At 41.0% G+C, this 274,113-nt stretch overlaps 2 protein-coding genes across 2 annotated transcripts; one reads left to right on the forward strand and one right to left on the reverse strand.

The window, feature by feature from the left end:
* Window positions 1-96,374: 96,374 nt before the first annotated feature.
* ctnna1 (catenin (cadherin-associated protein), alpha 1) lies at window positions 96,375-243,437 on the forward strand. Its single transcript, XM_036576923.1, has 18 exons — window positions 96,375-96,683; window positions 101,030-101,147; window positions 101,412-101,607; window positions 109,230-109,396; window positions 115,513-115,632; window positions 116,970-117,239; window positions 129,575-129,778; window positions 171,227-171,307; window positions 171,667-171,819; window positions 184,983-185,075; window positions 185,413-185,569; window positions 188,394-188,594; window positions 192,452-192,603; window positions 201,316-201,426; window positions 206,485-206,666; window positions 215,980-216,085; window positions 238,322-238,456; window positions 240,799-243,437. Exons 2-18 carry the CDS (start codon window positions 101,043-101,045, stop codon window positions 241,087-241,089), a joined length of 2,724 nt encoding a protein of 907 aa, XP_036432816.1. The 5' UTR covers window positions 96,375-96,683; window positions 101,030-101,042; the 3' UTR covers window positions 241,090-243,437.
* lrrtm2 (leucine rich repeat transmembrane neuronal 2) lies at window positions 163,344-167,378 on the reverse strand. Its single transcript, XM_036576925.1, has 2 exons — window positions 166,637-167,378; window positions 163,344-166,005 (listed from the first exon to the last, which is right to left on the reverse strand). The coding sequence occupies exons 1-2, from the start codon at window positions 166,638-166,640 to the stop codon at window positions 164,378-164,380; spliced, it is 1,632 nt and encodes a 543-aa protein (XP_036432818.1). The 5' UTR covers window positions 166,641-167,378; the 3' UTR covers window positions 163,344-164,377.
* Window positions 243,438-274,113: the final 30,676 nt, after the last annotated feature.

Consider the following 274,113-nt stretch of genomic DNA (forward strand, 5'->3'; position numbering starts at 1 on the left):
GTTTCATTTGCCGAAGTTTAATTTGATGTGGCTGTAAAGCCAAATTACGTTTCACCCGCTGGCCTGCAAACACATTTACTGTGACGAATTGAAGCAACACTTATAAAAATACTTATGAAGATATATTTTATCATTCATAAAATTGGAAACAAAGGAGATATTGTGGAGTCTGTGAACATAAAGTGTCAAGTGTCAGCATTGAATTCAGTACATGATCTGGTTCTTGCACTGAGCCTGCAAAAACTCACAATAACTTTCTAACACACAGGGCAAGAACTTATTATTAACATGATGATAATCCGTTTCAATATATTTATGTATCGCTGTTGTCGGAAGAAAACCTTGTATCTCCACAATGGTAACTTTACAGGAGAGGGAAAAAACACACTTTACTTTTAATGTGAGTCAATGGAACCAGAATTTTTTCCAAGTCATTTTGGGACATTTATTTTGGTCCATTCTTCATGAAATTCACATATAATGTAAAGGGAAACAGGCATTTTGAAATTATGTCAAAATTTGAAGATACGACAAAAATGGAGATACGAGGTTTTCTTCCGACAGCAGCGATATGTATATATAGATATAGATATAGATAGATGCAGTGTATATGGCTGTTCTTGGAACAAAACCTCATATCTCCATTTTTGTTGTTTTTCAGGTTCTGACATAATTTCAAAAGGCATGTTGCCCTTCATAATGTGTGTGAATTTCATGAAGAATGGACTAAAAGAAACGACCCAAAATGACTTGAAAAAAACGTCTGCTTCCTTTGACTTACATTAAAAGTAAAGTAGGTTTTTTCCTTCTCCTGTAAAGTTACTATTTTGGAGATACGAGGTTTTGTTTGTGATATGCATAGATACAGTTATATTCAGGAACATGCCTGTTCAAATGACATGTTTTGTTCATTTTGAAGTGAAAATGATTACAGGAAACATACATAAATATGGTATTTTTCTGCTAATTTTAGTGTACGATTTATATTTATTTACATTTATTTGCTTTTTTTATTTGTTTACCATATTGGTAAAAAAAAATAAACATAACAGATTAAATGTGCTTCCACATTTTATATTTTGTTTTATTTTTTGATTATGTTAATTCAGCAAATAACCAGTAATTATTCATCTCTGTCTTATTTTCACTTAGAACTGCAACAAAAACTGTAATGTGCCCAAACTTTCTCTTATGACTGCATATAGATAGACGATTAAGAAGAACAGACACCTCCAAAGTTGACTCTTAGAAGTTTGTTGCATTTTCTGCTTCTCACCATCCAAGTAATCAAACCCATTTAGTGATGTTGAGGTCTGGACTCTGGGGTGGTCAGTCCATTGTTCATCTTCTTTGTTTGATGTGTCCGTCTCTTTTCTCAGTGAGGTTCTTCTTGACAGCTACACATCCTTTCAGACCCACAGCGCTGAGTCGTCTTCTCACAGTGGAAGGATGGACAGAACCACCTGTGGATGTTTTCAGATCTGAAGCAGCTTGATTTTCTCCTCTCTCTCAGAGATGAAAGCTTTAAGTGCTGTTTATCTGATGGGGACAGTGTTGGTGTCTACCAGGTCTTCCAGGTGGTTGTCAGTGGTCACATTTTCTCTGCAGCTTTTAATCATTTTTTGAACTCCAGTTTTTGGAACCCCCTGTTTTTTCACTCATTTTCTTTGACGTTCTCCTTCTTTATGCAAGTAGATTAAATTATATCTAATCTCCTCAGAAATATCTCCTAAAAAATGATTAACTTGTACTTAATGGATGTTTTGCTCGGTAATTTAATAAGTGAAGGGTGGTCTCTGAGTCTTGCAGAGTTCTATACATGATTAAGAACAATAGAAATATGGACAGATAGATGGAGCATCAGATGTGTACAGCAAAACAGTTCCGGTCAAGCTGAGATGTTTTATCCTGTATACAATCACTGTCATATAAGAACTGCTGTTACATGTTTTAACCCTTAAAACCCCAGAATGTTGGGGATTTTTTTTGGTATTCTGGGTTAATTACAATTACAATTGCAATTATGAAGTATTTACATATGACAGTCACACATGCCATATGTTGTTCTTTTCAGGAGACACTGGGCTACTCAGAAGTGCCGTTGTTTGACATGTAAATGCTAACAGAAATTTGATATCTTTGTGAATTTGGGTCATTTTTGATCGAAAACTTACCTAGCGCCTGCAAAATATTGTGATTTTTGCTTATAGAGATCTTGAAAACAAGTTGCACCTCAGATACCTTTTCAGAAATTGTTCATCTGGAGTGTCTGTGAGCTGAAAGTGCAGTAATTCTGATGGTGATTCATTCTGTTGGTTATTATGAGCAAAAATAGACAGGATTTACAGGATTTACAGTCCTCTTGGATTCAGGCTGACGGCTAAAACTGTGATACACAGCAAGACTGGCTTTATTTATAACTACAAATTAAGTTGCACATTCAATATCAGATAGTTTTAATATTCAAAATCAATGTAAACTGAAAGACAGAGGTAGATTTTATTAACTTTATAAAAATATTTGTCACATTTACTGTTATTTATCTGCTAAAATGTGTCTCAGGGCCTGGTTGTGTGATTTTGAGGGAAAGAGGGAAAGTGCACTCAGTGTGTTGAATTGGGACACTGCATTTGTCACCTTTTTCGCCTTTTTTCACCCCTCCCCCACTCTCAGCTCAGCAGCATGGCTACATGGCTAGCCTTTAGCCTCATTTTTATAAGTGTGACTGCATTTTGAGTCATATTTAGCTGTAAATTTCTGATTATTAACACTAAACTCAGAGTCTGAGTCACTCAGAGGAGTTTTTGAGACATGAGGGAAAGTTTTAGACCAAACACATTTCTGTGGGGATTTAAATGGAGATTTAAATGGAGAGGTAAACGCAAGATCTGAACGGTGGTTTTCTGAACTGGATTACTCGCTGAAATCTCCACAGAGTCACCCTGTAAAGTCCGGACGGTCAACGTGATGTGTGAATTGCGTCGCTGTTTTAGCCTCATGTTCAGACATCAGCTATCCTTTATATCGTGTGAACACTTAGTGATGGACAGACTAATAGAAATGCTCCATAACGGCTTGTTACATTAACATCCACCAGTTTTTCTGTCTCCTGTAAAAGGACCCTTTTGGAGATATGAGGTTTTGTTCCTCGAATGGAACAGTTAGCGTGATTAATGTGCAGCTCACGACTGATTTCACTCTTATTGCTCGTCGACTCGAAGTGAACTGAAGCCCTACATTTTGCAGTGTTAAGTTGGGAAACGTTTTCTGAGACATTAGAAGAAATCTAGATGTAAATCCTTGCTCATGTTAAAGCGGCCAATTCTTACACGCAGCTTAAAAAAGAGAGAATTTCATCATCAATTTGTTCCTCCACCAGCGCTTCACAAACATATCTGAGATCTGTAATTTTATGGGTAATTGGAGCCCCAGCTACTGAGAGAAATTCATAACATGCTGTTCATTTCAGACACAGCGGCTGAGGCTGAGCCTCGCTCTACCTCTCTCTCTACTTCTTCTTCTCTCTTTCGCTCTCTGTATCTCTGTAAGTATACACCGATCAGCATAACATTATGACCACCTCCTTGTTTCTACGCTCATTGTCCATTTTATCAGCTCCACTTACTATATAGGTGCACTTTGTAGTTCTACAGTTACAGACTGTAGTCCATCTGTTTCTCTGCATACTTTGTTAGCCCCCTTTTACCCTGTTCTTCAGTGGTCAGGACCCCCATGGACGCTCACAGAGCAGGTACTATTTGGGTGGTGGATCATTCTCAGCACTGTAGTAACACTGACATGGTGGTGGTGTGTTAGTGTGTGCTGTGCTGGTCTGAGTGGATCAGACACCGCAGTGCTGCTGGAGTTTTTAAACACTGTGTCCACTCACTGTCCACTCTATTAGACCTTGTCAGTCCACCTTGTAGATGTAAAGTCAGAGACGATAGCTCATCTGCTGCTGCACAGTTTGTGTTGGTCATCCTCTAGTCCTTCATCAGTGGTCACAGGACGCTGCCCACAGGACGCTGTCGGCTGGATATTTTTGGTTGGTGGACTATTCTCAGTCCAGCAGTGACACTGAGGTGTTTAAAAACTCCAGCAGCACTGCTGTGTCTGATCCACTCAGACCAGTAATGTTATCCCTGATCAGTGTATATGTATATAGTAAATGTTCAGGAGTTTCATCCACACCCAGTACTAACAGGTGTATAAAATCAAGCACATAGCCATGCAGTCTCCATACACACTGGCAGTCGAATGGGTCGCACTGAAGAGCTCAGTGACTTTAAACATGGCTCTGTCATAGGATGCCACCTTTGTCAGCCCTGCTAGATCTGCTGTGGTCAACAGTAAGTGCTATATAGTGAAATGGAAGCGTCTACGAGTAACAACAGCTCAGCTGCGAAGTGGTTGGCCACGCAAACTTGAGTGCTGAAGTGAATAGCACCTATCTTTTGTTGTATCACTCACTACAGAGTTCCAAACTGCCTCAGTAAGCAACATCAGCACAAGAACTGCATCAGGAGCTTCATGAAATGGGCTTTGATGGCCGAGCAGCTGCACACAAGCTTAAGATTACTATGCACAATGCCAAGCATCAGGGGGAGTGGTGAAAAGCACAATATTGCTGGACTCTGGAGCAGTGGAAACATATTCTCTGGAGTGATGAATCACACTTCACTATCTGGCTGATGGATGACTCCAGATTTGCCAGATGTCAGGAGAACACTACTAGTGCTAACAGTAAAGTTTGGTGGAGGGGGGGTAATGGGCTGGAGCTGTGTTTCAGGGTCTGGGCCCCTTAGACAATTATCTGCTTCTGACTTTGTTCAAGAAGACCCTTTCCTCTTCCAACATGACTGAGCCCCTGTGCACAAAGCGAGCTCCATAAAGACATGGCTTGATGAGTTTAGTGTGGGGGATCTCCAGTGGTCTGCACAGAGTCCTGACCTCAACCCCACTGAACACCTCTGGGATGAGTAGAAACACTATTTGTGAGCCAGGCCCTCTCAGGTGTTCATGTGTCCACACACTTTTGGCTCTACAGCGTATAAATGATTAACAAAAGCAGAAATTGCTACCAACTTCTAAGACTGAACTTTTGAGGTGTGGAAAAATTTCCCTGCAGATTCTTTGAGAAACTGAAAGTGAGTCTCCTGAAAAGAATGGAAGCTGTAACGAAGGTGAAGAGTGGACACAATTACAACTGAAAACTGTGGCATTATACATAGTTGTTGAGGCTTTTCTGTAATTTTCTGTTCAATATGTTGTTTCTGCAACATAAAAAACTCCTTTTTTGTGTTTTAACATAATTTGAAAAATGCTGATGCAAATTGCATTGTGTTAAAATTTTATGATGAACAGACCAACAGAAATGGTCTAGAATCATTTTGAAGTAAGGGCGCTTCCTCACCTCAAAGTTTGGACCAAGATTCATGTTTTTGTTACACTATTTACATTTGATCAGGTTAATTTTAGTTTCACATTGCAATTGTGTGAGCATGTTGAGGATGATATATCTACGTCTTCTCATCATCACCTGTATGGGCTGCGTCTCCCTATACTTGGCATTAAATTGATTTGTAGAGGAGTGTCAGACATTGACGTCAATTCAGCAGGTAGCCTTTTCAAGGGTACAAGGGTTTGTTCCAACAGCAACAGTGTGTTTTTTTGGTTTTATTCCTGTGATTAACTTGTACTTAACTCTTTCGACTGGAAATTAAATTAATGAAAGGGTGATCTCTGCGCATATATATCACTGCTGTCTGAATATAACCTTGTATCTCCATTTTTGTCATTTTTCAGTTTTTGAATCATTTGAAAATGCCTGTTGTCCTTTACATTGTGAGTAAATTTCACAATGAATGGGCCAAAAGAAAATGACCCAAAATTACTTTTGGTGGAATATAAACATGCTGATTTTATTGCAGCATGTTTAAAGTCAAATGCATGTTAAGAACCAAAGAATAATTCTCTGCATATCTGGAACAGAGCCATAAGATACTAAATGTCTCTCTTTTTGGCTACAGATCGAGACTGAAGGCTGGTCCAGTGCTTTTGTTTCACATGTTCTTTCCATCAGGATCCTCGAACAGCGAGTCCATATTTGGACTTCTTGGACATGCAGTGTATCAATGGTCAAAAGTGCTGAGGATCTGAGGATAAACTGCATTACCTTCTTTTAAAAACCTGTGGACACTGTTAGAGCTCTGTTCTTTGGTAGATCTGTAGGCAGCTCCAGTGAGACTAGCTGGAAATATAGGAGAAACGAGGATGTTCCAGAGGAAGAGACCTCAGTGGAGTCCGAGCAGACACTGTTTATCTCAGAGACAGAGGAGGATGAGCAAACAGATGTGCACACCTGAAGATTTGTTACTCAGGAGACTCATGAGATCTACTGAAATCTATAGTATTATCATTTCTTTTTGATAATACCAATAGTTAATATGCATTTTCTTTGCATAATGGCTTGCTTTACAGCAAAGATCAGAATTGTGCAGAGCAGAATGTGACAAAATAAGAGACACAACACAGCAAAACAGAAGCATGCGATGTTACACATAAGCAGATGAAACATAAGTAATGTATAGTTTATGCACAAGCTTTAAAACAGGCAGCCTGTCGGCAGAGAAGGAGGCTTTCTGCTCGTTGTAATGCCGTTAACATGGCCGTGTCCACTTGGCCTCATCATTTCCCCTCGGGTGATCCCATGGTGCCATCTTAACAGCCGCTCCATTACCTTTTTAGCTGAAATGAAGGGTGTTAGATGAGCCCTTGGAGGGGTTAGGGGTCGAGTGAACACAAGTGTCGGCTTCAGCAGTAGAACTTGCCTGGAAGCCATTGTGACCTGGTGCGATTCCCTCTTCAGACCTAAAAAAATAATGGCGGACAAATTCAGAAACGCAGATTTCTATGAAGAACTGAAAGCAAGTCTACTGAAAATAATGAAAGCTGTAATAAAGGTGAAGGGTGGACGCAGTGAATACTGAAAAATGTGGTTATAGTTAGCTGTTGAGGCCTCTGTGTAATTTCCTCTTACAACGTCACTGCTGAATAAGTTCCAACTACTCTTGAGCTGAGACACTGCCAGAAGCAAAAGCCAGTACTGATGCCTAGAAATATATGAAATAGAAGTTCTTATGCTGTGTTTTTCATCCGATGCTGGCAGCTTCAGGAAGCCAGTGAAGGGAATACAGCAGTACTATGTGTGCATTAAAGCCTGAGATGCACTACACAACTTTTAAAGGCCTAGCAGATTATAAAAAAACTGCTAGCTAACCGGTTTCAGCAGATTAGTTAACCGACTGAAATATTGGGGATTACAAACTAAATGACTTGGGATCACACATTACATAACTTTTAAGTTGTTACTGAACCAAACCATACTCAACAAATGTGCACGAACACACACTTTCTCCTGTTACTAGCGGACTCAAACAAATAAATGTGAAGCAGCTCGCTACCACTGCTGCTGCTTTTAGCTACTGTTTATTCTGACACAGTAAAGAAGCAACAGGTAAACATACTTAAGTGAGGGGTCGTGGATGTAAAGATGATCAGTGTGGTAGTTTTTAGAGTTTTAGATGTAGATGAACAAAACTGTGAAAGCTCGGTTAATTCACAAGCTTTGCAGCACACACGAGTGTCTTTTTGCCATTTGTCCTGTTTTACTTGCTTTGTTTTCTTGTTTTGCATTCTCAGTTCTCACTGGCTGTTGGAGGAGACCATTCAGATTGACTCAAGTCGACACTGCCAGATTATGCCCTGAGTCGGGTCAAAAAATCCATCACTGACTTGTCTGAAACGCAACCAGGAGGCCAAAAATACGATTCTGTGCCACACTACAAGATTTTCTCTCCAATTGTTGACCCCAAAATCTGCGGACTAGAGCCAACCAGCGTAGACTCAGCCAGACTGAGAATCGGGGCTAATATTGGGGTAAAAGTCATGTAGTGTAATCCTGGCTTTAAGAAGGCTGCATGCTGAATCAGCTGCAAGGGCTTGGCTGGCCCGCATAGGAAGCCCCATTTGGAGCGAGGTGCAGTAGTCAAGCCTTGAGATCATCTGGATGTTCCAGAGGAGAAACCTGCATGACTGAGTCAGGTTCGCCAGATGAGCTGGGTACGAGAACTGGTCATCCAGAATCACACAAGGCTTCTTGCATCTTAAGAGGTACCGACCAAGGAGTTCTCGAATGAGACGGCAAGATCATGATGAGGAGCTATCGGTCAGTCTGTTCCTCCCAGCATGAAATACTTATCATTTCCAAACCATAACATTTGATTTGCTGTGCTTTGGGTTACAAACTACACTTATTTCTTATGCATGACTGCTGGTTCAACTTCATCACTTTACCCAGCTAACTGGCTAATTAGCATGCTAAAGGCTACACAGCTAACAGCAGGAAAAAGAAAGCAGGACTTAAGCAATAGGATTAAGGCGAAGGCGGGGACCGTTTGTTCTATTGCTTTTATACAACAGTTAAATAAATAAAGTAAGAAATCAATTAAAGTGGGTTGTGAACGCGGCATTTAATGTGTTTTAATGTCAGCAGTTCCTTCCGCCAAATTATAGTTCCTTATCAAGTAGCTCGTTGCTATTTCAGAGTAACGAGCTCCGCCCACTTGCTGGACAGCCGGCAGTTCGTTCTCCAGCTCCTTGTTTTGTTCCAGCCAGGCTGTAAAACATCTTACAGACCATTTTGTTTGGCGAATGGTATTCAGTTCATTTCTGGCTGATTCCAGGTTGTTCAGGTTTTCTTTCAGCTGCTCAGTGGTGATGACAGTTTGGGAATTTAGTGTAGCCTCATCTTCAGAGTCTGACCAAATCGGCTATCGGTCACATGTGATCTTAAAAGTGTCCATTTTCTGTTTGTTGCAAAGTAAGAAGTGAAAACATTCAAATGGCTTGAGCGTCTCCTACCGCTGTCAAAGTCGTTACTTAGCAACGGCGTCTCAGCAGACTGATACAGTGTTTGTGAAAAAAATGTGCTGTTATTGTGAAATAACAGTGCGGCTATAACGCTTCTCAACCAATCAGCTTGCGTGGCCGGAACTAACTGTTGTATAAATCAGTTTTGATTATTAAAAAGCTATTACTTATGAATGTTATGTATGTTATGTTGAAACTTTTCAAAAAAGTCTTTTGCATTGAATATTTTGCACAGCTATCTGATTAGCTCCCTGAGGCTAACCAGCCAAGGCCAAGTGTATTCTGTTTGAACAGTTCTGAGTAGTGAGTCGAAGTGAGTGAGTACAAGTAACAAAAAGACTTGAAACGTCATTGTCATTGTCATTTCTGCAGCGGTCAGCGCCACTACTGCAGGACTTTCGGACACAAGCGAGAGGTTAGGTAATTGTATCCGGGTATAGAAAGCACACTGCATGCAGTCAAGTGAAATCTTCAACTGCTCCGTTTATCTTTTACAACAAATTATTTTTTCTCATAATACATCCAACAATAAGAGCTTCAGTTCGGTTGCCTGGGCTTCGAGTGAGAGAAGTCGATTGATTTAATCAAGGATCCATTTCTTTGTTTTCTTTGCCATCCAACTTTAAAGTCTTCACCAACACCAGCGTTCAAAGCCATCAATACCTTTCCTGATTCGCTTGTTTATTGTCCAGTTTTCACATCCATAAAGAACCACGGAAAAAAAGGGCCACAGCCTGGACAGTTCTTCAGATCTTTCGAGTCTTTGTTTGTAGAGATACATCATTACATTTGAAGGATTCTTCAAGCTCCTTCATCTTTGTTCTGCCGAGCGCCAATGTGTGTTGTACTTCTTCACTGCTGGATTGTTGTTATAATTTATCTATTATTAAGAGAAGATCTCTACAGATGTCCACATCTTCTCTATCAGTGGTAAAGTTAGCAGTGTTTCTCGTTGTCATAACCTTAGTCTTCTTCATATTGAGCTGAAGTTCCGTCTTTTTACCTAAAAAAGTAAAACTTCTTTCTTCTTTAACTTTCCTTATAAGAGCCTTCAGGTGTTCTTGTTTTTCTTCTATGTGTGTCGTTTCATCTGCATATCAAAGATTATTGATGTTTCCTCCATCAATCTTGAGTCCTTGATCATCTTCCTCCAGTCCTGCTTCTCTTATTATTTGTGTAGCAAACAGATTAAAGCTATACTATGTACGTTTTGGGGATTTGGAGACCCCTCTGGTGGAAAAGTGTAATTACACGCAACATGCTGAAGAACATTTTGAATATCGTGTCATGTGAGGATGTGAGTGAATTATCTATTATGCTTATTTCTTATACATACTTTACTCAGCTAATACTCATACAGCTTCATCTCTCTACTACTAACTGGCTAATTAGCATGGTTAAGGCTACATGGCTAACCACAATAAATAGAAAAGGCATTACATTATGGTTATGATTAAGAGAAGATCTCCACTATGTCCATCTTCTCCATCGGGGTAAAGTTAGCAGCTTTTCTCATTATCATAACCTTAGTCTTCTTCATATCGAGCTAAAGTTCTGTCTTTTACTCTAAAGAGTGAAACTTTTTTTTCAAGAAATCTTCTGCTATAAGTGTCGTTTCATCTGCATATGAAAGATTCTTGATGTTTCTTCCATCAATCGTGAATCCTTGGTCAACTTTACATTTATGTTTTTGAAGTATTTTGGTTACAAAATGTTCATTGGCTTCAGCAAAGCTTTCCTCAACAAAATGAGTAATAATTAGTATCCTCTACAACGATCAACAGGCCACAGCTATGACCGAAAACGGACAAACAGACTTGTTCCACAGCGGCAAGGCTGCCCACTATCACCACACTTATTTAAATCTGCACCATGTGTATTAGATGAGCATTACTGGGTCAGAAGGGGACAAAAACACACTAAAATATGGTCAGAGGTGCCGGCTCAGATTTGGTTGGAGCTTTTCAGACCACATCAGACATCTTTATATCTAACATTCAGCTTGATGTTTAAGTAGCAAACACAAAATCAACATCATACGGTTGTGGATATGATTACTATAGTAGATAATTCACTTACATCCTTAGAATGTTCTTCTGCTTGTCGCGTGCAATTACACTTTTCCACCAGAGGGGTCTCCAAATCCCTAAAACTTACATAGTATGGCTTTAAACTGCTAAACATATAATAAGAGAAGCATCTACTATTGTAATCATATCCACGACCGTATTAGGTTGATTATACATTGAGCCCAACGTTAGACATAAAGATGTCTGACGTGGTCTGAAAAGCTCCTACCAAATCTGAGCTGGCACTTCTGACCATATTTTAGTGTGTTTTTGTCCCCTTCTGACCCAGTAATGCTCATCTAATACACATGGTGCAGATTTAAATAAGTGTGGTGATAGTGGGCAGCCTTGCCGCTGTGGAACAAGTCTGTTTGTCCGTTTTCGGTCATAGCTGTGGCCTGTTGATCGTTGTAGAGGATACTAATTAATAATCATTTTGTTGAGGAAAGCTTTGCTGAAGGCAATGAACGTTTTGTAACCAAAATACTTCAAAAACATAAATGTAGAAGGAAAATAAGATTCATCCACTTCATGCCATATTTAACATCAGACCTTTGTGTTTGCATGCATGTTAGGCTCAGCAGTAATCTCACACGTAATGCCGCCACTCTGCTGTGTGTTTTAGTTCACAGTCGCTGATCTCACAGCACTGTAAGAAAAGCTTCAGAGCCTCTTTGTGTTCGAAGGCTAATCTAGCATAAAACTCATTTTATCCTTCAGGGGAAATGAAATCTAATGGAATGTATTGCCTGAAACTGCTGGTTTTGAAGACATTTGTGTTTTTACAGTTGACCGTGCCTTCACTTCTTTGGTGCTGCTCCACAGTATCCTTGGCAAAGGATGAAACACAGAAAGAAGCCTTGATTACAGCATTGCCTTTTCAAGTCAGACTGCGTTTATCTAAGTGTGTGGTTTTATCCCTTTTAAAGTGATAGAAAGGTTTATTTTGCAACTCAATGCCATGTGAGAGTACTGTCATAATTCACAAGTGCTGCTGACGGCTCGGAGCTGTGCTGATCTCCACTCATATCTGGGTTTTTAATGGCAAGTCTGTTTGTATTTTTCCTTGTGTTTATGTGTTTTCTTGCTAAAGTGGTGTAAATATTTGCTGGGCTGTTGCATCATGTGGTAATCTTTACCACAGATAAAGACCACTCTGTTTCTAGAGCACTATATTATGTGCCGTGAAAAAAATTTCATTAGCCGTAAAGAAAACTCACAAGCATGGGACCTATTAGATGGGTGGAGCTCTATATGGTAGGTGGACTTAAGGTAAGTGGCAAGTAAATGCAAGTAGAAGGTAAGTATTTTTTAAAGAAAGTGGCCAGTCAGTGGAAGCACAAGCTAGGCGTTTCTAATAAAGTGGCCAGTCAGTGGAAGCACAAGCTAGGCGTTTCTAATAAAGTGGCCAGTGAGTGGAAGTACAAGCTAGGTGTTTCTAATAAAGTGGCCAGTCAGTGGAAGTACAAGCTAGGTGTTTCTAATAAAGTGGCCAGTGAGTGGAAGTACAAGCTAGGTGTTTCTAATAAAGTGGCCAGTGAGTGGAAGTACAAGCTAGGTGTTTCTAATAAAGTGGCCAGTGAGTGGAAGCATAAGCTAGATGTAGTTAATAAAGTGGCCAGTGAGTGGAAGCAGAAGGTAGGTGTTTCTAATAAAGTGGCCAGTGAGTGGAAGCAGAAGGTAGGTGTTTCTAATAAAGTGGCCAGTGAGTGGAAGCACAAGGGAGGTGTTTCTAATAAAGTGGCCAGTGAGTGGAAGCACAAGGTAGGTGTTTCTAATAAAGTGGCCAGTCAGTGAAAGCACAAGCTAGGTGTTTCTAATAAAGTGGCCAGTCAGTGGAAGCACATGGTAGGTGTTTCTAATAAAGTGGCCAGTCAGTGAAAGCACAAGCTAGGTGTTTCTAATAAAGTGGCCAGTGAGTGGAAGTACAAGGTAGGTGTTTCTAATAAAGTGGCCAGTGAGTGGAAGTACAAGGTAGGTGTTTCTAATAAAGTGGCCAGTGAGTGGAAGCACAAGGTAGGTGTTTCTAATAAAGTGGCCAGTGAATGAAAGAGCAAGGTAGGTGTTTCCAATAAAGTGGTCAGTCAGTGGACACAAGATAGGTGTTTAATAATAATAATAATAATAATCACACTAATAAAACCTCAGCAATGTGGGACCCATGAGATGAGGTTTAGCTCTATAGGGTTGGTGGACTTAAAGTAAGTGGCCAGTGAGTGGAAGTAGGTGTTTCTAATAAAGTGGTCAGTGGGTTGTTGTATAAGGTAATGCCTAAGCGTTTTTGTGTAAAACGGTTCCTAAGGAAAGCACAACCCTTAGCTATTAGGTTTGACACAGATTCTAAGAAGCTATTTGTAGTTTTATGTTTCATCTTGTTAGCGGCTGTTGAAGTGTCACCATCTAGAGGTGGAATAGTGCAACTACAACAACATGCCACCACTCAAGTCCAGGCCATGAGACAAAATTAAGAAGATATTTCTTGAAACTTTTTACATTCACATGAGACATGCATGTTTTCTGGACTTTACCTTTAATGCTGTTTTATAGCTTTATCAGAAATATATCTATATTTGACATTCATTTAACCCTTTCATGAGGTTATCAGCTCTTTCTGAAGGCCTTTTCTCTTGCAGCTGGTAGGTAAATGAATCTTTAATGGACGTATATATTTTTATATGTGATTCTGTCATGCTGGGCAGCTTTATCTGTAATCGTTTATCTTGTGGTATTCAGTTAACCCTTTCATGAAGCACTTCATTCTTTTTTCTCTACCAATATGGCAGAAGGCTTAATAACTAAATATATCATTTTTTCAGTGGGTCCACTCCTTACCTTTATTGCAGCTTCCATTCTTTTCCATTGCATTTTCTGCTTCTCTGCTTTTTGACCTCTAGTTTTGGAAGCTCCTGTTTCTGTGTACATTCATATATGATTCAGTGAATCTGGGCTTAACTTCAGCTCTGTTTTATAGCTTTATCTGTGATATTTTACTAAATAGTATTCAGTTAACCCGTTCATAATATAGTTCATTCTTTCTGAAGTCTATTTTCTCTAGCAATACAACAATAAAGGGATCTTTATTGAAACTATAGACATTCACTTATTATTAAATATGGCTGGCCTTTATTGTTGCTTTATCTCTAATTTTTATTTCGTGGCACTCGGTTAACCCTTTCCTGCTGCAGTTCATTCTATCTACGGCCTTTTTTCTCTGCCAATCTATAGAGCCTCCATCTCTTTATTGAATCTATGATGACATTTCTATCCCCCTCTCCATTCGGCACAGCTTGTGTGCATTTACATATGCAGACAGACGGGTCAAGGGGTCAGGTGCTCATATTCGCTCTTCAAACAGCATGGCACTCTCAGCAGGACTCAGACAGAGCAGAGGACTCTGGGAAATATGACACTACACTGTGCCACTATCAGAAAAGCCTCTGATAGAGAACATCAAGATACAGCTTGATGTTCATTTGAAAACATTTGAAAAATATTCCACTATATTCTCCTTATAAATTGAAATGGGTGTCCAAAAGTATCCAGACAGACCCTCTAATTAATAAAGCTACTTCACTGTGGTGTGCAATTGCAACCACACTGCTTGTATAATCTCCATGAAAAGGGCTGACCAATAAAATGGGACTCTCTGGAGGAGCCACACACGAGCCTAAGGTCACCATACTCAATGCTAGAGGGATATAAAGCCGTCAGCATTGGGCTGTGGAGCACTGGAGCAGTGGAACTGTGTCCTCTGGAGAGATGGAGCTCAATCCGTCACCTTTGGGATAAACTCGAATGATCCAGAACTGACCATCCAACACCAGTACCTGTCCTGCTTGTGGCTGAATGCCATCAAATCCTCACAACAACGTTCCAAAGTTGGGTCTGGTTTTGGTTGTGTGGCCCCAGTTTTTGGCAAAAGAAGGCGGCACAAACTCATGTCATCATCTTCTTGCACTGGAAATATGTCGTCACAAACTCTCCATTGCATAATTTGACCTGCGGCATAACTGAAGTCGTACAATCTGTCATGGAATTTGGCCAAGATTTTATTTGCAGTGTCTTTTTGCAGTATGACATGTAATAAGCATATAAGGCCGCTATTGTACAGTCTACAGCGGGCTTTACTGTCTTTACAGCACAAAAACAACCAGTTACTTTCTAAATCGTGCCACCAGATCACCCTCATAACCATACAGAACAACAGAGCTGGCAAACAGTCAATAACAAAACACACCTCAGTACACACAGCGTGAAAGATGGCCATCTCACAGGATATTTAAAGCCACAGAGAACATAAATCTGTGTATTCTTTAGAAGTATAAGATAAGCATTTATTGGGCATTGGGAAGCTACCCACACAGCATGTTTTGTACATGTATATTGTGTGCCAAGATTCATGTATGATACATGTATACATATATATACAATATACGTGTATAAATGTACAAATCTTGGCACACAATATATATGTAAAAAGCCTGCCCTGTGAATAACTTTCCATTGCCCACATATTCACATATTCCACCAAAATTCTACTCCTTTAATGTAAACTGGGCAGTGCTAATCTTGGCTAGTGCTCATGTTAGCAGCATCCTCACCAATCACAAGGCCAATGTGGGTTGTCCCGCCCACCCACACAGCTTTAACCAAACTGTGTTCCCCTACAATCGCTCTGTGTTCAAGTCAGAGAAAGTTACAGAGAGAAAGCTAACCACCAAGCGAAAGCTAACCTAGCATGCATAACTCTGCTATCAGGCTAGCTCATCTGTTTGCTTCTCATCTGTCCGTCTGTTTGTTCATTCATCTGTTCATCCTCTGTGCACATCCAGCCACAAAGTGAATAAGAACATTCTTTAAGATGTAGCCAAACAAAAGCTGAGGAATGTCTTTAGTGAGTGGCAGTGTCTATTCATGGTATTAGATCATTAAAAAGACCACGTCGCCATGTTGGTAGGTGAGCTGTAACTCTGACTGTGCTCTGATAGGTCGTCTCATCACCTTAACTGCATTTACAACCCTGCAGGTGGATAAAAAACAAAGAAAATGGACCAAAATGACCATGAAAAAGATTTAAGATGCGTAGATGCTTCAGATGCGTCTCCAGGAAACGCTACGAGAAGAAGATTAGCTAGATTGGTGGACTGGATCTGTATAACCTGCACATCTCCAGAGTTCAGAACATTCCAGTGTGTGGTATTTTATAAAACCTAATAAAAGTGGCTACCAAAGCTGTCCGAGTTATTAAGTAATAAACTCATACACACACATAAAGCTGAAGTCAGCTTCTTATTCGCCAGCTTCTCATTTCAACATTCCGTTCCACCTTGAATGCTGCTGCAGTTACACTGAGGTGCCTTTAACGTAGAACGAATTACGGAAGTTGCTGAATACAAAGCTAACATAGGCTCACCTGAATAAGGGCATCAATATACCTCAATAAATGATCCTTCATTAACAAATACCTCAAACTTTCATAGCTAACGAGCAGCGCAGCAGAGCAGCTGTTGAACGCGTCTCATTGGCTGATCTGACGCAGCGTTCAACAGCTGCTCTGCTGCGCTGCTCGTTAGCTGTGAAAGTTTGAGGTATTTGTTTGTTTTGAGGTATAGTGAGCATCTACCTCACTAATGAGTGCACTTCTAGTGGGATATGCGCCATTTTACACACTATTCAATGTGCTAGTAAGCAATTCGAGGTGGAACACTAGTAACACTGCGGGAAATCTCAGTCGTTTAGATTTTAGTTTTCTTTTGTAATCATTACAGTAACAAATCAAATAAGATCAAGACAGTACACTGAAATATATCAGTTAACACGCTTAAAAAATGAGGTTTTAAAAAGTTATCCAAAAAAATGATGTGTCTTACTGCCTTTTCTGGATCAGTTATGGATTTGTTACCTCATTACAAACAGCCACAGCACTGCTGAATGCAGTTGAGGTTGCCTACCAAAATGGAGGCAGCACCTATTAATCTGCACTTTGCTCAAGAGTGATGTAGCAGGCTGGGAGTGTTGGGCTGAGGGCTGTCAGTTATGGGTGCTCAGGATATCAGGCCACACTCAGACAGTTCTCAGGCAGGTCTTTATTAGTGACACGTCATTTTACTGTCATTCGAACTTATTTTACATATATTTTACAGTGCGCTACCTGAATTCAAAATAGGTTTTCCTTGTTAGTTCATGTCTCTAAACATATTGAGCATAATTCATCATATCATATTGTGGCATCAGCAGAGAGTCAGGGGTAGCTATGCTTCTCCTGCAAAAAGTGTTTTTTATTAAACACACCAGCAGAAAGGGAACATGCCCACATTTCCATCTTTGTCGGATCACATCCTGTACATGTCAAGGGGGCAGTTGTGGGCTGGAGGTTAGGGAATCAGCCTTGTTCCCCTTGATTCCCTGAGCCGACAGTATATGACTGAAGTGCCCTTGAGCAAGGCACCTAACCCCCAACTGCTCCCTGGGCCCTGAGGATAGGGCTGCCCACCGCTCCGGGCAAGTGTGCTCACTGCCCCCTAGTGTGTGTGCATTCAATAGTGTGTATGTGGGTGTTTCACTGCATGGATGGGTTAAAATGCAGAGGTGAAATTTCACAGGGACTAATAAGAGTAACTTAGTCTTAATCTTAAAAGTAAATTAATCTGTTACTCTTAATCTGTTGTCGGAGCAAAACCTCGTATCTCCAAAATGATAACTTTATAGCAGAAGGAAAAAACCTACCTTACCTTTAATGTAAGTCAGTGGACCCAGACTTTTTCCCAAGTCATTCTGGGTCATTTCTTTCGGTCCATTCATCGTAAAATCCACCCATAATGTGAATGGCAACATGCATTCTCAAATTATGTCAAAAACTGAAAAACTGAGTTTTTACAAGTTTTGTTCCAACAGCAACGAAATGCAATAACAGCACTGAGAAATCTGATTTTTAAAGGAAAAGTAGATTAACCCTTTAAAACGCCAGGCCCAAAGTTTTATTATACACTTCTATAACCTAAGAATAGCTCAACCAGTTTGCAAGTCCCTGTAGTTACTGAGTAATAAGCCTGAGATTTTAGAGGGTTAAACAGTAGAAATAGCCACAATTGTAAAACTGTACTAAACTGCTCTAAAACATCTTCTCATTTTTTTTATGATGTCATTGTGCACCAGCAGGAGAAGAAGAAGTAAACAAATAATAGCATGTCTCCCCTCCCCCTCCCTCCACCCCCCCACCTATCATCAAGAGAAAACACTCCGGTAGCTCAGAGACCCTCCATGATTCTACATATCACTTACAAATATGCACAGGATGAAATGAAAATGCATTAGAATTTCCAATTCACACTGACATGAACTGTTTCCCTTTACGTTTGCAGGCTGTGTCTGAAGTTCAGTGAGTACTGGATGAAATAAAAGACTTTACTAAGTGCTTTTGTATTTAGCAAAACAACACCAAATACGTGCTCATAGTAAATCGGTCTCATTAGTGATGAACTGTCATAAAGACCTTAGGTTTAATTACGTTTCTCACTTGGCTGTGGAGTTTTATTTCGAGCCGAACGCGTGTCTTTGTTCGCCGACTCTCTCGGTCTGCTGCGTCTCCGTGGAGCGAGCGTGTGAAAAATGCTTCGCTCTTTTGTCTTTGGTGCTTCTACTTTTTGAGAGCATGAAATTGAGTTTTAGAGAAAAAAAAACAAACGTGTTAACAAGTTTGGCAACTGTAAGCCCAGCAGGGGGTCCTTCTGGTGGTCCGTTTAAACACTGTGCACTGATTCAGCATGTAGGTTCAGCAGGAAGTAGCTGGAACCTGCAGCACTGATTATCTCAGTTCAGTCTAGATAAACCTGGACCAGCTTCAGAGAGAGAGAGAGAGAGAGAGAGAGAGAGAGAGAGAGACTGAAACAGAGAGAATACAAGTGCTTTTATTTGTCATGCCAATAAAGCAACATTGAATAGAATAGAATTGAACTGAATTGAACTGAATTAAATTGAGAGAGAGATTGAAAGAGAGAGAGAGACTGAGAGAGAGAGAGAGACTGAGAAAGAGAGAGAGAAAGAGACGTTTGACTTTTAACCCCCTTTTATTGAAGCATTATTAATCAAAGGATTTTACATCCTACAGTAAAGAGCTAATAGTTATATTAATAATAATGAGGATCCCCAAAGAAAAATCACCCATTCACAAAGATTCACCAATGAAATGATCAGCCCTCTGAGCCCTCTGTCCAGGAGCTCCAACAGAGGAACCAGCCCTCTGAACGCCCTGTCCAGGAGCTCAAACAGAGGACCCAGCCCTCTGAACACCCTGTCCAGGAGCTCAAACAGAGGAACCAGCCCTCTGAGCGCTCTGTCCAGGAGCTCAAACAGAGGAACCAGCCCTCTGAGGGCTCTGTCCAGGAGCTCGAACAGAGGACCCAGCCCTCTGAGCCCTCTGTCCAGGAGCTCGAACAGAGGAACCAGCCCTCTGAGCGCTCTGTCCAGGAGCTCAAACAGAGGACCCAGCCCTCTGAGCCCTCTGTCCAGGAGCTCCAACAGAGGACCCAGCCCTCTGAGCGCTCTGTCCAGGAGCTCAAACAGAGGACCCAGCCCTCTGAACGCTGTGTCCAGGAGCTCAAACAGAGGACCCAGCCCTCTGAGCGCCCTGTCCAGGAGCTCGAACAGAGAAACCAGTCTTTGACAGTCGGAAAAAGCATGAAAAACACTATCAGGATTATTACAGAAAATGCGAAGTGGTTGAACAGCAGGGTTACATTTTGACACAAACCAATTTGTGGGTACAGCACAGTGAAGGATCCTCCACTGGAGGTCTCCTAAACATTTGGGCAAGGGGTTTTTGTACAGGAGCCTCCATGAAGGCCACAGACCCTCAGGGACAAAGAGACGGGCTCTCCGTTTGGAGTCACATCTCTCCTTCAGCTCATGAAATGCAAGTATTTAACACAGCTCTGGTACAAAGCCTTCTTTCCAGCTGTTGAGAAAGGCAACTTCTGTAACCCACTCAGAGAGAGAAGCTGCCCCTCAGTAATCCCAGGTTCGGAAACAGAGGGGCTGACAAATAACTCTGGAAATGACATTTCGGCCAATCCACCAGCCGAAGCACCAGCCACAAAAGCCTTCAGAGGTGGAGGCAAGGAAGCTTTAAAAGTATTGATTAGACCCCCAAACTGCTCCCCGGGTGCCATGGATAGGGCTGCCCACCGCTCCGGGCAAGTGTGCTCACTGCCCCCTAGTGTGTGTGTGTTCACTAGTGTGTATGTGGTGTTTCACTGCATGGATGGGTTAAATGCGGAGGTCTATTTCTGATGTGTTCAGACACAGTTGGCTAAAAAAGGTTCATTTCATTTCAATCACTCTGATTTAAAACCAATGTGCTGTGTTAGAACCACAGCTGATCGCCACTTTCCCAGAGAAAGAGAGAGATAGAGAAAGACTGAGAAAGAGAGAGACTGAAAGAGAAAGAGACTGAGAAGGAGAGAAACTGAAAGTGAGAGAGAGAGACTGAGAAAGAGAGAGAAAAAGACTGAGACAGAGAGACTGAAAGTGAGAGAGATTGAAAAAGAGATACTAAAAGAGAGACTGAAAAAGAAAGACTGAAGGAAAGAGAGAGACAGAGAGAAAGAGAAAGAGAAAGAGAGATTTAGAGAGAGAGAGAGAGAGAGAGAGAGATTTAGAGAGAGAGAGAGAGAGAGGAACACTTTAAGGTATGCGGTGTGTATCAGAGGTGGCTGAGCTGAGTGGTGCAGTGTTATATACAGTGTTATATATGTTACTCTGTGTGTCACTATCTGCTCACATGGCTCTCACATGTGACTCTACAGTAACAGCGGAGTGTCGGATCTCAGGGGAGACAGAAATTAGCCTGTGAGCGAGAGGCTGTGTGAACTGTGAGACTCCTGTTTAAATGCCAAACGGGAAGAACATCTGAACATCTGCCACCATCTCCAGTCAAGCTGTCATGACTCTCAGCTGGAGGAGCGTTTGAAGAGTTTTTAATGATTATTTTTAGGATGTGCTTATGTAGTTTAGGTTTTATGTTAAGCCTCAGTTCCTGTCTGCTCTGTACGCGCTGCTCATCTATCTGCCAGAGGCCGGAATTCTAAAAGAGTTCAAAATATATATATATAAATAAAGATGACATATATAGAAAATTTGGACTTTACTTGAGTATTAATGAAACTTTGGAAATTTACCACCATTCATTTGGAATAATTATTTATTTAACTTGTGTAGTGTACGTTAAAATGTTATAACCTGGTTTATTCACAATAGGAATGACATGAAAAAAAAATTGATTACCAAATATCATTACATAATAAACTACACATATTGTTTTTGTGTTTTTTGAAATCAACAATCTAAAACTTTTGAAAATGAGTGGATACTTTAAAACAATAAACACATCAATCTGTTGGTGCTATTCATCTCTTTTTGGGCCAATTTTCTTCTAAAATAAAACTATACGAACGACTCACACTGCAGATTCATACTGGATTAAAGTCGCTTCACAATTATTACTGTCAGACTGTAAAACTACACACTGCAGATTCATACTGGATTAAAATCGCTCCACAATTATTACTGTCAGACTGTAAAACTACACACTGCAGATTCATACTGGATTAAAATCGCTCCACAATTATTACTGTCAGACTGTAAAACTACACACTGCAGATTCATACTGGATTAAAATCGCTCCACAATTATTACTGTCAGACTGTAAAACTACACACACTGCAGATTCATACTGGATTAAAATCACTCCACAATTATTACTGTCAGACTGTAAAACTACACACACTGCAGATTCATACTGGATTAAAATCACTCCACAATTATTACTGTCAGACTGTAAAACTACACACACTGCAGATTCATACTGGATTAAAATCACTCCACAATTATTACTGTCAGACTGTAAAACTACACACACTGCAGATTCATACTGGATTAAAATCACTCCACAATTATTACAGTCAGACTGTAAAACTACACACACTGCAGATTCATACTGGATTAAAATCACTCCACAATTATTACTGTCAGACTGTAAAACTACACACACTGCAGATTCATACTGGATCAAAATTCTCTATCTCATCTGCAATCACTTCAATTTTATTATCTCCCCAGGTGAAACTAAAGCAGCTCCAATAGAGGTCAGTTCTTTCTCTTATTCACGAATCTGCGAGGAAGATTGCTGAAAGCTTTTCCCCAGCGAGCCATCAAACCCTGCCGCTATCGCTGAACAGATCTGATATGATAACTGAATCTGGCAGAATGTACTTTCAGCTCGTGAGGAGTTTTACGGCTGATTTCCCATTTGTGAAGCTGATGACTGCATTAGGTAGAGCTGGCAGAGGCACCTGATCAGTGAGTGGGCCGTACTTTCAGCTCACTCACTATCACTGTTATAAGAACGTTCTTTAAAGACCACCTGCCATTTACATTATATGAACATTTCTTGATGAATGGATCAACAGAAATTTTGAACAGTATAACATTTCTAGCTTTTTAAACTGGTCTTAAAAGATATATACAGTTAAGAATGGGTTTTTTTCTCCAATAAAGTTCCTGAGAAAAAGTTACTGATTGTCCTGTGACAGTGAGGAGGATATGCATAAAATCAAGAGTGAGGGCTGAACTAGGATTAATTATGCTTCACATTGGAATCCTGTGGATTTTAGATCAACTCTTCTTGTGCTATTGTGAGCAGAAGATTACATGAGGATATGCAAGGCAAAAACCTGATTCTGGATCAGAGCTCTTACAAGGAGATGTCTATTAAAGAGGCTCGGTACTGTGGATTATCCAGCTTTGGGTACTCCACCGTTCTCTCAACAAAGAAACAGATTGCTGTTCATGGAAGAAAACCTCGTATCTCCAAAATGGTAACTTTACAGGAGAAGGAAAAAACCTCCTTTACTTTTAATGTAAGTCAGTGGAACCAGACGTTTTTCCAAGTCATTTTGGGTTGTTTCTTTTGGTCCATTCATTATGGAATTTACATACAATGTAAAGGACAACAGGCATTTTCAAATTATGTCAAAAACTGAAAAATGACAAAAATTGAGATATGAGGTTTTAGCAGTGAAATGTAGATAAATCTCTTTTTCCTCTTTGCATATTTGTGTATGTCATATCTATTGGAGTCTATTGGAGAATAGGGATCATCTAATGATAAAAATGATTTATGTATTTCAGGCCATTTCCTCTGCTGGATAGATCCACTGCTCACCCAGTGTTTCTTCTCCGATTAAGAATATTAATAGGGAGTTTGTCTTTTCCCACAAGAGCATTAGTGAGGTCAGGTACTGATGTTGGATGATCAGTTCTGGATCAGTCCAACTCATCACAAAGGTACTGGATGGAGCTCCATCACTCCAGAGAACACAGCTCCACTGCTCCACAGCCTAATGCTGGGGGGCTTTAAACCCCTCTAGCCAATACTTGGCAATAGGCATGGTGGATTTGGATCATTTACAGCTGCTCCAGAGTGTCCATTTATATTGATCAATGCTTTTCTATGGATATTATTCAAGTTGTATGTGCGCAATTGAACACCAGTGCCAGCAATGACTGACCTTAAAGTAGCTGAATTCACTCATTAGTGCACAATACTGAGTAAAATCAGAGACGCTTCATTTATTTTATTCAGTCAGAAAGTACTTTTTAGGGGATATTTCTTTTTAGCTAGAAGATGATTCACTTTAATTTCTGAGCAAAACATCCATTAAGTACGAGTTAATCATTTTTAGGAGATATTTCCCAGGAGATTAGATATAATTTAATTTTGCATAAAGGAGAAAGTCAAATAAAATAAAATACAGGAGTTTTCAAAACAAGTGTTCAAGAAAAGATTAAAAGATGAAAGAAATGTGACTCCTAACAACCACCTGGAGCACCTGGTGGACCACCAGAACTGCCCCCATCAGATAAACAGCACTTAAAGCTTTCATCTCTGAGAGAGAGGAGAAAATCAAGCTGCTTCAGATCTGAAATCATCCACAGGTGGTTCTGTCCATCCTTCCACTGTGAGAAGACGACTCAGCGCTGTGGGTCTGAAAGGATGTGTAGCTGTGAAGAAGAACCTCACTGAGAAAAGGAGATGTTAAACCAACTTCTAAGACTGAACTTTGGAGGTATGTCTGCAGATTCTTTGAGAAACTAAAAGTGAGTCTCCTGAAAAGAGTGGAAGCTGTAAAAAAGGTAAAGACTGGACACAATAAATACTGGCAAAATATTTAATATTTATATATTCTATTTTTAGATATTTTAGATTGTATATGTATATTTTCAGGTGAATAACCTGTACTTAATAGCCATGTGACTGGAAATAAAATAAATGGTTGCTGGCTGTTACACTGTACTGTATATAGTACCATAACAGGATTCTATGACTTGTAACAATAACAGAATCTGTTTTGGTGCCATATAGAATCATACATACATACATACATCATCTAAACCGCTTATCCTTCTGGGTCGCGGTGGGGTGCTGGAGCCTATCCCAGCTGTCATTGGGCAGAAGGCAGGATACACCCTGGACAGGTCGCCAGTCCATCGCAGGGCAGACAGACATACACATTCACACCTAGGGGCAATTTAGCACATCCAATTAGCTTAATTGCATGTTTTTTTGGACTGTGGGAGGAAACCCACGCAGACAACATGCAAACTCGACACAGAAATTAACCTGGTCAGCCAGCCGGGAATCGAATCCAGGCCATTCTTGCTGTGAGGCAACAGCGCTACCCACTGCGCCACCGCGCCGCCCGATATAGAATCATTTTTAATAAAAAGTTTACATGTATAACTATTGCTTTCACTAAAAAAAAACTTTTAAGAATCCAACCCTTATATAGACAAATGGATTAGTATAGGTTTTCATCACTTCTATTGGGCTTTTCATTGGGTCAAAAGATTTTGAAGTTGTTATTATTTAACTCATGGAGCTTTAGGATCTCTGGGACACCAAACAATGGATGTTGGCATTGTGGTCTGAAAGGATGTGTAGCTGTCAAGAAGGCCTCACTGAGAAAAGGAGACGAACACATCAAACAAAGAAGCTGAACAATGGACTGACCACCCCAGAGTCCAGACCTCAAAACCACTGAATGGGTTTGATTACCTGGATGGTGTGAAGCAGAAAGTGATAAACCAACTTCTAAGACTGAACTTTGGTGTGAAAAACATCCCTGCAGATTCTTTGAGAAACTGAAAGTGAGTCTCCTGAAAAGAATGGAAGCTATAATTAAGGTAGAGAGTGGACATTTGTTGTTGAGTAATTTTCTGTATCTTTATTGTTTTTTGATGCTGAGAAATGATGGATGATGACTGGAAATGAAATAAATGAAGGGTGGAGTTTCACCCAGTATTTTATTTTATTGTATTTTAACACTGCAAAACATGGTATCTTGTCAAGTGAAAAGATCTTAAATCTAGTCAATATATCTAACATTTCCCATTTTGAGATGGTTGTGCACTTATTATAAGACTATCCTGCTCATTTCTAGACTTCATGTACTTCTTTCAGTTCATTTTATCAAGTAAAATCTTCTCACTATATTGGCAGATTATTTTGCTGGTTTCAAGCACATTTTATCTGCCATTATAGTGAGAAGATTTTACTTAATAAAATTGACTAAAACAAGTACAAATCCACAGAAATAAGGTAAACAATCTTAAATTAGGCTCACAACAATCTCAAGAGGAGAAATAATAGATTTACTGACTGTATTTAACATAATTTTATTTGACAAAATACCATATTTTGCAGTGAAGGCAGTCTCAGAGCATACATGGGGAGTGGGTGCCCTGCCAGTCAGACTTTGGAGGCAATGAAGAAGTGCTTTACGTTCTTCAGCTGAATTGCCGCCGTTTGCGAAGCTGGCCTGTGGAGTATGTTTTGTGATGTGAGTGAAGGTAAAAAGCACAAGGTAGGAACACGTGTTCGATGTGCGGTGATCAAACAGATTCATGCACAGGCAGACCTGTGAGTCGCAAAGCTTTAGGATCCTGTGTTCTTGAAGAAGATCCTGTTACCATCTAACGCCGTGTGATCTCCTAACCGCGGCGTAGCGGAATGGGGGAACTCTTTACCACAAACAGCCTCCCACGTCTTGTAGAGACAGAAAAAGAGAGAGTACCGGCGTAGCGCAGTTCTCAGCTCTGAGTTCTATTTTTATTGATTTATTTTTTTTATTTCGCCTCCATTCGCATCATCAGTGTCTTCCTCCCTCTGGTTTCCATATCGAAGGCGGGCATATTGACTGTCAGCCACATGATGGCGGTAAAAATAGCCGCCGAGCCGCACGCAGGCTTGATTTAATTTAGCAGCCGCGCGCGTGTCCCCGAAGAGCGGAGTGATGAGGGCGAGGCGAGGCGGCGTTCTCCTGCTCAGTCTGGGACCATCTCCGCATTTTGACTGATTGGATGGAGATGAAACACCATCCGCCTCTTTCAGGGAAATGCAATTAAAGACACACAACCGGATTAAAGTCTGCGACTGCGCCGGCCCTGAGAGGGGAACCTGGCGCCGAGCGGTGGAACGTGTCGAGCGTTAAGTTGCTAATTGTGTCTGTTGTTGTCATGTGTGCTGCGGAGTTTTCGCTGCCATTTATCACTCTCACTGCCACACAGCTGCTCAACACCCTTTCATATCAGCGCGCCAACCCTGCGAGCAACTTTCCATCTCTTTTGAGTCACCATCGCTTTGGTGGTGGACTAAATACACCCGTGGAGGACACTCAGGGCCTGCCAGGCCTTCTCTGATGATTTCTGTGGACTAAACTTGTCTGCGGTCATCATACTTGTTGTATTTACACTCTGCAAGTATTGAAGTAATATTCTTAATTCAGTGTTAACATCAGGTTGGAAATAAAAGAGAAACACCCGGCAGTAAATTGTCCAATCAGGATAGTTTCCCTCTGGTAAGTTGGTAGATACAACCATGCAAACTCTCCCATTGGTTAGGCCTTCAGGATCTATAAAGAAGGCTGTAAACTTTAGATTAACGCTTCTTATAATCGGTTTTATGGGAAAAACTAATTTCCCACCAGGATCCACCACATTAACTCTCTTGGAAGAAAAATTATGAAGTTGAGTACATTGAAATGTTGTGATGTCAATGCTACTTTCCTCACAGCTGAGGCAAGAGGCAAATAGTCCATCAACGGAAAGAAATAGATAATACTATACAATTATAGCACAGATGTATAGAAAGGTTTGAATACCTCTGATTTATTTTCACCTTGGAATTTAACAAAACATGCAGTTTGACCAGGGGAACCCAAACCTTTGACTTTAAGTTGTAATGCTAAAGCAAACTTGTACAATTAACCCCCCTTTTTTTGCTTTGTTTGAGTTCATAAACACCCATAAAACAGGCCAAAGCTGTTATACACTAGTTAGTTTATTACCTACAACAACTACAACAGTTTCCAATCCATGGCTTGTTTACCTCCCAAACAGACGACATGAACTTGCATGTCTGGTGAACGAGTTGCTCCTCAGAGAAAACTACAGCTTGACTTCTTTTATCCAATCAAACGGATTATATCCAAAGAATGGGTTCGATTGATTAGATTACCTTCAATATAGAGGGAACTGTTACAGAAAGGTGCACTGTTGATGGCATGTTAAGGCAGTAAGCAGCATTACAACATGATAACTGAGAATATTAGATTCTGTAGCTAAACTGAGATCTATTTCTCCAATTTGGTCATAGCCAATTGAATTTGCAGTACCAAAGTCTGTACATGCCAACATTGCGAAGTGGAATTGCGAAGTATTACCATCATTACAGTGATTTTTAAATTTCTTATTGTAAAATAGACCATAGAGAGGCCACCTGGTTTTAGTTTCACTGCACAGTGTGGCACAAGTTAGTAAAGCTGCTGTAGAACAATTTCTCGATGGAAGAATCTGAAATGGTCCCCTCCTTCCTATACAATGCAATACATAAGTTATGAAATTCTGGCTACAGTACTATTTCTCCAGTATGAAGCTGTACACCTGGCTGAATCCCAAATGGCTATTTTTTAGACATATTATGTGCAGGAACCAGTATTTTAATTCCTACTTAGTGCACTATGTAGACAGCAGAGAGCCATTTGAATTTCAGCCAGAGATTTTGCACAGGACTTGGACACACTGCATGTTGTTTTGAATGAAACAGTTTCATTGGAAATTGTCCATAGACAGGACTGTCTGTAGGGGACTGCGTTTCACATGCAGTTTGAGCACCCACATCATAGTATGTCAATCAGATTGAGGATTTTCGTTCAGTGTGCTTTGTTGCACCATGAGCACAGCTGAACATCCACTGAATTTATGTTATGTACTTTATTGGTCCTACAATGGAAATGTGTCATTTTGTAGCCTAACTATGCTCAATCTGGGAACAGCACAGCATCTCCAGCAGAGCAGCGCTGCCTTGGCAGTGGAGTGCTTTGCCCAAGGGCACAACTAGGTGTGCCTAGTCATGGAATTTGAACCCGCAACCTTTCGGTTGATAGCTCAATTCTCCTTGCACTAGGCTATCCCAGTGCAGGAGAAAATTAAGCCACTGATCGAGTGTCCAGGAATTTTACAGGGCTGAGGAGGCCACCTTCTGCCAGAGCTGGGTTAAAACCTTAGTAAGAGATTAGTTTCTGTGAGCTGCGGTGATTTTAGCAGGCAGTTTACATCAGACAGTCTGTGTCCATCTGTATGCAGAGTAGCTGAGACTGAACAAACTAAAATATGATCTGTTCCTTCCACACGTGGATCCACCTTTCAGCACCTGTGTACCAGAAATCTCAGTCATAGTTAGTGCAGAGTGCTGGGCAGCCCAGGTGACAGACGCCCACCCACTTACAAGCTGTCTGTTTCCAACTGGGCAGTGATTAGTAACACTTTAACCTTGTCAAATGAAGTGGGCTGTAACTAGACTACACTAAATGCACGAAAACATACCGTGCACCAGGGGCTGCAGGACTGTCCACTTTAACTAGTTGACTATTCATTCAAACGAGTGGTCAACTAGTGGTCATTATCACATTGACAAAATGAGTTCCGGACATCTGTGAATAGCAGCATGCCAATAGGGGCTGGCTTCAGCAGCAGAGTCTGTGCTCTGATCTGTCAGATGTCCATTGCAGAAGACTTTTTTCAATGTGGTAATGATGGCTAGTTGATTGTTTTGAATGACTAGTTGACCAGTAAAAATTGATGGTACTGCAGCCCATAGCACACTATGTTATGGAGCAGTGTAGCTACAACTCACCCCCTTCAACAAGGCTCATCCGTCAGCCCAGTTAGTATCTGACAGTCTGTAAGTGAGTGAGGGTCTGTCACTTGAGCTGCCCAGCTTTTGACCAACTCTGAGCCAACTATGACTAGCCGTGAGATTTCTGGGACACAGGCGCCGAGAGGTGCTGTGAGAGGCATCTGCGTGTGGAAGGAACAGGCCAGATCATCCGAGAGCTGTTTAATAAATGAACAGAGCACAGTGAAGGCCAAACCAACTGCCTCAGTGAGTGTCACGCCACATGGAGCAGCAGAGACACGGGACAGCAGACATGGGACAGCCTGTCAGCCTGTGATGTTATGGGGATGATGATGGTAATGGAGATGATGATGATGTCTGAAAACACCATGACAGCACTGTCAGCGTCACACTGGCAGTGCTGGAGCATGTGTCTGTCTGCGCATGTGTGTCAGTTTTGAGGGAGAGGGATCCAGATGCAGGGCCAATACGGATCACTGGTGCAAAGGAGGGTCAGAAATGAGGGTCAGAGGAACATGATAACAGATTAGGATGCAGAATCTCCATTATAAAGCACCCAGAGATACCCAGACTCCCCCATATGCTCACAAACTGGGCAGATGTTGAAGAAATTAAGGACTGATTACTCCCAAAGCGCAGGGAACTGCTCCATGGCTGTCAACGTGGGCTGGTGGTTGAAGGGAAATTCCATTGATCATCATGTATCATCATGTATCACGATGCCTGAGAGATTGTGTAATGATAGTTTTGAGATTAGGCTTGGAATTAAAATTCCATTTATGATGGAAGGGTACATGCAGGGTGTTATCTGGGCAAATAGTCCCCAACGAAAACGTATTTTTCCAGATTTACCACTACTTTACCATCATCAACACTACATATAAAACTCAGAAGGTCCACTGGTGGTTTTGGATAGTAAATAAAATGGCTACATTTGAGTTGTAGGCATTGCGACCCCTGGTCCCTGTTCCTATCACAGCACTGTAAAGGAATTCAAGCTGGTAGTGACTCTGAAGATGGAATGACTTGGTTTACATCTCAGTCATGGTGCAGAAGTTTTGAAGATATGAATAAATAAAGCGTTTTCTGGAGCACTTTTACAACCCCATTTCCAAAAAGTTGGAATGCTGTGCAAAATGTAAATAAAAACAGAACGCAATGATGTGCAAATCATTTGAACCATATATTTATTTTAAATAGTACAAAGACAACATATTAAATGCTAAAACTGAGAATTTTTAAAAAAATTTATGCCCGTTGTGAATTTGATGGCAGCAACACATTCCAAAAAAGTTGGGACAGGGTCATCACCTCTTTTTTTACCAACACTCTGTAAGCATTTAGGAACTGAGGACACCAGTTGCTGTAGTTTTTAAAATGAAATAGTTTCCCATTCTTGCTTGATATAGGATTTCAGCTGCTCAACAGTCTGGGGGGCTCTTTTGTCATATTTCTCGTTTCATAAAGTGCTGTATGTTTTCAGTGGGTGACAGGTCTGGACTGCAGGCAGGCCAGTTTAGCACCTGGACTCTTTTAAAACAGAGCAATGCTGTTGTAATACATGCAAAATGTGGTTTGACCTTGTCTTGCTGAAATAATCAAGGCCTTCCCTGAAAAAGACGTCATCTGGATGGCAGCATATGTCACCAAAACCTGTACATACCTTTCAGTGTTAATGGCGCCCTCACAGATGTGTCAGTCACCCATGCCATGCACACGAATGTGCTCCTATGCCATCATGGATGCTGGCTTTTGAACTCACGCTGATGACAAGCAGATGGTCTTTAGCCCGGAGGACATAGTGTCCGTGATTTCCAAAAAGAGTTTTAGATGTTGATTCGTCAGACCACAGGACACTTTTCTTCTTTGCCTCAGTCCGTCTTAAATGAGCTCGGGCCCAGAGAAGGTGGCAGCGTTTCTGGATCATGTTTACATATGATTTCTTCTTTGCATAGTAGAGTTTCAACTTGCATTTGTGGATGCAGTGATGAACTGTGTTCACAGACAGTGGTTTTCAGAAGTGTTTCTGAGCCCATGCAGTGATTTCCACTACAGAATCATATCTGTTTTTAATGCAGTGCTGCCTGAGGGCCCAAAGATCACAACCAGCAAATACTGGTTTTTGGCCTTGACCCTTACATACAGAGATTTCTCCAGATTCTCAGATCTCTTTTAATGATATTCTGTACTGTAGATGATGAAAAGCAAAAGTTCTTTGCTAGTTTATGTTGAGAAACGTTATTCTTGAATTGTTGCACTATTTGACTGTGCAGTCTTTCACAGAGTGGTGAACCCTCCTCATCTTTACTTCTGAAAGACTCCGCCTCTCTGGGATGATCTTTTGTCTACCCAGTGATGTTACTGACCTGTTGCCAATTAACCTTAAGGTGTTTTTTTAGCATTACACAACTTTACCAGCCTATTGTTGCCCCCACCCCAACTTTTTTGGAATGTGTTGCTGCCATCAAATTCAAAATGGGCAAATATTTTTCAAAGAACAATAACATTTTTCAGTGTTAGCATTTGATATGTTGGCTTTGTACTGTTTTCAAATAAATATAGGGTTTAAAGGTTTGCACATCACTGCATTCTGTTTTTATTTAAATTTTGCACAGCATCCCAACTTTTTTGGAAATGGAGTTATATTTGGATATTGTACATCATAATCTTGTGCACAATCAATAGCTGATCGGTTGATATGGAGGACAGTTGGGAATGTGCTTATTTTCTTTTGCTTCTTATCAGTACCAGAGTAAATAGCTCAGTAAATCATCACACGCTTATCAGTACTTGCATAAATCACCAGTTAGAACTAAAAAGACATTTTGAACCCTCTTCTAAAGTAAAGATTTCTAGTTAGCATTTATGGTGCATGACACTTATTTGAGCATGCATCAGCTACGCTTGTTAACATAACTTCTACTCGATTCCTCGCTTGTTAGACTAAGTCTCATCAGCTCTTAGATCTTTGCATAGCACTAATTGAATGTTTTATTTAAAAACAGGATGTGCAAAAGATTATGATGTATAATGAATAAGTAAAAGGATATGGGGTACACTGTCTGTTACAGAAGCTCTCTTCAAAGTCAAGGAGAATAGTACGTCTTCAGCCCTCATCATCCTTGCCGCCCTGTTGGCCACCTTTGACACTGCTAACCACCAGATGGTCATTTCAGCACTTTAAGACATCAGCAGCACTGCTCTTGCTTGGTTCTCATCCTCTCTTCAGTATCGATCCTACTAAGCAGCCTAGACTGGCTCTCTCTCTCTGGGGAGTTCCCCAGGGGTCAGTTCTTGGGCCACTTCTGTTCTACTTGTACACTAAATCACTAGGTTCGGTGATGCATTCACATTGCTCCTCTTATCGCTGTTACGCTGATGACACCCAGCTGTACTTCTCGTTCCTTCCATTCACCTTGTTCACCTCCCACATCTCACAAAAGATATCCAGCCATCTTTCTGATAACTCTACATGGATGGAGACCCACTAGCTGAAATTGACTCTGGACCTGCAAAGCATTCAAGTTGTTGTCCAAATTTTAGTTATCTTCACACTTGATTACTGCAATTCCTTCCTTAAAATCCGTCCCTCAAACACCTCTTTTACAGAGAGTTCAGAACGCTGCAACACTCGTCCATAATCTCCTGAAGTTCTTCCATGTGACTCCTCTGCTAAGATCACTCCCTTGGCCTCTTGTGCAAGCCAGAATCAGACACAAGGCTCTTGTTCTCACATTCCAAGGGGTCCTGACCACTGAAGAACAGGGTAAAAGGGGGCTAACAAAGTATGCAGAGAAACAGATGGACTACAGTCTGTAACTGTAGAACTACAAAGTGCACCTATGTAGTAAGTGGAGCTGATAAAATGGACAATGAGCGTAGAAACAAGGAGGTGGTCATAATGTTATGCCTGATCGGTGTATCTTCTCATGACATACAGCTCATTCCTAAAATGCAGGTAACCCAAAGTAATTCCTGCAATCGTAGTAGGTTCAGTGGGGCATGTAGATTGGTTGGTGGGGCACTGCCCCATTAAATGATCCCCTGAAGCCTCTTCAGGCAATAGCAAGGTTACCACCTTTCTGCTCTAATTCACACTACATTTCTGAATCACTCTGTCATTTCTCTTTGTTTTCTAATCCAACATACAATAAAGCTAGCTGTACATTTATTCTCACCAATGTATACACATTTATTCAATCATAGATGTAGAACTAGATCAATCTGCGGCACGGCTCTTATAAAGAGGTTGTAGCTTCTCTAGGTACTTCGACTAACCGGTTAATGTGGTGGAATATTTCATGCATTCAAACAGGAAACTAGATGACAATTTCTGAGTATTCTGAGGAAAAAGAATCCACATGTCCCTCTGAAGCATTTTAATCAGATTATTTCAAATGGAAGCAGTCTTTCAACCACGGAAAATGAGAGCCAGAGGGAAAAGAGAGAATAAAAGCAGTAACCTTGTAAAAATGGACCCCTTTTTGCAGTAAGCCAATCAATTGCTATTTGCTGTGTTGTAAATGGAGAAATAGAGGGATAGAGAGCAGGGGGAGTAGGAGGAGAGGGAGTAGACATACAGCGCCAGCTTTTTTTTAAAAATGGCAACTCTAGCAGCAGCCACGATGTTTTGGTGCATTGCATGTTTGTCGGTTTGGTTTATGACACAACATTATACAACTTATTAACCCCTTCAAACCTAACAGACATTCAGTGATACAGTCAGTCTTTGTCCCTTGAAACTCAATAAAAATTGCCCTTATAGGTGTTGGTGAGCGGGCATGTCCTCTTTGCTCACAGCAAATGGACCAGCATGTGGAATTGCAGCTTCCTGCATGCTACACACTTTGAAAAGATGGTTCTTTAAGGGTTCTTTGCTACAGAAAATGATTCTACACAGAATTATGAACACTCAAAGAACACTTTGCATAATTAAAGCGTTCTTTACATCATGAAAGGGTTCTTCAGATTGATGGAAAATGTGCTATAGATGTAATCATGCAAAGGGTTCTTTGAGTGTTCACAGTTCTATGTAGAACCATTTTCTGTACTAAAGAGCCCTTGAAGAACCTCTTATATTAGGAGTGTACAGTGTTTCCTATCACTGTTTAAGCTCCATGCTACCTTTATTGTTGGATACAGTGAGAATGGTAAGCACTTATTATTGATTAGTAATTAGAGTAAGAAGAAAAGACGACTGTGAGAGTGTGAAGTATATTCCTTCCTCCCTCCTAAAAAGTATTGTTAGAACATGTTCCTTGCACAGCAAATAAAGCAGTGAGCCACGAGAGGCCCTGTATTATGCCTACAGAGATTTGTCAGAGGTACGGATGCTATTAGGCATGATGCGAAGTGGAATAAAACCCCCCCTTACCCATGATAAAATCACTGTAATGTACAGGGTCAAGTGGCTTATAGCATTATAAAACAGCGGGCAACATAAAAATATGACTTTTTCAATAAGTTACGTTATTGTCATTAATAATAATGGAGGTGAACAATTATTCTGCCAAGAAATGTAGTTCCTTTAAAGTATGTTTTTTGTCGCCAAGCAACCATGGACTGCTGAAAGAGAACAAGAACATTCAGTCACCCACCATTTCATGACCTTTTTAACTCTTTTATTCTTAAAATAATTGTGAGGACAAGGTCTACAGTGTTACGGTGATAATAAAAGAATGGTATTGTGGGAAATGTATGCTTTCTGAATGTGTGCAGTGTGTAACAATGAGGCAAAAATTTCTTTCCAGTAAACTGAATGTTTATTAAACAAATTACAAGTGAAGACGCTAGTTTGGCTTCAGGTTCAGGTCAAGCCAATACAAACAAAAACCACACTAACTCCAAAAGACACACTAACTCAACTCTCAACTCAACCTTAACTAATAAACAAAAGAAAAGCAGTTTACCTAACTCCCTAACACAGAACCCCAAACCCATGCAAACTTACTGCCTCAAAAAATGAAGGAATGTAAAATTAAGTAATTTGTAAGTATAATTGGAGTTATAGTTACTTTTTTCAGCAAGTAAGTTTGACTCAAACAGGCCAATAATGTTAATAGTTTAAGTTGAGCTGGCAGAACTCTACTTCTTCAAGTTCTGTTTACTCTTGAATGAGCAAGTTAAATTACATTAATTTGGATTAATTTTAAGTTTTTTTTCCCCTAAAAAAGTTTCCCTTAGCAGTTTTGTTGGTTTCCGATAATTACCTCTTTTTTTCCATTTTCTTCATTCATCCTCTTTGTTTAATGATGTTACATTTATGCCTTATCATATTCTCATGATATGTTAAGGTTGAATGCGTTTTGTTTGTATGTTATTCTCACCATGGTGTTTTTTCTTCAGGTTAAGGCAACAAGTCTGCATTTTTACTGAGTGAAGCAATAAAATAGTTTTAAAACGTATTTGGGGTAATTAAATGAGAGGTTAACCTAACTAGGCTGATTAAAGCTAACCTAACATTACTTAAGTAACTAAGACATTACAAAAGAAATAGCAAGGGTTGCTAAATTTCCATTAGTGAGTTTAAAAGATTAGTAAAATAAACCTAAAAAATCAGGTTTTTGCTATTGTTCCATTTTACAGTGTGAAGCTATTTACGAAAAAACACAAAAAGAGACTAAATGACAAAAATACCCAGGCAAACTGGGATAAAGGGTCTAGGCTAAATCACAAAGGCTCAGAGTATGAAAGCAAGGTCACAGGGCTAAACAGTCGAAAAGTAATCAGAAAAGTCTAGGAAACAAACAAGCCGAAGCAAGCGAACAAAAAGCTGGAAGGGCAGTGGTTCCCAACCCTGGTCCTGGAGGACCCCCTGCCCTGCACATTTGTGTGTTTTCCTGCTAAAACACAACAACTTCTACTCAGGAAGGGCTTGTTAATTAGCGGATTAGTTGAATTGGGTGTGTTGGGAGCAGGACAAACACTAAAATGTGCAGGGCAGGGGGTCCTGCAGGAACTACTGTGGTAGGGGATCCAAGCAGGCCTCTTTTGTTCATTCCCCCATATGACAACGTAATGAGCAGTGCAACTTGAAGATATGGACAAGAGCATGGACTAGAATGAGTAGGTGAAAGCAGAAGACCTGGACTGGACCATGGCATGATGAAGACAGAACACAGGCACAGACAAACAGAGCAGCACAGAACATAATGAATATATCATAATACAGCAGTGTTTAATGCAAAAATGTTCCATTTCTAAGTGGCTTTTGCTCACCAAATTTCCACCACAATGACAGTGCTAATTTCCATTATTGCCTCTGTGTGATTTTCAGTCTTATTTGGCACTAAGCTATTGGTGTTGTATGCTGAATCTTAATTGGGCACCAGCTCCCCTACATAGAAATGCACCAAAACAGTGCAGAAATAGCTAACAAACAATCATTTGGGATTCAGCCACTTCCTTACTGGACAACCAGTTCAGTGCTTGGATGTGGAAACAATTTAAAAACTTACATAGAACAATGTTTAGGGAGTTGGGAGCCGTTTAAGGTTCAGACTGGGTTTGTTGCTACTTAAGTCAGATTTGATTGAAACAAATGAATGAAAATAGGCTGTTTCTCTCAAATGCTTGAATCCATTCGCTTTACAACTTAAGTCAAAAACTCTGATAATGAACCCTGTAAAACTTCATGGGGTCTGTAAGTGGGTCCACACTTCAGTTCCACTCTCTCATAACTGAGTGGCCCTACAACAAAGACTTTTTGGATATATGTTCACATTTTATCAACCATAACGACCAGCTGACCTAAAATAGCTTTTTTCAATGCCAAACAAATGTACTTTCAATGGAAACATAAGTGAGTACAGGGACAAAAGTGTGAGCAATCTAAATTTATAGTCAGTGGATTTACAGAAAAGCGAAGTAAATATTATTTCTCCTCATATTGAATTTATTTGCATGTCCTTAACACACTGCACAGCTTAATTTATGTACACTACACTGGCTGTAGAATGAGTCATACTGAACAGCTCAGTGGCTTTAAACATAGCACTGTCATAGGATGCTTTTGCCATAAGTCAGTTTATGAAATTTCTGTCCAGCTAGATCTGCCCCAGACAACTGTAAGTGCTATTATAGTGAAATGGAACCATCTAAAAGTAACAGCAACTCAGCCACAAAGCAGTAAAACAGCCTATCTTTTGATGCTTGGCTCCCTATGGACTCCCAAACTGCATATGAAAAGTAACATCAGCATAAGAACTGTGCATTGAGAGCTTCATGAAATATGTATCCATGGCTGAGCAGCTCAATATGTGCAATGTGTGTAAAGCATGTAAAGCCTGCTGCTTATATATTGCAGCAGTTAGCTGACCGAATGTAACTGCAGCACCATTTAAAGTGGAATGAAAATTTTAATATAATCTGGCAAACAAAAATCAGCTTCAGACTTGGTGGTAAATGCTGCACTTGTTTTAATGACAGATTAAAAGTTTCTTTCAAATAGACTGAGTTCTGTTTCGTTACTGGTGTTTAAGTCAAAATCCCAGTCACTGGTGTTCAAGTCAAAGTCTGAGTCACTGATGTTCAAGTCGAAGTCTGAGTCACTGGTGCTCAAGTCAAAGTCCGAGTCACTGATGTTCAAGTCAAAGTCTGAGCTACTGGTGCTCAAGTGAAAGTCTGAGTCACCAGTGTTCATGTCAACATCTGATTCATGGGTGCTCAAGTCAAAGTCTGAGGCATGAGTGCTAAAGTCAAAGTCTAAATCATTGGTGTTCCAGTCAAAGTCTGATTCATGAGTGCTCAAGTCAAAGTCCGAGTTACTGGTGCTCAAGTGAAAGTCAGAGTCACCGGTGTTCATTTCAAAGTCAGAGTCATCAGTGCCAAAGTCAATGTGCAAGTCACTGGTGTTCAAGTCAAAGTTCGAGTCACTGGTGTTCAAGTGAAAGTCAGAGTCACTGGTGTTCATTTCAAAGTCAGAGTCATCAGTGCTAAAGTCAAAGTGCGAGTCACTGGTGTTCAAGTCAAAGTTCGAGTCACTGGTGTTCAAGTCAGAGTCAAATCAAGTCATCAAATTTGTGACTTGAGTCTGACACAAGTCTAAGTCATATGGCTCAAGTCCACAGTTCTGATCAAAATTCAGAAGACATTTTGGAGGCAAGGCAAAAAAAAAAACGTTCATAGAAGATTATGGAAAAAAAATGTAATTTTGAAATTATTATGTTTATATGTAGAATATAATTTTCTTCATTTATTTCATTGGATTTATTCTTATGTTGACACCTGCTTAAAAACTAGTACCTTGTGAATAAAGATTCTGATCCTGATATGATGAGTTGTGCTTTATAAGAGTAGAAACATAAACTAAGAAGGTTAAATAAGGTCCATTTTCATTCAGACAGACTTTGAGGAGGTAACTTTTAAAGACTCTTCTCTCACATCCCTCTTTTCTTCATAAAAACTTGGCCACACTAATCTATCCGCTGCAGTTACAGACTTGCTAGGTCAGCTGTTCAGACTGAATTCCATAGCTCAGCAATAAAGGCAGAGGTAGCAGCGTGAGTTTTTATGTCCATCAAAAATGGTGCAACAGCGTTTCTGCTTTGTGTAAATGGTGCATCTCGGAATAGAAGAGTGTTACCATCCGCGATGTTTTCTATTCACCGGTGGAACACGCCTCTCTGATGCTGTGATATACTTCTCCTCAGGCTGATTCATCCACAGCACAGGAGCTGCTTGCTGACTGGATTACAGAGGTGGAGAAAAATACCCCGATTCTCCTGGGCCACTTCAATGGAGCTAACCTGAGCACTGAACTCCCTCGGTTTAAGCGGCTGATAAAGTGTCCCACCGGAGAGGGGAAAGGCCTGGATCTCTGCTGCAGTACCATCAAACACATCCATCATGTGACCTCACATTTGCCCCTGAGCAGTTCAGGCTGCTCACTGATTCAGCTCCATCTACCACACAGTCAAAAACTAACACCTGCCAAACGTCTCACAAAGTCAGCTAAGAAACTGAGAATCAGGGCCAGTGAGGGACTCAAATACTGGCTAGATTTCACAAACTGGAGCAACTTTAAAGGCATAGTTTGGCACATTTGGTGTCTGAATATTCGTCTGTGTTTATAGACTACAGTGTGTCATACAGTGTCAGAAACCACATAAGTAAGTCTATTAGGCTACGTTCACATTACCAGGTTAAAGTGGCCCAAATCCGATTTTTTGCCCTAATGTGCCTCAGATCTGATGTTTTCAGAGCAGTGTGGACACGCAAATCTGATCTTTTCAAATCCGACCTGAGCCACTTTCATATGTGGCCCTAGATCCAATTCGTGGCCATGCGACCTTAATGTGACGCTCGGATCGGAAATCATGTGCTTTTTTTCGACTGTGTGTGCGCCATCATTCAGCGTTACCATGGCAGCAGCGCCGAACAGAAGTTAAAGCCTGTAAACTGTGGAAAAGAAACACATCTCACCTTTTTCACCTTCGTCTCGCTCTAATAATGAAGCTGAGAGCTGATCAGAGTTAATTATCTTCACAGTGAAGCTCGTTCTGCTCGTTAGACTGTTTGATGATGATGAACGTGATTCATTCACGAGACGATACTGAGTAGGATGTGATCATGAGGGTCATTTCAGGACGCCGGTTCGTTCACATTAATGACAGATTTGAATCAGCTACCTAAATGAGTGTGAACCATCGAGTCAGAGAGATCAGATTTGAGCAATGAGGCTTGTAATGTGAACATAGCCTTAGAGCTGGATTGTTGTGCTGGTACGAGTGGATCAGACACAGCAGTCCTGCTGGAGTTTTTAAACACTGTGTCCACTCACTGTCCACTCTATTAGACACTCCTACCTTGTCAGTCCACCTTGTAGATGTAAAGTCAGAGACGATAGCTCATCTGCTGCTGCACAGTTTGTGTTGGTCATCCTCTAGTCCTTCATCAGTGGTCACAGGACGCTGCCCACAGGACGCTGTTGGCTGGATATTTTTGGTTGGTGGACTATTCTCAGTCCAGCAGTGACACTGAGGTGTTCATGGGGGTCCTGACCCCTGAAGAACAGGGTAAAAGGGGGCTAACAAAGTATGCAGAGAAACAGATGGACTACAGTCTGTAATTGTAGCACTACAAAGTGCACCTATATAGTAAGTGGAGCTGATAAAATGGATAATGAGCATAGAAACAAGGAGGCGGTCATAATGTTATGCCTGATTGATGTGTGTGTCAAGTCTAAAAATCAGTAACATTAAAAATTGTCACGACCGAAACAGTAGTGCAGTCATGTACAGTTGTGCGAGGCTGAAACTGACAGGCAAGAGGTGAGAATAGATGGATTATAGGCCCAGAGTAGGGCAGGCAGTGCTTAGAAGTCTTTTTTTATTAACTGCCCTCTTTTCACTTTTATTATTCAGTGTTCACCTACACGGAGATCTCAACACCTTTTTAATAAATGTAATAAATATAATATATTTATTTGTGTAGTTCTGAGTAGTAAAGCATCTAATAATAACATCAGACAATAATGATATTATTAACTCGCATTAATATGCAGTAAAATACATGAATATTTACACCTTGTCACTATCAAACCCAGTAGAAATGGCCACAGCTGGACATCTAGTGTTAATATACCCTGCTATATCACCTGGGAAGTGTTCCCACTCTCTATTGCACCAACCACTAAAACTATTGCATTTTCAGGTTGGAGGTTTGTGGTGAGATTAGATCATTATATTTCTGTGTCTCCAAAAGCTGTTTATAAGCTATTGCGATTTCTTTCCCATGGTTGCATGGGTCTGCGGAGGACCCATTCTCAACCCCGCCCTGATTCAATGGGCAATTCAGCCCATTCAGCTTTTCCTCACCTCTCAGACCTCCCAGGTGTCACCACCCCCTCATTAGCACACAGGCTACTGAAGATACAGATAAGCTCCTGATCCACATCTGTCATCTCCTGCCCCGCGATCTACAAACATGTTTACTCAGTTCAACCAAAAAGATGTACTTCCTCTGCTGACAGGCAGCTGAACTGATTTGATTCAGCTCAGAACAAACCTTTGATTAAACAGTTCATCTCAATCAGTCCAAATCTTTTTCAATTCCCTAAAGACATCCTCAGCCAGTCACTGTGAGCAATGTCCACCTGTTTTCCAAACGTCCACCGTCGTCCCTCGCCCTAAAAAACAAACGCTGTCCTCTTTAAAAGATAAACCTGTCATCTCTGTCATAATAAAAGCCTTTGTTTCTGGCCAGGGTCAGAAATTAATGAATTATGAACGAATTATTAATGAACAAATGCCTCTGGAATTCAAAATGCCCCCACAGTGAATCCTTTTTTCTAACATTTAATACTTCTTATTATATTTTGTCTAATTATACGGATGGCCTGTAAAATACCGTTTTAGCGCCTCTGGGGCCGGTAGATTAGTCTACCTAATATTTTTAAAACTCTCTGCTTCCCTCGCTGATGGTGAGGTGAATTCTCCTAGGGTGAACATGGGAGCAGTTTTTGATTAAAAACCCACTCTGAATCAATTCTGCTCCATTCTAGCATAGCAACCTACGACGTTTAGGGGAATTCCATCGATTTTACAATTTCTAAAAATAATTTAGTGATTGAAATGTAAACAAAGCATTCAGAGTGGTTTGATTATGAAATCTTCCACTCAAGAGAGGCTCGCTGAGTCAGTGGTGGTGGTAGGAATCGGTCTCTGCACATATTAAGCACAATTCGTCGTATCACATCTCGTAAAAAAACAGAATGTTTTCAGTTTTCCAGTAATCTTCCAATCCAGCTTCTCACTTTGTGATTACATCTCTGTGTACCAGCAAAAGGAGGGAAATGATAGTAATCAATAACATCATGTTTCACCCACCCCCTCACCATCCCAAACTGTCATCAACAGGAAACATTCAGCTAGCTCAGAGACCCTCCTGTTTCACTCAGAAATACATCACGGTACAGAAGGAAAATGCCTTATAATTTCCAATTCACTTTGATCAAAAATGTATTTCAGCAGAGCAATCAACTGTTGTTGTGTGAGAACATCTTGTAAATTGCTTATTACATTTCTATTTCATGCTGACTTTGTATAGGATGGTGATGAAACAGTAATTATAAGAAAAAAGTTTCAATGAATTTAAGTGTTTGTAGTGATTATGCTTTAGCAAAAATGTCTTCATGAAGGCTAAACCGGCCCTTGAAAATCAAACCCAGCAGGGTAAACTGCCACTTGATAAGTAGATCATTTCTTAGACTGAACCTGGTAAACTGAAGGACACTAACAGCCTCTGGTGAATCTGTTCAAGTTTGCTTTCACTGCAGAATGCTCTATAGGTTATGCAGTGGACTTAGCCATACATATGCAGTATCTGGACAACACTCACACATACACCACCTGGACTCCAGCTCAGAGGTGAGTCTCTGAGATGCAAAGTCAGAGGTGAGTCTTTACAGAGCAAGTCTGAGTGGAGCTTCTAGGATGCAAGACTGAGGTAAGTCTTTACAGAGTGAATCTGATTGGAGTCTCTGGGATGGGAGTCCAAAGTGAGTTTCTGGGAGGCAAGTCTGAGGTGAGTCTCTGGGGAGAGAGTCTGAATGGAGTCTATGGGGAAAGAGTCTGAGGTGAGTGTCTGGGGAGCGAGTCTGAGGTGAGTCTCTGGGGAGGGAGTCTGAGTGGAGTCTATGGGGAAAGAGTCTGAGGTGAGTCTCTGGGGAGGGAGTCTTAGTGGTCTTTGGGATGTAAGTTTGAGGCGAGTCTCTGGGGAGTGAGTCTGAGTGGTCTTTGGGATGTAAGTTTGAGGCGAGTCTCTGGGGAGTGAGTCTTAGTGGTCTTTGGGATGTAAGTCCGAGGTGAGTCTCTAGGGAGCAAGTTTGAGGCGAGTCTCTGGGGAGTGAGTCTGAGTGGTCTTTGGGATGTAAGTTTGAGGCGAGTCTCTGGGGAGTGAGTCTTAGTGGTCTTTGGGATGTAAGTCCGAGGTGAGTCTCTAGGGAGCAAGTTAGAGGCGAGTCTCTGGGGAGTGAGTCTCAGTGGTCTTTGTGATGTAAGTCCGAGGTGAGTCTCTAGGGAGCAAGTTTGAGGTGAGTCTCTGGGGAGTGAGTCTTAGTGGTCTTTGGGATGTAAGTTTGAGGCAAGTCTCTGGGGAGTGAGTCTTAGTGGTCTCTGGGATGCAAGTCTGAGGTGAGTCTCTGGGGAGTGAGTCTTAGTGGTCTCTGGGATGCAAGTCTGAGGTGAGTCTCTGGGGAGTGAGTCTTAGTGGTCTTTGGGATGTAATTCCGAGGTGAGTCTCTAGGGAGCAAGTTTGAGGCGAGTCTCTGGGGAGTGAGTCTTAGTGGTCTTTGGGATGTAAGTTTGAGGCGAGTCTCTGGGGAGTGAGTCTTAGTGGTCTTTGGGATGTAAGTCCGAGGTGAGTCTCTAGGGAGCAAGTTTGAGGCGAGTCTCTGGGGAGTGAGTCTTAGTGGTCTTTAGGATGTAAGTTTGAGGTGAGTCTCTGGGCAGTGAGTCTTAGTGGTCTTTGGGATGTAAGTCCGAGGTGAGTCTCCGGGGAGTGAGTCTTAGTGGTCTTTGGGATGTAAGTCCAAGGTGAGTCTCTAGGGAGCAAGTTTGAGGCGAGTCTCTGGGGAGTGAGTCTTAGTGGTCTTTGGGATGTAAGTCCGAGGTGAGTCTCTGGGGAGTGAGTCTTAGTGGTCTTTGGGATGTAAGTCCGAGGTGAGTCTCTGGGGAGTGAGTCTTAGTGGTCTCTGGGATGCAAGTTAGAGGCGAGTCTCTGGGGAGTGAGTCTTAGTGGTCTTTGGGATGTAAGTCCGAGGTGAGTCTCTGGGGAGTGAGTCTGAGTGGTCTTTGGGATGCAAGTTTGAGGTGAGTCTCTAGGGAGCAAGTTAGAGGCGAGTCTCTGGGGAGTGAGTCTGAGTGGTCTTTGGGATGCAAGTTTGAGGTGAGTCTCTAGGGAGCAAGTTTGAGGCGAGTCTCTGGGGAGTGAGTCTGAGTGGTCTTTGGGATGCAAGTTTGAGGTGAGTCTCTAGGGAGCAAGTTTGAGGCGAGTCTCTGGGGAGTGAGTCTTAGTGGTCTTTGGGATGCAAGTTTGAGGTGAGTCTCTAGGGAGTGAGTCTTAGTGATCTTTGTGATGTAAGTTTGAGGCGAGTCTCTGGGGAGTGAGTCTTAGTGGTCTTTGTGATGTAAGTTTGAGGCGAGTCTCTGGGGAGTGAGTCTTAGTGGTCTTTGGGATGCAAGTTTGAGGTGAGTCTCTAGGGAGTGAGTCTTAGTGGAGTCTTTGGGATGTAAGTTTGAGGTGAGTCTCTAGGGAGTGAGTCTTAGTGATCTTTGTGATGTAAGTTTGAGGCGAGTCTCTGGGGAGTGAGTCTTAGTGATCTTTGTGATGTAAGTTTGAGGTGAGTCTCTAGGGAGTGAGTCTTAGTGATCTTTGTGATGTAAGTTTGAGGCGAGTCTCTGGGGAGGGAGTCTTAGTGGTCTTTGTGATGTAAGTTTGAGGCGAGTCTCTGGGGAGTGAGTCTTAGTGGTCTTTGGGATGTAAGTTTGAGGTGAGTCTCTGGGGAGTGAGTCTTAGTGGTCTCTGGGATGCAAGTTTGAGGTGAGTCTCTAGGGAGCAAGTTAGAGGCGAGTCTCTGGGGAGTGAGTCTGAGTGGTCTCTGGGATGCAAGTTTGAGGTGAGTCTCTAGGGAGCAAGTTAGAGGCGAGTCTCTGGGGAGTGAGTCTGAGTGGTCTTTGGGATGCAAGTTTGAGGTGAGTCTCTAGGGAGCAAGTTTGAGGCGAGTCTCTGGGGAGTGAGTCTGAGTGGTCTTTGGGATGCAAGTTTGAGGTGAGTCTCTAGGGAGCAAGTTTGAGGCGAGTCTCTGGGGAGTGAGTCTTAGTGGTCTTTGGGATGCAAGTTTGAGGTGAGTCTCTAGGGAGTGAGTCTTAGTGATCTTTGTGATGTAAGTTTGAGGCGAGTCTCTGGGGAGTGAGTCTTAGTGGTCTTTGGGATGTAAGTTTGAGGCGAGTCTCTGGGGAGTGAGTCTTAGTGGTCTTTGGGATGCAAGTTTGAGGTGAGTCTCTAGGGAGTGAGTCTTAGTGATCTTTGTGATGTAAGTTTGAGGCGAGTCTCTGGGGAGTGAGTCTTAGTGATCTTTGTGATGTAAGTTTGAGGCGAGTCTCTGGGGAGTGAGTCTTAGTGGTCTTTGTGATGTAAGTTTGAGGCGAGTCTCTGGGGAGTGAGTCTTAGTGGTCTTTGGGATGTAAGTTTGAGGCGAGTCTCTGGGGAGTGAGTCTTAGTGGAGTCTTTGGGATGCAAGTTTTAGTTGAGTCCCAAGTCTCTGCGATGTGAGTATGATCTGCATCTCGAGTCTTTAAGGTGAGTTCAGAACACAGTCCTTGAGCTTTTTTGGCCACTTTCCTTCACCTCCACATATTCAACTGCCTGACTATGCTCAGAGTTAACAGTGTACTCAAATACTGATGGCTAAATACTTAATCAGTTACTCAGAAGTGAGTAGCAGTTAATGTAACTGATGTATAAATGATGATTAATCAATGACTTATTAACAGCATTAATAATTCATATGTGACATTCAATGTAAAGTGTTACGATGAGTGTGTAATAAATCACTAAATCACAGTCAAAAATACAAAGATAATTTGTACCACTTTTAGACGTGCTTTTTTAAAGGCTGACTTTACAGGCAAAGCTGAAAGATTCTTCCTTTTCCCTCTGCTGGAACAATAATGGTTCCATTGTTCATACACGCAGTCTCAGAAATAACGATGTCTCTTGGCAAAAGACACTTTAGGTGGTAAATAGATGATAATGAGTGTTAATTTGTGGAAAATATTATTCATAACATAAATGTCATCATTTATTCATTGACTTTCATTCTGTGCATTATCTGTAGACAACTGATGTTCCATTTAATGCTAGAAATAGTTCACAAAGACATGTTTGTGACGTTAGATAAAAAGTAGATGCTGAATTGGAGAAAAGCGGAAGAGAAAACAAAGTGAGACACCATCTGAGATTAAAAGCTGTGGTACTTTTTACGTCATCAAAACCATCAGCGTCTAATCCTCCATTGTTCCAGCCTTTGTTCACACTCCAGTCTGCTCAGAACATTGCTGGGAACTGCACTCGGTCAGGTGTCGGTAAAATGCTGGATCAACTTTCCCCACATTTTATCTCCGGCTCATGTTCCCACACAACCTAATCCCCGCAGACCGCAGGAACACTTACAGGTACACTTACAACACTTACTTGAACTTCTTGAAAGTTCCCAAAAGTTCTCCACTCTCCATAGGTGGCAAAGATTTTTAAAAAATCTCTTTTATAAAGCTTGTTTTTTTGTTTCGCTGACTGTAGCCTACAGACTCCTTGTGCATTTTGCTTGTTCCCAGATTCCAATGACCCCTTATCACTGTTTTTACAGGCAGCAGCCTGGCTGGTTAAATGTACCAGTGTAGAACTAAACTAAAGAAAAAAAAACAGGTTAGCAGCCTAAGGTGTATTTGTAATTGTGCTGATTGTGATACTGTTAATCTCAGTAGATGGACTAGTGTTTCAGTGCAGCCTCAGTAACCTAGAACCCAGCTCCCCTTATAACTGTAGAGATTCTCTCTCTGGACATTAATGAGTCAGCTGTCAGCTGAGCCGAATCACTGAAATTTCTGGAAGCCATTATTTCACACAGCCCTCATCACAAAGAAGGCCTGAAAAACGTCAGCCTCCCACAAGCTCTGATGGGTCAGTTTACCCTGCCATAACTTAACCCGCCTTCACTCTTACCATCATTACGGTTCCGTTTGGGTCTGTGTGTGTTGTAGGCTTGTGGGATTTTTGGGGACTACTGACGTAATTAGGAACTCACAGTGGAGTCAATCAATTATGTTGTGATTTACAATGGGTGGGGCCAATATTTACATTTACAGCATTCAGCAGACGTAACCGGTGTTAGCTTAGTGCATGACATAGTTCATCACTTGCAAAACCACTTTGAAGCATGTAAACAGCTCACAGTGAGAGCTGGCCAGACTAAACTACCGTCTCCACACAGTGGGGTTAGTTTTAACGCACTGTGAAGACCACCAAAGCTAACAATGAGAGAAAGTCTCTGTCCCCTCACATAAATTCCAAACATTAAAAGATGATCAGTCTTAAATTTGTCGTTCTACTTTGTGGCTGCTCTGTGAGTAAACGTACAGCTCTTAGTGTGTTTACATACGTCTAATCATCTGATCACTGTTGGATTTCTGCAGTAATCTAACTACTCTAGTGGTCATGTAAACAGCACACTCTGATTTCCTATCGGATTAAGGAGTAGAAATCCGATTATGAAATCAGATAAAGAGAGCTGGACTTCAGCTCGGTAATCGGCTTGTTCAGCACATGTATACACTTACCCTGCACCCGCGAGATGGCAACATAACACTTTTGGAGTGAAGCTGAAGCCAAATACAAGCTAAACGGAATCAAGAATCTGAATATTCTTCATCTTCTAGATGAAGGCGCAGTGTGTGATGAAGGCGCAGTGTGGCGTCTGAGTTTCACGCTACGTTTATGTCACGTCATTTACTCATTTGATACAACATAGTTGCACCTCCCCCACACACAAAAACTACAGCCATACGGTTTGATGAAGTATTAAAGTGAGTAGAGGTTAGTCATACATGCTGCATCACTCTCACTCTTACTGACTCTGAGTGGCATTTAGACCTGGATCACTGACATTCTCCTTCCTCTCACTCACTTTATCCTCCTTCTCTCTCTCGGTCTCTCTCACTCTCGCTCTCTCTCTCTCTGACTTGGTTTGGCTACAGGACCGTTAAAGCAGTAGACAACTGGTAAATGTCCTGCTCTGGGTCAGTCACCGCTGAAGGACTGCTGCCTGTGGTCCTTCAGTTTCCTCTGCTTACAGGACGGGTCACTGGCCAGCCGTAACATCCTAATGGAGACAGCAAAACATGGAGCGTTTGTGTAGCTTCACTCAAGTGACCGGTCCAGGCAGCCTTACAGCTGCAATGTAGCATCTCTCGACTGGCCAGCCCAAAAGGTCTCTGAGCCACAGGAAAAGCCACTCTCAGCCACTGTCTTAGTGGATGTGATGGCAAACTCCTCGATAAGCATCACTGCATCAAAACATACACATAATTACCTACAAAACAAAAGAGAAACTGGTATAAAGCAGCGGCCATGTTGCTCCAGTGTACTTACACTGGAGCGCACGCACACACACACACGTACACACACACACACACACACACGCACACATACACACACTCACACACACACACACCTACGCACACACCCATACACACACACACACACCCACACACAATCACACACACACACACACACACACACACTCACACACACAAAACATTCAAGGACAACAAAACCATATTAAGAACAACTAAGAACAATCAAACCATTCCAGTAACAACCAAGAACCGAACTAAGAACTACCAAACCATACCAAGAACAGTTCGCTTCTGAAAAAGTAATAAAGTTCCTAACCAGAACGCATGTTTATTTTCCCTGGTTCAAACAGGCACAGCAGTTAGTGTGTTACACTATAACCTGCTGAGGTGAAACAGGTTACTGGAGAAAGGTACCGTAGGAGGATCCTCAGCCTGTCAGCATAAGGAGCGCCGTTACAGTCCGTGTTCACAGCTCTTTTTTCTGCGTGCACTGAAAACGGTGTGATCCCCCACCACAGTATCGCCAGTCAGTGAAGGCCAGGGGGCGCATTGGATGATGCTACATTGCACATGATATCACAAGCCTAACTGCTACAGTTTCTCAGTAGGATGAAAGCTGCTGTTGCAGTCTGGTAATAATGTATTGGTGGGTGAACCATTGATGGATCAATTCAATACATTATGACACAGAATTTCAGTAATACTGAATAATTAGTCTTCAAGGAGAATTTTAGTTTTTTTTCTTTTCTTTTTTTTTTCATGATGGTTAATATATAAAGCCTCTAAAAGCTCCCTCACAGAAACTTCAACACTGTTTTATGAAGATTTTGGCCGAAATGCACTTTTAAAAAATATTTTCATTTCATAGTGGAGAGATAATTGAATTGAGAACCATCAGCCAACTGTGTTTTGCACACTGGAATTAGACGTCTGCGTTTAACCCATCTGTGCAGTGAAACACCCACATACATGCACACTAGTGAATACACACTGGGGGGCAGTGAGCACCCTTGCCCGGAGTGGGGGGCAGCCCTATCCACAGCGCCCAGGGAGCAATTGGGGTTAGGTGCCTTGCTCAGGGGCACTTCAATCATGGACTGTCAGCTGAGGGGGATCGAACCGGCAACCTTCCGGGCACAGGGCTGGTTCCCTAACCTCCAGCCCACGTCTGCCACCAAATATAAATAAAATGTCGATATTTGTGTTGTGGACATTGTGACGTCTGGTTCCTATCACCACCACTATAATGACATCTGAGTCTGTACGTTTCACTACAGTGAACCACTTCACACCAAACCACTCTGAACGACTCTGTTTACACCTCAACACCTGAATTATGCAGACGATTTGAAAATGATATGGAATTCTCCTTCACAGTTCAACAAGTTAAATGACTGTGTAGAGTCAAGTATCATCAGGAGTTCATTCATGATACATCGCCATGTTTTGAACACAGCCCTAATCACCGTCCCAAAGAGACTCCACACAGCTCACTTATAGCTGCAGTCTTTTAGCCACAACAGCTGTTGTGCGTCATGAAACCGCTCCAATTACCCACAGCGAGATAACGGTGACAGACCAGTGAAGGGGATCCGTCCCGGTCGCTCAAGACAAATGTGCCATCATGCAAAAAGGCCCCTTACTTTCAGGCCGTTTAAGTCCTTTGAAATGCCACGTCGTCTTGAAGGGAGCGAATGCACCGCTGACGGACGCAAACCTAAACATCTGTTGGCATGAATTTTTCATCCCCAATGCTCCCCTCCTGAGCGCGTATATGCCTTCAACAGGCTATGAAACATTTACTGAGCGACGGAAGGAAAGGCAATGGCAGTCACTGTGGAGGATGAGTTATGAATCCAGACGTGAATAAAGCTCCGGAGCCGCCGCTCTCTCCGTACAACAGCCCACCGGAGACCCTTATACCATTCAGGGCTTTCAAACTGCTATCATGATGTGTCCTTATTGCACACTCGGATACATCCCAACACTCTCTCTCTCTCTCTGCTGCCGTCTCTCTCTCTATCCCTCTCTCTCTCTGCTGCCATCTCTCTCTCTCTCTCTCTCTCTCTCTCTGCTGCCATCTTTCTCTCCCATTCTGTCTCTCTCATTCATTTTCTGTATCTATATCTTTCTATTTCCCCCTAACTCTCTCTCTCTTCCATTCTGTCTCTCTCATTCACTTTCTGTATCTGTATCTCTCTATTTTCCCCTAACTTTCTCTGTCTTCCATTCTGTCTCTCATTCACTTTCTGTATTTTTATCTCTCTCTATTTCTATCTTTCTCTCTCTCTCTCTCTCTCTCTTCCATTCTGTCTCTCATTCACTTTCTGTATCTGTATCTCTCTCTATTTCTCTCTCTCTCCCATTCTGTCTCTCTCATTCACTTTCTGTATCTGTATCTCTCTCTATTTCTCTCTTTCTCTCTCTCTCTCTCTCTCTCTCTCTTCTCTCTCTCTCTCTCTCTCTCCCATTCTGTCTCTCTCATTCACTTTCTGTATCTGTATCTCTATTTCCCTCTTACTCTCTCACACTCTCTTTCTGTAACTCTCTCTCTCCATAATGTTTGTTCTCTTTCTTTAGTTCCTTCTCTCCTTGTTATCCACAACATATGTTAATCTGACCCAGCATCACTGGGTTAAATGAATAGCTCAACAGACTGGGTCAGTAGAGTTACCACAAAATATGGTTACACTGACAGCACTGGGTCCTTATTAACCCTGTAACTGGGTCACTGCACTGTAAAACGTAACAACTGCACTTATTTTCTGATTACTTACCTGTTAAACTTAATAATGCAGATCTAGTTACGTACTATTTACTGTATAACGCTTTGTTTCCTATGTAAATCTATCAGGTAATTAGAATAAGTCAGATTGACTTCTTTGGATTGATGGTTTCTGTTAGTTAACTCTTAATTTTTCACTAGTTTTCTTCACATACTGTTATATTTTGTTATGTTTGCTTGTATTTTACATGTTTTTGTTATGTTGTTTTGTGCTCAGGTTTATCAGTTCAGTCTGTATCTATGAACACTTTCAGTTGGTAAATATCAGCCCCCAAGCAGCTTCTGAGCAGAACAGCATAGATGCGTGAAGCCAGTTGAGTCACTGAGCTAATCAATATGACTCAGTGTTTGTCTATGGAGACTGCAAGGCTATGTGCTTGATTTTATACACCTGTCAGCAATGGTTGTGACGAAAACTCTTGAGCCCAATAATTTAAGGGGTGTCCACATACTTTTGACCATGTAGTGAATATAAAATTCTGTCTTTCTTCATGTATGTGTCTCTCTCTCTCTCTTTCTCCCCCTGCTTCACTCTCTCTCCATATAACTATCTCTCATATTCAGTTATGTTTGCGCCAGTGAGGGAATAAACCAATTCAGATGGACATTTTTACATTATTTGCTGGTGTGGTTTCCCTGCATTGCCTCACTGTTTTAAACTATATGGCAAAAACACACATCAGATATATTGCCTGTTATTCAGCGGCCAAATCGAAGGGAAAAGCCTCATCAGGGAAAATAGGCTTGGCTCTACTAGACTGCACATTGCCCACAAGAGCCTGTCGTTCACGCAGTCCCACGTCTGATGCGTTTTTGTTTTTTCTTCCCTCCTCTCTCTCTGACTGCCTGTGTTCTCCCCCCGTGTTTCCTGTGAATCAGATAAAAACCCCATTTGTGCGAATGAGAGCCGACAGGTTCGAATCGCTGTTCCTCGACACAGCTCCCGTGTTCATTTTCAATAATTGTATTTTCAATAATCGTACATATTCGGCTGAGATTAAACGTCCGCGCGACCCGGCGGAATTTAATGAAAGCCTCTCATTTGAATGTCATTTCATTATTTCGCAGATTGATCCCCGTATCCCGCCAGCAAATGTGTTTTCGCATATTTCAATATCTGAATGAACGCTGAGGGAAAAATGAGATGACGTGTCATGTAAGGTGACAATGTGTTTTTTTTTCCCTCCCTCAACCCATTAAAACGTACTTAGTAACAATTATAAGGCCTGCATAGCCGAATGAACCCCCTTTGCAAAAAGGTTTCTCCATCTGTTACAGTAATTGAGTGGCGACCGTTAGTCCGTGTTGTTTCAGTCCGATAAGTTTAGCAGATAAACTGCCTGGATAATGAAGGAATATTCGTTAAAAGTGATACTCTGTCACCGGGTGCAGCAGTTGCAGTAAACGCAGATGTGAATTAGTAATAAAGACTTCATTAGCATTACTCATTTAGCAGTTTATTAGCACCACAGCGGCAGTGCATTACTCACGCTAGTACTAAATTTCAATTAGCCATGCTATGCTAATGCTGTTTGCTCATGTTTCTGCCGTTTCGTTGGCAGAAGTGCATTTTCACCAACAGCAGCTGGAAGTTCACACCCTGCTGGCCTTTCCTCATTGCTGACAGTGCCGCTGGCCAGACGAGCCTGCGAAATTACAATAATAGCCATCAGTTTCCTCCTTGTTTGCTAACATTGACAAGTTAAAATAGAGCAGAGTGAAGCGTGTGTGACAGGCACTTTAAGCTGGTCCCATCAGCGCGACTGAGGATATACACAGCTGTCAGCCAGCCGCGGTTTGTTTACAGTGTGGAGTACAGACCGTGACTGGAGGCTTTATTGCTATCTGCTCAGGCTGTATTTCAGCATCATACTTCAGACTGCACACCTGTCCCTTGGCAAGCCCCCGCTCTAGCCACAGGTTACCCACAAGCCATTGCTCCAACGCTGCCTAGCAGCCGGTCCTCACTCTGGCCAGGGACTAAAACTTTCCACAGTAACTCACCATTTCATCAGCGCGATCAGTCTCGGTCAAGCTGAAATGCTGAATAATCAAATCATTTAGCTAAAATGTGCTAACATGGCCAGCAATGATAGAAAGAGGATAGCAGGCCACTCTTGACCCACTGATGGCAAAACTGGTGGCCCACTGGCTCTTTTCTCAGCCTTTTCCAGGCGGCCCACCAATGGTTAACCCCTTAAAATCCCAGGCTTATTGCATACTAAGGCTTATTATTTAATAACAACAGGGGCTTCAATGCAAACCAGTTGAGCTACTCCTGGGTTATAGAAGTGTGTAATAACACTTTGGGCGTCTCGACAGGCCCTGGCCATTTAGGGGTTAAGCAGAATATTGCTTAAACCTAGCACAGTGACAACGGTGTTATTTTTCAAAATAAAAGGCTCATTTCATTTCAAAATCTGTTTGAGGATTAGGATTGAGATTAAAAGGATTGAGATTGAGGACTGAGATTAAAAACTAGTTAGTCCTTGTTTGCAGGACAGTAATCTGGGTGGTCTAAGGGTGGACCAGCAGTGGCATATCGTCACTGAGGTGCTGACCTTATCATGCCAGCAGACTGACACATGCCTGCTATCTGCTTTGTAAGATGTTAACTGCCTTCTTCTAGGTTTCCATTGTTATTAGCATCATTAGCAGCTTTGGGAGTAATTTTGAGTTCAACTGAAGCTCTGAACTCTGTATTTCTCACTTTAAACCAGGAAAAAATGAAGAAAACGCCGCCTCGACTAGGAATTCCTACTCGGAAAATCGGGATGGTGTTCTCAAATCTGACCTCAGCATACAAGGTCAAATCAACATGGCTGCTCACAGCATCAACAGTGAGTCAACAACATACAGACACAGTGGTTGGTTAAACTATTAGTTGGAGTGTAAAAATCTCTGTTTTGAGTAAATCATGAACACTAAAGTCATGTCGTATCTCTAACTCTAGCTTGTTGCTAATAGCACTTGTTTTATCTCATGATTTTCCCACTCTAAAGCTCAAACGTGCTGAGCTAAACAAATGACGCAATTCTGAGCTCCGACTTCCCTCTTGCAAGCCAAGTGGGATGCAGAGGAACTTTTCGGTTACATCACTCTCATGCTGTCTCTCCTACTGTCCCTGCTGAAAAAACGCCTTATACCAGCATACATTCCATGCAGGTCTAATCTGGTCTATGCTAGTTTATGCTGGTCTAGTGTGTCAGGACTGGACAGAAATCAGACACTCGCAGATTAAGAAGAGAGGTTTTAATAAAGGGCTTAGGCACATGGGGGTAGTCAAAACAGTCCAAGTCAGCAACAGCAAAAAATATAAGTAGTAAAGGGGCATAGCAAAAGACGAAGTAGGAAAACAAGCACAGATCCAAAACCAGCAAAACAGCATCCAAAAAGGAGAGGCAAAACACGGAGTCAAACAAGCAAAGGTCAAACACAAGAAATAGCAAAGAACAGTACAACTGGGTGGTATATATAGGCTGGGACATGGGTGAAAACCATCAATAAGCAGGAGATTGAGAAGGGGGGGTTAAGTCATGTGACTCCGGTTAGCAGTCATGTGAGAGTCAGTGGCATCATGGGAAATGGAGTCTTGTTCGGCTTGTGAGCCGAAGGGAAGCGTGACATAGTGCTGGTTTAGCTGGCCACCCTACATGGTCACGCTTGTTGACCAACAAACCAACATCAAAAACACAACATATGCTGGTTTTGCTGGTAATCAGACATGCTGGTCACTCCCATGTTGTCCTGCCCACTGTGGGCAGGAACTAAGCCTCCAAAATAACTATTTCATCACCAGAAAACAATATTGGCCAAGCTGAAGTGTTCAATAATCAAACACATAGGGGAGCGCGGGGAGCAACCTAACGCAGGACACAAATTAACACTGACTTTTTACTTTGTTAGAAAGGTCAAGCAGAGTGTGCTTCTGGCCTCATTACCACATTCCCTAGCCATGTTCTCCCACCACAATTCAGAGCGATTCATCAGCAGTTTAAAGAGATCTGTGCCAACAGGTGTTTTCAGGGCATGTAAGTCATTTTTTTCAACACAAGTTTTTTTCAGTTACTGAGCTGTCTGCGTAAATCTCAAAATCTAACCTTATATAAGTTTAATCTTGTTGCCAACAATGTAGCATCATTTTGAAGCAGCTGACAAGCTCACAGCAGGTGCTAGCTGGGCTTAATTCAGCCTCTGTACTGCAAGGTTAGTTGGAACACAGTGTTGCAGCTAAGACACCTTTAGTAAACAAAGACAAATACAGTAAATGTTGTCTTTTTGTTCTATGTTTGCACAGATTTTAAGATGAAAAAGAGAAAACATCTGCAAACAGGGATTTTCTCCTGCTTTATCAGTATCTCTCAGATGTTAGTATCTTGATTTTATATAAGGATATTCATGAAGTTGACAGTAACAGTTGGTAAAGCTGCAGTTATTCAGAAACAATGTTCCATATTTTACTGATGTGTGATGTGTTTTATTTTCCTTCACTGGACAAAAAAAAATTAATCAGTCATTGTTTGACACACAGTCTTATATCTATCTTATATCAGTGTTTATATATAATTTCATGTGTGTGTATCTATCAGCTGGTCTGTCCGTCTGGCTTATAGATAATATATATTGCAGTTTGGTTGGAAAATATCTTTGTTTCCTACAACACAGAATCATATTGAATTAACTTTGTTTGCACTAAATCATCAGACTTTTCTAGCAGGTGTTAAACTGACCCTCTGTCTGTGACAGTTGATCCACTCATGGGCTAAACTGTAACACTGAACTCTCCGTCATTTTGGTGGAATTCTACATGAACGGTAGGTGCTAGAAGTTCAAGTGTTGGTTTGTAGCAGAGCTGTATATGTTGCTTGAATAAAAACATGATTATTCCAACTTATCATTCAACAAAAAGCAAAATGTGTTAGGTTGTGTCCTGCTCTCCCCTGCTTTAGCCAAAATATGCTAACATGGCTAGCACTGAGTGAAATTTGGTGAAGACATGTTATCAGTTGTAAAATGCAAACTGTCTTTTTCTGTCTTTTAGTCATTTATAGCAACGTCAGCAATTTTGAGTAACCTTCCTGCTAGAAAAACTAGCATAGACCAGCATGACTGGTCACCAGCAAAACCAGCATATCGCTGTTGTCGGAAGAAAACCTTGTATATTCTTCATTAAATTTACACAGGTATTTTCATATTATGCCAAAAACTGAAAAACGATTTCTTTTCTTCTGACAGCAGTGATCTGTTGTGTTTTGGATGCTGGTATGCTGGTCAACCAGCATGGTCATGCTAGGCGACCAGCTAACCCAGCACCAGACCAGCACTAGACCAGCATACACCAGTTTAAACCAGCAGTGAATTCATATTGGTCTGTACTGTTATTTCAGATGTCTATTATGTCACTCATGCTGTCTCACCTGCTGTGGGAATGAAAGATTCCTGAAACAACTCACCATTTCATCATCACAGTCAGTCTCAAATGTTGAAAAATCAAATGAATACTCTAATCAAATGAAGCTGAGGTGACTAGCAATAAATGGTGTATGTTGGGGAATGTGTTTATGAGGAACTAGTAATTGACATTTTAATCTCTCTGCTATCTGCTGTCTTACCCCAGATGTGGTCAATCAGCCAGTGTTCAAATTCCGCTTCTTAATTTTAGTGCTGGAGCTACAAGGCTAACGCAACACAATGTCAATCCTAGGGGTTCAGTCACGTGATTTTTCTGTTGTGGCCTCCATATTTGGGAATTTCTGGCTTTGCTGCTCCACATGAACATAACTAGAGGTGAAAGACGGCTAAAATTACTCTCCTTACTTTGGAAGAGAAAAATGTTACCTTGACAAAGTTGATAAAACAGGTGGTGATCCTTATACTGTTTCCCCCTGAACTCCTGGTTCCCACTTAAACTGGCGGAAAATCTACCAAATCTGTGTTTTCCTGACATTTATATTTATCTCATACTCAGCCCCTCCCCCTATTCTGGAGAGTCTCTCAAAGTTTTTAAAAGCACAGAAGCCCACCAGCTCTTCACGTCAGGGTGGGTAAACGGATCCCATGGTGCTGCATGAAGAGGAGAAAAACTCTGTCATCATAGGAGGAACGACATCAGCTAATTGGCTTCTGTCGTGTCTTGCAGGTGAGTCATTCACAAAGCACAGCTTATTGAAGGCAGTCACCCCCTGATTCGGTCCTCAAATTGGCGGTGACTATACAGTGTGATGTCACGCGAAACATGAGAATAGTCACCCAAATCTCATAAATAACTGTACGCCTTGATGTTTTTACATAAACTAAAGATACAATCATGAAAAGAAAGAACTAATCTAGTGTCCGTTCGCTAAAACACTTTGACAAGTCTGCGTGACCTTAAATATGACCTTGGTTTAGAGCTGGAAGCCTATTGGCCCTTTTCGGATTTCGGATTTTCGGCGCTGAAGCAGGTAATTATGTTTCCTCAAACAAAGACCACAGTCGGCGAGTAAGGCGAGTACAGCAGACTTGTTTGCATTTGTGATTAAAAAATAATTTTGAAGATAAACAATAATGACTTCCACTGGAACTTCAGCAAGCCAACATACTGGCACATAATTAACTGAGGAGGAAAAATCTTATGTAGAGGGAAACAAGCCCCCCTTTACCATGCAACGTTCCAACTGCTTTATGCTGGGAGGACACTGCCTACTGGAATGCTTAGTGCCAAGCTTGTATAGGTGTAATGTTTAGGTGTCCAAATGTTTTTGGCCACATATTGTATGTCCTGCCTGGTCGACTACCTCTGGGCTAAGTGGAAGATTGTGTAAATGAGATGTCTGAGCCACTGTATAGTATCTATAGCCATATATTGCAAGAACAGAGAGCTGAGCACATGTTTGTTCCAGCACACGATCTGTTTGTTTGCTGCATCTGTGTTTCTTGGAAAGTGTGAAAGTTCACCTCCTACACTTCAGCACGCCTATCTGCACCTCCTCACAGCCGCTACATGTCTTTCCACAGCTTCTCACACCTCAGTGAGAGTGACTTCGCTTCTCTGACCTGCCGGACTCCCCCACTGCCTGGGCACGGGAACGCAGGCTGGCAGATATTTCCGGAAATGGCAACACAGCAGAACGCTTCCTTATCGGAGAGGATGAGTGTCAGTTAGATGAAGCAGAAAGCCTGAGACGCACCTCCTCGTTGCCAAGTTGGAGTGAAGTGTGAGATTTTGATTGTCAATGACCCGTGAGGCTCCTCATATTACAGAAACCAACATGGCTGGCTGGGCACGGAAGAAAAGAAAGTGCCGTTCTCTTGTTGTTGTCTCTTCATTCAACTGTTGTTCCAGCTTCTGCTCATCTCTGAAGATAATAATGAGATTTCTCCCACTCGGAGATGAAGCTGATTACTTACCACGTTAGCTCACGAATCAGAACGTCCGCATGGGATGAAACGGACGCCTCGGTTCAGCTTGAACTGCAGTAATAACCCTGTAACCAGAGAACAGAGGTTGGGAGCCTATGCAGTATGTGCGTGCACATGTGTTTGTGAGCATGTGTGGGAGTTGATGGGGTCAGTGATGGGTCACTATCAGCAATTGCGAGACACTGGGATCGTGGCCTGTTCTGGAAAGCCTTAAGGCGTCTCGACCGTGACGTGTCTGTGTCTGGCACCAGAAATTTCAAGCCAGTCAATATCAAACACTGCTGCAAACACAAGAAAACTGAAGAATACCGAGTGAGACAGTTTAATTCAAATGAACTAGTCCTACTATTACTAGTATTAATACTAGACTGACTAATACTAATACTGCTACTGTTGCTACTACTAATACTATTAATAATACTGCTGTTAATGCTATTAATGCCACTAATACTAATATGACTATTGCTGCTATTAATACAATTGCTATTAATGCTACTTATACTACTAATACTACCACTATTGCTATGACTACTGCTATTAATACTACTTATATTACTGCTATTAATGCTACTAATACTAATGCTATTAATGTACTAATACAGTAATGCTACTACTATTTCTACTACTACTATGATTGCTATTAATGCTACTAATACTACTACTATACTACTACTAATACTACTGCTAGTAATGCTACTAATACTACTGCTATTAATGCTACCAATACTACTACTATTGGCACTACTAATACTACTGCTGTTAATACTATTATTACTACTGCTATTAATGTTACTAATATACTAATGCGATTACTATTGTTACTACTAATATTACTGCTATTAATGCTACTAATACTACTAATACTATCACTATTACTACTATTAATACTACTGATATTAATACTACTAATATTACTAGTGCTACCACTATTGCTACTATTAATATTACTGCTATTAATACTTCTAATACCGATATTAATGCTAATAATACTACTACTTTTGGCACTACTAATACTACTGCTATTAATAATATACACTAATACAGTAATGCTACTACAATTGCTACTACTAATACTACTGCTATTAATGCTACTAATACTACTGCTATTAATGCTATTAATACAGTAATGCTACTACTATTGCTACTACTACTACTACTACAATTGCTACTACTAATACTACTGCTATTAATGCTACTAGTACTACTGCTATTAATGCTGCTAATACAGTAATGCTACTACTATTTCTACTACTAATAATAATACTACTGCTATTAATGCTACTAATACAGTAATGCTACTACTATTTCTACTACTACAATTGCTACTACTAATACTACTGCTATTAATACTACTAATACTACTACTATTGCTACTAGTACTACTGCTATTAATTCTACTAATACAGTAATGCTACTACTATTTCTCCTACTACTACTACAATTGCTACTACTAATACTGCTATTAATGCTACTAATACTAGTGTTATTAATGTTACTAATACACTAACGCTGCTACTTTTGCTACTACTACTATTACTGCTATTAATGCCACTAATACTACTATTACTAATAAAACTATGGCTACTACTAATGCTAGAGTGACTACTGCTATCACTGCTACTAATACTACTATTACTAATAATACCATCACTACTATTAATATTACCATTATTGCCACAATGTCTGCTACTACTGCTGCTATTATTACTAATACTTAATCATGCTGGTACTACTGTTTTTGATACTAATACGAGTACTGCTACTAATGCTACGGTCTTACAACTACTAGTATTAGTACTACTAAAGCTACAAACACCAAGAAGTGTGTTTTGCTTGTTTCTATCATTATTTCACTATATAACAGTAGAGTAGATGCAAATAAACATAAATCCAGTGAAAGCTAGCAGGAATGTCTGCACAAATATTGTTAAGAAGTCGTGAGCTAGTTAGAAGAACAAAGTTTGGTTCCAGGTTTCTCCCCAACGCCTCCGGTCATCACTCGTATTTATTAAATTCCATTAGCAACACTTGATTGAGCAGAATGAAGTATTGATTTGCCAAACCAGGTATTGGATGATAACTACTTTGTGTTTATTTTCCAGAGTAAATAAATGTTTACTGAATAAACTTCTAAAATCTAATTTTCTCAGGTGCTCAGAACTTTTATGCAGTACTGTTTATATCATCTTTTACAGTCATTAAACTGCCCATTTGTTCACATAGAACAAAGTTGCTCTGGATATAACTTGTTTGTTTGCCATGAAGATCTCATGATACATTAAATGTAATTTGATACAAATCTCAATTACTGTTTGAACTAAAGCATTAAAACAGTGACGTCACATAACATTATTAACCCAAAGGGGTTGGAAAGAGGGGATGGAGTTTTAAAGAGGGATTTTGTCTTCCTAGAAGGACGGCATTCCCTTTTAACCCTACTTTTAACACTATCACTACTCCTGGTGCTATAACTGTTACCATAATGCTGAAAAGACACTTACACAATATTGCTTGAGCCACTTCCATTAATGAAATTCCACAATAGCCATAAAATGTTTTGGAGGTTCAAAAACATCGATGGGATATATAAATAGAAATGTGTATGATTTCCAAATTTGGAATCGAGCTGGATTTTTGACTTTGTAGGGGAGCGGGAACCATTAACAAACGTTTTTTTTTATTATGTTAAAACTCTTATATGTCTGGGAATTCTTTCTACAAGATTTTGGAGTGTGTCTGTGGGAATCTGAGGTCAGGCGCTGATGTTGGACGGGAAGGCCTGGCTCCCAATCACCATTCCAGTACATCCCAAAGGTGCTCAGTGGGGTTGAGGTCAGGGCTCTGTGCAGACCCCTGGAGTTCCTCCACACCAAACTTGTCAAACCATGTCTTTGTGGAGCTCGCTTTGTGCACAGGGGCTCGGTTATGCTGGACCAGGAAAGGGGCTTCCCAAAACTGCAGCAACTGCAGCAAAGTTTGAGGCATATAATTGTCTAAAATGTCTTTGTATGCTGTAGCATTAAGATCAACCCTTCACTGGAAGTTCATTATCCCTCCTCCACCAAACTTTACTGTTGGCACTATGTATTCCGGTAGCGTTCTCCTGGCATCCACCAAACCCAGATCCGTCAATCAGACATCAGCCAGATAGCGAAGCAAGATCTTAGGCTTGTGTGCAGCTGCTTGACCATGATAGCCTATTTCATGAAACTCCCAGTGCAAACGTATTGTGCTGATGTTGCTCCCAGAGGTTTCACGTCAGCACCCGGGGGCCCCTTTGCATTCGGTCGAATGCTTTGTGGCTGAGCTGTTGATCCTCCTGGATGCTTCCTTTTCACCATAATAGCATTTACAGATGACCAGGACAGATCTAGCAGGGCGGAGCTGACTTGTGGCAGAGGCGGCCTCCTATCACAGTGCCATGTTTAAAGTCACTGAGCTGTTTGGTGTGACCCATTCCACTTGTCTATGGAGATTGCATGGCTACGTGCTTGATTTCATACACCTGTTAGGAATGGGTGTGGCTGAACACAACAATTAAGAGGGGTGTTTACATACTATTGGCCATATAGTGTATTTTATTTGATCATATAATTTAATTTATACCTGAGTCCATTTCCATTCTGCTGGTGGAAGGACCACAAGGGGGGCCGCATAAAGATGTTAAACTCATAGTAGTACTAGTAACACTAGTACTATTACTACTATGTATAGTGATACAACATTAACCCAAATGGAATGGAAGGGGGGCTATATGGGGGAGCCCTGACCTCTGCTACTAATACTTTATTTTATTGCAATACTGTTCTATAGATGAAAACACACTGCCTGGTCCAGTTCAGGTAACCTCATACTAGTTCCACTGGCTTTGTACTCTTTAGACTATGGATTATGTTTGATGTAATGAAACATGTTTGCTATATTTGTACCCAGTTTGAATGTAAAAGTAAACACAAATATAAAACTAATAATTACCTTTAGCTTAAAACTACAAAGAAAAAATATTAAATTGTTCGTATGAACCTAAATCTTTATATAACGTGCTACATATTCAATTACAGATAATTGTTGTCATTTTACATAAATTTGCATGTAATTGAAGAAAAGCAGAAAAATACAGTATAAATAATACAGTTTTTGTATTATAAATAATATAGTATATTTTCTGTAAAAAAAAGAAATAAATGTAATTTTTTATTATTGGCATAATCCTTAAAATAACAGTTAGGCTGTTACACATACATTTACAGATATTGTCTGTAATTTTACAGAGTTTTGTTAAAAAAAAATGGAAAACTACTGTAAAAAAGTAGGGTTATTTTCACATTTCACATTGTCACAAAAGAATTTTTTTACAGTGTACTCATACTATTATGACTACTGCTCTACTACGACTGTCAAAACAAACCATTAAAACACACTGTCATAATACCAGCTGAGCCATTATACTATACTATACTACATCTGCCATCACAGCAGTCTGTGAGAGCCGCACAGATAAGCCATGCTGCCTATTCAGTCTATCAGCGCTACAGAGCCAGCTCTTTTTGGGGCTGCATATTACACAGAAGTTTGCAAAGAGCCGGTTTACACAAATAACGATCATGTGAAGTCATCGGCACTCCATCAAGCGAGGATTCGCGTCAATACTCATTATTATGAGGAATGCTCATGAGACCGTGCTATTTGCAATTACAGTTTTCTGCGTAACTGTTCGATAAGCTCCTCAGCGCTAGTCAATAAAAAGGTGAATGGAGCAGGAGCTCACTGGGTTGCCTTTGATAGATCTCTATCAGACCCGGGCCACTGAGACCATGAATGAACTCCTACTCCAATATATTCACTAACCCCATATTAAGCTAGCCTGAGTCACGGAGAAACAACCCACACTCGCACACGCAGCCCACGCTGAATGCACCCAACAGGAAACGGATGTCTTATTTGGACTCCTACCTCTGATTCGTGCTCTTGCACTGACTTACTGACAGTACTGTGAGTAAGTCAGAGACCAAGCTTATATCTTTATCAGACATAACAGCCATTAAGTACAGGTTTTTTCAGATGTTTCTGAGGAGATTAGATGCATAACTTGCATAAGGAAGGAGAAAGTCAAAGGAAAATAAGTGATAAAACAGGAGTTTCCAAAACTGGAGTTCAAAAATCTAAAGGTACAGTGAAAACGGGACTCCTAACAATCGTGTAAGACCTGGGGCCTGTCTAATGAAGCAAGTTCAACATAGACAGGGTTCTGGACTAAGTTCCAGCAAAACCTAACAAATGGAACCGCAGTTATCTCGTTTCATGAAGACAGTTAACAACTTTCTCTGTTAATCCAAGGAAAGATACTCAGACTGTGATTTATCCTCATGCACTAGCACAGAAAAGTTTGTGATGAACAACCAGTCGCATGGAACATGAAGAGGAGCCGAGCAGAGTTTTTTGAGAAAAAAGGATAAAGAAATCTCTGTAAATATTATAGCAAGCCACTACTGGCTGGCACTGGCTCCAGGAGCTTGGGAGGCATGGCTATGTGAGCGGACATGCAAAGGCTCATGGTAGGCATGCGGCGTCCTGAAAAGGGGCTGTTTTTGTTTTTTTAATGTTGTCGTTTGTTAGTTTAAGTTGTGTATATGTGTTTATTGTGTGGGGCTGTTGTGTGGGAATTTGTGTTGGGGGATTGGTCACTGTCAGGGTGAAGCATGCAGCTAGTGGTGACCTCCCCTGTTGTTTCTGCACTCTTTATGTGCCTTTTTTTACTGGTTCTCACAGTACATAATGGCCACCCCTGGGTCTTACTCCCTGTCAATGTCACGTCAGTGTCAGGAGCAGGATAGCGCCCACCAACAATCAGGGAAAAATCAGAGCTTCAAGAACCTTCCAGGTGAGCGGCAAGAGAGGCAGAGCCCAGCGAAAGACTGCGACAACAGGAACAATGCTGAGAGTCCGCAGGGAAGATGGCCTGGCGAGGCCTGGGGATGAGGCCACTGTGCCGAGGCTGGAGGCCAGGGTCGGCGTGAGGAGGCTCAACGGTGAGACTGATGTGGCAAGACTGGAGGCTGGAGCCGGTGTGGAAAGGCCCAACACTGGGCCCAGAGTGAGGAGTCTCAACAGCAAGGTCGAGTGCAGTGTGGACAGCCAACAGCTTATCATGCTTGCCTTCATTCACAACCAGCATGCTTGTGCACTGAGAGGGGCACATCACACAGCTGAAAAGCAGCCATTGCCCAACTCAGGCCAGTCACAAGCGGTGGAGGCGGAGCCTGGGGTCCACGAGTGGCATTTGGAACAGCATCACTGATGCGATGGGCAGTAGTGAGAGTGGAAGGGCCAGATCGATCACCACTGTTGCTGCTGTCACCCCAAGCTGCATGGGACTTGATGTGGTGTGCTGTGGCAGCCCTTCCATATGCCAGAGGAGCAGTGGCAGTAGGGGCTTGGCCCTGGGGGAGGACTGGGGGTGCTCACTTGGTGCCCTGCAATGTTTGTGCTGGCCGGGACTGAGCATGTGCCCAAGAACTTCAAGCTATGTCGCTGTGGACCGGCTGACCTTTGAAGGGGGGGCTATGTACTGACACACTACTGGCTGGCACTGGCTCTGGGAGCTCGGGCCACCCCTGAGTCTTAGTCTCTGTCGACGTTACAATATGTAGAAAGTTAAACATTAGTCCACACGACTCAGCGCTATGGGTCTGAAAGGATGTGTAGCTGTTAAGAAGCCTCACTGAGAAAAGGAGACGGACACATCAAACAAAGAAGCTGAACAATGGACTGACCACCCCAGAGTCCAGACCTGAATGGATGGTGAGAAGCAGAAACTGCTAAACCAACTTCTAAGACTGAACTTTTTCCTTAAAAAACTGAAAGTGAGCCTCCTGAAAAGAATAGAAGCTGCAATAAGAGTGGACACACTAAATACTGGACAAATATATGGAAATGAAATAAACTGTCTCAGACTTTTGAACAGTATTGTAAACAACAAGCCCAGTGCAGCAAGTTAAAGCAGCGCGGGCACAAAAGAAAAACAGAGAGATGCTTGTCTTTGAGTGCTTCTCTCTGACCTTGCAAACACAGAGCTCAAGCGGCCCTTTAACCTCTCCGGTTACAGCAGCATCGATGGGATGATGAATCATCTCAGGCATTAGCATTAGAAAAGAAGACTGCATGATCTCGCAACTGTGCATGATCTCACTCTGTTTGCCCTTCTCTACGCCTCTGTGTGTGTGTGTGTGTGTGTGTGTGTGCTCACGTTGCATGATACAGGCTGTCTTTCACCTGTTATAGACACACATGCCTATCTCTCCCAGCCTCCAGTGCACCGCGTGCCTGTCAAGATAAGATGGTGGAAAATATGACCTGAGCGCTAATGCTAAAGTCATGAGACTGGCTCCAACTGACTCATTGACTCCTTCCAGCTCCATCTCGCTGCAAATTAGCTCATATCCTTATTGTCTAGTGCAGTATTCTTCACTTCCAGTCCTGGAGGCAACAGCAGTGTTCAGTTTACTGCACTCCCAGCACTGATTCATCAGTTACTGTACTCTTATTACACACATCACTGTTATCTGTCAACACACACAGCTGATTCAACTCACATAATATCATATCTTATGGTAATTAGTAGAAGCAGACGTAGAAGGTCGGTCTTAGAAGTTGGTTGCACTTTCTACTTCACTTGATCCAAGTAATCCAAACACATTCAGGGATGTTGAGGTCTGGGGTCAGTTCATTGTTCAGTTCCTTTACTCAGTGAGGTTCTTCTTGACAGCTACACATTCTTTCAGACCCACAGCGCTGAGTCGTCTTCTCACAGTGGAAGGATGGACAGAAACACTTGTGGATGTTTTCAGATCTGAAGCGGCATGATTTTCTCCTCTCTCTCAAAGATGAAAGCTTTTAGTGTTGTTTATCTGACTGGGGCAGCTGGGCAAGGTGGTGCAGTGGGTAGGGCTGTGGCCTGGGTTCAATTCCCCAGCCGGGTAACCAGAGTTCTTTCTGTGTAGAGTTTGCATGTTCTCCCAGTGTTTGTGTGGGTTTCCTCCCCCAGTCCAAAGACATGTAGTCAGGTAAATTAGAGATGCTAAATTGCACCTGTGTTTGAATGTGTGTGTCCAAGCTTTCATGAACTGGCGGCTTGTCCAGGGTGTTTCCTGCCTTCTGCTCAGGAGGATAAGCGACTCAGATATTGTGTGTGTTAGGAATCTGTAGCTTTTAATCATTTTTTAAACTCTAGTTTCAGAATCTCCTGGTTTTCTCTTATTTTTCTTTGACTGGATGCAAGTGGTTTAAATTATATCTAATAATACATCGGTAGCACTATAGATTTGTAATAAGTGAGTAATGATGTGGTTATAAGTGTTGTTAACCTAAAAATTACATTATTTTTTTTTGTTGTTGCCAAATTATAAGTTAGTAATTGTAGTGATAAGACATTGGTAATAAAATGATAAAATAATAGCAACAAGTTGCATCAACCTAAAAATATCCTGATAATTTTCTGGTTGTTAATAAATAATAAGTGATTAATTGGTACTAAAATAGGAAAATATGACAACAAAGATAGATAAAATGTTCATTTTTCAGTTGATTAAAAAAACGTAAGTAATACTAAAGAATTATTAAGTCATTGTACCACCCCTTCACACATACCTTTATTTCCAATTTTTGACATTTAATATTATATTATTCAGCATCTATCTCTTAATATAGCATAATATCTGATTAGTCAGCATATCACCCCAATTCATTTGACTCATTTTAAGCTTTTATGATATTCGGATTGTCACCCCAAAAAACAATGTAGCAGTTCTGCTAAAATGTTGTGGTATTAGTGCTATAAAATACTAATTCACTTGTTTCAGCTTTGATTTTTGCCAGATTTGTCTTTTTATGACACAGTGTGAAATACAGACACAGATACATGCTGTAATTACAGTGAAACTAAATAATGGGGCTTTAAAATACAAATACAAACTTCTCTCCATCTTGTTTCTCAGTTAATGCATCTCATATGAGGTAAAACATCAGCTCTTCAGAATAATGTAGCTCACTGCACTAAAATGCATGAGGTAATTCACTCATTTAGAGTGTTGCAGTCTGAAGGTTCTCCAGCAGGGGCTGCTATAAGCACACATGTCACCATGAACCCACACCAGAGAAAGCTCATGAATAGACATGTTTGCATTAAAATCTATTAAAATGACAGGTGAAGTTTTTTAAAAGACATTGGGCTGCTCAGTATTTATTTATTTAATGTATCATTTTTATTAAAGATTTTCATTACCACAGTTAATATTAAAAAAAATGTGCATTGGTTGGGTGGGTGGGGGGCTGGATGATATCATTAATAATCATGATTTTTAACTAGGAAATATTGTGCTAATTAAGTTTAGCTATCGCCCAGGCCAAGCTCACAGATAAATAAAGTAAAAAAAAACAATAAAACTATACAATAATCAGTTCCCAAACATATTCATCAAGCAAAGCTTTCAAAAAACATCCCAAACATTTTTTAGTCTGAATAAGCTTTCCATAATGCATTGTTATGCTATTGCTAATGACATATTTATGAGTGGGTCCAATATGCCAGATTAAAAACTGTTTTAAGGTAATGGAAGACAGGAGGAAGAATGAGATAAGAAGGAAAACTAAAGCAAGAGGAAATGCAGGTAAAACTGGAAGCACATTCGCTTTCGCTACTTTGACCATATTAGTATTATTCATATGTAGAGTTATCAATAGGCTTCTTAGAGCCCATAATTATATAGCAGTGACCATGTCCTTATATTAAAGGCACAGCATGGGTTAAAGAAGAAGGGGTAGGTTGAACTGTCCTACATGACCCCCCAGCCTCCCACCCTTGGCTATGGCCCTGTTGGCCAATAATAGTACTAGCGGTAGTGGAATCAGTTGGATAAAACATTCACCTTTAGGTCTGGGAGTGAGTAACACTAGTACAGGGCAGTTTCTGCCTGTGAACGTATTCAGAATGTAATCAAACACAGAGGCTGTACGCGCTGATGGATTTTAATCTAAAGCGGTGCGGAGAGTCGAGGCAGGGGAGACATCAGAGCGCAGCAGGGGGAGTGTAAAAATGGCAGCGGGAGAAGTGAAAGACAGTTTAAAAAAATTCCTCCACAATAATGACTCACGTACGGGTGGGTTTGCTTTGGGTTTCATCACTGCGCTGAAAGCCCCTACAGTCTCCCTCACCTACTTCTCAGTCCATCTCCCCTGTGGACGTGGAATAAAATAGAACAGCTCCCCAGCGACTCTCTTCACAGAATGGGGTTGTGCAGCAGATGAACTTAATAGGGGCGGATGCCTGAGGCGAGCTAGTGGAGAGCGGGCCGCAGCTGATAAGTCATTGACTGAGAGTCTTATCTGTGCATGAGAAATTATGTCAAATATTACATTCATCCTACAGACACCAGCGAAGGCAAGGCGGCTTACATTAAATGTCACGGCTGAAATTGCTCATAACAACGCCAAAGAATGCCGTTTAAAGAGCGCTTAACATCAGTTTCACACTAACAGCTTTTCCTCCATCACTTGGTAACCAAGGCCCTAATGCAGCTCCAGGGCAGAGAGTTGAAAAGTTGACATTTCTATGTCCATAATTTTTTCCAATAAATGTACTGCCTTTATTTTTATTTTGTCCTCAGAGAAGAAGAAAAATTACACTTGATGATTCCACTATACTATTCTGTATGTTTGCTATGTTAAGGCTTGCGGCCTGCTGGGTAAAAACAAGCTAGATCTGTGCCGATCGGCATCCCTTACGGCATGAAATCAATGCAGTGTGCAGACTTTCTTCTGGGGCAAAGTTTGATTTGTAAAAATGTCACCTAAAGAACTTTCATGGTATGCTTTAGAGTTGGAATTCTTTGACACCGGCTCTAAAAGAAAGTTTTTACATATTATTCCCATTGGTCTTGTAGTCAAGACCGCTTTTTTTCAACCTCTCTTCATCCAGTAGAATTAAACAGGCTGTTTTTGCTACTGAGATTTTAAGACTGATTTATATATGGAAATTGGTACCATATTTGTTGATAATTTGATCAAGTGGCATCATGTGTAAAGAAAACAGAAGGGGTCCAAGAATGTAGCCCTGTGGAACCCCATAAGGCATGTCATTTTGTTTGGAAAAATCTATAGTGACAAAGCACTTTCTACCAGTTAAATATGAATGAAACCACTTAAGAACAAACAAAAACAGTCTGTTTGAGGACGATTTAAAAATGGTCATGCACAAATAATTATGAATAAATAATGAATGACTAAAATAGCACTAAAAATCAAATAAAGAATAGGGGATACTTTCGTTTCAACCAGATGAAATTGTATATATGAATTGTAAAGGTGAAACACTGTGACTGAGATATGGAGATGCCTAGTCGTCATGTTTGACAGTCATTCACTCTGAAGGACTGGAGGATGACCAGCACAAGCTGTGCAGCAGTAGATGAGCTACTGTCTCTGACTTCTGGACCAACCTTGTGTCTGATCCACTCATACCAGCAAAAAAGCGCAATTTTTTGCCATTTTTCTGTGCCATACCAATTAAAAGGGGCGGCAGTTCTGGACTGCAGGCCGACCAGACTCAAGTACTGCAACAATAATGCCCACTCTTCAATGAATTTGAGCCATAGTAATAGAAAAACAGAATAAAAGAATAACACAGCAACTCCCAGAGCCACTTCTGACCATTTGAAGGCCATAAGCAGCTTTATTTTCAAATAAAACAGCTTTAGGTAGTACATAAACACTGTTAGAGATTCAAAATGTACCATTCAGTACATAAATTAAAACCTAGCTGCAAAAAAACAGCCTGTTCAGAAAAACCAACACGCATTTAACTGCATATGCTGCCTATAGTAGTTTAGCCCCACCCACTCATGCTGAAGTTATAAGGAGTATTTCAGCCTGGACTGATTTTGGGTTGAACCAATCAGAACAAAGCTTCACAGTGGGTTAGAGATAAAAACAAAAGGGATACATTTAAATAAGATCACAATAAAATAAGAACAATTAAACAAGCAACAATGTAATAAAGCAGGTTTATTGGTAATATGAAGTAACAAACAATTGTAATGATGATAATAAAAGCAATAATAATACAAATTAAAAATACATAAAGAATCAGAATCACTAATTACAACGTAAACACAATTATCCCAGTAATAAAAGTGAGTAAAACAACCAAATCATGAAAAACTAAGTGTGTAAAATTACTTATTATGCTGATATTACATGTCTAATCTCTCTCCCATGTTTCCTATTTGGTAGATGAAAACAAAAGGCTGCCTCATCACTTCTTTTCCTGTTAATCTTTGGTACATTAAGCAAAGCTACGTTATTTGACCTTTTAAAATGGTTTGGAACATACAGAGACAGGCAGTGCATTATGTATGATGGTGCTAATCTGTGTAATGCTGTAAAACCAGTAGGAGTATTTTAAAATCAGTCCTAAAAGAGACTGGAAATATGTTCGCTTGCGTGTTGCTGTTAGAGCTCTGGCCGCAGCGTTCTAGATGACCTTATCAATCACCTTTTTTTAGCAAACCAGTTAACAGCAAGTTACAGCAGTCAAGTCGTGAGGAAACAGAAGCATGAGTCAACTTCTAAGTATCACGCAGACTAATATACAGTCTAATATGAGCAGTGTTCCTCACGTGAACGAAGACGTGTGCTTTAAAACTGAAATCAAACAGTGCACCCAGACTTCCTAATTTCTCTATTAGTATTGGTCCCAAGAGGAAAAAAATCTGTTCTATTTTTGTTCATTTTAAGGAAATTTTCTGTTTGGATCAACAGGTATGTAAAAGCAGGGTGTCATCTGCATAGGTATAGAAATTGATGCCATATTTATTGAAAATTTAATCAAGTAGCAACATATATAAAGAAAACAAACAGGGTCCAAGAATGTAGCCCTGTGGAACCCCTCAAGGCATGCATTTTTTTGGAAAAATCTATAGTGACAAAGCACTTTCTAGCAGTTAAATATGATTAAAACCACTTAAGAACAAACAAAAAGAGTCTGTTTAAGGGCTAAAGAGCTTAAAAATGTAAAAATAATTATGAATCAATTATGAATGACTAAAATAGAACTAAAAAACTGAATAATGAATTGTTGATACTTTTGTTTCAACCAGATGAAATTGTATATAGAAATTGTAAAGGTGAAACAATGTGACTGAGATATGGAGATGGTCTTCTCATGCATAGTCGTCGACTTTAACAGTCATCCAGTTTGACGTTTGCTGCACGATTAAAAAAGAATAAACCAGCATCTATTTTATCCACAGTTACAAACAGAAAAGAATGACCAACACAGTAAGTAAACCACATACTTCCACACCTCGTAACCCTACCCATAACCCCTCCCACACTGCTTCCATTTCACTACAATAGCACTTACAGTTGGCTGTGGCAGATCTAGCAAACTGTCTTGTGGCACAGGTGGCGTCCTATAATGGTGCCATGTTTAAAGTCACTGAGCTCTTCAGTGTGAGCCATTCTACTGCCAGTGTTTATCAGTGGCGATTGCATGGCTATGTGCTTGATTTAATACACCTGTTAGCAATAAGTGTGGCTGAAACACTTGAACCCAATATTTAGGAGAGGTGTCCACATATTTTTGGCCATATAAAGAAGTCTAGGCACAAGGCTCTGAACATACATTACATAATAAATTACATTCACATTTTATTTACATTCTGATGGGACTTTTTTATGAATTTCATCCGATTCAAACAATAATACAGCATCTCCTCTTTTACCTACGAACACAAAGGTGGCATATATTGAAAGTTTGGAATCTGCACTTTCCACAAAATATCTCTGAGCTACGAGTGAGAAATAGTTCCTAGAAAATTACAACTTGTTTTTGGTATCACTGGCGATACAGACTGATTTCTTAAATAATCTGTGATGAAAGCTCACAACCACGTTTTAGTTCTGTTCCAGCTCTCACACACCTGGGCTCAGGTGATCTGTTATTTATTACCTGGATTAGGCATGTAGTATTACATTCACGTGTGCTATTGGCTGGAAAACACCAAAGTGTGGACTGGCTGAGGGTCTCTGTGGACTGGAAACCTCTGAAATAGATCGACTGCACTCCTCTTGGTTGGACTGCTGGAGCCACAAACGACGAGACGCTTGCAGTCTGAAAGTAAGGCTCTCTCCTGAGGGTTACACAACATCCCACTTGTTCAGTTGGGTACCCTGCACTTGACATTCCATTTGCATGTAGTAAATTCAGGGGGGAAAAAGAGTCTTACTTTAAAGCCCCTCTGCTTGAGAAAGAATATCCACAATATTACACTTCCTAATCCTCCAAAATCCTTTCAGGGCCTTGTTGTATGCTGAGCACTGAGGAGTTTACATCTGTTTTTACTAATACAGCCCTTCCCCTCTTCTATCTGTTAACACTATTAACCCTTAAAGGTTCCAAAGGTTCAGTTCATTTTCCTTACTTTCCAAAAATAAAATAAGAAAACTTTATTGTCTATTAAATTTGCATAAGATGGAAATTTGTTTTTGGCAACCTGGCACACAAATACATAGACAAATATTTAAAACACCTACAGCAACAATACATATGAACTATGTAGACTGCTTATTTTCTATGTCCTTGTTTCAGAATGGTCACCCATTCTTCCCAGCTAGTGGGACCTTATATCTCCTGCCCAATGTCAGCAGCTGGAATGATGAATCAAGGGGGTGGGTGGGGTTGCCTTTTTGGTTATTGAGTGACAGTGGTTTGTCTCCAATGACCCTACTGGCCTGGTTGACCACCTGGGCCAGCTAAATAAAACGTTTTAATGTAGTTTCAAAACATACCATTACTGGGCAGTCAATATAATTCACATATGGAAACTAAGCTGTGTAGAAACCTGTTTTGAATTCATTGTTTCTGTGATGTCACACATTTGCATCCCTCCACCTATTCAGCATACAACAGTTTAGCCCCGCCCATTCACGCTGAAGTTATAAGGAGTGTTATAGCCTGCTGCTTTGTGAATGAGATGCAATATAGACTAGCCAATCAGAACAGAGCTCATTTACATATATCAGTCAAAAGGCACAGTAACGTAGTTCTAAGGGTAATTCTAAGGGATAAAGAGAGAGTGGAGGATCATGTATAAATGAATTATGACTGTTTTTGGTATATAAAACCACACAAAGCTTATAAGTGGAGCTTAGGGAAAAATATAAATTAAAGGAAAACTGTAGGATATGGGCCCTCTAAAATACACAGTTATGCCCAGCAACAACAAAAGGATGTTATAATTCTCGCTGGCAGATTGAGACTATTAGAGCTAGGCCCTTCGTTCAAGCCATAAACATCAAAATTTGGTCAAAAAACACGTCCATAATAATACTAATCTCTGCTAGCGCCCCTATGGGATTCCTAATAGTATGTTAGCACTAAACTTAGTTCATATGAACATTTAGTAGCCATTCCAGATTACATATGGGCATTTGAAGCTTGTAAAAGATGTTCCATATGATTATTAGAAGATTCTAACGACATTGACATGTTTTACCTTTTAAAGTTTTATAGTGACACCTTCAGTATAGAGTCCTGTAAAAGAGCTGCTGCTAAAACCTGGTTACACAATGGCTTGTATTCACAGTGACATATCTAGAACTTCCAGAAGGACTAGAGTGACGTTTTGTCTTCACAGAATTTTCCACAGAACTGTAAATCAAATCATGATTGGTAGGTAGGTAGGTTGGTAGTTAATCTGACATATAAAGCCTTGAGTTCAGCTCCTGAAGTCCTAACCAATAGGAGAGCTTGCTTGGCTGTACGTACATAGATACCACAGAGAAAAAGTCCTAATTGGACAATTTTGTTTTGGGCAGTTCATGAATTTAACAATAAAATAGAAGTATTACTACGATACTTTTAGAGTTTAAATACAACATGCATGATAATTCTATTAAAATACAAATGAACTGAAAATTACACATGTATTTTTTTCATAGAAATTATGAGGCCTTCTTTGAAGGCCTAGAAGGCCTAGAAGGCCCTGTTTATAACTGCAGCTCAGAGACGCCAGGCAGGACAAGCATTGGCCCACCTAATGAGGGGTGACATCTTGGTGCCACCCTGACAACGTCCACCTTGCATCTGGGAATGCAAACACACCAGACAAGTCTTGGAGCACATTTTTAAAATGAGATTAGGCATTTCAGAAAGTCAGAAAGCAAACTTCAAAAAGTTTCAAAAACCGTCTGTAGGGCCAATAATTTCTCACTCATGATTTAATACGTTGTTGTTTATTTAAAACCTTTTTCAATCACCCTTTTTCACAATTCAAATCTAGCAATATTCTAACTTTTCCACCTTATCCTAGCATAAAAACTCTTTGAGTGATATTTGGGTGTTTGAATTCTGGCCTGCTCCATTTTTTAATACATTTTCAAAACGCGCAAAACATTTGGTAGATGGAAAACTCGCTATTGAAACAAGCCAAGAAATTCTTTTAAAAGTGCATCTATGCAGAATGCAAATCAAATTTAAATGTAATTCATCGTCCAACTATGTAATTAAATAAAAAAATTCAGTTAAACAAAAGTAATAACTCAGCTCACTGGTGTGTTAGAGGAGGCTGAACTCTAAAATGCACAGGCTTTTATGAGGGGCACTCTGGGACCAGCATTTGGAACCCCTGGCTTATACATAAAAGAAAGCTGAACCCTGGTTTCATTATACAGTCATTACATTTCCGTTTGGCTGGTAACACTTCAGAACTGGCATTAATTCCACATTTCTCCATTTAACTTCAGAGCTCAGTGTTGTTTTCGTTTGTGTGTTTGTTTGGGACGGAGCCCAGATTTTGTTAAGGCCCTTATTAGTGTGCAGCGCGAGTGCCGCTCTAATCCGAGGCTCGTGGCCCTCAGCGAGTGCCGCAGTCCGTGCTGAAGCCCAGCGGCCGCCGCTCAGGCCATGCAAATACAGACTTTCAGCAACTACAGCTGCAGGGGCGGCTACGGAAACCAAAAATAAAAACTGAAAACATTTAAAACATGTATGAAATAGATTTCGAGTCTGAACGAAGATCATTTACTGTCACCAGTCTCAAAAGTTTTAGCACTTTAACCAAAAGGAAACTTAGTAGACACTGCATTAGGGACTGTCATCAGAACGGTCACATGTTATATCTCTTACTGTGCTGTACGAGTTATACGTACTTACTAGTGGTCACTTGTTAGCTTACGTATTGTGTACTCATTTAAAGGTGCCATAGAAAGCATTCATTCTAGCTATGTGACTTTGGTTGGGGTGAAAATTGCCCAGATGTGGTTTTACACACCCATTTTATGACCCTAGAATGAAACAAGGGCCGCTTTTCCACTGTCGGGTCTAATGGTTCTCAGGGCTGTACTGGGCTGTTCCATGCTTGTCCGGACTCATGAGACCAGTTGCGGTTTCTGTTTCCATCTGTTGTTCCACTAAATTGGAACCACGAAATACCCAAGAAGAATAAACAAATGAGTGGCTAACTGCTAACCGGCTAATAGTCATGCACACACCACCCACCACAAAACACAACAGATTCTGTTTGTCACTCCAACTCCAGTCTCTCTTGCCGTGCTCTCATCTTCTTTCTCCTCTAAACAGGTGGTATTTGAGCATCTGTTACTGAAACAGCCTGTACTGTGGTGGGTTTCACCTGTAGCCGGATAGCTAACTAGCTACATTAGCATTAGCGCAACACAACAGAACAAGTCTATTTTTATCTTTGTCACTTCAACACCAGTCATTTGTGCTCTGTATCCTCTAAACGGGTGTTTTTTAACCATTGGTCCGCTAGAACTGAGCCTGTACTGAGGTGGGAGGTTAGATTTCAGCTTTCTGTCACTTCACCATCAACCAGTCAACTTTGCTCTCGCTATTGTACGTTTTTATCATCTATACTTGTGTTAGCAGAGCAGCGGTTAGTCCAATCGAATCTGCACTGGGGTGTTTGGATCTCTTCAGCTAGGCTGTTAGGTTAACTAGGAGAGAGGAGCTGGCTAGCATTAGCTTAGCTAGCTAGGAGGCTCCAGACACCAGAGAACAGGTTTAATTGTGGCTTCCTGTCCGTTTAACATCAGCCATTTGACTTCTCTTCCTCAGAGCTGAGCCATTATCATCTAAACTTGTGTAGGTAAAGCTTTTGTTAGTCAAATTCAAAGCTGTTCTGTAGTGAGCAGAGCTGGCAGCATGATAGTTAAGATAATGTTAACCAGCTACTCTCTCCTGGTTATCAACATCATTTAATATTAAGAAATTGGTGTTAGAATGAAGTTTTGACATTTATTGAATGGTAGGTTTAAATTGTGCACTGCCTGTGAGCGAACTGAGCTTTTTTGACAGCAGGATGTGGTTGCACAATAGTGACTTAAACATAACCAATCAGCGAATAGCTGCGTCATTACTTCATCCCACAAAATGGTTCTGTGGCCCCAAGTACGGTTAGCTAACTGTGTCGAAAAAACTGAGCCTGGTTTTTAAGCGTTTGGTGTCAAACCATGTCCGTGTAGAAACACCACTGGGTAACCGTTACCCTTCATGCTCAGAACCATTTGGCCCTGGAGTGGAAAAGAGGCCACAAAAGAGGTTGTGGGGGTGCTCATGAATAATTGGATGAGCTCGGATTGGCTGGTTTACAGTGAGGCACCGCGATGGCTCACACAGAAGCAACATGCCGAAATAAACACAGACAGGAAAATAAAATGAACCTCTTGTAAATAAGCTCGGTCATCATGCTGTTCAGTTAGCTATGCTAGTTAATAGGAGCTTGCTAGTAACTAACGTTACCTATATTAGCTACTTGCTTTTGATCTCAACAACAACACAAAGTAAATTAAAGCTGTTTCTCACTATGAGGCTTTCAGTTCAAGATGATCTTCAACTGTCAGAAAGTGGGTAGAATCACACAGCATGGCTACTGACAGGCTGCTGTTGGGGTTGTGATGTTAATAAAAATGGAACTGTCCCTCCGTCTCTTCAGTGTCAAACGCTGAGCACAGCTGCTCAAAATTGTCCAAAGTTTGAGAAACTGTCCAGAGTGGCACGTCAACAGCGCGGCCATTTTGGGGCGGTCAACATCGCTGCTGGACTTTCTTTCAGTTCCATTACAGAGCAGCAGTTTAAGAAAGATACTGTCCAAAATTATACTATTTCAAGAATATTGAACCCAGAAAGTGGGATAGGATTATATAACGGAGGGAACGCAGTGATCCACACTCATGTTAGTGTGATGTGTATTGTTTGTGTGATGTTTATGTGTAGATGTGGTCGTGTGGTTGGTGAAGCACAGAGAACCTGTTGATGTGATTGTTTTTCCTCTGGTTTTATATTAAGCTTATTTCATTTAATAGTCTATTCAGGGGGATCTTAACTTTATGTAGTAGTTATTTATTTACAGTGATGGTTAAAGCTTTGTAGCTCGTAGGTTATAGCATTCCTTAATCCGTGATTTAATCCTGAGACTCATCGTCTCTCGATACAAGTGAATTTGTTCACAAGCGGATCTCGACCGCTCCAACATGGCGGACGTGCAGACGTATCGTCTCAGATAGAGAACAACAGACAACGTGGCATCTAGGTATGTATATCTAGATCAGGGGTGCACAACTCCGGTCCTGGAGGGCCGGTGTCCAGCAAGTTTGGATGTTTCCCCTGGAGCAGGTAAATCACCAAACTCTGCTGGACACCGGCCCTCCACGACCGGAGCTGTGCACCCCTAATCTATATCTATGGTCAGTACAAGCTGTAGCATCAGGCGAATAGAAAGCCAACTTCAGCTTCATTTGAAGAGGAACATGGACCACGACCGCTGACAATTCAGTTTCTTGGAAAGAGTCTGAAAAGTGCCGACATCACCTTCACAGCCTGGAAAGGTAATGTTACATTTCTGTGCATAAGCCCACCATTTTCCTTCTTCAACTACACCAGTGTAAACACAGTTTTCCACTCTGTGGCACCTTTAAGTAGCCAGACCTGCCATTATATACTTCACTTGGTAGCCTAATATTACAGATAAACATGACTGATAGTTTGTGAATGAATTCAGTTCACTCACTGTCCTTCTGTACCTCTAGGAACATGTTTTATTTCCAATGCACAAAGGATAAAACAGCCTGTTTACTTCGAGAAGTTGAAAAATATTCAGGTAAAAATCAATTATGACTGTTATTATGACTATTATTTATGAGTGAACTTGGGGAAAAATAAAAGTAACATGAATTTCATCACAATTGTAGGATATGAGCATTTTAAATGGGAAATCCAATTTAATGGTTCATTGTAGAGAAACTTACAGACTCCGATTTCTTTACAGTGGCGGTGATAGGAACCAGACATCACAACGTCACAACACTAATATAGACATTTTATTTACTATCCAAAGCCACCAGTGAACCTACAGGAGTCTTCTGAGGTTATATATTGTAGCAACCCGCTACTGGCTGGCGCTGGCTCAGAGAGGCCACAAGGCTCATGGCGGGTGTCTGAGGGCTCCAATGTGTTTAAATGTCATTTGTTAGTGTAAATAAGTGTTATATTTCTGTTTTTTTGAGTCACAATGTGGGTTTAGATGGTGTGTTTGGTGTTGGGGGCTGGTCTAATGAAATGCATAAACATTTCATGTAATAACTATCTGTGAAGAACCTTTGAATAGCATTAAACCTATCAGACGTCTGGTTCCTATCACCACCACTGTGAACAGTTCTGACTCTGTGCGTTACTCTAGAACAGAGAATTTCACACCAAACCACTCTGAGTAACTTAACCGTTTAATCTTAACCATTTGATTCTGCAGAAAATTTGAAACATTGGTGGAGTTCCCCTTTAAGGTCAGTAATCACTGTGCTGTGCTGAGGGGTTCTGGGTGCTGATGTCAGCACTGTCTCTGGAATGTGACAGGAATGACTCGATGGAGTGCGGTGATGTCATCGGCCATTTCTCCTGCTGCTACTCTTTCCGTAGCCCCCAGCAACACAGTGAGCGCGCAAACACACACACACACACACACACACACACACACACACACACACACACACACAGATTATTTATTCAGTGCGACACACATGTTCATCTGCTCATTATGAGAAAGAACTATTCAGAACATGTTCAAGACATCTCTCTCTCTCCTCCTTCTCTCTGTCCCTCGCTTCCTATCTCTTTCTCTCCTTTTCTCTATCCCTCTTTCTTTGTCTTTTTTCTTTCTTTCTCTTCACTGAGTCTCTGTCTCTTGCAGTTTCTTCTTTTTTCTGTCTTTTTCAGTCTCTCTCACTCTCTCTTCTTCTTTCTTTCACTCCTTTTCTCACTCTCCTTCAGCCTCTGTCCCTTGTTCAATTTATCTCTCCTTTTCTCTGTCCCTCTATCTTTTTTTTTCTTTCTCTCTCTTCAGTGAGTCTCTCTCTCTCTCTCACCGAATCGCTGTTCTCTCTTTTTCAGGCTCTCTCCTTCTCTTGCTGGCCTTCGATCATTTTTTCTCTCCCTCTCTCTTTTGGTCTTTCTCATTCTCTCTGTCCTTCTCACTTTCTCTCCTCTGTTCTCTCGCCAGGTCTTCTTCTCTCTTTCAGTCTCTCTCTCTTTTTCTCTCTATTATCTGTCCTCTCTGTCTCTTTCCCTCTCTCACTCTCCTCCCGTCTTTCAGTGTTTCTCCTTCTCTCTGTCCCTCATTCACTTTCTCTTATTCAGTCTCCATCTTTTCTTCTCTCTCTAATACGCACATTTCAGACACTGTATTCTGCATACAGCCTCTTCATGAACCTTTCATTTGCCAAATGATTTGTCATTAAGAAAAGCTTTTGAAGCTTCTTGACACAGCAGCATCACACAGCAACAGAGGGCAGCGCTACGGAGCTGACAAAGCCAATTTGCTTCTCACAGTACGGAGCAGTCAAAGGGTATGAGAGAGAAAACAGTATGACCATTTCAGGGTATGTTAAAGGCACAAAATAACAGGCCAAAACAAAACCCCCAGCTGCTGGCGGTGGGGTTAAAGGTGATTTGTAGTTTGCACAACACAAAGTTTCAAAGCAAACATCTCTATAATCACATTTCACTGACTTCAGCAGTGGCTTTGCCACACCTCCAAAAAAGGTGGACCAAAATTTATTGGTAAAAAAAATCCTCGGCATGAGTTGGCTAAAGTGTGTTAGTGGAACAGCAGCAAGAGAACGACTGATCTCTTTACCTGATTATTAGAAGACTTTTCCTATCTGCTTTTCTCGGTTTTGTCTAATCTGGTAGCCATGTGGATCCTCCTGATAGCCAACCTTTCCTATATACCTATAGGCCATGGGATACACATCAGATAAAATCAGATCTAAAATAAGATCCAAGTTTGAAAAAGAAGTTTCATTCAACTACTTGAATGCAGTCTATATTACAGACTTGCAAACTTGTAAGGTGTGGAAAAAAGTGACAAATTCAGATCAGCAATGCTAATGCCAATCAACAAGCCCAGAAAATCAGCCAACGCCAATCAAGTCCAGAAAATCAACCAACGCCAATCAACAAGCCCAGAAAATCAGCCAACGCCAATCAAGTCCAGAAAATCAACCAACGCCAATCAACAAGTCCAGAAAATCAGCCAACGCCAACCAACAAGTCCAGAAAATCAGCCAACTCCAATCAACAAGTCCAGAAAATCAGCCAACTCCAACCAACAAGTCCAGAAAATCAGCCAACGCCAATCAACAAGTCCAGAAAATCAGCCAACGGCAACCAACAAGTCCAGAAAATCAGCCAACACTAACCAACAAGTCCAGAAATCAACAACCACCAACCAGAATCAGAATCTTTATTAACCAAGTACCATGAATACAAGAATTTTGTCTTGGTGCAGGTGTCAACATAAAATGAAACTACACATAAACATAAAATGGACAGTACACAAACAAACTGCAAGGAAAAGGATGTGCAATGTGAGACACAATGAAGTACTGGAGTACTGAGGTGCATGTATACAGTACAGCAAAGCTAAAAGAATTGAGCAGCAAATATAAATATGAACGCAAATGTCAATATACTTATAAAAAACGTATATTGCAGCATGTTAAAGTGCATATGTGCACTGATGTAATGTCTGATGAACTAACCAGACGCTCACAGATAGAAAATATCAGAGGATATTTATAAGACAGAGCAGCTCAACAGAAACTATAGGTGTTATTCACCAACAAAAACGTCTTTAAACCCACTTACGTAATTTTTTACAAAGATTCTGACTCTCACCAATGTTTTCTTCGTTGGGATTTGTTCTTAGGTAAAAACAGAATCTACACACACTCAAGAGCACAAAGGTCAACAATTCTGAGGTTTAGGAACACGTCATGAATCTGATGTAGACTTTTTCTCAGGACCTTTCTCAAGAACACATTTGAGAAAAAACCTAGGAAGATATTGGTGAATGAGGCCCAATGTTGAGTCCAGGCCAGATCAAAACCATGAGTAGCTAAAAGACAAACGTGAAATAGACTAAAGAGCGAATCCAAAAAATTGCAAAAGTCAAAGCCAAAGTAGAAAACAAGCTGAAACAACAGTAAAAAGGGACGTCTGAAAGAGAGAAACAATAACGAGGAAAATGGTCATTAACTCGTAAACTGCATTCAGGTAAAGACCACTCAGCATTCAAAGTACAGGGTTGGCAATACACAAGGAGTGTTACAAACAGACAGGTTTATATAGCAGGTGGGAAATGAACATCAGGTGCAAACTGTTTAGTAATCTGGTGATTTGGAGCTGGGTAACGGTCCATGATTGCCTGAGTCTAAGACATGAGTGTCCAGAGGACTATAGGAGTTGTAGTGAGGAAAGAAGCTGTGGACATGGCGGTTGAAGTCTTTAGGGCTCTCACTCTTGGGCCTAATCCCATTTTACTCCTTGCCCCTACCCCTCTGTTTTGCACGTTCGCCTAGGGGTAGGGTGTCTGATTTTTGTTGAGATAGAGGGGTAGGGCGAAGTGTTAGGACTACGTGGCCCTCCAAACGATGGTTTTTCACACTCCAAACCGAGTGCTATGAGAAAAAAAGAAAAAGCGGCAAGATGGCTGCACAGGCGACCAAAGAAACCCACAGATGTGAGCATTTTCCTCGTTAAAAAATTATGATAACCAGTGTATCATCTTAGTTTAATGTTGTTTCAATATATTGTGGTCCTTTTCTTCATAACAGGCATAAAAATTGGCTAGTAGTGTGCTAATGTCTCAGTAGCTAGGTAGCTAAATTTCCCGTTCCACCTTACAAAGTAGTACTGAAGCCGGAAGTGCTGCTCCATTTAAAGTGGAACGAGAAAATACATACAAGAATCTGGCAACTTCAGCTTCATATCCCCAAAGAATTAGGGGTGGGCGATAATAAATATTTGTCGCATCCCCCTCTTTGAAGGCTAAATGTAACTAAAGCCCAGCAGTGAGAAGCTGAACTTCACCCTCCTCTGCTGTCACTGCAGACTGGCAGGGTCGCCTACAGAGCAGCGCTAGTAGCTGTTAATGAAGTAATGTTCTTTTTATTTGAGGGTCCCATTTCACAGGTAAGATTTCAACCACAACCCCCTTTAACTCAGTTCCAAGGGGCAAGCTGACACTTTAAATCATGCGGTAGGGGTAAAAATAAGAAATGGGATTGGGTCTTGGGCTCCACTGAGATGGAAACCACCGGATGACAGAGTGACTGGGGTGTGAGGGGTCAGCCATGATTTTCCCCGTCCTCTTCTTCATCACAGATGAGTAAAGATCTTAGAGGATGGAGAGCTGACAGCCGATGGTTTTCTCTGCACATCGCGCCGTTACACCTGGTGTGCGAAGATGCAGAGCCCAACCAGATGAGGTGAAGGATGTGATGATGGCAGTGCAGAACTGGACCAGCAGTGCTTGAGGCAGCCCAGGTTCCATATATGGACTATATGCACTGAGGAGTGCATGGGTTAGTTGTGACACATCAGGTTTCCATACTAAGGGCCCTTTAATACTCCTAACTACCGCACCAAGGTGGTGGAGGCTGTTAACGTCTACTCCAGCCATCTAAATGGGAGTTTTGATTCTTTTCCTGCAGAAGGAGCAGTGGTTGTTGTTAATGTACTGTGTATTCCACAGCTGCTGATTAGAGATGACTGTCTGTGTTCTCCCTGTAAAGCAATTTCCTCCCCGTATGTAATTGGTATTACGACCCCTCGGCTCCCTACAATTTTTTTTCCTTGGTGGGAGTTATTTGTTTATTTCCAGGCTTGGCTGAGGCTGAAGAGCCGCAGTGATTTCTTTTCTTTTTTTTTTTTTCTCCCAGTGGGTGGGTTTATGGAACGGCATGCTTGTGGAAACCTGCGGGAAAAAGATAAATTTCTGACACTGTCCCAGCTGTCACTTACCACCCTGGCTTTTAACACTGCGGTACAGAGGAACTAGGACGATGCAGTAAAAGACAGGGGTGCTGCAGAAAAAAAAAAACATATTGAGGAGGATGAGAGATGTTGGCTTGCATGCGGCATCATATTTTTTATTTATATTTATTTTTTTTTTGTGTGGCCATTATGGGCGCGATGTGCGGCTGTGTTTATTTTTTAATACAGCTGGCCCTCCCAATAACCTGTTTATTGCTTCTCCACTTCATTAAGCTCGAGCAGAAACACTCAGCTCCTGCAGACTTGTTCATTAAACTTCACATTGGTATTCAGCTGTGTGGCGATGGAGTGCTTGTCATGCGCGCCCCCACCATCACAACAACGATTAGGCCTATAGAATAAAATATACTGCACTTTATTTACCATAAACTTCAATAATAAAGACACAAGCAGATGAGCAGATGTAATAAAGTCAGTGTGATGAAATCAGATACATAGAGAGCAATACTTCTGTATTCATGGCCCTGTCACCCACTGTGAAAACTCATTCTTACTTCAGAGACAATCTATGCAGCTAGAAGTGTTACTCTGAGAATTACTCATACCTGAGTAGAAAAGCCATTTTAAAGTCAACTCGTAATCAACAAGTACCCTTTTCAGCTTGTTCTCCACTATATTGAAGGAAAATTCCACTAATATTTTACATTTTTGGCATAATACAACCACTGAGATGTAAACAAAGTCATTCTGAGTGGTTTGGTGTGAAGAGGTTCACTGTAGAGAAACCATCAGACTCAGATTTCTTTACAGTGGTGGTGATAGGAACCAGACGTCACAATGTCTACAACACAAATATAGATATTTTATTTACTATCCAAAAAAAAGTACGTTTTCTTTGGGGACTATTTTGCTTTATAACACTCATGCATGCACCATTCCGCCATGAATGTATCTTAAAAAATATGTTTTAGGCCAAAAAACTCCAAAATATTGTAAATTAATGTCTCAGGCTTCAGGCAGTGCATTCATAAACATTTAATGTAGTAACTTTCTGTGATGTAGCTTTTCAAGACATTAAACTCTTCGGCCGTCTGGTTCCTATCACCAACAATTATGACTCTAAACCTCTCTAGAGTGAAGCATTTCACATCAAACCACTCTGAATGACTTTGTTTACATATTAACCAGTTAATGACCAGAGGTGGGAACAAGTCACTAATTTGCAAGTAACAAATAAGTCTCAAGTCTTGACACTCAAGTCCCGAGTCAAGACAGTCGAGTCTCGATTCAGGTCCTGAGTCAGCGCAGGTGAATCTCAAGTCCAGTCCCAAGTCCTAATCCTCAAGTCCTAAACGAGTCAATATACAGTCTTCAGCCTTTTTAAGGCCATTTCAACACTGAACACCAAAAAGATTGTAACAGTAATACAGCCTTTTAATGGCAGCCTGTTGGCAGTGTGTGGCTGTTTATTATTTTTTCTTTCACTTTTTTCCACTCTTCTAAATAAAATACTAATACTAATACTAAAAAGTACTAATAAATGTGATAAATAATATATATACTTGAAGATGATCATTTTTGAGAACACTGGGAGGACAAGATTAAAATGAAAACTAGCTCAGCACTAAAATTAACTCAGCAAACTAAAAACAACTGCTAATCTGAATTAAGACGAAAACAGAAACCAAATCGACTGAGCTGAAAAAAGTTCAGCAAAATGATGGTGAATGTATGAAGCTAAAATTGACTTTTTTGGCCAGTTTCTTATTCAAATCTTCCGTTCCACCTTAAATGGGGCATCATTTATGTTCCGATGCCAGACTGCTGCGCCATTTAAGGTGGAACGACAAAGCTGGCGGATAAAACTTCAGCCTCGTGGTGAATGTTGCACTTATTTTCCCTGCAGAACCTGTTAAAATCATTCGAATAGAGAGAGCTGTGTTTCTTTTGTTTTGCTATCATGAGGAAAACAGTCAGTTCACCTGGTGAGTTTCTCCAGTACGAGTTTCAGTGCTGAGTGAGAACTTATTGATGCTTTGCTTCTTTCTAGCTTATGGAGGCGACCTTGAACTCCAACACTTGTCCTCTGAAATAAAACAAATATATAGAACCAAAAGGATTCTTCTGTGTTTACAAGCTTGACACTCGTAACAGTAGCAGAACACTTTTTGGTGCTATATAGAACCAATTTTCAAAAGATTCTATATAAAGCCATGTACACGTTCTCCATCAATCTGAAGAACCATGTTACAATTAATCATGCAAAGGGTTCTTCGAGTGCTCATTTTTCTATGCAGGTCCATTTTCTTTACTAAAGAACCCTTGAAGAACCATCTTTTTTAACAGTGTAGCTTTTAGAGGCCTTGGACACTTTCAACGTCTGGTTCCCATCACCGCCACTGTGAACTGGAAAATCTGACAGACTTGTTGAAATCTGTGAGATTAATTTGCTTGGCTCACTTTGTGGAGAGCTCATTATTCAGCTTTACAGTAAATGAAGTGTCATAATACCATGAACTTCACCTTTGATGCGAAACGCAGTGCTCTCTGTGTCTCTGAGCTGTTAGGATGGGCATCTGCTAGCCTAATGTCATGTTGTGCATCAGTGTGCAGATACATGTTATTATAGTGATTTTACAGTCGAGTATAACTTGTAATTTTGGGTCAAGCTATGGGTCACAGTTAACCAGTGGTTTCCAGTCTCAGTCCTGAGAATCCAGTCTGCCGCACATTTCATAGCTGTTTCTGCTCGGCCTCATTTGACTTTACTCATCAGGTAATTATCAAGCTCTTCATATATGAAATATACAGTTGTTTTCAAAGGTTTGGACACAAATTACATGTTCTGTTGGTTTTCTGAGTGAAAATAAACTAACACATGTTGTATAGGGCACTCAAATGTGGCATTTGCTGTTATTTTTAGAGCCCAGTTTCTATTCATTTGCTGAGTTTGGAGCTGCACTATGTAAGATTTGGGGATTTGGAGACCCCTCTGGTGGAAATTTGTAATTGCAGAAGAACACTGTAATTTTTTAAAAAAGTTGTTCTTCAAACTCCTTCACTGAGCGGATGAATCAGTTAAAACTTGGTGAAGGACATGTCTTCTGAGGATGTGAGTGAATGATCTACTATTGTCATCATATCTTCATTAGTATGATGTTGATTTTGCAATTAAGACATAAACACAAAGCTGGAACTTCTTTTTGATCCTCTCTACTCACAAATCTTACAAAATCTGAAATAGTGCTGCTTAGACGTATTGGAAAAATGAACGATTAAATACAAGATGTGACTAAACCTTTAAACAGGCCACATTTAATGTTTTTTTTTTTTTTTAATATGTTACATTCAGCAAATAAACTGCAATTGTATATTAAATGTTGTGTATTAAAATGTGTAGACGTGTCTTCTCTGTAGATGATGTATACTCACTCACTTACTCACACAATATCTAAGCTACTTATTCTTCTGGGTCGCAGGTGGTGCTGGAGCCTGTCCCAGTGGTTGTTAGCCAGAAGGCAGGAAACAGCCTGGACAGTCTGCCAGTCCATCGCATGGCAGACAGACAGACATACAGATTCACACCCAAGGGCAATTTAGCATCACCACTTGGTCTGACTGCATGTCTTTGGACTGTGGGAGGAAACCCACGCAGACACAGGGGAAACATGCAAACACCACACAGAAAGGACCCTGGTTGCCCGGCGGGGAATCAAACCCAGGCCTTTCTTGCTGCGAGGCAACAGTTCTTCCACCGCGGGACAGCATATAAAAACACAAAAACTTTGAAGTATTGAATAAAGTAGTATAAAAGATTTACATCTACACTGTAGTTGTTATTATATACAACATAATACAAATGACTAATATTAGAGTGTTTTCTGTTAAACAGAAGTGTTAAATGGTAGGTTCCCTCAAACTCAGACTCTGAACAACAGCAGTGTTCTGTTAAAGAACAATCTAACTTGCACAGATCTCCTCCCTCAATACAAACTCTGTCGATCACTCAAGATGGGTCTGATGTCTGAAGTTTGCTTCTTCAGCAGCATTGATAAAATCCAATATAACAATATGTTCCCAATTTATCTCTGTATCCCCACTTAAATATGAAGTTAATGACCTCATGCTTCCTTCTCCTCTGTGCTAAATCTTACTAACCTGACAGTGTTTTGATTGGACTGTCTGATTCTGTTCTTCTTCTCAGAGAAGTCTAGCATTTTACCATGTTGTTGAAAGGAAACCTATTATTTATTTCATTTTTATGCATTTTGAACTGTTCTTTCAAAACCTGAAGCAGCCAGTGAATGACATCTGCTGCATGTAACGTTAGTTTTTGTTATCTATCAATCTTGCTAAGACTAAAAACCTACAGTACAGTCAGAAACCCCCTTCATTTATTTCATTTCTGGTCAAAATGTTCAAGTTATTCATTTTTATAGAGATTAGATATGATAATCCACTTACATGAGTAAAGAGAAAGTCAAAGAAAAGTAAACAGAAAAAAACAAAAAACAAAAACTGTCTCAGGCCAGTTGTAGTATATTATGTGTGGGTAACAAAATACAGCTTTAATTTCTCATCTAATCACTAATATAGCCTACTTTGGAGCCTGTCGCCTAAACTGAGCAGCTACTGGAGCTAAACTAAATCTCGCTGATTTAGCCAGCAACGTAACGAGCAGCGCAAACAAAAAATGAAATACAGGTTTTGCATTTTACAATCGTAATGTGTTAATTCCGCTTATAAACTCTTAGCTAGCTATATTTTTACCATAGCGATGTTATATGCTCACCTATAGCAAGTTACTCTGGTACTCAGCGCTGTGTAGCGTCTTGTACAGAGATAAACAGAGTGGGCAGTTCAGTCTAGGGCCGAACCACAGCTGTTTTGAGGTCAGCTCAGAACCAGTCACTGCTCATTGGGTACTTATGTCGCCTTTTTCCACACCGAATCTCATAAAAACCTTTCCGAAACCTTCTGAAATGACGAGGTCTGTCCTCATAGCCAGTTACAGCCATGTCTAGGACCAGAATTGGTACATCTGTATAGATGATCCATACTAGCTACGAGGCTAATTTAAGTAACAAGAAATGGAAGCTTGTAGCCCACCAATCAGCACGGTGCTAACTACTAACTAATGACTAACTAATCACACACTTTCCTCAAACTGTGTTGAACTGTTAAGTAATCTCTAATAGACTTGCATCACTGAGCTAACAGTATCATCAGCCATCCTGAAGCCTGAATTTTGTTTGTACTTTTCTTCATAGCTGGCTGACCAACCACATTTGGGGTAACGGTGTAGATCTGACGTTCTGTCGAGTGTTTTCGTGAGAGTGGAGCAGGTAGAGAGTGGTAGAAAGTAGAGGGTGCAGTTACATTTGAACTGAACTTCTAAAGTAGGTTATATTTAATACATTACCACTCTGTGTGTGTGTGTGAGAGAGTACGTGTAAATGTAGCAGGAAAAGGCCCAGAGTTTGAGCTGTCCACATTTTCTAGTCTGGGGCTGATGGAATGTGGGATTAATTTGAGATGAATGTGATAGATAGCTTAGGTTTGCATGAAATTTAACTTTAAGCTAAAAATAACTAAATAAAAAAGGAGGGGCATTCCAGGCCAAGCGCAGTGCTGCACTGCAACTGTCTGAATCTCTGCCCAGCAGCGGGGGAGCGCGTCTCTTGAGTGGTATGTAAATGAACATGACACTTAAGGCGTATTTAAATAACAGAGAAAGTAATGCTTCGGCCGAAAGCAACCTCGGTAGGTATGCTTACTGTAGAAACAGCTTAAGCTTTAACCTAACAGAAAGTAAACAGTTTGAAATGAAAGAACAGAAAGTTTCTATATACTTTTCCATGTTATTTGCTTAAATGTGCTAAATGAACAACCCAGTTATTTCTTTTCTGTCATTGTTTGTCGAAAAACACAGAGAACAACACCCTTACACCCTTAACAGAAAGGGCTCTTTGGAGTGATGCCATAGAAGAATCACTTTTGGCTCCCTAAAAAACTTTCAATGGATGAATTCAGCCACTTTTCCACATTTCTGCATAATTTAATCAAATTGATTCACGTAAACAAAGTCATTCACATGTAAACAAGGTCATTCAGAGTGGTTTGGTGTGAAATGGTTCATTGTAGAGAAACCAACAGACTCAGGTTTCTTTACAGTGGTGTTGATAGGAACCAGACCTCACAATGTCTACAACACTAATATAGCCACTTTATTTACCATCCAAAACCACAAGTGAACCTACACAAGTCTTCAGAGATTTTATATGTAATTTTGATGATGGCAAAATAGTGATAAATCTGAAATAACGACTTTCCTTTGGGGACTATTTTGCCTTACGATGCTCTGCATGTGCCTTTCCACATTAATGGATCTGAAAAACATATTTAAGGCCAAAACTTTACGTCAGGCTGTGTCTCAGGTTGCTCACTAGTTCGTATGTAGTGAATCAGACATAGTGAATATGAATTCGGACACTGCCAGGTTCCTGGAAGTTAGCTAATTAGTTAGCTAATTAGGTTCCTGGCTGTTAGCTATTAGCCTGTTAGCCTACTGTCAGTCTACTTTAATGTCACGTTTTGTTCATGAAATGAATAAATAGCATGTTTTGTAGGTAGCAGGTAGTCATAGTGGAAAACATTAACATCAAAGCATGTTAGTAGGTTCACTGGTGGTTTTGGACGTTAAATAAAGTGTCTATATTTGTGTTGTAGACATCGTGACCCCTGGTTCCTATCACCACCATTGTAAAGATATCAGGTCCAGTGAGCTTCTCCGCAGTGAACCATTTCACACCAATACAATCAAATTGCACAGAAAAATCAGTGGAATTCCCCTTTAAGATCATTTCACATGCCCCCGACTCCACGTCTTTTACCATTCAAGTGACTCTGTTTTTTAACAAGGCAAATTTTACACCGATCAGGCATAACATTATGACCACCTCCTTGTTTCTACGCTCACTGTCCATTTTATCAGCTCCACTTACTATATAGGTGCACTTTGTAGTTCTACAGTTACAGACTGTAGTCCATCTGTTTCTCTGCACACTTTGTTAGCCCCCTTTTACCCTGTTCTTCAGTGGTCAGGACCCCCATGGACCCTCACAGAGCAGGTACTATTTGGGTGGCATTGCAGTAACACTGACGCGGTGGTGGTGTGTTAGTGTGTGTTGTGCTGGTCTGAGTGGATCAGACACAGCAGTGCTGCTGGAGTTTTTAAACACTGTGTCCACTCACTGTCCACTCTAATAGACTCTCCTACCTTGTCAGTCCACCTTGTAGATGTAAAGTCAGAGACGATAGCTCATCTGCTGCTGCACAGTTTGTGTCGGTCATCCTCTAGTCCTTCATCAGTGGTCACAGGACGCTACCCACAGGACGCTGTTGGCTGGATATTTTTGGTTGGTGGACTATTCTCAGTCCAGCAGTGACACTGAGGTGTTTAAAAACTCCAGCAGCACTGCTGTGTCTGATCCACTCATACCAGCACAACACACACTAACACACCACCACCACGTCAGTGTTACTGCAGTGCTGAGAATGATGCACCACCCAAATAGTACCTGCTCTGTGAGGGTCCTGACCACTGAAGGACAGGGTAAAAGAGGGCTAATAAAGTATGCAGAGAAACAGATGGACTACAGTCTGTAACTGTAGAACTACAAAGTGCACCTATATAGTAAGTGGAGCTGATAAAATGGACAATGAGTGTAGAAACAAGGAGGTGGTTATAATGTTATACCTGATCAGTGTATATGCGTTCGCAAGCTTTCACAATGCCCTGTTGAGATAAATCTGGCCTTTCAGAGCAGTGAAGTGTTCTGACTGTGCTGGACTTGGGCCCCCCAAGTACCAGAGCAGGATACCCCTGCAGTAAATGGAGGTATACAGATAAATAATGACTGGGTTTAACAGGCATGTTTGCCCCAGGGGAGTCATAACACTGTACCGGACTCACTGGGAGTTCATCCCCCGGAGCCAGATTCCCAAAGCTTCACTGATGTTATTGACGACAGCCATCTTAACGGCCTTATGATCCTCTTAACATGGGACCACTCTGTGACCAGGTAGTGACGTTCCTCATGTCTTATTCTCAGAAGAAGAACGGGAGATACTGAGGTAGTGGATGGCATAACTCCTCAGCTAAACCTTAAAGATAAGGTGGCACCTCAGCTGTCTTATTGTCTACCAATCACAGGCATTGCTTCAGTATGCACACAGCCAAAAGGAAGAGAGTGAGGTATGTCACTGCCCAAGGCCTAGTGTAAACAATGGCAAGAGCTTTATTATTTTTGTTTCGCATGTATCTATACATATATATGTATATGTATACATTTATGTATACATTCATGCATATACACACACACACCCACACACATATATCCATCCATCCATCATTAAACCGCTTATCCTTCTGGGTCGCGGTGGGGTGCTGGAGCCTATCCCAGCTGTCATTGGGCGGAAGGCAGGATACACCCTGGACAGGTCGCCAGTCCATCGCAGGGCAGACAGACAGACATACACATTCACACACTCACACACACCTAGGGGCAATTTAGTGCGTCCAATCAGAGCCTGACTGCATGTTTTTGGACTGTGGGAGGAAACCGGAGTACCCGGAGGAAACCCACGCAGACACGGGGAGAACAGGCAAACTCCACACAGAAAGGACCCTGGTCGCCTGGCCAGGAATCGAACCCAGGCCCTTCTTGCTGTGAGGCGACAGCGCTACCCACTGCGCCACCGTGCCGCCCCACACACATATACATATATATATAAATTTGAAATTTGAAATTTGTATATACATGGTGTTTAGGTCTGTGGGACCCATTTTCAATATTTACCAAAAGAAAAAATGATGTGATTTATTATTATTTCTCAGATTCTTGGCCTGCTTATTTTGTGTGAAGAACATATAAAATAACCCATTTTCAGTGTCTTCACTCTGTTCACCCCCCACACATCTATATTACACATGTGGTGTTGGGTGAACCTGCGGGGAATAAAAGTGTGGAGGTGCTGTGTCCTTCACTCTGTTCTCCTCCTACATGGCCTGCTGTTAGTGTGTGTGTGTGTGTCTGTATGAGTGTGGCCAACATGGACAGGCTGCTGACTGGCTACAGCTGCTAAAGGAGAACCCTACCCTGGCCACTTGTGATATTTGAAACATCTGGTATTTTTACATAAATTGTTATGGCTGTATTGATTTAAATAAACAATAATGTGGTGGATCCACCAGACTGCTGAGTAACAAACACATCAACACCACACAAGGGTTAAATTATATTTTTTGAGTTGAATAAAACTAGTTCAATTGCTTGTTACCACATGAGGTCATTTTTTTAGGTTGAACTGAAGCAATTCTTTAGACTGCAATTGAAATTAAATTGTTTTTTTTTACTTCACAAAAACCAACACATTTACATATATTCTTCTAGTAAGCCTACAGCAGTTCAACACTGCCCATTCACATTGAAGTTATAAGGAGTATTTCAGCCTGGACTGCTTTTTGTATGAGGCACAATACAGGACAGCAAATCAGAACAGAGCTCGTTTACATAACTCAGTCTTAAAGACACACTAACAAAAACAGCCTGTTTAATTCTATGGGACAAAGTAGAAAAAAGGCCTGAAAATGTTCATCTAAAAAGAATTATGAATGTAAAAAATAAAATGCAAGACAGATGTAGATTTGGGCCCTTTAAATCACAATGATCAGACAAGTGTAATGGACAAGTTGTCTTTATTTTATATTATAGTTTATTTTAAATTGAGATATGATCATTTGTTATACATTATTTCTGCCTTCTAAGAGCTTCTTTAACTGTGCTTATTAAAAAAAAGTGATATAATTATAAAACATCATCACCCTGTTCTTTTTACTGCTATTGGGAAAAGTCAGTGTGATTGTGGGTTTAATTTACGTATCATCTTTGACAAGTTTTCAGTTGAGTTCAGTGTGGTTTACAATAGGAGGGAGTGATTTATTCCTGATGCTGTTTAACGATTGGAAAAGTCTCCTGATTTTATCTGCTGGGATTCTGAGGTGGTTTAACACTGGTGATGTGACAAAACGACACCTGAAATGTTTTGAAAACTGCTGGAGCAGCTGGTTCTGGCTGAGGGTCTGGAGATACGAGGGTCTCAGTGGGTTATGACAGTCATGAGTGCTTTGAGAATCCAGCCTCTGGATTGCAGCGAGGTTAAAAGTTCTAAGAGTTTGTTGGGCTTCCCTGCTATAAAGAGATGCATACATACAAACAAACAAACAAACAAACAAATAAATAAAAGCTTGGTTAGTACTGGGCAATATATCATCTATGCCAGAATACTGCGATACTGACACACTGAAATTTCTCTTCAGTTTCAGCAGTATTTGACAGATAATGAGCACTTTATCTATGATATAATATCTAATGGTGATATTCCTGATGCCAGTTTTTTTCCAGTTTTATAATTCTATGTCGTGCAAATTACTCAGGATGGAATCTGACAGTCGGTCATTCACTGGTTGCTTCAGATCCTTTTTTTGGAAACCAATCAACCAACCAACCAATCAACCAACCAACCAATCAACCAACCAAACAAACAAAAAAGTCCATTTAAAAACATTATGTTTTCTTCTTTGTAAATGAGCCTTCTGGCCTTATGGATCTGTGGACTGTTTGCTTTGGGGAACTAAAAACAAGTGATGTCAGGTCTGTAGGACATTCCTTTAGCATGAGCTTATTAACAGACGGCATGAGCTTCTTAACATTATCAATGCTTACTTTTTAAAATCCATTCAAATCAACAAAGAGTCATTCACTTCACTTAACCACATTGAAATGTCGTCTGATACTGTGATATATTTGGAAATCATTCCAAATAAATAATTGCAAAATTCCAATTAAAGTGTCGTCCAGCACTAGTTGGCATGTCTGACCACTGAAACACTAAACTGTGCTGGAGGAGTTGAGCTCCTGTGGATTAAAGAAATAAATCAATTTCTTTAGTTTTTTACTACTTTTAAAGCCTTCTTGAAACCAATAAAGAGCCAATATTCTACATTTCTTGTGTTTTACATTTTACAACCTTTCTTTATCTCTTAGAATTAAACTTGTTGTTTTTGTTACTGCACCTTTAAGACTGATGTATGTAAGTGATCTCTGTTCTGATTGGCTGTCCTATATCAAAAAAGCAGTCTGTTGTGAAACACTCCTTATAACTTCAGCGTACGTGGAATGCATGGAGCTAAACTACTGTCGGCTGAATAGGTGGATATATGTAAAGGCGTTGGTTTTTGTGATGTCACAAAGTTAATGAATTTTAAAAGGGTCTGTGGTTTTTGCAGCTCATGAGTTGTTAGGACTGGGAGGGTGAACTGTATGTTTTGAAACGTTCACAATGTTTACATATTACATCAAATTCTTTTTTATTTAATAATAAAATCAGGCAAATTCAGTTTTCCATGATATGGGCCCTTTAAAGGCTTTGTAATGACCAGACGAGTGAAATCACGAATTAAGCTACCTTTCTGAAATGTCCTACTGTTGTGCTGTACATAAAAGCGTAAGTAGGATATTTTTGATAGCCTAAATCACCTCATCAGAACACATTACCAGCATTGAAAGGTGTAAATAAGATAATTTGATACCTCAAATCAACCTATAAGAAAATGTTACTAGCACTGAAATGTATAGACAGAACAGTTTGATGACCAAAAAATCTCCTCATCAGAAATTACCACCAGCATTACAATATTTTGATAGCCTAAATCACCTTATTAGAAAATATCACCAGCATTACTGATTAATAATTAGGATATTTTGATAAACGTTACCAGCATTACAGCTACAGGATGGATGTTTTGATAGCCTAAATCACTTAAAGCATTAAAATGTATAAGTAAGGCAGTTTGATGGCCTAAATCTCCATATGATAAATTGTTACCAGCATTGAAATGAATAGGTAGGATTATCTGATGGCCTAAATCTTCTTATCAGAAAATGCGAGCGTTAAAAGAACAATTAGGATATTTTAACACCCTAAATCACTCTATCAGAAAACGTTGCTAGTATTAAAAGAATAATTATGATATTTTGTCAGCCTAAATCACCTTATCAAGGGTAAGTAGTGATATTAAGCTTAGTCTGACACTAAAAACACAGGTTTACACTATACGAATGGTTTGCGCATGCGCAGTAGGTTTTGGTACTTTCGATCAGTTGGACAGACTGTTAGATCACCTGAACTACTAAACTGCACTGAACCTGAATCAATGATCCTCACAGCCCACGGTCCACAACCTTACATGGAGTCATAAAAGGCTGTAAAACCGAAACTCGGTGTTGTGAAAGGCGAGTCAGGCCCTGCTCGCCGCTGTCCGCCACACCCAAACACTCACCTGAGCGCCTCTCTCAGTCAGTGGGGGCTGAACCGGTCTGCTGCTGCGTCACAGCCGCCATTCCAGGAATAGCTCCTCCCTCCCTCCGCTTCCCACACAGAACAGCCAAGAAACGGCGAAAACCAAGCGAGGAGAAACTCTTCGATCCCGCAGTTTTACTTCACAAACTCTCCGAGGTCACGTTTAGCCTCTTACTCAGTCGCCTGCGTGCTTTCGTGGCGTTATAGCCCTCTCCGAAGGGAGCCATTTTACGGAGAAATCTGGGGAGTGTGAGAAGAGCGAAAAAGTTTCAACGGAATTTTCAGCCTCCGTTCCTCCATTTTGAAGGGCTTCGCTCAAGTTTCATTTTTGCCCACTTCGGTAAGTTTGTTTTCCAGCTTTTACAACTTGGCTTCGTTTTTGACGACCCGTGTTTGATGTTGAACGACACGCCGTGTCACCTTTGTGTGATGGAGATGGAGAAAAACGACAGAAAACTTGGCAGTAATGCTAATTCGCTGGCCCGTTTTTCCAAGTTGTGGGATGTTCGGGAGAGTTCACGGACTCCTCCCTGGCTGAGCCCGCTGTCCAGCGTTAGTTCACGGTTTACGTGTTTTAAAGTTTTTATATCTGCAGACGGCCTCCAAATGCATATTAATTTATCACTGAATTTGAGAACAGCTGCTCTTAAAAACCTAAAACATCAAATCTGGGAGTTTTGCCAGAATTATGGAGAAAGCGGTAACGTTAGCATTGCGTATAGTTAGCTAACTAGCTGGCTTAGCTAGGTTAGCGTTCCCAGGGTCATTAACTTGGTTTTACATGGATAAATTCCGTTTTTTGCTGAGGGAAGTTGTTAAAGGGGCCTGAAAACGTCTGTTGTCTGTATTAAATGAGGTAACGAGAAAAGGTAAATGAAAACAAGACTTAATATGGTCTTATTGACTGTGGAGGAGGGGCACAGCCAGGCCCTTCCTGTGTCTCTAAACTCTTGACCCTCCTGTTATCTTTGGGGTCAGTTTGACTCCATTGAATGTTAAACGTCTTTAAATGAGTGGCTTTTTTGCAAAGAAACTAAGCACCTGATACATAAAGGTGGGTGAGAGTTTTAAATCACAATACCTAAGTTCCTGGGGTTTAAATTGCTGGGTTCAAATCGACCCCAACGGTGAAAGAAATTGGTACATTTAAAGACAACAGTACTGTTCAAAAAGATGGTTCTTTAGTGAAGGGAATGATAGGATTTAGAACCACTTCATGTGTAAATGGTTCCTTGCGTGGTGTAACGGTTCTTCAGGTTGATTGAGACCGTGTTGTGTATGATTCTGTTATAGAATCTTTAAAAAATGGTTCTATATAGCACCAAAAACGGCTCTTCTACTGATTTAAAGTCAAGCTTGTAACAATAGAGAACCAGGTTATACAACACAGTCTGAGGAATAGTTTTGCCAAGGAACAAGTTAGGTGTGCACGTTTCTCTGAGTATTCATGGGTCTAAATAGAACTATTGTCTTGACTAGGGAACCCTTGAGGAACCATCCTTTTTTAATGATGGCGTTCCCCGAGTTATTATATGACATGGATCGATGGCTGTTTTTTAGTTCAGGGAATTCAATGACATGGCTAAAAACGAGAAATCGCAAGAAGAGGCAAACGAAAAATAACATTTCATGTGGAGTTTTAAATCTCTAAGCGAAGGAGGGGCTGTTCCTGTGTCTCTACTACTCCAACCATGTGAGCAATGCTGATTAAAGTCAGTGTGACTAGGCCAAATCTGTGTTGAATTGAAATGTCATTGTAATGAACTGTCTGTGAATTATGAAGTCATCTGAAGGTTGTGAAGCTGCCGTTTGTAGTGTCCCCACTGCCCCCACCCTTTCCTTCCGATAAGTAGTGTATTAGGCAACTTTCTCACTAGTTCAGGTGTGTTAGTCACCTCTTATTTGGGAACAGTTCTCCCAGCAGCTCTCCAGACTAACGTTTTTCAGAACTATCTCAGAACTGTTTTGAAACCTTTGTCACCTGTCCTGAAGTGGGAGTTGTCTGTTCCAAATACTAAATTCCTGCTGTTTATATTATTGTCACGTTTTATATCTGTTGTTTTTTGTACTTCCACACTGCAGAATCATAAAAAACAGATGTCAATACATAGAATGCAATACAAGCCCATTTATGGTAATGTGTGAGTATGTGTCTCAATACAAACACACCTATGTTATGTGTGAGCCAATGTCTGTTGTATTAGACATTAGAAATAACTGTTAACTGTTTATTTTTAATTATAAAGTTAAATTAGCTTATCTTTTATGGTGGTATGCACAAAGGAATGGGGCATATTTGTGTGCCTAAATGTGATGCAGCGTTTAAATCTGAAAGATTTTTGAAGAAAAGGCTGTAAAACAATGCACAAAGTAAAGGCAAAGCAAGTTTATTTGTATAGCGATTTAATGTGCTTTACGCACTGACACTAAAAGATAAGCATGAAATAACATAAATAATAAAGCAGTAAGCCACGAGAGGCCGTGCGCTAAACGGGAAGGGTGTTCTTAGGCATGACAGGCACCTTTTAGAAAACGGCAGCGAACATAAACTATGATAAAATACACACTTTTCCAGAAAGTTATTTAAATTATTATTAGTAATAGTCGACATAACACAATGTCAGATGTAGAAGTGTAGATCCTTTAGAGTATGGTGTCATTGCCAAGCAACCATGGACCACTGAATGAGGAGAAGAACATATGATAACACAGCACTATTTAAAGCAGAAATTTTGGCTATATAAGTACTTTTTGTTTGCTAAATTACCACGAGTCGTATTTAGCACCAATCCAGTGGTGCCCTCTTCTCACGCTTGGGCTGAATCTCAAATGGCTCACTGGCTCATAGTGCACTATGTAGGAATTTAAATACTGGATCCTGCACCCATACAGTTAAAACTATAGCTAAGAAATAGTCATTTGGGATTTGGCAACATCCATTGTCGATAAATGATCCACTGTTTGGCTGTAGAGGCTAAAATTTCAAAACTTTAATATCTAGCACACTTATTTAGGGAGTACGGAGCCGTTCGAGACCCAGCCTGGGTTTAATGCGACTTCTGACAGAAACACGGACATTTGAAGCGTGTAAAACATTCAAGTGACATTTTTAGTCTTTTATACTGCCCTTTTACAGAGAATCAAATAGTAAGTACTTTAATTCAAGCCTGTGATATTAACTATGGAGCTGTTTAGGCTGTTGGCTGTCTAGCTGACCAGCCTAGCTCTACTTAAGAAAATAAGGTGCGAGCTGCTCAGTTTAAACAAAAACGGGCTCTTACTTTGTCAGTACAGTTGGTGGTTCCTGCGAGCAGCATTCAGAGTCAAAGCTTATTCCATTAACAGCACAAGGATGTTCCATGCTGTGGAACAGTAATACAGGGTTCAGCTCTTGTGAAGCGGTCATAGCAGTGCCTGTATATTGTTACTTACAGCGGCTTCGAATGCGCCTCAGCCAATCAGATTTAATTATCTGTTTTATTAAACAGCTCATGACATCCCCAGGTCTAGCACATCATAAGGCTTTTACAAAGATAGTGGCAAAAAGGTGATTAAAGGGAAATATAGGCAATGAGAATAGGATAAAAACATTAAAATAAACACATTCAAGTAATTTTAATCAGCTTTATTAGTCATTCTACAAAATGTAAGGGTATGTATGGTCGATAGTTTAATTCTGACATAACATTTGGAAATGTTATTGATCTGTAGTCGCACAGGCCAAATTGATCGTTATGAAATTACACATATGAAGCCAACCTGTTAAACTATTGGTACTGGGTTGTGGTGAAAATTTCACACACAAACCAAGCTAACTAGAGAATCACTTTCATTAGCTAACGGAATTGTTTTTTCCACTGAAAGATGTAGTGTTTATTTTTACTGCATGTAATGTGCTTAATTTGAGTTTTTTGAGGGGCCGCTAACTTACATTACATTACAAGTCTGTTGCCACTCACATTTAGCTCTGAATTCCTCATGATTGACTTCAGATGTTCTCTTTGCACATCTTGCCCCGCCTTACTAATTGATGTGCTAACAGAAATTAGCTTTATGCTGGTGGTGAAAATGTGATGGGCAAAGGCTACTTATGTTATGCTACTTGTGTGTCTGCATTGAGCATTAAACAAAGAATAAAAACACATAGAAACATGTTCTAACACAGTGTATTGACTCCTCTCATTCGTGCTGGTGGATTAGACACTTGGCCAGCACAATTTTTTAGTTCAGTCATTTTTGTTATCTCACACTGTTGGACAAATCATCCCTTGGCTTGCCTTAATTGTCTGGCCTGTGTGGCAAACAATGTCTATTTTGTGGAGCAGACAAGTCCAGACCCCTCCTAACAGCTAACCCCCTCAGGGTTGCCTGATTATCCCTGTCCTTCAGTGCGTGATGGCTGATCAATAGAGTGGCAGTCTGTGCGTGAATGGGAAATCGAAAAATGGGCCAGCGTTACTTGGCTGCACTAAAGTCTGTCACTGTAGTTTTGGCCTGTGGTGGAGCAAGTTAACATCATTAGACAGGGCGCCCAGCGTACAGTGGAAAGTAGGTATGGTCTGTTAATTTGATGACACTTCTAAGGTTTTAATAGATCATCATATATGTGAGAAACGGGGCTCCTGGCGTTCTCTTTTGTCTCCGTCCAACCAGAAAAACGTTTTTGAACGCACTTTCTCTTCACAGGACCTCTGAGAACATGACGAGTATTAATACTGCCAACATCAACTTCAAATGGGATCCCAAGAGCCTGGAGATCCGCACGCTGGCTGTGGAAAGGCTGCTTGAACCTCTGGTCACCCAGGTAAGAGCACTAAAAGGAGGGAAAATCGCACAGCATCCTTTTTATCTTTTCACTCCTCAGCCTTTTACCGTACCGTAATGCAAATTAGTGGATTGCAGAAAAGATCAGTGGATCTTTGATTCCATCGCAGCCCAAGGTGATGTGCTACATATTTATTTAATTAATTTGCTGTGTTTTTATCAGCCTTTTAACAGTGATGTAGATGGCTCTTCTGCATTTTAAAATGTATTACGATCTTTACAAATGCTTTTTGTTACTTTTTAGGTTACCACCCTGGTGAACTCCAGCAACAAAGGCCCGTCCAACAAAAAGAAGGGGCGCTCCAAAAAGGCTCACGTCCTGGCTGCCTCGGTCGAGACAGCCACGGAGAACTTCCTGGAGAAGGGCGAGAAGATCGCCAAAGAGAGCCAGTTTCTCAAGGAGGAACTGACTGCTGCCGTCGAAGATGTCCGCAAGCAAGGTATTCAGTGGTGTCTTGTTTTTATTATTATTTGTTCCCTCTGTGTCTGAGCAGAAATAGCTCTCTGTTGAAACAGTATTACTAGTCCTGGTGTTCAGTTATTCATCTCAAATAACTTTAATCCCTGACTTGATAGTTCTCCATACTCATAATCTGCAGCCTGTTTGCTCATCTGCTCATGCGGATGGAGGCTATTATGATTTAAACAGGTGGCACCAATTTTGCACGGGCTGTTTATTGTGTTGCAGTTTGCAGCATGCTTCCCTCAGGCTGCCTGTCTTGTGTCCTGTCTCAGTCTCTCGTTGAGCCTCATTACGCAACGCAGACACCTCTCTCTTTCGGTTTCTCTTTTTTTCGTCTCTCCTTTGGAGGAGGCAGGTTAATGGAGAAAGTTACCCTTGTCAACTTTGCCTGCTCCCTGTTTTCTTCTTGGCTTGTTTGCTGTGAATTTTTTAAAAGTGGTGCTAGATTTTAGTAGCATTTTCGTGCATGAAAGATACTCATGTGCAGCCTAAAACTAAAAGGCCTCCACAGCCTGAAGGTTAGTAGGCCTCTAGGTGAATGTGCAGGGTTAGGCATGTCAGTAGGGATGTCTCGATCCAGTTTTTTTGACCCTGAGTACTTTAATGTTGAGTATTGGCTGATATGGATCTAAACTTTGTGTTTTTGTTGATAAAACTGCCATGGATGGAAGCATATGTGTGCGCTTTCATATAACAGGCCCATGTTTTGAGGAAGGCCTTACATGCAGGCGAAACACTGCAGATATTATGCTTTCACTTTTAAAGGGCCCATAGTCATGAAAAAAACAATTTCTCCTTACTGTTTTTTAACAGCTAAGGAGTTTAAAATGTTGGATGTAGTGATTTAACATTGTTAAAGTTTGTAAACGTAATGTTGAGCTTCCAGTCCATATGAGGAGAGGTAAGCACTGGTAATCACGATGTCACATCTACTTATTCAGTCTACATCAGTTCAGTTCAGGCAGTTCATGCCGAAGTTGTTTTAGGTGATTCAGCGCTCAACGGAGGAAGTTTATATACCAGCCTAAAAGGCACAGTAGTGAAAATAGCCTGTTTTATGCTTAAGGATGAAGAGAGGTAGGAAATGGTCATGTAAAAGAAATTGTAAATGTTTTTGCTGCAAAAATCCACACAAACATCACAAGTGTGCCTCAAAGAAATACCTTAAAAGGCAAACTAATGTGAGAGAGGCCCAGGTTTTTCATTTTCTATTTTAAAACAGGTAACACGCTGCAGATATTTACACAGCTTCTGTTATCTCCTGAAATTGTGCCTCACTTCCGCATGTTTTTGCTATGTCCTCTCTAAGAAGGTGGTCTAAATAGAGAACAAAGCAGCAACAGATAGTAAATGGATTTTGCAAGATACTACTTGCTGTATCCGTGGAGCGTTATCAGTGCATTTTTGTGTCACCCGGTTTGTCGGTGCTGTGTGAAATGGGCATAAGTGTAAAACTCCCAGTTTAGACTTGCTTGCTTGTTGCGAATAGTGTCAGATATCTGAAAGCCTTGAAAACCTTAAAGTGTCAGAGAAAGGTTTTGCTGTTGCCATGCTTCTGCATCAGACTCGAGTCTGTTATTTCCACCATTTATGTGACGGAAATTATCCATAACCGTCAAGCTGTCACGGTCAGGCTGCGTCTGGAGTCAGGAGGTGACGTGAGTTCTCTCAGCACGACTCTTGAGTGCTCGCTTCTCTTCTTTGGATCTTTCTTGGCATCTCGTGGAGCAGACGGGGCCAAGTCAACCTGCTTAGCGCTCTTTGGAGTAACGTCTCTGTCAGCTCCGTGCCGTTGTTGGCTCAGCTTCGCCTGTGTGAACGTGTGGGGGGGGAGCTGGCCAGCAGTCTGCTTTGACACTGTGGAATGTCACATTGGGTTTGGGATGCCGTCATCAGCATGGAATCCAGAGCCCGGGCGCTGGTGCTTGGGACCAGCATGGCTCAATTGCGTGTGAATAAGCAGATAATGCCGCTGTTGAGATGGGTTAAATCTTTTCAGGTTGAAAGCTGTGGGGTTACCAGCAGTTATGGAGCAGAATAAAACTGCTGTGTAATGCGTGGTTAAGGACTGCTGAACGGTCTCCTTATCCCAGACAGTGGAATTTGACCACAGAGACTTCACTCCTGGGACAAAAATGCCATTTTATTATTATGTTGAGCCATATTTCTGTTGCTATTATGAATCGAGACTAACCATGCATGTCAACACTACCTCATAGCATGAGTTTCCAAAAGCCTGTAATTTGTCAGGCTGCGTGAGCCCCTGTTTTGTCTGGAGCCTCACCAAACGCTTAAGGGAAATGTGCGAGGTTGATTGGCTCCCTCCCAGCACATACAATAAAGGTACCTATGCAGAAAATGTGCCATTCTGCATCCTGCACATGCTAAACGTAATATGGAGGTGAAAATTTTGATCAGTAGTGAATCTCTTTTGTTGCCTGTTGAACGTCTACTTCGCTCGCCACATTACTGAAGCCTTGCTGTTGTTTTGTAGTACCTCTACGTACCGTTCTCAGCAGAGGCGGGATAATGCTGGATGAATGATAATGCTATCTGTGTGCTGATTCTCTGCGGGGAGGATATGACTGCATGCATTGCTTTAGTGTAACGTTGACGTGCATTTGAAACTTTCATCAGCAGGTTTGCGGTGGTCTAGAGAGAGCGCTGCTTCAGAGGAGATGGATGGGAGTTTTTTTTTAAAGACACACTGATCCCTATCAGGCTTGGGAGAAAATGGCTGTATTGATTGTGCCCTCAGGAGGGAAGCCAGGCTTCGGGCGTTCTGCCCTCTAAGACTGTGTTGGTGGAATCCTTTTCTGTGTTAGGGATGGTGAAACCTGTCTGGATCTTCAGACTTACACCAAGCTGTTTGGATCATAAGATCTTCTGTGTCAACCTCCTTTTCCACTATAACAAAAGAGAATTGTGTGTTTAGATTGCTGTCCAACTCTGGGCCCTGTGACCTCTTGATAGCAGGGAGTGCTGTGTTCATTTTCAACACAGAAAAAAGGGGAGTAAAAACCCTCACTCTGTTTTCTTAAATTGATTCAATGGCTACAGTGAATCAATTTCAATTCAAGTTGGTTTTCAGCTGAGCCGTTATTGCTTTCTCCTTCACTTGCAACGGGAGTTTTTAAATGTAAGCTTTGAGTAGAACAGTTGCAAGCAGCTTTTTTTCCACTGTGCGATTGATTTAATGGATTAATTCATTAAAACAATAGTCCCAGAAAGTCTTTGTGATGTGACTTGTGTGCTTTGTTCCCTGTTATTACTCTAATTTGTATAATTTGGTTCTGATTGAAATTATACTGAATAAATGTTTGTATAATTCCAGTTATTTTAAATTAGGGCTGGTCTAATTATTTTTAAGAGTAACCACACTCTCTAATGATTTATTATGCCTCGCCAAAAAACAGTGTTATTCTCTGGAATGGTAAAAAACTCCAACAGATGAAGCTGTTCAGCTGTGTAGGACTTAAGACAACACCCTCTGGCAGGTGCATCAGATAAGCAGCCATTGTTGCGGTGGTGACTCGACCTCATTTCCAATGGTCTGCTTTTGTGTGATAGCGAGTGTCCAGCAGGCACAGGCAGTACGGGCTTGAAGTGAGCTTGGTTAGGAGCCCTTTGGCCTCGCTTTTGAACAGCTTGTGTCTCGCTCTCTCTCACCTGGGTTTCTGCTCCCTCTCTTTTAAAACGGTGATCCTAATGCAATTAACTTGTCACAGTTTTCTGGCTACCGCCTCCATCTTCTCTGAGGTACTGACCAGCTGATTAGCTTTTCCTCCTCTTGCTGTCACTGTAACTCACGAGGCTGGATTAAAAGGAGATGAAGGGCAGACTTTAAGAGGGAACAGTAAAGGCCAATTCTCATGGAAAGCGTTTTTAGCTCTGATGGAAGAGATACGTCTTGGTTTATTCCCGTGTTTCAATTAACGCCGCTCCTGTATGTTACAGGTTACATGATGTAATTTTTACTCATTCGACATAACAGTTGAGTTATTATTCCAAAAATGTATATAAAAAAGCTTGCGTGTTCCTAATGTCAGTCAATATTACTAATTAACTATGATTTAATTTTATTATTTAATTACTTGCTAAAAGAGGTTAGCAACAAATGCTGCATTTTGAGGTTGATATGCACATACAGAAGAATTCTTGTGTTTGTTAGGCAAGGCTCAGATGCTCTGGCCACAGAGATACAAGACCATGTGATGTATGCTGAGTGCTAAAATCACCATTCATTTCAGATTCTTTCCATCAGTTATGTATGGACTGAAAAAGGTGCCATGCCATCCTGTTTTTGCGGTCATTGAATTTTGTTTCCCGACTGGTTGACCACTTCGTTTCCCGCAACTTCTCGTTGCCCACAAGTTACGCGGAAGTGACGCTTTGTGACTGGGCATTTGCGTATCACATCAAGAGCTTCTCTTATCAAACGCGCTCTAACTTGTTAGACTGTCTCACAAGTTGCAGCGTGCATGCTCATTGCAGGTTTTTCCAGTGCTGCGTTTTGTTTCTGAAGTCAGGCACCGTCCACAGCTCAACAGCTGCCTACAGGGTCGATTAGTGGGTGTGTTATTTGGCTAGTCTATGCAGCTCTTACTGTAAGTGTGTTCTGCATCTGTCAATGTTTTCATTTTGTTCAGTTGTGTGTGAAAGTGAAGTTTGAAGTTCATTAAAATCACACATTCCCATTTTCTGTGATATAACTTATTTAAAATTGTCTTCTTGATGTTTTCATCGTGATGACCAGGAAGTTGCAGAACAGCTCCTGCACTGCACTAACAGTGTCTTGAGGCTGCAGTTTTGATGAGCATTTTTGTCACCAACAAGGGTAAAAATATAATTGTGCGCTTGTCAATGTGAAAATACACCCATCAGGCATTACATTATGACCACCTCCTTTTTTATGCTCATTGTCCATTTTATCAGCTCCACTTACTATATAGGTGCACTTTGTAGTTCTACAGTTACAGACTGTAGTCCATCTGTTTCTCTGCATACTTTGTTAGCCCCCTTTTACCCTGTTCTTCAGTGGTCAGGACCCCCATGGACCCTCACAGAGCAGGTACTATTTGGGTGGTGGATCATTCTCAGCACTGCAGTGACACTGACGTGGTGGTGGTGTGTTAGTGTGTGTTGTTATTGGACACTCCTACCTTGTCACCTTGTAGATGTAAAGTCAGAGACGATAGCTCATCTGCTGCTGCTCAGTTTGTGTTGGTCATCCTCTAGTCCTTCATCAGTGGTCACAGGACGCTGCCCACAGGACGCTGTTGGCTTGATGTTTTTGGTTGGTGGACTATTCTCAGTCCAGCAGTGACACTGAGGTGTTTAAAAACTCCAGCAGCACTGCTGTGTCTGATCCACTCATACCAGCACAACACACACTAACACACCACCGCCACGTCAGTGTCACTGCAGTGCTGAGAATGATCCACCACCCAAATAGTACCTGCTCTGTGAGGGTCCATGGGGGTCCTGACCACTGAAGAACAGGGTAAAAGGGGGCTAACAAAGTATGCAGAGAAACAGATGGACTACAGTCTGTAACTGTAGAACTACAAAGTGCACCTATTTAGTAAGTAGAGCTGATAAAATGGACAATGAGCATAGAAACAAGGAGGTGGTCATAATGTTATGCCTGATCGGTGTAGGTGGTTGTGCTGTCATAAGTAGAAAACACGAGCTGATACGAGTCAGAGGCAGTTTGGGTTGGATACGTGGTTGCTTGCGTTTCACCTGTGCTGTGGTCACAGGTCACATCTGGTATAAATTCGGGGTAATTCGGGATAATGCTCTTTTTTTTAAATGCTGGATCTCAAGCTAAACGGGTTGGGCCTTAGTGCTGAATGTGAGCTTTGCGTGCCACTGCTCGCCGTCTTGCTCTGTCTTGGGGTATTATTCATGAAGCTTGTCCTCAGTCACCTACATTGTTGCATTACACCAGGGCATCCGCTTTCCACAGGGGGAGAGCTGGCTCTGCTACAAGTGTGGAAAAAAGAAAAGGTTTGCAGTCCACCTAGCCTCATCTACTGCATAAATTGATGGCTGGCTGGCGCTCCATTCGTTTTTCCCGCCTTTTTGTCAGGGACAGCCTTTTCTTTCGATAAAATAGAGGAGTGGAGTATATTAGGATATTATGTGTATTTGAAAGTGAACAAACTTAATATGGCATATGTAATAATACAGTTAGATGAAAATGCCAGTACAGTCCCTTTTTATAATGTGGTCACAGAAATTTACTTAGTAGAGAGTCTGGTGGGTACTGCAGTGATATTATATGTTCTTTCAGTGATCTAGTGTCATTACTACATCTGTATCAGCAGAGAACTGCCCAAAAAGCCATATCGGTAATGGTTTGACATTTGTTCTAACTAATTTAGTCCAGATGTCACAATGCATTAATTAGCCCATGTTTCAGCTGAGTAGAAGCACTTGGGGCGGTGCACAGGATTGCTTTTTATTTTTTGCCCCACTTACTTTGCGTAGGGGATTGTTGTATTTTCAAACAGAGTTTGGTGAAGCTTTTTAAACCCAAATTTATGCTGAAACATAATGCATAAAAAAAACAAACAAAAACCCTTCCAACTGGAGTGTCAACAAGGCTGCCAGTCCAGTACATGAAATGCTAGTTACTATCTTTTGTCCGGTTTCTTCATATCAGTGCAACCCTGCTTTGTTATTTTTGCATTATATTTTCAATCTGAGTCCCTCAGAGTTTTATGCAGCCTTCATTAGTAATAATATTCCAGCCGGTATTCATTACCTCTACACTCCCTGCCTGAATTTGATGGAGAACCAAGTGAAGACACGCTCTCACCTCTCCTGTATTGTAGCCTCAGGAAGCCCCACGTGAGGGGAAAATATAACTTGTTTGATCTTAAATGTGAATGTTTGCTGTTTCTTGTAACTGTGGTAAACCTTTAAAATAGCACTGATTAAATGTAAAGTGGTGCAGCAATTAAAACAACCTTACTGGGAAACTACACCCCATGAAGGTGACCGGCAGTAAATTAACCAAGAAACAAAGCAGTAAAGCCACACTAGGATTTTGAGTGGCTGGTTTTGTGGAAGTTCATGAACAGCACTTGAGACTGTCTGTCTTTGTCTAAATGCCTGACAGGCCTGAACAGTCCTGCATGTTGTGAGATCATATTCATAACCATTTCATGTATTAACTTTCTCTAAGGTACCTTTTAAGACATTAACTCTTCAGATGGCTGGTTCCTGTCCTCCGTGAACAGCTTTGTCTCTGGAATGGACCATTTCTGAATGACTTGATTGAAATTTTGAAAAGATTGGTGAAATTCACCTTTAATATATGCCATGCCTGCCAGTGCTAGAGGTCCAATATTTAGCATTTCTTAGACCTTTTATGCGGCGATTATGTAAGGCTACTTCTACAGCATTAGCTGAAATGTAAACTTTTGGCTGTTGGCAGTGATTTTTCTTTTTTTCCTGAGATCCATCCAGTGGCAGCACAAAGCGCTGATATGACAGAGCTGGAAAAAAGAGGCAGAATTAGAGCTTTCACATCAGATTTGGTGAGTACACTGTTGGTGTAACCCTGTGTGTGTCTGTGTGTTCCCCTAGGAGAGTCCATGCGGATGGCCTCGGGGGAGTTTGCTGAAGACCCCTGCTCCTCTGTGAAGAGAGGCAACATGGTCCGGGCGGCTCGTGCGCTTCTCTCAGCTGTCACTCACCTGCTGGTGTTGGCAGACATGGCTGACGTTTACCAGCTCCTGCTGCAGCTCAAACTGGTGACTTGAATGCACATCCACACACTCTTCCTTTTATGAACTTCTGTCAGATTCCACTCCTTAGAGGAAAGATTCACTAGCGTGTTTGTAATTTTCTTCATTGTTACTTCCTTAACAAAACCTTTTGTCTCAGAAATGCTAACTTTATCATATGTAAATGTATCACCTGTAACAATGATCCCATTTCAGCTGACGAGTAATTGGCATCTACATAATTGGGATTAACAGTCTTTTTTGAACGATGAAATTGTTTTGAGGTACACGCCTAAAATCTCCACATTGGCTGACAACAAATAAGAAGCAAGATAGCTTATGTAGTTGTTTTCAGATGAAAAAAGACACAACTTAAGCTAAAATAAACAAACGTTACTCACTCCTGCCTTTTAACAGACATCAACTAAACAAATATTACACACTGCTGCCTTTTTGTTGATGTGAGAACCACGACAGGTCTCAGTAAATGTCTTCTGCTTTACTTCATTTGGTTTAATTTGCCACAACCCAACAGCAAAAAAAAGATCAGTTTGTTGCAACAAAACATATGTTTGGGAAAGCTAACAACTGTGGGAAAATAATTGCAGCCAGCTTAAGCAATTGTGATTATGTATGAACTGTGACAGGCCTGATAAATGTAGGACCAGTATCATTCTAAGTTTTTCTTAAATATGTTTTGTCTTGAGAAAGGTCCTAAGAAAAAGATCTGCCAGATTCTAGATGTGTTTTTAAACCACAGAACTGTTAACACCTTTGTGCTCTTGAGTGTTTGTAGATCCCTCTTTTTACCTAAGAACAAACCCCAAATAAGAAAACATTGGTGAATGTCAGAATCTTTGTCAAAACTGCATAAAGTGGGGTTTAAGAAGAAATTTCCTCTTAAGAATGGTTGGTGAATGGTTGGCCCATTGATTTTATTTATACATTTTCGGGCATTTATCTTGGTCCATTCATCACGAAGAGCTAGCACAATACAAACGACAGCTGCCATCAAATGGTGTAAAACATGAATAACTTAAAATATTGGAAAAAGGAATTTTAATGTAACCATTATGTTTGCTTGCTATGACACTGAACATTAAATTGATATTTTGGGATTTCTGGAAGCATTCAAGGATCTTAACGTGTTAGAAGTACATTAAGCCATTACATTACATTATTGTGTGGTCTTTTTTGACCTATAAAATTGTTGGTCTGGAAATAACCCGAATTTTTTTAAGGTCAGATTGCATACCTTTGGGTTAAAAATGTTAAAAATTGGTGAACCCTTCTGAGACTTCTTGATTGTTCGCAGGAAAAGTAACTGAAAAAGGTTTTATGAAAATGTAGCAGGAAACTCCAGTAGTTTTTTAGAGGTGGCCATCCATCTCTTTACTGGAGAGGTTCATGGGGCAGCTTCACACTCACAGCATACAAAATAGTTTGTGACCAAATGTCAGCCAGCACTATTACTTTTTCTTTAAAGCTATAAAACAGTGCTTTGATTTTTTTCCCATTTCTTTTTTTCTTCTATAAGCTCCAGTGCAGTCCAAGAAAGAGTGTGGATGAATAGCTCAACAGGTGTTATTTTCCACTATTTAGCATGTTTTAAGTGGTTATATTGGTTATATTTAGCTTCCTACACAACCTCTGCTTATCCAGGGTGGTAGAGAGGGCTCTTTTTATAGCCGCCCTTTTCATTATCGCTGTTTCTCTTCGGCCCCTGGCTGAGAGTGAAGCTAAAAACTGAAGGGCGTGCCGCAGGGAACAGGGCCACTTAGCCCAAAATGTTTTCACTACCGGCAAAGTACACGAGGTGAGAGCACTGATCGAAGTTGGTTTGTCGAGCTTTGAGCACCACTGGTTCTCTCTTTCGCTCAAGCTGACTTCGAAATTGAGCTCATTTTTGAGTCATTCCATTACGAGTGCTATTTGAGTCTACAGCATTCAGTGCTTTCTAGAAGAGACAAGAGATCCGAGAGTGATTTTTACCCTTGAAAATAATCATTTAAAGCTCATTGTTAACATATGTAACATTTTTTATTTTAAGAGGAACTATGTTTTAAGATATATAATTAGGAATAAGTGCATTTTACATGTACGTATAGACCATTATTGAAGCATCTCAAATACCATTAGATGAGTCATTTTAACATCAATTCTTCGCCATTTCCAAATTTGTTTCCACATCAGAGATACATGTCAATTTAAATGTTTAAGAAAAATAATTTGTGTGCTTGAGTTTTGCTCTCCACCCCATCACATTAAATCAGTTACAGTTATACATAATGTTTTGCCACATTAAATGGTGTAAAGTGACATTTAAGTCTGCAGAGGAGCTTGTAGTCAAAAGCTGTCAAATGTTTTATTTAACAGTAGCTCAATCGTAATAGAATATGTTCATGTAAACACTTCATTCAGAATAGACTAGTCAGATTGAGGCCATTCGGGAACGAGGTGGGAAATCCTGTAAATAATCCGTTAAACAGAAGAATAATAACCGTGTAAACACCTGTATCTGATTACATTCCCAGTCTGAAAGTTTAGGTACGTTCTGCGCATGTGTGTCACGTCATAGTGACAGGCGGAGCGGAAACTGGATACAGAGGAGACGAAGTTTATGCTCTGATCTTTAAAAGACGGTGGTGGGACGGACGTCCAGCTTATGTGTCTCAGAACACGACGTCTTCCTCTCGGCCTTCTTTAATAAGGACACGTGAAGGACGTTTTCCTGAGTCTGACATCATTTTAAAGTGATTAAAAACACAAGCGTAATAACTGAAAACTCGTCTTGCTCTCACTGGGCCTCGTGATGTTCGTGGTCATGGTAACGTCTACACTGAGTGGTTCTCTATGCATGCGCATCATTTAGGATCTGATTACTTGTAGTGAGCATGTAAACAGACATTATCCATCAGATTGTTGAGTAGAGTGAGCAGATAAACACCTCAGTCTTCTTCTGTAATTGGAATGTATTTAATTGGAGTGGTAATAATCCTTGCATGTAAACACAGACAGTGATGATTTGTTCTTTTCTTTGCCTTGATGGGATTTTTCAAGCATAGCATGTCTACACTGGCACACACAATATATAGACAGCTATGTAAAAAGTGTTTTTAGTACAATGTTTGGAATACTCAGTCATGAAATTTAATGTTGAAAAACTGATATTAGAAGTTCTAACCCTGATAAAAGGGAGCATGGCAGCCAGTTTAGCTTCTCAGTGTTATTTGGTACAAAACATTAATATGAAAAGGTTGATTTTGTAATCACTAGTATGTAGGTGGTGAATCAGTTACATCAGCATTTCAGTTAACAAGTGATTTACAAAATACAGGCCTAGAAAATTGATTGGAGGCTTCTAGAGCAACATTATGTAGACATGGATAAAAGCACCACCCCAAATATCTCAGATTTAATTCTCTACATTAAGAAATAAATGGTTGTATTTGGCTTGAACTGATTATCAGGGTAGTGGGGCTGCAACAAATGTTGAGTAGTATTGAAAAAAATTCCCTAATTAAAATATTGCAAAGCGGAAAATCCATCTGAATAACTGAAACGTTTACTGCTTTTATGAACCCATGTACTTTTGCCTGAAAACCAACGTTTCTCAAGCCACCACTAACACGCAGTTACCACCTCTGCACACCAGCCTCACTGAAGATTCGGTTCAAGATTCTTGCAATTTGAGGTCAAAGTGTCGATAAGCCGATAAGTGCAGTCCAAATACATTTCATGCTGCTCCAGCTGTCTGAAAATTATTCAGACTGCGCCGGGCAATAAGGCCAACATGGCTGAGTTTAGTGCATGCCCCATTATAAAGTGGCTCATAATGCTGTGGTGTTCAGCTCATGCATCAGCATATGTGGCCAGTATTGTGTAGGCTACCACATGTGCTGTGTGAATTTGATTCAATTTATTTGCATTAGTTTGATGGGTTGTTGGTGCAAACTGAATTACTGTTACCTAGCTTCTCTGAAATCGGACCGCTATTGAATCACCATGTGTGTTGGGCTCCTAATACAGCATAGAGAGGGCCAGTCACGATCGTGCACAGTGAATTTCACATTGTTGGCAGGTCTGTGGAAGAGCTGCATCCCTTTTGAGAGATTTCATTTGAAATGTATGATACCAAACTGAGTGGCTTATTTTTCCTCTGTGTTAATATTAGGTTTCGTGCTAGTGCTGTTCTGTTCAAATAAGTCGTGATGGGCATTTGTGCAAGTTGGAACTGAAGCTTTTTTGTAGAAGACTACACTTTTTTTTTTCTTTCCCCCCATCCGAGTTGCACTGGGACCTGACAGCTATTCTTAACATAAAGCAATGTGACACCAAAAGACTGGAAAAAAAATAAAAGTAAATAGTGATGGCGTCGTCTGTGTGGGTGCTTCCAATATACAGAGCAACAAATTCGTTTACTGTTTCTGCTTCAGTGATATTTCGCTAGTGCACCCCTTCGTTCAGGGTTCTGTCGTGGATCGTGTTATTCTTCAGTGCCTGTCCTTAATATGTTTATCTCATATGGAAAACACAGTACACGTTAAGAAGATTGTCCCCAACAATGGCAGCAAATAATGAACAGCTTTCTTGACTGAATGTGGTATTTTTCCAGGTCTAGAGAAAGAGTGGTTAAGAAAGTCATTGTGTATTGAGGCACATGAAATGAGGTACAAACCATGTGCTTGCTGTCGTTTGCTGTGTGTTAAATGATGAATGGACCAATAGAAATGCCTCAAAATTACTTCCATTCAAAGGTAGGAAGGTGGCCCCCCTCAGTTTTTTTCTGTATGTAAATAAACGTGTAGTAATAATAATAAGCAGTCTCATTAATAAATAGTTGTCATATTAATAATTGATTTTAATTTATTCAATAATACGCATGCATTGTAGATTGCAATACTGTAAGCTAAGCACCAGAAAGTATTTTAAGATGTTTTATTTAACATTACTAGTTTTTTATAGAGAAAGGTTATTAAACAATAATAATATGCTGTATCTGTCTTAAGGTTTCATCACAACTTTTTTAACATGAGACATTCTGTTGTATTTTTATACCTATATAACCGAGGAGATCAGCCGCAACATTCAAACCACCACTCCTAATAATTTACACTGTATATGTGTGTAAGTCTATTATTGAGCAAAGTTACAGGAATTATTAATGACAGGTGATTCCAAAGATTTGAATAGAAGTGTAGTTGTGCATTGGGAACCTCATTGTGTCCTGGTGTCCACAGTACTGGCTAATGAATAGAATTGTTCTCATGCAGATACAACAAAGAAAAGATGCACAAAAGGTGCAAAATGTTGAAGTCAGCCGTTGTTTTACATTTTAGACTTCACATGAAAAAAGAAGTGGAACCGGTTAGTGTGGTTCATGGCGCAATGTCATAAGCAATTTACTCTCTCGTTGCATGTCTGGATCTGCTTCCTTTCATTGTGACAATGAAATCCTTGTCTTTTCTAAAATATCTGTGTTAAAGTAATCAATACATAAACATCAAACAAATGATCTGTTGTCCTCTTCTTACACTTGGCAGCCGAATTAGTAGTGCATGCGAAAGCATTGATATTGATGAATTTTTAAGTCAGAGAAACACCCTGATTGGAGCATGAAGTTATTTTGATTGCTTAATACAGTTCTCTCAAATGGAGAAGGTTTGTCTGGTCATCTAGCTGGCTGAATGTTTACCCCACTGAATCTGGTTTTAATGAAAATTTCAGTCTTAACTGTTTTGCACTTTTCATGGTCATTATATTGAGTGCTAGTGCAGTAGCTAGTAACTAAAAACATAGTTGTTCTTTTAGCCAGGATGTTTCTAATGATGCTTTTGATGAAAACATTTTAACTAGGCTTTTCTACATCACACTCTGCGGGTCCAAATGACTATTAAATGCTGAAATTGGGCTGTACGCCAATTTTAGTCAGACCAGCACACAGCCAGGTGCCTTTGGGGGAATTAAAAAACAGCCACGATTTGTGTTCTTTGTCTATTCTCTTTGTTATATATAGGCCATACCAATTATCTGTTCAAATCCTTTGTTTATGTAGTCTGTTTTGAATTTGAACAGATTTATAAAGCAGCGCAATGGCAAAACTGCCTTACTCACACTGTTCATGTGCTCTGCTGCTGTTTCAGGTGGAGGAGAACTTGATGAAAGTGCGTAACGCAGGGACAGAGCAGGACCTGGGCATCCAGTACAAAGCTCTGAAACCGGAAGTGGACAAACTTAACATGATGGCAGCCAAGAGACAGCAGGTAAATGCCGCATTAAACTGAATGAGAATAATTTGAGGTCAGAGGTGAAGCTTTAAGATAGTTTAACATGCACTACATGTCAAAGAGCAGCTTCTACTCTTCTGGAAAGACTTAACAATAGATGTTAATGTTGTGTGAGCGCAATCAAACACCACCTTAAAGTAGCTTAATTCATTGATTAGAAAGGGTTTCTGGATGCCTTGGCACATATAATGTGTTATGATTTGTACAATAATCAGAGTTGGTGATATCTAATTTCATCTCCTTTATGGCTTGATGGGCTGTATGTAGTTGTTTTCTAAGGATGACTGACGGAGTGAAGAGAGAGACACAGGCAGGCATTGGCTTGCCTTTCAACCTCAACAGATCTAATCATTCTCTGAGCCTCAGTCACTAAACAACATTAAATCTTCCTCCCACGTACATTGGAAACAGTCCTTTGCCTCTGCTTGGAAATGAGAATATCTCCTTATTACCGATTGAGAAAGAAGGAGGGGAAAAAAAAAACACGCATAAAGTAACCAGGGTGACAGAATCCATTAGGTTCATACAAGACTTGGGTCTCTGATTTTTTTTTTAATGAATTCATGATTTCTTTCTTTCTTTCTTTCTTTCTTTTTCTTTCTTATTTATTTATTTATTTATTTATTTAACTTAGCTGTAGTCAACACTAGTGTTACTTGGAATTAATTTTCCAGGAAAGACTAATGGAAAGAGCACTTTGTGTTACTGAACTGAAGAATCTTAACAATACTAATTATTTTGCTGATATAATGTTGAGTAGAGCAGGTATTTAATATTGTATTAAGAACTGATGGGTTTATCAACATAGACTAAAGCTGATTGTTAGATATAATAATGATTTCAGATTTTTTTCTCTATTACATTTTCCCCTTGCCAGAGTGATCAGTCTGTCATACCAAGAGAGACTTTGTTGGTTCACAATGGTTATTTTGGTTTGTCTGCTCTAAAAACAAATTTTCGACACGTTTGGTTGGATTAGTTGAGGAATATTGAGTCTCATGATCATTCATAGTCATTTAAAGCAAAGGAGCAAAGGTTTACAAAGGTAAAAATGGACAAAGCTTATTATATATAGATATAACTCCAGTCTTTTAGCTAAGCAGCATACTTAGGTTCATTTTTATAAACAGTATTTTGTCATACAACATCAGAAAGGTAACAAAGCAAAGACACGACTGATCGACTACGTTTGGAACAAGGGCAAAATGTTATTTTTGGCCAAACCATTGCTTTGAGATCAGTGCATTTCATGCATTATTGATTGGCATGCATGTGAAGTGACCTGCTGACCCTTTCTGGTCCCCATCTGCCAGGAGCTGAAGGACGTCCACCACAAGGACCAAATGGCAGCAGCCCGAGGCGTGCTGCAGAGAAACATCCCCATGCTGTACACAGCATCTCGTGCCTGTCTGCAGCACCCGGATGTGGCTGCCTACAAGGCTAACCGTGACCTGATCTACAAGCAGCTGCAGCAAGCTGTGTCTGGGATCTCCAATGCTGCCCAGGCCACCAGCAGCGAGGACTCCACCTTCACCCACCCTGCCGGAGGAGGAGAGCTTGCTGGGGCACTCAACAACTTTGATGTAAGTTTTTATTTTTCAGATCTAAAGGAGGTTTTGGCCCGTGTTCATAAATCTTCTAAGGGTAGGAAAGCTGATCTAGAATCAGAGTTCTGTCCTGTTTACTCTGACGTTACTAACTGGAGCAGATCCTAAATTAGCACTTCTTACCATAGAAACTTCATGAAAATGACACGGATGTTGCAGCAAATACCAACAGACGTGTCTTTGTGATTGTTAGGAGTCAGTTTAGAATGTCTTCTCTGTTCACACTGTTATCCCTCATCCACACTAAAATATGTTCCCTATCCTTGCTGTTCTAGAATGTTCCCCCATCCACGTTGTTCTAAAATTCTTCAATATACACTGTTCTAGAATGTCCTCCCTATTCACACTGTTCTGAAACGTTCCTCTGCCCCGTTCACGCTGTTCTGGGTTGTTCTTCACCTATTGCCACTGATCTAGAATGGATCTACCATTTAGGAAATTCTTTCCTGTTCATGCGGCTCTAGATTGTCCTCCCCTGTTCATACTGTTGGAGTGTTCTATCATACCCACATTGTTCTAGATCAGGGGTGTCAAACCACTAAAATGGCCATATTAAAAAAATCTCAGCAAATCTGTGGGTCGGCTGTGTTTTTATTTAATTTTTACTCAATATTTTGCCACGACCCCAGCTGGCCATTGTTTGTTCAAATTATGCCAGAACAAAATAGGCATTAAATACTTTATTTAAAAAATTATTCTAAATAACAGTAAATTGTTTTAGGTAGTTTTATTTTTTATTTGCTTGAACAAGACAGCAGGCATCTTTTCTTTTTGTCTAACCCGCTGGCCCAGAGATTGTTGTTGGGGGAGGGGGGTCAGAATGCACACTATGTTGCAGTGCATTCTGGGGACTGTAGTGCATTTCAGGGTGAAACGGGCTAATAAGAACCGAATGGGACTGTGTCGCGGGCTGGACTTGTTTGACACATGGGTTCTAGAATGATCGTTTCAAGCCGTTCTAAATCTTCTCTTCCCTCACTTACACTGTTCTGAAATGTTCTTCACCCATTCACGCACTTCTAGAACGTTCAGTGTTCTAGAATGTTCTCTTCCTTTCACAGTGTTGTAAAAATTTCGTCCTTCACACTCTGGAACAGTGTGAATGGGGGAAATGTTCTTTCCCATTCACACTCTTCTAAAATGTTCAGTGTTCTCCATTTAGTGTTCTAAAATGTTCTGTCTTCCGTAGTGTTGTAGAATGTCTTCCTTCCTTCATACTCTAGAACAGTGTGAATGGGGGAAATGTTCTTTCCCATTCGTACTGATGTGGAATGTTCTCTGCCCATTCACATATTTTCATTTGGTATTTCTTTTCAGAACATTTTAAAACAGCTGGTAACTTTTAAAATGTAAGTGTTTTGGTAGGTGTGAGTGGTCCAGCCTGTAAGTCCACTATATGGCCTCAGCTAATAGCTTTAGCACATTGCGCAGTGGATTCTGTCAGTTTGCAAGACATTTTCGGATTCAAACCTGGACTGTTGGGCTTTCTTTCCAAGAGAAGCACATTTCTAGGTGGTTTATGGTGCGAAGTGTTTTAAATGGACAAAGTCCGTGAAGACATCTTTCAGCAGAGGCCCAGGTGCAGCTAAGATGATGAAATTAGTTACAAAAATCTGCGGTCTGTAGTAACGCCACAGGGCTCTGTAAATATCTTGACTTTTCATCAGCAAGCCTTGTAGTGACACACGATTGAACAGCAGCTCAGCATTTAAAGACATTTGCAAAATTGCTCAGTGACATTTTAATGTGAAGGCAAAACCACATTCCCCAAAAAACACCCACTTCACTGCTAAGCAGTAGAAGTATTTCATCATTTTAAAAGATGAAATCATAAAGTGACAGCAGGGAAAGGATTACAGAGAGTTTTTAAGTGTGTGGTTGTGTTGGGTGGTGCTCTTGTGTTGAGGATGTCGTGATTTCAGCAGGCCTAAGCTGTTCGCCAAGCAGCAGGAGATGAACCTGTTGAGACGCCCCCACCAACTCACAAGCACGCGCTCCCGACGGCAGCCGCAAGAGCTGGGCAAATGCTTTGTTCTGTTTACACACCCCAAATCTGATTGAGCCTTGGCGGGATGCGATAATCCCGGATTGAATCAGATTAAATTCATATGTCCAAACAAAAGCTGGGCCGCTGACCTCCCGCAGTCGGTCAGGTTTGATTTGTTAATCCCTGATTGTTTATCTAGTGACGGGGGTGAGGAGGGCCTCCGCAGTTTGACCCAAAAGTTGAGCACTCGGCATCGACCTGAAAAAGTAAGGTCTTAAGATGATGGGGATTTTGTAGGGAATGACGCTCTCGCTTCTCAGATTTGCTCCGTCTCTGGAGGATGCAGTGATGTAACCAGTGAGGATGCGGAAAGGCCGGATTTGTTTCACCTGTCACCTGTACTTTGTGGTGCAAATCCGGTTCATTGTTGCTGCTAACAATGGCCCAATCCCATTTCACCCCTTGCCCCTACCACTTAGCCCTTAGCCCTCTGTTTTGTGCGTTCACGTCTAGGGTTAGGGTGTCCCAATTTTTGTTAAGATAGAGGGGTAGGGCGAAGTGTTAGGGTTACATGGCCCTCTAAATGGAGGTGTTTCAGAGGCACTCTCCAAACGGAGTGATACAAGAAAAAAAGAAAAACCGGCAAGATGGCTGTACGAGCGACCAAAGAAACCCACTAATGTGAGAATGTTCTCAGTTAAAAATTATGATAACCATTGTATTATATTAGTTTTAATGTCGTTTCAATGTATTATGGTCGTTTTCTTCGTAACAAGCATAACAATCACTAATAGCATGCTAATGTTTTGGTAGCTAGCTAGCCAACTTTCTCGTTCCACCTTAAATAGTCCAGCAGTTCTAACACCTGAAGCGCCAGATCATAACTGCTGCACCATTTAAGGTGGAACGGGAAAATTCGAATAAGAACCTGGTGAATATCTGACTTCAGCTTCGTATCACCGAACAATTAGCGGTGGGCGATAATAAATAATTGTCTTATACCCCCTCTTTGAAAGCATATGATGCCCTAAATGTGACTAAAACCCACCAGCGAGGTCGCTGAACTTTTCCTTTCTCTGCCATCACTTAAGACAGGCTGGGTCACCTACAAAGCGCCGCTAGTAGCTGTTAATGAAGCAATAATGAAATTTTGTAATTTGAAGGTTGTCCCATTTCGTAGGGCAAGATCTCAACCACTACCCCTTGTAACTGAGGTCCAAGTGGTTAGGGTGACACTCCAAAACAAGGGGTAGGGGTAAAAAGAAGAAATGGGATTGGGCCAGTGACTCACCTGTTAGCCTAATCATTCTGGCTTGCTCTATTTGCACTAGTTTGGAGGAGACAGACACAGTGTGTCCATTATATATGCTAATCAGACAGTTGAGGGAGTCAGAATAAAATGTATTGAGATGATATGCTAGAGCACAAGATGTGGGCTTGCTTGTGTGCATGGATGTGTACTAACCACAATCATGGCTACTTTTAGACCCCAGTTAGGCAGCTCATTAATGTCCGGTATCTATAATATGTGCCACATGCGGGGCATCTTGAAAATCTGATTTTGTAACTGCTTTGTCTTGTGTGGCATCACTACAGGCTAGCCTGTTTATTACCTGCTTATATGGCCTCCTATGCCCTTGCACAGCTCAGCACCACGTGCAGAAATATTCTTATTTTGCCATTGATTTACAAAAAAATAAAAAATTTAAACAGTCATTATTTAATGATTAGCTCAGGCCTTAAGAGATTAGCCCAGCTCTCTCGCTTAATCTGCAACATCCCTAATTAGCGCTTGCCCGTTCGTGAGCAGCATCTCTATATCTCGATGGATGGAGCCGTTACATGTAGACGAATGGAGCTCCTAATTGAAAGAGTGAGGCTATGAGTCAATCCGAGCAGCGCGCTTGGCACTAGCCCGCACGATCCGCGATGAATCGCTCTTCGCAGGTGCTCCCGTCTCCCCTCTGCGGAGAGATTTGCAAATCAAATTCTCCCTCCCGCTCCTCGGCATGCGTAAAAAGAGGCAACAGCAAACTAGAGTGAGCTCCCCTCTCCTCCGAAAAGAGCACGGTTCGCTATCCTTCTCCTTCTCTGTTCTCCAGCGAGCCTGTATTCTCTTGAAGCTGAGCGGGGTGTGGGTGCTGGAGAAGCGTGCTCTTGCCCCCCTGCACACTGCGCCAATTAATATGTGAAGTTCTGGGTTATTGTGCTGCCGCTGAGCGAGCTAGCGCTTCCCAGAGTGTCTCCAAACTGCCAGGGTTTTGTTGCGCTCTGAAGTGCCGAGCTCTGGGACTGCTTAAGTCTCGCTCTGATCCTAAAGCCTGCTCAGTCTCAGGGGCGCTCACGCACACACTCTTTGCGACATGACATCGCAGAGGGGGCTGCTATCTTTTTTTTTTCCCCCTTTCCTTATTCTTTTTGTTTGCTCCCCACCCACTGTTTTTAATCTTAATAAAAATGTGTGAGTAGATCAGGAAGTTTATGGATTAATGCAGGTTATTAGTCATCAGGGCTGCTGAAGGTGTAACTGCACGAGTCACTTTGTTGTTTATTTTTTTTTTTCCCCACACTCATTTCATATCTCGCTCTGCCTGCTACGAGTTTACTCGCATACTTTCTCTGCTTCCAGTTTGCTTGTTCACTCTCCTTCAAGCTTTATATCTTGCTCCCTCATTCAAGCCTTCTCTTTCTTTCCTTCTGTTTCTCCCTCACTCTGTTTCTAGCAATTATGCCTATCACTCCACAACAAAAGAAAGCGGTCTCCTCTGTTTTTTGCCAGTTTGTCAGTGCTTCAGAAGGTTCTGTCTGTATCACACATGGATGGATTAATCAGCTGTTGCTCTGCTGTCTGTTTTAAACGCTCGTTCTTGCTGTCAGGCTGCTCATGCTGCGCCCAGCAGGGTTTGCAATGGGATCAGAGCTGCGTCCTACACCCCCCTATAGCTCCAGCCCTGGCTTGCTCCAGCTCAAATCCTGCAGCACCACAGCATGGCGGTACACGTGTGATTGACCTTGATGATTAGCTGATGAGTTGAATCAGGTGTGCTGGATCAGCTGTGCAGTACTGTGGCCCTCAAGGAGTTGGAGGACTCTGCTCAAACCATTTGCGTACTGATAATTTAATTATCATTTACTGCAGCACAGGTCCTACCCTCTTCATTTTAGTGTCTTTGTTGCTCTGATGCTTAGAAGTAACTCAGGTTTTCACTCCATACAAGCTGAAGCACACCTAATTCTTCTTGTTTAATCAGGTGGTATTAAGGCCTCAGCGTACTTCTTGTGAAACGAAATCGAGGGTTGGGTGAAGCTGAAAGCGTCTTTGTGAGCTCACAAGCTCACATACTTTCTGCGGTTTCGTGTTGCCTGTTGCAGATGCTCCATGTGATGCTGTGACATTTATAAGTTTCATGACTGCTGGAAAATGATTCTTTCACAGTTCTAACTATGGTGATGTTTGAGTTCAGAATACCGCCACCATTTAAGGTGGAACGGGGAAATTCAAACAAGAAGCTGGTGAATAGAAAGACAACTTCAGTCTCGTCCTCTTGTGAACATAAATATAAGATAACCTGCTCAGTACTAGTTCATACTACTAAATAACAGACTTAATGTCTAACATTTAGGAGATATTTTCATGTGAATGTTTCATAGTGAAATATTAGTGTGTCTGCCACAGCTGAAGCTCCTCAAAGTTGTCCATCTTTGTTTCATGGCACGCCTTGGTCGCGTAGTGTTTACGTCCGCGGGGTTCACGCACATGGCAGCTGGGCGACACGACGAATGAAGCCTCCGCGAGACGCCTGCGGTTGTTTGTTTTCTCTGTAATTACGTCATATTGTTTGCTGAAGTATACTGAGGCCTTCAATCTTCAAACATTTCATCAGGTGACCTCCTGCTTTGTTGGAGTGAAAACTTGCAGCCACACAGTCCCCTAAAGTAGTGTTTTTAATTATTTTACTGCAGATTTTACTGAAGCCGTGTAAGTTGAAACTGATGTTAACAGTGACAGTCTGACAAAACTAAGAGAAAGTATCAGACTGTAGCCTGCATATTAGAGAAATATGAAATCACAGCATTTTGATGATTTCAGGAGTCAAAAAACAAAAAAAAAGCAAACAAAAGACATCACTGCAGTGTTTATAAAATGGATATTACTGTAGCATTTGAAACTAAGTAGTAATTGATATTAGTACCAAAACAAATTATCAGTCCAGAATGTCACTTTATGCACATAGCATTAATTGGCAGCCTAGTATATCTTACCAAATTATGTGGCTTTATTGTCTGTGAATCTGTAAAACACAAGGATTGGACTGAATTGGTATCAGCCACAACATTAAAGGACTCTGATCCAGCACAAAAACACTGGGGAAAAATGGCTGAATTGAGCTGTCCCTTATAATTAGATGAATTGTTGTGTCGAGTGCAGGAAGAACACCAAAGGAACTTCAGCACCAGGTTTAGGATCCACTGATTTTATTATGTAAAGTAGTGGTGAGTGAAAGCCTCTGTTATGCTGATAAGTTACTGGGCCTCTGGGCTTAATTTTGATTTTTGTTAAGTTGCCAATTTCATTATTTTAAATTGGGCGTCTTTGCTGGGTGATACATTTTCACTGATTCAGACGAATTGGGTCGGTTTCAAAATGATGCATTTGCAACTAGCCAAGCCTAACGATTCAACATAATGGTTAATTGTACGCAAGGCGAACATCCTGATTTTCACTTTCCCGATCGATGGGCTGCGGGAAGCAGGCAGAAAGATTTTTTTTCTTTCCTTCAGTGAGTGTGTGACTCAAGCGCCGTCCTCACCTGGGCCTGCAGGAGTCCTCCCAGGTCCTTTCACTCTCCCTCGTATCGATTGCGTTGTATTCTGTGATTGGCCCTACTTCTCTTTGACCTTGTTTTGCTTCATACTGTTCTTGTGGAGTTATAAAGGCATAGAGAAGCAGGATCGATCTGAGCACAGCAGAAATATTACCTTATTACTCTGCCTCCGCTAATGATACCCAGCCGTGATGAAATAAAACCCCCTGCACTCTTACGGCTGCCAATGCGCTCAGGTTCATCAGGGTGAGAGAAACCGTTTAGTAGTACATGTCTAATATGAGTAGATGACATTTGGCGACGCTGTCGAACACTTTTGGAGCTGCAGTGCTGCTGGAGCGCTTAATCTGTGGCGAGGGCTGTTTAACTAAATTGAATTTGGTGTGTCATATCGACAGTTCTGGCAGGTGACTGAAGGGGTAGCTCTTCAAGCAGCTTTTTAGAGACTTGCTGAAGGAACAGCCGAGCACAACGCATCTCTGCTCTGCTTTCCACTTCACTGGCCTTGCCCTGCTTTAGTGGTGGATTTCTTTATTCCAAAAGCATAGAGGCCACCATAGATGTGCTGGAATCATTACAGGAAAGCAGCTGATCGATATCGGCCTCTTTAGCTCTTGTTCTGCTGCTTGTTCTCTTTGGCGGACTGTGGTGAAATTCGCCAAAATACTATCAATGACGAATATCATTGCAATAGCACCAGTTAGGAAGGTGGCCCACAACACCATTGGTTCTCGATCCTGGTCTTGGGTTTGGGAACTTTGCCGAACACCAAGTGAATGGTATCTGATAGGAGCTTAGTAGCTTAGAAGCCCATTCTTTTCAAGTTCCCTTCAGCCTTGGCATCACCGTTGTGATTTTCATGACTAATCATGCAATCAGAGTTTAAATTATGTACTTAAACGTTGCCTAAAATGATTCTTTGGAATAATTTCATACAAGAACCACCTCTTGTTTCTTAAAGCAATAGTTCGCAGCCCTGGGCCCTTCAGTTCCCTTGCCTGCACATTTTAGTGCTGTCTCGACTTTAGCACTGCCAGTTAATGAACTGCTAAACCTGATGTTTCACTAAAATATGGATGGTAGGCATCCTCCAGGACCAAGACTCAAAACCACTGCCTTACCTTGTATTTTCTACAAGTAGTATATAATAGGAGCACCTGAATAACATCTGGAGGGTATGGAGGGATGGACTTCTTCAGTTCCCTTCATCGACTGTTGCTTTGATGCATTGGGAGTAGTCCACCAATCAATATTAGTAATTGAGTAATCTAAGAACAATAAAAAAGGGTCTTACCATCAGCAAACCATGCATAGACTTTCAGAGGGTCCAAAATGAGATTCTGACGTGAACATAATTGAACTTTAAACATCCAGGGTGTTGATATCCTGCATTAATACATTTATTGTACCGAGAAGAGAGAGAGCTGTGGTAGAAACGCGGTTGTTTAGCTCCACTATTTGAACGCATGAAGAAAACGCATGAAGAAATCGTGCCTATTAAATTCTGCCTATATTACGGTGTACATTTTAGAAAAATTTGTTTGACATTCGTGGTATTATGTTGTTTAAAAAAATTAATTACATTTTTTTTTTAATTGCTATATCAGTTACACTTTCACGGCCAAATTGAACATCACCATATATTTCAACTACATTTTTACAAGAACTGTGTGTTTTCTTCTATTTGACAAAGATTAAACATCAATCACTGGGCAGTATCACTGAGCTCGCACATCTGCTTGAGTTAGGAACTGTTTAAAATTTTATCATTATTATTAGTATGAATCATATCTCTGTACGCACATCTGCTAATGCTTGTGGACACATCTATGATGTTCCGGAAGGCATCGGACATATCAAAGTGCATCAGATGTACTTACAGATGATGATAATGATTATGATAATAATAGTAGCATGTATTTTCAGGTGATGTTTAGATGATTCCTGACTCTGAAGTGTGCTTGTGAGCAAACACAGTGATAATGTGTGGGTTGGAGTGTTGTTGTTAATAAAAGGTAAAGTAAAGGGAAAAAATAGCACCACCTCCCCACCCCAAACCTGATTTAACCGTTTACTGTGGTTAATTTCCACATGGTTATCCGATTTTAGAGGATTTACTTATTGTTTGTCAGGTTGTTTTTGTACTCTTAAGAGACCAGTATGAGAATTCATCAAGAACATGGCTTATAATGCAAAAAATTCTAACAGTTAAAACTAGAAATGTACAGCCCTAAATATTGATCAGATAATTGTTTAACTGTACGTACTATCAGCGTCAGTAAATCTCTCCATCTGTTTACGGGCTGAAATTAACAGTGACTGCCAGTAGCCAAGTGCTGGTAGGTATTAGCATGTGTATGGGAGATTATTCCTCTGGCTGCAGTGACGGGTGTTCAGACTGGCACAGAATCTCCCCCAAACATCTCTGTCCGAGGAGTCATTTGCTGTCTAGAGCTGTGGCTCGCATGCATAGACTACTCTCGCCCTCACTCATCTGTCTCTCTGCTGCCATCCCCGCTTTCGCGTTTTGGTAAAGAGCTGTCAGAGCTATCCAGCCCATTGTCTGGGTTGGCTACTTGCTCACGGAACTAACTCTGGTTGTGTTTGCCTGTGAGCCCTCATAGCTGTCATCCAAGAGTGGATCAGCCTGAGCCACACGTTCTTCAGTAGCTGTAGAAGGGGTGCCGATAGCCAACTCATCCCAGAGCACAAAGGCAATTAAGGACAGTTGTTTGGCTCAGATTAAGTTCAGTTGCAAACAGTTATGTGGGAAACTGACAACTCGGTTAATCTTTGACTGCGCTGTCAAGGTTTCTTATCATATTTCAAACTTATATTTGTATAGCATAGCATAAGGTGGGCTCTGTCATCAAAAAGCGCTAGCAATGCTTGAGTCGTTTGCATATTGTGACATAGACTTGTACCCCAGTACAGATCTACCTCCTGCACCCGTATAGCAGTTATGCAGAGGGAAGGCTGCTGATGCTGAACTGACCGCAACAATGTTATTTTAACAGTTTTAAAAGAAGTATTACAATTTCAACAAGACTAAATGATGCTGTTGTAATAATAAATAACATAATTATCATTTAGTATCATTTGAGTAACCTCGTTTTTGCTTAACCCTTTGCACCCTCAGCTGAATTCTAGAAAGCTGTTGTAAATTTCTGACTGTTTTCAGAGGTGGAGGCTTATTTAATCATTTAATCAGTTTTAAATAAAACTTTTTTCTTTGTTATTAAAACCCAGGAAAAAATGCGCTTTACTTAACAATTGATGTGATGTGAAATCATGTCATACCCATGTAATTTTAACTAAAGGCTAAACACGGGCACAGTTCCCCCAGCAATTTCTCAGGATCACTCTGATTCTTTGAAAAAGTGAAGCAAGAGAAGTTTGTGAAGGATATTAAAATGACAAACAACATTTAGACAAAGCCGAACACACGTTAATTTGTTTGGTTCTAGATTTGACTGTTGAACAGAATTTAGGTGTCGGAGCAGAGCGTCCTCAGTCACTCCTTTACCCACTGAAGAGCTAAGAGATGGAGACAGACAGAGATGGCTGGCTAGCTAAATGGTTTTGTTGATTCCTGAAAGATATGAACAGCCAACCTGAACGAGATTTGTTTCACTTATGATGTGATTAAGCTTAGTATGTCATCTCCATTCGGTAAACCAGCTCAACTGATTACGTCCCCGCTGCTGTCTAGGTAATCAAAAATCCAGTCAGACTCATGTTTCCTTATCTGACACAGTACATCTGCCTCTCGCCATATTTTTTATAATTATGGAATGTGATGATATTATTTTTAAAAGTAACATCGACTCGTTTGGAGACCCCCAGTATTCGGGGCCTGTAAAATAGTGTTTGCGGCAGCTCTGGAAATCACTCTTCAGCATGGGCAGCGCAGCAGAAAAGGCCAGTGTCCACTTTTATTGATACCCATAGGTCCTTGAAGAGTCATTGAGTGCAAAGTTGGAACGCACACACAGGAAAAAAGCAGAAGCCTGATTTTATTGTAGCTATCGAGCCAGATGGCATCTGCCTTAATGGCGGCAGAAATTGTTTGTGTGTCCTGTGTGTGTACAAGATTGGGAGTACATGAGGCAGCACATGAGTCGAGGGGTGTGGATCTGTAATTTCCTGGTGACCATGCAGAAACTTCAGCTCACGCACACATTTTTCCACCTCGCTTCTTCTCGCTGCCTAATTTCCAGCCGATGCAACTTCGCAGTGAGTCAGAGAGAGAGAGAGAGAGGCTTGTTGTCATGGCAACGTGACACGCAAGCAAAGGAGGTCAGACGAGAGCAGGCTAATAAACTCACTTTTTTTTTGTAAAGCCTTTTAAGATTGCTGCTAGCATGGACCAATTATTTAATTATTTATGTTTATATATTTATTTATTTGCTGCTAATGCTTGGCTGGCATGTTAGAGATTCAGATTCTGCACTCTTCAACCCCCGTGGAACCAGACCCAAACATGTATCCTCCTCTGGACTGCAGTAGCAGTACTGCCTCTGAACGCAACAGGGGACAAACAAAATGTCATCCAGAGACACGAATAAGAAAAGGAGAAGGTGGAGTCGGGAGGGGGGGGTAAACCAGGAGTGTTTTTGGTATGCAGAGCTACATTCTGTGGCCCAGGGCTGGGCTCAAATGACTGACTGAAAACTGGTGCTTACCTTGGCTCCCAAATGAGGAGAAAGTGAAACCTGACAAATATACACAGTGACACTGCACATCTTACACATGTCCAGTGCCTTGACTGTGCTCTGATTAAAGAGACAGTTTGGGCAAAAATGCTAACATGAAGAAGAATAATGAATAGAAGTTAGCAGGGTGCCAGACTGAGGTGTTAGCCTAGCTGTGCTAACTGCTGGGTTTCACAGCGACAGCTGTCGTATTTCCACATTAGCATTTCTGGCCCTAGCTCTCTCTTTAAGTTGGGTATTTTTGGCTGACTATTTTTTTTTTTCTTTTGCTGTGTAATGGAGACTAAGAGGCTGTGTGCTGCAGAGTGCAGATTCAGAGGGGCTTCGTAAGGGCACAGACTGGTTAATGCTGATTGAAAAGAGCCATTGGCCTTAAATGGCATCATCATTTCAGAGCGTCTGAATTATTGATTCTTCTGGTTAATGAAGACCACGGGCTCTGGCTCCTTTTCTGCAGCGTTGAAGCCGATCGGCGGCGCTTCGTGAAGCGTGATTTTCAGCCACCCACGCTCAACCAGCACCCCCCCACCCCCACCCCCAACCCTCTTTTCAGCCCCCCTGGCTACAGGTGTCGACCACAGCTTCCCACGGCAATAACAAAGACCACTTAACTGTCAAACCCTTACCTTTGGTCCAGCGCCTGGCATGTCTGAACGTGTCACGTTCTCCTGGGGCCGCTGACTGATGAAACTCTGTGAGTCACTGTTTCTGTCTGCAAAGTCGATACATTTGTACTTTTTGCTCACTCTTTTCCTTTGTTCTCTCTCTTTCTCTCCCCTGCAGAAGCAGATCATCGTGGACCCGCTGAATTTCAGCGAGGAGCGTTTCCGCCCGTCCCTGGAGGAGAGGCTGGAGAGCATAATCAGTGGCGCCGCCCTCATGGCCGACTCGTCCTGCACCCGGGACGACCGCCGTGAGCGCATTGTGGCCGAGTGTAACTCAGTCCGCCAGGCGTTACAGGACCTCCTCACTGAGTACATGGGCAACGTAGGTGCTCTCTTGTATATTTCTGTGTAGGGCTGCTCAGTATGGACAAAATTACTAATACGGTTATTGCCACATATTGGAAGATGCCTTTGAATATGTTGATAACCGTTAATGTAATATTGTTAAAGACAGCCTTCAGATTTAAATATTTATTTATTTATTTTTTGATGTCATTAAAACACCAACAGAAACTCATCTAGATCATCATGATGCTCTAAGCAGACATTTAGCGATTTGTTTGAGGGCTTATAAGGCCCATATTTGGACACTGATTATCAAATAATACATTGCGCAGCCCTACTTCTGTGTCTTCTATGAATTCCTTCACTTCCCATCTCTGTCTCTCTCTCTGTCCCTGCCTGTGGCTGCCTGTGTTTGGTCCTAGCAGCAGCCCTTAGGAAGCTTTGGTGCTGCTGCAGTGTACACAGCCACCGCTCTCTCTGGAGATATGTATAAAAAAGGCCTGTCTCTCCTCACCATGACACAAACTTTGCTTTTGGAGGGAGAAGGAAACAGTACACAAAGGCTCATTATGAGGGTACTGAGGGATCTGCTGAATGGCAAGCCTTACAATACTGTGCTCAAATAACACCATTTTGTTTATGATAACTCAATTTATGAAGGATGTAACAGTCAGATAAGTAGGACTGCTGTTGCTATATTGGCTTTTGTGTGCTGACATCACAAAGGCCTACAACATGCAAAAGAGACGTTTGATAAATCGCGTGAAATTGTGTGCGGTAGGGCTGCGGCTGGTGACTGTTAAGTGTTACCATGGTAACAGCTTCCAGGGATAGTAAAACAATATTTTTCACACGTAATTCATTTACTGACTGACTTAATGCAAACCACAGTAAGCACTAGTGTTTTCACACATAAACATACCTGAACATGTATTAATGCATATTGCATCACTCAACAACATTTATGGTTCCTAGCCTGTATGTGATGGTTCTAGAAATGTGACTGTTGAGTTGCGCTTGTTGAATGAGCCCAGTGTTGCAGGCAGACATCATGCCTGTGCAGAAAGTTTGAAGAAAGTTAGGGTCCTTTTAAAAATGATAGGAAGAAAAAGTGCTACTGTTGTTGTTATGATGATGATTATTATTATTATTATTATTATTATTATTACTACTACCACAATTATTATTGTAATTAGTATTAGTTGTAGTACTAGTAGTAGTAATATTTCTAAGTATATTTGTCATTCATGGAAACATAATCGGTGATATTCTTGGAAACAGAGATCATTTCACACGGTTACGTAAGCATCCTGAGCAACATCAGATGTTCCAAATGGTTTTCTCTGGTTGTTTTGGTAAAATCTAGGGTAAATACTTTTGGTCAGAATAATTCGGACCGATCTTTACTTGAAGAATGAGTAAAGATCATGATGTTTTGAATGTATTGCAAGGCACATCATAAGTGCATCAGAGTCAGCTTTATTGCTTTTTTCCTCACAGATATAATGAGAAAGGAACAAAATGAGGTTTCTCCACTACGCAATTCTACCTTTACTATAGACCAGCGCTACACAACAGTGCAGCGAGACAATAAATACGGACAAACTGTGCAAACACTATACAGTAAACTCGTCTGTATGATTTACAGTAACTGTACAGCCATTAGCACAGGGCAGTAGAGACTGGTGGAAAAACGTTAACCCTTTACTCTTATATTTTAAAAAATTAATCATTTCCACATGCACTTTGAACTAGCAAGGTGTATTTTTTGTATTATTATTTTGGTTAAACTGTTCATATTCTGGGGCGCTGCTCCTCAGTCCAGTCCTGCAACACGTATCTGCTGCTCCAACATGCCTCATTCATCTCATGAAGGCCTTGATAATTAGCCCAGCTGTTTCAGGTGTGTTGCAGACTCTCAGCCCTTCAGGACTGTGAGTGAGGAACACTGCTGTAGGGCCTGTGTGCTTCTGTGTGTATATGGATGTGTAGTGCAGAGTTTGTGAAGTTTTTAAAAAACAGTGCTGCCTCCCCAGAGGGTGCAGCTCACTGGACAGGAGGATGTGTCTGCTGTTGAGTGAGCAAATGAACAGCATGGGGTTTGATTCACATGTCTCCATTGCATTCTCCCTCCCTGGACGGGCCTCCAGTAGCAGTCTTACTCCTATGAGTTCATTTTCTGTTGTTGTTGCCTATATCATGGACAAACAAATAATTCTTGCTTTTTGGAAGTGAAAGTTTGTAGAATGTAAGCGCTGCCAAAATTTCGATAGATAAAGTTTACTCTGCAGTCCTATGCTCCATATGCTGCTTAAACAGCCCATTTTAAATTCTCTGTAATGTCACAGAACACAAACAGTGCATTGACGTATATAGTACTGTGCAAAAGTCTTAGGCACTTTTTAAAATTGTCAGCAGTAAGTGTGCATTTCATCTAATGTTAGTGTTTTTACACGCAAAAGCAGAATATCTTGTTTATAAAAAAAAGTCGCTTAGATGTTGTGAGCTAGTACGATGCATCGCTTTGTTTCCGAACTTCTCCTCGATGCTTACAGCTGTCAGTGAGCCATGTCTCAAAGCCAAGGATGCAGCAAGCTGTTATGTCACTGAAGGCTGACTTGTAGGGTCCTTGTAAAGCGGCTGAAAAATGCACCCTTAGTTTTTGAGAAACTGAAGGACTCAACTGGTATATCATTCGAGACCTTCGGTCACCCACAGTGCTTCACATGCTGTGCAAAAATGCTTGAGAAATGGTTGTAAGTACTACAAATGGTGAGATGCTGAGGCACCAGATGTTGTGATAAACACTAAATTAAATTTTACATACATCGCATTGCTTACATTAGAAAGCCATGGTGTGACTGTAGAGCAAGCTGAGCAAGCGTAGAGCTTTCGTATACCAGGGCTTTCAGGGTCTGTCCTACTTCGTCTGCAGCGTTCACTTTTAAACCTGCCAACAGACTCCAAATCCTCCACCAGCACACCTAATAATACAATGAAGCATTGATGCCAAACCAGGTATTGGACGATAACTGCAAATGGTACTGGGCTGCGTCGAGAAGAGTCTTATAATTGGGTAAATGAATACACTGGCAAACTTAAAATCACTGCTTATTATATTAATGTTACTTATATTTGTTCTAATGATGTTTTTCTCAGCAAAGAAACGTACTGCTCAGATCTAATTGTGCATAAAACATTTGCACAACACTGTCTATTCAACCTACAGCAGTTTAGCTCCACCTATTCATGCTGAGTGTTTACATGTGTCATTTTGCGTGTATCTGTCCTAAAGGGACAGTAAGAATATGAGCCTGTTTGATTGTAGGGGCTAAAGAGAAGCTGAAGAAATGGTCATGTAAAGATGAATTATGAGTTAGTACACCAGCCCTTCTGAGTTACATGAACTCCGTGTTGTTCTCTGGGAGCTGCTTGCCGCCTCCTCTGCTGTAATGATTGCGGCCGTGTTTTATTTGTTCTCATGTGGAGAGAAAATTGCTCATGCCGTTGGCCTTCACTGGTACCGAGGCTTCTCTAATTGATATAAAATAAACTAATTGAATAATTAAAGCAGGCAGGGGTTATGAGGGAGGAGGAGTGCGTACTGTGCGCACAATGTGTGTCTGGAGCGCTGCTAGTGCGGAGGTCATAGGAAGGGCAGCTACGAACAGCACTTCACCTCTCGAATGCGCACTCGGCCTTTGTTCACTCATTGTTTCTCTCCCTGTTTTCATCCTCCTGTCATTTACCGGCAGAATTGCATCTCTGCTTGATGCCTAACAATGAGAGGCAGCCAGCCAGGGATTTTACTGCATTGTCGCAGTAATGCTTTCTTTGCTTTTCCCAGTTCATTTTAGTTCAGTGTATCTATAAGACGTTTATTTTTTTTTTTCAAGAATCATCGTAGGTGAATGAAGCGGTGTGCTGTCTCACTCTGCTGGTGCTGCAAGGGGCTGACAAAACACGTGCTAGTGTCAGTCAGTGTCGCTCGCTCTCTCTCTCCTTCCCTATTTCTATCTCTCTCGCTCTCTGTATCTGTGTGTGTCTGACAGAAAACTGAACATGAGACAGCTGCAGTCCTCAGCTTTGCCTGCCAGTGCAGCAGCAGCGTCATTTTCTCTCTCTCTCTCTCTCTCTCTCTCTCTCTCTCTCACACACTCACACTCACACTCACTCTCTCTCTCATACTCTCTCTCTCTCTCTCTCTCTCTCTCTCTCTCTCTCACACACTCACACTCACTCTCTCTCTCATTCTCTCTCTCTCTCTCTCTCTCTCTCATACTCTCTCTCTCTCTCACTCTCACTCTCACTCTCACCGCGCACACTGAGCTGACACATCCCGAATGGCTTATTGCAGGTTGTGCATGACTCCAGACCTGCATCCTGGGCTACTGCTGCTCCTGCTTCCACTGTCATTACTGTCCACATTTAGCTCCCCAGCGTGGAAGCCAAGAAAACATCTGTTTCATATTGTCTGGAGGAAAATCTCCACTTGGGTAAAAACTAGGTTTAGTCAGCATTCAGGGGGAAGGCATAGATGATCTTAAATGTCACTTAATCTGTTTGGTTGCTTGTGCTGCGTTTTTAACCCTTAGAAGTTGCAGCTATTACTGGTGGTAAATATATTTTTTTATTTTATTTGAATATTATCTTGCTCATAGCTCATTGAAACAAGGAGGGAAATTCTGTGGAAAGTTTAGCAACAATGCAGTAAACTGTAAATGGTTTAAATAAGCTTAAAGTTTATGTAATTTTACAAGAGCTCAATATAAACCTCCTCCAGACTGAAGGGAGCCATCGTCCGGTGACGGTGACCCCCCTCTTTCAGTTGGTATGTGATTGGTTCCTAGGTGCCTCACGATTGTAAAAAATATGGTGCTTTGAAATCAGATGAATCTCTTTAAATCTCCCTGTATTGGAAGTAATATGTTCAGTAATATAAAACCAGTTTGCTTGTAGATAAATGTATAAAATTTTATTAATGTTATTGCTTGTTCAGGTTTGCAGCTTTCTTATAGTTAGTAGGACAATTGAAAGCTGTAAACAAAAATGAAATGTTAGTTATGTCCAGAATGATGACGATTCAAAAATGATAAACACTTACATAGCATGGAGAAAATGAACATTTAACAGTTCATTTTATTTCAGAAGTGGAAATAAATTCTGACAATAACGTAAATAGATAATTACAGTATATTTGAAGAGGTTCATTTCAAAATGCTGTATGTCTGCTTGTAACAATTTAGGATAGAACCTTTAAGTGAATAACGTCTGATGTATAATGACAAACATTTATTTCTCTAAAAAAGGTGGAATTAATCATAATATTGCATTAATATTTCTTGCATTTGTAAATCCCACTCCCAACAACATAAGCTTTTTGGAATTAAACTGTTCACTTCTTTTAATAACTTGTTCATAGAGTTCACAGAAGTATTTATTAAAAAAAAAAATATTTTGACAAACAAAAATAACAAAAACTGTTAATATGGCAGGTGGTTCCAAACTTTTGAATGGTAGTTTAAGTCTAATGTAAATTTCAATCGCAGCATAATTTACTGAATTCAATATGTGTTTACATATAAACAGTGTAGCAAAACGAAGGTATTATCTCCACTTCCAAGGGTTAATAATACACTCGCGAAATTCACCTGGGCTGTAAAGGAGAAAACGCCAGATTGATTCTTGAAGCCAGAGCATTAGTCATGAATGCATGACTTATCGAGTGGTGTCCAGAGTCTGTGGATTCCATCTAATAGGCTGGTCACGTGCTCTTCCATTTGGCATATGACCATGACTGCATGAAAAATGCTGATATAATTGGACAGGAGCCTGTAGAAATATCCCATCCTCCCAACCCCCCCCAGCCCACTGTGTGGCGTTTGTATGCCCGAACTCAGATGACTGTCACAAAGCCATATGTCCCTAAAGAGACGTCCTTTCTGCTGAATACAGATGAGCAGCGTCTGCGCGACTCGAGCCCTTTTCGGCCCGGGTTATTGCTCATGCTCAACGCTGCCAGTTTGTTTTAGCCGGGCTGTTTCAGAGAGCAGGTTTTCTCCTTGAGTAGCGCCGTGTACTCCCTGTCCCAGAGCCCAGCCACAGGCCTCTATTCACCCCTTAAGCGGAGTGGACATGACAGGACTTTAGCTGCTCACCCTCTTCAACAGCACAAACAGATGAGGGTCGGGATTCGTCCTCTGCCATGGCCCTGGCTACAAGAAGGGCCTCTCAGAGACCTTGTACTGTTCAGCCCAATGGGTCGTTGCTTTCTTTGCCAAGACTTTTTTTTTTCTTTTTCTTTTCACCCACTTTCTACATCACTTTTCCTCTCTTCCTTTCTCTCTGACCCAATAGACATATCCATGCTCTGCCTACAAATGTGTTCCTTCAGAATTGTTGTGAGATCAGACAAGATTTACAGGAAACCCACTGAAATTCAGCCAAATGAAAGATAGCAACATGCTTATTATGAACTTGTTTTTTTTTATAATGAGTGTTTATAGTGAGTGTTACTGATCTTGAATAATATAACGTTTTTGATTGATGCAACACAGTCCAGCTCAGTTGCATAGCATCTGTTGCCAGTGTCCAGGGTTGGGGGAAAAAGTAGTGATGGCTGAATACTGGACACATTGTTGTAAATGCAATGAGTAACATATTCAGTTACAATATATAAAAAAGTAACTTTGAGAATACATTTAGAATACATCTTAGTGAGGCATGTGGGAAAATCTTTTAATTTCTCATCTTAATTCACACTTTACTGTTACTGGTTGGAAGTTTTTGTCATGTTATTCTGTTAATACAATAATGTGCTTATCATTTAAATCAAGTTCCAAAAATTCTCTTTTTTTTTCCCCTCTCTTACTGCCTGCTTCAGTCTACTGCTGTCCACTGCGCAGTACAGTACAACACTGCTGTTAAACTTATCAGTCACAAACATGTCCACTACAGAGAAAGATTATTAGTTTGATCACCTGATAAGAGGTTAGTATCACTGAGATCAACAGCTGGCTCATCACCAGATTTGTCAGTCTACTCAGGCTTTAGCAGGAACTTCAGTGATGTTAAAGAAGCTGTTAGCTGAGGTCCATCTAATGAGCAGGTTTGCTACATGCCATAGTTAGTAGTTAATCAAGCATTGACCTCTGTTTTTTTTGAATATTGGAATTGGTGTTTAGTGGGTAAATATTCTGGAGGAATTCACCTAAAAATATAAAAAGTAACTGTTTTCTGATTACTGCTTTTTCAAAATATAACTTGGACTGAATACAGATACTTCATTTCTGTATTCTGAAAACATTCCTGCTGCTTGTAAAACATTACATCCCAACCCTGCCAATGTCCTGTGAAGCCTTTAGAGTTGCCGTTAAAGAACAGATTTGTGGGAGGAACATGGTTAGGTTCATTTAATTTCAGAACCTTTTCTCACTTTAGTTACCGTACAGTGCAAAAGTTTGGGAGCCCGTGGTCAAATGAAATGTTTTCTTGTTTCAAGTTAAATACTTAATGCCTCTACAGAGAATTCCCTTCTCAAACTATTGCTTACTCTATTAATTTAACATATAGGGGAAACATTTGTTTTTATTTTTTTTTCAATACTTTTCCCCCGTTTGTTAAACTCAAATAGAAATTGTGCTCTGTAGACTTATTTATTAACTTATTTTTATTTAGAAACTTAACAAAAGCTATTTGACCAGGGTGTTATAATTTCTGCATATGGCTGTATATTCTACCTCTTGACAGTTCATAGTTTTGAAGATGTGTCTTTGTTAAATTCCGTATGATGCCTTCTAATTTAAAACGAATCATCAGCCGCAGTTCATCAGTGATAATTCCAGTGCTAAACAACGAGCACATTAAACACGAAATAACAATCTGGAGCAAGAACTAACTTAGCCTTGCTTTGTGGAACTGTAGAAGAGGATAGCTATACTCACATTCAGAAATGTATGACTGCTGTGGCTGTACTGAGAGTGAATGGACTGGATGAATTGATGCACACTTTTTGCACTCTCAAAGCACTTTACATGGTGACCTTTATTCCCAGCCATGGTTAGCAGACACCTGGATAATAGGGGTGTAAAGACACTTGTTCAGGTTCAATATGATTTTTCAAGCCTGAAGTTAAGATTGATTACATTTTTAATATTGTATGTGTTAATAAAATAATACTTTTATACTAGAGCTGGGTGATATATCCAAAAATTTCATATCGGTCAATATCGATACGTATCGTGATAAATATCAAATCATAGTTTCTTTCAAGTTTGAAGGCTGATGTTTGCTCCTGAGTGGTTAATCGCTGTTTTAAACTATCCTTTATGGTCCGAACACGACAAACACTCACCAAACAGTAGAACATTTCACAAAATCTGTCATGGGACTGTGGCAGAAAGTTTCTGGTGAGTTTTTACCAGCAGGAAAACCACGGCCGCAGTTTTTGTAATATTTATATTTCAGGAAAGAAAACAGATTATTTTTAGCTCTCTGGTGACGAGTGCTAGACTATCTGGTTACATGTGCTAAACTGTTTAGTTTCTCAACAACGTCAGCTTAATACGAACAGCAAACGCTTTCTGGCTTGGTACGTCAGTGATGGATCACACTACCTTTGCTGCCATCACTCCTACCACATCCATGTCAGTGAATATCACAGTATTCAGACACCAGCTAGCAGACGTCTGGATTCCTCTATTCTATCGTAGTGGTTTGAAGGGTGGAAGAACTGCAATATATCTGATGCTCGCTGTGTAAAAGCTTTAACTGCAGTGTGAATCTCTCACACTAGACAAACAGAGTCCTCCTTTTAGGTATGTTTAAACTGAAATCGGTGCTTTTTTGTCTTGTTTGATCTACAGTAACATCAATTCGCAGAGCTGTGCGAGTGACGGAGCGCTGCTTCACGTTAGCCAGCTGCTAAAAACAGCTAGCCTGGGAAGCTAGCGTTCTCCCACTCTCCAGTGCCACACATACAGCATCCTCAGTTGACTTTCGTTTAAATCAGTGCAGTGCTCTCTTTCACCTTTGTTGCTTGAGAATGCACTAATACTTAAATAGGACTGAGTGCTGTAGTTGTGTTCAGCAGACGTGATTTAACACTGCTAAAGCTTGTTAGGATGTTAGGAAAGAGGTCAGTTCACTGTAGGACAGCATAGTTACGCCACTTAACTTGTCACTCGCACTTGGTCACAGGAGAACAGATTGCCGGTCGCTCCACTCAAAGGGGGAGTATATAACTGAACGTTTCAGACGTTGCTAAAGTATATTTGGCGACTCATTTAACTTCTTGACCCCCGCCTCTCCCCCAACACACACAATCCTGTTGAAAAACTCGTAAGTGCGTACTCTCATGGCGACTGGCTGTCGCTAGAACACAGAAGTGTGGGAGTTCTGTATTATATTGAACTTTTATCGAACATTTCTCATAGTTCTGTTTAGGAAAGTTATATCGCAATAATTATCGTTAGCGTTTTCTCGCCCAGCCCTACTTTATACTACCAAGCTCTAAAGATATACTGCACAGATGGGTTGGCTTTGATAAATCAAAGGCCTCAAATGAAAAAAACTTTTTTTGATGCTTGCTTAAAGGAGATTTTCCACCATGGTTAAGAAATAAACAATCATTGCGCGGTTTGTTCTGAGTTGCTCTGGTCAGGAGAAACTTACAGAGTCAGAATTGTTCATAATGGTGGTGCCAGTACAGAACAGAAGTATTCGGCCTGTAGGATGACAAGGAGGCTGTGCTTAATGAGGGCTACACTGAAGGTCTGAAATGTGCTAATTTTTAAGGATCATGGAGTTTTAAAGACCTGGGATTTGCAGCTTGTCCAAAAGCGAAGTCTCCAGTAGTAGAGTGGCTCCTAAACTGTTGTCCTAAATGTCGTTTTTTGGTGCTCTGATGTTGTTTAGATATGGAGGGTCGCGTTGCTCAGACTGCATAATACAGACCTTCAGTCACAGCTGAGGCTTTGCCATTGGATAGACTTTCATCTCTTTTAGGCTCTTTGTGTCTGTCTTTCTTTTGCTTGCTCTCTCTCCGTCTCTCACCCCCCTCCCTCTCTCTCTCTCTCACTCTATAGCTAGTGAGTGGTCGGTCCAGTTAGTTGTAATGAAGCTGTCTCTTTCAGAAAGGACACAGTGCAGCTCTGTTTTTATGCTCTTTCTGGTTCATTTACTATCCTGAAGCCTCGGACAAAGCAGCAGAAAGTCTTCACACAGAACCACCCCGGCTTTTCCGTCTGATAGAAATGTTGTTTGTTTTTCGTTGCAGCATAGAAAACTATTCCCGTGTTTGATGTAATGACTTCGGAGGCAGGGCTGCTTCTCTCTTCTTAATAATTAATAGCTGAAGTGAATTCAGTGCTGACCTATAAACTATATCAGATAGTGAGTGATGACAAAAACGTCACTTCCTCTGTTGTCAAGATGCATGTATCCCCCCCTTCCTTTGAACTAGATTAGGGCATGCTCAGGGGAAGAAGCATGTCAGAGCAGGGTCTCATTTCTGTCTTTCTCAGAGGCTTGAGGTACTTTCAGCCGTGCTCTTCAAATAACCGTGTTCAAGCAACTGACACTTGTACACTTGTGCAAACAGTAACTCATGCAGACAGTTTCACAAAGGACGTCCTAACTACTAACTATAACGATAATAATCACAATCATTCATTATAATGCAGCCTCAGAATGCTTTACAAAGAAAGAGACAAATAAAACCAGCATAAAGAATAAAAGAAAATAGAGGAAAGTGGCAGCATTGAACAGGTAGGGAAAAATAGTATGGTAGATGGCACAATACCGCTTTTTCTTTTCCGATACCAGTTTTAAAACCTTGAGTTTTGGCCAATACTGATCTGATATTTCTTCTTAAAAATTACTATGCTTTAAAATAGGGCTGTAACGATTAGTCAACATGATCGACAACCTCGATTATAAAAATTTGTTGACTTAGAATTTCAGTGTCAACACGTCATTAATTGTAACTGCAGCGCACAACAGGAAGTGCTGGGGGGCGGTATCACATCGAATTGCGTGACTGCATTCTGTACTGATGAAGAATATATTGAATGATGGCATGGCGGAGAGACTGTGAAGAAGGAGAGGTAAAAAAAAGGCGAGACCAAAACCTTCAAAAGTTTGGGAGCATTTCAGCAAAACTATACCAGTGAACAAGTTGAACGCAGACACTGTAAAGCAGAGATGTCATTTCATGGCAGCTCTACGGTGATGCAAGAGTTTCTGAAATGCACAAATACATTTAATTAAGCTATCAAGCAGGTGAGGTGAAATGGGAAAAGGAGCCACGCCCACAGGAAGCAGAGAAGGAGGGCATGACAGAAATAATCGCTGACTAATCGACTAATCGGAAAAAATAATCGACAGATTAGTCGACTACCAAAATAATCATTAGCTGCAGCCCTACTTTAAAATAATATATTTTTAATAGTTGCACTTAAGATGATGGTCTAAAAGTAGGCTATTGTGCTAAAACCACCCCTCCTTTCAAGAGCTACATAGCTTACATCATCACACAGTGTGAGTGAACGATAGTTCTGCTGATATTGGCCCGATACAGGTGCCTTCTCTAAATTGGTAATGATGACAGGTCTTCAAAGGTAAAGCTGTAGTCAGCTTTATTTAATATTTGGGCATTGATGATGCACTTAAGTGAAATCATATAATTGGTCTTGACTTTAAAACGGAAGTTTGATATTTGTCATCACATTGTTCAAGTTACTGTGGAACGGTTCCTGTTTTGTTTTGCAAGTTGGCGTAGTGAATCCAGCAAGACGTTTAACTCGGACGCCTTTACTGATTTGTGCTTTGGCTTGAAAGAAAAATATACTCCTTAAATGATTTGTTCAGTGGCCTGTTAAAAAAAGACATTCTGCTTAGTAGGTCAAAACTCTGTCCAAATGCTATTAAATTCAGTGATTTAGTGACATGATATTTTTGTTCTCTTTTGTGATATTAGCATTAATTTGGCTGGCTCAGACAGTTGTGCTTAGTGGCAGGCATAACGGAGCGTGTAGAAGCAGAGAGAGGATGTGTGTTTATGCTTGCTGAATCCTAATGGCCTCCTTTTTCCCTGCATCCCATCTTGGCTCAATGCATTTCTCAAAAGGAGTGTAATTAATGGCTGCTTAACAGACAGATTGATCTGTCCTGTGGCTCTTTGTTGCTTGGTGGTGTCACACCAGAGGTGTCCGTCCCTGCGTTTTCTGATCTTGGCGCCCTGCATTGTTTAGTTCCACCCCTGTTGTAGCACAACTGATGCGGCTAATCAAAGGTAAGGACCATCTGATGTCGGAGGTGTTGGATTAGTGTCGGTACCTGACTATACACTATTAGAAATAAAGGTTCTGTGCAGGTACATTTTTTGTTTATCAAGGTGCAAACAATGTAAATGTACCCTCAAAAGTACAACAGTGGTGTACCTTAAATATTTTTCCCCAGTGAAAAGCACATATTTATACCTTTTTATAACCTGTTTTAAACAGAATAATAAAATAAAAAGCCTGGAGACGAGACGGGGTGTGTGGAGTCAGTACAACTTAGAGAATATAGTTTAAATGGATTATGGCACAATTATGTTCCCTGACTAAAGGTACTGAGATGTACTCTTGAGGTTACCACCCAAGTGATAAGAGGGGTACTGCCCCAGTGACAGTTTACTGCCTTTATTTCTAAAAATGGACAAAGTATGTCCAGGAACATGTTTGAAGACTTTTGCTACCACACTAGCTTGTGTCCCAAAGTAGGATTGAAGGATTTAGTCAACAATGTTGCCAGTGGCTGAAATGAAAGATATGTTGGTCTGGGTTTTTTTGTTTTTTCTTTTTAATTAATTGTTGAAGCAATTCTAATGCTGTTTAATGTGATGTGATGCATGCAGTCATTCTGACAGATTACAGTACGTCTGCAGGAAGTGTTGAGGCGATGTGACTTTTTTGTTGCTTGTCTTACAGGTGGAACTTCAAGTTATAGGTTAGGAACTGTAGACAAGAACGTTAACTTAGAGAGTTAATTGAATATCAGTGAAGCTTACTAAATGCAGCACAAGTTCTCTGTTCCAAATGGTGCTGGTAACACCTTTAGGGGGCAGCAGTGAGTATTGTTTGTTTATTTGAGCTTGTGCCTTATCTTTCTCCAGTTAGGAGCTACTAAGTATCGACAGCCAGGAAGTTTGTCTTACGTTTTAAGTGATGGCATACAAAGTTTGAAAGTTTGAAAAGACGCAGTTATTTATATTACAAATAATTGTGCTCTCTAATTTTGATTGTGATGGGCCTTGTGATATTTTCACAATGCGTGACGTGTATCACAGTTGTTTTTCTGAGCTTTAATAGGTTATAACGGATGCAGTGCACCATTTTTTAAAAATGTATTAAAAATGCTTTTATTCAACATTCACATACTGCACTGTGTAAATCAGTTAAACAGTACTGCTAATGCTGTCTTTGTAATGAAGCATGCAGTTATTTACTGACGATGGTGGGTAATTCAAAGTAATAAGTGTTTTTGTACAAACTACCTTTTTTCCCCAGCCTAAAAAAACACCCCTTCCTCTCGTTTGCTGCCCTGACTTATTTCCAGTGATGTTCAGTTATTCCATACTCCCATGAACATATCACTACATTGTCTTGTTTTGAACATTTATGCCAGTTTTTTATTAATAATGCAGTCTCTGTCACAGACACACGTACACAGGAAGGTCTGACGGTAATACGGCTTGATATGTGAAAGCTACTGACATTCTTCTTGAAGGCAAACATCTGCGCCTGCTGTTTTCCCGTCGTGGCTGAACGTACACTTCAGGATTTCGTCTCCGATGTTGACGTCCATGATGCCTTCTATTTTTTTCTGTCCGCGAGCGAAAACATGCCACACGTTAGACACCACTTGTGTAGCAGGAGATAGGTGAGGATGCACCCTGTGAAGGACATCCATCTACAGCCTCCTCTCTCTGTCAGTGCAGAGTATATCAGTCCTGATGAGGAGAACCAGCCTACAGTGAGAAGCCTGAATCAGAGGAAGTGGAAGCTGTAGTGTAGCTACTTTAGAAAGATGGTCATTTATATTCTTGTCTTTTATGAACAAATTTACAAAACAGAGTTAAAACAGATTAAAATACAGAGAGAAAATTAACTATACAGTGAGGAAGGAAGAAAAGGAAATGGCAATGAAATTAAAATGCAAAGAGAATTAACAGCGAGATGGACTGATAAGTAACAAAATGAAAAAGCAGTATTAAACCGTATTAAAGTGATGCTGCATTTCTCTGAGAGGAAATAAAAAGCTTGTAATCGTCCTTGATCAACTAATCATACAGAAAAAACACGATGGAAATTCTGTCGACCTCAGATGGCCACTGCGGATAAACTTCTTTTGACTTTGAACCAGCATAGCACTCGAGTTTTATATGTAATAATAAAGTTTTCTTCAGGGACTATTTTGCCTCACACTGTCCTTCATGTATCTCACAGCTGTCAAAGACTTTGTAAAAAAAAAATATGTTTTAGGCCAAAATCTTATATCAATACTGTTGTACTATAAAAGTCTCAAGCAGCAGGCAGTGTATTAACCATTTTATATAATCTCCTCCAGAATGGAGCATTTAATCTCACACCACTTCAAATGACTTTGTTTGCAATTCCACTGCAAGATTTTGGTGTAATTAAATGTCTGCATAGGTAAGAAATAACAGGGAAGATAATCTCTTTAAAAGACAAGCTGGTGTTGGAGTTTTTAAGTTTTATAAGCTCTTTTTTAACTTCTGTCATGAATGTGTCATTGAACGCGTCTTGCGTCATGCGTTGTCTGTTGCGGTTGAATATCCGCTGAGCCTTGGTCACATCCGGCTAGTCTTGAAATCTAGAGAATCTCGCATGTGTGCTTCTTGCTCCGTCTGTTTCTTTGCTTTCCATGTTTTTCTCCTCTTTGCCTCAGGCAATCAGAGTGATTGACATTCAATCCCATTTCATCAACTTCCTTCTGCTCACTGAATCCTCTTCAGGTCCGCTCAGGATCCTTTTCACCTGCTGTGTGTGTGTTGTGGCCTTGCGGTTGCGTTTAAGCCCATGTGTCTGAACAGTATGCAGAGCGTTGCCATTTGATGTTTAGTGACCTCATGCAGCCTCAGTTTTCTGCCTGGAGAGTCCCAGCGTTGAATCACCTGCTCGTTAAAGCCCTTCTGTAGTGACCACATTGCCAACCTGTTTGCTTCTGAATTTTCCACAAAATTTAGCTCTTTAATTTGATCGTGTGTGGTCAGGAATCACGGCATCGCTGTGGAAATAGTCAAATCACCTCTAAACGGAACAGTCCAAGTTATTAACCTCATTTGCATCAGGTGCCTAGAAAGGCTTGAAGTGGGCCAACGGAAACCAGTTGAATTGATCTGGGCGTAATCTCATCCCAACGTGTAATTAAAACAAATTACGGCATGCACCACGTATCAAGGGAGCGATTTAACGTCCCTGAGGCTTTGGCTATATTTATAGCCTCCCATAAAACACCGACCTGCCACTAAAGGCCGTCTGCCTTTGAGGCTTTCCTCAGACCCGGTCCTTGATCTTTCGCTGTTAAATTCTTGGCTGTGATTGGCTGTGCTTGGCAGGTAGAGAGGTGAGAGACAGCTCCCCTCTCAGCTTTAATTGCATTTCACCAAGATGAAGAACGAGCTAGCGCTTTCTTTCCTCCTTTCTCTCACTTTCTTCTTCTCTCTCTCTCGCCATCTCAGCTTCTCAGTCATTCTCACTCAGGCTAGGAGCATCCCACAGCCTCATTAGTGCTATTAGCTCCTGTGCTTGTGTGAAAACAGCAGAAAGCGTTCTTAATGTTAATGCACACATCACTCTGTTAACATGGCGTGTGAAATACTCAGCAGGATGATGCCACTTGGGCCTCACTTCTAAACTGTGATTTCTCAAGTATGTTAGTAGTGTTTTTGTTGTGAGGATGAAAGCCTCCCATGTCTTGTGAATATCTTGACACAAAGTTAGCTCTTCATAGGAGCCATAAGTGTGATATTCACCTGTTTTGGAGGAGGTTCCTCAGTTGAACTCCTCCTTTTTCTTTCTTCAGTATCATCGATGGAATATGTAAATATGTAAATGGAAATGTGTTTGTTTTGCAGAAGCGGAAGTGAACTTTTTTTACATGCATGTATGTGAGCAAGTAAGAGATTCAAGCGTTTTTGTTGTGTTTATTTTTTATCGTGGCAGTTGTGGCAGATTTTTTTTGGTATTAAAGCTGCAGTTGTGCATTTCCCACACAGAAAGCCTGCTGTGTCCTAGTTAATCTGTTAAGAATTACAGAAGGAAAAAAAAAAACATTTTATTGAATATATTAATTAAAAATCTGTCGGTTTCCATTTGGCAAAATTTAAAAACAAATTTATTTGAGAAACACAGATATCGCAGTGAGAGATGGAGAAATATTTCACTGCAAATAAGCAGCTTACTTGACATTATATAGAATATTTCTAAAGCCTTGACATTGGGGTCCATGCGTAATAAACGTTATTTGTTCAGCAAGCAGCTATCTCCGCAGTCTGCTTCTCACACGGTGTGCATACATGTCGCTTTGCTTTTTTTCCTCTGGGTTAGTTTTGTTGTTTGTTACCAGAGTAAATCATTCTATCGCTGACAATCTCGCGTTACAGGACTCAGATCCGAAGGCTAGAGATTAACTCGTTTCCCTTCTCACGCTACCAGATCATATGCACCGTCACACGTATCCAACTGAGCTGCAAACTCAAACATTGACTTCTGATTGTTAAAATTTTGTTGAAATGGACAAATCAGGGTTAAAATCATTCTAAAAATCATGTCCTGTAGGCCCAGCTCATGTTAACACTGCCTGATGTTAAATGCAGTTTCTGTTCCAACTCCTCAAGCCTTCGAGATGAATGAGCCCCTTTGGTCTCGACTGCATTACTCTTCGCTCCCACCTACAATGTGTCAAAAGGTGATAATTGTCATAAACTGCTGCTTTCATTTTTTCATTTTCTGCTGTCTTACTTTCATTACTTCCTTAATAGCGATTATTTTTCCCCCTTTTCCTTTTGTTTGTTAATCAGTGACCTGTTTGTGGCTTGTTTATAAAGTGCTTTTACGACGTGCCTAACGAATTCGTTAGCCATCCATCGCATACGCTCTGAAGTCCTGCATTCAGGCTGATTGTGATTCCCCTGACCCACCAACTTTGCATACCATCATTTGATGCTGTCCGTCTATTGAGGCACTGGAGATTTACGTTGCGTTTCTCTGCAGTCTCATCTCAGCATGCAAACAGAGACAGAGAGGCAGAAACAGTCCAAAGAGTCTTAGCTGGGTGATTTCTTTACAGTTCAGTCCTCCTCTCCGGTTTTGTGTGGCTGCGGCCTGCCACTGCACAGCTGTGCAATCACTCTTGGTGACGGACAGTTTCTATTAAGACCCATTGAAGCCTTTGATGCGTCGTGGAATGCTGAAAATATGACTCTAAACCCAGCTGAAGGTTATGTTCAGTGCACTTCTATTTCCCAGCAGAATGCTAAGTGAGCTCCGTGCTACCTGGCCTGCCTTTTGATCGCCTTGTCACTTTTGCATATTTATAATGACCTTCACAAAGTATTTTGTGCAGTCTATGCAAAGGACTTCTGATTTCCAGCGTTGGTTAGCATCCACAGGAAAACTTCCACAGCAGCTGAAGAAATAATATATATATAATGTTATTTCTATGTATATATATATATATATATATATATATATATATATATATATATATATATATATTATTAAAATATTACAAAAAACAGCGATAGCAGGTATCTTAATATTTTTTATCTTAAAGCCTGCATTTTGTCCACACTTTGTCCATTGTTACAGAAAAAGTATAGCATACAGTATCAGAAACCACATAAATGAATCTGTTTCAAAATAACTCAAAGACTTGACGCAGTTTGAGGCAAGTGCATCATTCAACCATGTAGTTTGCATGATTTACATGAGTTACAATGCTGATTGGTGGCTATAACCTATTGCTTGTAAGCTATATATACACTGATCAGGCATAGCATTATAACCACCTCCTTGTTTCTACGCTCATTGCCAAAACATTCTGGTCGAAATTGGAAGATAAGTGCTCAAAATTACTCTTTGTATGTCATGTCTGTCCTTTTGTCCTTTTGCCGTTTTGATACTGGATGTTCTTGTTTGCACTATGAAATCTCAAACTGTTGTGATTGCTGGTCTTTATGGTAGAAAATCCTGTGATACTCTGCCCATCGTTGTATTTTTCTCTACAAAAGCTTTTCAGGCATTATGCCTTGCAGCCTGAGGGTTCAGTGACTTGTATGCTTATCTCTTTTCTTCCCCTGAATTAACTTTACACTCCACCTGCTGGGAACTCTCTCTCTGACAAGTAGGGGTGTACAGAGATAGTGTCTTTGATTGGAGGAGTGTTGCTGTCCCACAGCTTTTCAGTTGTATTCAGCACCTGATTACACTTGCGTTGAATACCGACTCCACTCTGATTTTGCTTTGAGCCATGCATCTTTGCCACTGACTCGTCCAGCTGTCAGACAGCCTGTGCTTTCGCCTCACTGGATAAGGAGTGGTTATGCACCAGTTCGGGATTGAATCCTGTGTGAGATGTAAAGTGTTCTTATGACACGTTATTTAAAGAGAGATGCCTACGTTTAATATCGATCTGTGAGGTGAATGCAACTTTATATTCATTTGGCAGGTAATTCTCCTATTCCACTGTGCTGTGGATCCCGTATCACAGCCTGGTGGTGCAGTGTCACCTCAGATCTCCCTGCGTGAGGTGAATAGATTGGAGCTTTGTTTTCGGCTTGGCTCGTTGGCTTGCCAATTGATGCTTTGCACCGGTTGCTCAGAGCCTTTGCTCATGGAGAATCATCTCCATGCCAAACAGTATGACTCTATTTCTCTTCTCTAAGACTTGAGCCATATGGCTGGACTGATGTCATCCCATTAGCCCTCCATTGCTCTTATTGTTCTGAAAGTCATTAATGGATGTCATTGTAGCCTGTGAGTCTCGAAAATGGATGCTAGCCTGAAATGATTTTTACATGTGCTCTCCGTAAATCAAACAGATTTGAATCTGCTTTCGAAGTCTTCATCAAATTTTCATCTGAAGCAGCCGAACTGGCTATCCTTCAGACACAGTCACACTGATGCTTATGTGGGTCGTGTCTTGGCAGTTGTTTAACAAGAAGCCTACTTTTCAAATAAACCCCATTTTGTTCGTTACCTAAGAAGACTTGAAATCTGCATGAGAAAGCCCAAGTTTACCTTTTCATTACGGTTTCCTCTCTTGTTATGAAAGTAGCTTATAAGGTGAGCAGTGTGGGCTGAATGCAGTGGGAGCCGAGCCACGTCCCTTCATGCTTCATGGCAGATCCACTGGAAGCCACAGCCGCCTTTTGTGTACGGCAGATGTGCGATTTGTCCATGTCCCTGACCTTGCCAACAGGAAATTACTCTGCACTCAGGAGAGAGGAATTAAATGACGGACAATAAATGAGTTATTTGCTTCCACTGTCCTTCATGTGATTAAAGGAGTATCTTCCCCAAAAACGCTAATACATTTGATGCAGAATGAGGTGTAATGGGAACAAGTTAGCATAATGTAATTTGTCAATGCTGAGTGGTCTATACATTATACATTATCAGCGATGTTAGCATGTGAGTGACATTAGTTGCTGTGTATAAAGGAAGTACCATCAAAGGAGAGACAATTTGTCAAATTAAGTTTTTGTTCCGTCCACAATGCTGATATGAAGCCGAGTGATGCTCTGAGCCTCAGTACTGTTCTCATTTTCAGTATCTTTATTATTACCACAGCACTGAGACGTTTGAGTTCATCTGTGATTGTGATTGAAATATGGGAGTTTTTTTTTTCTACGCAGATCAGGGTAGACAGCACTGCTGTAGGGTAGAAGATGGAGACTTCTGGATGCTTGTCTGTCAGTACCGCTGATTTCTACGGCTACACAAAGTGAATCGTTGAGTGCTGCTTAAGCACCTAGCAGCTGTTCTGGAGATATCCCGAATAGCATAATGACCCACCAGGGAATCAGGTTGTGAAGCACTGTTTCTACTGGACGTTCTGTTCTGACTTATAATCGAGGAAAGTTGCTTGTGAGAATTTACAATTTGTTCCTCTTGAATCCTCTTATAATTCTCTTTAATAAACATCCTGGGGGAAAGGGATAAAGCATTTTTTCTACCAGATAAGTGAGGATAATTGTCTCTGAACCCTCAGAACAGATTTCAGTAAGTTTGACTTAAACAAGTTTGTGCTTTTAAAAGATGCCCAGGCCTGAGAGGATAAATTGGAGTAGGCCTAGTTTGGCAATCCCTACATATCATCGTTGTTTTTCATTGTCATCTAGTCCTTTTTTGCATGCTAATGTACTCACTGCTAAAACACTCAGGGAGAACAAGTGCAAAAAGATGACTTGAAGTACTTTCAGATGTCTTTTTCTGTACGTCTGGCCATTTTTGTGCTATGTTGCCTCATCTGTGTTTGAGGTTTTAAGAGAGGATGTCAGTTTTCTCCTACAGACTGTTTCATCGTACATATTTAATCACAGTACTTCTTACACCAGTACAGCTTCTGAAAGAAATGGGGTCTTGCGATGCAAGACAAAGCCGCATGAAGTACACAATGGATGACCTTAAGGAGAGCCTTTTGAATGGTTTGTAAACAGGAATCAATAGCTTGCTCGAGCTTCAGATGTTTCAGAGGCTTCATTAATCTTGCTTTGATCTGGCTAAGCATTTACAGTTAGAGCCTAGATAACATTGATTGGTTTCTTGAAGAAATGTCTCTGTAAAGGGACACGTCCTCTGCTGCTTCGGATATACGCCTTCAGCATGTGCTCGTGCTAAAAAGGGGGAAGCATCTTTGAAGGTCGTAGTGATCTCAGTCTAAGACCTGTTAAATCTAGCTGTCATGGATAATGGTATTTGCTCAAATTTTACCACAAGTAGCGTTCCCGGCTCGCTCTGGGAAGGCATCCCTGACTTTGCACGCCGCGAGTCTTGAGGGCACCTCGCCCTTTAGAGGGAACACAGAAAAACTTATTTCCTCACCTCCTGTCAGAGTCCCCAGCAAAAGGGGTTATTTAACGGTCTCTCTAGCTCCGTTTTTGTCACAGTGACTGCCTTAACTACGGTGTCTGTTGCCAGCTGTGGTCACGGTCAGCGCCATCACATGGCTATTAACCCTGGACAGGGCTGTGTTGTGTTAGGACACAGAGTAGAGCTCATCTTTACTCTCGCCGTTCAAAATAACTTATACGCTGTTTGTTTTATTAGACATTTAATGCTGTTGACTTAGTAAGATTTGTTTTAGCAAATAGCTTATTAAAATTTAACAGCATGTGCTGTTCTGCCGACATGAAGGTGCATCTTAAGCGCAATGCACTCATACTGTGGTGGTGTGGCTCTTTTCACGCTCTCCTGTTATATGGTTCAGCCCAAGGCTGGAGGTTTTGGCAGTGCCTTACAATATCACTGAAGGGCACCATTTGGAAAATGAGGCTTGCTTGTAAATTAGCCTTTTAGCTGAACCCTTGTCAGCTGCTGGCTTCTCTCTGTCCGACAGATTTTTTGCGTAGATTACTCCTTTTTTCATTTTATTTTCCTCTTTTATACAGAGTGGACACGCCAAATTGACCAGCAGGACACGCTTTACAGAAATGTCAAAATAAATAGAGTAATTTTCCGCTTCCTTGTCCTCATTGCTCCCTGGTTGGAGCAGTCGGTTGCTGAAGCTTTTGCTACGTACAGCGCAAGAAATTGCACCGTTGCTCATGAGTAGCTCTAGGTGTCCTGTTTGGCCGCTCTGAAGGTCCAGTAGTCTCTGCAACAGTTACAATCTGCGTTTTGAGTTCAACATATCGTTCTCCAAATGGCAAGTAATGGCATGAATATTAATGAGCAAAGGAATTTAGAAGGCCGAAAGATCAGGGGTGCATGGATTAGAATTCACATCACACAATACGACTCCAACTGAGTACGATGTTCCATGCTGATTGAAGCATTTGGAGTTAGATCATGCTTGTGGTGGTATTTCAGATTGCTGTGTGAAGTTTAGTTAGGGGTCGCATGCGAAGGTGATTGAGGTCATGGACGTGCCATCATGGTTACCCTGTGTCCAAAGCAGCTAACCGAACTGTTCCCAGGCAACTAATGCGCTTGGAAAATGTAAATTGCGGTTTTAATATTCTTAGTCAGTTTGTGCCTTTTGTGTCATTTTGTCTTTGTCAACCTCTCTGTGTAGGGTGTAAATGTGTGTGTGTGTGTGTGTGTGTGTGTGTGTGTGTGTGTGTGTGTGTACCAATATACATACGTGTATATATATATATGTGTGTGTTTGTAAAGGACAGTAATTTTGAGTCTAAGCCTTGATATTCAGTCGCCTAAGCTTTTAGTGACTCTCTTTGGGTTTGGCTTCACAGTTTAGTCCGACCTTAAGTTGACAAAATAAAGACAGATGCGGAGCAGTGTTTATTAACTGCTCGGCGGGAGCTGCCGGCGGTGAGCTGACACGGCGACGGATCGCTCTGCGAGGACAGGCGAATTCTGCCAGACTTGGCACCCGCTCTGTCTCGCTCTTTCTCAAGCTGCGCCTGGGTAACCAGATGACTGAGAAGTACTTAGCTGTTCTTGCCAGTATTGTGTTTCGCTACATTGGAAGCCACTGGAGGTGTTCTGGTCAGAGCCGTGATATTTCCCTGCTCACGTGACTCCTCAGGGCTCACACGTCGGCATCCTGTACCTTGTCTGAGGCAAGGAGGTGTGTAAAATGAAAAGGTCATCTTCGTATGCATAATGTACTGAACTGCAAGTTTTCCAGTGACACGTCTCTTCTGGGGGAAGAAGTCATGCGCATGAGGGTGGTGCATTAAAATAGGCTAGTGTCAGTATATACACTCACCCTGATAGAATGGTCCCAGTTGATGGACAGTAATAGTTTTAATGACAGAGTGCAAAATCTAGAGGAAGTAATTGTTCAGTGGCTGAGATTTAACTCATAACTCCAGCAATCCCTGTCATTGTACTGTGACTCCTACTGTCTCTTTGAGAGCTCAGCAGAGAACATCTCACTTGCCCTTATGTTATCGTAACCCCCTCAACTGCAGACTTATTCGCTTAGTCATCTTGAGGCTTGATGTTCAGTAAGTGCTATAAATGATTTGGTAGCTACAAGGGGGTAACCATGTGCTCAGCTCACAGTTCAGTTGATACTGGGTATACAAACTGATATTCACATGTACAGATGCAAATTTTTTGAGCCGGCAGTGAATTATTTAAATATTCATTGGTTTCTGGTTTAGTACACTGAATAATTTAATTTGGCTATTCGATTCAGTGATTCAGGATTCTTTAAGAAATATTATAATGGATTAAACGTGTCCCTAAAAGGCTCCCTAATATTTCTCAGACGAAAACTGAATTAGTCAAATTACTCCAGTAATATTTATTTCAACACACGTAATTCTGAAGGAATAAGCTGTGCATTTTCGCATCTATGGTTTGCTTGTGAATACTAGCTGATCCACACACATGCTGTAAGGCACAGAAGTTGGAAGAAAGTCATACATATTTTTTTATACAAGGGGTACACAATGATATCGAAGTCATATCGGTATCAGCAAACACTTGGCGATAATTAAAGGGCCCATTTTATAGGAACATGTCGAATGACTGAATTCTAATCTATGTGCTGAAAAAACAAATTATTATACCACTTTTCTTATGATGCAGCTGGAGCTGGGAATGTGTTGTGTGAAAGTGCTGGTGGAGGTAAGTTGGGAATGTGCCTTATTGACATTGATCCTGCTGGTGTGGTTTCACGGTGACCTTTGGAGCTCAGACAATGGGTTTGCATTAGATTTATAATAATACAGCGCAGCTGGTGTCCCCTACTTCTCAAATGCACATTGCTGCATTATTGTACCAACTACTATGAAAGTAATTTGGAAAATAATGAGAGGGAAGAAATTAAGTGTGTGCCTACATACAGACCCTTACAGCTCAAGGTGTTGACTAATGCAAGGTGGAGTTGTGGGACCTCTTGGCTTCACCCATGCTTGTTTTGTCCTGAGTCACTGCAGGGTGGCACAGGGGCAGCTGATCGATCCAGTCTGGTCCAGCCCAAGGTGTGCGTTTTGGCTCGGTCGCCGAACTGCTGTGGAACAGCTTTTAAATGCGTGAAGCCGTAAATACATTAGGGAGGTATTTGCTGATGAGAGTCCAGATCAATACGTCCGTCCTAGTAAGCATTTTCTAGATTTATTGGAAGCTCATAATGAAAACCTGAGTCCTTGAACTGGGCAGATTCCAGTGGCCTCGTCATTTCAGTGCTTCCTCCTGTTCGCTTCTGAACAGCTGCTTTATCACCCCATCCGCTTGCATCACATTGGCCTGCTCAGTAAGGCGCAGTTTCAGTGCAGAAGGCCTGGTGGCAGGTAGGGCACAGCCTGGATGCGCCAGATTTATAGGTTGCTCGGCGGTGGACCTTATTGCCTCAGAGATCTCGTAGTAAATTGCTGAGAGATAAATCTGATTGCTTTCGAGAGAGGCTGTCTGGAAGGTTGGGGCGGTGGGGGTGGTTTTAATTGCATTTCCTTAACATGAAGTTCATGCACCCACTTGCGCTTTGCAAGTAAATGATTATTGGGACGTTTCACCTGTGTCACAGAGGAAGGCCTGGAGAATATGATGCAATCAGAGCTGGGGTATTCAAGAGCATGTTTGCGTCACACTTGATTAGCAGTGACGCGCGGACGGTGTTGGGGGGGGGTTGTGCTCCGCGAGCTGCCATATCGTTGTGGCGTTTAGCATCCCATAATTTTTCATTTTAACTTGATCTCAAATACCCCACACATTATGTTATCAGTGCTAGAGAGGGCAGGATGTCAAGGATCAGTAAAAAAAAAGGAAAGCTCAGTAAATGCTGTTATTTCTATAAGGGAAAATGAACTTGCTGTTTGTTGCACATTGTCAATCATTTATTTAAGTGACTGTGTGCAAATGGCACAAACAGCTTCATCTCCACCAAATGAAAATTACTCTCAATGTCCTCAGATCTCAGTGGGCTCTATAAAAGAATGGATGAATCTTGAATACATGGTACCCCTTTGTGAATTATAGTAAAGCTCACAGTAGATGCGGAGGGTGGTCTGTGATCATTGTTGCTTTTGTGAATTAAGGAAAATTTGCTTAACAATAGAGCAGTGTTAGAGCCTTTCACTGAAGTCTTTTCTTGTTATCCTATATAGATTGCTTGCAAAGTTGGAAGACATGATGAGAACTAGTCAGTTTACGTATCCGATGGTAAGTAATTGGTAGCCGAGCCACACTGCCGCTAGTCAATGTCATTACAAAGCCCAGACAGCACTTAAATGCACACGTTTGGCATCATTAATTTTATATTTCTTAGCATCAAGATGATGTGAACAGCATGAAATGGACTACAGGAGTAACTACAAAGCATTCTGTCTGAATCTTTTGGAAATGTGCTGTGTTTATAGAGCTGACCTGCTGATTAATCTGTGCAGCTCCTTAACTGGTGGATAAAATTTCTAAAAAAGTGATTGCATTGGAACTCTTTTTTCCATCAAAACCAGCACATATTCTGTATATGCATTCAAAAATGCATAGCATTCATTTAAAGGCGCTTCTGGCCATATCCAGGGAATTTAACCGCTTTGTTAGAGAGACCCATCATGCTTAATGAGCACCGATCTGGCTTCACTGAACACTGTTTCCTTGGTGACCATGTGCGAAATAAATGGAATGTTTTGTCACGGCGTTTTCATTTTAGTCCTGTCATTACTGACTCACACGTCCATGTCTAGAGACGATCACGTTTTGTTTTAAATCTGCAGTTTCCTGATGGCCGATAACGCTCCGAAAAATACAGTGTTCATTTCAGTGTCACGGGGGAAGGAGTGGTTAACCTCTGCCTGCCACATTTGTTGCCGTTTATTGCATCACATGCACATACACAATGATCATGATCAGAAATTGGTTCTGTCTTTCTCTCTCACTTTGTGATGGGGGAGTCAGTGTGGAGGCCAGAGTCCTCATTCAAGCTCCTACTTAAGAGAGCTCATATACATTCATATATATTCATAGCTCCTTCTCCTTTCCTGAGCCATAAAAGCTTGATTAATAATGCCATGTTGTACTGCAGAGGCTAATATTAAATTTTGATAACATGGCATAAATACGCATTGCTGTTCAATATTGCATTATGCTTGGATGTAAACAGGGACCGTAAAAAGTGCAAAACAATAATAATAAATAAAAACAGCAGTGTGCAGTGGCTAAAAAACATTGATTCTGCGTGTGACTGGACCCCTGTTTACACATGGCTCTTCTGCCTCAGGAGGGTGTGGGTGGTGTGCTTGAATTTCCTCATGCGCTGTGAGTAATTAGTTCTACATAACGTTTTTCAGGCAGCCTGGCCTCTGTGGGGAAGTTCGGTTCGCTTCAGCTGAGCTGGAAAACACGAAATGGGGTGGTTTATATGTGTGTATGTATGTGTGTATACCTATTAACTATCTATCTATCTATCTATCTATCTATATATAGACACACACATATATATAATATAATATATATAATGTGTGTGTAGCAAAGCTGACCATGAGGCATTGCTTCCCTGGCCATCATCTTTTTTTTGGGCCGTGTGCTTTGATCAGAGAGAATGAGGGATGACTACCCTTGAGGACTCATGAAAGCTTGGGTCCTGCTTTAATATAGACCGTTCTGAGCGTCTTGTGAGGAGAGGGGTCCAGTTCATTCCTGACAAATCTCCACACAACTCCAGGCTCCAGCTGTCTCCAAGGAAAGGATACTTAAAGGAAAGCGAGACTAATTTTCATCCTGTAAACAAAGAGGCAATTAATACTCAAGAAAGATGATGCATGGGATAATATACCCTCTCCCATAGTGTAATATGGGCCTAATTTAATTTATCATTTCATTTTCATCAGTATCTATTTCAGAACAGATTTATAGTAAGTCGAGGATGCATGCCAGTTTCTTTTCCTGCCTGAAATGGCAGGCTGGACCAAAGCTTGAAGTGCGTGCCTTATGGTTTGAATGCACCACTTCCCTGCTAATTATTTTTTCAAACCACAAGGGGGGATGCTTACTGCATGCCATGCAGCCACTCTAGCACTCATGGCTTGTCCTCTACCAGCCTCACTTAAGCAGCCTTAAGTATTAATCATTAATTAGTTACAATTTTGGCGTCAGTAAAGGTATCTGCTGGCTGTCAAAATATTTTGCTCGTGTGCAGCACCTTATCTCCTGAACACTTTTATTTCAAAGTGTAAAAAAGAAAAAAACAAGTAATCATTTGCCTTTGCCTGCTGTCAGTGAGCATGACATCAAGTCCAGATCTTAACAGGTTTATGTAGTTGGATTTATAGAACGTTAAAATATGCAGAACGACACTCAGGAACACCAGCGATCATCAAATGCTTATACTCCAGTCTAGATCCCAGGAGAATGATTGAGTGGTGCTGTGTGCGTGTGAGTGTATTATATAGACAGCCTCAATCAAAGCTGCTCCAGGGAGACATTCCTTCATTTAGCAGACCAGGGGCGGCTACACAAAGCTTTGACTTTGATAGTATACTTGAGCCTACCTTGATTTGATTAGCTTGCCTAATGAGTTTCTATCACTGTTTCCAGATACACCAACTTACACAGCTTTACTTGAGCTTGATATTGATGTAAGAAATGCTGCCCCTGTTCATTAGTGTTATTACTGTGCCACTTCAGACAAAAAACATTTGGAAAGTGACATTGATTACATGCTTAAATGTGGCATAGCTGAACCTTCCTTTTTCAAGCTGGGCTTCCTGTACTTGTTGAATCATTTCAGATGTCTAAGAGATTTCGTTGGAATTTTTATTTTTTTGAAAGTTAGCCATAAATGAATGAACGCTGTGCTAAGAACGCTATGAATGAGGAACTTGACTGATTCGAATTCTAGGCATTAGCTCTCGTGTGATGACTAAGCACTGGATGTGTTAGACTCGTCGTCTCTTCCGCGGCCGACTTCACCCTCCTACTGTAAGTGTCTTTGCTGTGACTTCTGGAAGGGTTTGAATGAACTTCCATAATTGAGTGCACACATTACAGTCGTCGTGCGAAAGTCGAAATAGAAAAATATCTCCTCTCGCGCGCTCTCTCGCTCTCCCCAGAGCACTTTAATCCAGAGATGAATCTCCTCTGTTTTCATTTCCCCGGAAAGGGACGAACCTCTGACACGGAAGGCCGTGACCAATTAAAAAGTGACCTTTGGAGTTAATAGCTTCCTTTTTGCAGTGAGTGAAAAGCCGTGGAAAGCCACTGCATCCTGAAGGCTCAGCAATCACAAAGCCTCTTCTCACTCATTCGCACGCTCTCTCTCTCTCTTTCATATAGAGTCCTCCAGAAAACTTGGTTCAGCTTCAGCTCCTCACTCCATGCTCGTTCTGGTTTTCTCCATCTCTCTATTTAGCTCTCTCCTTCATGCTTCCTCTCTCTAGTGCTGGGCGGCATTGATAAAATTCAATATCATTTCCAGATATATCACTGTTGTGTAACTTATGTTCTTCAGGTTAATAAAGCCTTGCTTCCTAAGAGCTGCTAGTCTGTGCTAAAGGAATGCATTACAGTCCCAACTAGCTTGATTTGGTATATTTTGTTTTTTTTGTTTTTTTTTCCCTGTTCTCTTTTCTTAAAAAGACCTCAGATGGACTCTTACATAATCTGTTTCTACTGGGATGTCAGCAAAGACAGTCCTGCTTTATGCGTTAGAATATATTGCTAGAATATATTGACGCTAAAACTAAAATTAACACTGCTGTATGACTTCTACAGTGGTATAAAGCATGTATCACTCGGTATTAGCTCAGTGTATCCTTTCTTGCACATCTCCTCTCTCTCGCTCTCTCTCGCTCTCTTTCTCTTTGAAATGGTCCCCATAGGCGATGCATCTGTTAGCAAGTGGTCAGCAGACCCCCAGGGGCATTGCTGTGTTTTGTGATCATTCCACTTGAGTCATTCAGTTGTGCTGCCAAAACCATCCAGGTTTTCACTGAGAGCCCACAGGCTGTCATGTCTTAGCTGTGATGGACTAGGTGCATACTGGGCAAAATACATTTATATAAATGTACAGTAGAGAGCATTATTTATACGAAATTTCTAAACGTTAGAAAGACCATTATTTAAAAAAGAGAAACACAAAAAAAAACAGTTTGACGGATATCCCGTTCAGGATATCGGATCGGTGGATCACTAGTTTTTTACTGCGAGAGCCCATCATGTCTTGGCAGCGATAGGCCGAGCACTGCATTAGAAATGGTGCATGACACACAAGGCTAAAGCTGATTTGTAGTTTTATTAGCCCCGCTGGTGGACGTGATCCATAATAAAGAGGGCGAACCACACCCGAGATTGTTTTTATAGTCTGGTTGGTCACCATTGCTGATGCATTACCCTTGCCAGTGCATACCGTATCAATGTGGATATTATTTTTCTTATTTTATAGGTGATGCTAGAAGGAGAGAGGGAGAGATGCTGGAAATTGCTTTTCTTCCTCCTCCTCCTCCTCCTCCTCCTCCAATGCTGAATATTTGCAATTCGCAATGTGTACCACAGGCTGGTAACAACTGTGTGGTGGAATAGTGTTTACTTCCTTGCTTGCACCATTGAAATAACTGTAGCAGCAGCACATTTATTCCAGCAGGCTACACAACGGCACACTGCGTACTTTCCTTTGTCATAACACCAATTACACCAAATGTTCGCTGAAAGCATATTAGTCTCCCAAACCTCTTCTTATTTAAAAAGCCCTAAACACTTTGCCTGGAGTGCTTTTGTGCTCCAATGTTGACATCATGAGTATGTACATTTTTTATTTATTTTTATTTAATGCTGAATCCCTGTTGAATAGACAGAATATCACACTTTTTTCGGTTAAAAATGACTTTTTAAACTATCAGCATGAACCTGTAGAATATTAGTACTTTCAATAGTAAACTCTTAAATTGCTACCCCCAAAAAAAAGCATTAACCAAGCAGGCAGTCCTTTCAGACCAGTCATCTATATTTGGACAGATGTGTAGGACTCGGCAGAGGATCGACTGAATAGGTTGCTGTAGGAGTTTTTATGCCCCAGAAATGTGTTCTGCTCAGCAAAGAATGCGAAGAATATACAGAGAAGAAATCCACCCAGAAATGTTCCCACAAAAGTCTATTCAGCACCATAACCTATATAGAAAGAAGGAGAGAGATAGAGCCCAGTCACATGTAAGCCTCTGGCCAAACACTGTGGTGGTTCTTCCCCTTTAGTTTGTGTTTAAATCATGAACCAGTGGTCTACATAATCATTTTCAGCCCATGTCAATCATGTAATGTTTATCAAAGTTCTTGTTTCATGACTTGAGCACCGCTCGTGCCTTGGGCTAGCTCGGAACATCAGAAATGCCCCTGCGTCTTGATGGCAGTTATTCAGGCAGGCAGTAATCTTGGTTTCAAAGGGCAGAAAAGTGCTGTAGTTGGAATGATATCAAAAGCCATTTACTTCAAATTCTACTCTTTGCCTACGGTCCAGATGAGGAGGAAAAAAAAAGTTTGATGAAATGGCGTTAAAAGGTTTCGTTCCAGGAAACTTCTTATTTGGTCTGCTAATGAAGTGCTGAGCGAACTGTAAATTAACTGTTCTCAAGGCGAGCACCACGAAAGGTAACGTGGGCAGTATGGCAGTGATTTATTGTGTCATGATTAATTGCTTGCTTTTCTGAGCAAATCATAGATATCGGTACTTAAAGCACATTGACCAACTGCATATTTTATTACAAAGAGAGTATATTTAGTCCTGTTTCACTGGATTTAGTGCGACACAGTATGTGGTTTGTTGAATGAAGAGTACACATTGTACACTTTTTAAAAATGTGCCACTACTAGAGCTTTTTGTCTGTTCCAACGTACCAACTTTCAAAAATAATAATATTACATTGTATTTTTTGCCATATCACCTACCCAAAGCTGTCCTTGTACTACTCCCTCAGTATTTCTAGATACGTAGCAATACTGTTTTGATTTGTTTCAATGAAATCCATTTTTTTAATCCTAAGACTCACAGAGCATATCAAACTGAAACACTTATAAATTGTAACATTTTATTTAAAAATATATGTTTTAAGGAAACTTCTTTTCCTTCAGTTGGCCACATCTTTATCCACTATACATATATGAAATTGTACATATACAATACAAAAGGAAAAAGAGGGTGTGAAAAGCATTCATTTTGCACAAAGAGGTTGAAGGAGCGTGATTTCAGAAAGGGAAGTTTCTGGGCAGAGTGCGGAGCAGAAATTCAGCATTATGACAAGAAGAACCCAAAAAAAAAGAAAAAAAAAAGAAGAAAAAAATCGTTTACAAGAGCGTGAGTGCAAATGGATGCGTCTCCACAGAGCTGTGGATTGCAGTCACTTGAGAAGCTGATTGGTAAACAGTGAGATGTCAGTGTCTGCCTGTTCTCGCGTCTAGAGAAGAAAATATATGACTGTTTTTCCTGCCCTCGTCTCTGTACTCACACCAGGAAAGAGGTCAATTACTTATCGTTCGGATGGCGCTGATATGACTAGGTGAACTTGTTCTGTATTCTCAAAACATGCAAGACGTTTTAGGAGGTGCACGGAAAGCTTTTATCTTCAGCACAGAGTTTTTTTATCTTTTTGGTAGATCTGAAACAGAGAAAAGAGAAAGTGGGAATACTTGGCTCAGTAGGTATCAGCAGTAGTTTCTTTAAAACATCCTCTCTCTCTGTTCACTCCACCTTCTGACCTTTCGTGTATGGGCTTTTGGAATGTAAATGCTCTAAGAATCCTTGCCAGGTATCAGTGGATAAGGGTCTGCTACATTGACTCGTCCTCCAGGTTTGTCTCGGTGCATATATTCCTTTTAAATTCAATTTTAGAATAACGTTTTTGTTCGAGGGGCTGCAGAGGGGCATGCTGGTTCAGTTTACTTGGATGATCTCTGAAGAATGAGGTCCCAATGTGTTGAATTTTGCTTGATTAAAATGTTAACATAATTTCCACAATAATAAAATATTAGATCAGCACATTATTGCCTTTTTCTTTTGGCCTTAATTGTGTTAATATATTTTATTCATGTGTAAATGATGTGCACATTCCACTCAGGAAAAATTCAATGCTTAATACGTCTGCACGTTTCCTTGCAGATAGCTTTCCACAGTGCCCTCTAGGGGCCACAATCCTGTTCTTGCAGCCCACCAATCAGGCCATCCTGTTTCTGTGGTGGGTAATTGCTCCATCCTCACTCCATATTCGCTGTAATACCTTCTCTATTTTAAGTTATGCCAAAAATACCTCTGATATGACTAGCAGCGCCTCAGGTGAATTTCTGGGCATGCCACCCAAAGCCTCCGTCACAGTTTGATTTGATGTATAACTAGCAGCTCTGTTCCGAACCCTTTTTATATTCAAAGTCTATAAATGAGTAATACGTTTTCAGGACCCTCGCCGTGACTCTGCTGAGGATTTCTCATCACTTTTTGTCTTACGTCCTCATGCAATGTCACCACTGTAGGTTTTAAGATCCTCATCGGTGAAGGTTAGACATTACTTAGGCTCAGCTCGGCCCCCCTCCGTGCTTCTTCCTCCCCCTTGAAGCTTCTAAATGAAACGCACAGAGCTGCTCTTGCTCTGGCTTCTTCAGTCTGATGCTAATGCACATCCTCTCCCTGCTGCATACAAATGTATCCTGACCCAGCCCCCCCTTCGTAGGTTTAGTGGAGAGAGACCTAGACCATACTCTCTCCAAAGAGGCTCGCAGCTCTTCACCTTCTCTCTTCCTGACTTTTTCTCATCTCTCTAACCCGTCCATCTCCCTGCCTTCCTGTCACACCATGCCAGTAATATGCCCAAGATAAAGAATCTCCTACACTATTTGGAAATCCAGCATCAGGAATAGTCAATAAAAGCGCTCTGTCTTTTTTTCCCTGGAAACGAAGGGCTAAGCATGTGTTCTCCCAGTGTAACAGTCTTTTGCTCCTGAATGGCCGAGCAGTCTAAATCTTTTTGGAGCAGTGGTGTGGGTGACAGAATATTAGATTCTTTTGCCTGTCCTTAATTGGCTCAATCTTCAAGCTGTCAGGTGTGATTACGGTCTCTGCGGCTTTGAGGAAGGCTGTTCCGGAGCCTGTATGAATTTATTTTTAGTACAGAATTTTGTGTGCCTGTGTGTACACGCTCTCTATTGGTTGTTCTCTTGCTTTGCTCTCTCCCTCCTCTTTTTCTTTTATGCTCCTTTTCCTCTGTCTTCCACTTGCATGCTCTTTCTTTCTCCCTCTCACCACTCTCTCTCCCTCTCTCTCTCTGCCTTGTCTCTTGGAAATTATGCCTTCGCTGGTGGTTTTATTGTCCTCTACCATACATTAATGATCTCTACTAGTAATTTATGACTCAATGGGCAAAGCAGCAGCAAACCGTCACAGTGAGTATGTCATTGTCAGGCTGGAGTATTTACGTCCAAGCCTTCTTTTCTTTTCTTTTCTTTTCTTTAAGCATGAATGTGCTTATGCATAATGGTAAAGTAAGCAAATGTCTCTGGGTAACGTTTATTCAATCCCTGCTGACGTCATAGCAGGAGGAGCTAACCAGACAGCGAATGTAACGCAGAGTAAGATTGGACATTAACCTTTCCACACACAGTGCTAAGCTTTTCACGTTTCGAAGAAGGGGTTGGAATTTATTGGATTAAATCAAAAACAAGAAGGCTGTTGACCCTTCTCATGAGTTGAAATTGAAGTTTTCGCTAGATCAAACACAAATGAACATGGCAGATATTTGGAAATAATGGCTGAATTCCCTCTTTAGACACTCAGTGAGCTAAATCAGGTATGGGATAAATTTAACAGTACTCTCCCTGTAATCTCTGTAATTTAAAGAATAAAAAGGTGAATTAAAAAATCACTCTTTGTACCCAACCATGAAGCCAGCAAATTTAAAATTTTGTATCCTCTCCCAAAAAGTGACTAGGTGTAATCAGTAGTGTTGTCTGACGTGCACCACGTTTATTTTTCCCTTTTTGTTCATCAGATTTGCACTTGTACACACCATTTGAAACAACACTTCTTTCCATGTAATAAAATTTCACTCTCAGATTAAGAATGTCACTTTATAAACCATTTTCTGGAGCACAAGTTTCCAGGCGATTTGGTTATAGATTTTTCTTTTTGTCGTTTCTGTGCTGCTGTATAAGTGACTAATAATGCAGTGACGAATCTCACATACCAACTTCATCTGAGAATGATTGCCCCAGCTTGATATGAGCCTTGCGTTCGTATTATAAAAATAAACTTGTGGATTTCTCTATATATCTATTCTTTCTTCCATTCCATCCCTGTGACCTCCAGATTTTCATTGATTTTCAAAGCTAGCGAGTAGAAAGAATTAATGTTTGTTTTTTTCATCCCTTTCTTTACAAACTGAAAATGAGTCCAAAAACAAACCCTGTATCATTTGAAATGGTTAAAATGGTAAACCCATAAACTGCAGGAATAAATAAAGTGTCTATACTTCACACTCTTTGTAAGGCAGTTGCTGACATTTGCACTGCCCATAGCCGTTTATGATCACGAGTGCGCCCTCCTCGTGACTCGGTTCATATTCGTTATAGGGCACCTGTGTGGCCAGGTCCGCCATTGGCTGCCTCTGCTGGGTCCTCATCTGTCGCCGGTTCTGAATGGCTGAGCAGTGGCGGATTCTTCGTAGAGTGGGAGGGCAGCACTTCCGTGAGATGTACACTACAAAAATGATGAGAAAGAAGGAAAACAAAAGGGCCATAGTACCTATGATGACTCTCTGGGTCAGCACTGTGTTGTCCATCATGGCGTAGTCCTCGGTAACATCCGTCCCATCCACCGTGGTGGTGGTGGCCAAGGCAGTACGTGGGGTTTGGGTAGTGGTAGTAGTGGTGGTCACAACAGTAAAGCTCCCAAAATCCTCTGCATAGAAGTCCTGTGTCGGCGTCTGCATATTCCCAAACGAGGAGCTAGTGAACTCTTGGGGCAGCGTGGCCTCCGTTGTGGTGCTGGTCAGTACAACTGGTGCTGAGAAGTTCTGACAGAGCTGGAATCCATAAACAGCATCTAGTATTTCCTCACCCTGCGTGAACTCTGGACTGTGACATAGGATGGAATGCTCCCATCGACCTTTGAACTTACTTAGCCAACCGGCCAAGTTGCAGATCCTTTTGGTACATTCCCAAAGGTTGCTGGACAACCCGATGATGTTCAGGGACTTCCACATATCCATCGTTTGGGTGTCGAGGCTGGTCAGTTTGTTGTTATCCAGCAGCAGAACCTTAAGGTTTGGCAGCGTTTCAAACACATCGGGGGTCAGCGAGCGTATTTCGTTCCCCGTGAGATCCAGTTTCTCCAGAGTGGTCCACTGCCACTCCATGGTGCACGTTAAGTTGTTGATCTTGTTCCACTGGAGATAGAGGAACTGGAGGGCAACCAGGCGGGGGAAGTGAGCCAAGTTGATCTTGGTCAGGTGGTTGTGTTCCAGATGGAGTTCCCGTAGCTTTATGAGCCCAGCGAACCCGTTCCGGGCCAGGCTCCGGAGCCGGTTGTTGCTCAGGCCAAGGTACTCCAGGCTCCGGCAGTCCCAGAAGGCCCTCACGGGCGTGGTCCGCAGGAAATTGGACCTCAGGTGGAGGATCTGGAGCTTACGGAGCCCGTGAAAGAGCTCGGGCTCCAGCGCAGTCATCTGGTTGAAAGAGAGGTCCAGGATTTGGAGGTTGATGAGGTGGATGAAGGTTGTGTTGGGCAGCTTGGTGATGCGGTTGGAGCTCAAGTTCAGGTCCTTGAGCTTGTAGAGCCCCTGAAAGGCATCCTCATGCACGGTGAGTATTTGGTTGTGGTCCAGGTGGAGCCAAGTAAGCTGAGTGAAGCCAAAGAACTGGTCTGGGCTCAGCTCGCTGATGCTGTTGTGCCGGAGCGAGAGCCCCAGGGCCCCTTTGTCCACACCGTCTGGGGGCGCCAGGAGCCCCTGCGTGTCGCAGTAAAACTGCAGGTCCTCGCAGCGGCATTTCTGAGGGCAGGCTGTGCATGACGCGGGAGGCAGGCACAGTAGCATGCTGATCACACAAAGTGCCGCTGGTGCTTGTCCCACCAATGGCCACCTTGAATGGAAACCTGGGTGGGTTTAAAGATAAGAAAATAAACCGGGGGGGAGGGAAATCTGATCTCTGCAGTGCATGGAAACATTTTTTTTCTTATCCTAGCGCTCTCTTTCAGACTCTGCCTCTTACTATGTTTTGCAGTAATCTGTGCGGTAGTGCAGTAGTTGTGCACTGCATAGAGAATTTTCAACCCACTGTGGTTTCATTATTGTTGATAATTTACATTTTTTACATTAGCAATACATTTTCATTAATATTTATGCTACCTACGCGTGGTTTGTTCACCTGTTTCGTCCGACAGCTGTAACATCTGCAGCTTCACAATTTTATGATTCAGTCTCTCTCTCCCCTTTATTTATTCTTCATTTAGTAACCTTATTTTAATGTTTTATTTCATCGTAGCCACCCTCCTACCTCCCGTCACACTCCATACAATACTGCAATTATTCAGCGTCAGTCTAAATCACGATCTAATAGGATCCAAAAGGGGGATAAAAAGACAGAAGACGACATTTTAAGTACATAGATGTTTCTGGATAGCCTGTCATCCCCCCACCACCCCCCCTCCCGCACTCTCCCTCTCTTTCCAATTCACTCCATTTCCTATTCAGGTCCAGTCTCCGTGAATAAAAGAGCTAACTTACCCATTCTTTTGTGAACATCGGCGGCTGCATTCAACTGTCTTTTTCCTCAGACTCCTGGAACAGCCAGATGGAAGAGAAATCCAAAGGGGGAAAAAGCCTTTTGAGTAAATACAAAAGGAATCAAGGTCTTCTGAACTAAAACAATGCTGAGCCCCCTCATTTGAAACAAATTCAGAAATTCCATGTCATGGGATGTTGGTTTTGTCCATCTTGTTTTTTTTTTTATTTCTATTCCTTGTTTTTGATTCAATCCCCCGATTAAGAAAGAAGTGGCATTTTTTCGCTTCCAGGAATCCTTAATCTTTTTGAAGTTGATGATTTGCATCTAAAGCAAGCCTGGCGAACTGAACAGCACACCCCCTCCTTTTCTCTTCCCGTTCTTTTCCACCGCAATGTCGTCAGCTCACTGGCTTAATTGAAGAGCAAACATTCCTTTTTTTCGCCGCTCAGGGTCCGTCAACCCTAACTTGTTGATGGCGGGCAGAGTCCCCCTCTCGCGACGCCGGCTTGCTGCGTCTGGGTAGCGTTGTGTACGGAGTTGTCGGCACGGAGGAGGAGGAGAGATGCAGAGGGGACCGGAGAGGAGAGAAGCAGAGACGTCGTTCTGTGCTTTTGTTGCACCCTCTCGCTGCTACAGAGTGGTGGCAGACTGGCGTCGATCATCGGTGCAGTTTCTCTCTCTCTCTCACGCTCGCTCTCTCACACGCTCGCTCTGTCTTGCACGCTCTTTCTCTCTCTTTCGCTCTCTTGCTCTCTCGCATTCTGCCTTGCACACACATGCTTTGATTCATCATTTCCTCCTCGTTTTTTCTCCCCCTCCCCAACCTCTCTCTCGCTCTCTGATTAGTCACCGTCAGAATATTGATAACTTCAACTCCTGTTGTGGTAATTCACAGCTGAAATGGAACAATCACTGTAAATCTCTCTTCTTTTTCTGCACTACAGTCAGTCAGCCTCTCTCTAATATCAATGGGTGCATGTACGTAACATAGCTGTACTCTGTTGTGGGATGGAGTTCTTGGACAGAAGTCTTTCAAATAAATCTGAGTACTTCAGGCTACCCCTCCCTTTTTTAACCAATTACAACATTTAAACGAGCATTTCCATTGTCGCCTAAACAGATGGATATTTTTACCTCGCCAAAGAAGCCGTAGTGATGAATGGATTTAGCATGTAATTAAGTTGGCAAAGCAAGCAGATACTTAATTTGATATATTACCACTTGTAATTAGATGCGCACCACCACCCACTCCTTCCCGAATAAACTGGACGTTGCAGAGGCGTGTTGAGTTTGTGTTGTCCTGCGCTGGTGGTGGCGGGACCAGACTTCGAACACTGGACTTAATAGAGCATTCAGACTGCTCAGCTAAGTCTAAGACGTGCCTGGCTGAGAGCTGGAGACCGCATTCCCTTGGCCTTTCAGACTCTGCTTTTATTTACATGAGCTTACTGAACTGTGACATTCAGGTCACTATGTGGACTTCAAAGGATGCGGTCCTTGTAAATACAACCTAGTTTTGGCATGCCGGACAGAACCCATGCTTTTTTTCACTTCGTTTTGTTGCTGGTCAAGTAGGGTTTTGTATTCAACCAGAAACCGTGACTCTGAAACATACTAACATAAGCAACATAACTTGGTGGCCAGCTGAGGCTCTTTTTCAGCATCCATGCATCATGGTGTTAGAGCATCATGGACTAAAATAGATGCAAAAAGATCGAGAAAGCGCAGTTACAGCTGCATTCGGGGTTCCAGTGGACAGTGCACAAATGTGCTTACATGTAATCTTTCTGTTCCACTTCTTTTGGCATGATATTAAATAACTCTGGCTACTTTTTGTCCCCTCACTTTCCCTCCAGGTTGTATTATTTTGCCCATATATTCTTCTGAGCGTGTTATCCTTCTCAACCAAAGAGGGATTAAAAAATGTCAATTTCTGGCTATCTTTGTATCTATCTACCTACCTATCCCTTTCTTATTTAGTGGAGAGGAATCCTTTGCTTACGATAAAGCTCCATCATTCTTAACTGTGAAAACATATAAACAAGTGTGAGGACTCTAGTGCCTGCCCAATTAAGAGAGCTGGCTTGAAGCGGAATCAATATTGAAGTGAAGGCACATGATTTGGCCTGCAGAGGTGTTTGTGCTGTCGTTTATTAGATCAAGTACTAGAAGCTCACAGATTTTCTCTCTGAAACTGTTGAGGAATGACCTGTCACTTTTTTTCCTTTCTTTTGAGGATGATTGTATGAAATTAAGCAAAGCAGCTGAAGATGTGTGGTTTAGAATAGACCGTGAAGAAGAAAACCAGTTTCTCAGAATTAGGCCCCAAAGCCTTTTTTGGAGGCTTTGTTTGGGGCTTGGATCGAACAGTTCTGAAATCAGGGGTGATCCTGAGCCCCTGGCCTCGCACCACCCGGTGGGCTTCAGGGTTGGGGGTTGCGCTCGCTCTCGCAGCCGTGTTTCCCCGCTGTCATGCGTTCACTGCCAGCTCCACTGTGAAGGCTTTGCCCCCCCCAGGCCACTTGCTGTGTGGAGATTTACCTCCCCACTGCACATGAACAATTTGTCTGGGGCGCCAGCATGAGCGAGGCTAGCTGCGCAAGGCGTGCCGAGTGGAGGAAGAGGAGATGTGCCGTATCTGTTGGAGGCTTCCGAATTTAAATGGCTGATTCATACTTGATGCATAGATGCATGTGAATGGATTTGCTTAGAGATGTGGAGAAGACATTTATGGGTAATTATATCTCTCAGAGACTTGGAGAAGAACCAATGTGCAGTATCTCAGAAATCTCAGCACTGATTGGTTGTGCAGGACGTTTATCCCGAAGTGTTGGTTTTGGGGCAAGACCTAAAACAGAAACGAAACAAAATATAACTGTATAACCTTTCTTGTGTCCAGTATTTCACTACTGTCACTTCTATCTATTGTCTCTCTGCTACAGTGCGGTAGTAGAGACTACAGTAGTGGTCTTGCTTGCTTCTAAAAGTCATGCATTTCATATTAGATAAGAAAATTGCCCATAAACTGAAAGAAAAACAAAGCAAACAAAACTTAGTAATTTTGAATAGGCTGAAATCAGTACAGACACCTGACTTATTAATGTTTATGCACATTTCCAGCATGTTTCAGCTAAAAAAAAAAATAGCACTTAGCACTAAAGCAAACTGACACATGGAGGAGAATATGAAAATTGTCGGAGTGGTTGATGACCAAACTGCAGCTAGTTGGTTGGTATAGTGTAGTGGGTAACACCTCTGCCTTCTATGCTGTAGACTGGGGTTCAGTCCCTGCCTGGGTAAGCACCCTACACGATACCAATAAGAGTCCTAACACTACCTTCACCTACCTGTGTAAAATGATCAAATTGTAAGTCACTCTGGAGAAGAGCGTCTGCCAAATGCCCTAAATGTAAATGTAGTCCAGTAACCATTTTTACTTAATCGCTTGACTCCAGATATTTAAGCTGACCACAGTTATTTTCTGGAGTTGTTAGTTCTCACAATCATGTGTTTACTTAGCAAAAAACAGATTGGGTGCCTTTTTTCATGTTGGATTGAGGCAGTTGCAGTTATTCATATGGCAGTTAATCATATATGATCTTGACAGGCCCAACTGTAGCTATGACTGGCTCAACAAAGCTAAGTGTTTTAATGGGTCAAGGGGAACTGTGTCAAGTCAGCAAGCGCCAAACCAGGAAAAACTGCCTCGGGAAAGAGGAACAGTGGAGCAATTAACCGTGGAAAATAGTATCTTGCGGATCCACACTATATGATTATGATTAAAGATTTTCTGGTGTTTTTTTCCCTCCCAAGAAGGACATTTTTCATCCTTTTCACAAGCGTTGGTCTGTAGGGATATATACGTATGTTGGCATATGTTGAGGTATTGTGAATCGGGGTATGAATCTTTAATGTCGCACTCTTTCTGCGCAGATATGCATTTTGATCCTCTTGAGTGAGTAATAACTTCTCTGTTAGATATATACACATTGACGTCTACGGACATGGAGCCTCTTTCGAGAGCTGTTAAGATGTTTGGTCGTTTCTGCCAATGTTTGAATCTTGTCATTCCATGTTTTTGCAGTATCTGGCTACAACTCAAAGCTCATTCACGCAAATAGGCAGATATTTAACAGTGAAGTTAAAAGGAGAGGAAGAAAAAAGTATTACTTGAGAATGTGCCAAATAGTTGAAAGTACTTTGCTGTCTTTTTAAGACGGCTGTTGAATGTACCATTATCTTCACAAAGCTGGTATCGAAAGGCGCTGCTCTTTGGGAACGATTTATATCTAAGTCGGGGCAGAAAAATGAAGCACCAGGAAGTCCAAAGCAGTGCTTGATTTGTTTAAATTATTGGAATTAACGCACGTTTTCTGACTCTTTATATATACATCTCGCCCACTTCATCCTAATGCTTAATCGTACTTCAGATAAAATGCCACATTACCTGATCCTGACACAAGATTTGATTGCATATTATTGCTTCTAGACTCTCCTGGTTACCTCAGATGCCTTCTTGTTGTCAGTATGACAGCAATGTGAATGAAAGAGCGAAGGCCAACTAATTCTTTCCCATTTCTCTCTCTCAGGCTGGACGCAAGGATAAGAGTGATGCTCTGAACATGGCCATTGACAGGATGACTAAAAAGACCCGTGACCTACGCAGACAGGTTTGTTTAATCCTCCTCTTCTCTCCCCTTTTATAGTCCCTCTTTTCATTCCCTCCCCCCAAGCTTTTTTCTCCTGAGGTTAATGGTTACACGTGCAAAATCCCATTGATTTTTATGTAGGAGTCATTAATGTAAAAATATTTTGATCCTCTGCTGCAACCATTTCTTTAAGATATTTATTTTATGGTCTGCTCTGCAGGGGAAAATATAACTGTCCATTACCCATTACATGTTGTTTTATGTCTGTGTATTAAACGTGAACGACAGGCATGCCTTGCCATTCTCATAATTTTGTCCTATAGGGTGTACATGCCTTACAGTTTCTGAGTTTGTGCGTCTGTTTCCGTTCTTGTTTTCAGCTGAGGAAGGCTGTGATGGACCATGTGTCAGACTCGTTTTTGGAGACCAATGTTCCTCTGCTGGTCCTCATTGAGGCTGCCAAAAACGGCAATGAAAAGGAGGTGAAGGAGTACGCCCAAGTTTTCCGCGAGCATGCCAACAAGCTGATCGAGGTAGGCTTCTGCTTCCTCTGAATGGAAACGTCAGGCACAGTCCCATAAATATGGCACATTTTTTGAAAATCTGGATCTGTCTCAAAACAAATGATTTAGGCAGTGATTTCTTTTGCTTAACAGCAAGCCCAAATCTGAAACTGCTTGCACACATGTAGGAGAGTAATGACTGCTCAGTGGAGGGACTGAAACGAGAAATCACTTTTTGTTTTCCAACACCTGTTCATCCTGTGTTTTTAGAGTTGGGGATTTTAACAGTAAAAAGGCTTCAAGCGTCTGTCTCGTGGGAGTGCGCTGTCTCACAGAGTGCAGTTCGTTTTAAGCGTGTTGAGAAGTGCTGAACACCTGATTTAAAAACTAAAAGAATCTCTCTTTTTAGTGTCTTAATTGTGGCCTAGTGTAGTCATTGTTTTAATAAAGCTTTGGAGAGGCAGTTGTCTAACCAAATTAAACAGCTTTTTGCCCTGAAAACATCTAAGAGCAGCAAAAAAAAAAACTCTTCTCCTGTTTGATTTTTTTCACATAAACTGAAGCTGAATGCTCTCTTTATGTGCTCTAGGCATTTTATTCTCCCAGAAATAAAATCTCTCTCAACTCTCTAACTCTGAATACCTTGAGATTTTCCAGTAATTGAGCCAATGTTGTGGAAGGCACATAAGATTTACCGTGTTCTCTTTCAACGTAGTTTTAGAGATGGGGGATGACTGCACCAGCTGGTGACAATGGAGAGTGTAACTCAGCATGTGAAATGTTTACAGACATTAAACAGTTAAATTTTGATTAGGATTATTTGGTCTGATCACACATTACATTGAGTCTGCTCTGTCTAGCAGCCCACAGAATTAGTCATGTCAAGTTAACAGTCTTTCTATGATGTGCCTGGCGTTCTGTTGCCATTTTACTAGAGAGGCTTGGAAATTTCATCGACTGAAACATTTCATCTGAAAATGGTCAAAAGTGGCAGTTTCGGTTTATGGCCAAAAGGGAATAAAAGGAAAAAACAAAAGATAATATAGGACCACAGTGATGTGTCAAAATCTAGCACTTAACAAATATTTTGAGTGATGATAAAAATGAGAAACAGCAATTAAAAACATTTTTTTCATACTTGAAGATACCACTCTCCAGCCTCTGATTCATGCAGAAAGCATTTTTAAAAATGGTATAAAAACTTTTCATTTTTGACCAGTTGTGTTTGAATTTCAGAAATCTTTTGCTATGGAAATCATTTGTGACACAGGCAAAAGTTTAAACAGTGGCAACGGCAAAGGGAGATGAACTCAAGAAAGCAAGACCCACAGAAGTCACAGCATGGTGCAGAACACAATATGCTAAAGTAGAAATAGCTCACAACAATACAAATAAAACCGAAGCACCCAAGATCCAACACATTTTCTGCTTCTGTTGTTAGTTGGGAAGTCCTTTAACTAATTAGCCTGAGTGGCTAATATCACCTACATTAGGCTACATGTTGGAAATCAGGATGTCTTGTGGAAGAGAGGAGCATTTTAGTGATGCTAAGTATAGTGTAGTAAAATTTAATGTAATGCTGAGGAAGCAGTTTTATAATGAAATGGTAAAACTCCATACTAACACCATCCAGTCATTCCAAGAGGCATAAAAATTGTTCATGGGACATTGTTAAATCTGTTTTAGGATGCTTTTCAGATGATGGAGCTTATGCTTAAAACCTGTAAACTCTGCCGACATGGCAGTCGTTCATAGTGATGCTTAATGCAGAAACCTTTAGACTGTGATGTATCAGAAATCTCCAGGGTATTTAGGACATGACTCATTCCAAATCAGCTAAACAGTGACAAATGTAAAAGTATAACTGATCAAATGTGTGCTAGAACTGAGAAAATGGGAATGGTGATTAAAAATAGCCAGGGGATGATAAATGAAGAAGTAATACAAAGTTTTGTTGATTAACTCTATTATCAGAGTTATCATTATGATGTTTTATTAACTCTATAATTCATTGTTTTCAACCATTTTAGCTGAGAAATAAATCTAACAGTAACGTAAAGTAGAGCAATTTGGTAACAGTTTACAATAAGGGTCGCAAATGAATTTGGATTTATATCCATGCTGTTGGAACAAAACCTTGCATCTCCATTTTTGTTGTTTTTTAGTTTTTGACATAATGTGAAAATGCCTGTTGCCCTTTACATTGTAGGTAAATTTTATGATGAAAGGTCCAAAACAAATGGCCTAAAATGACTTGGTTCCATTGACTTACGTTGAAAGTATATTTTTTACCTTCTCCTGTAAAGTTACCGTTTTGGAGATTACCGTTGTGTTCCAACAACAGCCATGTGCTTAGAAATAATTAAATGCTCATTATTTATTTATTAGTTAACAGCTCACTAAGCATTTGTTACTGATTACGGAGTAGCCTACTAGCAACATGCAACACTGAAAGTTGTTGTACAACTACAGTCCAGAGCATCTGGTTAATCACTAATAACTAGAGACAAATTTGAGTTCCGATGTACTGTACTGTGTACAGTGTACATTTGAGTTCTTTGCCATCGCAGCATAATCGAATGATATTTTCCAAGCACATCTATTGTCTTTCTTCAGCATCGTCTCTTTAATCAGTGTCAGTAAACAGTCTTTTGAGGAAGACCATGAGTGCTTCCAGCGATGAAGTAAATGTTTCACAGATCTACCATTTCTTTGTGCTCACAGTACTCCCAACGCTAAACACCTAAAGTGATTAAATAACGTAAGATACCCCTCTTCAGCCTCTGATTTATGCAAATCCATTGCCTCTGTTTCGCTGTAACGTGACAATGTGGTATTAGTGGGCCACATACCGGTTGAAATTCTTCTTAAGGTATTAGATTTATCATTTATCATGTACCAGTCTGCAAATAAATGCAAATAATGTGACATACAAACAGCGCAAAACACGCTGATTTCCTTACCTTTCGTATAGTGAGCTGCAGCCTGAGGTTAGTTAGTCCAGTTTGTCAAAGGAGCGACGTCAGACTGTGAAGAGTTAATGAGTTAACAGGGGAAAAAGGGAGTGGAAGGAAAAGCCAGTCTGTTGGGGTTAGCCGTTAGCCTAGCATGGATACTAGCCGGCTTCACAGCTAAAACTGATAGTGTGAATGGCCTGTGATAATTACTAAATTCCAGCAGTGTCTGACAGTCATAGATTAAACAGCTAGTTAAGAGAAGCACATTTGAGACAAATGACTTTCAGACGTAAAACAATATTCAGCACCATGTTTGCCGCACTCAGAAAAGCCGCTGGAAGCTTTTCATACTCACCTTAATGTTGATAGGGTTAGAAAACAATATTGACAACTGTCTATATATTGTTATTTTCAGTTTTTATTCGACCAATAAAAATGTTACGTTTACTACGGTTGTTTCGTTATCGGTTACGAGTGAAGGGACATCAGAATAGGAATAATATGCCATTGTTAATCAACAAAAAAGGTTATTTAAACAACCAATATTAGTTTATTTGGAAAATAATTTACATAAATACAGTACCCTGATATATACTGAAACAGTCAGTAATCTTAATTGTACCATGATGTAAATTTTTCCCTGTACTGCCCACTACTGCGCCATAGACAGCCCTGCTGCAGGTTTGTGTTGCCTGATGCATATCTCAGTTGTTCACTATTTTATTTTAGTCTGCCCAAACTGCAGGTTCCTTTGTCATGTCTTTTGCTGTGGTAAGAACATTTATCCTACCTATAAATTTCTATTCCCCCCTCAAAGGATCTCCTTATGTGTTAGGTTAACACAGTGATATACCAAAGAGGATAGTTCATATTTAACTGCCTGCTTCTACATTTTTATTCTCAGTTTTCAAGACTGCACCTGCTCTTTTTAGTCATGTTTTGCTTTAAAGCAGTGGAATATCTACTGGGATCGCTTCAGTTTATCTGACACTTAGTATAGCCTATTGCAGTTGGGATTTTCACTCACTGAGTGCTCTATTCTTCCTCTATCAAATTTGCAAACTCTGTTTCTTTTAGTTCACTAACATCATGTTCAAACTGTGTCTTTCAGCATGCTCTTTTGGTACAAGCTGTGTCAATTACAGCTGATCCCAGCAATTCCATCATGCAAATCTGACTGTTAGACATGGGATCTTTGGAAAACAGTGTGGAATTGCATTCTTCTGTGAAGTGTGCATTCTCATTTGTGTAGGCATTGCCCAGTGATGTGTTTCGGCAGATTACTTATTTTGATCTTCTCTTAACAATCTAGAGGATTTGCGACTGGCGGTGAAGTCCTTCACTGAGAATGTGACCTGTTTCTCTCTTGTGCCACATTACTATTCATGTATAGTCAGTCATGTTTTCACAGAATTTTGCCACCAAAAGTCCTGCAAGTCTGGCTGTTATTATGTTTGCATCAATGGATCAAGCCGTTTGGCCCTGCAGTCTGAAGGCCTGCACAGGCCTTTTCTGTCTCCTTTCAAACCTGACCATATATTTAAGCAGTGAGACTACTTTTTCTTTTGTGATCCAGTCAGAAGTCAGTGTATGTGGCATACTCATGGTCATGGAGTTCACCTCGACTAAAGTTGTATTCATTCTGTCATCTTTGTTCAGGTGTTCTGTGGGTGTTTTTGATGAGGCGCCTCACTCTTCCAGTTTGTAATAAGGCCACAGTCAGAGCTTGATTCTCAAACAGTTCTGCATTTTCTCCTCATTTTCCAAAGTTATCTAGGATTTATGTTTTTTTCTCTGTTGCTGATTATTAAATCAACTCATGACAAAGGCAGATACAGTCAAAATTACTGCCTGTATTGCTGCAGCCTTAACGGTCATCAGCATATTTTTCGCTCTGTACCTGATAACCCCTGACAGCACATGAGCACGACGGAATATATGGCCTAAGAGTCCCACTAAAGACAACCATTGCTCACTTGCGCTCATGTTGTTCTGGGAGCAGTGTGTCCCACAGTGTCATGGTCGTTTGTCGTATTAGGCCTGTTGTGCTTTTGAAGCCTTCCACACTTGGAGAAGCAAAAGCCTGCCCTGAAGTGAGAGACTGCAGTGTACAAGAATGCCAAACCAACCAATGTACGTGCTAATCCCAGAACTGTTAGTGAGATATTTGCATGCAAGATGTTGATTATTGTGGTTGAGTCTGATCATTATTTGTTCATTATTAGCTGAAGACGTTGACTTTTGCATAATGAGATGGAGTACAGTAAGGCCTTTCAAGTGGAGTAAATATAGTTTATATTTATTTACACTAGTAATATGTATAAAAACCCAAGTTTATATAAAAACACGTGCTCAAATTTTACTTGACTGGGCTTCTGTCTAGACTTGCTTCTGAGTGTCTTAGCACGATACTCGGTTTAAGTCTTTCTTAGGACATTGGATAGCTAGTTCATGTGTGTCTTTAGTGCAGATAAGCCACCTAAGCCGCCAGGCACATGCGTCTACCGCCGAGATGAATAAAATTCAAACATCCAAGCTCTGTCTGAGCGCTACTTCTGCAATAAAGAGTGGTATTTTCCTGTCACTGCCACTTGATCTGTGCATGAGACCCATAACCTTTACGTCTGTTATGTATCCTGTTGTCTCTTTGTGATGCATCAGACGGCACTGGCTGAGTCAACAAGGCTTCGCTTTCATGGCAGCACTGGGGCAAATGCTGCAAGCCTGTAGGCCGCTGCTGCTCTGGCCACACAAACGCTGCATTTGTATGGACGGTCACAGCTGTGAATCAGATTTTTAAGCCCCAGCCGGAGGAGAGAAACTTCCCTGTGGCCAAGGTTAAGTGCTGTCTCGAGGGAAATATTAATTGTCTCAACAGTTGGATATCTGATTTCTTATTGTGCAACTGCTCAGGCAGTCTGTTCCACCGTGACGACAAGCAAGAACCGTGTACGAAACCAGTAAGTCGCTCCTTTTACATCTCCTGCTTCTCATGCTTCTTATATGTGAGGCTCCTTGTGGAATCACTGGGTTGCTTTATAAAATTCGTGCACACAGACGAACACTGGCTCTGCTAGTCGACAGAAACTGACAAACATTTGAGCGTCCTCATTAGTTGTCTTCAAATCTGTCTCCCCTCACGGCCTGTGGCAGCACGTCATCCACTGACATTTGGAAGTGACCTCTCCCCACAGGAGCCCGTTCTGGCCCCAGCATGACGCGTTGCTGGCCGAAATGATCCGACCACGGGGAATCAAAGGGAAAGTGACGGCAAGGGATGAGGGGCATTGAGTCCAGAGCCCTTAGTCTCACCAGGAGCTCAAGTGTTAGCGGAGGCTCAACACGTCTCCCCAAATCTCCCCTTTCTCTCTCCCTGACGCAGTGACAAGAGATGGGATGCATATGGATAGCAGGCTTAATCCAAAAGCAGGATTAAAACCACACAATGTGGATTCACTACAAAAGTAATGTCGTGGACAATTGCTGACAAATGACTAGCTTTTGGTGATCTTGTTTGGAAGGGTTTATTTATTATATATTGGTGAACATACCGTACCCACGCACCAGTGCATCATACTGAGTCAGCAGGACGTTTTTCCTGAGTCTATCCTGATCGTTAGTGTCCCAAAAGAAAAGCAGGATTAATATACTGCTTAACAGCTCTGAGTAAAGTATCATTTTAATCCAGTCTTAAAGTTTGGAGCCTCGAATTACGAACCCACCTTAGGTGCATTATGGTTACTGCTTTCACTTTTGGGACCCAACATCAGTGTAATTTCCTTATTGCGAAGAAAAAGTGAACACACACAGCTGGCGCCCTGAGTAAGAATTCCTCTTTTTGCCACGTGGCTTACTAACAACACTTCTGCCAACTGCTCCTCATTGGAAACCATTATGAACAGAAATATCGTCTTACCTTGGGGTAAGAGAAGATGGACCTGCAGGGAATTATCTACTCTTCCCTTGTCCCAGAACACAGGTCAGAGGTTGAATTTTCAGCCTTACTTCCTCAGTAATTGGGTAATTATACAGTCATTCAGCATGTTCTGTACAGCTTGACATAATATCGAATCTTGTCCCTTGTTCAATATTTTATCCCTCAAATGTTGGAATGTACATGCCAGCTGTTCTATTCAGTTAGAATTTTGTTGCCTTGGTACTCATTTTTACATTATGCTTGCAGTGTGGTCCCTAGCTGTACATGCAGGCAAGAAAGTGATTTATTACTCACTGCTCAATTCACAGTCTCTGTGTGGTGCTTTTAAACATGGATGCAGGTGTTGCTGTGTGGAACACTATTTAATTTGCGCTACAATGGGATACCCATGACTAAAGCAGGACTTTCGTGAAGTCTCTCTGCAAAGGCTCTGGACAGTTCCAACATCCCCTGCTTTGCAAATTCAGTTCTTTTCCCTAAATTACTTTTTCAGATACCACCCATCCTTATGACTTGCCAGTGCAGACCAGCAATTATATTGTGCTGGATGTATCAATCATGCTTTTTTTGGAGGGGAGGGGGAGACTGTGTGCAGAAGAAAAGAAGTTCAGTGCCATGTTAATTTGCCCTCTCATTTTACTTCTTAATGATGCTTCAGAACATCTGGACTGCTAAAACGAAAGGCAGTTCTTACAGAGACGAGTGCCAATCTATCCTCACGCCAACGCATCAGAGCGCTTTAGATTTTGCAGCACCGAAACACATCGCTCCTGAAACGGAGTAAAAATAGAATGGGTTTAGTTCTGTTGCCTCAAGGCCGCATTCTCAAAGGTTCCAGGCTGCTCAAGGGAAACTGAGATTGTACAGGGACTGTGCTGCTATGCATAGCAAAGAGGCAGAGAGATCTAGGGCCTTTTTTTCCCTTTCTTCTCAGAGCGAAGGTGCTGATATAGAACCACTTTCCCTCTCTCATCACCATATTCGTTAGTATATGGACGATGAAAATACGGTGCTTGGTTAGAGGAATTGTAGACATGGTTTCTCTAACTGGAGCATGTTGTTTTAGTTTGTAATCCATAAATTGGTGTGGTAATTGTTAATTGTATGCTCGTGGCAAATTAGTACCAGATGTGGAACTGATTCCAATGTTTTCTACCAGCTCTGGACATTATACACCGATCAAGCATAACATTATGACCACCTCCTTGTTTCTATGCTCATTGTCCATTTCATCAGCTCCACTTACTATATAGGTGCACTTTGTAGTTCTACAGTTACAGACTGCAGTCCATCTGTTTCTCTGCATACTTTGTTAGCCCCCTTTTACCCTGTTCTTCAGTGGTCAGGACCCCCATGGACCCTCACAGAGCAGGTACTATTTGGGTGGTGGATCATTCTCAGCACTGCAGTGACACTGACGTGGTGGTGGTGTGTTAGTGTGTGTTGTGCTGGTCTGAGTGGATCAGACACAGCAGTGCTGCTGGAGTTTTTAAACACCTCAGTGTCACTGCTGGACTGAGAGTAGTCCACCAACCAAAAATATCCAGCCAACAGCGTCCTGTGGGCAGCGTCCTGTGACCACTGATGAAGGACTAGAGGATGACCAACACAAACTGAGCAGCAGCAGATGAGCTATCGTCTCTGACTTTACATCTACAAGGTGGACTGACAAGGTAGGAGTGTCTAATAGAGTGGACAGTGAGTGGACACAGTGTTTAAAACCACCAGCAGCACTGCTGTGTCTGATCCACTCGTACCAGCACAACACACATTAACACACCACCACCACATCAGTGTTACTGTAGTGCTGAGAATGATCCACCACCCAAATAGTACCTGCTCTGTGAGGGTCCATGGGGGTCCTGACCACTGAAGAACAGGGTAAAAGGGGGCTAACAAAGTATGCAGAGAAACAGATGGACTGCAGTCTGTAACTGTAGAACTACAAAGTGCACCTATATAGTAAGTGGAGCTGATAAAATGGACAATGAGTGTAGAAACAAGGATCATAATGTTATGCCTGATCAGTGTGTATGATAAGTATTATATTTCCAAACGGTTCAGCATGTATCCAGCATATGCTCTAAACGTGACGCGATCAGTGCAAGTTCATCTCAGAGTTCATTTCATGCTTGCTTGCTGGTTGAGTGCACCCTTCTAACTCGAACTGCACTCGAACATGCTCAGGAGAAGCAGGAAGAGTCGAGAGCAGCTCTGCAGCTTGGAGAGGAAACGAAACTGCAACTCCTAGTAGAAGTTTGTTCTGCCATCTGAATCTGCTTGACATTTTAGCTGCAAACACGGCGTGCAGTGAATAGAGCCCTTATACAGCTCCTTTTCCTTTGTGCTGATCCACAGAGAGCTGAGGAGAGAAGAGGAGTCTGCCGCTTTGTGTACTCAACCAGCTACAGTACCTCACTGCTTCACCAACATAAAGCCACTGGGAGAGTGGCCCAACAGCTCATAGCAGGCTTAAAGGAATGGTTCACATATAAATGAAACCCAGCATGCTAACCAGTTCTTCTCGGGTTTCGTTCATTGTTGGCCGTATCAGCCTTTTGGTTGAAACGTTCCTTTGAAGTTATTAGCTCAAACATCACTCTGAACGAGTGCTCCTTTGGGGAAGGTGCACCTGTATACAGTGATTTACAGTCTTTAGTGGAGTGTATAGTCATACAGGTGAGGGTTGACGCTGTTTTCTTTTCGAGCATTGCTCTATCAGAATGAAACATTGCTTATTCCACAAGTATCTAAGAGTGTTTTTCTAAGGAATTAGTTGTTGCTCAGACAAAAGTCTCTCGGCCCAAAATCAAACAGATTTAAGGATTGAGCTGCCAGCTTTTGGTTTTGTGCCTGTCAACTCACAGTTCTTGGTTTGAGAGTGGAATCACAGCTTAAGCCTGAATAAATGTATTTTCATTAACTGAAGTACGGCTCGGGTGTTGGAATACGTTAACATGAGTGCTGGAAAGAAAAAAAAAAAAGATTCATACAGCTTCTGATCTGTTGAGGACTAGACGTTTTAAATGCTTCTGTAATTTACTTTTATAAAGCCGTGCTTGCCTCCTTTCTAATTGACACGTCTGGAGCAAACTTATGGAATAGATTGATTTTTCGCAATATCCGCTGATGCACCCGCCGCCATTACCGGTCACGTGGTAATTCAGCCGGACGCTTCTCAATAGATCTTCCACTTAATCAGTCTGACATGTGCCTTTTTATTCCCTTCATGTGTGACATGCCAAGGTAGTGGTGAGTTAGAGCCGCAGCGTAAGAGAGCTGTGGTGAATCGGCTCTGGCGACAGATCTCAATCAGCACCTTTAAAGCTGAGCAGCATTAACAGCAGCGCAGTTGAGGCTCTTGTCCGGCCGCCGAGGAGACGCTCCCCAGGGCCCTCGCGGTGGATGAGAGCAAGTGCTGAAGCATTAGCCTGGATGTTGAGCTTGTCTTTCCAGCGGTGGACATGTGTACGCGCTTTTAATGTTTCAGCAGCACCGTCTGATGCGGCACGCACAGCTCAGTGGAGGATGTAGTGGATGCAGTTCTGGTTATGTGGCTTCAGGGATTGTGAGGACAAGGGAGAGACAGGGCCACACATGAACAAGGGCTCAACCCATATCAGTTAGCTGATAATATCAGCCAGCATTGAGGTCCCTCCGTTTTTTTTAGTGGTGAAAATCCTGTTCATGAAGCACTGATAATTTAAAAATAAGCCTCTGACATGATGAAACGGTCAGAAACCCCCTAACTGTTCCTCGTTCGCATACCAGCCAATAAAACGGACTGAACTGATAAGTTTGACCACAAGACCATCTTGAAGAGACGTTTACGAGTAGTTTCAGACGAGCCTAAATTGAGTCTCGAGTTTGAGGCGTGAGTCAAGAGTTGAGTCTCGAGTCTCTGAGGTGCGAGTCTTTTGTTACAGAAGAGCCTCCAACTTTAGAGACAGGACTGAAGCGCTGCATGGAAAAACTATGGTGCTTAAAATAAAAGGGCAAAAACTACTTGAACCAGTTGGATACTCTAGTTTGTAAGTTTGCTAGCTAGCATAATGGCTAAAATGTTTTAAGGGACAACTAAAGTTAACTTAGCTTTTCCTAGTTTTGCCTCTTTCTTTCATTTAAACACCCCATTTACTGTTGCTTCTCTCCTTCAGACTGTATTGAAAAGCTTGTTACTTGAAGCTACAAGGACAGCGCTGACCTGAGTTTCCATCTCTGCCATTGTGGTTAAAATAAGAAAGCATGTAGAATGCGTCTATAAAACTGCTGGAATAAATTTAAAATATAAAAATCTAATATATGCATTTATATTGGCTAAATAACTGGTTCTCTTAATTTTCGCTCCTTAAAATGGCCTCTGTAGCTCTTTTAAAATTTGTATCAAACACCCAATTCATACAGTCTCAGCTAAATATATACTATATACTACTCCTCACCACCCTGGCTAATGCATAAATTACAGCAAAAAAGAACAGCTCTGAGCAGTCCTGCGAGCCAATATAGGTGTCCTTCTGTAGGCATTCATTAAAAGGCCCTCAGGTTAAGTTAGTTTACTTATGTATGGCTGCTGTGACAGATTTAGTAGGTTCCTGTTCAAATACAGAAATGCAAAGTGGTCCCACAGAGAAAAGATGTCTCTGTATGGCGGCGTATAAAGATTGACCAAGCTCAACAAATCCTTGACCAGGGTTTGTGGGATTTGTTGTGCTTTTAGTGTGCTGTAGGATTAGTTGTACTTCTGCAGAAGTTCATTCCATATCAGTGACGCACTGAAGCAAAATGCAGCTGTACTACGTTTCTGTGGAGGCAAATGGAATGAAGTCATCTATATTTCTGCTTGTCAGAAGCAATAAAAGCACAGGTTAATGCTAACCCTACTCCTACACACCTGACTCACCTCGTCAGCTAGTTTTCTAGCCCTGTGCATCGAGCCAGGTGTGCGAGAGTGTTGTGTAGTGATGTGCTGGAGCTGGTCACCCTTAGTCAGAAGAGTGTTGTATGGCAGGGAGAGACTTAATGAACGAGTTTATGTCTCAATCTTTGACCCCTCAAAACCGAACGATGAGTAATACACCGCTATATGTGAAGATGCTCTTGGTGTTATCATTGTCATAACCATAGTTCTCTCACACCCAGGGTTGGTAGGTGTAGGTATCAGTTTTTTCCAGGTCAAGAAAGAGGTTCAATCAGTTGTCCATTGTAGTCATCTTGAACACAAACACATGAAAAGTTTTGCTCTGGCAAATTTTTTGGGGAAGTCACAGTAGCAGTGGTGATTTGTTGGTCAGTATGAATTTACTCTCGGACTATAAATGCTGGCAACAGGAACAGCTCCTGCTTGTCTCAGCGTTCCTGTAGTTAGCAGACCGCTGGCTTTTGGAAAGTGACGGGGATATTTGCCTCTCGCACTTTGCCAGGGTGACGGTGGCTGTCCGGTGATTTAATCACCTGGAAGGCACTCTTCTTGAAGCATGTAAATTATCAGAACTGACTGTTCTAGAAAAGGCAAAGGAACATAGTCTCTCGGGCAAAGTGCGAGAGGAGCGTGTATCTGTCACTTTCCAAATGCCAGCAGTGTATTATCTATACCAGCATACAGGGCTGAAAGATCATTGATTTTATTGTCAGGGCTCAACAATTGGCAGTCCAACACACTGCATTCAGCATTTAAACCTCAAAGCCTAAAAAACTGATGTCTTGGTCTTTTTTGTGAAAACAAAGTCTTGTAACTTGATATATAACTAATAATCACATTTTAATCACAATAGCAATATTTTCTCCAAATTATTCGGTCCTCCTGGTATAGTGTTAGTGATAACATACAGCTGTGTTGTGTTTTTTCTGTTTTAGCTGTATATGTACGTAGCATGTTAACTGCAATGTGTAATAGTTAATGTTTGGGCTTCAAATTACTTTGAATGTTTTGAAATACATATAAATGTGCGTAGACAATAGAACAGTTCAGTCAGAAACTTATGTTTGTGAGACATTGTTTTAGCAAATGGCACCAGTGCTTATAAAGCCATTAACTTTTTTAAGGCGCCTGATTTATCTGCAAAACATTGACCTCCTCTGTTGTGTGATCTCTTACTCTCTACACCTGCTGTGTGGTTTGTTAACTCTGTGAAATCTTTGTCAGCTGTGCTTTTGTCTTACATTTCATAAACCAATAGAACGAAAGAGAGTGAGAGTGAATGTGTGTTGGCGTGCGGAAGTGTGTGGAAGTCCTGATTCTCACAGGCTGCCGTGCTCACGGCTACAACTGTTCAGTAATGTGTGTGTCTCTTTTGTTTTAGGTGGCTAACTTGGCATGCTCCATCTCCAATAATGAGGAGGGCGTGAAGCTGGTCCGCATGGCCGCTTCCCAGCTGGAGACCCTGTGCCCTCAGGTACATGACGCTCCCCCCTTCGCCCCTCGCCCCCTCCGCTGCGGCCTGTGACATCTTTTTCATCTCCACTCTAATTACTCCCATTCATCCTCCTGCTTTGATCTCGACAAATGGGGCTCTCCGCTAAAAACAAGCCACGATTAATTGCAGCCGCTCTATAATGGCTAACAACGAATTACTCTGTTTTATATATGGAGGACAATAAGAGCAACAACAACAACAAAACAGGGATAAAAGAAAAGGGGCAACCGATAATTAAGCTATACAAATTCAACTTTGTATTTTTTCTTTTTTATGCCCTGACAACAGAGTAATTATTCTAAATGGGTAATTGCAGGTGATTAACGCTGCCCTGGCCCTGGCTGCCAAGCCCAACAGCAAGGTGGCGCAGGATAATATGGACCTGTTTAAGGAACAGTGGGAGAAACAGGTGCGCGTGCTCACGGATGCCGTCGACGACATCACTTCCATCGACGACTTCCTCTCCGTGTCCGGTAAGCCCACGGGAGCCTAATGATCCAGTGTGCTGTTGCTAAACATTGGGTCATTGTTAGCTTTGATTTCCAGGCAATGCTGCTTCCTGGCTGTGTTGGACTGGCATTAGCAATCACCTCTGCCTTTTGGGAGTAGGTGGCGTGTTCACATACGTGTTGAATAGCTTTCATATGCTGCCTCAGTGTCATTCACTACATTTAGATAAACACTTGTGGTTTGATAGAAGTCCAAGATATGGTCATTTAAACACCATGGCTTGATTGTGATGTTCCAACCAAGTCTGCCTAAGCTTAGCAAAATTGAAATATGTGCTTCAGGCCAATTCTATTTAAGATGGTGTTGGACATGTAAACACTCACTGACTCTCATGCAAAGTGTTTGAAATATTTTGCAGCATTTTCCACTGTACCATAAATGTGATGACAGCTTTGAAGTTAAACTATGCTGGCATGCGTGTATATAGGGACTGTATGTGAGCTAGCGTTTTATTCAGCTCGCATTGTTTCATGTTTCATGTATTTCAGGTTCAGCATGTTAAGGGGTAATTCCATCAGTTTTTTTTAAAGTTCTGCTTATTTTGGGATTCACTGTAGAGAGACTTTCTGCTTATTTGGGGTTCACTGTAGAGAAACTTACCATGTCAGATGTCTTTACAGTGGTGGTGATTGGAACCAGACGTCACAATGTCTACAACACAAATATAGACATTTTATTTACGATCTAAAACCACCAGTGAACCTACACGAGTCTTCTCTACACGAGTTTTGTATGGAATGTTGTTGATGGTGAAGCAGCGTTAAATCTGAAAATTTTGAAAATACCTTCTAGGCCGTCTTGGACATTGTATCAATTTCCAGTTCATGTGATGACATACTGTGAGAAGGAGTTGAAAGGAATTAAACTCTTTAAACTTTTGATTCCTCTGACCACTACTGCGGTTCACATCAAAGCACTCCGAATGACTTTGTTTACGTCTTTACTACTAAATTATGCAGAAGTTTTAAAGAAATCTGTGGAATACATCTTGAAGCCCTTTTTTTGAGCGTGACTTTTCCAGAGAAGGTCTGATGTTGTAACATGTAAGGTATTTGATTGGTCGATCTGTACAAGATAAAGTATCTGTATAATTTCCCCAAAAAAATCCAGGTAGACATTGAATTTGTCAGCGTTAAGATTATAAGTTAGCAGGTCCAAAACAAACAGCAAAACCCTGTACTATATATAGCATTAAGCTAGTAAAGTTCATTCAGCTTAGCAGATGTTGCCCAACAGGATAGAAATGGCAGAAATTTCCTTGCGAGAGGTACAGAATTCATTTTCCTTCTCTTTATATTTCCTCTTTATCTCCTTATATTCTAATTAGGCCATCACCAAAATTGTTGTGGATTATTTTTTTAAAACTTGTAGATAAAGGAAATGTGCCAAATCGAGCTCCAAATCGAGCTTCGCCTTCCGATCGCCAGAAATAGGTGACCGCTGTCCATCAGCAGATATGTCAATCCGTCTGTCCGTCTTAATGTTTGGTCAAATCAAGCAGGGCTGCTTGTACAAAGGGATCTCTGGGTGCAGTGAATTACAGAAGGTAATTCATTCTAGAATTATTACTTAGGCTGGTAAAAACTACAGGCATTGCAGATGTAGATTTGATTAAAATCATTGATCTTATCAGTAATCACTCAAATTACAGCACTGTCTTTACTGCTGACAATCCTGCTCAAATACAGCTTCAGATGAAGAGCTTTTAACAGGCTATTCTGTGCGTCTAAACATAACTGGCATGCTTTATAAGTTACCCCAGAAGTCATTAATCCAATATTTCATTTTAGCCTCTTTTTAGCTACCATATAGCAGCCCTGTAGGTTTGATATTAGCTGTCCTAGTTAGTGAGCAGATCATACAGAATGAGTGGTGCGGTACTTAACAGGAATGAGAAATAGTGACCCCCCCGTCCCTCCAATAGAACTACTTATTTCACTCCACTTAGTTCTCTACTGAAATTGTAGTGGATCTGGTTGTCAGAGACGTAATCGAGGCTGCTTGACATGCACTCTGCATGTAAAACGAATTGAACCACTGACCACGTCTCGCCGTTCTTTACGTGCCCTCTTCCTCCTCTGTAGTAGAAATGGATTTTGTGATCCCCTTTTTAAACTGTTCTTAACCGACACACTAGGCTTCAACAATAGAGCACTCTAGTTCTCTGACATCTCCAGCCACAGAGGAGAAGGGGCTTTTAAGAACCATTAGCTAGATGGAGTTTCCTGGTATATTTTTACTCTGCTCTGAATAATGATTCCTCCGATGTCTACTCAGCTCCTTAAAGATGATCTGAATGCGCTTGCCACGTATGGAGCGCTTGATTAGCCCCTTTTGGGCCAGACAAAAGCACTCGAGGCTCAGCGTGGTGTTGTGGCATTGACATCCTGTCACGTGTGTGAAGACACATGAGCTGCTTGTCAAGCTTGGCCTTAAGGAGTGCTGAACGGAGCGACGCAGCTCACCTCCATCCAAGGACACACCATGCTTTACACACAATGTCGATTTGCATTTTACAGGCTGCCATTAATAAGCCTTCCTGTGCGTTTGGTCTTCTGTGTTTTTTTTTTTTCCTCTCCACCTGCCCTTGTGATTTCCAATTAACGTTCTTAAGCCAGATCCGATGCAAGCGCAGCATGAAGAATGAGGATTTCCCGCCTTAGCTCGTCACGTTTAGGCCATTACGGACATTTTGCCTAACACGTCCTTGATGTAGAGATGGGGTCATTTCGGCCCCCTCCCCCCTTGTTTGTTTGACTGATTTGTTTGGTAATCTGTTTGTTTTAGAAAACCATATCCTGGAGGATGTGAATAAGTGCGTGATCGCCCTGCAGGAGAAGGATGTGGATGGACTGGACCGCACCGCTGGGGCCATCCGAGGCCGCGCAGCTCGCGTTGTCCACGTGGTCACCTCCGAAATGGACAACTACGAGCCCGGTGTCTACACAGAGAAAGTTCTGGAAGCCACTAAACTGCTGACTGAAACAGGTACAGTCCTCAGCCTCCATAGGTCAAAAGTTTGGAAGCACTGTTTAAAATAATATAAACCGATTTGTTGCACATACATGTAGAAAATTAATCTGTTTTGATGTGGCTACTCTACAACTTCATGGCTTTCAAATAATTCATAGGGAAAAATGAATGATGAGCAGAGCTGTAGATGATCTCATAATAACTAAGAAAGCTGTCTAACGTTTAAGAATGAAGTACACTCTCAGAAATAAACGTGCTACACTGTCATTGGGGCAGTTCGCCTCTTGTTACTGGGGTGGGACCCTCAAGGGTACATCTCAGTATCTTAAGTCAGGGAGCATTATTGTACCATAATCCAATGAAGTTCTATTTCTGTTGACTCCACACACCCTGTCTCAACTCCAGGCTTTTTATTTTATTGTTCTGTTTTGAAACATTAGGTTATGAAAAGGTATAAATACATACTTTTCACCTGGAAAAAACTTTTGCAATTGGACCTTACACCACTGTTGTACCTTTGTGGGAACATTTACATTGTTTGTAACTTACTGAATGAAAAATGTACCACACAGAACCTTTATTTCTAACAGTGGAGTAGTAAAATATCCAGAATGCCCAGCACAGGTGGCAATCTAAAGGTTGACAGCTAGAATAAATGGCCATAAATATAAGGTGATATTCATTCTCTAATAATGTCTTATTGTTTTAAATTAATAATCAGTGCACCATCTAACACGCCAACGCTTGCCGTTGGGCATCCCATTCTATTAGTCAGTGCTAAGTCTAAGGAGACTATACAAGCTGTGTGTTAAGCATTGGTAGTGTAGCTCAGAGGAAAAACCGTGGCAAAAGTGTTGTTGCTTGCAATTGTTACATTCTGTTTGCTATCCAGTCAGTGTTACAGCCTGTACTGCGAAGAACAGCACTCACGAGAGCACAGCTATGTAGGCTAACAGCATAATAACAGAATGCCTCGCTCTTAAAGGCTATAATGCGCCATAAAGCAGCCTTTATTGTTCCAGTCTTCAAATCAGGTTTTCTCACACCTGAATTGAGGTGTTATACATGCCTAATGTTTAATGGTAGATGTCGTCAGCTGTGTACGTTCTGTCTTGCCAGCACAGAAGGCAGGTCCTCCCATATTGAAAACATTAATTATAAATATGAATGTGCCTCTGACAAATAACCACTGTGTGCCAATTTGCCTAAGAGTGCATTGAGTGCTCAGAGCTCGAGTGAAGTCATTTAAGGTAATAATTATTGTAAAATTATCACTGAAATTGAATGACTGATACACAGTTGCCTGGTAGCTCAAGAACGGCCTTGTTCTCTTAAGCTTTATTCATATCTCAGTCCTAGTCTGTAGATGTAGGTCTTAATAATGAAAAGCTGAAGTGGCCCTTACACAAGCTGTCGCAGTTGTGGAAATGAGGAAATTTGGTATTTCTTGGAGATAAAAGTCTTAATTTGTTGAAGTTTTCAGTGTGATCTGCACATTCAAGGCTCTTGTGCCTGCAAATCATGGGTCCATTTAAATTCTGCAGCCTCACAGATGGTGTATAGTGGCCCACACAGTCAGAAGATTCAGAAGGTCCTGCTGAGATATGTAGACTGTCTGCTGTATCTTGAAGAAAAGCATGTCCTGGACTAAACTGCTAGGCCAGATTAAGGAGGGGGCAGAGGAAGAAAGCAAGAAGACTCACATGCGTTGTGACACTGAAGGCTGCCTTAACATCTTTCAAACCTCATTTCCCCCAGAGCCTGCAGCCTGGCCGCAAACCTTTTTTGATGCAGAGGCCAAAATGTTCCACTTTTCCCCCTCATTTCTTCTCTTACACTCTCTCGCTTTCTTTCTCGCTTTATCACTGTCTCTCTCTCTCTGTGTTGTTCTTGTGCCCTCTCTCTTGCTTGCTTGCTCGCTCTCTCTCTGTCTACCTTTCATTTTCAGACTCTCTCTCTCTCTCTCTCTCTCTGTCTACCTTTCATTTTCGGACGCTCTCGCTCTCTGTCTGCCTCTCATTCTTGGGCTCTCGCTCTCTGTCTGCCTCTCATTCTTGGGCTCTAGCTTTCTGTCTGCCTCTCATTCTTGGGCTCTCGCTCTCTGTCTGCCTCTCATTCTTGGGCTCTCGCTCTCTGTCTGCCTCTCATTCTTGGGCTCTCGCTCTCTCTCTTGCTCTCTGCCTGCCTCTCATTCTTGGGCTCTCGCTCTCTCTCTTGCTCTCTGCCTGCCTCTCATTCTTGGGCTCTTGCTCTCTGCCTGCCTCTCATTCTTGGGCTCTTGCTCTCTATCTGCCTCTCATTCTTGGGCTCTCTGCTCTCTCTCCCTGCCTCTCATTCTTGGGCTCTGCTGCTCTCTCCTGTCTGCCTCTCATTCTTGGGCTCTCGCTCTCTGCCTGCCTCTCATTCTTGGGCTCTCGCTCTCTCTTGCTCTCTGCCTGCCTCTCATTCTTGGGCTCTCGCTCTCTCTTGCTCTCTGCCTGCCTCTCATTCTTGGGCTCTCGCTCTCTCTCTTGCTCTCTGTCTGCCTCTCATTCTTGGGCTCTTGCTCTCTCTCTTGCTCTCTCTCTACCTCTCTCTCTCTCTCTCCCTCTCTCTCTCACTGTCTTTGTTGCTCGCTCTCTCAGTGCAGTTGTAAATTGTGACTGCATAACTCCAGAGGGAGGGTCTATTACCTCACGCATGGGGAGATGTGAAAGAATTGGTTGGCCTTTGCTTCCCAAAATGGTTAAGCAGACTGTTATAGATCACGCTAAATCGAGCACCTCATTTTACAAAATTAGGGGACGGTTTGTCTCAAATCACCTCATACAAGCACATTTCCCCTGTGTGTCTGTGAGTGTGTAGCTCTCTCACTCTCTCTCTCTTTCTCTTTCCTTTCCCTGTTCTCTCCTCCCTCATTCTCTCTTACTCTTTCATCTCTTCTTCTTGCTCTCTGTCACTCCTTAGGTCCTTTCTGTTCTGTCTCTCTCTCTCTCTCTCTTTCTCTCTCATATGTAAGGAAAAATGCAGTAGATGAGCAAACAGCAGGAACCCCGTTCAGCCATAAAAGCTTTTTGTAATCACCACCCAAAATCCAATTAATTATTAAACAGGCAATCTGTTTGTTCGTTTCGCCGCTTTGAAAAAAAGAAGAAACCCGAAAGAACCAAATTGAGTGTTCCCTGTGGTGGCCTGTCTGGCGGATATTAGCCTCTGCTGTGGATTTCCACAGCATGGCCAGTGTTGGGAGCTCTGAGCTCCGCTCTATGACCTCATCCAGTGCACTGGGTGAGGATTAAAGAAGGGAAATTGCATCTCTTGCATATTAAAGCATAAGCAGTCCTTTGGTAACGTTGTAGCTCCCTGTAGGCTTCCTGAATAGTTCTCCGCTGAAGCCGTCAGCTTTGAGTGTGTGTAATACAAGTCTGTGTGTGTATGTGTGTGTTTTGTTGCCACCTGTCTCTTAACTGATTAATTTAACAGACAGCCTTAAGAGTACTTTCATCTGCTATTCTTGGCTCTAAGAGGTAGCTGATTAAAAGTTTGCCCCAAGTGCTCATTAAACTCCAGCAGTCGACCAGCCCTCAGTGAATCATGGGGCTGGGTTAGTGCCGTCTCGCTGTAGCCAATTCAGAGAGCGTGAATAAAAATCGCTTTCATTGAGGAAAATTCAGCCATAGATTTCCGTGGAGCGTCGTCTTCTCTTTTTTTTTGTAATTGAATGCAAGTTTCTGAATTGGACTGTAATTATAGGTGTTGAATTGGGTGAATTGAAATGATGTCGATCCGAAGCCCTTTGACTTTCGAGTGGTAGAGGCTTGGTTTCAGTGGAGTAATTGGAGTTGTCTGTTAATTTAATTTTTGGTGCACTGTTTGTGTGTCTGTGTGTGCAGTGATGCCTCGTTTTACCGAGCAAGTGGAGGCAGCGGTGGAGGCTCTCAGCGCTAACCCCTCCCAGCCTGTGGATGAGAACGAGTTCATTGATGCCTCCCGCCTGGTTTACGATGGTGTGAGAGACATCAGGAAGGCTGTACTCATGATCCGGGTGAGCAGAGAATGTCTTGTATTTTTGCTGTTTCACAGTCTCATCTGTTTGTTTTTTTTAAGGAGGTTTAAAGTCAGTGTACATCTGAAATCATAATGTATTCTCCTTCCGTACTGTGATGTATTTCAAAGTGAAACACGATATCAGGGAGGTTCTTAAAGCTAGCTGAGCGTTTCCTCTTGATAGGTGAGGGTGATGGTAGGGAAGCGTGAAACATAGTGTTGGTTAAACACATGAACCTGACAAGCTTGGTACTGTTACAACAAAAAAAAACAGCTTGTTTTATCAGTTTCAGCATGTACAGCTGGAGCTCTGTGTGTGCTACCATGTTTTCTATCACTGTATAAAACATGCACAGGGCTTCCTTTCTAGTTGGATGCCCAGTGTTTATTTCAGAGCATGCACAATTTGGATCAGATTAGCAAACACCCATCTGATTTGTGACTTAGGCTACGTTTACACAGCAGGTGAAAGTGGCCCAAACCTGACTTTCTATTTTGTTTGGCTGTCACAATATCTTTTAAACGTGAACTGACCCGCATGCGCAGAAGATCAGTGCTTAACGCTGCTTCACGTGCCTCATCCAGAGGTACACAATCATGAGTTTGAACGAATGGCAGTTGAGCCAGCTGTAAAAAGGGAACATTTATTCATGTTTTGAGGTATCAGCAGCACGAAAATTATGACTAATGTTGAGGTGGATTGACGTAAAAGTCGCATGAATTCCGATCTGGCTGTTCAGACCGAGTTGCATTGCTGCATATCGGTTATTAACAGAAAAGAATACATAACATGGCAGAAATGTCCTTTTTGCCTTTGTGTTAAAGGCTTAAAACCATAATTCATAATTTAATGATCTAATTATTTAATGATCTAATTTTTCCCTGCTTGTTGTTTCACATTGATGTAAACAAAACTCAGAAGGCGTTTTAGAGACAGGCCAAATCGTTACATTGCGATCAAAGATTACGGAAAAACAAGGATATCGTCTTTTAAATGATACATGAGGAATTGTGCTAAATATGATCAGGGACATGAACCAACAATGACTATTAGACATCAGTTTTGATTTCAGGTTGTTATAAGGTTATACAGGACTTGAACTAATAAAACTGACTGAGCAGATAAGCCCAGTAGAAGCCTCCTTTGTTATCCTATCCTTTTTCTGTCTAGAGGTTCTCCGGTACAGGACTGAGTAGGTATAGTTTAATTTAGTCAGCGTTCACTTTAGTGTGATTAAGATCATGGATCTGCCACATTATGCAGAAAGAAACTAATGTATTGTCTTAAGTACATGAAAGAGAGGCTTCTGCATGTAGACTTATTGTTAAATAATGACATTTCTAAAACTTTTATCACATATTATTATTATTATTATTATTATTATTATTATTATTATCATCATCATCAAAGTAGATGTAGTTGTTAGAGGATGAGTGGCCTTTTACCTGCATAAGGAGCGTAAGATGAGCAGATCCCTGCTTCCATTCAAGCTCTCTTCCACTCGGGCGTTCACTAATGCTCAAACAATGAGCACTCAGCATTCCCAGCCCATCGTTAAGGGAAACTGCTTGACCCTGGACCACCTCACTCCACGACCGGGAGCCGCTAGGTTAAAGCTTGTTAATTGAGGCAAATTTCATCTCTCATAGTTTCCACCATAATGAGCTTTCAGTTAATCGTAAAGATAACTCCACACCCTTTGGAGTAATTGGCTCGTGGTGTTTGGGAATGTTATTATTTTTTTATTAATGGAAAGTTGAAATGTAGAGCGCTGCGTGTCTCGGATGATGAAGCACAATGAGGAAGTGATTAAGAGGAATTTTGGATCCATGGCCCTTCTTCCTTCATCACCACCCCTTCCTTTTTTTTTTAATCTGATTGCAGGGGCTTTCCTACACTCCCCCAAGGGCATTGGAGCTCTCTCTACATGTTCCATTTACCTCACTTTGCCACTTTGATTACATTTACACTTTGTTTGCAAGCCTCCGTCAAGATCTTCCGTTCAGTCCCCCTCGGTGTGCAAACCCACATTGATGCTGTTTTGTTCCTGGTTAGATTGCACAGCCAAATAGTACCAGTGCTCTCATTAATAACAGGAGGCTTGAATTTGATAAGCACCAAATTAGATGGGGGAACAATTATGCTGTATTTGCATTATAATAAGTAATTGATTTCAAGAATAGGGGCTTAATTAGCTTTTTTTTTCATTTCAACTACACAGCGCACGGGGAAAGGCGCCCTAGTACTGTATTCGATTTCTTTTCCTAACCTGCTCCACTGTTATCCTGATTGATTAAGTAGTTAAGGTGAGGCCCTGAGGCACCCTAACTCTACCAGCCTGCTGTGGGAGGACTTTGGCTGTAACTAACCGTGTTTCTGCTTATGCTGGAGCACTGCGCAGGGCTCTAATCTCCATTGGCCTTCATTGGCAGAATAATGAGTTGATGCTTTATTTCACAGATTTCAGACTCATTGTTGCAGAAATTGCCATTTTATTAAGATGAGCGTTTAAGCTGTTGTGGCGTCTTCCAAGATGCTACCTACCAGGGCAGCAGGGTTCTGGCTCTCATTTTCACACTCCATACAACAGAGCTTTCTAAAGGCTTACAGTGAAGTTTAACTTTATTACCAAACATCCAACAAGCAGTAAATAAATCCATAAATTACCTGTCCTGATCCAGACAAAACAAGAGAAGTTACTCTGTCCCCTCCTCTGCTGACCTTAGATAAGTTTCCTGCCTGTCTTTGTACTGATGACTGTGTACTGAGAACTGTTATACTCTCTATAGCAATTCCAGAAAAACTTTCAAATGCTATCAGACCCTATCAAAATCTCATCAGTGATGCATTGAAGGGCTGTGCCTTTCTCCTGTAACTCATCAAAAGTCCCAGTGTATTTGGTGAGCGTGCATATTCATGCTGGAGATAGTAAAATGGATCAGCATGTGGAACTGAAGCTTTTGTGTGCTACAGTGTTTCCTGTCACTGCACTCCATGCTGCCTGTATTGTTTGACACACTGTGATAGTTTCTGAGCGAGTGTGTGCACACTCAACACATTTTACCTGGCTGTAAAAACACTGATTATTGCCTTGTTTCATCTCCACAGTGAAAGGCCACTGATGTGAAGTGTTTTTGTTGATGTGATGTATGTTCTTAGAGAAACAAACAAATCCATCTAAAAAGTTTATGTATCAAAATACATGTGACAACAGCATTGAACTGTCCAATTTAAATGGCTGAAATGGACATTTTTCGAGTAATCATTAACAAGTTGATAAATGGAATATTTGGACCGGAAATGGGTCCCTCTATGCTCTTCAGGGCAGTATTATCTATTATTACAATTAGTGTCCGAATCGCAAGATTGAATTTTAGAGTGAATTTGAGGGCACATCAATCTCTCACAGTGCACTCATAATTTCTTGTGAGCACTGTACCTTACCACGTTGGCTAAATGTATTCCAAAGTCCACTGCAAGCCTGCGGGCAGAGACATTAGCTTGTGTTAATATTAGCTAATGAACCATTAAAAACAAAACTTACTAGACTCTACAGCAGCTTCATACATCTAAAAACAAAGACCATTTACTGCCTGCTGCTCATTGTAGAGAACACTGAATGGTAACTGTTGTAGGTAACCATGGTCATGGACCAAGAATGAAACGTGTAGCGAAGTTTTATACATTTTTTATATAATTAAATAACTACATAGCTGATTTTTCATTAAATACTGGTGATATCGTTTAAAAGTAGAAGGAATATTAGTTGTGGATATACCACTGTTCTTTTACAGTGTTTTGCACAATGGCAAATCAACAAAAGCCTTTATATTGTGGAAATACAGCGGTCAAAATTAGAGAACAGTAAACATTGTAGCAGAAAAGAAGCTCACAAATACGTTTTTTTTGATGGTTACGGTTTTCAAAAATTAGTAGGAAGTGTAGAGAGGCCCTTGCTTTGAGTGACTTCAGTACATCTGCACCCACAAGACATCACCAGTTTCTCACGCTGCTCTGGTTTGGTCTTGTTCCACTCTACTTCCAGTCTCTTCCACAGTTTGGCAACTGTAGTGGGTTTCTTAGCCATAACTTTGTCACTAGTGATCTTCCAGAGATTCTTGATTGGGTTCAGATCAGAACTCAGGGTTGCCCATTACTCATTTTGCAGTGAGACAAGGGGAATTGTCTGGCATGAAAAACTGCTGGTCGATTGGGAGATATTCGCAGGGAAGGAACCGTGTGTCGGCGAAGGAGGTTCTGATAAACATTAACGTTCACTTGGCCATGTAGCTGTATAAGACGCCCAACTCCTGCTGCAGAAAACATCCCCCACACCGGGACACTTCCTCATCCAAACTGAACTGACTTCTTCACAAACTTCAGGCTCAGTCTTTTTCCCAGTTTGATGCCGAACATATTGTTTCCCATCTCACCCAACTTGTTCACGTTACTGAATATTGGACCAGTTCTCTTCTATCTACACAACGTGTCCCTCAGCGAAGGTTACTTTAGCCTTTTTATTCCTTCTGCTGATGAGAGACTTGGTTATCGCGGAGTTGGCTTTCAGTCCGAATTCTCTCAGACGACGAGACCCTGTATGCCGAGGCAGAGCCTTGCCCTGTTGCGTGCTGAATTGGCAAGCAATTCCAGTTGCAGTGTTGAGCTGATTCCCCATCGAGAGTCTCCATATCATCCTGCTCTCTTGTGCATTTGTCTTACGTGGACGACCAGCATTTTTGGGAGACTTGAATGAATTAGTGTCACTGTAAAGCTTCAGTGTTCCAGAAAGCACGCTCTTGAAACGACCAGTTTCTCTTGCAGCAGCAGGAAGAATCATCCCTTTGGCCTTCATCTGAGCAACCTGCTGTTGCAGGGTTTGTCACTTTACAGTGACTCGCCATCTTGCAAAATGATTACGACTGTGGCCAGATAAGTAGGGTTTGTCAGATGACTAAGGAAATTAGCACCAGATGCCAGATCAGCACCAAAAACTGTGAAGTGGCCCAAGTGTGTTCTAATTTTGAGCACACTTGTCTTTGAGATTTTACACGTTTCACTTAAGTTGTTTATATTGTGATGCAGAACATTTTTATATGATTAAATATGCTTCACCTACATCCCTTCTGTTCATGTTAGGATCATTTTAATTTGGGATTAGCCGTCATTTTGATTCTGAAGTGAGGGTCTGTTACAGTCAAAGCCAAAGATTTTTCAAAGACAGTAAGAAAAATCAAAGAGCCAAAGAAACTTGCTGCTCTCTAGTTTGCATTCCTTGTCTCTGTGAGCAGACCCTGTCCACCTCTCTCCCTCGAGTGGACAGGCCATGACTAGCGGTCTATCAGCCGGATTAACAGCCTCTTCAGAGCAGCGGCTCCGCCGGCCATTTCCCAGCCCTGCCACACTGCAGCTCCTCAATCCGAACAGACAAGTGGTGTGGCTTAGGCTGCTGGAGATGGACAGAGTCTTTAACCTCTGTAAGTGGAGCCCCGGACGTCTCCCGGTGTTTGACAGGCGCTGCAGCCGGCCGCCGCCGGGGATGTCTCTGGCACTAATGGTCCTGCCGAGGCACAGCGCCTCAACAGCCGGAGAGAGGCTCTCCCCGCCCGGGGACAGCCTGAGCCCACCTCACCATCCCCCGCAAAACGCCTCCAGCACACACAGCGCACACGCTGCTTATTCAAATGACAGTCCACTCTTGGCCCAGTTTGTTGACATGATGCATTTGCGCAGAACGAGGAAGAGAAAACTGTTTAGAATCATGGTTTTCCGTTATTTAACACTTCTTTTGTTACAGATACGTCAGATTGTAGACACCTGCTCATCCAGCAGTTCTTCAAAATGAAGGGTGTTAATAGGGTGTTTGTTTCTCCTTCGGTGCAGAAAAGGCTTGTATTCTTCTGGGAAGCCTTTACACTAGATATTGGAATGTTGCAACATTTATCCACAAGAGCTTTAGTGAGGTCAGGTACCAATGTTGGATGATCAGTTCTGGATCACTCCAACTCATCCCAAAGGTACAGGATGGAGCTCCATCACTCCAGAGAATGCAGTTCCCCTGCTGCACAGCTATATGTTGGGGGGAATTTAAACCCTGCTGTGGCTGACGCTTGGCATTGGGCATGGTGACCTGTTTACGTTGGCTGCTCCAGACCATCCCATTCTACTGATCAGTGCTCTTCTGTGCAGATTATACAGGCTGTGAATGCACAGTTGTGAATGCACAGCCTACTAATCCGTTAAAATTCAATTTATAGCTCAAATTGAACAAAATACGTCCATGTTTGCACCTCAGTCGGAATGGACTAGCCTGATTGAGGCCATTAGGAATACATTTTCTATCCGATTGATCGAGGTGGGTAATCCTGTAAATATAATCTGTTAAAAAGAAGAATAATAACCGTGTAAACACCGGTATCTGATTTCATTCCCAGTCGGAGAGTTTAAGTACGTTCTGATCATGTGCGTCACGTCATAGTGAAAGTTCATAACGGTCAACATGGCGGAGCAGAAACTGGTCTTCAGAGGAGACGAAGTTTATGCTCTGATCTTTAAAAGACGGCGGTGGGACGGACATCCAGGTTATGTGTGCCAGAACACGACGTCTTCCTCTCGGCCTTCTTTAATAAGGACATGTGAAGGTCGTTTTCCTGAGTCTGACATCGTTTTAAAGTAATTAAGAACACAAGCGCGCCAACTGAAAACTCATCTCACTCTGACTGGACCTCACATGATTTTCGCTGTCATTGTAACGTTTGCTCTGAGAGGTTCTCTACGCATGCGCGTCATTTTGGATCTCATTACTTGTAGCGTCAGTGTAAACGGAGACTTTTTTTTGGATTGTTGAGTAGAGTGAACATTTAAACACCTCCAATCTGTAATCTGAGTGTATTTAATCGGATGGGCAAAAATCTTTGCATGTAAACATAGCCAGTGATCAAAAGTAGGCTCATAGGTGCATCCTATCAGAGAGGCTCATGTTCCTCACACATGCTCAAATGAGTCCCTCAGGTGTGATGTTTATTGTTGTTACACTCCTAATTGTTAATATAATGGTTTACTCCAAACTTTGAAACGGTTGTATATGTAAGTTGTCCGTGATGCCTCTCGCCCTGTGCATAACATAACAGGAGGTCATTTATAATGAGCAGGAGAAGCGCAGCGGTTTGCACTGCTTTATCTGTTTCACTGATAACCCCACTTCCTCCCCAGGCTCCTCTCCAGAGATACCAAATGTATTCATGAAAACACATGCTGCTACCTTGTCCTGCAGTGGATTGTCATTGATACTCGCCGCAACGTCATCGTATTGCCCTCCCCGAGTGGCCACTACTGTCGTGCTGCACCCTTTATCTCTCTTCAGACTGGCCTGCTGGTTTCTATTCTCAGCATGGCTGAATCTCAAGCCTGTCAGAATCTCATCCTAAATGGATGCTATAGACAGTTGAATAAGCATGACTTGCAGCACCGACGGGATAATACATCCTTATCTGCCCGTATCTCTGCTCTCCCATATCAAGTTGAAATATATTTTCTTGTCAGTCAGGGGTATTTCCCCCCCCCTCTCCTTCGCTCTTCTTTCTCCCCCATTTCCTCGTGCAAAGCAAGTCGAGGCTACCTCAGGTTGAGAGTGCATACTAATAGGGGAGTGGAGTTATGAGCTGCATACTTGGCATTCAGTGCAGGAGTCGAGGAGAGGGAGGGAGGGAGAAAGAGAGAGAGAGGGGGAACGAGTGAGGCTGGGTGAAAGGATAAGGTGGCCACCTCACTTCACAACAGCCCTGATCATTTCTCTCTCTCTCTCTCTCGCTTTCTTTTTCCTCCCCCCTTCCTCTCACTGTCTCTCTCGGTCCTCATTCTTTTTTCTTTTTCCTCTTCTTTTCTCTCTTTCTCTTTCTTACTGCTTTTCCCTCATTCTCTCTTTCCTCTTTTAATTTCTCTTTCCCTTTATCTCTCGCCCCTTACTCTTTTGCTGTCACTGCTCCTGCCCTTTGTTTTTTCTTTGTCTCTTTTTCTCTTTCCTCTCCCCGTTTTCGTCTCTCATTCTCTCATACTCTCCATTTATCTTTCCTCTTTTTTTCATCTTTCTCCTCACTCTCTTGCTCTTTTCTGTATTCTTTTTTCCTTCTCCTCCTCCTTTCTCTCTCTTTCTCTCTTTCTCTCTCTCTCTGTCTCTCTCTCTCCTTTCTCTCTCACTCTCTTCTTTATCTCTCTCATTCTCTTCTTTTTCTCTCTCTCTCTCTCTCTCACTTTCTCTGTCTCTCTCTCTCCTTTCTCTCTCTCTCTCACTCTGTTCTCTCTCTCTCTCTCTCTCTCTCTCTCTCTCTCTCTCTCTCTCTCTCTCTCTCTCTCTCTCTCTCTCTCTCTCTCTCTCTCTCTCTCTCTGAGACCAGCGACAGATGGGAGTCTGATTGAAACGTTTTATTCCCAGTATGGCCTCTCACACTAGCTCATACTTCCCATACTCCCCACTTAAAATGCATAGGCAGCACATTACGTTTGATTTACAAATTCATTTGGAGTTTACAGTTGCCCAACCCCAGCACCGGCGGGGGGACATATATCTACTCCAGCCATCTAGCCGGCGAGACCTAAGCATTCCTCATAGATCATAAGCAGCCAGGGTTATTTAAAGATATTCAGATGCTTTGCTAACACGTCTCTCCTCCCTCTCCTCCCCCTCCTCCCCCTCCCTCCATATTTCTTCCGCAGACTCCAGAGGAGCTGGATGACTCTGACTTTGAGACCGAAGACTTTGACTCTCGCAGCAGGACCAGTGTGCAGACAGAGGATGACCAGCTCATTGCTGGACAGAGTGCCCGGGTAAGACAAAAGCCTCTGGGAGCATGATGTAGCTCAACTGGAGGTACATGCAGAAACACATAATCAATACAAACCCAACACTTCCCTAGGGCAGACCCACCAAGTTGTCAAATCAGTAACATTTTGGGCAGCTATGGTTCTATCAGTGCACTAATAAATATATCTGTGGTCCATTTGAATCTGTTCGTGCATAGCAGCAGTTGCGAGTTGGACAGAACTTCACTCCTAATTAATTTAGATTAAAGTTCAGACTTGGTGCTCAAGGTTGAGTTGGCAGTAATGCTATGCTTCCAAACTGAACTATGTCAGACTGGATTTATTGAAACCAGGCTGACTGAAAACAGTGAATTTGCTGCCGTGTTAGCAATGTCAGACTTACACAACCACACATTTTAACAGTGACCTTTCACATGGATAAAAAATAAATATTAGTTAAAATGAAAACATGCTAAATTTGTGTGTTTTGAATTTTAATTATGTGCAAGAATTCATTAGGTTTAATGGGATTTCTGTCAACGCTCTGTAAAGCTTGTCCAACCTAGCTACAGTTACGGCCATCGAGGATAGTTTGACTGTATTTATTCTTGTAATTATTTATTTATGATCAATTATGTGTACTTAGCTTATATAGAGAACAGAACACACAAAGCTGTCGAATTTAGACATTGAATCCAGTAATCTCTGGTAGTTGAACTGTTGATTTAACTGATTGGCCACCTGGTGTCTCACCTACCAGTGAGTACAAAATCCTGGACCGGAAAATGAATTCAGAGTCAAGATTTGAGGACCTCTGTCTATTCAGGCATTGTACTATTGTATTTTATTTGACTTGTATATTGGAACGTACAAGTTAATCTCAAAAATTAAGTCTTTTGAATGAGCAAGAAAACCATTAAGCAGGGACAACCGTACATTTACCATCCTAAAAGGAGGTCTTTTTCCCCTCAGGTCATCGCTTATGTTAGGAGAATGAATCAGTTGTGTAGTACCTTTATCATCATTATTGCTTTATTTATTTTATATATTCAATTTTAATAGGTTAATGTTTAGGAAGATGCTAAGACATGTTAGAGCTAAGTGCTTATAATCGATTAGCTTTTTTACTTTATCCAGCTTCTGGTTATTCATTGACAAAGAGCATATCTCCCTAGAATCTGTCATTATGCAAATCATAAGATTTCCATTTGTGCCTGAGTTCATTCATGCAGGATAAATGAGGCCTAAGTCATGGTTCTATTTGTCAGGAATCCCCATGGGTCAGATTCTACAGATCTTATGTAAGCAGTAAAAAGCAGCAGCACTTTATTTCCTCTCCCAGTTGTTTGAAATTATCGCCTTTTATTTCAGTCATTCTGACGGAGAAGAAATTGGCCAAACCTGCTTGTTTTTCGGTATGAATGATAAAATTTATCAGGAGCAATTTGGAGAACACTTGCGAGTATAAACGGTCCTTTTTCCAGATACTATGTATTAAGTGCCTTCTCAGAGGACAGGACTAGTTAAGGAGGAGAGGAGCAGTGCATTGGGGTTCTGTAATGATTTCTTATCACTCTATCTCCCTCTCTCTCTCTCTCTGGTCTCTGGTCTCTATCTCTCTCTCTCTGCTGGTCTCTATCTCTCTCTCTCTGCTCGTCTCTACTCTCTCTCTCTCTCTCTCTCACTCTCTCTCTCTCTCTGCTGGTCTCTCTCTCTCTCTCTGGTCTCTATCTCTCTCTCTCTCTCTCTCTGGTCTCTATCTCTCTCTCTCTCTCTCGTCTCTATCTCTCTCTCTCTCTCTCTCTCTCGTCTCTATCTCTCTCTCTCTCTCTCTTCTCTCTCTCTCTCTCTCTCTCTCTCTCTCTCTCTCGTCTCTATCTCTATCTCTCTCTCTCTCTCCCTGGTCTCTCTCTCTCTCTCTCTCTCTCTGGTCTCTATCTCTCTCTCTCTCTCTCTCTCTGGTCTCTATCTCTCTCTCTCTCTCTCTCTCGTCTCTCTCTCTCTCTCTCTCTCTCTCGTCTCTCTCTCTCTCTCTCTCTGCTGGTCTCTCCTCTAGTTAATGTTGCCACAAGCTCAACAGCCATAAATCCTGTCCTCCTCCATTCCTCCAGCTCTGTGTCCTCTGTTGCCGTGGTAATGCTTATGAAAATGCATCATGGCATGAATAGAGCGTAAGGACATATTTTGGTTTTTTTTTGTTTTTATGCTATTTTTTTCCTCCTTTTTTTTACTCCACAGCCTTATGTAATGTCGGTTGGTATAAGGTGGTTACGTCTCTCTCACGTTAGAGCGAGATTTGAAAGGAACCCAGTTGTACTTGGGGATCTTGTTAGGGCCGATTCAGTTTTCTTTGAACATGTTTCACTGGCTGATGCTAATTTGTGTGGCGCAGTTATGACGGGGGGAGAGTGAAGTCAAATATGGAGTTGAATCACACGTCATTCTCTCCAGGTGCTCTGAAAGGATTGCATTTTCTGTTTGTTCAAGTCTGTCACCTCTAGTCTTGACCTGAAACACTCTCTGGATCTCTGCCTCCTCTGAGCCAAACGTACAGTCTGCAGTCTTTAAAAGCACATTTTTCTGAAAAAATGCATCCAGCCGAATTTCTGTGTGCCACCTCATTAAATGCTGAGATATGAACACTGGATGACAATTCATCAGCCCCCTCTACCCTGTTTATCAACGGAAAGGGACCCCCGTAGGACCACCAGTGAGCTTAAGACCATTCTCAGCACAGCAGTGGCACTGTTGTGGTATTGTGTTTGGCGCTAGCACAAACATGTAAAAGGGAGGACTATAGTTGATAATAGAAATAATCTACAGTGCACTTACATGGTAGGTGTGCTTGATAAGATGGTCAGTGGTAAATGCACCTAATAACAAGTTAGTGTTCATATCACTGCTGTCGGAACAGCAGTGTAACTCTAAATTGGTAACCTAAGTAGATGAAAATTGTGCTTAACTTAATTGTCATTTAAGTCTCGAACACCACTATTTTTGGCTGCCTGCTAAATTTTTAGAAGGTCTATCTAGCACCGTGTTCTCAACCTGGTCCTCATGGCCCCCCAGACAGTCCATGTTTTTCCTTCATCCCTGTTTTTGAGTTGTGAATGTCTGGAGGGGCCTGCACGCCGGGTTGTGGGGGAAACTGATTTAGTAGAACCAATATCCTGGCTTCATGCGTACAATTTAAAAAAGTTCCTTGAAAGATAAACCTAAACAACTATTTTTATATCCGATACCATTGATGGAGTGTTTCTTTGTCTTTTACATTCCTACTAAGTTCCTAAGTTAATGTGATAAGTCCCCCCACCCCCACCCCCAAAATCTACCATTTATATTGGTCTGTTTATCAAATGTTCCCACAATGTAAGGGACCTATAGAGTTTGGCTTCATCACTGATTTTTAACGGGTTGTTGACTCATTCATTCATTTAAACTCATCTTGACTTTTTAACCTCTTGGGTTTGATGATTTGAGCTCATGATGCAGTCCTTTGTGGACTCCCGTCGGGCCTGAGAGAAGATCCTTTCATAAGCCTTCTCGATTGTGCCCAGCATCTCTTCTTTAATCGAGGGGCTCCTAATTTAATATATAGGGATGTTCCCCTGGAGATTCCGGTTATTTAGTTTACACTAGCAGCCGTGTGTTAGCTCGCCGACATTCCGCGCAGTGATGGAGGAAAGAAGAATGTTACATGTTCGAGTATGAAGCTAATATTAACAGCTCGAGTCAGACAGCAGTGGGAGAGGGCCTGGCTGTCCGGCCCTCATATTCATGGCTCAGCTTTATTTAAAAAGTGATGAACACATTTCCACGGCTTATTATTCGGCTGCAAATAAATGCCCCCTACTATTGATCCCTGCAGTGCTCGCGGCGGTAGGAATATAAAAGAAGTAAGCGTTCGCTCAAGACATCAGCCCAACCTCTGCGTTCGTGTGTAAGGGAGGGCTGTTCTGGATCATAGACTGTGCTGCGAAGCACTATCAAAAGGGGTTGTGATCCTTTTGCGATGTTTAGAAACATAAAATGCTTTCATAGCCCAGACATAACTTGCCCAAAATGGAACATCTTTCCTCCATATGGACTATATTGGTAAGGGGGAGAGATGGAATTGGTGAAAATGAGTCACTTTGTTGGACAAGTATGTGTGTATGAGAAATTTGTCTGGGTGAATGTAAATACGGAATACAAATAGCTGGCAAATGAACATGAATAAATAAAGCCACAGTCTCAAAATAGACCTTTCCAGAATGTACACTGAATGTAGAGGGTATTAACAGCAATATAGATCAGGTGGGACACGACTAACAGGTACAAATGTGCAAGAGTTCTTTAAGGAATAGATGAATGAACCCAGTGACAGACACGTAGCGAGGGATAATGCTATTCTACTGCTTTGCACAAATGCCAGTGTTGAGTAAATGTGTATATATTTTCAGGTTAAAAACCAAGTAAAAAAAGATAACCGACAATATAACGGACCAATATAACTGATCTGTCTTCATCTTTTTACAAAGGTTCCGTGTTTCCTGTTTAAAAACCGCAAGAGCAAAACCTTTTTTGGTAGGATTAGTTAAGGATAGGGTTAGTTTTAGAATTAGGCCTAAAGAAATATCAGTAATAAGTACTTAAATGTATTATGTTTTATATGCATAAATGTGTATACACATACACACAACAGGCATAATAATAGGAAATATAGTTATATCATCACTGTCAGGCCTAACCTTTGAATCTCCATAATGGTAACTTTGTAAAAGAAGGGGAAAAAATCTTGTAGTTCTTATGAAGACATTTTAATATTACTTGAGTCATTTGTCTTAAATTCTTGTAAAGGTCATCAAGTTATATGAAAAATTTAAAACAGCAAAAATGAAGGTTTTGTTCCAATTAAATAGTTCGTATTGGACGTTATATATGTGGGACATTATACTGACAGGTATGTTCTTCTGTGAAACGTGAAGCTTATCTCTTATAGGTAGGTGCATATAAAGTACATATGGGCAATATGTGTGCTCAGGTCCTCACCTTGTATAAAAATAATCACGTTTGTGTGTGTGTTTGTTTGTGTGACTGCAGGCCATCATGGCTCAGCTGCCCCAGGAGCAGAAGGCCAAGATTGCTGAGCAGGTGGCCAGCTTCCAGGAGGAGAAGAGCAAACTGGACGCTGAGGTGTCCAAGTGGGATGACAGTGGCAATGACATCATCGTGCTGGCCAAACAGATGTGCATGATCATGATGGAAATGACAGACTTCACCAGGTCAGAATGCCAACACGCGGATGCTCCACACACACACACACACACATTCACACAGAGGCATCCTTAATTCACCTTGCACTTTCTGAGTAGCTTTCTCACCTCTTTCTCACCGTCCACGCAGTCTCCTGTGTTTTTTTCCATGTGTTCTGGCTTGGCAGATCTGTATCAGCTTGTGTAGGAGTCAAACGTTCACAACCAAACCAGCTTGATCCTTTTTAAACCTGAGCTTTCCCCATAGCAGAAATCTGCCTAATGAGTGGTTTTTCCTCATATAACTCCTTAAACCCTAACTCTCATCTTACTTGCAGTTTTTAATTAATCCTTTTAAATTTCTATAACTTAAAGAGTAGTTATGAAGTACGTACTTAATAATTGTTACATTGTGAGATTTCTCACCAAATTCTTGGACTCTGCCAAGACTTTTTTTTTTGTAGGCTGTCTTTGGTCGCAAAGCACTTTATGATAAACCGTAACTCATGGTTAAATAATTCGTTCAGTGTACATTGTAAGCCTGTGTAAACCATATCCATTTAAATGCATGTGTGATTTTCATAGTCACATGTGACCAAAAGACAAAGTTTAATATGACACGCTAAGTGATAAACCTACACGTTTGCCATATGGTTTGATCAGTTTGTGTTCAAGCAAGCTCAGAGAACATATGAAGCCATGAAGATATCTCTAATGTGAATATTATAGAGTTAAGAGTAATAACTGATAACTGTAGTTGAAAGTTGAAACAGTCAGTTGCTGCAGTCTAATTTTAACAGTCTTACAGTTGATTGGTGCTTCATGGTATTTTGGCCACAGCGCACCTGCCATATACCTGCACTGTTGAGAGTTTTAACTGTGCATGTGATGACAGATCTTCATTTTCTGTGTGTATAGCTGAGACACCTTGGCAGGTGAAAACATCTTAAAAATAGGTGATGTATTTTAAGTTATTCAGCTCTTTTCTTGACATTTTTACTTTTAGAAATGTTTATCTCAAGAAAAAAATGTCTTACTGCACGAACGGATTTTACTTTCTAAATTATTTTCAACACAGTAAATAATATTTTTTTGACAAGATGATAATCTGCTGGTGCAATAAGATAATTACACTTAATGTTAAAATGTCACTCAGAAATAATCAAAAATAATCGGCCCATGCGGAACGATTATTTTTTTAAAAAATATTTCGTTTTTAAATGTATTTAAATATATTGAGTAGTTAATATTGCGCTTAAAAAGAAGCAAAAATGATCTATCAGTGCTGAAAGATAATCACCTAAAAGAAGTTTATGTGTCACTCAGAAATAAGCAAATATGATCTGCCGGTGCCCTTAAATAGTTATACTTAATTTTTATAAAAACTATTAAAATAACTGAAAAATATCTAGAAGTAGATTAAAGAATGTAAGTAATGTCTAATGTTTTAACATTATTTAACCCATTTATTGATGTTTTTACAATTACAAGTGATCTAATCTTGAAATTATATTACTGTATCGGCAGTCTGTCTTGAAATAGGTCATAATGGGAGATAATAGATACGTTGCCTGGATTTAAGATGCTTTCTTTGCCAGGATATTTTTTAACAGTGCAAGGAGAGAAAAGGAGAGAGAGTGCTTCATCTCCTCCTCCAGCTCTGTCTCAGGTGTCTCTCCTCTTCAGCATCTACTCCCTCTGCGCCACCAGCCGGCTCTGTGGGTTTTTAGTGGCATAGTTCCACGTACAGTGGAGAGACACGAGGTGAGAGTGGCAGGAATGTGCTATAAAGGCAGCAGGCAGTGATGATAGCAGCTAGCACATGTTAGCAGTTGAGTATGAAATGCTGGGGTTGATTATGAATGCAGTGATTAGTCTTAAATGTAGGAGTTTGGATTTGGGGTGGGCTGAAAGGTCACCCACATTTTCCTCTTTTACACACTGAATCAGAGATGGATTCTGTTTAGGTGTGACAGAGCAGCTCGTGGGCTTCACACCGGAGAGTCCCTGCCATCTGCTCTCCTAAAGGAGCCTCTCTCTTCCCCTCTCTCTCTCTCTACACACCTCTTTCTCTGTCTGTCTAGATCTCTCTTCTCTATCCTTCCCTCTCTCTACCTCTCTCTCGGACTCTCTACCTTTCTCTCTGCTTAGCTCTTTCTCTCTGTACCTCTCCCTTTGTTTTAGTCTCTCTCCTTCCCCCCATCTACCTCTTTTCCTTTCTGCCTCGCCTTCCCTACATTTCCCTCTGTCAGTGTGGCTCTTTCTGACTCTACCTCCCTCCTCGTGTCTTTCTAATTCTGTTTTCCTTCCCTCTACCTCTCTGTGCCTCTCTGCTTCTCTATTATCTCTCCCTATGTCTCTCTGCCTCTTTATTTCTGTTTCTCTTCCTCTCCTCCTCCCTTTCTCTCTCTACCTCTTCTTCTCTTCCTCTACGTCTATATCTCTCCTTTTCTGCGCCTTTACCCATTTCTTTACCTCTTCACTATTGCTCTCTCCGTCTCTCTCTCTCTCTCTTTCTCTCTCTCTCTCTCTACCTCTCTGTCTGTCTAGATCTCTCTTCTCCATCCTTCCCTCTCTCTACCTCTCTACCGCTCTCTCTGTCTAGCTCTTTCTCTCTACCTCTCCGTTTTAGTCTCTCTCCTTCCCTCCTTCTACCTCTCTCTTCCTTTCTGCCTCTCCTCCTCTCGCCCTGTGTCTCACTCTCTCCTTCCCTACCTTTCCCTCTGTCTGTATAGCTTTTTCTGATTCTACCTCCCTCCTCGTGTCTTTCTACCTCTCTTTTCTTTCCCTCCCTCTCTGCCTTTGTTTCTCTATGTCTTTCCCTTTGTCTCTTTACCTCTCTTTTTCCCTCCCTCTGTGTCTGCATCTCTCCTTTTCTACGTCTTTACCCATTTCTTTACCTTTCTCTTTGTTTCACTCATGCTCTCTCTACCCCCTTTTCTGTGTCTCTCTACCTCTCTCTCTGTCTGCCTCTTACTCTCATTTTCTGTATGACACAAGTTTAATGACTGTAGAATAGCAGTCACTCATGCTTATCTATCAGATTTTGTGTGTGTTGTGGGGTAGGAGGTGAGTAAGTGGGGTCTGCTTCACTCATTCATGATGAACTGACCCACCCCTCTTCCTATTCCAGCCAATCATATGCGTTCAGAATGCTGATGCAGCCAATGACCTGCAGATCCTCTGTTTGATTTGTGTTTTTCCCCGAAGGATGAGGCAGAAAAATAATTGCGAAGCGGCTTTTCCCAGCTCAGCCCGCCGCGCTGCATGGCAACGGCACAAGCAAATGCATGCAGACGAGACGCCACCCGATGGCAAACCTCTCCACTAAAGCAGCCGCGCGGGTGTGATGATTCAGATTCATATCACTCAGTCTCTCTGTGTTCGTGGAGCAGTAATGTGTGTTATTATTAAATGGATTGTGCCTCGGTTTGAGTGAGTGCAAAGAGGCACCGCAGACAGTGGGATTGTTTCCCTTCGAGGTTAAAAGGAGCCGTTAACACTTCCCCTATCAGGCTTCCCCAGAGAAATGAAAAACACGGATCATAACGCATGTGTTTGCACACAGGTGTTGGGCCATTGACATGTATAAAGGCGGTTTACAAGCACAAGAGACGTGAGAGAAAGAGAGAGAGACAGATACACAGACGGGCTGAAGGTTGCCACCTGCGCAAGTGTGCAAAGCAAGGTCATAGCCAGTTAATTCAGCCCACAGCCAAATTATTGCCCTTCCCTGACCTTGAGTGGGCAGACTATTGTGTGCAGGTTAATGCAGTGGAGGGAAATTGATTTCAGGCCCCTTTTTATCCGTCGTTAAATTACAGGGGAGGGAATGTTTACCACAAAATGAATATTTACAGGCAGATCACTCTAGAGGAGATGTTTGAGACCATGGTGTTGATACCTGTAAAGCAGGGGTGCTCAATCCCCGTCCTGGAGATCCACCACCCTGGAGAGTTCAGATCCAACACACCTGACTCTAATATTCAGATGCTCCTGAAAGCCTTCATTACCTGAATCAGGGGTGTTAGATTAGGGTTAGAGCTAAATTCTGCAGAGTGGTGGATCTCCAGGACCAGGATTGGACACCCCTGCTGTAAAGTATGAACGTATTGATAGAAAACTGTAGGTTAATTGTGCTCATTAGTATTTACATGAGTTTTCAAAGTTTAGACAATGAAATGTTAGGGATGAACATATCCCTATAGGAAGTCAGGGCCAAATGCAACAATTCTCATCAACTTCACAGAATAATGCAATCACTTATTTTAATTGTTTGATAGTTTGATGCATCATATTTACATGTTTATATTTGTGCTTTAAGAGGCTGACATGTTAGCGTCTCTTTTAACAGTGCAGTCGTTTCAAGATAAAATTAATTTGAAATGAACTAATTTGTCTAGAAAGTTTGTGCTATTTGCAACGGTGCTACTAGAGTTGTAACCATTGAGTCCTTTCAGGATTTGGTAATGATATAAATAATAATGAAATAAAATATTTAAAATATAAAATAACCTCCTTTTTTATTACAAAATCATCATATAAATGTAAACATGAATTAGAATAAAACCTCAACTGAAATAATAAATGTAAACATCACAACTTGGAGAAGTTGTACCAATCAGTGAGTATAAATGAAACTAAGTTAAATAAATCTAATCACTCATTTTTCACATTTTACTTTTATCAAAAATGTAGCTGGTGGAACAACTTGATCTCCAGCTGTCCGTCGTAATTAAATGAAGTGTGCCTTACGCAGCTCTTTCAGAGTTCTGCATTTGTGTCTTCGTACATCTTTGGCGCCACGATGTAACGATGCGGTGTGAATTTCATACTGGGACTCGAGCACAAGGCTGTGAAACTAAAACTGTGAGAGGCGCTATATAAATAAAACTTAATATTATCTAATGCAGTGAATCAACCTGTTGCCTTTGTTACAGAAGTAGAGAGTTTGGCACTGAATGTTGCTGGAAGCGTTGGCTGTGCCGTTGGTAGCCGGCACACGCTGTGACAAGCACGGAGCGGTTTGGTCTCAGCAAGACAAATAAAAAAAGTAGTTTGCATCGCAGACATTGTGAGCTGAACCGTAGGCCTGTTTCAGGTTTGGTTTCCAATAGTAGCTACGAAAGAACGCATTAAAGCTAAATTTAAAGATGGCACAGATTTGAGTTATCATTATCAGGCTGATAATGAAAATGTTGGACCACCCTGTGGGAGAACTTTTCATACCGGTGGCAGTTGGAAGTGCTTTACAGACAGATGATAATGTGTTACAGTAATAGAAAAAACAATGACCGATCAGTTGAGCTGGGAGATAAATAAACATAATAAATATAATATTGTGATACTTCAGGAAGTTTTTCATGATGCACAGTATGTCACAATATTTTGTTTTTCTAGCATCTGATAAGTTGGAACAGAAAGTAGTGACACAAAAAACTATTTGTATTTAACATTTCACATACTGTGCTGCACAAAATACAGTCAAACAGAAATAATTGCATGCAGTTGGTCGGTGCTCTTTGAGTATAGATGAAATCCTCAATATGCTCTGAGAGGCGTATTGTGACAAATTTGTTACGGCCATATTGAGCAGTGGGAAGTAGAGCGTGTGGGTAGCTTCATGACTTTAAGATGCTCTTTTTAAGTGCGGTGCTTCAATTAAAATTAGCTCATTTCAAAGCGTTGCATGTTTTAAATGAATAATACTGAATCGGTATGGATGTCGGCCGATACTCAAGCACTCAATATCGATATCAGTGTCAGTAAAGAGCAGTTAGTATAGAGCCATTTCTGGCTAAAATGAATGCTGAACGCTTTGCCCATCTGTACACTTGATCAGGCTCCCCTAGTGGCAACAGTGGCATTCTGTGCATAGTTATATTGTCAGTGAGTGAGGCAGATCCTAGCATTGATTTATGGTAATTAGACAGTGATGTGTCAATGCTGATGTAGTACTGACATTATCGCGCAGCTCGGCTACAGAGGCAGCCTTTACCACTGTCTCCCGCCCCCCCAACCCAACCCCACTCATGAATAAACAATGTGTCGCCTGAATATGTATTACACATTTTGGAGCCACCTGTCTGTGCCTGAGTGATCCAGTGCTTGAGTTACCACCCACACACACACACACACACACACACACACACACACACACACACACAAAACTTTCCCCCCTCTCTCTCACACACAAACACAATCCGCCCCCATCTGGAGCGGGCAGTGGCAGCTAATTCATGGGCGCAGTGACAGTGGCACACTCAGCTATGTAAATCTGATAAACGAGTTGGAACTGGAGTCGATGTTGCTCTGCAGTCACCTTGTAATGGCCATGCTACAGCCCTGACCCTGAGAGAGAGAGAGAGAGAGAGAGAGAGAGAGAGAGAGAGAGCCTGGCACATTGCTTCACCACTGTAACAGCACTTTGGTAATGCAGTCTCAGCCAGCACACATTGAGATTATTAGGGGCGCAACTGGGGCAAGACTGGGGTAGAGATGGGCGTGATTCTTTTAAATGGACAAATATCCGAACACACGGTTTGTGTTTAATAAGATGTGTAGTTCTCTATAGTACTTCACTCAGTCAAAAACACATTTAAAAATGACATTTTTGTTCTCAGAAATATGAAATGAAAACATCAGACTAATCCTGTATCATTTTGTGATGAGCTGGATTATTCTCAAAGATAAATATTGGGACCCAGATTGAAAAATTAAATTAAAATGTTCAAACAGTGGTGCCTGATTTATTAAAAATAAACTTGAATTTATTAAAAATAAACTTGAATGGTTTTTAAATTGATCTTTAATAACGTTTCCCGGTGTAAGTGACCAAAAGATTTGAAGATATATAAGGTGTAAATAATGCCCCCCCCTCTGTTTTTCCTTTTCATAATCTTTATATGTTTTCAGGCGAAGTATTACAAAGTTTATTATTTTATTATTAGTATGTATTTTATGAAATATTCTATTTTGAAACCTTATCACAACACTTTGACAGCCTTTGGATTCTCTTTTCTCGTTTCTCATTACTTTTTGCTTACTGAATTAGAACAAAGTAAACATTAAAGAGATCCAACAGTTAAAAATAATGCAAGCTCTTTTTTTCTAATTCAAAAAAATAATGACATTGGTAATGGAGAAACAGGAATGTTGACACATTGTAGTAATGAGATTTAGTGTAAAAATGAATGATTTCACCTTTTGCTGTACCCTGTAGAGATCTACTTGATCTACTAAATTATATAAATATTGTATGATATAAATATCTGCACGATGAATCTCACACTCATATTTATGGACATAGTTTCAGACGGTTATTACTCACTTACTTTAACCGAATGGTCAGGCATGAGGAACGTTTTATATGCGCAGTAAATGAATGTTAAACTTTGTGTTTTTGTTTTTTTGTTTTTTTTTCGAAGCATTAAATATGAATATTTCTTTTGAATGTTTGAATGATGTTAATTTAAAAATACAGGTATTCAAATACACGATGACCTGCCTATTTTATTGAAGAAACGTCGAAGGTCCCATCAGACTGAATGCATGAGAGCCCAAAACTGCATTACTAGCTAGTCCAGTCAAATGACAGAAGAGCAGCAGGTGTAAAAGGCCTGTATTCTTTCTTTTCCTTCCTTCTCTGAGGTCCATTTTATTACATTTTTTATGATCTTGCGCACTAAAAACAAACGTAACGGCTGTTTGTGTCTCCTGTGCCTTAGAGAGTGGTATATATGTAAACAGTCTGTTCTGATTGGTCTGGCTGTATTGTGCCTGATTAGAAAAGCAGTCAGAGGGCTAAATAGGCATATGTAAACGCTCTTGTTTTTGTGACATCACAAACGCAGTCAATTCAAAATGAGCTGTAGCTTAATTTCTATGTATGGATGAAGGGATGAAAGTTCCTTTTTGAGACTTAAACAGTTTTCACACTAAAAACTCTTGTTTAAAAAAAAAAAAAGTGTGAAATTTGAATTTTCAGGATTTGGGCTGTTTAACAACTGAATATGCACTTTAATTGGTACGGCACCAACAGAGTAAAAATGTAGTGCTTTGGAGGATGTGATAACCAGCGGTTTGAGACTTGACTATCTGATCTGTGGACTTAATGAGGGCAATTTGTCCGTGTCTTTTTTTTAAAATACGTTGGGGAGCATCAGATCAGATGGCATAGTCAGCCATGGGGCTGCTGCTTGATTCATTATGCTCTCAGGGATTTTTGTATGGCCAGTGCGTTTTTTCTTTTTTCTCTGTCGGTGTCCCTGCAAGGCTACATGACACTCTCCCATGTGTATTCTCACTGTGAGCGAGCGAGAGTGGGGCAGAGAGGAGAAGCAGCCCAGTGCTGAGTTTTTAGAGGAACAGAGAGGGAGAGAACTCAAAATTCCATCTGTTGTGGGTTGGGTTTTTTGAGCTTAGCCTGAAGAGAGCAGCTTTGAATCCAGGTTGCGCCACTTGCCAACTGTGCCCCGTGTTCCCTTGTGGGGGGGGACGCAGAACTAGCAAATGGTTGGGCGGCCCGTTGCCGTGGCGCTGGGCTGGGAGGGGCGGGACTAAGGCTGTCCGGCTGGCTGAACTAGGCAAGACCAGAGCATTCGGATGGGCGGGCGGGGCAGCGACCTCAGGAACTGGACCAGACTGACCGGGAGTGGGTGGGAGCGCATGCCATCTGGTTCTGTCAATTCGGGGAGAGAGAGAAATTCTCATTCTCAAAATATCTGCCTCTGTCTCCTTCTCTCCTCCCCTCTCTCTCTCTTGCTCTCTCTCGCTCTCTTGCTCGCTCTCTCGCTCGCTCTCTACCCTTCTGTCTTCTGTCTTCTTCCTCTCCCCTCTCTACCTCTCTCACTCTCTCCACAACCCCCCCACCCCCCCGCCTCCATGTCCGTCCCCCTCTTTTTGTCTCTGGCCAGGTCTGTAGCTAGTAGTGTAAAGGTGGCTGATAGAGGTGGTGGTCATTTAATGAGAAGAACCAATTGGATGGAATTGGATGTTGTTTTGGCCAAATTGCCACATGCTACAATGTGCCCTGTGTTGGACTGAGATGCGCTCTCAGCTGTGCACTGGGGAAAAAAAAAAAAAAGTTTATCTAGAGAGATTCTCTTCCATTGGGTATATTAATTCCATGGGGTATCATTTTGCTTGTTTACAGTATTTCTTAATGAAGATAATTTTGCTTGCCAGGATCAGTTTTCAAAGTGTGTGACATTCTCCCACTGACCACTCACAGTGTCTCAACACTTTCACTCCACACAGCTGAACACATGCTGCCTATCTAGGTTGGGCTAGGCATCCATTTGCCAAGTTCTGAGTACTGAGTGGCTGTATGTGTTTTTCTCAGGGGGAAGGGTCCATTGAAGAACACATCTGACGTGATCAGCGCCGCTAAGAAGATTGCCGAGGCAGGCTCAAGGATGGACAAACTGGGCCGCGCCATCGCCGATCAAGTGAGTCCAAAGCCCTTTGAGTCTAACACATGGGGACTAACTCTTGCGTCTTGTGTCTTACTTAAAGATTTTAATGCCTGTAAAGCACTCCGGGGAACTGCTGTGCATAATTTATCTTCCAGTTTATTCATGTGGCCTGCTTTTATTCACTGCCTTTTCCTGTGGATAGAAGAGGCTTTTGAAATCATGATGGAGTTTTTCAGATGGAGTCTGTGGCACCAGGGGACCATTGTGAGTTTTATGGCTGCGGCCCGGCTCCTCCGTGTTTTATTTCCCAGGAAAAGCCGAAGCGAGTCGTGGTTTTGCGGTTAAGTTGGTATGACACTTTGTACAGACTGGTTTCTGCTGAGCCAGCAGTGTTGGCTACGTCGGCTATGAGCAGGTCGCTCAAGCATATGCTGGAGAATGACTTTACCATCTCGCTCACTGACTGACTGCATTTGCTTTAGTTGAGAGAAGCTGAAAAAGTATATTTGAGGGCAAACTGTTTGTAGTGTATGTTGCCCATCAGCCACCTCTCCATGTTGGCCATGTCCCTCAGTTTGCCCTTTAATTAAAGCCTCAGCATTCACTGCACCCACAGCATGGTACAGCTTATAGGCCTGTCGAGCGCACTAACCAGGGCACGTGCCAAACCAGACTTATTTTATCACTGACCTAATCTGTTCATGTACCAAACCACATGGATCCACAGTGACTCATACTACAATACAAATATGATATTGCAGTTCTTATGGTAAAGTTCAGGGTTTGGTATTAAAATGCAGTGCTTTTTATGGTACCGGCCAAATTACTTCAGTTGCACAGAGTATTCAAAAACTCATACCCAGTTTCAATACACGAGCAATCAGACTTAGCATACATGAGCCAGTGTGCATGCTTTTTTACAAGTCCAGACTGCTGGCTGGCTATTTAAGTTACATTCTCTGTGCATGTTTTTGACATCAGTGGTTCTTGATTAGTCTGCACTCCATTACACACAAATGACACACAAAACATCTTTTTTCTCTCTCTTTGATGTATGTTGGGAGGGAGCTTCACACATCCAAAGAACATCAAGGCTATGTGATAATGAATAACTGCAATTAGGCCTGTTTCAGAGAAATTAAATATTTAGTAATGTAAGTTATACGTCAGTTGTTGATCTTTTCAAACGTCTTTATATCCCAAGTTGTTTCAATTGGAAATGGAATTACCAATGGAAACTGTGTATCCACTTTCAGCACGATACATAGAATAAAATTTAATTGAAATGTTTGATAATTTATCTCTTGATTCTGCAGAACTCTCAGTAGACTCGTCATCTAGAACCTCCTCATTCCCTGCTATGTCAGCCATCTAACAAAATAAGTCCAAAAATCATGTGGGTGTGTTTTTATAGCAGCAGCCCTGCCCCGTCTCCACCCACTTTACTCTGACAGGATGCACCCAGATGCCCAGTTTTGATCATTGACGGTGGTTTCTGTGAAATACAGCAAATGAAAGATGCTTGGAATAGTGTGACGGGCAGTACAGTTAAAAATGTTCATGCACTGTTTCAAACTTTTTGTTCCTCAATACTGTATTGAAATCACTGCACCTCACTATGTGTGTGTGTGCACATTACCACTGAAAAGTTGGAATCGCTTGTCATAGTAATATTTACTGTAGATTAAAATACTATAAGGTAGACACCATAAGGTATTTTAACCTTTTTTAGGAGCATTGAGAAGTTAAATGCTAAATAATTTCATAATCAACTTGCGCTGGGCGTATCCGGTCATATCCACATATGGCTGTTGTGGCAGGTTTTTATTCCAATGAAAAAATTCTGATTTTATTCCAGGTGTGCTTCAGCTTGTTTGTAATGAAAACCTGCGGCCACACTGGCCCTTGGCAGATAAGATTGGAAAACCTTGGTTTACAGTAGTTCCTTCATGAGTTACCAGCTTTGAGGTTATTCTGGATGTTTATTTTATTGTAACTTTATATTCAGTATTATACAGATGTTCTCAGTTACTTTTCAAATGATCATAGTAGAAACATATGAAGAGTAGTAGTAGCGTCATATTGCCATTTTTTGTACATGTACCGCAAACACAATTGGTTTTGAATTATTGAAAGCAGTGATTCCAAACTTTAACGGTGGTTCACTTTCCAAGCAGTTCGTACACAACAGCAAACGCATGCACCAGTGTGCTATACACAAGTACATACATGCCTGCATGGATACATACATACATACATAGCAGCTCACATAACAACTCATTTCCATACTTATCAAATTGCACATGTACCAAACCATTCGCTTGCATATACATGCAGAAATTGCCTATAAACACACATGAGGCACATATATAGACTGTCAGACCAAACATATGGTCCCACTGACCATACATACCCTTGTGGATGCATATGCTGTGTGCTGACACAAGCACGCAGTTTTATTTCCAATCTGCTTGCACATGTATGTGTACCTGCCCATAAACTCCAGTCCATGCGTATACATACAGGCCCATGCATTCAAATACTGGTTCACATAAGGTGCGTTCTTAAACAATGTCACCTTGATACGGATCCTTTCAGGATTTTCACAAGCATCATTTCATCACCATAACAATACGAAATCCCTGCTTTGTGGCCTAGTTGAATGTGCAGTTCTTGAATGAGGGTTCACCCAGTTTCCGTCTGTGCCTTGTGCTTCAGAGAGGCGGCAAGAGAACGCAAAGCTGCGTAGCGTTATCCTATTTGCCGCGTGGCTATATCTGCTAATTAGCCATGCCTCGGAACATCTGCAGCGCGCTTTCAGAAAGACTCCTTCGACATAATCTTGCATAATGAGCAGCCCTTATGCAAATGGTCCTCCACTTTTGATATTTTATTTAGCTTGCACTTTGATCCTGCAGTAGCATGGCCTGTACTGGCTCGTTTTGAAGGGAATGCTAACGCGCTGCTGGGAACAGAGATAACTGCCCCACCGAAGCTCCAGAAGCGCCTGCTTATTTGCTGCAATGAGTACAATGATATGCCCTGATCGAAACAGATGGGGACTGCACCCGTACACGGAGGGAGAGAGTGCAGGTGTGAGTTTGAGTGAAATTGCGTGGGCCATTTTACATTGTTTTAGATGATACTGTGCGGCGAGTGTCGCAAGCGAGCCAGGTGCTGTCTTTCGCATGACAGGACAGGTGTGCAGGCTTAAATGAAACTGCATAGGCAGTCTTACATTGTCTAAAGCGTGTTCCTGGGTTGTGTCCAATTAGTTACGCTTGCGGCTGTCTGTGCCTTTGTGCGTGATTGTGTGGGACTTTCTACGATTTTTCAGTGAAGTATGTTGGTTTATAATGAGGGTGCTGACGAGATCTAACATAGCAAATAATGTAAATTTAAAAAAAAGCAGTTAATGCATTTAGTGAGACATAATGTGGCTCATGAAAACAAAAGTTCTAACTTGTAATTTGGTGCTCTAACTTTAGTTTAACTGTAGATGTTTGTGTGAGTGTGCAGTACTGATTCGACAGTACAGCCAGTGTTAGCTACTAAGTCAGGGGTCGACAACACACGGCTCCGGAGCTCTGCTGATCGTTCAACACAGTTTTAACAGTAAATGGTCTGAAACGCTGGAGTTAATGTAAAACTGCTATTTTACCCTTTAACCCTAAAGGTTGGGTGCCGACTGCTGGTCACCATAGCAACAGACAACATTCTTGCCTAGCTAGTAGCTAACGAAAAGGCGAAGAGAAAGATTAGACAGACATCGATAACTCTGAGAAGAATGGACTTATTTTGCATTTATAATCACTCCAACTGGTTTCCTGATAAGTTTAATTTGCAACGAGAAACTGTCAAACACTGAAAAGTAGCGAGGCTGAAGTTCAGCTTCTTGTTCGAATTTTCTCGTTCCACCTTAAATGGTACAATAGTTGGCTACATAGTTAGCTGTATTATGGCACCTCAGGCACCATTTAAGGTGGAACGGGAAAATTCGACCAAGAAGCTGGCGGATTAGAAGCGACTTCAACCTCGTAAAAAGTCTAATGTTAAGAGACATTTTACAAGAAAACTATTCTACTTTTGTGGAAAAGTTTCCTGCCGGAGATGCAAGAAAAGCAGCTATAGCTGAGCTAAAGCTTAAAGCAGAGCAAAGTGAGTCTGTGTTTTTGTTAATATTATATTTTTAGCCTATACTAGTACATTACCACATACTGAGACACATTTACAGCCAAGATGGTGAAATGTTACCTTAATCAAATGGACATGAAATGTCATGGCTCCCAAGATGGTTTGATTTTTGTTGAAAATTGACATAATGGCTCTTCTTAATATTTGGGTTGCTGACCCCTGTACTAGGTTAATATAGCTAGCAAGTAAGGTTATGGTAGCAAGTTGGCCACATTAGGCTTGTATTTTAATAGATTCAAACAATGAATAAGAAAAGGCAATTAAATCATTAAAAAAAATACCAACTGCTTTTCACCAAACCTGTCTGGAAAATTTAGTTTTAGAAGTTACTCAGAACTTAGAAAGCTTTTTGGCTCAATATTTTTGTATTTCTACTGAAGACATTTTTTGAATTGAGAAGAATTGAGAAATGGATTTAGGCTGCCCAACCCCACACTGATAATTTGTGATGCTGATAATTTTTTAAGCAATTATCTGCCAATGCTGAAACAATTTAGTGTCATTGTACATCCCTAAAATGTCACTACATTAACTCGTATTGAGATCAGGAAAAGTTCTTATTTAGCTCTTGTTCTGATATGCAAAGCATTTCACAGCAGCACATCCATCCAAAATTCAGGATTTTACCATTATTTTAATGTATTTTTCAGTGGAACAGGAACATAGTTAGATTTGTTAATGGAGAAAATTGTTTTTAGGTTAACCGAAATAATACCGAAATCGTCATTAGTTTCAGCTGGAGCGCGGAGCGACTTGAGTACGAGCAAGTGAAGAGCTTTAGCAGTGGTGAAAGAGGGGCAGTGCTCAGCTGGTCCTTCTGATCTCATCCAGCCTCAGATGGGACAGGAGCCAAGAGTCCAGCCCAGCATGACCTGGTGCTCTCCATACGGAGAAATTGAGGGCACTAGGTAGATGAAAAGAGGGAAAAACGGGGAGAGGGAGAGGAACAGGGAGCTCCTCGCGAGGCCTGAATCCATTAAGAATGATTGGCCTTTAATTAGCAGCTTAATTACCAGGTGGCAGCTTGCTTTCTCTCTCTGTTTATTATATATTTGGAGCGCTCCTCATACCTGCCTGTGCGAGCGGAGCTGCTAGGAGCCGAATCCTGGACACGGAGGAAGAGAATCCGGCTCTCAGTGATGGAGTGAACAGAGGAACGGACAAACAGTCATCTCTCTCTATACACACCTCACTCTCTGTCATATCAGAGCTCTACTCTCTGAATACACAATGGAGGGCTATTGCATTACCCAGCTGTGCTTATCAGCTCTGCCTGCAGTCTGCTCCCTCTCTATCATACATCCATCTCTCCATCTCTCTCTCCTTTATTCTGACTCTTCCTCTTGCTCCATTTTTCTCTTCTGTTGTCTCTCCATAATGAAAATGGAGTGTTGTCTTGTGTGTGTTCTCTCTGTCTCTCTCCCTCTCCGCTCTCTCTCTCTCCCCCTCTCCCCCTCTGTCTCCTATTTCTCTCTCTCTTTTCTTTTATACTGTTTTTTTTTTGTCTTTCTCACACTTATGTTCTTTCTTTCATCCTTTCTCTTGTTCTTATTGTATTTTTTCTTTCTCTCTTGTCTCTTCCTCCCTTTCTCTCTTCTTTTCATTTTCTGTTTTTCTTTGTTCTTTCCCTTTTTCTCTTCCCCTTTTTTCTATTTCTTTATCTTACTTCTTTTTCTTTCCCTTTCTTTCTTGTTCTTTTTCTCACTTTCTTTTTGTTTCTTGCATTTTCTCTGCCTTTTTTCTTTTTCTAATTTGCCTCATTTGCTTTCTTCTTTTTTCTCTCTTTTCCTTGTCTTTCATTTTGTTTCTCACTTTCTTTTTCTCATACTTTTTTTTCTTTCCTCTTCTCTCTCTCCCTTTTTCTTTTTTCCTCTTTCTTTCTTGCTTTCTCTGTCTTTCTTTTGCTTTCTGTCTCTATCCCTCCCTTTTTTGTCTCTCACCCTTTTTCAGTTTCTCTCTTCCTTTTTTCTCTCTTTCTGTCTCCGGTCCTGTCTTTCTTTTCTCTCCCCATCTTTTGTTTTCCCTTTCTTCCTTTTTTGTTATTTTTCTCACACTCTTTCTCTCTCTCTCCATTTCTTTTCTATTTAGCTTTCTTGCCTCTCACTCCTTCTGCCTCTTTCTCTCTACCTCCCTTTTTCTTTCTCGTCTGCTGTTTTGTTCTGCCTCTTCTTCTTGCTTCATTTCTTTCTGATGCTCTCTCTCTGTAATGGAGTGGTTTTTGTGTTTTTTCTCTCTCTCACTCTCTCTGTATCTCTTTCTTTCTTTTACTAGAACAGAACATGCTGGGGCTGTTACTTTGTGCAGAGGAGTGCAGGCGCGAGGCTTCAGATGAGTTTTTAAAAATCAGTTAAATGAGTGTAACAGAGCCGTATGAAAGTTTAAAGGGACGTGTTGCAGAGAGGTAGAGAGGGAGAGAGATAGAGAGAGAGGTGGGGGAGAGAGAAGGCGAGTGTGCAGGATTTAGGTCAGTGACATGTGAAAGGTCTGCACTGCAGTTTATTAACAATTTAGGAGCGCGTTCCACAGGGCACCTCAGGAGAATTCAATCTGTACGAGGTGCCAAACAAATAATGCTGTGTAATTGAGATTTACAATGTAAATGTGGGGGCCACCACGCGCTCCATAAATATCCCCCTCCGCACAAACACGCATGCACTAACAGCGCTAGCACACATCCAGGCGTGCTGCGTGTTTGAGCAGGTGGCTCTGTGTGTTCCTCACACATGCGCTATCCTCGTGATGTACGCCGCCGTGCTCAGTGTACTTTTCCCCATTTGCATTCAATCAGTGTAGATTTATGGAGATCCGCGCCCGCTGGCACCGCTCGGACGCTATTTTCACTCCTGGCCTTGTCTGCTTAAAGAAGACGGGACCATAAATTCCCAGCTTTACTGAAGGAACGCGGCGCAGAATGCCACTTTTAAGGGTTACCCCCCTTTACTGGCCGCCCACTGTTTTTATTTCTGTTTGTCCTTGTTTGTTGTTGTTTGTTGGTTGGTGTGTTTACTGTGCAGCTCTCTCCTCCTCTGTCACTCTCTGGGGTGTAAATGTGTGGTTATGTTGATGGTGGACTGGAGAGTTTCTCATTAAAATCTGGGTGCCAGGAGAGTTCTGTGGAGACACTAAACACACAGCGGCTCTCTTTCAGACTTACACCCAGCATGCACTGGAAAGACTGCCCACCTAACAACCACTATGTCTAACCCCTGGAATACAGCTGTGGCACCCAGTACTCTACATGTATTCTCACTTGAAGCTCTTTCAAACAATTTCTGTCAAACCAGTACAGATACTAAACTTGGCATTCATACCACACTTGTGTTCGTAATTAGAAGAGATGTTTTTTATGAGTAGAATTTCTTGAAAAGTTACTATTCTGCAGGCTTGTGAGGCAAGTAAGTTACCCTTTATTAGTCCCACAACGGGGAAAATGACCTCTACATTTAACCCATCTGTGCAGTGAAACACTCATATACACACTAGTGAATTCACACACACTTGGGGACAGTGAGCACACTTGCCCAGAGCTCTGGGCAGCCCTATCCATAGGGAGCAGTTGGGGGTTAGGTGTCTTGCTCAAGGGCGCTTCAGTCATGTCAGCTTCTGTCAGCTTCTGTCAGCTATGGGGATGTTGCTAGGGATGTTCCAGTTCATGCATGTTTTAATGAACTGCTGAACGAAGCCTGATCAGATTCGGATCATTTGTTACATGTTTTGCTTTCTTAATTAACACCAGTGTCATAGAGGCACCATTAACAGATGTTATACACACCCTGTGGCAGTTGCATTGCTTTCAGAAGTTTACAAAACGCTCCAAACGTCTACAATGTGAAATTGTTTCAACATGAGAGAAATTACAACTTGCAGTACCTGCAGTGCCAGTGTCTGGACTTGCTTAAGCCAACCACCTTCTGTTAAATCTAGGGATGTTCTCGTCCAGTTTTTTTTTTTGTCCCCCAAGCCAATCCAAGTACCTTAATTTTGCGCCTCAGCCGATAGCAATCTAGTCTTTGTGTTTTTGTAGGTAATCCGGCCAAGAAGTGTAAGAAAACTTTCTAAATTCGTTCACAAGCTAATAAGTACTTTCTGCGACTGTTCTGTTGTGGGTTGGGCAACAAAGGTCCTCGACCAGGGTGCAGATAGTTCTGGGTTTGGTGAAAAAACAGCATTAGACTGCTTTATTAGCGTCTGGCAGTTTACTTCAGTGTTGTGCATTCTGTTTACGGCATCTCGGTGACATAGAGTGCAAAAAGAAAAGAAGAATTAGAACTAAATCAGCCTTATTATAGCTGATACACGATCCGTTAAACATGCCTGAATTTCTTTTTTTTAATCATTATTTGACGTCGGAACAGTGCGGATACGAATCTAAATCTAGTGTGAATGTAATGTGTAGTTTGTGTGGTGCAGTTTGTAAATGATAGTAATACTTCTTGACTTCTAATGGCCCTTCTCCACTATCTGTAGAGCTGCTGAGGCTGCTGTCTGAGTCTGTGCTCTTTGTGTCTCTCGAGCGTCTGATAGGACGTTGTGGTCACAGCGTGTAAGTAAGTTTGAGTGTGTTGTTGCGTGAGAGCCGCGTGTTGCGCTGCAGAAGTGGGCCATGTTGTTAGTTGTTAGTGGCTGTTGATGATGATGGTGATGATTATGTTCTGGCTTGGTTGGCAGGCGTGCCGCGGCGCTGTACTTCAGAAGCACTGATGCGCACTCTGCCTCCACGAGAGCTGCCTGTGACACAGCTCTGATGTATATTTCACACACTTTCAGAACGCCTTAATTAAAAAACTGCACGGGAGGCAGTAAGTGCACTTTCCTCCTCAAGCTTCAGAGCAGCCAGGACTCTGTGGCATTTTCTCCCTTAACGAGGAACGGTTCACATCCACGGTCAGAGTTAGGATGCATCAGTGGGGCGGTCACTCAATTAGATTAGTGATCAGGTAATCTGCTGAGTATTTTTGGTGATTAGGTGTCTTTTTTTTATTATTTAAATGCCGAACAATAAAAATTGACTTAATTGAACAATAACAAAGTGTTCAGAGCCTTTTAAAGATTTAAAAATAGGCTATTGGAAAAAGGCGCATCAAAAAGCTTTGGGGAAAAAAGGAAAAAAGTCTAAACTAATAAAAGATTATTAGTCACGTGATTTTTCTGTTGTGGCCGCCATATTTGGGACAGAATTTCTGACTTTGCTGCTCCACATGAACATAACTAGAGGTGAAAGACGGCTAAAATTACTCATCTTACATTGGAAGAGAAAAATGTTACCTTGACAAAGTCGATAAAATAGACTGTGATCGTTATACAGTTTCCCCCCTGAACTCCTGGTTCCACTTAAACTGGCGGAAATCTACCAAATCTGTGTTTTCCTGACATTTATATTTATCTCATACTCAGCCCCTCCCCCTATTCTGGAGAGTCTCTCAAAGCTTTTAAAAGCACAGAAGCCCACCAGCTCTTCACGTCAGGGTGGGTAATGGATCCCATGGTGTTGCATAAACTCTGTTATCATAGGAGGAACGACATCAGCTAATTAACACAGATGAGATCAATGCTAGCCTTTAGATAACTTTAGCTGATGTTAACAGCCGAGAGATGAACAGTCGTACCCCTAACGGAGCTGCAGACAGCCGGTATAACTTTACTTTTACTTAAATGTCTGTGTGTCTCTCGTCGTTCTTGGCTTCTGTCGCGTCTTGCAGGTGAGTCATTCACAAAGCACAGGACATTGAAGGCATCGCTCAGTGCAGTCACTTCCTGATTCGGTCCTCAAAATGGTGGCAACTACACAGTGTATTTATCATTTTTTTTGTGATGTCACAAAAACCAACACATGTACGTATCTACCTGTTTACCCTGCAGCAGTTTAGCTCTGCCCGTTTGTGCTGACTGAAGCTATAAGGAGCGTTTCAGCCTCGACTGCTTTCTGAATGAGTTGTGATACAGGGCAGCCAATCAGAACAGAGCTCCAGTCTTAATGGCACAGTAACAAAAACAGCCTGTTTGGTTCTAAGCAGTAAAGAGAGATTGGAAAATGAAAATATCCATAAATGGGGGTGCCTTTTGAGTAGTGATCATTAAACAGCAGTGTCATTGTTCCAGGGCTTGTGTTTGATAGTCTGATACAGGTGTGTCTTTTGGGCCAATATCAGCAGAAATTGCTGAATCAGATTTTGGAGAGGGATAAAAGAATGTTTGAGTAGTTTATAGTATGATCTCCCTTTAGATGATCACCTTAAGTGAAGCGCTTCAGAAAAAAGTAGCTCATTTTAAAACTTAGTTTTTTTTTTTAAAGATCAGTATCAGGTTTCAGTATCAAGAACATTTTAGTAGTATTAGAAAGTAGAAGTGATGTTATCTCTAAATAACCTGTAAAGTTCAGTGTAGTAATATTAATCATAGCTGAAGTGCGCTGTACATTGTAGTGTGTATCTCTGCCCAAACACACCTGAATCAACTCATCAGCTAGTTAACAGCCTCTTCGTCAGCTGAATCAGGTGTCCATGGGAGAGACGGTAAATTGTGCAGTGCAGGGGCACTTCAGGACTGGGAAGGCTTTTCTTTTTAGTTGGTCTAGTAATTTGAAATCCTTTGCTGTTCTGTTCAAAACTGACCTTGGGGCTACAGGAGTTCCTGGCTGAGGTTTTAAAGTAACAGATTGAATTCTGTGCCCTCAGACTTAAAAGCAAAGATCATAAAATCTGATCTGGGTATGTGAGGATGGGGATTCATATTAGGCTGCTTGTTTAAGTGTAGCTGTGGTGTATAAGGTGTTTTTATCTTAAATTTTCCAATTTTGCTTGCAGCCTGGCATCTTACCAGAGAAAAGCTGCAAATTCTTCATCCGCTTAAAGCTTTAAAGCCGAAATGGCTAAAACAGGGCCTTGCCCTCGCCCGTATTAGGTCTGGCTTTACTAAGAGAGTGCTCTCTAAATGTGCCTGTTGTACAGTTCAGCACCTTTTGTTGTTTTCAGAGAGCTTTTCAATGTTGCATTATCCAAAGCCAGCCTCAAAGTTGCAGCGATTTGTGGTGATCTCAATGTTCCGCTTGGCCTGATCGGTCCGTTTAGGAGAGAAACGCGGAGGCCACCGTTTTCCCCCTCTGTTCGCTCTGAGGGGCAGGGGTAATTGGCCGGGTTAAATGCTGTGGGGGGGGATTATTGCTCGGTTTCAGACGTCCCCTGATTGATTACCATGGTCCATGATGGCTTTATATTTGGCCCACTCCAAATCGGAGAGCACTGCCTGACCATTTAAATGCAATATAAAACGCATTAGCTACATAAAGAGATGCTCCCTTTGCTCTTCGTACATTAGGAGCCTGTCTATTAAAGCAACTACAGATGAATCTTTTATCTCTCTCCTAAAAAAATTGCTTTGATATTAACAGGTGCTTTTTAAAATGAACCTTCGATTGCCTCAGGTACTTTGCTGTTCACAGCATGTACTTTGAATACAGATCACCCAAGTGAGTTAAATGTTCTGGCTTTATACTTGTGCAGGACTGTGTGCGTGTGTGTGTGTGTGTGTGTGTGTGTGTGTGTGTGTGTGTGTGTGTTCATGGACATGTATTACATGGATGCACTGTGGACCATATTATAACTTCCTACAGTTGCATATCGCTGCTGTCGGAAGAAAACCTTGCATCTCTATTTTTGCGTTTTTCAGTTTTTCACATAATTTGAAAATACCTGTTGCCCTTTACATTGTGTGTAAGTTACATGATGAATGGACTAAAAGAAACAGCCCTTACTTAATAACTTAATGCCTGGTTCCATTGACTTACGTTAAAAGTAAAGTATGTTTTTTCCTTCTCCTGTAAAGTTACCGTTTTGGAGATATGAGGTTTTGTTCTGACAGCAGCAAAATATATGTGATACATAGATACATATATGTAAAACATTTGATGCACACATGTATAAATCTGTAATCCATATGGGACATATTGCATGTAGGTACTAGTATATCGTCACTTTCGGAGCAAAACCTCATCACCAAAAATTTACAGAAGGAAAAAACATTAAGTTCAGTGTAAGTTAATTGAAAGAGATGTTCAATCTTTAATTTGATTCCAAGCAGTTTTGGACCATTGCTGTTGGTCCATTCATCATAAAATTTTCACATGGCCAGCTTTTCACATAATTTCACAGTGTCAAAGCGAAAAATATATGAAAAGCATGTGAGACATTATATATAACTTTTTTTGCATATATGTGCGTTACCGGTGGAGCGTCCACTGATGTCCAGTGGCTGCTGTTTTTGAGTTGTGTTTGCTGTGTCTGTAAATACAGCCCTGACCTCGGCCAGCCTGTCAGCAGACAGCAATCCAGCAGGTGTGATGAAAGATGGAGTGTCCAAACCTCTTGCTGTCTCCTGCTCTCGTTCTTTCACTCTATTACATGCACAGGTTCACTCGCTCTCTGTCTCTCTGTCTCTCGCTCTCTGGTGCACTACCTCTCTCTCTTTCTCACTTTTTGTCTGTCCCTTTTGTGTCTCTTCTTTGCCTTTCTTTTTCTTTCTTCTTTTCCTTTTCTCCTTACTTTCTCGTTCTTTTCCTGTCTCTTTCTCTCTCTCTCTCTGTGCTGGCACTCTGCTTTCAGCAGATGCACCTTATGTCAGAGACACTGCAAAGTCATGAGGGGAGATTTTGCTGACTGCGTGACTTTTCCTTTTCTTTTCTTTATGATAATCGTAGGCTGCGTCTGGCTCGTCTCCAGTCGGCTCTTCAGTCCTGCAAGTGTTCCTCCCGCACCTCCTTAAGATGAGAGAAACTAAATTGTTTAAGTGTATCTGGTGTTCAGCATAATTAGCATTTCTTTCGTGCCTAGCAGTAAATAAGACCAGGCTCTTTTGACATTTGACTTGTTAAATATCAGCTGATAAAGTATTTATTAGTTGATATTTGGCTTGGCTTAGTTGCTGGTAATGTAGGCTGTTTGGTGTGCTCAGTTAGCTTTTTCTGTGTAATCCTGTGGATGGAAATACTATGCATGGAAAAGTCTTAGCTTGGAGGAATTTCTTTTATTAACTGTCGTAATCTGACCTTTATGCCTTTTTTATGTAGCGTAGTTTCAGTCGGAAAATCTTTTTTGGACCCTGTTTTGTATTCATGGATGTATTTTTACACCCTCTAGTAACTCCAGCTGCCATGTGCATTGTGAACATTTCACAAAAAATCCAGAATGCTTTTCATTTGCAATCATTTTGGATATCGCTGCTGTTGGAAGAAAACCGTATCTCCATTTTTGTCATTTTTCAGTTTTTGACATAATTAGAAAATGTCTGTTGCTCTTAACATCGTGTGTAAGTTTCATGATGAATGGAGCAAAAGAAAAGGCCCAAAATGACTTGGAAATAAGTCTGGTTCTGTTGACTTACATTAAAAGTAAAATATGTGTTTTTCCTTCTCCTGTAAAGTTACCATTTTGGAGATACAAGGTTTTGTTCCAACAACAACGATATAATGAGTTTTTGAAAAGTTTGAACGGTTGACGTATTGACGGGTAATGAAAACTGAAAAATCTGAAATTTTATTACAGTGTAGTGTATCTTAAGCGAACATCATGAACAGTTCAAAATACGTACAAATTAAATAATCAGCAAGTTTCGTTCCTTTCTGTTGCTTCCCAGTTTTGTCAGTATAGCCCAGCAAGAGTTACGCGAAGCCTCTTTGATCATCCTCGTTCTGGACTGCATTAAAATGCTGTGTGGTCAGTGAAGGTTTTTGGAGGGGGTGGCATTTCCTCCCAGTGACATGTGGGGAAAGGTCAGAACACCGTAGACCCTGTCGTCCACCCCCCGCCCGTTAGTGCTGCTGTTCGGCAGGCCACATGGCATTTCCAGTGATGCGCTGTGACCTTCCGAATTACTTTATGGCAGGATCTCCTTAACACCAAGATGCGGATTGTTTTTCTTTTAGTCTGACGCCTAATGTGCCTTCCTCATCAGGAGCGTTTCCGGCTGGTGGTGGTTTCCACCTTCAAAAGTCATTTTTATGCAGTTGGTGTTTTCTTGAGAGAGAATTAGTTGAAGCCTTGCACAGAGACCCCCTGTATACAGAGGGCCAGGGAATGCAAAAAGATGAAGCTTTCCTTTCTGCAGACCACATTTACGTCCGTCTGACTGTGCTTATGAGTTATTCATGCAATGGTGGCAAAACAAAATTTCCAGGACCAAAGTAAACGAAGTGAGAACAATTCTCAGATGCAATCAGACATCCACACTTGGGGGAAATAGCTTGTAGGTACGGGGCAATAGGAAACCACATCGTTTTTTTGGGAAGAAGAGGAAAAACTTGGATACTAACAACCTGCTGTTTGTTTATTTATTTATTTTATTTATTTACTTGTTTAACCATTTCTTAAACCATCCACTAAAACATTAGACGAGTTAATGAAACAGCAGAAACTGACGCCGCGATCGATACGTGGGGTTTGTGTGTTGATTACATTTGCTTCACTGTGTGTTGAAAATGGGAGTTGACATTCACTTTTTCACCCAACTGCTCGGCGCCACAGTTCCCTTTCTCAGCGACAGGATCACTTAAACAAGCTCTCAGACAGTTAATGAGCACAGATTTTGTTTTACATCTCATTCTCATGTAAATCTACAGTAATAAGGAGTTGTCTGAACACAGATTGAGCACAGTCTTGGTCTAAATTACTGTCATTAGGGGATTCTTCTTAGAAAAGCCATTTTTTAAGCTTTTGCTAATCTGTCTCGGAGAAACCCTGATGTGTTGAGTTAAATTATGTATAAATTGCCCACTGCAAAGAACAAAAACATCATTTTCCAATGCTAAAAACATTTTCTACAGATTCTGTACTGATTTAAACTTCCGCAGCTGCTGGCTCTGTGCAGCTTCGCTTAACGCTATCGCAGGTGATGCTGAAGATTGGCTGTAAGGTCACTGTAAGTAATCATGTTCTAGTGGCGTATCTGTGTGAACTTTTCCACAAGCAGCACTTTCCCTTCATCTCTCCAAACTACAGCTGCCCACTTTTTCAAAACGAGAGAGAGAGGATGACGGGTGAATGCAGAATTAGCCTTGAGGATCGCCTGGACATAAATTAACTGGACACTGCTGCAGCCTGGAAGAGCACCTCTATAGGAAAAAAAAAATCCCCACAGCCATGTTCAGACGAGGTTCTGTTTTGTTTTACCAGCTCAGTCTGGAACAGCACTACAGGCAGCGCTGTCTGCTGTGTGTAAGTAGTTTTGGGCGTGACGTGGTACGAAGTAGCACATTACAGTAACACATTCCTCTTTTCCAAAGAAGTATAATGTGGTACAGTTTACAGTCTTGTAATCACATCACAGATACTCGAAGGCCTCATGGAAAAATGGATTTTCATCGCTTTTTTTGGAGTCTGATGTAGTATGTACACTGTTAAAGTTTGAAAATATACCGTTCACTCCTTAGTCCATATATGGAAAGTAAGTCAAAAAAAATGTGTGTGTGTGTGTGTGTGTGTGTGCATATATATATATATATATATATATATATATATATATATATATATATAAAATGTATGTATGTATGTGTAAAGTAAAAGTTAATTACATATTAAAAATTCATAATTTATGTTCTAAGAAGAAAATTTGCTTGGACAAATCATTACTGTATATTGGATATATATATACGTATACAATGTGTATGTACACCACCTGTTCATTATTTTGAACCAGCTTATCTGGCTCTGTCTTGTTCAAAGCAAAGGTAGTGCTGGTAACATGCCTTTTAGATTATATTTACTTTGGGTATTGGGTTCCTCTTCATCTTTCCAGTTGATAGAGATTTATTTGTATTTTAGAGAGTAGCTTAGAAATGGAGTATTGAGTGGTGAATCTTTTCCAGGATGGAATAAGCAAAGTAATCCCATTAAGTAATCAACTACAGTTTTTTTAAGTATCTACTCCAGCATTGTCTGTAAACTAGGCTGCAGTGATTGGTTGGCAACACCAGTTTAGTTGTTAACAGCGTTGAGTATGGACAGTGATGCACCAGTTAGTTAAAGGCATTCTATAATGCTCCGCAGTGTTTATATGACAGTGTTACTCTGACAGATTGCAGTACCTGAACAGGAAGGGTAGGGGGCGATATGGCTTCTGTTTCCCTGCAACAGAAATTGTCACACAGATGAAATGGAGGAATTGCTGTGATAAGGCAAAGTGAGATGAAGTGTCAGAAGGCTTAGTAGATTAGTAGATACTCATGTCCTTTATTTTACTTGTATTTTATGTTTTTCCTTTAAGGTCCACCTATAAGGTTTGTATGGTTTTAGGTACAAGTCATTTTTGCATGATCATTTTCCAGCCTTTCTTTATCTCTTAGAATTAAACAGAGTGTTTGTTACTGTCCCTCTAGGACTGATACATGTACATAAGCTCTGTTCTGATTGTACTGTATTGTGACAAGGGAGCAAGAGAGATTCAGTTTTCTGCGATATGGGCCCTTATATCGATTTTTATAGAAGCAACTGTGAGTCGCAGCCATAGCGCATGGCATCCTGGCCATTGCAGAAGGACTGTGTTGAGTAAGGAAGAATGGCTGGTCCTTTGTTTTGCTCTGTGAGTGCATCATGTACTGGCTTGTAGTACGTTTCCTGTCCAGCATGGCTGAATTCAGCAGCTGAACGTGTGCACAAGCGGAGCTTTCACTGGCCCGAGCGCCGCTGCCCCACATTAGTATGCTTAGGAGGTTTCATTTTAACAGGGTGCTGTTCCTCAGCACTCTTATCCTCCGCTCACCCTCCTTCACTGCCCTATCTCCTCTCTTCACTCTCTCTCGCTCTTGCTCTATTCCTCTACTCCCTTCCTTCCCCTCCCTGTCTTCTCTTCTCCTCCCTCTCTATCCTTTTTTGCCCTCTCTCTGCCGCTCTCCTCTCTTCAGTCCTTTCTCTACTCCTCGTTCCCCTCTCATCTTGTTACTTTCCTTCCTCTCGCTCTCTTTCATATGCCCTCTCTCTTGCTCTCATCTCTTCCTCCCTTCCTCTCTCTTTTCCTCTCTGCTAATCTCCTCCCTGCCTCCTGGCTCTCTCTGCAGTTTGCTCTGGCGCAGGAAGGCAGCGATGATTGATATAATTTAGTGTTTTATATTAATGATGGCCGGGGCTGTGGGAAGAGCAGTCCGAAGCTTTTGAAAGGAGGAGGTGAGGGCGGGGGGGAGAGGGCGGGACACGACACAGTCTGATCACACACAGGGCATCAGAACCTTTTTAAATGCCCTCTAAGGTGTCCTTCAAGGGAAGACACCAGTGTCCTCATAGGGAGATCTTAACCTTTAAACATTGTCCAATGTAACATTTTTCTCCCACTGGCCCCTAGGCCAGTAGATCAGAGTTTTACTGGCCCTTGGCATATTTTTACTGGCCCTAAGGGAAAAAAAGAGGGGTGGGGGGGGGTGGGGAACACTTTTCCATGAACCTGTCAGTTTATCATTTTATTCAAATTTGTCTCATTTTATTCTTAGAACATTTTTTATATATATATATATATATATATAAAATTTTAATGAATATGTAATTAATTTTTACTTTCATTCATATTGTGGCATCGCCACACTGCTGTAAGCAAGGGCCCTAATATGGCTGGAGTGGTGGTGGGAGGAAAGCTTGGTGTGTTTTTAGCTTCTAGCTAATGGAGGCTTTGTTTTGATTTTAGAGATTCACTTGGAAGTAATTATTAATAAGGATAAAGTAAGTAATCCTGTTACAGTTTAAGAGAAGTAATTAGTCATTTTGTAATGCATTACTTGAAATACCCCAACATCAGCCACGTTCACATGCAGCCTAATAATCCGTTAATAATCCGACTGATAGCTCGGAATAGAATGTGTCCATGTAAACACCTCAATCGGAATAGACTAGTCTGATTGAGGCCATTCAGAGTATAATTTCTATCCGATTGAAGAGGTGGGTAATCCTGTGAATAATCCGTTAAATAGAAGAATAATATCCATATCCTAAAATATATCCAGTAATGAACATTAGCACAGTTGTTCCCTGCTAGTTTTAATAGCTAACGTTTTTTTTGCTGTTTTAACTTCCTCTTAATACAGACATGAAATTGGGGAAGCTAAATCCAGCTGTTTTAGCCATCTGGCATTTGACATATAAATGTCCCGTCAAGGTAGCAAAAAGACTGCAATGGGTGAAGGAGACTCTGAAAACCTTTATTCATTCATTCATTCATTCATACATTAGTACATGTTTTTGGTATGGAGCAGCCGTTTTGGTAGAGAGTCATTGTTCGGTCCAAATACGGGATTGAATGTCGTTAAAGGAGTTTGTCATAAACCTTCCAGCATCTTGGCAAGCTCGTAAAATTAACAGCCACAACTTCCAGGAAATAAAATGGTCAAATGCCATTTCTGGAATTTGCATGAAGTACGACCCGACCTTGCACTTCATTTCGCTACGTGTCGCACTCTCTCTCTCGTTCTCTCACGTTCTGCTTCTATCTCGCTCTCTCTTTCTCTTCTGCTTATTCCTGCACTCTCTGTTGATGGTGGTTAATAAAGCGCAATAAAGGTTCAGTATTTGACGCCGTTGGCGTCCATCTATTAAGCTCCCCCACGTTCCCAAGCACACTAGCGTCGTATCACTTTATTCTCTAGTCTCGCGTGACAGCTAGATTGTTGAGAAGAATGAACGCGGATAAATGAGTTAATGTTCCAGTGAATACGGCATGGATGCAGAGGACTCCCCACAATTGAATTCTTTCTGAATTAGCATTTAATGTAAAAGCCATGCTTCAAAGACCTCCTTCCTCAGATTAACACCACCTCAGTCCTGTTTGTCCTTCCTCTGAAGAGTACTTTTTAATCGTGATTAAGCTTTACAGGTTGTTAGTAAAGTGTTTCTAAAATGGACTCTTTGATTTGGGCGCACACTGGGAGATCCTCCGGATCATATTTAATGAACCACTGAACGCAGGTTCTTCTCTCAGGCTCCTTCTTCCTCTGAGTTCGATACAGCATACTAAGCATATACCGCCTATATCTGCATCCCTCCCGCTTCAGAAAGTTTAGAAGATTGCGTTCGGTGCATTTCGCTTCACAGAATTAATTATGTATATGGAATCTCGGCACTTTCCGAGCCCAAAGCGATTTAAGCATCCCTTTACACACAACTTATTGTTCAAAATGCTGGAAATGTTGTATTTTTCCGAATGTTTTATCTCGACAAGCCTCTCTCAAATGGAAGGAAGACACAGTCGGGTAGCTGGGTAGGTTAAATTATACATATGTTCCTCCAGTCCTGCCTGTTTGCACTAGTGCTTTAAGTGCCTGTAAACGCACAGGTGCTGTATTTTCTATACTGGAGAGAGAGATTTTCCTCCAGACACAGACGAATGCTGTCAAGGTGTTGATATAATGTAACACAGCTTGACTGAAGGAGGCATTATTTACACTATTATACACAACTGTATAAGTTTGGCATCATTTTTATATTTTTATTTTATCTTGTTCACTGATAACTTGTACAGCTGTGATAGCATAAAACAAACACAGTATTGTAGATGTTTTTCAGGATTTTGAGTATAATCACATTAAACTATGCTCTGTATCAACTTAATTTTCCCCAGTTTTCACCAGTTGGCAAGTTAAGTGACCCTTATTAGTCCCAAAACGGGGAAATTTCACCTCCACATTTAACCCATCCGTGCAGCGAAACACCACATACACACTAGTGAGCACACACACTAGGGGGCAGAGAGCGCACTTGCCCAGAGCAGTGGGCAGCCCTATCCACAGCTTTATAACATTATTCTCAAGTGTTGTACAGTTTTGTCATTTTAGTCACCCGAAGCTCCGTTCATTATTGTATCTTCATCGCTGTTGTGCAAAGAAAACCTTGTATCTTATATAGTAACTTCACAGTATAAGGAAAAAACATGCTATACTTATGATGTAAGTCAGTGGAACCAGACTTTTTTTCCGAGTCATTTTGGGCCTTTTATTATGAAATGTACACACAGTGTAAAGCGCAACACACATTTTATTTTGACAAATTGTCAAAAACTGAAAAACGGCTACAATGGAGATACAAGGTTTTGTTCCAACAACAGTGATATGTATTTTTACAGCTTCCTGCAAATTATTTGTGACCTATGATGTCTCATCGTATGAGCATCATATTACAGTTAGTGTTTATTTTAAACTGATGTTACATTGCTGAGAAGTTTGGTAACGTCTAGTCCTCTCAATTAAAAATAAACCTCTAACAAAGTAAAATCTTTTACCCAGACAGTGGTCACCTTAAAATGAGGTGAATTGTTTTGTTCAAAGTCTAAGCAATGGCTGAGTGGAGAGTGGGTTAGAACATTTATTTGCAGCAGGATAATGCGCTGGAGTTCATTTACTTTGTAGAAAGGTCAAAGCCAAACAATGCTTTCACGTAATGAACGTGCGGAACAGAATCTGACCTGCTCACGATGAGGAAGTGATGATGCATTCAGACAGATGACTCACAGGCACAAGCTGATCCACAGACAACAGCCGGACATCTTCTAAACAAACGGACAGCTTCTAGTCGCACTGTCTCGAAGCCTTGCGTTGGCTCTTGCTGCTGGGAGAGTGGCGCTTTTGTTTTGGTTTGTTTATTTTTTTAACGTTGTGGCTGCAAGCAAGAAACCTATTTACACACACCAGTACGGAGATCTGATCTAACAAAAACGCATGCCATTTGACTTAAGGGCTTTGGGTTTTCTTGTCCAGACGCTTAACTCACTTCATGATATTCCTCACTGTGAAAAGAGCACTCTTCCACAGCTCTGTGCTGTAGTCTCCTGTTTCTTATAGTGTTATTTTTGTATTTCTGGAGGGTGAGGGGGTTCTTTCATTCTTTTTCCCCTTTTGTAACATTTGTATTATTGGTGGTAGTAGGAGCAGCATCCGCGTAAGGGGCAGTAGTGTTGTGCTAGTAGTCATAGTAGTAAGTAGAAGTGTAGTATTAGTACTGGCAGTATTACCAATAGTGGCAGTATTAGCAGTAATAGATTAACAAAAGCATTTAATAGGTTAATAGTAGTAGTAGTAGTAGTAGCAGCAGGAGCTTTAGCAGTAATATGAGTAGAATTATAACAATAGCAGTGCCATCAGTAGTAGTTTAGCAGTAGTATTAGAAGTTAGTCAGTAGTACCATTAGTAGTAATATGAATGAAAAGTAATAATAACAGTATTGTCAATTTTATTAACAAAACCAGTAGTAGAAGTATTATTAGCAGTAATTGTGCCAGCAACATTAGCAATGAGTACAATAGTAGTAGTAGTAGTAGTAGTAGTAGTAGTAGTAGTAGTAGTAGTAGTAGCTGTGTTTTAGTTGTAATTTAAGCAGAAGTAGCAGCAGTAGTCGCAGCATTAGCAGTAGTATCAGTGTGAGTAGCTGTATCAGTAGTAGGAGCATTAGCAGTGCTATCAGTAGTAGTGGCATTGGCAGTAGTATCAATGTTGGTAGCTTTATCAGTTGTAGTAGCATTAGCAGTTATGTCAGTAATAGTAGCTTTGTATCAGTAGTGGAAACAATATCAGATGATATAAATGGTAGCAGCATTGGGAGTAGTTGGTGTTAGTAGCAGTATCAGCAGTTGTAGCATTTGCAGTGATATCGGTGTAGCGCTGGCAGAAGTAGTGGTCTTGATAGCAGTTTCAGCAGTTGGAGCATTAGCACCAATATGAGTGTAGTGCAGGCAGCAGTTGTGGCGTTAGTAGCAGCTTTGGCAGCAGTATCAGTAGTAGAGGGTAGGCAGTAATAGTAAGCCATGACAACAGAAGCAGTAGTATTGGTAGTAGCAGCAGCACTGCTGTGTATTTGAACTTGTTTTGCCTGGAGTCACAGGCAGTAGGGACAGTGCCCCCGAAGCAATATGAGATTGAGTGTCTTGCTCAAGGGCACAGTGGAGGTATCAGAATGCCATTAGCCAAATCAGGACCTGCCACTCTCTGGTTCAGGGCCAGGACGGCTGCTTGAAATATTTCTTTCTGCAAGGAAAACGGCTGGGTCGATTGGTCATTAATCCATATATGTGACATAGTAACTGATTTATTTGTTTGCTGTCTCTCTGTGTGTCTCGCAGTGTCCCGACTCGGCCTGTAAGCAGGACCTGCTGGCCTACCTGCAGCGTATTGCACTCTACTGCCACCAGCTCAACATCTGCAGCAAAGTGAAGGCCGAAGTGCAGAATCTGGGAGGAGAGCTGGTCGTGTCCGGGGTGAGTCACTGTCTTTTACTCGGCTCAATTGCAGAAAAACGCGCACGTGCTGCTTTTGCAGCAAATATTGCCTTCACTGTCTGTGAAGTGAAATGTGCATCAGTCGTCCGTTTGTTCCTCTCCATATAGCAGTAATTCTTCACTCAGTAACAGGAGAAATTGTTTGAGGTTTTTTTGTTTGCTGCTGTTTTATTTCACCTCCCAAAGCAATTTTGTCCATTCTGTGCTAAAAATCTGATTGTAGTCAGCTTAAAGTAGCACTCGAATTATTGCAACCATCATGTAAACACCCTTAATCATGTTAACTTAGTTGAATTAAGGTCGAAATTGGTATATGCATAACCAAGTTAACAGTCTTAGATTTCTTGTTAGTCTTTCAGTAACTGTGGCATGTATGCACCTTAACCAGATTTCTTTTGGCTTCTTGGCACTACAAGTTCAGAGATTCGTGCTATATGCGCCTGAAGTGGTTGGGAAGAAAGTAAACCCGTCTTCGTGCTCAGTTTAATGAAAGAGCTCAATATCCTACAATAATTGGATGGGTGCAAAAATAGAAACATAGAATAGAATAGAATAGAAGACATTTTCCATAAAAGAAAAATAACATACGTCACTTCCTCATCCGCCTTAACTTCCTTTCTACAGCCAAGCTATCTAATGAGTCATGTAAACACGGGTTACTAAAGGAATCGCGTTATTGCAAACACATGTAATCAAACTATCGTCTTAATCTGGTTATTCACAGTAATCAGATTATAGCATACATTCAGAAGTAGTGAGTGCGACCTCCTTTACGCCTCAGATGTGGTTTGTTATATAATCAGCTTCATGTAATTGCTTTCCACAGTTTATTATTACTTGCTGCAAGTCACTTGCTGAAAGCACAGACTGAGTGCACTGGCCTGTACTTGGTGCAAAATGGCAGGTGTAAATTTTGGCTCCGTTACCCAGTCGTACACTCGCGCACTAAGAGCTATGACCCTCAGTGTTTGTCCCAAAAGTAGCCTGTAATGTGTTTTGAAGGTCGAATTTTCTGAACACAGATGTATGAAACTCACTCTGGTCCAGAGACACAGTAATTGAGGCATTCAGTGATGTTGAGAAGCTTTTCTAAAACCTTAAAACCATTACTGCTCAGCCGTGTCTTTCACTTCCATTACTGGTCGTACCATTTTTCCTCTCTTCGTTACCTTGAATGGATCTTCAGCAGATTAAAACGTGCTTCTCGCTCACAGTAAGGCTCTGGGGACGCTGTTTCTTTGCTTAAATCTTTTAGCATTTTTTTTTCCTTTGGCACAAGGGACAGTTTCAGGGCTCAGCGCAGATGTTTCGACATTGCTGAATGCTGTGACTGCATCTCATGGTGGTGTTTACCCGCTGTGGGTAATTACTGCATTTGTATTTAAACAATACACTTGAGCAGATTCTTGAAGCAGGTAAATAGAGATGCACAGTGAGGGGATCAAGCTTGGTCTTACAATAGACTGTTACTGATCAACAGATGCCTAGACTCAGCCACCTGACTGCTGCAGCATCAGATTGTATTGATCCTTGCTTTTGTGGTCTGGACAGATTTTTTTTTTTTAATGCAAGTCTAGCACTTTTTTTATTTTCTCATGAATCAAATCACCATGGAAGCACAAGGAGTTAGTATTTACTGCTGCCAGTCGTGCCTTTTCATTGCGAATTACCACCAATTGGATTCACTCCAGTCAGTCCTGTAGTGAAATCATACTGTATCCAGATGTGCTCATGAAACTCTGTGCAGCTGAAATCGTGGCTAATTGAAGCCTAAACAGACTATGAAAGCGAGCCAGTCACAGCACTGCACAGTGATGCAGACAGTGCTTAAAAAGGCTATGCTGTCCTTTGTTTTCTCTGCTTTTCAAGCAAAGCTATATCCCCCTTTGGGCCATTTTACTGCAAGTGTGAATTTACTGCTGAAGAATTTCTGTTCAACCTGAGGAAGTCATCTACTCAACATGACGTCCCCTTAAAGCACGTCTGCTCTGCTTGTCTTTGTTACTTGCTCCTTGAAACCTAGCAGGTTATTCACAGAAAGGCTGTGATCAATAAATGTTAGCATTATTGATTTGTTTTTGTTTCATAGAAACATCGATCCTTCGTGAATCTTATGGGGTTTAGGTTGAATTTAGGTCAGCTGTCAGCATTATCTTGTTTGCTGATTTGACAGTGGACGTTCACACGTTCATTCCTTCTACAGTTGTCGTACAATTAGGTGTATCCGTTGTTAAGTTTGTGTCCAGCCATATTAAGTGTTGTGAAGAGAGTGATTCAGAAGCTAAGTGTTAACATCTTCATATTTTTGTCTTGTTCTCCAGCTGGACAGCGCCATGTCTCTTATCCAGGCTGCTAAGAATCTGATGAACGCTGTGGTGTCCACTGTTAAGGCTTCCTACGTGGCATCCACCAAGTACCAGAAGAGCCAAGGCATGCAGAACCTGAACATGCCCGCCATCTCCTGGAAGATGAAGGCTCCTGAGAAGAAGCCTCTGGTCAAGCGTGAGAAGCAGGACGACGGCCAGGCCAACAAAGTGAAGAGGTCTTCCCAGAAGAAGCAGATCAACCCTGTTCAGGCTCTGAGCGAATTCAAAGCCATGGACAGTATTTAAGCAGGCCCATTATTACAGCCACTTTGTTGCCCACATCAATCCTGAGGACCCACTGCCCTGTACTGTTATGGCCACGGCACAGCAGCCCAACGTTCTCCAGCAAACAGCATTGTTCTAATGTGTACAGTACTTTATAATGTTCCAGAATTAGAATAGACAAGCCAAATTATGAAGTGTGAATGGGTGGGAGAACATTCTAGAACAGTGAGAAATGACATGGGTCAGCAATTTGGAACGAGGGAGAACATGCCAGCCAACGTTGGTTGTTGGAAAACGTTGGGTCAGTGTGCCGTGGCCTTAAGTGATTTCCATGCTTTAACTTGCTCCTAATTATGAACTGACTACCAACCCTTTATGTGCTGAATCAGGTTTCTTGAAGCAGGGAAAACTGGAACTGTACAAGGCAGTGGGTCCCCTGGAACCACTGCTGTAGATCACTCTGGAGACGTAGATTGATCCTTACGGGCTGTCGGATTTGGGAGGCGTATGTTTGAGAGCATTCCTCTACCTTAGTCCTTAGTCAGCAGACTGTCACTTTATATTCACAGTTGCTTTGCTGAGCTCACTGAGGTTTATATACTCCTAGTTCTATTTATTCACACAAATGCATTCTGCAGTGCTCAATCTTCGTATGCCTTTCCTTTCAGGCTGGTAAAACAAAAAAATAAGCAACTGGACTAGGGGCATTCTTTTTCCCTTTGTTTTTTAGATTATTTCTTAATATTTTATTGTTTTTTTTTGTTTTGTTTTTTTTTTATATACATAAACAGTTTGAGAAATCCTTTTATATTCCCATTTTGGGCCTTATTTGATACGGTCATCTCAGCCTCCAAATGTTTTCTAGTGTAGATTTCAAACCTATGCAAACTCATAAATGCCTTACTGTATCACATGCAATAATTCCAGTGTGTAGCCGTGAAGCTCTTGAGGGGACAGTTTTTGGACGTTTTGGTTTTAATCTCGAGACCAAAGTCAATGAATCTTCTTTTCGCGTCTAATAACTTTGCTAATTTTTTAACAACCATTGTTTAATAACACTAAAAGTGACTCACTACAAGAACAGACATATATTTACTGTATTATTCCAACAGCAGTCAGATTCCTTGTGCTAATGATGAAACAGAAAGCCAGCCATCTCAGTGTAGCCATCTCCCTCGATTTTCCACCCTGACTCGGTCACTTGTTTAACAAGGAGCAAATAATGAGGGCAGCATCCTGTGTGAGGGGAAGGTGCAGTAGGCCATCACTGTGAGACAGAAAGCAAGAGGAGAGGGAAAAGAGGATATGAAGAGCTATAAGAGCTAGTGTTTAAATCCAGGAGTCTTGCCTGAGGCCTCTACTCCTACTCCACTCCTCCCTGACTTGCCGAGACAGATTTAAATGAATCAACATCCTCCTTATTTGGTTGAGCGCTTGCCGAAGGGTTGGAAACTTGTGCCTTAAACGGCCAAGTGAGGCAGAGTTGAAGTCTTATCCCTGAGTGCCGCCAAGCACCATTGACCATAAATGAGTGCGGCCACCCCGAACAATCCCGGACGAGCCCCCAAATCACCCCCGCCGATCAATAATCCTCACACGACCATGATGGAAACAAGTTCAGTAGCGCTTCTGGATCTACCCTCGCTCTCGGCAGACTAAGAAAGAAAAGGAAATTCTCCAGGTGGCTTTAACCTTTCATATTCGATTGTTCTCGCTTTGTTGAACTTTTTTTTTCCCTTTTGTAGAATGAATAAAAGTCTTGTCTCTGCTTCATTTCGTGGTCATACCGCGGAGGGAAGTGTGAGGTGACGGGCCGATTTCTCGCTCAGAGCGCGTGACCCGGGGTGGAATTGTGTGGAGCTTTAACTGGTCAACAGGGGAAAAGCTTTTTACATTAGTGAGAGCAGTGGGTGGTAAAACGTTGCATCTAGAGCGCAGCTCCAGCCATGCATATTCGCCCGCGCGCTGCGATTCCTTCTCAACCAGACTGCCACTTCCATCCAGATCCCAGCAGAGATGCGTTGACTTATTTCTGCATTTATACACACAGTGGAGCGATGTGACTGAGGTAACTTGACAGATGGCTAAAGAATATTGTCTGGTTTGTTTATATGCGTAAGTTTGTTTGCATCTTCCTTAAATCACATGCCGCTACATATAGGTTTGGGAGGATTAAGTTGCCTTTCTTTGTATGTAAACATTTTTGGGTGTGGATTTTTTGTTTTCCTCTTTTTCCCTGTGATTTGTATGAGATCTTTATGAGTGAATTTGCTTTGCAGTGATCACTATTTGATAGAAATTTGGAGCTGCGTAATATTTTTCATACACATGTACTGCCTTTATGTAAAACAATAAATCGAACAAATTCATGTTTCCTTTGTCACTTTCAGACTTTACACTCAAGGTCATCTTTCTTTTGTGCTTCATTTTAGCTCTGCCAGATTAGATGGAGTTGGTTCCTGTTTAAGGTGGATTTATTCTTCTGTAGAGATGCATGTCAGTGTATCTGGGTCAAGAAGCAGGAAAGAGGTTTATGGGTAAGCGTAGTGTCACGAGGCCTGTGATCTCAAAAAAAATACACATCTGGAGACAACTTGTTTAACTTTTGGTGCTGAAATGCTGCAAACAACGATAAACTACTTTTAAAACCCACCCCCTAATTTCTATAATCCATGCTCTTTTAACATCTGGAAAAATCAGTAACGTGAGCAAAACCAAGCCTAGCTAGGTTGTGCAGCTGTTAGCTAATGGAATTGTTTCACATGTAAGAGGTAATGTTCATTTTACTGCGTCTAAAGTATTCTTATGTGTGCTGCATTTTAGACATAATTGGAGATTTTGGGGACCTTTTCAGCTGTGCTAACTTACATTGCGTTTATGGACTAATGACATGTTTGTCAGTCAACCGTGTTGTCAAGCACACCATCAGCCCTCCTTCGAGGTCCGCATTCTCACGACACTTGATTGGTTTGTAAACATCATACTCAGTTCCAGCCCTGATAAGTCTACGTTCCCACCCACAATTAGCCCAAAATGTCTTGTCTTTTTCCATAGACCTTCTCATAATGAGATCACATCTGGCCCCACGAGACTCAGAAGAGCTTAGCTTGCAGGCCCCACCTCCAAAATCTCATAGTGTGCAAATCTGCAGAGCTGTACATCAAGCAGGGCAAGACCCAAACAGGTATCAGAACCACAAAATCCCAAAATAGAGAAAAACACAGAAGTGGTGTGATGTTAAAAAAGAAGAATATAAACTACTTTTCAGGATTTTGCCTTTTCCAGGCATTTTTAAGTGTAGGTCAAGTCTTTCATCTTAGTTCATTTTCTGTACAGTCTAGTTTGGACCCTGCTTTTGTCTTTTCCAGTTTCACATTACTGGTTATCGTTTTTGCATTAAGCGCAAGTGTGATAAACATCTATGCAAAACGCAGGCACAGACTACCAGCCTTTCAGACTGAAAGAAAAGCTCACAGCACTAGGCATGTGGCAGGGATCAGTTTTGACTGCTCTAAATGAACCTTCAGTCGTCCTGCCGTTCATTATATTAAATTTGCATAACTTTATAATGTCCTGGCCACAAGTTAACATCTGCCAAATTAATGCCAGCAGAACATTTCGGCTTAATTGGTGCTGATTTTGTGGGACCAGTATTCATGTTACTAAGGTAGTGTTGTAGCTGCATACTTTAAAACCATGTGTCAAACAAGGCCCGCAGGCCAATTCAGGCCCATGACACAGTCTTATTCAGCCCACAAAATTATTTAAATTTTCTATTATTATCAGCCTGGCTCACCCTGAGATGCACTACAGTTCCAAGCATGCACTGCAACATAGTGTGCATTCTGATTTCTGGACCAGCGGTTGCACAGAAAGAAAAGATGCCTGTGTTTAGTTGAAGTAAATAGGCAGTTTTAAAAAATCTACCTAAAACAATTTATTTTTATTTAGAATTAATTTTGAGTTTTTAATGCCTGTTTTGCTATTGCAGTTTTGGCATGTTTTGGATGAACAGTGGTCCATTTGGGTCGAGGCAAAATGTTAAGTAAAAATGAAATAAACACAGCCGGCCCACAGATTTGCTGAGATTTTTTTTAATATGGCCCTTTTAGTGGTTGAGTTTGACACCCCTGCTTTAAAACGAGGGAGTAGCCTTTATACTTTATCATACCTTTGTGTCTATTCCTTTATGTTGCTCTTTTCTGAAATGCATGTTTTACCAGTGTCCATCGAATGGTCAGTCCATTCCTATCACTATCACAAGGGCATAGTTATGCTTTCAGGAGTGAAGGGAAGACGCTATGAAGTTGGAGCCCACCGAAGATTCTGAAAGCTAAGTAAATCAAGGTGAGTAGCCTGAAGCCTGCAAACTTGTAGCTGGCTAATAGAATTAAGTCAACTAGCTCACTCATGTTAGGAATTCCCATTCTGCGATGGCCAGTTTCTGACCATGTTGACATTACATGCATATAATACAGCAGTGATTCTAACCATGGATGTAGGTTGAAATCTACAGGGATATTTTTCCGCACCTCCAAAGATCAGTCTTAGAAGCTGGTTACATTTTCTGCTTCTCAGATAATCCCAAACCCATTTAGTGATGTTGAGTTCTGGACTCGGGGGTGGTCAGTGTATTGTTGCTTCTTTGGTGATCTGTCTTCTTTTTTTCAGTGAGGTTCTTCCTAACAGCTACACATCCTTTCAGATCTGAAGCAGCTTGATTTTCTCCTCTCTCTCAAAGATGAGAGCTTTAAGTGCTGCTTATCTGATGAGTGTTTCTGGTGGGCTAAAAGGTCTTGCGCAGTTGTTAGAAGCCCAGTTTTCTTCTCCATTTCTTGGAAACTCCTGTATTTCTGCCTTTTTCTTTCCTTATGCAAGTGGATCTTATATCTAATCTCCTGAGAAATATCTCCTGAAATAACTTTTTAATCTCTTTTTGACTGGAAATCAAATGAATAAAAGGTAGGCTGGCATTTGTAAAGTACTATATAGGTAGAAAACTGTATCATTGGAGATGTTAGTGCGAATAGAAAGGATTATCCATATCAAATGTCTTACATATTTTTCATCTTTCTTTGCTCAATAACATTTGATTGTTTCAAATTACTTTGCCTATTGATCTTTACAAGTTTTCTCAGAACTTTTTACTCATGGCCCAGCCCAGGGGTCGGCAACCCAAATGTTGACATTTTATGTTCATTTTATTGAAGTAACATTTTACCACCCTGGCCGTAAATGTGTTTCAGTATGTGGTGATGTACTAGTATAGGCTAAAAATTATAAACAAAAATTCAAAAAGTAGTTTGCTCTGCTTTAAGCTTTAGCTCAGCTATAGCTGCTTTTCTCGCGTCTCCAGCAGGAAACTTTTCCACAAATGTGAATAGTTTCTTGTGAAATGTCTGTGTTTTACCTTTTACGAGGCTGAAGTCAGCTTCTCATTCGCCAGCTTCTTGTTTGAGTTTTCCTGTTCCACCTCAAATAGAGCCTGAGAATGGCTGCACCATTTAAGGTGGAACAGGAGAATTCAACTAAGGAGTTAACTTAGCTAAGCTTCGTAATTTTAAGTGTTTATGATTTATAAATGCAAACAAGTCTGTCAATCTCTGAGTTATTGATGTTCATCTTAAATCTCTCTCTTTGCCTTTTTGTTAGCCACTAGCTAGGTGAGGTTGTCTGTGTTGCTATCTGCGCACCAAATTTCAGGGTTAAAGGGTGAATAAAGAGTTCTACCTTAACTCCAGCGTTTCAGACCATTTATTGTTAAAACTGTGTTGGACGATCAGCAGAGCTTTATTTTACTGCAAAGGAGGATTATTTTATTTTTACCTACAAATCTAATTCTGCTGTGGAGCCACAACAGCAGAGTAAAAGAGCCGCATGTTGCCGACCCCTGACCTAGCCGAACAATGGAAATGGGTGTATCCACTCATTCATACATCAGTGATGTAGCTGACATCAGGACAGTAAGAGTGGGCCCACTTAACCTCAAGAGAACTTCAAAATCCAGGTTTAGAAATTGGGCACGTGTTCCAAGTTGTGTTATTAGACTCAACTAATGGTTTTCAAGTAATCATAAAGGCCTTTAGCCCACCAGCTGAACATGTGGCGGCGGTTCCCCCCAGTGCAGAAATATCATGCAGACGCTTGAGTTGTAGCATTTGAGCTGTGAAATTGAAATGGAGACCAGGGCTTCCTCTCTGTAGTGAAACTCCTGAGTAGTAGGAGTGGAATCGCTCCAGACTGTAAGGCAGGAAGGAAGCTCACTGCCAACTGTCTGCCATCCAGGCTAGGAGGTCCAGACAGGCACAGTGTGCAGCGTGCCGGGGGGGCTCCACCGAGCAGGGGAAGTCAGTTATTGGAGAACTAACACACTTATTTCAGGAGCCAGTGGGCACTTGATTCAGCTCTTCTCCGCTGGCTTCCGGTATAAGAGTGTCTGAAGTGAATGAGTTTGTTCTTCTTAAGTACAGGAAAACATATGTTACTGTCTGTATAACCAGCTGTACAAAACACTGAGGAACTTGGCCTTTATTTCAGCTGTTCTCTGCTCCTTCCCTCCTCTGGTTTTGCTTTTTTAAAACACAGAGTAAAAAGCGGACTGGCATGTGGGATCATAGCTGCTCTGCACGAGTTCATAACAGTGTGGCTGCTCAGGATCGTTGTGATGCTCTTAGTTTTGGCAGGACTGCCAGGGTTCCACGCATGACTAACACTCACACTCAGGTTTGTTCTGCTACAGTTTGTACACAGTGAGAAGGAAAGAGGGAGAATACCTGACTACTATGGTGATGCAGATTAGCCTCCAAGCCCAGATTTCAGAAGAACCTGAAAAAGATTAGTAGAAGTAGCACTAATATTAGAGTTGTTGTTGTTATTATATGTTTATTTGATGTTTTTAGAATTTACCATTCTAAATACTACTGTATTGTGTGTGTGTGTGTGTGTGTGTGTGTGTGTGTGTGTGTGTATATATATATATATATATATATATATATATATATATATATATATATAATATCCTAATTTTAAACAGTTATGATTAAAGTTATGACATTTTCAAAATTGTAAATTAAAATATTAAAAGTTTAATGATTTTTGGTTTTTTAATGTTTTTATTATTGCTGTTACTAATTATAATAAAGATGAGATGTAGTAAAAATATTTGTGTAAATTATGTATTATTTTAAGGTAGTGAATCTTTGATAAAAGTTATTACATTTTTCAAATTCTCAATTTAAATAAGAAAAGTAATGTTTTTGTTTTGTTAATGTTTTGACTTTCATTTTTATTGTTATTAATTATAAAAATAAAATATGTATTAAACTATTTCTTATTGTTATCATTAGTAGTAGTAGTAGTAGTAGAATTGAATATATTTTATTATTCCTATTTTTAATAATTAGGGAATCATTGATAGAAAGTATTACTTTTTTAAATTCTAAATTTAAATATTAAAAGTTTAATTATTTTTATTTTTTCTTATTTTATTTATTTATTAATTATTAGTAGTAAAGTTATTAAATCATGGATAAGTTATTTTTGAAATTCTTAATTCAAATATTAAAAGTTTAGTGTTTTTAGAATGTTTATTTTATTGTTATTAAGTACAATAAAAATTTGAAATTTTACATTGTTATTATTATTAGTAGTAGTAGTAGTATTGAATATTTTATTATTCCTCATTTTAACTATTAAAACTATTTAACTATTAATCCATTTTAATAGTTAGTGAATCATTGATAGAAGCTATTCCCTTTTTAATTCTAAATTTAAATATTAAAAGTTTAACGATTTTGTTTGTGTTTTTAGAATGTTTTTTTTTTGTCCTTTTATTAATTATGATAAAGATCAGAAAAATTTATTAAAAATAGATTTTTCTAGAAGTTATATTTATTTATGTAGCCGCTTACATAGTGTGTGTGTTATAAATGATTTCTATAAGGAAGATGAATTTTTTTGATTTTTTATTTATTAATCATAAATCTTTATAAAATCAGTTGTACAGTTTGAATTTTGTACAAACTCCACTTTCAGTCGGGTCTCTGATCTCTGCCACTGGTTTGACTGTATTAGTGAGTGACATTTAAAGTCCTGTTTAATACACTTTCAGATGTGCTCATATTGTGTGCTGGAGCTGCAGAAGGTCAACAGAGCTCAGTCACACTGAGCTGTAATTTAGGAGGAGAACTCATTTCCTCATGTGGAGGCTTTTGTTTCTGAAACTGCAGATCCTGCATGAAGGCTGTACGTCGCCCATGTGAATTTCTGGAATGCAAAGGTCAGACAGAATTAGAGCGCATTGATATGTACTTTACAGATTTATTAATTCAGGTGTGTGTTTTGAGATACAGGCGTGGTTAAATATGCATTTGCTTAAGATTGAAGTTCAGGGAATCTGAAAAGACCCATAAATTTACTGCAGCCCCATGGACGGTAAAACTAGGCCAGAATCTGAGACAGGGAAGGCACCTCGCGTCTTGCTGTGTGTTAAACTACACCGTGTTAACATCTGCCATTTATATTTAAAGTTCAGACGTGTTTCGTGTGGTCATTTGGCTTTGTTAGCGCCCGCCTCACCTTGCTGGGTGTCAAAATGTTGGACCTGCTGGGCTACATAACCGCACACTCGTCTCGACATGAGCTTTTTCCACACTCGGAGTGATGTTCTCTCTCTCCCCTCCGCTTGACAAGTTACTCAGCCGTCCCGGGGCTGACCTTTCTCTCTGGACATTGCGGCCCAGAGATGGAAAATTGGTCTGCAGGGAGAATAACTGAATAAAGTGGGTGCGGGTTCACCGTCGAGTCGGACTCCTTTTTTCTTCTTCCCCTCACTTGAGCTCTGCTCCGGGAACAGTGGAGGAGAGCTGGCGAGGTAGCAGTCACTCAAGTCCTGCTGCGGTTTAATAAGTGGAGGGGCTGGGAAGGTGTTGGGCACTTTTAGTGGAGCATCGGGGAGAAGAGTCTACTGTACAGTATGAATTAGTAATGAGAGGAATTGCATTGCCTTTTCTTTTCTTTCTTTTTTGGGGAATTCTTCTGGTGGCAATACAGAGGCGTTAATAATTTAGCAAAAGCGTATTACAGTCGGCTCGATTCTGATGAGTCACTGCTCGGATTTGGTCTCCTCTGTATGTCCTCCCTTAAAGCAGCAGTTCAGTAGAAGTGGACAAACGTGTGGACGTAACTCGGCCTTTGAAATGGCTGCTGCTACTGTTTTTAGCTATGCTAACATGCGTTTGCCCATGTTTGTAGATGAGTGTCATACAACAAGCAAGTCTATTTGAGACCACTGTTACAATGCTAAGCAGTATCTTTGTTTTCATTACTTGTTAGCTACATTTGCCTTGCAGCCTCAGTGCAAAAGGGAGGCTCTTTTCACTCCTAGTTTGTTTGCTAAGGTCCACACCAGAGTTGCCATGTTGTCTTTTTTGTTTAGTTCAGGCATGTCAAACTGTGGACCTTTCAGGCCAAAGTGCTGTGGAGATCAGCGTTTACCCCCATCTGACACTCTGAGTTCAGTTCATGAAGCCCTTGCTGATCAGCTGCTGAGCTGACTCAGGTGTGTTTAATGAGGCGGAGTGCTGACGTCTGCAGTGCTGTGGCCTGAGAGGACTGGAGCCTGACACATGTAGTTTAGTTGGTTTCCCATTGTAGAAGGCTAAAGTGCACCAAATTATACATGTGGATGTTCTTTGATTGGTCAGGAATTTGGTGAGGATGAAAGCACAAATCTGATGATTGCCTTCATTACACTCATAAAACGCATTGCATTTATGAGCACCTCCTTGTTTCTACGCTCTTTGTCCATTTTATCAGCTCCACTTACTGTATAGGTGCACTTTGTAGTTCTACAGTTACAGACTGTAGTCCATCTGTTTCTCTGTATACTTTGCTAGCCCCCTTTTACCCTGTTCTTCAGTGGTCGGGACCCCCATGGACCCTCACAGAGCAGCTACTTTTTTGGGGTGGATCATTCTCAGCACTGCAGTAACACTGATGTGGTGGTGGTGTGTTAGTGTGTGTTGCGCTGGTCTGAGTGGATCAGACACAGCAGTGCTGTTGGAGTTTATAAACACCTCAGTGTCACTGCTGGACTGAGAATAGTCCAACAACCAAAAATATCCATCCAACAGCGTCCTGTGGGCAGCGTCCTGTGACCACTGAGGAAGGACTAGAGGATGACCAACACAAACTGTGCAGCAGCAGATGAGCTATCGTCTCTGACTTTACATCTACAAGGTGGACCAACAAGGTAGGAGTGTCTAATAGAGTGGACAGTGAGTGGACACAGTGTTTAAAAACTCCAGCTGCACTGCTGTGTCTGATCCACTCAGACCAGTGCAACACACACTAACACACCACCATGGGGGTCCTGACCACTGAAGGACAGGGTAAAAGGGGGCTAACAAAGTGTGCAGAGAAACAGATGGACTACAGTCTGTAACTGTAGAACTACAAAGTGCTCCTATATAGTAAGTGGAGCTGATAAAATGGACAATGAGTGTAGAAACAAGGAGGTGCTCATAATGTCTGATTGGTGTAAGTTAGTGTGTTATTTGAAACGTCACTTTTCAGAGTGTAGTGCCACGAACAACCAGTTTTATAAGGGAATTCCACCAAGTTTTTAACATTTATGAATAGTTCAGTAGTTCACTAAGTAGTTTACTTAACATGTAAACAAAGTCATTCAGAGTGGTTTGGTGTGAAATGGTTCACTGTAGAGAAACTTAGACTCTGATTTCTTTACAGTGGTGGTGATAGGAACCAGGTGTATCAATGTCTACAACACAAATATAGACATTTTATTCTCTATCCAAAACCTCCAGTGAACCTACACGAGTCTTCTGAGTTTTGTATGTGATGTTGATGATGGTAAAACAGTCATAAATCTGAAAAAAATTTTCTTTGGGGACTATTTTGCCTCACAACATCCTGCTTTTATCCCTCCACCATGAATAGATTAAAATACATAGGTTCAAATACATTTTACGCCAAAAGTTTATTATAAAAACGCCATATACAGTGTCTCAGACATCAGACCGTATATTCATAACTATTTCATTTAATAACTTTCTGTGAGGTAATTTTCAGAGGCATTAATCTCTTCAGACGTCTGGTTTCTTATTTCATTTTAACTTTTATAGTATAATCTGTCTTTTAAATCTTTCTAAAACAGTCTTATGCAAACGTTTGAACGCCCATGGTCAAATTAATAATTAATATCTTTATCTACAGAGAGCACATTCAAATATGCTAATTTTACTGCATAAATTCTGTTTATGTTCTGAGTTTAACATCTTGGAAGAAATAAAACATAAAATATCTCAGACCTTTTGCACTGGAAACATGTTTTTTAATTTTTCAGTTTTGATTGAGCTCTATAGATTTGCAGGCGGGCCGAGCCTGCATTTCACTCCTGTGGTTAGTGGCTACAGTGAAGTAGTAACTTAACAGTTGTATGCTAAAGTTTGGGCACCCCCAGCCCAATTACGTATTTTGTTGATCTGTTTAAGTGAGAAGTAAACGCAACCTCTGTAGCAAACTTAAAAAAGGAATTTGGTTAACATAAAATTTGATTAACACTGTTTATTTGTTTTTTATTTGGTTAAAAGACAGAAAAAAGTAAAATAGTTATTGTGGCATTTGCAAAAGTTTGGACACCCAGCTACTTTAATAAGACCCCGTTTGTCAGATAACACAGATCTATACAATACAGTATGATACACAATACAATTCTTAGATTTCTCTGAAATTTGTCTTGCATGACCACGGCACCCTCACATTAAACATCTTTACACACAGACAGTCACATGTGTAACACACCTTACACCACCACAACAATAAACTTTACACCAAATTTCCCAAAGTTCCCCAGTTACCCCAGTATTACACAGTAAAGCCCTATTTGAGCTGGATTAGTTTTACCAGAGAAGGTCCAGTGATGTAATCTGTGATTTGACTGACTGTGATTTGTACAGGATAAATGATCTGTGTAGATTCCCTAAGTTACCCCAAATACCCCAAATCAAAACAACCATAGAACGTCTGCCAAATGCCATAAACATAAAAATAAATATAACAGCATGTTATGTGGTTAAATGGCATCTAGTCTAGCATTAGGCTAGTAAAGTGGGCTCATTCAACTTAACAAATGCTGCCCAACGAGACAGAGACCGCCAAGGTATTACACTCCTGTAGTTTAGCCATCACCAAAAATGTTGTGGATTTTGTTAGTCTTGCCATGAACTTGAGGATTATTGAATTGTCAAATTAAGCTCCATTTTAGCTGTTAGCTTTGTTTTCAGGTTGCAAGAAAAGAAAAAATGTAGGTGTTGTTTTCTGTTATCTGGCTATGTTGTTGGATTACTGTGATGTTGATTGAAACAGGACCACTTTTAGTGAGTTCAGCTCAAAGAAGGTCTGGAATTATCACTTAGCAGACATTTAAAAAACACGTTGCAGATTCGTAGTGGATTAAAATCACGGATCTTTTCGGTAATTACTCAAATTACAGCGCCTCCTCAGCTAAAACTAATCCAGCTCCGACGAGGTTTACGTGCATATGTTGCTGCGTATCGCTGCTGTTGGAACAAAATCTCATATCTTCATTTTTCGTTCTTCAGTTTTTGACATCATTTCAAAATGCCTGTTGCCCTTTACATGGTGTGTGAATTTCATGATAAATGGACCAAAAGAAATGACCCAAAATGACTTGGTAAAAAGTCTGGTTCCATTGACTTACATTAAAAGTAAAGGTTTTGTCCTTCTCCTGTGAAGTTCTCATTTTGGAGATGTGAGGTTTTGTTCCGCTTACTGTAGTTAGTTATTTTGGGTGGTCCTAGGCCTGCTGGGCCCAATCATAGAGCTACCACTGCCACCCATTGCGATGCATGAAGATACAGATGCGTAATGCCCAGATACATTACAATAAAAGTAATAAACATCGATCTCTACTTATTTTTCAGTAGAGAGACTAATTCGTGTTCGGTTGATGTTTGGCCCAAACTGTTAAAAATAGGTTTGCAGGTCAATGTTCCAAAATCAGATGCTTCACTAATACTCATCCGCTATTATTATCGTTTGATGTGGACCACCATCTTCCCACCAGCAGACTCAACCAGCGATCGCTTGGAAACAGACTGAGACACGTGACTTTGTCTGGGTGGAGCGTTCACATCTGTCAAAACGAACCGAATTACAAAACCAAACAAGAAAGAAGCAAAGTTCAGGCACCAAACATGTCCTGATCGACTAGATTTGGTGGAAAACTGTAAGTTGTATGTTTCACTGAACTATCGCTTTAAACCTGTATTAAACCTTACAGTCTCCTCTGTTTAATAGGGCCTGACTCTGTGATAACGCTGCGCATTAGTCTTGAGTTGTCATCTGTCAGAAAGGCGCTTTGCTGATGAGTGATTTCTCCCTGACTGAGTGCGGACCCTTCACGCCGTGAGGTAGGAGCTCATTTACTACACTGTCCTCCATTATTCCATTAATGTCCATTTCAAACATATTGTCCCCAACTCCACCTGGGCTTTTACGGATGCTGTCTGATGTGGAAAACCATCACTGACCTGCTTCATTCAGAGGTGCAACGGTGTGAAACAAAGCCAGATGAAAACACAGGGCTGTGCGATATGACGGAATACAGTGTTGAGATTATATTGCCACATATTGCAATTGGAATAAACACTCAGAGTATATTAAAAACACATCGGGGAACACTTGATGTGACATGGCCTAGATTACATTAATCAAAGTTATTCATATTTCTTGAGTCATATGAATCCCTTGATGCATCAAAACCCTGACAAACATGTCACTTCTCTGGAACTGAGATTGGTTAGATTGAGATTGGCTCATTTGCATAACGCAGCTTTCTGCTATATCTGTACTGCAAAGCCAGTGTCGCCACAATAAACAGCCGATATGATGCGCAGCCCTAGAATGTCTATCAGCGCATGAACACCACTTCATCTCTGCTACGTAACATTGACATAATCATGCCATAAACATGCTGGCATGAGTTGTCATGATTAAATTTGTGTGCAAAAGTGCGCCCCTGGTTAAATTACATGTTTTGTGGATTTTCTAAGAATTTCTCTACAGAGAACAAACTTTAATACACAACTACTGTTCATTTCCTAGGGAAAAAAGCAGACTGCAAAAAGTTGTGGCACATGTTATGCTCTATTTTTTTTTAATCTTCCAATATGTCAAAAAAAGTACAAGTAAATCCAAACTGTGCACTAAATTTTGCAGAAAAATTAGTAGAAAAATCAAAACAATTCCCAGCCTTATTACATACTAAGCCTTGTTATTCAGCAACTACAGGGACGTCAATGCAAACTGCTTGAGCTATTCTTAGGTTATAGAAGTGTGTATGACTTTGGGTGCTGCAGCAGGCCCTGGTCTTTAAGGGGTTAACCTACTTTCACTAAGACAAATCAGCAAAATGTAATTTGACAGAAGGTGCTCAAACTTTTGCAAACAGAAGGGCATTTTAGGAAGCACTAAGAAAAGTTTAGGTTGATGACAGAAAAAGACAGAAAACGTCCCTCTACATTCACATCGTCCAAAACTTTTGGAATCGCTTGTTAGTGAATTATTCTATATACAATAGATTGTGTGTAGATTAAATCTTTGTTTTTAGATATTTTACTCAGTGGTTTAAGAATTTTGTGTTATTAAATACTGTAATGATCTGTTTACAATAATTTCTTGTCAAGTTTCCTCAAGATTTGATCAGTACTTTTTCAGATATGAGACATTCTGGATGTTATTTCTGTTCTGACTTCATTCACAGTTCTACAGTTATTACAGCTTTACATACAGTTCTGTTCATCATTATAGACACATCTAACTTCACTTTCTGTTTTTTAAAATGTGAATTTGCAGCACACTAGCATTTATTTTATACATTTTAAGAACAGTTTGGTTTTATATTATTAAAAACACTGCTTTCACACATTTGAATAGTGGGGCATTTTAAAATAAGACTACCCTTTATAAAGCATTTATGAATGGTTTTGTTAATGATATTAATTAAGTTATAAACACTTTAAAAAGCATTCATAAGCAGTTATGACATTAATAAAAAGGGCAAAAGTGAGCTGTTATATCTGATGGATAAGAATTTGTGATTAGGCTGACAGTTTTAGTGCTGACTGATGGAGTAGATAAGCTAAGACCAGTTAACACCAAAATCTAACAGTATGAATGAATGAGGGTTTACTATTAGTCAAAGTTGTAACTGCTTATTTATTTATATTTAGGTCTTTATAACCTAATTAATAACCATTAATAAACTATTTTAAACAATTTATGAATTTTATAAGGGTAGTCTTATTTTAAAGCGGTACCGACAGTAGTGTACTTGTTACAGGACGAATGTTCCTTTTTTCTGTAAAATTACAAGTATTTTCCCGTTTTATATTTTTATGTATATAATAATTTGTCTGTAAATATACAGTTATATGCAAAAGTTTGGGCATGCTGGTCAAATTTAAAATGCATATTAAGTTCATGAATGCACATTTTCATGCACAGTTACTTTTTTACTGAATTTAACATGTATACAAATAAACAAATAAAATATAGCCTGTGCAAAAGTTACTATTTATTTGAAGTTTTCTTTTTTCTAATATGTCAAACTCACATTTAGGTGTTCTCTGTAGAGGATGTGTGAACTTATTTTCAAAACAAGACATACATTCCATGTCGGGGGTGGGTTGGGGGTCGATGGGGGGGTTATATCTATTTCATATGAGCGTACATTATAATTTTACAGTGGAAAGATGAAGACTGAATTCCCTGCTGTCTGGATTTAAGCCTTACTTCTGCAGGTTTGGGGTTTTTATGCTGGAATAAGGTTCCTGGCGTGTGTTGAGCATTTCTGTGCCTACTTATCAAATCTCTTTGGGCTCTACACTTTCAAACCAAGGACAGCGCCACGGGCTCTTTTCTCTTTAAAATAAAAGCGCTTTTAAGTGGAGCTCCAGCAGCGTTACATCACCCCGACCTCCCACTGGGCCGCCTGTCACCTCGTCCGATCGCCCCTCCGATCACGACGACATGATTGGTTGAAATGTGATCAATCAAACGAAGCCGTTTCCTGACACAGACTATTCTCCGGGCTTCCTCCTTAGCTAAGAGCAATAATTTGCGGACCTGGTGTGAATGAAAGAAAAATGTCAGAGAAGTATTCATGTTCAGCAGGGTATGAAGAGATTGGCGACGCATTTCAATTCTGAGCTGCACACTTGAGTTCCTGGTTTGTGAATAGCCTGGTTATGGATATTGGAGAGGTTTTGTTTCCTGGTTTTGCTCTATAAGGTCTCTGTTTCCTGTACGTGAAATCAGGGTGTGAGTTTTCTTCTGTTAGAGTGAACTCACTAATCATGAGTCAGTCATTTTATCAGCTCCACTTACTATATAGGTGCACTTTGTAGTTCTACAGTTACAGACTGTAGTCCATCTGTTTCTCTGCATACTTTGTTAGCCCCCTTTTACCCTGTTCTTCAGTGATCAGGACCCCCATGGACCCTCACAGAGCAGGTACTATTTGGGTGGTGGATCATTCTCAGCACTGCAGTAACACTGACGTGGTGGTGGTGTGTTAGGGTGTGTTGTGCTGGTACGAGTGGATCAGACACAGCAGTGCTGCTGGAGTTTTTAAACACTGTGTCCACTGACTGTCCACTCTATTAGACACTCCTACCTTGTCAGTCCACCTTGTAGATGTAAAGTCAGAGACGATAGCTCATCTACTGCTGCACAGTTTGTGTTGGTCATCCTCTAGTCCTTCATCAGTGGTCACAGGACGCTGCCCACAGGACGCTGTTGGCTGGATGTTTTTAGTTGGTGGACTATTCTCAGTCCGGTTGTTTAGCTGTGGAAAATTCCCAAATCATTTCACAGACTTCCCAGTCTTACATTGCCAACACATTTTTTATCCATCTTAGTGTTCAGGCAACTCAGTTTTCATTAGCTACAACATAGTAGCTTAGCAAATTTCTACTTAATTCAATCATTAAGATGTAAACAGAGTCATTCAGAGTGGTTTGGTGTGAAATGGTTTATAATAGAGAAACTTACAGACTCAGATGTCTTTACAGTGGTGGTGATAGGAACCAGACGTCACAATGACTACAACACTAATATAGACATTTTATTTACCATCCAAAACCACCAGTGAACCCACACAAATCTTCTGAGTGTTTATATGTGATGTTGATGATGGTAAAAAATGTTAACTGTTAATTGTCAGATATCAAAATGTTTGATGTCATGATGTCTGACTGGAGTACATAACAAAAATTTGTTATAATCAAAAGAATGTGATTAATCATAATTCATTATTTTAATCCTTTGCTAACCCAACATTTAGGCTGAAATCCTTTCTCAGAACTACTGTTAAACAATGCCTAAACCATCAGGCAGTATAACTATAACCATTTCATTAATAACTTCCTGTGAGGAGCTTTTTAAAGGCGTTAAACTCTTCAGACGTCTGGTTGCTATCACCACCACTGTGGTCAATGCAGAGTAAGCTTCTCTAGAACACAGCATTTCACACCAAACCACTCTGAATGACTTTGTTTATGTCTCAACACTATAATTATGCAGAGAGTGGAATTCTTTAAACCTTTAAACTACAGGTTGTAGTGCCTCCTGCCCTATAACTGTACCATCTGAATAATTTACATGTTTAGATGATACCTGAGTCATGAACTACAGCTTTATTAGGGTCAGACAGCAGAGCACCCTCACCAACAGACTCATTCAACTCCGCTGTAGTGAGGAACAATACAGGAGATCGTTTGCACCAACAGCGATCGCACTGTACTACACCTCGTCACTGTGCAGGGACATTACTGTATACTGAGCCACTGACAGGACAGGCTCACTGAGCACTAACTGGACATTACACCTCTCTACTCTTTACTATGCACTGCCATTTCGGTTATACATATGGCAGATTGCACTGGCATTTTGTTTATACATCTTTACATATTGCATATCACATATTAACGTGTGTTATCGTTTACAGTGTTTAGTCGCTCGGTTCATCCACTGGACGGGACATGCACCTCTGCATTGTCACCTGCATAAAGTTTGAGATTTTACTTAGTCTCATACTGCACATCATATTTTCTGGTTATTTTAGTATATTTTATTATATGTCTTTACTTCTTCTTCTATTGATGTCTGTATAATAGTGTACAGCAATACTTTTGCTCTTGTTTTGCTCTTTACTGCACTTTGTGCTGCTGTAATAGACGACTTTCCCTCTGGGACGAATAAGGTGCTCAACCCGCCCATCAACCGGATGTGACATGCACCACCACCATATAACCGACTGACCAACTGACCAAATAGCCGACTAACTGACTCACCGACCAAGTGACCTATCAACAGACTCACCAAATAGTTGACCAACTGACCAAATAACCGACCAAATAGCTGACCAACCGACCGACCAAATAACCAACTGTCTGACTGACCAAATAACCAACCAACCACATGACCAAATAATTTAATGGGATTCTTGTGGAAAGCTTGTCCACTCATGCAAGAGCTGCTTTAACTGAGCACATTTGCGGATGAGGTATAGATACAGTCGTGCCACGTTTCATATTTTCTGTTTTATTTTTCCCATCATGTTAACTTCAGAAAATAACTAGGAATTGTTCTCCGAGATTTGGTGTTTAAATGTTCTCTGTAGAGAACGTTTTAACTTATTTTCACATGGATAATCAACAGATCCTAATTTGACCGCGGGTGTTCAGACTTTTGCATGACTGTACGTGATTTTCAGTGAGCACTAAACGCCATTTGGAGAGTGTTTCTGCCAGCTTTACCAGCAGTTCCTAATCCTGGTCTTGGCGACCTTGTGCTCTGAATATTTCTGTGTTTTCTCTAATCTAACACACCAGATTAAACTCACCAGCTAATCATCTTATGGGCTTAACGAGCCCTTCAGTCAGCTCGACAGACGCAACAGGGAAAACACGACTGTGCAGAGCTCGGGGTCAAAAGGACAGGGGCTGGACACCACTGCCCTTTACCGGGCGGGCCCAACCCCCAGTGAAGTTTCGCTGTCTGATCTAACCCACCTTATTGATGGAGCACTAAACCCAGTCAAGTCCTGTTTAATCCCTGTACTGCGTAGTTTGACTGTTTCCCTTCTGCAGCATTCTTCTTCGCCAGACTCTTCTCAAGTCGTTTTTTTCTTGAGCAAAGTTTAGGAAAGGAAAGTTTGCGTGAGAATGAATGACTGTCCTGTATCTTTAACAGTGTTACTGTCTTTCAGAACTGTGCATCCATTTATGTCCAGAGCAAACTGGACAACAAACTCCAGGAGATAATAAACTCAGCAGCACAGAGAGCACAAAAAGCAGAGTCTTGAAAATAAAACCAACAGCTACACACTAGTGATATATATATATATGTGTGTGTGTGTGTGTGTGTGTGTGTGTGTGTGTGTGTACTACTCAGTGTACATTAAAATACTATAAATTAGACACCAGAAGGTGTTTTATTTAATGTTTCAAAATTTGGTTTATTAATATTTTATGGGAACATGTCATTCCTAAATGACAAATAACACGATGTAATTTTTTATTCATAGTCATTTATTGATAACTTGTATGCCTAAGATTTGATCACCGCTTTTCAAACACAAGGTATTCAGGACATTCATTTTCTTATGATGTGACCATGTCAGTATTGATATCAATCATTATGGAGTAATTTTTTCAGTTCATTTTTCACAGCTTCATACAGGTTGGTTGAAACCTTTGACATCATAATAGAATCATTTTATATGTGTGTCTGAAATGAACTGGTTTAATATCACTGAAAGCTGATTTGAGCTTTTGAACAGTAGCATATATTGTCGCTGTCAGATCAAAACCTTGTTGTGTGTTTTTTCATTTTTAATTTTCATTTTTATTTTATTTTTACGTCATTTTACATTTGTTAGCTGCTCTTTACATTTTGTGAATGTTTCTTGATGATTGAACCAACAGAAAATGTCATCATATTAACTACCATTTTTCTTCTGGACAGTTATTATGATATAAGATTAGCCGTGCAAAAGTTTGGGCACCCTGGTCAAAGACATATTGTTGATTTTAAGTGTAAATACGTTCAAACATCATCTACAGAGAACACACATTGTAATACACAGTTACTGTCTATTTTAGTTTGAATATTAGGAGATGGAGGCCCATGAAGTTATGGCCCACTCCATATTTTATATTTGAGCTTTTCCAATGTGTTAGATTCAGCAAATCGATAGAAACTGTGCATTAAAAATTTACAGAAAAATTCTGTATTTCGGTGTGTTCCCTGTAGCGGACGTGTTCACTTATCTTCACTTAGAATATCAATAAAATATGTACTTTGACCCAGAGTGCCCCGGTCAGATTACGTACGTATTGCAAAGCTAAAATGTGCCAGTCGGCATGTGCCAATTTGCTAACACTGACGCTAACAGCCCCCTGCTAGCTTGCATTGGTAATTCCTCATCAGTCAGTCAGCAGTTTTTGCTAAATGTTTCTGTAAGACTCTTCTTGTTCTCAGCTCTCTTTACATGTCTCGCTTTGAATTTGTGAAGTCTGTGTCTTGCGTATCCTTTTGGGAAATGGTAGGTTTCCGTAGGGTGCTGCCAAAGGCGCAGCTGAGTCACAAACAAACACACAGAGAAACAGATTTTTAGAGAACGCCTTTCCTCTCCACCTACGCGCAGCTACTGTACCGGCGCTGGGAGCACAGTGGCATTAAATTAAGCCAGGCAGAGACCACAGCATTAGCTATTGAAATGTTCTTACCGATACATTTACTGCACAAACAAACAATCCGTGATGTCAGGATGGCTGAGCCGTGTCTGTGTGGGTTGTTCTCGTCTTTGGTGGTATCAGTGGCGGCGAAAAACATACTGTATGCGATCTGTTCTTCTGCACGACGGAACCAGAAAGCGACAAAGTGCCTCTGCTGCGGCACACGGCTAAAATGAGGCCTATCAGAGAGGTCTATTTACTGGGGAAAACTGCAGTGGATGCTACACCCAGCCCCATAAATCTGAGGATCAGGACTTTGGCTTCTGGGAAGACAGAAGCTATTGCTGCCTGTGCGCGAGGGTGACTGTACGTGCACGGCACCTTAATTTAACACCTACAGCTCGCAAAGTAAAAACGTTATTTCTTGCTTTATAACTGGCAATATTCATTAAACATTAACACGTCCATTCGCTGAACAAACCGCTCGGCAAGCGTAGAGAGAGATTTAATGTGGGTTTCAGGTGGCAGGTCCCCTGACCATGTCCAGATGGAGTCGTTCTCGACTAGCAGCAATAACCATAGCGCTCTGCCGTCCCTCCAGCTAAGGTGCAGTGTTCTACAGCTGGACTGTGTGGAGGTCAGATCTTTTAGAGCTGTACTGTAGATGAACCCTGAGCAGTCATTACCTACAGACTGCTCTACTTCACTGCCATTTACTGCAGGTAGTTGTATGTCTTATGGCTGCTGGAACCTTATAGCGTTTGGTTCTTATGTTCTTTCCACTTCTTCACTGGATGCTCAATGCCAAGTGTCAGCTAGAGGGGTATAAAGCCCCCCAGCATTGGGTTACTGAACAGTTGACCATGGAACTTTGTTTTGTGGAGTGATGGAGCTCCATCCAGTACCTTCGGAAGGAGTTGGGGTGATCCAGAACTGATTATCCAACATCAGTACCTGACCTCACTAATGGCTGAATGCTATCAAATCCTCACAGCAATGTTCCAATATCTACACTCTGTGCCAAAAAGGGTTGCTTTTGTGATGCAATTTTTTAGTTTCCTTAAAACCTCCACATAATGGAAAGAATCTAGGAAGAACCTTAAATTGGTATACACGCTTACAAAATTGGTCATTTTAGCAATACAACTGAAGAATAACATTTGGTGTGAGTGTAAAGAACCTTTTTAAAGTTTAAAGAACCTCCATATACTGAGAAGGTTCTAGGACGAACACTTAAATTGGTACAGACTCTTAGTACTTTTAGCAATACCATAGTAGAATCACTTTTGGTGTGAGTGTAAAGAACCCTTTTAAAGTTAAAAGAACCTCCATATAATGTAGAGGTTCTAGGTGGTCATCAGGGACACCCAGATGGTCCACATTTTTGCTCAGACGTTTCCTAAAAGTATTTCAGTGAATGGTTCTTTTGAGAACCATTTTTGTAAATGGTTGTGTGAGTGTGATGAACATATTCAAAGTTTAAAGAACCACACATGGTGCGATATTTTAGCCTTACTATAGAAGAATAACTTTGGGTGTGAGTGTGAAGAACCTTTTTAAAGTTAAAAGAACCTCCACATAATGTAGAAGTTCTAGGTGGAACCTTCTTTAAATTGGTATATACTTTTTAAAAAAGTCGTGCTTTGAGAGATTCTATAGCTAAAAGCAGTGGTTCTCAAACCCGTCGTCAGGGTCACCCAGATGGTCCACATTTTTGCTCTATTCTTAAGCAGTGTGAATTGGGTTGGAGCAAAAATGTGGCCGGTCTAGGGGTCTCTAAGGACGAGTTTGAGAACCACTGTCCTAAAGAATCATGTTTAAAGAGGAGATTTGACCGTGTGGAGAACCTTTTCAAGATTTTTCACTATGTTAAGCTTCTCTACCAATTTCAGAGGTTCTTCCTAGAACTTTTGTTCATTATGTGGAGTTTGTCAGCTTTAAAAAGGTTCTTCAAACTTTCCCCATGTCATTCACAAACATGGTTCTCCAAAGACCCATGAAATGAAAGGTTCCAAAAGTAGTTCTTCCCATTGCATCATTCACTTAACGCTTTTTGGAACCTTTATTCTTGAGAGTGCAGAAACTTTACATTATGTAAACGTTCTTTAAACCTCTAAAATATTCTTCACATTCCCAGATCTCTTTTAAGCATGGTTCTTCAGGGAACCAGAAAGTATTTGTTTAATGACTCATATAGCTTTTTATGGCACCTATTTGAGTGCAATGTTAAGGCTTTCCAGAATTCAGAGGAAATGTTGGCTGAGCAGGTTCCTCTAAAGTTCTGGACACTTCAGCTTCTTCTTATTCTTTTCTTCTCCTCTTTCTTTTCCCTCTTAACTGTTACTGTACCTTTAGACAGCACAGACTGTACCAAATCTGCACCCTATCATATTAACTATTAACAATCCACACATCGTTTATTTCTTTATTTGTTTAATTAGTTATATTTTTTATCTATTGATAGCACAGTGGGTAGTGCTGACGCCTCACAGCAAGTAGGGCCTGGGTTCGATTCCCCGGCCGGGTGACCAGGGTCATTTCTGTGTGGAGTTTGCATGTTCTCCCCGTGTCTTTGTTGGTTTCCTCTTACAGTCCAAAGACATGCAGTCAGGCTAACTGGAGACAATTGCCCCTAAGTGTGGATGTGTATGTATGTCTGTCTGTCTGCCCTGCAATGGACTGGCGACCTGTCCAGGGTTTTTCCTGCCTTCTGCCCAATGACCGCTGGGATAGGCTCCAGCTCCCCCCATGACCCAGAAGGATAAGCGGTTTATTTATTTATTTTTTCCGTATCCGTCTTACTATATTGTTGTAATTTATTGATATAATTTCTTTTCTACTCTGATTCTTATTACATTTTAGTGGTTATGTTTCTACTATTTAAATTCTCAATCCCTGATCTCTGTATTGGCTTGGCTACGTTGTAAATGAGGGTCTCTCTCAATGTACTCTGAGTTTAAAAAAAGGTTTATTGATTAATTAATTGACTGATATAATGTTTCATATTTTTCTGTAGATTAATTTGCTAACTTTCTCATTCTTTTGAAGAGCTGTAATTAGTAATGTGGTGAGGAGCTCTCTGCCTTCCTCGTGTTTGAGGCTTAAACTTTATGGCTTTTCTCGTGGCCTTGCATTGACTGGGGGTGTATTGAGCTGAGCGCTGGTCATTGGGGTCAGCCTTTCAAATGCTGAGAGCCTGGCAGACTGACAGTAGCGTACTGAGTGGTTAGCTGCTTTTCACCATGCTTCAATCAGGGCAGGGCAGTCTGACACTTCGCCATGCTCAAATCTGAACCACAAAAACTGCGCAGCCTCAGTTTTTCATTGAAAGTATGTCAAAAGACAAAGTTTTTTTCAGTTGAAAAGTCACGTATGTAATAGTTCTTGAAATGACTATTTAAAAAAAAATATGTGCATCATGTATATATTTGCATTTAGATTTATATGCATTTTATATCCTAAATATATTTAGTGTTATCAAAGCTATTTAATTTCATATTTTAGTTATCACTGTGCTGGGCTGGTTGCACCATTTGACTTACTGGTTGAGCCACCTGACTTTTCAGACTAATTTCAAATTGAACAGGCATCTGCTTAGACACCCTTAGAAACCTTTGTCATTGAACCTGAGTTTATACTTTTTTAAAATACACACTCACACTCTTTCCAAGCCACTTATCCTTCTGGTTTGCGGGTTTTTTTTTCTCAAAATAAACATTATTACAATAACTACACATTTCCGTGGTTCTCCTGAGGTCACACCAGCTGACTCAGTAAAATTGAACCATTCTAACCACGACTCAAAAATTCCATTTGTTCTAAACTTTGTGAAAGGGCTACTGACCTTTGTAACAATGAAGGACACTTTGGGTCTTCTTCCATGAAGGCATGTCAAAATAAAAGTCCTTTGCTTTTGCTTGTGCCATCTGATGTTTGACGAAGTAAGAACTTGCAGACCAAAGGTTGAGCATTTTTAAATTGCCTTATTTTGCAATGTTTTTACTTTAAAGTTTTCTTACTTTAAACTGTTTAAAATTTTATTACTAAATTAGCTTTTTTGATAGTTTACTTAATCGACATATATGGTTGGATGGTTGCACCAGCTGATGTTTTTAGACGTTTGGAGGCAAAAAGAAACAAAAATGAATTTTAGGTGAATGGACTGTAAATAATGGTGAATGATTTGATATGTTTTTATTAAATTATTTTTTGGGGAAAATAATGGACACAAATGGACATCACATCAATGACCCAATCAGCATAGGTGTAAAGTAATGAATTACATTTACTCTCAATACTGCACTGTAAAGTTACTGTGCCTGGACTTTTATCTGCTTAAAAATGCTTTTGCATGAATACATGTACTCCTCAGTCTCCCCTCACAGATATAATACTACACATCAAAGACTTTATTCAGTCAGTCCATCACAGAACACAGCCCCTCTCCCTAACACAGCCCCTCCCCCTCTCTCTGCCCTTATGTTTAAGTCAAGTCAAATTTATTTATATAGCGCCTTTACAACAGATGTTGTCACAAAACAGCTTTACAGAGAATCCGGGTCCACGCCCCCAGTGAGCAAGCCTTGGCGACAGTGGCAAGGAAAAACTCCCTTAACAAGAGGAAGAAACCTCGAGAGGAACCAGACTCAAAGGGGGAACCCATCCTCCTCTGGTCGACACCGGATAACAGCACAGACACAAAACAGTATGAGTGGATACAGTTTTACACTTCTGTACGGTGCGCCGGCCGCATCAGATCCCCCGGGACGTGATTGAGTGGTAAGGCCCTGGTTTAGAGGCTGTTTAACAAAAACAGTAAACAGTACATTTCTGATGGTGTATAAAGTTGTTAGTGTGATTACAAGAGAAATATCTCAGTAAAGAAAACTGAATAAATAGCTGCTGTTGCTGGTTTTAATAGCATGGATGTAATATACAGGCATCAGTGAATTAATACAGCTTGAATGCTGTGAATGTCGTGTTTACTGTCTGTAAAGGTTGACAGAAGCTGGTGTTCAGGGAGCAGATCTTTAGTAGGAGTGTTACTAAATATTACATTATTAATTCAGTAATCTATCTGATATTTTATCTCTTAATCAAGTATTCATTTTTTTTTTTAATAGAGACTTAATTAAACAGAAATTCTCCCGAGAGCCTTTCAGGGATTCTAAACTGCGTTATTGGACTCAGATGAACTAGGAAGCTTTATGTACTCATCTAATCATGACATGCATGTAGTTTAATGTAAATGTCATCAGTCTCGGCACTCAAAACCTATTTTCTCATATAGTCATCATATCATGTTTTGCTTTAGTTTTTTTTGTACAGATTATTTCCATTGATGTAGCCGAGTCAACTTAGATCAGGCAGTTGGTTTCTAGCATTGAATCTTTTATGTTCTTTATACAACCCACAGTCTTAAAAGTGCTAACCCAAGTGCTGTTTGTTGTCTGATTTGACTGTGCAGTTGTGTACCTTCAGTGTAGCAATGAAAGGTTGTAACCTTGTTTGCAGAAAACTGTGCTCAATGAATGTGTATATAATGGGAATGACATTGGTCCTAAAACAGAGCCTTGTGGTACACCATAATTTACATCTGCATGACCAGGAAATTAGACCTTACATTTGTACAGCAATCAGCCAGGAAGGACCAAAACCAAAAAAGTACTATTCCTGTGATTCCAACAAGATTTTCTAGCCTGTTAAGTAAGAAGTTCTCATCTGTGGTCATGCTTAAATGTAATGGTAGTCACTATGCAGCCCAATCAGAGTGCAGTGCTATCCAGTGAGATTTTTAGATTCAGGTTCAGGTGTCACTGTAATGTATGGTCAATGCAATTGAGGGTAATTGTGAAACAGGGATATGAGTGGAGTTATTATTATAATCCAGACCAAAATATATTTGTGTTTATTTTTTAATGAAAACTTGAAAAAGTAAAAAAAACAAAACAAAAAAACAAATCTGAATTCCACTAAATACATCTATGCATGCTAAAAAACAAAAACTGTGACGCTGTTTTGCTTGGTAGTAATGTACTGGGTTGATATGCAGATGCTTTGTTCATAAAAAAGATTTTTTTGGTTAGAGCTTAATGTTCTTGAAGAAATAAGAGCCTCGTCTTAAGACTCTTCAGAGGGTGAAAGATGCATATTCCACCAAGCAATATTATTTGATGGTGTTATTTATTTTTTTGTTTTGTTTTGTTCTTGTCTTCCTACACTAACACACACACACACACACACACACACACACACACACACACACACACACTAACACACACACTTCACTGCTTAACCAGACTCAATAATCTATCCAAACTCCACGGGGGACCAGGCGGCCCACTGCATCCACAAAATGCTGTTTTTTAATTGCGTTCATGACTAATGCTCACAGCCTCTTTGAGTGTCACTGAGGGGTCAGGCTAAAAATCATTTTAAAAAGCATGTATGGTAGATTGCATGAAAAAAATGTTCAAATCTGCCAGCATCTCATGGACCAGAATCCAATTAAGTCTGTGGCACAGGCTCTCAAGGAACAACAAAAGGGTGCTAAAACTTAATATAATCAAGTGTGAGGCTCTGCCTTTTCTAATTATGTTTAGACTTTCCTCCCAGTTAAGATGCAGACAGTGCATATAGCACCTGACAGAGCCCGGCAGCTCGTTACTTTAGTCCATCAAAAGTTTGAGAACATCTAGCTTTTCAAATTGTTTTTCATGCAAATAATAACAAATAGCTTTTTAATAAACAAACTTAACAAACTTAGCTTTTTAATGACTAATCATGTTTATTTTTCAAGAAAACACTGTGTGTATATATATATATATATATATATATATATATATATATGTGCGTGTGTGTGTGTGTGTGTGTGTGTCTGCTGTCGGAAGAAAACCTTGTATCTCCAGTTTTATCATTTTTCAGTTTTTGACATAATTTGGAAATGCCTGTTGTCCTTTACATTGTGTGTGTATTTAATGATGAATGGACCAAAACAAATGGCCCAAAATTACTTGGAAAAAAGTCTGCTTCCATTGACTTACATTAGAAGTATAGTCGTTTTTTTCCTTCTCCTGTAAAGTTACCATATTGGAGATATGAGTTTTTTTTTCCGACAACAGCAATAAATATATATTTAAATTTTACACACAATGTTTTTTACCTTGTACATGTAAATATGAAGAAAACAGTATGCGTTCATACGCATATACAAAGGCAGGTTTAAAACATTACATTTATAGGAACACAAATTATTCGGTAACACTTTCTACGAATGTCACCTTTGTAAGCATCTATAAACACATTCATAACATGTTATAAGGCATTCATAAGGCATTATAAACATGGTTATAAATATTTATAAAAATGCATTATGCTTTATAGCCATGTTTATTATGCATTATGAATTGTTTACATAATACATTATAAGTACTGATCATAACAAATTATAAGAGCTCATAAGTTGTATTTGTCCGCTCTAAGTATAGTGAAGCATACTGTACTAAAGCCTCCTCCAGTGTTAAGAGTGAGGCTTCAAGTTGAAGTATTTACTGAAGGATTTACTGAAACACTAAAACATACATAATAAAGCACATTACAGGCTTCAAATGTCAGAGTTTAAACTAGAGCTGCCCTCAGTGTTTTACCCAATGTGGGAAAGTCAATATACACCACCATTAGCTTGGTATTTGTCTTTACTTTACGCTCTCCAAGCTGGGACTGACTTCTTTGGCACTGACATTATAACACGTTATTAACACTATTTATAATGCATTATATTAACAATTCATAATGCATAATAAACATGGCTATAAAGTGATTCAGTGTAATTCAATGTAATTCTTTTTTAAAAAAATATTTATAACCATGTTTATAATGCCTTATGAATACATTATAACATGTTATAAGTGTGTTTATAGATGCTTACAAATGTGACATTCATAGAAAGTGTTACCAATTATTCAAACACAAGAAGTGATGAACATTGGCACTTTGTTGCAAAGCTGTTGTTGACAGTTACAGCTTTGAGACGTCTACGGTAAGAAGTAATTATCTTTGTGGCATAGTGGCTCAGTTTTGATCTGTCCCTCTTGGCAAACTGTCTTCAATTCCCTAAAGTTACGAGGGTCCCTCTGATGGACAATTTCAAAACCTTTTGTAAATGTTGGGACTCAAGTGAGGAGATGGCTAACATCTTCACCTTCTCTTTTAGAAACCAGTTTTGGGTTATTTTGGTGACGTGTTTAGGGTCATTGTCTTCTTGAAATGTCCACCTTCTCCTCTTTTCTTAGCTGATGAGATTAAATTCTCCCCAAATATCTGCTGGTGCCCCCCCTCATTCCTGTTTCTTTTTATGACATGTAATGCCTCCATACCATTTGCAGAGAAGAAGTGCAATATCCTGATGCTCCCACCTTCATACTTCACTGTGCACACAGTCCTTCTTTCTCTAAACATGATGAGATGAATTATTGCCTATTAGTTCTGTTTTGTTTTCATATGACCAAAGTACATTGTTCCAAAAGAGTTCTAGTTTGTTCACTTATCCCAAATGTGGCCAGTCAGCCAAGATATGTTTCATATGAAAAGTTTGCTTTTTTCACTGGAGGTTTGAGGCTAATGGAACTTCACAGCTTACCATTCGCATCGTGCAGACTGCATGGCCAAGTCATCGCACACTTAACCTCAAGCTGTGCAGATATGTGAGCAGATGACTCATTGCCATTGGACGTGCCATTGTGGTAACATGCTATACCAACACCATACATTCTTTTGTTACACTCCTATAGCTGTTTTATGTCAATACACTCTTACAAGCATGTTTTTCTTACTCGCCACAGTGAGTAAATTCAAATTTCAGAAGAAGTTAAGTCTCCGTGGGCAGTCTGGGACATGTGCGTGTGTGAGATGTAATTACAGCTCAAATGCTTTTTAGCTGGCTGTTTAATTACGGCTGTGGAGTGATTTGTGGATCAGGTTGTGCTTCCTTAGCCAAGGCTGCGGCCTTATTTGTGGCAGCTGGAATCCGGATTCGTAGGAAGGACCTCTTCGATCAGCCAAAGAGCCTTCACAGACACACACACTCGGCGCTGATTAGCTTCCCTACTCAAGTCCACCTGATTTGGACTGAATGATACACACTCCTTATCTCCAAGCCAGTCTTTCAAAGCCACTAAAAGGTGTTTAACTCCAAACCTACACGTCTGAGGCTGTTTAAACAGCTCCAAATTAACACACACGTCCAAACACTTCGCCCACCGTAATCCGGTGATGTATAGCCAGCACGCTGCCTACCAGTGCTCTCGTTCCAGGTGCGTTTACACAATTTTAACAGCTCTCGTCTCCCAGATGGCTTTTAAAGTGCGCTTCAGGTGTCAACACATCAGGTAGGGTCTGATCCAGCACCTCCTCCAACCAACTGGCCTTTTTACTTCTTTTTTTTGTAGATTTAAAGAGAAGAGGCTGCCATAAGAATAGTCCTGGGGACTCCTACAAATGGTAAGGTCACCCAGGCTCAAAGGGGGGTGGGGCCATGTCATTACCAGCCTCTCCACAGATACTCACTGGGCCTTTTCATTAAAAGAACAGTTCGGCAAAAAAATCTAATTTACACAATTTTGCCTTTACCCCAAATGCAGTAGCTAAGTCAAGACATAATTAGACTCTGAAGTTTGCTTTGTTAGTTTTTCACTGGAGCTACAAGGCTAATATACATAACAAGTAATGAACGCTTATAAACTACTTATTACTATGCAAACTGAATGCCTAAATGATCACACGCTTACCATGTCGAGTTGTTCAGTAAACTCTAACAGACTTGCTTATGTGGTTTCTGATAGCGTATGACTCACTGGACACATATACAGACACAGTTCACACTGTAACATGGCTGATACTACTGTTTCAAGGAGTATCATTATAATGGCAATTATGATTTGGTTTGTATTTGTGTGTCATCAGGGTAAAAATGAAAGGTAGTACCATGGTTATGGATGACTGTACCCTGTTATGGTACATATAATAAGAAGAACAATTGTCCTAGAACAGAACCTTATGGGACACCACTTTCATACTTTACTTTTGAACATCCCGAACACCCCCCACACCTCAAAGAGTGAATCCAAATTTGTGTTTTAACTACAAAGATGTATTTCAGTAACACATACTGTGTAATGTTGTAAAATACATTTTAAAAAACTTGATTTGATGCCTACTTACCTTCTTTATTTGTGTACTGTTTTGTCTTTCTGGCCCTTCGCCCACCACAAACATTACACTTTGGCCCTCCAAAACAAAAAATATAGGCAACCCTGATCTTCAGCAAGAAAGTGCCTATTCCTGTGTATGTCTCCTTATCCTAAATGTAGTCAATCAGCCAAGACTTGGTTGATGTCTGAAGTTTGCTTCTTTAGTTTTGCACTGGAGCTGGGAGTCTAAGGAATGATAAAAGGTCACATCTCACTGATTGTGTAAACTGTATTCCTGGACTCAGACACTGTTATCTATAAAAGTGGACACAAATATGGTCAGAATTCAGGCTGTAAGTTGATGCTTCTATGGCACTGTAATACTATTTTAAGGAATCTCTTTTTAAGTTGTTATATGATTTGGTTGTGTATTTGTGCAGCGTAGCTTTAGAGTAGCAAGGAAAGGTCATACCATCTTTATGGATAACTGTATGCAGTTAAAGTATATATAAGGAGAGTAACAATGTTCCTAGAATGGAGCCCTGTGGGACACCACTTTTGTGCAATCACAAATTAGATTTGTTTGTTGATCAGTCAGGCACATTCTAAACCAGGGCTGCCCAAAGTGTGACCTGTGGGCCAGTGAAGCTGTTTCGTTTGGCCCATAGGACAGTTACCCTAACACCACCCCTGCCCAAAGAGTGAACCCAAATTTGTGTTTTAGCTACAAAGATGTATTTCAGTAACAAAATACTGTGCACTGTTATAAAATGCATTTATAAAAACTTGATTTGATGCCTACTTACCTTCTTGATTTGTATACTGTTTGTCTTTTTGGCCCTTCGCCCACCACAAACATATGAAAAATATGGGCAATCCTGATCTTCACCAAGAAAGTGCCTATTCCTGTGTATGTGTCCTTATCCCAAATGTAGTCAATCAACCAAGACTTAACAGTAACACAGTTCCTAAAACTTTTGTGCAATCACAAATTAGTCAGGTACGTTCTAAACCAGGGCCGCCCAAATCTGGCCTGTCGGCCTGTGAGGCTGTTTCATTTGGCCCATAGGACTGTTACCCTAACACTACCCCTGCCCAAGGAGTAAACCCAAAATGTAGTTATAAAGACAAGTTTCAATAACAAAATACTGTGTAATATTATAATATACATTTTTCAAAACTTGATTTGAAACCTAACCACTTTTATTTGTATACAGTTTTGTCTTTTTGGCCCACACCACAAACATTAAACTTCTCAAGATGTTGTTTGTCTGATTTGGTTGTGTATTTGTGTGGCAATGAGTGATATGACTATGTTTGCAGATAACTGTACCCAGAGAAAGCATGTATATGGAGAACAATAATGGTCCTAGAACAGAGCCTTGTGGGACACCACTTTTGTGCTTTGTTTTTGTGTGTCCAGAATACTTTGTATAACCTTGCATTTGCACGGTGACCAGTCAGGTAGGTTCTAAAACAGTAAAATGCTCTTCCTGTGTTTGACCCCTTGTACCAAATGTAGTCATCATGGCAAGATATGTGAAATCTAAACCTAAGAAGCAAAAAATAATGGATTGTAAATCACATACTTGCCTCAAACCGTTTTGAGTTCTTCACTACTCTCAAATAGACTTACTTGAGTGGTTTCCGACACTTCTAACGTACTTTAATCTCTAAAAAAAACTCTGGACAACAGTACAAACTGAATTCAGGCTTCACAATAGCTGTTTTAAGGACTCTCTTGTTAAGTTGCAGGTCTCACCTCCCGGATGGCTTTTAAAGTGCACTCCAGACATTTTTCCACACATCAGGCAGCATCTGATTCAGCACCTCCTCTGACCAAATGCCCTTTTTAATCTTCTTTAAGGAGAAGCTGCCATAACAATAGTCCTGGGCCTAATAGAAACGTTAAGGTCGCCCAGGCTTGAAGAGGGTGACAGGGCCATTGGTACTCATGTCATGGTCTCGTGCTTTAAACCAATTTCTTGGCCTCCGAAGCCTTAAGGCAGTCTGAGTAATTTGAGAGCAGGGAAGAGATGGGTGGGGGAAAGAGGAGGGAAAGAAATAACGGT

The sequence above is a fragment of the Colossoma macropomum genome, unplaced genomic scaffold (genome assembly GCF_904425465.1).
Source record: "Colossoma macropomum unplaced genomic scaffold, Colossoma_macropomum, whole genome shotgun sequence".
Classification (NCBI taxonomy): Eukaryota; Metazoa; Chordata; class Actinopteri; order Characiformes; family Serrasalmidae; genus Colossoma; species Colossoma macropomum.

Coding starts and splice junctions, on each gene's coding strand:
- ctnna1 (XM_036576923.1), top strand. CDS start 101,043: ATGACGAGTATTAATACTGCCAACATCAACTTCAAATGGGATCCCAAG. Junction 117,240..129,574: donor GGGCACTCAACAACTTTGAT/GTAAGTTTTTAT, acceptor TCTCCCCTGCAG/AAGCAGATCATCGTGGACCC. Junction 129,779..171,226: donor TCACTGAGTACATGGGCAAC/GTAGGTGCTCTC, acceptor TCTCTCTCTCAG/GCTGGACGCAAGGATAAGAG.